This window comes from Callospermophilus lateralis, unplaced genomic scaffold (genome assembly GCF_048772815.1).
Source record: "Callospermophilus lateralis isolate mCalLat2 unplaced genomic scaffold, mCalLat2.hap1 Scaffold_101, whole genome shotgun sequence".
NCBI lineage: Eukaryota > Metazoa > Chordata > Mammalia > Rodentia > Sciuridae > Callospermophilus > Callospermophilus lateralis.
This window is the reverse complement of record NW_027510272.1, coordinates 357,394-645,751: the sequence shown is the minus strand read 5'-3', so window position 1 is coordinate 645,751 and position 288,358 is coordinate 357,394. Positions and strand designations below refer to the sequence as shown.

At 38.8% G+C, this 288,358-nt stretch overlaps 4 pseudogenes; all 4 read right to left on the bottom strand.

The window, feature by feature from the left end:
• Window positions 1–83,492: 83,492 nt before the first annotated feature.
• LOC143639955 (septin-9 pseudogene) lies at window positions 83,493–84,602 on the bottom strand (annotated as a pseudogene).
• A 1,296-nt stretch (window positions 84,603–85,898) lies between these two features.
• On the bottom strand, window positions 85,899–86,486 carry LOC143639954 (microfibril-associated glycoprotein 3 pseudogene; annotated as a pseudogene).
• Window positions 86,487–108,225: 21,739 nt separating this feature from the next.
• Window positions 108,226–221,902, bottom strand: LOC143386412 (phosphatidylinositol 3,4,5-trisphosphate-dependent Rac exchanger 2 protein-like; annotated as a pseudogene).
• A 7,312-nt stretch (window positions 221,903–229,214) lies between these two features.
• On the bottom strand, window positions 229,215–274,896 carry LOC143386460 (RNA polymerase II elongation factor ELL2 pseudogene; annotated as a pseudogene).
• Window positions 274,897–288,358: the final 13,462 nt, after the last annotated feature.

Below are 288,358 nucleotides of genomic sequence, written 5' to 3'. Positions count from 1 at the left end.
ATGAGAGAGAGAGAGAGAGAGAGAGAGAGAGATTGGTGGTGGGGCTGTTGCTGACCAAGTCCTCTCCACGAAGCCTCAAGAGATACCCTCTTCTCCCGTCATGCTGCCCTTGATGATGTGAAGGGATCAGTTTCTCAGACAGCTAAAGGGAAAGCTGCTGCTATTTATTTTGAGGAACCACAAAAATTAATGGCAGCTTATTAAGGTGAAACCTAAAGAAAGACGACAGAAACAGGGATTCAGAGATTCCCTTCAACCGTCCTTGCTTTCAAAATGTTTATCCCTGTGGGTGCAGTGGTCTCTGATGTGAGGAAACCAAGTGCCATTCACTCAATGGATTAGTGACGAGCCTGAGAGCAGCCATGTCCTCTTCCTGAAGTCACACAGCTGAAGAGCTCTGAACCCTGGATTTAAATCCAGGTTAAGAAACAGTTCAGAGAGGCCCAATGGGTTTCAGGCCACAGGGCTCCAAAGACCATGCTCTGTCTCTGGTAGAAGCCACATGGAAAGTTCTAGAAGGTTCTATGGAGCTGCTGCAGGCCCCATGTCCTGGTGTCCTTCCTCCGACCTCAGTGACCTTCCTGGGGATGCAGCAGAGCTGGGTTGAGTGTGTCCTGGAGGAGCCATGGGGCCTGCAGCAGGATGTGGGTGTCCCCAGAACCACAAAGTCAGGACTGGAGCAGGAGCCTCCCCACCCCTGACTCCAGACTGAGAGTGCTTTCCTGTGACGCCAGGCTGGCACCAGCCCCAGAGGAAGGGACAACCATCCGAAATGTTGGCGAGCACTAAGCACAATGTGGGCTTAGCCAGATGATCATGGAAATTAATTTCTTGAAATTAATTAATTAATTCACCAGACATTTAGTGTTTGTCGGATCCCCTGCCAGGCACCTTTCATACATTATTCATTCTGTTTACAAACATGTGCCAGGTGCTGGGTACACAGCAGAAAACACAGTAGAGGAAACTGAGACCCAGAGGGATTGAGGGACTTCTGAGCTCACGTCCGCCTCTCCCTTCCAGCCACTGCCTGTCCCACAGTGTCCCAGAGTCCCTTGGAGGGGGCTCAGGCTTGTCTTTTGGCTCCCAAAGCCAGTTTTCCCAAGTTCTTGCTGGTGTTCCCATGACCCAGTGGTTCCTGACTACTGCTACGGATGAGGGCGAACTCTCCAGACTCTCCTTCCTCCTGTCTGAACCTCTCTCCATTTTACCCGGGAAGCTGAGGAAAGCCCCACTCAGTGGCTGCCACTCCCAGCACCGTGGCTTCTGCTGCTAAAACGCCCTTCCCAATCTCAGAACCTCCAGAGCATCCTTCAAGGACCATTTCAGCTGCTGCTCCCTCTGGGAAGCCACCCCAAGCCCCTGGGGCAGAGGCTGTCCTGCGTGCTCCCCCAACACCCACCTCCTTTGGAGCCTTTTCCATGAGCATCTTGTTAGATTCTTGAATGTGTCTGTCTCTCCCATTTCCCTGCGAGGGCGAGGACCACCCATGTGGCCCTTCTTGCTGCTGTATCCGTAATTCCTGGCACACACACTGTGCATTCAGTAAATGTGTGTGAAATGGGTGTGCGAGGGCTGAGTGGCTTCTCTCTCCTCTAGTTTATGTCCTGGCTACAGGCCTCCCTGTGGTCCAGCTCCATCCTCTTTATCCCAGCTGCCAATTGTGGGTTTAGGCCTAGATGCTTTATTAACTAATAATAATGAGTCACTATACTAGCCTCGGGAGCATTGTAAATGATACAGTGTCAGGAGAAGGCAGTGGGATGTGGAATTTCAATGAGGCTGAAGTGGTTCTTGAAACAGAGGAGATACCTTGTGTAATCTCTTCCTCTGTGCCAGCTCGCACGCACCCACCGCCTCACCGTGGAGAGACGCTCCATTAGCCATTCCAGTTCTAATTCTAGACCCCTCAGAGGGACTGCCAATGCATGTCATGTGTCAAGTGTGGTAGGCTGAGGAGCTGTCACCCAAAGACACCCGGGTCCCAATCTCCGGAAGCCGTGAGTGTCCCCTTACAATGCAAGAGGGACTTTGCCGATGTGATGGAGCTACAATCTTGAGAAGAGGAGGTGATCCCAACTCTCAGGGTGAGCCCCATGTGTAAATCACAAGGGTCCCTAGAAGAGGCTGGGACGGATTTGACTGCAGAAGAGGATGGGATGATGGACACCCAGATGGACTGATGGGATTTGTAGTTGGAAGAAGGGGCCACTAGTTCCCAAGAGGCCACCAGAAATTCCAAAAGGCAAGGTAGGAGATTCTCAGACTTTCAGAAGTCCCCTGCCAACATCTTGACTTTAGCCTAGTGAAATTGATTTTGGACCTTTGACCTCCAGAACTGTTAAGAGACTAGGTCTGTGTTTTAAACCACAAAGCACATGGTGATTTGCTACAGCAGCCATAGGGGACTAATACATCAGGCTACTACTCCCTCTTCAGGACAGCTTGATAGATGCTGTACTCCAGGTTGGAGTCTCAGAATTATTCATAACACAATGCACCTAGCAGTCACCAACAACTGGATGGAGTTGGAAAGGGACGAGGGAACTTATTTTCCATCTCTGAACAGGGCCAAATATTTCTTTCAATGGATAGGGAGATGGGAGTTCAGAGAGTTGAGGTGACTTCCCAGGGGATACACAGTGCATTCATGGCAGGGCTGTCTCCTGCAGGCCAAGAGTCTTTCCTTTATGTTAGTTCTTCAAGGGCGCAGGCTGGTAGCGGAGGCCTCCAGGGTCATATAATTCTGGTTTGGATTGAGATCCCAGCAGGAATCCTCTTTTTCCCTGAAGCCAGGACTGTTTAAAGAAATGGCTCTGCTGGGACCTTTCTCTGGCTCCACTTACTGTCCCCTCCTGGAAATTCAGGCTCTGCTGCACAAACCAGGTGAGATCCCTGGAGCCTTATGACAGGTTTGGCCAAAGACTGGCCTCTCAGGGCAGATGTGTTTATCAAAGCTTTGATGCAGGTTTCAGCCACCCACTAATGACTCACCCAGGGAGTCTTTCTGCCTGACTCTAATCTCTCCCTCAGGAAACCTGAGCTTGTGGACCAAGAGTTATTAAGGAAGCTGAGAGAGAGAGATGCCAAGGCCAGGCCTCCCCTTCTCTACCTGGATTAACCAAGGCTCAGTATGTGACTGAGCAGGTCAGCTCCTCTCCTCCGGGGAGGTTCCCTCCCCACTCCTGCCCAAACTAAGTTTTGCTGCGACATTCCCAGCTCTTTGCAATTGGATCGTACCATTCCTCTCTAGCCTTGTCCCCTCTAATACTAATGCTACAGTAAAATGCACCATTCTCTAAGAAACAAAGAAAAACAGCCAGGTATGGTGGCAGATGCCTGTAATCCCAGCAACCTGAGAATCGCAGGCAGGAGGATTACAAGTTCAAGGCTGGCCTTGAAAAGTAAAAAAAGAGGCAGGGCAGGTAGCTCAGTGGGGGAGCAATTGCCACACATGTACAAAGCCCTGGGCTCCATCTCCGCACCACAAAAACAAAAAGCATAATTTTATTCTCCTTTATCACTGAGTAATACTCCATTGTGTTTATAGACCACAATTTCTTTAGCCATTGGTCTACTGAAGGGCATCTAGGTTGGTTCCACAGTTTGGCTACTGTGCATTGTGCTCTAGGAACATCGATGTGGCTACGTTACTGCAGTATGCTGTTAAGGATGGGATTAGAGAATATCATGCTAACAAAGTAAGCCAATCCCAAAAAACCAAAGGCCAAATGTTTGCTCTGATAAGTGGATGTTGATCCAAAATAGAGGAGGGGATGAATGGAGGAACTTTGGATTGGGCAAAGGGGAGTGGGGAAGGGAACACAGGGGTAGGAAAGATGGTGGAATGAGACGGCATCATTACCCTAGGTAGATGTGTGATTACATGAATGTGTGACCCTACTTTGGGTTCAATCAGAAAAGTCAAAAATTGTGCTCCATTTGTGTATAGTGAATCGAAGAGTATTCTGCTGTCATATATAACTGAGTAGAACAAATAAAAAAGATTTAAAAAAACTTTTAAAAGAATAACTGATTTTTAGAGAAAATAAAATTGTTGCTATGAAATATTGATTTTCATAAATAACTAAAAATAGTATAACAGGCTAACATTATTACCTATGTAGCAAATGTTTATTAAGTAATACCATTTTCCAATTTTTTGAAAAATACTTGACTGAATTTTATCTTTTAAAAAATTCAAAGTAATATTACTCACATAAAATTTATTTTCACACACACACACACACACACACACACACACACACACAAAGCAAAAGAGGAGGGGAATGTCTTGCCATTAGTAATAGGATTGGAGACAGAGTGGGGATGCTTAAATCCTACTCATATTCTTTACCGGGCTTCCCAACATGCAACCAGGCAGGAGACATATGTTGATGGTATATGAAATTCCAAACTCAAGTTGTAATCCTGAGTTTTTGGATAATGAAAAACAGTGGATAAAAAAAAATATTTATACATAATATGTGTGTGTGAGTGTATGTATGTATGTATGTAAGCATGTATCTCCACTAGAATATTACTTGGCCATAAAGAAAAAGACTTCTAACTTTTGCAGGTAAATGGATGGATCTGGAGACTATCATGCTAAATTAAATAATCCAATCCCCCCAAAGTTTGAATGTTGTCTCTGATATTCAGATGCTAACACACAATAAGCCAGAGGAGGGGAGAATTGAAGTTCATTGGATTAGAGGAATGAAGGGAAGGGAAAAAAGATGGGAATGCGAAAAACATGGAAAGAATCAGACATAACTTTCCTATGTTCATATATGAATACAAGACCAGTGACACTCCACATCCCATTCCAAGAATGAGATCCTAATTAGAATGGATTATACTCCCTGTATGTATAATACATCAAAATACACTCTACTATCACGTATATCTAAAAAGAACAAATAAAAAATATGCGGGTGCAGTGGTACAAGCCTGTAATCCCAGAGGCTTAAGAGGCTGAGGCAGGAGGATCCCAAGTTCAAAGCCAGCCTGAGCAAAAGTGAGGTGCTAAGCAACTCAGTGAGACCCTGTTTCTAAATAAAATACAAAATAGGACTGGGGATGTGGCTCTGTGATCGAGTGCCTCTGAGTTCAATTCCTGGTACCACCCCCCAAAAAAAAAATACCATGTAAACAAATCTCATTATTTGGTTTTGTGTGCACCATGGGCTACATGCTGAGAGATTTTGCATGTAGAGTTGGAAAATCTGGGTTTTGTTCCTGTCTTTGTTCTAAACAAAATGGTGTGACCTTGGGTAATTCCCCTCACACCAGCCCCGAGCACTTCAGTCCTGTACAAAGATCTTTAAATTCTGTGTGGAAGACATTTCCACCTCTCCCAGCAGCCTGAAAAATCCCATGAGTGTGAGTGAGGAAGAATTCTCCCACGTGGGTGGTGAGCAGGCTGGTCTGCTGAGGAATGGCCAAATCCAGGAGCCAGGCTCTGTAGGTGACGGCGGTTGCTAGCAGGGTTGCAGGGGCACAGGCAGAACTGGACAGGGAAACAAGAACTGTGGGTCCTGCCTAGCAGGGTGTGAGGTCAGCTAACAGAGCAGGCCATTCACCCACAAAATGGTAGGGAGCCCCACTCTGTGCCACTGAGCTAGGTGTGGGGCACACAGCAGTGGCCAAATGGAAAAGGTTCTTGGTCTCAGGAAATCTGAGTCTGGTACGAGAAGGCGGGCTTTCTATCAGGAGTAACAGTCCAGAGTGATGGGGTTGGAAGGGAGGTGTATAGAGCTATGTGAACCACAAAAGGGCCTCAGTCGTGGTGCAGGTGGGAGAGAAGCCCACCTGCAGGATGTTGTCTGTCACCTGAGATAGATAGACACTTACGAGTGAAGAAAACAGGAATGGTGTTTCAAGTATAGGTTCCATTTAGGTAGAAAGTGCCCAGGTATTAAAGGTCAAAGACTAGCTAGAGGGATGAGCAGAGGAGACTGAGAGTGAGGGCTGGACCTGGAATATAAGCAGCTGCTTTGTAGCCAGAGGGAGAGGCAGAGAAAGGAAAGTAGGCATCCATTCATCTAGCCATTTTACCATTTAGACCTCCTTGTCTGCATAAGTATAGGTCAGATGCTGCAGCCTGAGCAGAGGGCCTGGGTCTGAGGCCTTCAAGAGACAAGATAGGCTGCAAGAGCTGAAGAGGTAAAGATGGAATGAGGGGAACAAAGCTGACAAAAGAGGAAACAGAGAAGCAATGGGGTGTGGGAGGACGGAAGGGAATAAGCCCTCATTGGAAACCTGTTGTGAAATTTAAGGGTTAGCCTCAGTTTTTCCATGTGTAAAGTGGGACAAAATAAAATAATATACAGTATATTCAATACCTAATATGGAATCTGACACACATTCAGTGGGTAATATATTATAACTATTATAGTCTGTTTTCTGTTACTGTAACATCAGGGGCTGGATACTTTATAAAGAAAAGGGGTTTATTTAGCTCATGGCTTTGGAGATTGAGAGTCTAGGGTTGGGTGGTTCTATCTGTTTGGTCAATGGCGAGGGTTCCCTTCTGTGCATGACAGTATGGCAAAGAAGTAGAAAGAGAAACACTGTATATAGAACAGACCAAGAACATGTCATGGCCCCACTTTTCAGCAACCCTAGAACTGACCAGTGTCCCTTAAAGAATTACATTAGTACCTTCTGAAGGTGATGTCCCCAGTGACCTTATCACTTTGCACCGGGCACCCACTACTTAAAGGTTGCACCATCTCTCACCATTGCCACACTGATGACCAAGCTTCCACCCCATGACCCTGAGGGGGTCAATCTCAACCATACCCAAACCACAGCAGCTACCTCTCTTACTATCACCACTTCATTCATCCAGCAAACATTCATTAGATGCCTGTTACCTGCCAGGAACTATTCTAGGCACTGGGATTCACCAGTGAGGAAAACAGATGACATCCTTATTCTTGTGGAACTTACCTTCCAGTGTTCACTCATTCCACATGTACACTGCTGGGAGGAGGGCCTTATTGCCCTTCTTTTGTTGATGAGGACTAGACATTGAGAAGCTAAGCAACTTGCCAAGATGGTGAAGCCAGTAGGCAGAGGAGGCAGTATGTGAACCCCAGCCTGCAATGGCGTTCCCACGCCTCCTTCTGCTGCCTCAGATCATCCACTCTCTAAAAGGCAACATGGAATCAACCATGATGTATGGTATCAATTACATATTTTCAACCCAATTATTTTGTGACGGTCCTGATTTTAAGCCCACTGTCTCAGCGTTTCTGGGCTTGGGGAAGATGCAGTGGTTTTGCCCCCAGAGCCTACAAGAACTGCAAGGAAAGAAGCAACTGTTGCAGCTGGAGTAGGGGGAAGGCTCCTGGAAGAGGCTGCCCCTTCAACAACAGGGAAGGTGAAGGGTGCATGAAGGTTCAGGAATGCATTAAATAGGGATCTAGACTGAGGGAGAGCCAATGACATTCAGGTGTGCATGCTTCGGTTGATTTGGCACAGGTTTATCGAACACCTAATATGTCAGGTATTGTGCTAGGCACTGGAGAACCACAGGCAAGAAGACAGCCTGGATTCCTGTCCTTAGGGTGGCCGGTGGGTGGCCGGTGTTGAGGGGATGTAAGTTAAAGGAGGGGGATGGGAGCCCTGGGCAGATAAGGCCATTTTTGCCAGCAGAGATCCTTTCCCTGCATTCTGCTTCCCCAGCTCTGTCTGTGGATTCTGTTCCCCTGACTCATGCTTCTTCCTGCCAACTGGAGGGGAAGGCACAGAGTTCTGGAAGCTGCCGATGGGCTCAGGAAGTCCCAGATTCCAGAGTGGAAGCTGTGCTGAGAGCGAGGAGTCCTGGCTCATCCTCTCAGGCCGATGCTCCTTTTGGTGTGGGTCTTTTATCTACGAGCTCAGTGCAGACAGTCAATGCTAATCCAATCTTCTGGGACCAAATGAAACAGCCTGCATTTAAAGGGCTCGGGCTTTCTTTTCTGATTACCAAGCGACCTACATAATCACTCTCACCCCAGCCCGCCTGGGAGGGCACTGCCATCGATAAAGCTCAACCAAGCACTCTCCCTGCTGGGAACTGGCTGGGATTTCTTTTGAGCTTGCCAAGCAGAAAGGAGACCCAGGCAGAGCAAGTCTGGCCAAGGATTCCAAAGACCTGGTTCTTGCTCTGGATCTGCAATTAGCTCCTTGTGTGACTCAGGGACTGTCTATTCCCAGTGCCACTAAACCCTACCCCCGGCCTCAGTTCCTCTGCTTGGAACACAAGGAGGGTTGAACCAGACTATCTCAACAGTCCCTCCTGTCCATGATTCTGGGTCATCGATGATGCTAGCTCATTCTAATTACTCCCTAGTCTGAAAATGTTTCCAGGAACTACTCTGGGACCCCTATGCTGTTATGAAATTTGGCACGATGGTTAATAGTATACAGATGTACCCGTGAGTGTGTGTTTAAACCTACGCAAGACATATGAAATAGAAAATATCAAGTTGCAGGATGAGTCCCATGGTGAGGTGCCATACATGTCTGTTACATGCATACTCACACATGCATGCACATGAAGAGAGTATCCAGATGCCTCTGGGAGGATACAAAAGAGCCTGATAACCTTGGAGAAAGGGAACTGGGTGACTATGAAGGAGATTTTGATATTTCACTGTACTTTTATGTACTTGTTGACATTTTTAAACACACATATTGCTACTTTGAATAGTAATTAATGACCTTAAAAACTGTGTATTGACTTTGCCATCAGTTCATTCACTCACTTAACAAATATTTATGGAGCATCAATTATGTAGCAGGTGCTAGTATAGGAAGTGGTAAATAAGACAGTCCTTGCCCTTAGGAAGCCTATGTTCTAGAAGACAATCATCAGATGAATAAATATATCAAGTCAAGTCAGGATAAAGGGTATGAAACACACAAGATAGACTTGAGCATGAGGCCTGGTTTGGCCAGTTGTGAATTGCTTGAACTTGTATAGATTCTTTTTTTGATCTTTGGATGGGGTAATAATAAGATCTACTTCATCGGATGATTGTAAGAATAAAATGAAGTGAAAATAATTTCCTGAGACAGAGCAGGTGGTGTATAGGTGTTGGTTATTGTGTGTTGAACATGACTGGGACAGAGTCTGGAGGAGAATGGGCATAACCAGGAACTATGTAAGGAGAACTGGAGGAGTGGGGGATGAGCAGACACCCAGGGCAGGAGGGGTCACTAGGAAGAGGTGAACAATCAGGGTTGGCTGTGGGTAAGTGGTGGCCGTATGGAAGGAGAGGTGGTTGCAAGGGACCCAGCCCAGAAGAGAGAAGTGGGCTTGGCTTGGAGCCTTAAGCAGCAAGGAGCCCCAGATGACTCCCCCATCCCCCAGCATGTCTACACCAACTGGGAAATGCAGGGCCCAGCCTGGTGAGGTGGGAAGCAAAGCCACCCAGCAGGATTCTGGGTGAAGACCGTCCAGAGCATCCAGACATTACTAGGGATGGCAGAGGATGAGGAAGCTGAGTGATGGTGAGCTGGAGGATTCTGATTAAACTCATTTAACAGGATTCTTGCCAAGACAAGACAAAGCAGAGATAAACATGGAATTCCAAAAGTTAGGGTCTCATTGAGAAATTACTTCAGGGCTATCTGAGTAGTTGGATCAAGGAGGAAATCTCTGTCACGGGTATCACCATGTTATGCCTGGGCTGCTGAGAGGGCCATTCTAATCTTCTATCTTATACTCAGTGGTGTGCAGGGTGGGTGAAAACATTTGGGTGACATGTGACAGAAGGTCTTTGTCAAGAAACTAGATGCAATTCAGGAACGAGGAGAGAGGGTTTTCCTCAGGGGTCCCAAAGCCTGGATGGGTGTTAGATCTCCCGAGGGGCTGGTTATAGTGCAGGCTGCTAGGCCACAGTAACATAGGGTGGGGTCTCACGAATGTCTCCTTGGGCTCCACACTGCCACGCCAAGAGAAGTGGCCTGTGCTTCTCAGGGAAGCAGTATTATGAGCCAGGCTATATGGGCAATGACCAAACAGACTCCATTTTACCCTGAGACTCCATAACACATAAGAAATGCTTCTCCTGTGGGAAAGCCCCACCTCTGTACCCATTAGTAGCTACCTAGCATAACACACTTGGCAACACAAAAGAGCAAGTCTTATACAGTGTAAAATTGTTCTCTTTGCTTTCCATTTTTCTTGGGCAATGTACCTTGCCACACATTGATTGTCTAGATGCGAGTAACCATTCTCTAACTTGTACAGTGTGAACTAGGGTCATTTTGACCCACTTCCCTTCTGCTGGCTTGCTGCTAGGCCAACCTGGAAAGTCCTGTGGGGAAATACCAATGGACCCATTACGTCGTTGTCTCCCTAACTGCCCAATCCAGGTTCTGTACCTGCTTGCTTACAGCTACATCAACCCAGGTGTACTCTTTGTCTTTAAATATCCTAAAATGCTCAGGCTTGGGGCTTGCTCCTTGCAGAGACAGTTATGAGTCCTGCGGGGAGCAGTTGCTGGCTGACCCGCAAAATAAAAACTCTTCCATTTGGACAAAACTGGGACTTGGTGTGTTTTCTGAGCCACCTGCCCCACAACAGCAGGGCTGGGAGCTTTCCCTTCTCACGCCCACTGGACTTCACTATAGGCCAGAATCTGACTCCAGGATCTGTCTATGATAGAAACTTCACAGTCACTTATTCAGGGACTTAGAGCTTGTTGGGTGTGTGTGCATGCATGTGCATGGGTGTGCACATGTGTTCATGTGTATGCGTGTTTGTGTGTGCCTACACACATGTGCATGATGCGGAGGAAGACAGGCACAGGCAGGAGCACAGGCCTGGTGAAAGCCAGAAAAGTGAAATGTTTGCTTCTTCTCAAGGAAAAATGAAATTAAAAGAGAAAAATCATTGCCCATAGGGACTCTGTGACTCTCACCTGCTTTTAGTGGATCTCAGTGAATTTTGCTCAGTGATGCTTTTTATGCAAATCCATGCAAACAAATTCTGGGCCTGGCTTGGAGTCCTGGGAGGACTGATTCCATTTCGGGAGCCACACAGGGAGGAGATTCTAGCAGGAGGCCCTTCCTGAAAGCTGAAGATAAGAAGCTGGCCAGAGCCCACAGGGTTTATTTGATGGTTCTTAGCCACAAGAAAATACATATCTATGGCTGTTTGACACAAACCACAAATGTCAATTTTTTTTCTGAATTATTTTAAGCAACAAAATCTACTTTTGCCCAAAAGGCAGCTTTAAATGAAACCCTAACATAGAAAAGAAAAAGAAAAAACAATTGGCTTAGTTCTAAGGATGGAAGGAGGGATAGGGGCACCAGGCCCACTTGCTCAGGGGATGCCCACCTGGTAACAGGTCTCAGTTCAGATTAAAAAAACTCAAGCCTTTTCACCTTCCCCACTGTGAAGGTGGAGAATCCCCCCCAGGCACCTACCACAGACCCTACATTTTTTTGTAATCATCTGGGGCCCGTGGGCAACTGAGTTCAGGGCTTTCCTGGACTGGAGAACAAGTTCTTCCAAAAAAGGAAACTTCCAGAGGCCCCAGAAGCTAAGATCTGACATGCTAATTACTGGCTCTATGACTTTGACCCATATCAAGGACATAGATGATAAAGTCTGAAGCTGAAACTTTGCTATGCCATTTAAAATTGTGGCAAATCACCTAACCTTTCTGAGTCTCTGCTACCTTTTCCATAAAATAGACGCAGTCCCCACATCATAGGTTTGTATAAGGAGTAAAGAGTTGTTATGCAAAGATAGCAAAGACTACCCTTTCTCATATGCCTGTGTGACCCAGGAATATAATCAAGATGATTGGCAGGCTATGGAGTGCTTTCCTAATGTAGAAGCTCCCCTCAGCCCCAGTTGAGCATTCCTGGGAGGGAAGGGAGGCCTAGGGAATGCTGTTTTCCCAATTTTCCAAGAAAAGACTGAAAAATCAAACTTTTACATAAAAACTTCCAAGTTTTCAACATTGGCAACTCATTCACAGTTTCCAAGCACCCTGTGGATCAAACAGAATACATCTGGGGGGGCCCTGGGGCTGGTCACCACAGATGCCAAGTGACAATCAGAGGCTTAGGAGTTGCTTCCTAGGCTCCAGAAACACCCTCCACCTTCTCTTTCCCTTCTGTCCTGTCCATCCCATTGCTTGATGAGCTCTGAAGAGTTTTTCTTGAGAGGACGAAAAGATCTCTACAAATGCATCTTTTCAAGTGTCTTATCATTTCTACCAATGCCTAGCAGCTTTTGTAAAAAGAAAAGAAAGAAAGAGGAGAAGTAGGAGGAGAGAAAGGAAAGAAGAAAGGAAGGAAAAAAATGAAGAACGCAATGTGCACCAACACTGCCACCCAACATCCATTTATCAACATGCACACACATGTACACACACATCAGCACATGGAATCTAGATGCCCTTACCATGCTCTGGTTTGTTTTCTCCTGGACCCTTCCACCTTCCACTGGGGGTTCTGGAGCAACTCGCCACAGGTGGGTTGAAGATGGTTTAGCAGCTTTGGAGCTGTATGGGAGGGGGCGTGCACAGTTTCAAAAGCACGGTCTCCATTTCCTGAATCTTAAATTCACTCAAAGGCGAAGGATCTCTGTCTGAGCTCTGGTGTGGCAGATTAACCATCCTCTCAGAAAAGAACTCTCCAGGGGCTGGGGATGTGGCTCAAGCGGTAGCGCGCTCGCCTGGTGTGTGTGTGGCCCGGGTTCGATCCTCAGCACCACATACAAACGGAGATGTAGTGTCCGCCGAGAACTAAAAAATAAATATTAAAAAACTCTCTCTCTCTCTCTCTCTCTCTCTCTCTCTCTCTCTCTCTCTCTCTCTCTCTCCCACTCTCTCTTTAAAAAAAAAAAAGAAAAGAACTCTCCAGGGCTTTCTGGTAGTGTCCTTTGAGGATACACATCTGGAGTTTGTCCAGCTGTCTTTCACCTCCATGTGCTGGTGTGTGTGTGTACCTGTGTGTGCAGGTGTGTACATGCATGTTAGGAGGAAGGTTCGGGGCACAAAGCCATTGGTTTTCACTTTTTTCCTTCCTTCCTTTATGTCTTCCTTCATCTCCTCCTCCTCCTTCTTTTTCTTTCTTTTCTTTTTATAAAAGTTGCTAGGTTTTTCTAGAAATGATAGACGCCCATGGGAAAAAAAAAATCACTCAGAAAAGTTCCAAGAGCACTGTAGGAAAGGAAGGAAAACCAAAAACAAATCTGAAAACCTTGCTTCCCAGAAAATCTTGAGGATTCAGTGTCTTCCCAGATGTCTTTTTATAATAGATAAAAGAATACAGAAATGCATATTTAATTTTACATAGTCTGGCTCATAAAATATCTGCGCAGTTTTATAATATGCTTTTCTCAATCGTACCACATGTCGGGGGATGCCTTTCCCTGTAGTGTATTCGGATTTACACTCCTGCGGTGGCTGTGGAGTGATTCATGGGGGGGCCATAAATATTTATTAATATTCATAAATATTGTGAAGACACACACACACTACCCCCCTGACAAGGTCCCCAGTGCTTCTCTGGACCCAGTACATATTATCCCACATGTGGACATCTTATAACTGGCCTCCCTGCTTCCAGGCCCCCACCAGATAATCTATCCTCCATAGGACAGCCAGAGCTGGCTTTTAACCATGCCCATCAGATGGGGTCTTAAAACTGCTTAAAACCCTTGAATCTCTTCCCATGACCGTGAAGTTCAAAGTACTTACCACTGGCTGACAAGGCTTAGGGATTGCATGATCTGGCCCTGCCCACCTGGCTTCCCTGACCTCCACTTATGCCAATCCGACTGCAATTCTCCTGGCTCAGAGCCTCTGCCTCACCGTCCACTCTGCCTGCCGCTTCCCCCATCTAGGTCTTTGCAAATGGCCTTTTCACCTATCAGTTGTCAACTCTGAGAATTCTTTCCAGCCCCCTACCCCTCCCATTTGCCTAATCCACATTGACACCTCATCCCATTGTCCCATTACTCTGAATTTACAACACCTATGGAGATGTGAAGTGATCTTACTGATTTGTTTGCATGTTTACTGTTTGTCTGCCCACCCCTACATTAACACCGGAGGATTGGGACCTTGCTCCCATGGAAGATACCCAGATAGCCAGTAATTATTTGTTGAACGACTGAGTCCACCCCACCCCACTTCCTACCCTCCCCATACCTCTGTATAACCCAACACTCTTAAAATCCCTATTCCCCATGTTCCCTGGATCTCTCTCCATCTCTCCCTTCCAATAACTCTGCTTTTCAGAGTGAGCTGAAATGCCTTTTTGCTCCCCAATGAGCTCCACGGAGAACCCAGCTGCAGCTCCTCTCGGCTTTGTCTCCCACCCTCCTCCTCCTCTTCTTCCCCATCCTTCCCTCTCCCCAGGACCTCCTTGAGCTTCTGCTCTCTTGCTCTTGGCTCCTGGCCCCTGCTGTCCCACTGTGACCCCCCCTCAGTCCAGCCCTCACCACCGCCTGGAGCCGGTCCTGACTTTGTCTGCAGGAATGATTCTGTCTTCTACACTCAGGCAGTGCTATATGATTTCCACCCTTGGGACATTAGCATTTTATGCCTTACAATATTGTCATTTGCTTCTCCAGCTTAATCTTTCCCATTATATTTTGAGTTCCTTGATGGCAGAGACTACTGTTTTTTTAACCTTTCTACAACAGTTAGCATGGAGAAAGTGTCTTGCATACATTAGCTCTTTTAATCCTCACTGGGACCATCTGAGTTGGGAACTTGAATTAACCTTATATTATAGATGAGAGAGTTTAAGAAAATTGCCAAAGGTTACACAGCAAGGAAGCACTGGAGCTAGGAATTGAATCCACAGCTCAAACCCCTAACTGTGAGACTAAAGCACTTTCATCTTAGTGCTGGTGGTGGAAACAAACAAACAATAACAACAGCAACAACAAAAGCCAAACCCCCTTTTACCCATCTCTCTTTGTAGTAGCTGCAGGCCCTCTGCTCTTAAACCCCCAGGGCTTTAAAGTGAGAAGGGGGCATTGCAGGGATATTATTAGAGTTAAGGAAAACAAACTGAAAACTTGACTCCAAATCTGAGTTTCTGGCTGTGGGATTCTGTTTCTTACTCACAGATAACTCAAGACTCAAGATTGGGAGCCAGGCAGGCAGGGCCTCATTTCTACTGTTAGACTGAAGCATTTCTGAAATTGTGCCAAGGGGATCCCTCTTTCCCTCCTGTCTGACTAGGACTATTATAGCCCCATCTTATTTGTGATTTCACTTTCTGTGGTTTCTGTTACTATAGTTAACTGTGGTCTAAAAATATTAATAAAAGTTTCGGAATCAACTGGTTTATAATTTGAAATTGTGTGCCACTCTGAGTACCATTGATGAAATCTCATACTTTCATTTTCTATCTTTCTCAGGACATGGATCATCCCTTTATCCATTGTATCTACATTATACATAGTACCCACCTGGTAGTCACTTTGTAGTTGTCTCAGCTTTCAGATTGCCTATCATGGTATTGCAGTTCAAGTAACCCTTGTTTTACTTAATAATTGTCCCAAAGTACAACAGCAGTGACACTGGCAATTCAGATATGCTAAAGAGAAGTCAAAAAGTTCTTCCTTTCACTGAAAATGTAAAAATACAATAAGATATCTTGGGAGAGAGACCGTATTCCCCTACTTTTTATTGCAGTATATTGTTGTAGTTCTATTTTATTGTTAGTTATCATTGTTAACCTCTTATTATGCCTAATTTGTTAATTAAACTTTATCATAACCACCTGTATTTATACAAAAACATATATAGGCTTCTGTACTATTGTTTCAAGCATTCACTGGGGGTCTTGGCATGTGTCCCCTTACTGATAAGGAGGGAGCACTGTACCATTATTTGTTTACCTGTGTTCTTCTTGATGGGCATTTTGGTTGTTTCTCTTTTGGGGTTATACATAAAGCTGTTTAACCATTCTTTTGTCAAGTCTTTATGAGCATGTTTTCATTTTTCTTATGCAAATATGTAAGAGTAAATTTGCTGGGCAAGCAGAACTTAGGAGAACTTGCCACACCATCCCCCGCCCCCATTGGTTGATCAATTTTACATTGTTATTTACAATTCATGATACTTCCAGTAACTCCACATCCTTGCCAACATTTGAAGTTGACAATCTTACATTTTACATATCTGAGCAGTGCAAGTTGTATCTCATTGTGTTTCAATCTGCATTTCCCTGATGGCTAAATGATGTTAAGCATCTTTTCAGTTGTTCATTGGCCACCTGAAGATCTTCCTTTGGAATGTGCCTGTGCAATGCTTTTGCCTGTTTTGAAAAAGTTGAATTGTCCTTTGATTATTGAGTTATAAGAGTTCTTTTCTGGAGAGTTGGTTATAAGAGTTTTTTTTTTTTTTTTTAATGTGTTTCAGATAAAAAGTCTTTTCTCAGACATATGTATTGTTACTATGTCTCCTAGTTATGGCTTGTCTTTTATTCTTTTAATGTTGCCTTTTGATGGAGTAGGAGTTTTTTATTTTGAGGAAGATACATTTATCACTGTTTTGTGGTTAATGCTTTCTTGTGTCCTGTCTGGGTCACATACTTGCCTTCTCCAGACTTCTTATGCCTACTATTTGCATAGTATATCTTTTTACATCCATTTACTTGGAATCTTATCTAAGCTTTTATATTTAAAAAGCATTTTTTTAATGACAGCATATAGTCTTGCTTTTTTATCCAGTCAAAAACTTTCTCTCTTGGATTTGTAGAGTGTTTGGTCTATTTAAATGTAATGCAAAGTGATGAAATTATTGATATCCTTAACTCTGAGTCTACCATCTTGCTGTTTGTTTTATAATTGTTCGTGTGTTCTTTGTGCATCCTTTCTGCATTCATTCCATTTATTTTAAATATACAATTTATCTGTTCTGTTGGCTTTTTTGGTATGATTCCTTATTTTATATTTAATGGTTGATTTGTGGAAATAATATAAATCTTCAATTTCTCACAGTCTACTTAGAGTTAATATGGTACCAATTCCAGTAATGCAAGAAATTTAAACTGTGTTATATCCACCCATCTTTTCTTATTGTACATTTTATTTCCACATCTGTAGCAAACTTCAAATTACATTATTGCTTTTTGTTTAATTATATTTTTAAAAATTAATAAGGGAGGAAAGCCTTTTGTATTTACCTCCGTATCTAATATTTTTAGTTCTCTTCATTTCTTCAACTAGATCTGTGTTTCATCTGAAGAATTTCATTATTTTCTGAAATACACATTAATCGATGACAAATTCTTTTAGCTTTTGTTCTTTTGAAAAATGTCTTCATTTTGACTTTATTTTTGAAGGATGTTTTCCTGGGTATGTAAATCTAAATTGACAGATTTTCTTTCCTTTCTCTCTGCACTTTCTATACACTGTTTACTTCTTGCTAACATTATTAGTAATAAAAAGTCGGTGAGGTTTTTTTGTTTGTTTGTTTGTTTTCCAGTATAAAATGTATCTTTTGGGTCTGATGACTTTTGAGATATTTTTTGCACTTCTGATGTAAGCAAGCTGACCATGATGTGCGCTTTTATATTCTTTATGTTTTCCCTCCTTGGGATTCACTGAGCTGTGTGAATCTGTAGATTGATATTTTTCATTCCATTTGGGGATGGCCATTATTTCTTCAAATATTTTTCTTTTCAAGTCTCCTCTTCTAAAATTAATTGCATATGTTAGACTGCTAGATATGATGTCAGTAGACACTAAGACTAGCCATTTTATTAAGTCTTTTTCTGTTTTGCTCTTTTCTTTGAACTGATTCTATTGTTACGTCTTCACGTCCATTTTCTCTTGAGTGTCCAATCTGCTGTTTATACAGTGATTTTATTATTGTAGACATTATGCTTTTCAGGTCTAAAATTTTCATTTTTAAATTGTCACTTCTGTTCTGATATTCCTCCATGGGTTTAAACATTATGTCCATCTTTTCCTTGAAATCTTTAAAACACACTGATAATGTTTTAACATTTCTTGTCTACCAATCACAACATCTCTGTCATCTCTGACTCTGTTTCTCTTGATTCTGATTACTTATTTTTCCTGGGTATAGTCTTGCCTTTCTTGTGGATAACATGTTGAATAACTTGATGGTATGACAGATATATGAATGCTACAGATATATGAAATCAGCGCCTGGAATTTAGTCTCTTTCTTTAAAAAGGTCTGAATTTTTTTTTTCTTTTTCTTCCCCTCCTTGCCCCGACAGGCAGTTGTTTACTGGTAGATCAACATCATCCTTTGAAGTCTTATTTTTGAGCTTTGTGAAATGTGCAACTAGAATAGTGTTTTCCTTGGAGCTTGAAAAGCTCTGCACCCTAAGGTGTGGCTTTTCCAGAATTTCAAGTGAATGCCTAGGGTGTTTAGCAGGTCTCACCACCTTGGATAATAAAGACTCATGTTTCTCCCAGAACTATAATTTTGGAGTCTGTGTTCAGCTTACAGTTCCTTTGTAGCTGTTCTTTGCCTGACTTTGCACAATCTAGTCCTGTGCATTTACTATTTATTTTTGATAAAGATTTAAAGGGACCCCTATGCAGACTTCAGAGCTCTTTCTCTGCACAAGTCCCCGCAACTCCAGCCAGTTTAGAACCCTTGAACTCTAATCTTTGTCTCTTCAGCTCAGCAAAACTGAAGTGCTCTGCCTGTGCTATGTGGTCTGGACCAATGTCCCCAAGTAGAGAGCAAGGACAACTTCTCTAAAGGTCATAGTCCTCTATTGCCTATGTACGACATTTAAAAACAGCTACTTTATATATTTTTCCATGGTAGATAGAGTAACCCAATTCCAATTATCTTATAACATGAAGCAAAAGTCATAGTTTTTATTCTCAGGATTTGCTTTTTATAATTTATTTTGTTTTGTAATCACATAGAATATTTACACAACTCCAGATCAAATCTACAAAACAAGATGTATTCATAGGAGTGGGAAAGGGTAGCATGAACCGGACATAACTTTCCTAAGTTCATACATGAATACACGACCAGTGTAACTCCACATCATGTACAACCACAAGAATGGGAAGTCATACTCCATGTATATATGATATGTCAAAATACATACTACTGTCTTGTATAACTAAAAAGAACAAATAAAAAAAGATGTATTCATAGAAGTCTACCTGTTTTTGCATTTTCCACATCATTTTCTTCATCTTCTTAATATGGAGGAATTAACAATAATAGTTATGGTTTGTTTTCCATTCTTTCTTTTGTTAATATAAGCAGATGTGTGTGTTGTTGTTTTTATACCTTTACCTAGACAAACCCTATATACTTTCTTCTAGCCTCCTTTTATTCATGTAGATAGTCTGGCGATTTTTATGGGCCAGGGTATGTGGGCAATGATCAAATAGACTCCATTTTACCCTGAGACTCTATATCACGTAAGAAATGCTTCTTCAGTGGGAAAGCCCCACCTCTGTACCCATTAATAGTTACCTAGCATAGCATACTTGGCAACACAAAATAGCAAATCTTATACAATGTAAAATTGTTCTCTTTGCTTTCCATCTTTCTTGGGCAATGTTCCTTGTCAGAGATTGATTGTCTAGATGTGAGTAACCATTCTCTAACTTGTACAGTTTGAACTAGGGTCATTTTGACCCCCTTCCCTCTGCTTGTTTGCTGCCGTGCCAACCTGTAAAGTCCTGTGGGGAATACCAATGTACCCATTGCATTGTCTCGCTAACTGCCCAATTCAACTTCTGTACCTGCTTGCTTGCAGCTACGTCAACCCAGATGTGTTTTTTGCCTTTATATCCTAAAATGCTCAGGCTCAGGGCTGTTCCTTGCAGAGACAGTTATGGATTCTGCAGGGGGGGGGGGGTAAAGTCACCAGCCAGCTGGCTAAATAAAGACTCTTCCATTTGGACAAAACTGGGACTTGGTGTGTTTTCTGAGTGACCTGCCTCACAACAGTGGTCAGTCTACACTAGTATAACAAGGTATGGCTCATTCCATCCTTACAGTTGCCTGGTTCTCAGGTGTCAAAGTCACTAACTTGCCCTGGTTTGTATGTTTCAATATTGAAGGTTCCATGTGTCCTGGAAAAAAACCAGAAAGTTTGGTCACCCTGTCATTTTTATGAGTGGACTAGCTGATTCAATCAATTTTCCTTGGGTGGATTAGATTGTTTTCAATCTTTTACAACTGCAAATAGGTCTTCAGTGAGTGGCTTTGTGCATACATCTCTACATATTTTGGAAGTATATTTTTGTGTTGTAATTTTTAAAGACAGGATTGTTGAGTTAAAGGTCAATGTATATGTAGTGTTTCAAGATTTTGTCAAATTCTCCTCCATAGGGATTATACAATTTTGCATTGCTAACACCAGAGTTTGAGAGGCTGTTTCTTTAGCAATTTTCTAACAGGCAATTTGCCAACTTTTCCCAATTGAATAAATGAGAAATATACCCTGATATCATTTTAATTTATATTTCTCTTATTATAAGCAAGTCTAAGTATCTTTTCAAAAGGTTAAGAACCACTTACACTTCTTTCTATGTGTTTTATCTCAATTTGCTAGACTATTTTTTCTGTAGGCTATTGGCTTTTTCTTATCTAATTTTAAAAACTCTTATATAGGTACACACACACACACACACACACACACACACACACACACACATAGTCTTTATCTATGATTTGAGTTGTAAATATTCCTAGCTTGTCATTTATCTTTAATAATGCTAAATTTCATTTGACCTTAGCTGTGACAAAGTTCCATAGACAAAATGAACTTTCCTAAATTACCAAAGACAAAATGCATGTAAGTTTTTGAGTCATAGTTAGGGGTGATCTCTCCCTTCATCTATGTTTTCTTCTACTACTTGTATTATTGTATTTTCTTACATTTATATCTCTTACCCATTTGGAATTTGTCATGGTGAATGACATGAGGAATGGATTCAATTTTATCTTTTCTCTTTCTTGTTTTCTAAATATCATTATTTAAATGTCCATTATTTTTTCCGCTGATTTCAGCTGTTGCCCTTCTACTAAATTTGCGTATGCAATTAGGTCTTTTTCTGATTTTCTTGTTCGGCCTCATTTCAATTGTAGAGGCTCCATGGCAGATTTTAGAACCGCCTTTTTCTTAGATATTCAAACTGGCCCTCTTCTTTTTTCTTCTTTTTCGTGATTTTCCTCACTATTCTGGTTTGTTGTTCTTCCCAATGAACTTTATAATCAATTTGTTCAACTTGCAGAGAAATCTGATGGTTTTAAAATTCGGAATGCTTCAGGCTTATAAATTAACTTAGGGAGAATTACCATTTTTATGGTATTTCTTCCCATCCAAGAACACAGACAGTAGCAGATGACATTTTTGAAGACCTCATCAGATTAGAGAGTTGACAAAATGCTCTGTGTAATCATGTGGCTGAATCCCACTGGGCTTGCAAGTCATCCCCAACTCATCCCTGCATCACCTCCTCCGAGGAGCCTGCCTTGCTCTCTAGGGATATGATCTTTCTATTCCCTATTCATATCTTGTGGTTCACATTAACATTTTTGATCATTAGTTTTACCTATACACATGAATATATATATATACACACACACACATATATATTTCTCTTTCTGGGCTAAATAATTCTCTGAGGAGTGGGTATGTATTATATGTCACAATAAAAAGCTCAGTTAAGTTAGTGGCTGAGTTGGACCCTTCACGTAAATGACCCTACTGCCTTTCTCAGTGGTTACTAAGTAGACTATGGCAAGAGAACTCCAGCCCACAGGCTTGGTCAGCCTGGAGTATTAAAAAAATTTTGAATTCATTGTCAGCATTTAAACATGAAAAGATTGTATAATCATATAGATTTTGGGTTTATCTGAAAGTAATACAACCTGAGGCCATATTGGGTCACATTCTCACATGCCAGCAACCTGCTGTGTCCTTTAGACCAGGCATGTGCTCCCCAAGCATCCCCCAATGCTCCCATTTCTGTGACCTGCCTGAGCCCTTGAAGGCTTTTGAGTCTATACTTCTACTCCTTCAAATCACCAGTCAAAGGGAATGAAATCCATGACCTTGACACACAGTGGGTGCTCAGCAAAACTTGTAGGGTGAATAAATCCCCTCTTAGCAATCCAATTCAGACAGAGGGGCTGATTTAGCAAGTGTCACATGACGGGTGGGTGGCAGAGAAAGGCACCCGGAGATGTTTTGCCTGGCTGCCTAGCCTAGGCCAGCTATTTGACTGCCATCCAAGGGCTTGCCCAGGGTTCTTTCTCACCTATTAGCTGGCTAATGGCTGTAGACTTAGTCTCAAGCCCTTCACTGTCACAGCTGTTCTCAGTTGGAACATGAGTAACTGCCCCATTAATACAGGCCCCGGGAAAGGAGGCCTTGGTCCTGAGGGAGAAACAGGCCCTGCAGGATTCTGCAGCTTCTTAGAGTCAACTTCGAGTCCTTTTTTCTTTCTATTCTCTTTCCACACAGCTCCCCTAGGTTTCATCTAAGGTGGTTTCAGCTGGCACTGGGGGGTGGGCATTGAGAAGCTCCTGGGTGAGGACAGAGCCTGAACCTGTGGCTCGGGACTTTCTTTGTACCTTTAGGAGAAAGACCAGGAAGCTCCAGGCCTCTCTGGGGACCACAGGCTCCCATTCCTCCAGAATTCCTATGGGATTTTGGAGCTTCACCAGATAGCTGCTTTGAAAAAGAACAGCTAATTGTTTTTTTATTCAGCAGACAAGTATTGAGTGCTTCTGTGTCAGCCACTATGCTATTTGCCAGGGTGGGATAATTCCACAGACCTGTCACTGCCTTCTAGTAGGAGAGACTGCAAAAAAAAGGGACTGCAATGGAGGGGGGGAGGAGCTGTGGGGACAGATGACTAACGCAGTATGTTCAACAGGGGCTTCCGGGGCTTCCAGCTGAGACCTGAATGATGATGAGGCTGATTCCCCAGGGAGAGGGAAGAGACTGTGAGAAGACCCTGGGGCAGATCTGGGGAGCAGAAAGCAGCTCAATATGCTGGGGCTCAGGGGACAGGGCAAAGGGAAGGCTGGAAGGCCATGTGGAAGCCAGGCCAAGGACCTAATGGGTGAATTGCTACAAGCACTTGTTATTTGCTTCATTAAATATTTTCTCTGCATAATGGGATCCTTTACCTGGGGACAGGGTCTGTGTTCTGGGCAGGGGATCAAGAAGTGCTGTTGTCTCCCTGTTCTCATGAGAACTGCCAGTGACCACGGCCAGATACTCTCCCCAGGGCAAACTGGAAGCAGAGTGAGACCTGTCATCCCCAGAGAGTTGCAAATTCCCCTTTAGGATAGGGATTTAAAACTAAACGGAGGCAGCTTTGAGGCCTCACAGCCAGCAGTTCCCAGAGAGAATTCCCTTCTCTCCCTGTCACCTCCATCCCACCCCAAGTAGCCAAAGAGGGCAGAGTGGGGTCCCCAGAGTTTAAGGCTGGATGTGGACATGGAGGCTGATGCTGAGGAAGGGAGGGAGGACAGCTGGAGCTACCTGGGCCAGCTGGGTAGGAAGGGAGCTGGTGCGTAGAATGTGTCTGAAGACCCAAGGAACTGGGTACTTAGTCACTGCAGCTACCCTTGAAGTGGGCTGGAGGCTTCCGAGACAGACTCAGCTGGCCAAAGGGAGGCCCAGTGCACCCTGGGAGAAGTACTATGTTGGGCTCCTGGGGGGGTTGAAGGATGCCTAGGCTGTCCCTTTTGGGGTATTCCTCAGAGCTGCCATAAAGCTAAGCCAAGTGCCATCCCAGGAAAAGCAGACACCATATCAATGCACACCAATATCACATCAGCATTACCGCCGGAACTGCATGGACAGACACTGACCCTTTGAGAGACTAGTGACACCTCCTCATCTCCACCAGGTGACCAGATGGATAGCACTTCAGCTGCTGGCCCACTTTGGACAGTGGACCCTAGAGAGGGAGGAGAGTCCTAGTGGGGACAGAGAAAATGTAGAAAGAGAAAAAATGAGATTTACATCAAGCAGGAGTTTTAAATTGGACAGGACATTTAATGTCCAGAATGTTTGGGCATCTGCCGAAGTCATCATTACCAAATAAGCAAGGTGGTGGCTTTGACAGGGTACAACTGGAGGCAGGAATAGAAGGGAGCCAAAGCCTTTTATACAGCTCGGTAAGTCAGTTACTCATCCATTATGTCACTGAACCCTCAATCATATAAGGCAGGTACTGTTATTATCTTGGTTTTAGAGATGAGGGAACCGAGGATCCAGGAGATGAAGCAATTTAATCAAAACTTCACAGCTAATCAACAGCTGAGCTAGGATTTGACTCCCACCTTTGGGCTTTAAAGCTAAATCACTGAACAGCACCCCTCCCACAAAGGCAGCCTCACTGGGGCTCTGCTCAGGGACAGCACCTCCTCTCTCAGCTACTGTCTCAAAGAAGGCAGTGATGGGGAGCTTACCACCTGCCCCGATTTCTTATTTCATTTTCAGATGGAGTTGTGTTTTTTTGAGGACTTTGTGGTTAACATACACAGCACTCATTAAGTATTTATGAGGCACTTCCCATCGCGCTGAGCACTGTGCAAGGTACCACGACCTTCCTGCCTGCTTTGAGAAGAAGGCTCAGCGGGCAATTCTTTCATCTGTCTTCTGCAAATTAAGTCAGAGAAGCAAAGAAAGACGGGTGATTTGCCTAAGGTCACAGAGAGCCAGGGCCACCTCCATCACCACCAGCAGCACACAATTCTCCCTGTGTACCAGGCGCTGTCCTAAGAGCTCTTCACAGTCCCCTGGGGTTTGAGAGCCCCTGTCCATTGCCTGAACCCCCCCACCCCTTGCTGGCTTTCCCACACTCTCCTTCCTGATTCCTGATTTCCCGCATAGAGCCTCTGGCCAGAGGATTGCTTCTTTGGCTTGGGGCAGATCCTGCATTGGGGAGACTGGGAATGGCATGCGTCTTAGAGAAACGCAGAGAATTTGACTTCTTTCCCTAGCCCTGGCTCTTCATGCCTGCTCCTATAGGAGAAGGCACTGACAGTTCAAAGAATGGGCCCTTGATTAATATCTCATCCTCTATAAATAAGTGAGCAGAAGCATGCTCTGCATGCTCAGCTTTCCTGCTTCCTTTGTGCCATTTATTGCTCCCCGCACCCGAGCATGGCACTGGCCTTGGGATTGACAGCTTCAAACTCTCAGTCTTTCCATCAGTCGGACTCTACCAAACCCCCCACCCCCCACCCCACCCCTGCTTCCTGGCATCTCTTGGCTCCTGCAGAGATGTCTTCTCTCTGGACTTACCAGCTGCCTCCAGAACTGGCAGTCAATCTACCAGGACAAGATGGTTAAAAGCTTGGGCTTGTGTGGGTTCAAATCCCAGCTTCGCCCTGACTTTGTGACCACAGGTGAGTTACTCACCTTCTTTGACATATAGAATAGGGATGATGAAAATAGCATCTATCCTGAATTTCCATCATGATTCGGAAGACAAACACTAAATAAGGAAACAGTCACATTGTTAAATTCTTAAATGAGAATTTCAGTGATTGTAGAGTGATGGACAGTGGTCAGGAAGGGTGATACTCAAGCTGATTCATTAATGATGAGCGAGAACTAGTCCAAAGACAATCTAAGAGTGCTGGCTCCATGCAGGAAAGGAAAAAGGAATGCGTGGGAATGACAGAGCCAGGGACCACCACCATGGGACGGAGGCTGGGACAAGAGAATAAACCATGGGCGTCCATAAACCATTGACCTTTGTAACACTTTCTGTTGCTCAGCTGTTCCCTTGTGTTCTCCTCAACAGGATTCCTCATGACACCCTAGTAAAACCACAGGATCAGAATGTTTTTACAAAATGAAATTATTACCAGGGAGAAACCTACATAAGCCCTGAACCCTCACTTATTCTTAATCAACTTAAATATCACTAATTTTGGAGGTCACATATCATTAGTTTCCCAATAGCTTCGGTGTCGATAACACCTCTGACTAAGGGGTTATGATCATGATGGTTGCCTGAGTGACTTTTCAGGGACCTGAAGGCCATTTTTGCTGAAAGCATTGACTTCACGTGGGCCTGCAGATGTCTGATGGAGAAGGAAAAGGCTTGGCATCTCTGTCTTCATGTTACGTCTGCCCCTTTTGCTGGGTCAGAATCTATTTGGCTCTGCATGGCTGAGGGTTGCCTGTTGCAGCTGGTGCTTTTCCAGCAGCTATAGAAGCCCAAGAACCCAAAGTCCTTCAGCCCCATCAGAAGATCAAGATCGAACCACAAGGCCAGAGTCGGGGCACAGATGATGGTGTCAGCTGCAAGAGTAACTCAACAGTTGTTAAGACAATTGGACTGTGACCACCTGGTAGTCTGAATCTCGTGCAAGAAGAAACATCTTTTGAATTTGTGCACCCAATGTGTGGAAAATTATTACACCAGAAAATCAAAGAAAGCTTGCATCTCCCCTTGTTCAGGGAGCAGCCTGGACCCTTAAGCTCCAATTACCTACTTTGGCTGATTCTCCAATTAAAACCTTGCCTGGTCAGGCTGGCATGAGGCACACCTGTAATCCCAGTAACTCGGGAGATTGAGGCAGGAGGATTGCAAGTTTGAGGTCAGCCTCAGCAACTTAGCAAGACTAAGTCTCAAAAAAAAAAAAAAAAAAGTTAAAAGGATCGGGAATATAGCTCTGTGGCACAGAACCCCTGGATTCAATCCCTTTTGTCCCCCACCAAAACCATTCTTTTGTACTCTCATGTGCTATTGCATAGTGTGTAGACATGCCACAATGGATTGATTTATTCTGTCATGCTCACAATCACTATGAGGTGCAGCCACTCAAGTGTGGGTGGGATTCCCAGGGTCTTCCTGACTCGGAGGGATTTGCACCCTCAGCATGTGGGGTGAATGGTATCATGGGGATGTATTTATTTTTGATTGGGGCTGTAACAAATTACTGAAAAGTCAGTGGTTTAAAGTAACAAAAATCATCCCACAGCTCTGGGGATTAGAAATGGCCATGGTGTTTCTGGAGGTTCAAGGGGGAAACTCCTTTGTCTTTTCCAACATCCACCTGTGTTCCTTCCTACCTTTGCTTCTGTCATCACAGCTCCTTTCTTACACCGACCTTTCTGCCTTCCTCTTACATGGATCCTTCAATAACATTGGCCCTGCCAGAAAATCCAAGATAACCCCCCCACCCAAGTCTCAAGATCCTCAGCTTAATCATACCTGTAAAGTATTTCTTGCTACAGAAGGTTCTGGGGATTAGGATGCTCCCATCTGGGGGAGGCCAGGATTCTGCTAGCACACTGAACAATCTACTGATAAGGAATCTTGATGTAATGGACAGAGCTCCAAGTGGGAATCAGGGGCCCAGGGTTTCTTTTTCCTGGATCCTGTGTGGACTCATGGTGAAACTGTGGGCTCTCTGGGCTTTAGGTAGATATAAATGAAGGCTGGATCAGATGATCCATCTCACAATGACTTCCAGCCGCCACTGTGTATGATTCCACAGACAAGTTTTAGGTTTGGGCTTCCCCCAGCCACACTTTTTATCTGCATGTGCCCATCTCTTCCTACCCCCCATGAGGAAAAGGAGCCTTCTGAAAAGATCCCCTTTGTCCCCTCCTTTCTCTTCCATCATCTGGCCTCTGGGCCTTTCATCTAGAATAACTTTGAAACCGGCTGTTGATTTTCCAGTCTCCTCAAATCATACCCTCCCACTCTCAATTTTCCTTTAAGTTGAAATTTGAAAACCCAATTTGAAGAGGGGGGGGGAGAAGAGAGAGAGAGAGAGAGAATGAATTCAGAGATTGCCCACATGATTTCAGGGGCTGAGCTGATGGAGCCACTCTTTCAGGAGTCTGAGTCCTAAGCACTGGGGAAGAAGTAATAGAGATGTCCTCATTGCTAATTTCTGATATGAGCGGACCTGTTCTTTCATTTGTATTTGATGGCTGTGAGAGCCGTGGGTTCCTAATAGCTCCTGCCAAGCAGGAAACAATCAGGAAGCCGGTTTGCTGGACAGTAAGCCAGCAGCCTGTTGGACCTCTGTATTTTCTAGCAGCCCAGTGGTTGATCTTTCCCAGTTGGCTTCTTCAGGCTGATCTCCTCCTCTATCCATTTTTACTGGTATAATCATTTACTAGCACCTACTTTTCCAAATCACACGGTAGCACATGTGCTTTGAGGTTAGATGCTTTTTCATTCAGTAAGCACTTATTGGGCATCTACTTTAGGCTGGGTGCTGGGCCAGGCACTGGGGACAAAATAACATGCAAATCAGACAAGAGTCCTGGCCTCATGGAGCTTATAGAGGCAGAGGAGGCTGCTCGGGTAAAGACCTTGAGGCAGGAGGAAGCTGAGCAAGTTTCAGAACCATGAGGAAATTCAGAGAGTGAAGGGAGAAAAGAGGGAGAAGCCACACATAATGGGAAGTTTAGAATTTTTAAATTCTGCAATGAAGTCTGTGCATAAGTTAACCTCCGGTGGCCTCATCCATAAAATGGGTACATTAGTATCTTCCTTTGTGGGGTGTCTGTGAGGATTCACCGAGACAAAGTGTACAAAGCACTCATCCCAGAACCTGGTCTGTGACAATCCTTAAAAGAATGTCCGCAATTAGTTTTATGAACCTGTACATGATGCATTGGTATCTGGAGTTGGGGATGGCAGTGGTGGGTGGGTTTGTGCCTTTGAGTGGCCTCTAGCAGTTTTGGGGAGGACAGCAATGGCTAGTCCCTTGGGGTGCTCTGAGAGGTTCTCTGCTGAGATTGTTGGAGTAAGCTCAGTAAGCTCAGTGGAGGACCGTGGTGGCCCTGCAGGAGTTGGGAAGGCTTCTCGGAGGGGCGAGGCTTTGTATGCTCCTACAACATGAACCATGCATAACTCTAGTCAGTCTGGAAAGCAAGGAGCATCTTCGCTTCCCGGGGAGCATCTGGGAAGCAGAGAGAAACAGCTGTGTTCCCTGCCCTCCTGCAAAAGCAAGGAAACTCCGAGGGGTTGCTTCTCTTATTAATCCAGCTGTGAGAATTTTTCAGACCAGCTGTCCTACCATCCCTAAGCCCCTGAGGAATGAGGCATGGAGCTTGGGAACAACATCATTAAAATGCTTCCCAGAAAGAGGCCAAAGATGGGCGGGTGAGATGCTGAGGACAGCACAGAGCCATGTGAGCAGTTGGGGAAGAGACGGAGGCTGTGGCTGAGGCCAGACATGGTTCCCATAGAGTTTCTGCACCAACTTGTAGAACAATCTTGGACAAGCCCCCACACCTCTGGGCCTTGGTTTTCACGTACATAAAGTGAAAGAATTGGCCTAGATGGCCTCTGATGACATTTGTTCCTGACATTTGGTTTCTTAAAAGGAAAACTGTGAAATGGCTACTCCCTGCAAAGATTTGGAGGACAATTTCATGGACAGAACACAGGAGCAAGTGTTTGGAGGCAATTCCCCAAGTAAGTCTGACTCCCCCCAAAACCTTTTTACATGTAAATTCTACACACTTGAAACTTCAGTTCCTTTGGAGGTTATATATATCTGGGTAGCTAATTAACTTCATTCATTTTCCTAAATCTAGCTTTAGCATGAATATTTCTCTCTCTCTCTCCCTCTCTCTCTCTCTCATACTGAGATTGAACCCAGGGATGCCTTACCCCTGAGCTATATTCCCAGTGTTTTAAAAATTTTAAATTTTGAGACAAATTCTCACTAAGTTGCTGGACTTGCTTTAGATTTGCAATCCTCCTGTCTCAGCCTGTCAGACTGCTGGCATTACAGGTATGCCCCACTCCACTGGGCTGAAATTCTTTTTTTTTCTTTCTTTCTTTCTTTGGGATGGGGTTTACTGGGGATCGAACTTGGGGGGCACTCGACCACTGAGCCACATCCCCAGCCCTATTTTTTTTTTGTATTTTATTTAGAGACAGGGTCTCACTGAGTTGCTTAGCACCTTGCTGAGGCTGGCTTTGAACTCATGATCCTCCTGCCTCAGTCTTCTGAGCTGCTGGGATCACAGACGTGCACCACTGAGCCAGGCTTATTTATTTATTTATTTATTTATTTTGATGCTGGGGGTTGAACTCAGGGTGCTCAACCACTGAGCTACACCCACAGACCCTTCTATTTTTTATTTTAGGACAGGTTCTTGCTAAGTTGCTTAGGACCTCACTAAATTGCTGAGCCTGGCTTTAAACTTATGATCCTCCTGCTTCCGCTTCGCTAGTCGCTGGGCTTGCTGGTATGCACGATTGCACCCGGCCTAATGTTTCTAAGGAATATATGATCATGGACAAGTCATTTAGTGTTTTTTCCTTCTTAAAGTGAAGACATTCTGGTAAGCCATCTTTCTGTGGCTCTTCGGCTCCCACCTTCTCCGTTCCTGTTTATTCATGGCCTTGCTCCTAGTGCAGGTCACTTAACTCTAGAAACAAGTGGGATGTGAAAAATCAACCTGGTTGGGCTACCATTTCCCTAAACCTCCTGTTGTGATCAGGATAAAGTCATGTGCTTAATGGTGCTTTTCCTAGACCAGCAGAATAGCAAAGTAGTGACAAGCCTGGGCTTTGAGACAGATAGCTTGGGATCAGATCCCGTCCTGCCACTTACCATCTGTGTGGCCTTGAGCAAGCACCCAATCAGTGTGAAGGATGTACAGTCCTATTTAGGCAGAAACGCAGGAAGACTCAGCTTCCTTACCTGTGAAGTGGGAGTCCGGACTGCTTATTGCTGTTCTAATAGATGCTAACTGCCTGTCACTTAGAGTTGTTACAAGGATTAAATCTATAGTGTTTTCCAGGGAATTTCTGCCACAAAGACACAACAGTTTCTCTGGTGAATGTGCAACTGGCTCCCAATATACCTTGGAGTCATGGAAATTGGAAAAGGTGGGATTTAAGGCCAAGTGGGGAATACATTATTTCCTCTGACTCCATGTGTCAGCTGGCTCCATCAACTGTGTCCTTAGGGTCCCAATGTTGTCTGAGCTGACTTTCTTTAAGAGAAACAGGAAACCTTGAGTCGTATGTAAAATTGCCTGCATATTTTTTTTTTAACTAATACTGCACAGGACAAATTACAACACAGCAGCAGCAGGTATCTGGCCCACACATCAAATTTGTAACCTCTACTAAGAGCTCAGGGAATGGTAGGGAAACCTTGATTCTGTAATCCAGGTCTCTGACAACCTTGCTTAACAGATATAGAAACGGAGGCCAAGGCTTGGAGTGGGGAGAGAGCTTCTCATGGTTACATGGCTGGGTTTATATGAGAGTCAGGATTCCAATTAGGTCTTTTGACTCCCCACGTACTTTTTCTGCCAAGTCACAGGAAACTTCTGGCAGCTCACAGCCTCCACACTAAACTGTCTAGAGCTGACTAGAAGCCCCATGGGAACTCAGGGTCTGGAGACACAGTGATCACATCTCCCAGGTTCTTTTTTTATAATATTTGCAGATAAAAACAGTTGGAGGGTATCTACACATCCTCTGTCTTTGTACCTACGTGAAATTTCCTTCACTCAATGGTGGCTCACGACAGGAAACTGGGGGATGATTTGGAGATTCCAGGCACCAAAACTGTCTCCAAGTTCCCCTCACATCAAATCTTCCATCTCTGCCCACCTTCCTGAGGAGGCAGATTCTCAGAGACTCTGCAGGCTGTTTTTATGAGGTTACAGAACAAAATAATCCTCAATCCAATATAATTATGATAGAGAACATAATCTCCTTTGTGGTTGAATACTTAGCTTTAACAAATTTTGAGAAAAGAAAAAAAAGGATGGTTGTTTATTTTTAACAAAACAAGAATAGCAATTGAAAATCTACTTGAATGCTTCTCAGAAAGACTTATACCTAATGGTCTAATGGTGATATTCATACCACTCCCCACCGCACCAAAACATACTGTTTATCCACTTTCCAAGTGCACCCTTCCCTTTGGAGAGAGACCGACATTGTCTTCTAAAAGCTCCCCCTTGGGCCCCAATTCTTAACCTTCATTACCTTCATTTTAAATTCTACTGCAAACCAGCTCAGCCCTCCCACCAGCGCCCCTGTGCTCTGACAGGCTCTCTGCACACGGGGAAGTCTGCTCTGCTTCATTCTAAGAACCTCGTTAGGGGTGACTAGGATGTGGACTTGTTGGTAAATTGCTTCTGGAAACATGTTTCCCACTTTGGCAGGAGATGGAGCAGGGATTATCTCCCTGGGGAATGGCGCAGCTTATCTGCCTTAGCCCCCACTCCATGTGCCTCACTGACGTTTTTCATAATTTCTTTTCCCTCAATTGCTTCCTCTCAAAGGTATTTGCATTTAAACAAGAGTTTGCTTCCCTGCTGATTATTTTCCCCTTCTTTGATTCCTTTGCAGAGGCAGCCAGAGTTGGTGGCCTGGTGGTGTCTGCCTGGGCTCCATGGCAACAGCCAGGGTATTGAATGGTGTGAACTTCACCTCTTTCCTTTTTTGCAGATACTATTGGCAGAGCAGACACATTTAGGAGAAATTTCAAGTAAGTGAAATCGGAACTGTTTGTCACCTCTGGGTCTCCTGGGCCTGCTTCAAAAACCTCTGGCTGGATTGCAATGAGTCATCCTTGGGGAGAAGGAAGTGCCTTGGCAAGGTTTCAAAGCCAAGGGCACAGGGTTCTATCGGGGGAGAGTGGTACAAGGAGCCGAAAAAACAAGGTTCCACATCTGCCTGTTGCTGATCGGTGGCATGAACTGGCTTAACTGGGGTGCCTTGCACACTGCTGAGTGGGTGAGGAGTCCCTGCTCTGAGGGTCTGGGCTTACTTTGCCTCCCAGCAGAGAAGTTTGGCATATTAAGCTGGAAACTTTGGTGTCTGACAAAGCTGTTTCAAAGCCCAGCTGCATCATACGCAGGGAATTCAGGGTCTGGAGATACAGTGATCATGTCTCCCAGGTTCTTTTTTGTAAGATTTGCAGATAAAAACAGTTGGAGGGTATCCACACATCCTCTGTCCCTGTACCTACATGAAATTTCCTTTGCTTATTGGTGGCTCACGACAGGGAACTAGGGGATGATTTGGAGATTCCAGGCACCAAAACTGTCTCCAAATTCCCCTCACCTAAGTATCAGCTTGAAGATGACCTACTACTTAAAGAGGAGTCCTTACTAAACTGGCCTGTAGGTGATTTTTATTATAAGCCACTGCGTCTTGGGGTAGTTTGTTACACAGCATTATTGTGGTCATAGCTGACTAACACAAAGGAGTTAGTAAAATTTTCCCAGTGCCCCGTCCCCGCCATGTTCTCCAAATCTAGCACATAACCTCAAGAAGCAACATGAAGTTTACTAAAGATCTTTCTGGGAAGATGAATAAGAAGGCTTGTGCTATGCAGTGCACAGCATTGTACTTCATTTTAAAAAATTGTTCTCTTTAGTTACAAATGACAGTAGAATCTATTTTGATATATTTATACAAGCATTAAATATATCTTTTTTAGAGGGGTACTGGGGATTAAACTCAGGGGCACTTGACCACTGATCCACATCCCTAGGCCTATTTTTTTTTTTTTAGAGATAGGGTCTCACTGAGTTGCTTAACACCTTGCTTTTTGCTGAGGCTGGCACTGAACTTGTGATCCTCCTGCCTCAGCCTCCCAAGCTGCTGGAATTACAGGCATGTGCCATCATGCCCAACTGGAATATAATCTTATTCTAATAGGATCCAGGTCTTTTAGATGTGCATGATGTTGAGATTTGGTCTGACAGTGGCATATACCTGTAATCCCAGCCACTTGGGAGGCTGAGGCAGGAGGATCATGAGTTCAAAGCTAGCCTCAGAAACTTATCGAGGCCCTAATAAACTCAGTGAAACCCTGTCTTTAAATAAAATATTTTAAAAAAGGGTGGGGATGTAACTCAGTGGTTAAGCCTCTGGGTTCAATCCCTGGTATCCAAACAAACAAACAACAACAAAAAAAAAAGATGTTGAGATTCACTTTGGTATATTCATATATATACATAGGAAAGTTATGTTAGATTCATTCCACTGTCTTCCCTGTTCATACTATCCCCCCACCCCTTCCCTTTGTTCCCATTTGTCTAATCCACTGAACTTCTATTCTTCCCCTCACCCTTGTTGTGGATTAGCATCCATATATTAGAGAAAATATTCCCCCTTTGGTTTTTTGGCTTATTTCACCTAGCATGATAGTCTCCAGATGCATCCATTGACTGGCAAATGTCATAACGTCATTCTTCCTATGGCTGAGTAATATTCCATTGTGCGTAAATACTACGATTTCTTTATTCACTAATCTGTTGAAGGGCACCTAGTTTATCTCCACAGCTTGGCTACTATGAATTGAGCTGCTATAAACATTGATGTGACTGCATCATTGTAGTATGCTGATTTGTAAGTCCTTTGGATATATACCAAGAAGTGGGATAGCTGGGTCAAATGATTGTTCCATTTATAGTTTTTTGAGGACTCTCCATACTGTTTTCCAGAGTGGTTGCACTAATTTGCAGTCCCACCAAAAATGTATGAGTAAATCTTTTCGTACATCCTCATCAACATTTATTGTTACTTGTATTCTTGAAAATTGCCATTTTGTTTGGAGTGGTATGAAGTCTCAGTTTTGATTTGCATTTCTCTGATTGTTAGAGATGGTGAACTTTTTTCATATATTTGTTGACCATTCATATTTCTTCTTTTAAGAAATGTCTGTTCACTTCCTTTGCCCATTTACTGATTGGGTTATTTATTTACTTATTTATTTTGGGTGCTAAGCTCTTTGAGTTCTTGCATATCCTGGAAATGATTGCCTTAACTGAGGTGCAGGTGGCAAAGATTTTCTCCCATTCTGTAGGCTGTCTCTGCATGCTCTTGATTGTTTCCTTTACAGCATTGCACTTCAGATCTTTTTTAGATATCTCTTATCCTTTCAAAGACTGTCCTTAGCTACCAACCATCTGATCATCCCTCTCTATCTGCCCCTAAATCCCACAGTCTGAGAGCCTCCTCATCGCTATTTATGCTCTCAAAGTCAGATTTAGCCTGCCCCATCCAATCTTAGTTCCCCTGCCCATTAGGTGCACCCAGGTTCAACAGTAAGAGACTTTAGTTGTTAAGATCATCCCCTGAGAAGGCATGGGAGGTATTGCCCTTGCTTTGTCTAATCTCCTTTGCAGTCACTCTCCCAACTGCCACTCTTATTTCTTTAAGAATACACCTAGGACGTTTTGTCTGAAGACCTTATGCAGCCTACAGAGGAGCAGGTCAGAAATGCCAGGAGCTGGCTGTGTTCAGTGATGGGCAGGAGGCAATGGATAAGAACCTCCATTTCACACCTTGAATGAAGCACCCTGTCTCTCTTAGAACTCGAGCAGGCTTGAGTCTCAGGGGCCCACAACTGTCATCCTTTCAATAATATCCCTGACATTGGACTTCTTTTCCTTTCTGATTTTTCTTAACCCCTCCCTTACCATCACTTCTCAGCATTACTCCCCAGTAGACTATGATTACACTGATCTTCAAATCACAGTTTTTGCTGGAGGAACTCAATCTCAGAAAGATGGTTTGTATGAATGCACACTTTTAATGTGTAAATGCATATGAACATATACATGGTATTAAGAACAAGTAAATATCTTGCTATAAACAATAGCTTCCCTCTCTTTAATGCAGTTGCAGGGAGATATTTGGCATGCAATATGTGGCATGATGATTATAACTCTGGTGAAGGTGAGTCTCTATCCACTCCTGCTGGGGAGCACTTGATCTTCTTTCCCAGGAACCATCTTAGTAGATTTTTTTTCTTGAACACCTAAACTCATAAGTAATATTTTACTTGCAACTTCTGTTCTGGTTTTAATGGTAACATCAACCTATAACTTCTAAAGGGCATTTTAGAATTTGTATGATAATTTAATATTCATTAAATTATTACTTACTTATTCATTCATACAATCATTATTTTTCAAATGCCCACTATATGTCAGTCATTTGCCAGGGTGCTAGGAGCAAATCAGAGAGCAAGACTGGCAGGGTCTGTGCTGTCACAGAACTTAGGTCCTGGTGAGGGAGTGGCAGATAACTTCAAATAAAATAGTTACATTAATTAATATTCTACACACATGTTTAAAATATCTATTTTTATAAACAATATTTAAGCAAGATCTTACCCCCATAATGGCAAGTGATACAAAGAAAATAGAAAAAAACTGCAAGACATATTTTAGATGGGTGATCAGGGACCAGTGGAAGCAGGAAAAACAGGCAGCCAGGAATTAGGTACTTGTGTCTTGAGGTCCTAAACCAGAGGGGTGCCTGACTTCAGGGAATCCCAACAGACTGGGTCTGGCCCCTAGTCCCCCAAATCAAATGGAAAAGTAACAATGAAGAGCAGGAAAGAAATTTATTTAATATAGCCACACTGGGAAGACAAGAAGACTAGCATCCTCAGCCCTGTCTTTAGGGATACTGACATGAGTGTCAGGTTTAAGTAAAGGTAGGAATGAAAGCAGGAGGCCAGATGTATGCATAGTCCTGGTCAAACTGTGGTCTGTTTTATCATCATCATTAGTGATGAGAAATCTGTGCCACCTGGGTGGTAGTCATGACCGCGGATGCAGGATTTTGATCTATCAGACTTGCAGTCTCCAAATCTGAGGTGACTGCAGAAGAAAATGTCTCAGAGTAATGACTAGTCAGAAAGGCAAGATGGACTTTGGGTTTATGGCAATGACTGGAGACTTCAAGGCACCATTCCTGGTGTCTGGGCAGAAGCTGGCAGTTGGCAATTTACTGATTATGACGTCCCTAAAAATGTTAAAAAAAAAAAAAACTCTCATCTCAGTGCCCTCTTGAAGGGGGACAAGAGAGGTTAGGTAAATTTAGTGTTAATTGACCTTGTATTATCCATTTTTAGACAGACACTTCTTAAATGGTTATCAGGTCTACATGAAGAGCTGAAGAGGAATCTGACCCCAAGTTTAAAGTATCAAAAGGAGTCGGATATAAAATGAAGGCAGAGATGCCAAGCTTTCATCCGGGTTTGAGTTATCCACGGGTTCCGCAGTCCAAGTGAAGAATCATGCTTTTTAGCAAAAGCAGCCTCTAAGCCACTGTTACATTTAGAGTACAAGAGGATACATTTTACCTTGGAATCTTAAAACAATCTTTTCAGGCACCTATTCTTCTTCCTCCTCACCCTGCCCCTACTTTTTTCCCCCCTAAGGAGGAAACTGCTGTTCAAGGAAATTCAGTAACTTGCCCGAGTTTGGAAGAGGAAGGAACTAAGACCACAAACTAGTTGTCAGAAGGTTTCCCAGACCGTACTGAGCAGAAGGCCTCAGATGAGGTTGTTAGAAATCCAGATGATGACCCTGACCACACCAATCCCAAGCCCCCAGTGTTGGGGATGAGATCAACTGCAAGCCAAGCATTACCCACCTCTCCATACCCCTGCCTGCCTACTGTTCCTGGCCAAGACTCACAGTGAGAAGAAGGCAGCCCTCACCAGTCCCTCCCCAACAAAGCCAGCTGGGGGCTTGGAACAACAGACTCTGCTGGGTCCACAGTGGCAGCCAAAAATGACAGCTCCCACCAGGTAGCCTTTGGATGATATAGCAATTCAAGGAAGTACTATCACAAAGCCCCACCATACCTCCCTGCTGCATGTGGCAGTCACAGATCCACAGCATGGGCACCAAGGAAGGGTTTCACTTCCAGACTCTGCCAATCATGGGCAGCAGGCTGGGAAGGCTCCTTTTGCATGCAGCTGAGCATGTGTGCCTTCCTGAGCCTCTGATTCTGAGCTCAGAACTCTAAGTTGACTGCTCAGCCAACTGACTTGTGGTGCCTGCCATTTGAAGTTTTTCTTTATGGGGTAACAGACCAGGCAATGGGTTGCTCATAATCCTTGCAATTATGAGCTCTGACTAGAACTTAGGGACCTGCTATGGCGTGGATGTCATTTAATTGTATGATTATATCCCCAAAGCACCCATTGAAGTTAAAGCTTTGGTCCCCAAGGAGATGCTAGTCACAGGTACTTAATTATTGAGGGTTTGCCCTCAGAAGGGACAGCCGAAACTCAGCTTCTCAGCATCTCTCTCTCTCTCTCTCTCTCTCCATCTGATTTGTTTAGCAATGTAACTTTTTATATGTTGATGTGCCTTTGCCATGATGTGACTTCAGTCAAGAGGGCCTTGACCAGAACCCAGCTGATGCAGGTGCTGTGCCCTTGAACCTACAAAATGGAGCTGAATAAACCTTAACTTTTTATGAAGTTAGTGTCAACTGTACACTGGTGCTGTCCAAAGTGCTGAACCCTCACTTCTACCAAGAAATACAGAAACACACACAAGGAAATTCTTGACTGTTCTCTGCTCTTTCTAATAAGATTTATCAGTTTTACAATTACTGAAACTCATTTCACTGAAATACTTATTTTTTAAATTTTCATCTTTACTTTTAAATATGAGCATTTAATCATGAAGGAATATATATATATATTAAGAGTCTTAACCAAGAAGTGATTTAATGCCCTGATAGGGGTTACCTGAGTGGTAGCTGAAGTGGAGGGTAAAGCTGGAGGAGGTGGGAATCAGGGTGTGGCTTTTTTATTTGTATCTAGTGAGTGATTTTCTCTTTCTGCTTCCTGACCAACATGTAAGCTGCTTTCCTCTACTATATTTGTCCATCATGTTGTTCAGCCTCACCTTGAGCCCTGAGGAATGGAGTCAGCCTTCTATGGACTAAGACCTCTGCAACTCTGAGCCCTTAAATAAACTCTTCCTCCTCTATAATTGTGCTGGTCAGATCCTTTGGTCACAGCAGCAAAAAAAGCTGATTCAAACAATATATATTTGAATCGGGTCCTGCAATGTTATGATTCTTGCCTTCCATCTCAGATGACACCATTAGAAAAAAAATTGAGTGTGGGTGAGCAATTACAGAAATTCAGATCCCTGCAAGCTCCAAATCCTGCCCTTGGGAGCTGCAGGTGCCTCAGTGAGTTGGGCTGTATGGATGAGCCTGTGCCACAGTAAATCCTGCCGCCCACTGGTAGGATTACTGTGGGGTATCGTTTGGGTCTATCAATGTGATGCTTATTGTTTTATAAAAAGCAACCATGAGTTTGTTGTCTTCCACAGGATATCATTGATTTTATTTACTAAAATACACATACAAATAAACCAGCAAAGAAGTTCACATTGCAAAACATTCCTATTGAGAGGAGAGGTGCATGTTTAGACAGACCAGGGGACAAAATGATCCATCTTGTCTGTGTCAAAAGCCTGCTGGGCTTCTGACTGAACTTGGAGACGTCCTGCCCAAAGAAATGACACCCTGAAGAGAGAAGGTCTTGGGCCTTTGGCCTGCAGAGCCAACTGCTTCTTGGCATCACAGGGAGGCTTGGCAAATATCAGAAGAGGTCAATTGTGAGGCGAGGTTTGGATTTCACAACAGCATAGTAGATGGGAGCCTAAAGCCAGAATCTTATTCAAAAAAGAGGTTCATCAAAGACCGCTTGAGAAACATCTGGAAGTGTCCGGACCAACAGCCTTCTGGTCCCAGCTGCCAGGGGTGGCTGCATATAAGCTGGGAAAGGGGAACAAGCAGCACTTGTCTGCAGGCAGAATGTCTTCAAGTCCTTTTAACCCAGGGAGGGCAGGAGGAGGCTCAGGGCTGGGCCATGCCAAAGCAAAAGTAAGTTTCAAATTCAGTTTTGGCCCCTTGGAGCATAGTAGGCCCTGAAGCTGCTCTTTCTTTGTGCCTTTGAGGATGTCATTGTCCCTCCCCTTCCTCAGGGTTTTTTTTTTTTGTCCTTTAGAGATGGCATCTGCATAAAGCTGACCTTTAAAACACTTCAATCCACTCAACGACCCCCAACCACTTCCTAATCCCAAGCTCAGCATCCTGGGTGTCCCCATAGTAGCCCTGAAATACCACCACTTCCTCTCCTCCATGTTTCACTCACAGCACACAAGCTAACTAGTGCACCAACAGGCCTGTGTTTACCATCCGGGCCTTGGTGGGTCCTATTTCCTCTGCCTGAAGGCCTTCTTTGCTCTTCTCTCACTTAATCTTATCATATAAATGACAAGAGTTTATTGATTGGTGAACCATTTCTTTTTGTGCTAGATACCATTTGGTTTGAATGGCTGTAGTAGCAGATTTCAGAAGGCCACAGTTGTTCCCTTCCTTGAATCTGTGGTCTTCTTTCTGTGTATAACTTTGAGTACTCTCCAATTCTTTTTTCTGGGGGGAGTACTGGGGATTGTATTTTGTATTTTATTTAGAGACAGGATATCACTGAATTGTTTAGTGTCTCACTATTGCTGAGGCTGGCTTTGAACTCATGATCCTCCTGTCTCAGCCTCCCAACCCCCTGGGATTACAAGTTGAACCCTCCAATTCTGACTCTGATTTTGCCATATGACTTGTTTCAGCCTGTGAGATGTTAGCAAATGTGTTGCAGACAGAGGCAAGAGAAGTGATTGGGTTCTTTTTGTATCTCTTTGAGGTCTTCTGCCATTGCATGAATGAGCTCAAGAGAACCTGCTAGAGGCTGAGAAAACTTGTGAAGCAGAAGTGAGCTATCCCAACTGTAGCCTATCAGCCCCAAGTTGATCCAGCATCTGTTCACAGATTCAGAAATGTTGCCAGCCACAGTGTCCTGGGCTAAATAAATGGTGGTTGTTTTAGCTTACACATTTTGAGCAGGTTGTAAATCATAACAGATAACTAATGCAGCCATCAGCTATATTTGGTATAATATCTGATACCCCTCTGTTGGTAACAGCAGACAGATTTTATATTGATAAATGCCCTTCTCCTTTTTTAGCTTATGTCATATAATTCTCGTGAAGATGATCCAACCTGCTGCCTCTGACTTGAGGGATAGCAAATCTGTGTATTTCTGGCCACCAGAATTTGCACATGACCTGGGACAGTTCATTAAAACTCAAGTCTGAGGTTTTTGTTAAAATTTGTGGGGAAAAAATGATGCCCTCTTTCTACAAACAGGGATAAGATAGAAGAATGTCAGCTTCCAGCACCTGGAAGTCATCTTGCCACTTTGACGGGGAGAGTCTACCTGAGAATGGAGCCAACTTAGGAGAGAGAATAACTGTGAGTCAGAGAGTGAGTCCTGTGAACATTGCATTCTGTATTTCTACTAAAGCCAGTACAAATGGAATTTCAGTCTTATAAAAACAAAAATTTATGATGGATATACTGTCCAAATTCTACCTTCTCCAAGAAGTACCTTGTCCCCTAGTAAGAATAGAGTTTCATACATACTTTTTGCAAATGGTCAAGAATAGTAATTTCAAATCAGAAACACCTGAGTTAAAATTCTGTTTGCCATTTATGAGCTGTGGATGCCAGGCAAGCCACTTAGCCATCCCTGATGGCTGCTTTAGTATTACACATCTCACAGGATTGTTGTAAGAGGAGATAAGAACTGCATGTGCAAAGCACTTAGTACACATCTGACAATCGCTATTATCACAAATTCAAATCTCCTTTATCCCTGATGGCAAGAGTAGTGGCTTAATTAGGCCTTTATTCCTCAATTATTGTGTCTTTTTCCCCCTGCTCTTGATGTATTGCATAAGACTTTAAATAGAGGAAGTGCACGTCTTTTTTTTATGTGAGTTCTGCAGGCAAAGTGACAAGAAACATGTCCTTTCAACAGAACCACCCTGATTACTTTCTTCTTGGTCATCCAATCAGCCCAAAGCTGATTTTGAGAGAAAATCAGGTTGGAATCTTAATTACCTAGCACCATTTCCGGTCTTCTCCCTTGGATCTTGAGAACATAAAATATTACCTCTGCTAGAAGCACAGCTTGGTCCCCAAGCAGAAGTCCAATAAAGCACATGGAGTATGTCAGGTACTGTGCTTAGTGATCTACACTAAGCATGTGTCAGCAGGGGGACCATAATGGATGCTGGTTTTTGTTTGGCCACTTACGTCCTTTCCTCACCATTTTAAAGCAATGTCCAGTTTCATTCATGAATACCCCCGTACTCTGCCTCAGTCAGCATGATGTTGTAGTGCCAGATTTATGCTGGCTCCTGGTGTGGCCCTCCAATGAGGCCTAGCCTGTCGGTGCTCATTCGGTCTCCTTCACCACAGGGCTTGCTTTGGAGATGCCATGCCCTAGGACTTCTGCTGAAATCATTGAGGAAGAGAAGCTTTCTCTCCACTGGAATTGCTAGGCCAGAATGATAGAGCCAGGAGTTTGTGGTCATCACCTTGATACCAGGAGGAAGAGCCCACCTTGGGTGGGTAGCAGGTAGGGGCTGCAACTCAGAGAAATACCAAAGCAAGATATGGTCAGGAATGACATCCTTGAGCTCCTCCATTCAGCTGGTCACAAAGTCCAGCCATGTAAATCAGCTTTTCCTTGCCATGACCCAGATACCTGAAATGACAACTCTGAGGTGGGAAAAGTTTATTTTGGCTTATGGTTTCTTGTTGGCTGGCTCCATGTTCTGGGATTGAGGTAAGGCAGAACATTGTAGCAGACGGGTATGGTGAAGGAAATCTACTCAGTTCATGGTGGCCGGGAATTAGAGCCAGAAAGCAAGTTGCCAGGGTCAAAACATAAAACCCCAATCAAGCCACCACTGAGATACTTCCTCCAGCCACACCTACCTACCTAGAGTAATCCTTTCAGATTATTAATCCATCAAATGGCTTTATCCACTGATTAGATCGTAACTCTCACAATCTAGTTATTTCACCTCTGAACATCCCTCTGAGGTCTCACATGTGAGCTTTTGGGGAACACCTCATAAGGTAACCATAACACCAATCTATGCCTAGACTTTTTAAGTTACTTGAGACAATATATTTCCTTTCTTATTTTTAAAAATTATTTTTATTTTAAGACAAGGTCTCATTATGTTGCTCAGGCTTACCTAGAATTCTAGCTCCTCCTGTTTCAGCCTCCTTAGTCACTGGGATCACAGGTGTGTACCACCTCACCTGACTTAATTTAAATTAGTTGAAATTGAGTTTCTATCACTGGAGAAAATCCTAAATACCTCTGTGAGAATCAGTTTTGTCTTCTGTTAAGTGGAGCTTAATAATACCTCTTCTAAACACATACAGTGCTTAACATGGTGCTGTCGAACGGTAGTAATTGTCCTCTTTCCTCTGGGCTCTGGGAGTGAAGGTGACTATGCCCCTCTCTTTCCAGGCAGCAGTTCATCCTTGGTTGGTCAGATGTCTGCAAATATCCCAGAAGGTTACCAGAGAGGCCAGCAGCCTTCTTTTCTCAGTATAAATAGCATGATTTCTTCTAGTTAGGTGGAGCAGCTCAGTGGAATGTTTGTCACTGAACTCTGGCTTCCTGTTGCTTCCTGGATATGCCCCAGAGGCAGCTGGCTGTGTTCTACAAGCCACAGTCAGATGATAAACCTTTGATTTTTTTTTTCCTCTTCTTTGCTTCTTGGGAATAATGGGTCCATAATGAGTTACATCCCTAAGAATAGCTCTAATTGTAACAATGCCCAGAGAGGGAGCTGGCAGATCAACTAGTTCCATGTAATATGCCCAGTTGGTTCAATCACTGTCATTGAAACAGGTATCATAAGTACTGTGTGTTCCATCCCAAACTTGCAGTGGGCTTTCTGTGGAAAGTGGAAAATGAAAACCACATAAACAGGAGTTTTTCTTCTTTGTTGGTTTGCTTTAATCCCTTGCCTGTACATTTCCCCCTAGAGAAAGTTGTGGTTTATTATTATTATTATTATTATTATTATTATTATTATTATTATTATTATTTGCACCCTCTCTTGCTAAACATCTTAGCTTCCATTAACGTGGCATCAGTCAAGGAACTGATACCTTCCTTAGCTGGAGAAACAGAATCATTTGTGCGCTGTCCGAGGTGCTGACAAGTGGTTTTATTATGGGAATTGCCCCGGAGCACTTTTGGCTTAGTTTAAACTTTATACTGTGCACAATCAGAATTTAGGGCTGGGGTTCAAGGCTGCAAGAGTTGGTAGGGAGGGAAGATCTCTGGCTACCCAAGTCATTTCTTTTCAGCAGCTTATTGTCTTGGAAAGTCTTTTTTTTTTTTTTGGATGGTGCTTGGGGTTGAACCTGGGGCCTTGTGCATGCTAGGCAAGCACTATACCAACTGAGCTATATCCCTAGCCCCTTAGAAAGTCATTTTTCTTGGATCTCTCAGAGACCTCAGTGTCCATTCCTAACCAAACAATGATTAGTCCAGAGTCAGGATAGTAAATATGATTCCCTAATGCTTGGCTGGAGTAGTAGGTAAGCATAAGCCAGTACTAATTATATTTAGTAAGTGTTACTATTGTACATTTCTATGCCAGGCACACTAACAGATACTGGATATACATTTTCTCAAATAGTCCTTATGACAACCCAGTAAATTAGGCACTATGTTGTACCTATATTAAAGTCAAGATAACTGGTACTAAAGATGAAACTGATATTTAAAGTACTCAGGACAGGAGCTGGGCTTTGGTGATAGGCCTACCTGATGAGATCTGCACGCATCCTTTTAACCATCATGCTGTGAAAAATGAACCTGCTCAGGAATGGGTTCTAGACATGGGAAGACTAGCTATTAATTCACTAGATGATTTAGAGAAAGTCAGTTTTCCTATCTGGGTTTTGAATCCCGAGTCATGAAATTAGTGATTGAGCTCTGAGTTTTCCCTTTTGCCAGTAGCCCTGGATTAGTGGGGAGCTCTCAGGGAGCTCTCTCTCCTTAGCTGTTGAGCTCAAGTCACAGCTAGGGAACCAATGGCAACAAAGTCACACAGGGACCCAATCATAGGATGGTGAGATGTGTCAATATGACTTTTGCCATATTTTTTCTCCTATGATGGTCTGATGCCAGTATATTTTTCACCTATTTTCAAATAAAAAAGACTAAAATTTGTGCTTCCTGGGGCTGAGTCCTGCTGAATCTGAGGCTTTTCTATTTGACTGCTGCAGTTTGGTGTCGCGACTGAGCAGGAGAAGGGGAGGATGCCCCCCACCCCTTAGCCTTCCTCCTGAGGACCCTGATTGGCTGAACACCAGGACATTGTGGGAGGGCCTCAAGATAACTGCTTGCAATAGATTGGTGGGTGATGTTTCCTTTGTCTTTTGTAGGCACCAGATTTCCCCACCTCTAGCAGGTTTCTCGCCATATTAAATACTTCAATGCCCATTAAGGAAGCGTAGTCACTTTCTTATTTGTGTAAAATGTCTGGGACAAAAGTACAGGTGCCACTTAAAATGTCAAGGCAGAAGTGCAGCTGGCAGGCAAATTTCTGTGTAAAAATCCATCATTTGCTTTGGGACCAGGAAGTGATGTAAGATTCTTTGATTACAAATGGACATAAGGACTGTCTTCAGCCACAAAGGAAGATGTAAGCACCGCTGTAATTCAGTCAGTTCTCCCCTCAATTTAAGACTCCACTGTGTGCTCTCCACCTCCACATGTCCAGTTTTCAGTCAAGGCACCCTCTTCTCCCAAGTCCCCTTTTCATTCTACCGATAAAGCAACACTTCCTCCATTACTACCTCCCCTCCGTCTTGGCTGCCATGGCCACATCTTGGAAGAATGTCCAAACTTATCTTTTTGCCTCTAACTTTTCTGTATGACCATTCATTCTGTAAGTAGCTGCCATTTGAAGGTTACTGAAGGAGAGTTCTGACCAACAGCTTCTCAGCATGTAAAATTTCAATGGCTCTGGAACAAATAAACAGGAAAAAAAATAAACAACACTTTCATGCCACTTCCAATTCCCAAGCAAGAAGTTAAAAATGCTCACTACATGATGTCAGACCTGCACCAGGCACTTCATTCATTAACAAACTTGGTGTTTGCAATACCAAGCTGTATCAGGTGAGTATTAATAGATTCCTATGATATGACTATGATATGACTATGCAAATGAGACTGAAAGATTAATAACCTGCCTGCCTAAAATCTCCCAACTTGGAAGTGCCTGACCTAGATTTAAAAGCAAAGTGGTCTTCAATATTTTCTCTTTCTCTTCTTATTACTATTAATAGACTGTATTTTCACAGTAGTTTAAATTTTACAGAAAAAAATTGAGCATAAAGTTGAGAGTCCCCACATGCCCCTAACACCAGCTTCTCCTATTATTAATATCTTATATTAGTGTGATAAGTTTGTTACAATTGGTGAATCTATGCTGATACATCATTACCACCCAAAGTCCACAGTTGACATTTTAGTCTTGCAGATGTGCCATCTATGGGTTTGACAAATGTATAGTGTTGTGTGTCCACCATTATAGTATCATACAGCATAGGGTCACTGACCTAAGGATTCCCTGTGCTGCCTCTGTTCATCTGTTCCTGACTCCCTTGGGTCCTTGGCAACCACCGATATTTTTACTGTTTCCATAGCTTTGCCTTATCCAGAGTGTTTTATAGTTGGAAACATGCAGTATGGTTGCCTTTTCAGATTGGCTTCTCACACTTACCAAATGCATTTAAGGTTCTTTTATGTGTTTCTGTGGCTTGATAGCTCATTTCCTTATTTTCTGAATAATAGTTCATTGGTGGATGTTGGTTTACGATCTATAGCTTCCTTGAGGGCAGATGACCTGGGCTAGTTTCTCTGGGTTTTAATCTAGTACTTGCCTTCCTTCCCAACTTTATTTATTTCTATACTCTGTTGACATCACTTGTCTGTACACATAACTTTAATTTCTCCAAGCCCGGGATCAAATTTTTGCTCTTTCCAGGAATATCTTTTCTCCATGTTTGCACATCTAAATCATAGTCAGTGTCTCAGGTTTTATTTCAAGTGGTACCTCTTTCATGAAATCTTACCTTAGTGTGCTCCACCCCAACTGTAAATGGTTCATCTTCCTATATTACAAGTGCCATGTAAGGTTGATAGGGAAAGTTTTAAAATGTCCTTGGTCATCCAGCACCTAGTCACCTAACCTCCGTAACAGTTACTGAAGAAACAACTCTTCCACCTTGGCCTGTGAGGTTCAGCACAGTGAGCCATCATTCCCTTAGAGCAGGAGGGAGCACAAGACCAGACCTAAGTCAATCCTTGAATTGCACTTTCCAAGGGGTTGGTTTAGGGATGAGTATATCACCTAGTTTAAACCAGTAAGATTCATGTTGAGTTCATAAATTTGAAGCTGTGAGGATGTGAGAGTGGGAGCAGTTACAGTTCTATTGAGGCCCCAAAGAGAATCTATTTGGGAATAAGGTCATAGGAGTGAGGAAAGAAGAAATAAGGTCCTGAGGATATAATTTGCACCCTCAAATTGTACTTATGTAAGCCAATAAATTTATTTTCATTCAACCTATTTTTATTGGGTTTTCTGATACTAGCTATTAAAAGAGAATTTGACCACACAGGTGGAGATTAGTAGGAACAATAGGACAGTAAGGCTAAATTTTCTCAAATTTAGACTATCTGAGTATTCTTGATTCAACAAATATTTATTATATATCTTTTAAATTTTTTTTATTTGTTGATGAACCTTTATTTTATTCATATGCAGTACTGAAAATTGAACCCAGTGCCTCACACATGGTAGGCAAGTGCTCTACCACTGAGCCAAAACCCCAGCCCTTATTTTATATTTTTTATGTTCCAGATACTGTGCTAGGTGTTGGCCCAGAAAGGGACTAAGAAGAACTATTCCTCCCGTACTTCCCAACAATTCCCATTATGAATCAGCATCCTTATATCAGAGAAACCATTCAGAATTTGTTTTTTGGGGATTGGCTTACTTAACTTAGCATTATCTTCTCCAACTCCATCCATTTACCTGAAAATGCCATGATTTTATTCTCATATAAACACATTTCTTTAGCAAAGAAATTGCAAGATGCACAAATGTGGTGAGGAACGGAGGCTGCAATAGCTCATTTAGCAGGCTCACTCCAGACCCAGCTGCCTAGAGACTCTGAATAGTTTCTAGCTGCTTCTACTCCCTGGAAGAATAATGCAGGAGAGGATCCCACAAATCCAGACCCCCTCACCACCCCTGGTAGAAAGAAGCCTCTTCTACTGATCACACACCTGGTTTTTACTGGACTTGGGAGTGCCTAAAAACTCATCATCTGTTTGTCTGTCTCCACAGAGTTAACAGGTGGTGATAAGTGGAGAAATGGGGGTGAGAAGCATTATCACCAAAGACTCCAGCCTGAGGAGCAGCGGTGGGATGTCACAGCAGAGAACCAGTGGGTCAGGGGCTCCCTCAGGCTGTGGTGGGGTAGACAGTGTTTGATGTACTTGTCTGTGCTCCACCCCCTAACCAAATATGTGATGAAGCAGTTCTGAAACTTTAATATGCATATGGATGTTCTGGGCATCTTGTTAAAATGCAGATTCAGATTTTGTATCTCTGGGTGGAGGCCTGATATTCTGTATTTCTAATAAACTACCAGATGATGCTGAGAGTAAGAGGATGTAGGAAACAGGAGATGGATTTACCTTGGGTGTGTTGCCTGTTTTGCCATTGGGATTTCTACCTAATTTCCTTAAAAACTCTTGATTGTTTTCTTATGCTTTAGAAATGTACTTGCACTTGGCTGATTTCAATTAAAAGTTCCACCATTAGTAGAGACATTTTCAACCTACAATATGCTCAGGTGAGAACACCTGGGATTGGTAATGAGGTCAACTCTTCAATAATCAATTTAGTTATTTAATAAAAATGTCTGCTGAGCTCCTGCAGTTCCTGGACATTGCTTTTTCCCAGGATAAACTAAAGAAATGGAGCACTGTCCTCTTGGGACTTCGGTCTAGCAGCCAAAGAGACCAACACTAAGCAAACAATCAAATACAATACGTTAAGTTGTGGTAAGTGCATGGAAAGATACTAATAAGTGACTAATGATGGTGAAGGGAGTTATTTTAGAATATGTGGCTGAATCAATTTTCTAATGCCGTTGTACAGATTACCCTAGTCTTAGTGGCTTCAAACAACAAAAGCCTACTTTCTTACAGTTCTAGAAGTCAGAAGTTCAAAATCAGTCTCATTGGATGAAAGTTGAGGTGTCTCAGGGCTGAGTTCCTTCTGGAGACTCTGCTGGAGAATCCATGTCCTTGTCTCATCCAGCTTCTAGTGGCCACCTGTGTTCCTCAGCTCATTGCCCCTTTCCCACTTCTGCATCTGTTTTCAGATCTCCTTCTCTGACTCTGGCCTTCCCATCCTCCTCTTTTAAGGATGTTTGTGATGACATCTGGCTCACTTGGATAATCCAGGATAATCTCCCCATTCCAAAACATTTAATCCCATCTTTTGCCATATAAGATGACGTATTTTCAGGTTTTGGGGATTAGGATACGGAGATCTTTGGTGGATGAAGTGGGAAGTAGACATTATTTGTCTGTCTAACACAAAGGACAAAAACCCTTTTTGAGGATGTGATATTTAAACTAAAGGTTCCACACAAATCAGACATGCAAAGATGAGGGGAAAAGGCCCTAAAAAAAAGGACAGGGCTTATAATTCAATGGTGTGGAGAGAATCCCAGGATTATGGAGCACAGGGAGTCAGACAGGACAAGGGTATAGCAACAGGTAGGGGCCAGACATGTGGAGCCTGTGTCTTTGGGTTTTACTGTATGTGTGATCTGTTGCCATGGGAAAGTCAAAGTGAGATAACTAACATGATCTGCTTTGTGTCTGAAGGAGTAAGCACTAACTTAACTTCATACTTCCTGTGTAGAAATGCCAGTCCTGGGTGGCCAGGTCTTTTGACTTTCCAGGGAAAGCTGAAAATCTGGATATTTCTAATGTTGAACTCCCAATCATAAATAATTGATAATATATTGGAAAAATGTAAAGCATACATGCAGGTCAGGTTTTCCAAGAACCGCAGGGCTACCATCTCTGAAGAAGCTCTGCTTCATGCTCACTGCATGACTTGGAATGAGGGATGGATACTTCTGAGCCTCAGGCTCCTGGTCTGCACAGTGGAAAGAATAATGTGGCAACCACAGAGTTGTTGTGAGAATTCAGAGTATATCAATGAGAGATTCCAAATAAAATACTTAGTGTGGTGCCTGTAAGCATTCAATATGCACATATGCATGTATTTGTTTTTTAATTTGAGTGGATTAGATGAAGGTTTGAAATGGATGACCTTTAAGATTGCTTCTGGCTCTAAGATTCCAAGATGATAAAAAAATGTCCTCATTAATCAGTCCATATATTTAATAGCACAAGACTCGAGCTTTCTTCCCTAACCTGGATTTAATTTCCTTATCCAATATGCATCACACATAATGCATCTTTGGGAAGAGGACAATGGGCTCTGAGATAAAGACACTTGATGGCAAAAGCCACTGAAGTGAGGGATGAGAGGCCACTTATTGCTACTTATGCACAACCTCCAGGGGTTAGAACCCCAACAATCAAGTCATTAGAGACCCATGTGCTCAAGATTCTCTTTTCTTTACGGATTTTGGAATTGACATCTCTGTTATCTGAAAACCCAGGTGTAGTTCTTTCTTCCTTTGTACTCATTGGTGCACAATCTGGGGAGGGGATGGGCATGTACAGCTTCCTGCCTGGCTGTAAGCAGGTGAACCTGAAGATTAAAGGTTTTTGCTCAGGAGGGCCTCCTCCAAGGTCCCATGCTAGTATCTCCCACTTGCAGGGCCCTATGCAGAAAAACATGGCAGAGTCAGAGTAGATCCTGGGCTCTCCTGGACTCCCAGACTCCAGGGAGGAGCAGTTGTCAATAGACTCCAGAGGATGAGCTAGGTTTAAGTATTATCAACTAACAGGAATGATTGCAAATGACAATGACAAATGAATGCCATGGCTTCTTGGAACATCATCCAAGGATACTTGGGCACAGAAACACACTCAGGTGCGCAACAAACTTTTATTTCTTTGCCAAGCTTCAGAGGCAGGATGGAGTGGGGAAGATATAGAACATCCCTGCTCCTGACACACCTTTAATGGAACGTCCCCAACTTTAGTCACAATACTAGGCCAGGTGGCCCCAAATCTCCATATCTCAGATTTCAATATCCCTAATAATGATAGGGAATAGTGTGAGGAATGGAACAGCACCATTCAGCACAGGTAGAGATCCTGGTATTATTATTGCCCTCGGATGGCATTTAACTCAACCAACTTCAGTATCCTACACCATTCATGAGCTCCTTTGTTTGCAACCTGCATCTGACTCAAGTCCAAAAGAGGCTTTATGGAAGGCTGGGGGCTGACAGAATTAAAGGAAAGGCTTGAACAGCGCTGGCGGAAGCAACTCTGGGATCCATGACAGGACTCGGTCCCTAGGGATGCTGTGTGATAAGCCTGTGTGTGGTTTTTAGTCTATATCATTCTACTTAAGATTTAAATATCTGAGAGATTCTGAAGGCATGGATCAGTTCTGACAGACTTGTCAGACTTCATGTTATGGGGAAGGTGATTTCTCCAAAGACATACTCTTCTACTGCTACCCAAAGAGAAAGAAGACAAGCAGGGAGAAATAGAAGATATCACAAAAGCCCTGCACAAACCAGTTCCAACCACCCCTCCTGGCCCACTTCCCATGACCCCAGAGAGTATGGTCTCCTCTTCTTTGCTAAATTACCATGTCCTGCCTTGCTCAAACTCTGGAATGCTTTTGTTGCCTAACTCTACATGGCTGCCAAGCCCACTTCATGGAGGTGGATGCCTTATAGGTCTCTGCTTGCTATGCATCAAGATTTGGGTTGTATTGTATGTGGGTTAAGGAATAAGCTTTACTGGGGAAAGGGAAACAGAAAACTTAGAAAACTGGTGCTTTCCATACTCAAAAGAGAGAAGCTACTTTTGCATTCACAGTATCTAATTCCTAGCAGTGAGTCCTTGTCTCCTGCTTATAGTGAGAAAATAGCCTTGGCAGAGATAGGAATAGAGAGTCTCCATGGCGCATTAGTTCAGATTTGTGGTGCCAATCATTTATAGGAATGTTCTGAGGGCACCAGGTGCTCTGATCCTGATCTTATGCTGCATGGAAAGCTAGAGTTCTCCCTACTGGGTGAAGGAAGCCATCAGTCCCATGAAGAGCTGAGATTGTTAAAGCCCTTCTGGTTGGGAGAGGGAATGGAGCTTCTTGTCCTAGCTAGTTTCTCCAGACAATCGAGAAAGAACTCTGAGATCACTTTTGGATAATTCTGCTCATTGTACCTATATGTACCAAACTCTGCTTTCATAGTTCTTTCATTGGTTCATGCTACCAAGTCCTAACACCACAAACCAGATGCTTTTCATTTATTTGATCTTCTTGTTAGGGTTTCCTTGAGAATTTCTTCTCTCTTTCCTCTGTCTTTACTCATCTGTGTCCAGGATCATACCCTTTATTTTAGATGTTCCTGTCTCTGTCTCTTCTCTGGACTGTAATCTCTTCAAGGATACCTCCCATATCTCCCTCATCTTTTCATTCTTGTCAGTAACTGGGAGTTTGGCCCATACAGAATTTCCTTATGACAAAAGATGGATGCATGAAAAAGAAAAAAAATATTAATAAATGAATGAATGAATATATTCAGCTGCAAAATGGAAATCTATTCAGAGAAGAAATGAAAAGGGATCATCCAAAGCAACCCCCCTAGGGAACATAAAGAGGTGGGATGAAAGACAACACTACCAGGAATGAACCAATAGGAAGATCCTTGCCTGGTGATGGGGTGGGATGGTAGGCAGTGTCTTTGAAAACTTTGTTTCCTTCAACAATTATTGTTAATCATCTACTACCAGTCAGACAAATCTATGGAATACACTGGTGAATAAAGCGTTTAGGATCTTTACCCTGATAAAGATAATGGGATATGTTTTAACTTCCTCTAAACCATGGGAATGAATTTTCTTTGCTTCACTGAATCCTTAACACTCCAAGATAAACTGGGCTTCTGGGATCCAGATTTCCTGGTGCATGAGATTGACTCAGAAAGAAAACTAGACCTGTATTTGTTAAAGATTCAAAATCTTCCCCTCCTCTTTAATTACCACATTCACATGGTCACATGAAGGTTGAGTCAAGATTTGCCTTGCACCAGCCAGTTATTCTGCCAGAGACACAGCGGAAGGTGGATTGTTTTGACAGACCTAAATGGCTTCAAAACCTAAGTGGCTTAAATGTAACATGCCAATGCCATGAACTGTCACTCAGAAATTGCTCCAAGTACTCCAACCATTGATCTGTCCATAGTAAAGAGTAACTGATGGTTAGGCACAAAGAGGTATAGCTCTAAAGACCAAGTAAGTTTTATTCATTTTCCTCTGGGCTTGGGAGACGGATGGGGGGTAGAAGGCATTGGTTTACTTGTAAACCCTGACTTAATCATTAAGACTAAGACTCAGAGATCGTGAAGCACAGGGCTTTTGTTGTATAGCTCTATAGCTATTATGGGGGAGGAGCCCAATTGGTGCCTTTTCTGGTTTAGTTCCCCATCCATCCCCAATGTAGTCACTCATTTTAAGAGCCCCAGAGGAGGGTCACTGACATAAAGGAGGAAAAATGGCGGTTATACGTACGTCCAAAACAACTCAATTAATTTAGCAATGTTGGTTTCTGTTGGACAAACACATGTTTAAATCACAGCTGTTGGAATGAAGATGAAGAACCACACAGTTCATTGAATGATGCACTGTATTAGAAACCTAGAGCTGGGTGTGGTGGAGCACACCTGTAATCCCAACAACTTGGGAGGCTGAGCTGGGAGGACTGCAAGTTCAAGGCCAACCTGGACACCTTAGCAAGACCCCATCTCAGAAAAACAAGACAACACACAAACAAAGAAACAAAAACCTTAGACTTATCCCTAGTATCTGCTTCTCTGGAATAGCTTCCTCTACCCAACCCAGCCAGAACTTGACACTTCAAAGATATAGCCGTCCTATGGGGATAATTTGGGAAAGCATTTACCAAAACACATTCTCACTATTCAGAAGTATCTTTCCTTGTTGGTTAGTCCATCTTCTTAGCATGTGGAGCCCTTCTTAATTTTTTTGTGGTAAATATTTCACAAATGAAAGAATAATTATACATTATACATGCTTCCCATGTTACAGCGGTTATGAGGGAAGTAGGAAGAATGGGAGGCATTGAAAGAGATGGACAAAGGGAAAAAGAAAGAGAAATAGGTCACAACAGAGAGAAAGAAGACAACACTCCAGGAAGGAGACACAAACTTAGAAGAAAGAACTTAGTGGCTTTGCATATGATTCCAGGAAAACATTGATCAGACCCTGCTGTTCCCTGGAGCTTAGAGCTGAGAGTGGATTCCAGTTATCACTTCTCTCTGAAGTGCTAATTAGAGGATTAGCCATTGCTCAGAGCTCTTTAGCCACTCTTTATCTTCCCCAGCTCAACTCGGAAGGGGGCACTTCAGGAGAATTCATTCTCTGTACTGCAGCCCAAAAGTCAGAATACAACTATCTGCGAAACCAGATTTGGCTCCTGGAGCTGTGCCTTGTCTTTGTCTCTCTGGTTGCAAAGCAAGGCATCTGCATCTCCTTGATCATCTGCACAAGTGGATCTCATTCTCTCTATTCAACCACATCTGTCAACAGAGAGGGAAAGGGATGCATAAAGGGAAAGGCAGAGAAAGGGAAAGGAGTTGGGGGGTTCCTGTCTCCCATTCATTAGGCTATTACTGTATGGCCAGCCATCACTCTCAGCAAATGGCATGCACCTCCTCAATCTTCACTTGGGAGGTGGGCATTTTTATCATTTCCATTTGCAGGTGAGGGAATTGGAGTTCAGAATAACTGACCCACAGTCAAATGCCTGCTTCCCATTAGGGACTATATTTGAAACCTGGATGGTCAGATCCCATAACTCATTCCATTCACATGATCATGCTGCACTACCACCTACCAGGATCACTGGAGGGTATGAGATGATGCTGACGGTATTGATTGTGATGATGATATGATAATATGTGGTAGCTAAATTATTATTCAATATCTGTTTATGCCTAACACCATACTAAAGGATTCACATACATTCTCTATTAAAATTTCCCAACAATCTAATGATGTAGGTTTTATGACTTATTTGTAGATGGGAAAATTGAGGCCTCAAACTATTTAGGGACTTATTCGAGGTTTCTCAGTGAGTTAACCCAATGGCTGAGCTCAAGTTGAAACAGAATCTGTCTGGCTCTGAAGAGGTTGCTAAGGCTGGGAAGGGTCAAACCAGAGGATTTTTTGATTGCTGGGGGTTCACTTTGATTTTTAGAAACTTCCTGGGAGAAGGGTTTTCCAGAGATCTTTGGATTCACTCTTCTGTCTTTGGGTAAGTAAGCCATTATCATCTCCTTTTGATAGTTTTAATGGGACCAGAGATTTTTAAGCGAGTATCATTCGGGATCATTCACCTTGGATATTCAGAAATGACCATCATTTCAAGTCCTCCTAAGTTGCTTGGATGTTTTCAAGCTCCGTCTCACTGCACCTTCTTGATGTTTTTTTTTTTTTTTTTCATTTAATTCCCCCAGCTGGTGCCTAGTGTCCATTTGCTGTTTTTGGAGACCCGAGACCATCTTATTTCTGCTTTTGCTGCCCTTTTGCATTCTGTTCCCATTAGAATTTATCTCTCTGTGTCCTCCCCACCCCCAACCCTGTCAGGTGGCCAAAGTCAATTTGCACTAAAGCATTAATGGCTTATTATAGCAATCCTTCCAGGTAGGCTGTCTTTCTGGTGAGGCTTCACCTAAGGGCTGGTGTCCCCAGCACTTACCAGTATAGAGGGGTCTTTCCTGGCAGACCTTCACTTGCTTTATTCATCAAATGGGAGTGGGGTTTCTGCCTGGAAGGAAGAAGGGGTTTGTCTGCTGCTCTCTTACAACATGAAGATCAGCCTAATTCCAGAAATCTAATCTGGGGAGACAAAGGCTGTCAGGCAGCAGGCAAAAATTAATGATAAAACTGGAGTAAACACAACACATGTCTCTTTGACTGGGGTTGGGAAAAGGTGACTTGGTGCCAGTCTGCAGAGTTGGGCCCTCCAGGGTGTGCATACGCGGTGTACGTATCTCTGTGGCGGGGCCATGTGCTCTGAGCTAATGAATTCAAAAGCACGGATGAGGGCTTAGATGTGAACGCCTCCACCTGGACAGCTTCTGGAGAACCTTTCATTTACTCGACTCACATCTTAGATCTGCCCTCTGTGATCAAATTAATGAGGAGTAACACACACACAAAGTCCCTTGGTGTGGGATAAAAAAGAGATCACACGCAATCGGAGTGGCAAGGGGGAGAAAGCAATAAGTGATTGAAAAGCTTCTGTGATTCACTGCCTGGGAATATGCTTCACAACGTGGGGTTTCTTCTTTTCTCTGCACTGGGAGATGCAAACATCAGGACTGAGGGCAAGTTGCCATTTGATTGAGTTCTTTGTAATTGGGAGAATCTTTTAAAAAAGGATGTAATGGGAGAAGCTGGCATTTCCTGAGAATCCATTTGCTTTAAACAATCAAATATGCTTATTACTGGCTTATTCCTTGGAGGGGAAATTTGTTGGGCAGAAAACAGGTAGAAGTCAGAGAGGGAGCCTAATCCATGGGTCTGTGCTTGGGAATCAACAGAGAGTTGGAGACAGGTAGGGTTCAGTTAGAGTTGCCCAGATTGCCGTAATGGCTTTTAGTAACCTGGAAGGTGAATTGAAGGGCATGGGTTATTTTTTTTTAATAACTAAGGAGAGGAACTATAGCATAGCACATGGTTGCCAATGTCATGCTGCAGGAGGAATCTAGGTAATATAAACCAGGAAATTGGACCATACCCATGGAAGTCAACACAACAACCCTAAAGACAAATAGTCTGTAGCCTCAGTCAGAGTAAATAGGGAGCAGAGGGGACTTTTGTGAGCTGTAAAGCACCTAGACTTCAGAGAGCAACCTCCAGAGAGTGGTAAAAAGCTCAGGCTATTTAATCAGAAAACCTAGGTTAGAATTCCAGTTTTCCTTCTTATTGGTTTTGTGATGATGAATAAATTACTTAACTGCATAAAGTAAAAGTGGGGAAGGAATGTATCAAAAAATCACATGGAAAGGATGGTCCTTGGGTTGATCAACAGAGTCTAAAATATGCTATTGTAGTAAACATTCATTATTAAGGGTTGAATTGTGTCCCCCCTCTACCACAGCAAATTCCTATGTTGCAATTCTAATGTTCAGTATCTTAGAATGTGACTTTATTTGGAAGAAGGGTCATTGCAGATATAGTTAGTTAAGATGAGATCATTAAGGTGGGCCTTAATCAAATGCAACTGCTATCTATTTAAGTTGGGGACACACACACACATACACACACACACACACACACACACACACACACACACACACAAAGTGCCATGCAAAGGTGAAGACAGAGATTGGAGTGATACTTCCACAGACCAAGGAAAGCCACAAATTGCCAACAAATCATCACAAGCCAGGCAAGAGACATGAACAGATTCTCCGTCATACCTTTTAGAAGGAATCAACTCTGCTGACCCTTTGGTCATGGACTTCTAAGGTCCAGAACAGTGACACAACACATTTCTGGCATTAAGTCACTCTATCTGTGGTACTATGTTATAGCACCCCTAGCAAACTAAGACATCCACTTAATGCCAGCAGCTTAAAACAATAGTCTTCTTCTTGTACATGTCCCATGCCCATTTCGAGTTGGCAGGAGACTTTGCTGTCATAGTCAACTAAGGTACCCAGACCCAGATGAGTAATTGCCATCAGTGGCTTGAAGTGGTCTACAGAAATGGGGACAAGGGCATAGAGAACAGTGCACTGACTCTTAAATACACTTACTCACATTTCATTGACCAAAGCAAGTCATGTGACCATACCTAATATCCAGGGGGAAAAGGCAGGGTAAGTGTCCACTGTACATGGAAGGAGACAAGAACCAGATGATGAGTACAAGTAGTAATGTCTATTACAATTGCTTGAGAATATCTGCATTGAAAAAAAAAAAAGATTGGAGAGAAATTTACCAAAAAGCACTAGTTGATGTTTGGTGTCTGGATTATTATACTTTTCTATTATTTTTCCATAAAAGATACACATTACTTTAAATACTTAGGGAGAGAATCTTCTAATTTTACTCTTTTAAGTAAAATAACAATTTTCTAAGATTATATAGTTGCTAAGTGGGTGGACCAGAAGGAGCTGAACATTTCCTTTCTATGAAAGGAGTGGTATAAGGTCAGTGTTATGTGCAGTGACATTCTCTTATCCCAAAGCCTTTACACAGAAGATGAATATGGATGCCACCAGGATGAGTTTGTTGTTGCCTAGAAACTTGCTAATAGAGCAGACAAATTTGAACAGTGTACTCTTATTTATCATAGGGAGTTTGGTTCAAGAAGTGATGGGTAGGAGTGCCTATTCAGGGGAAGATATTCTGTGGACAGAGGAAAAAAAAACTAGCTCGAGGAAGAGGAACAATGTTTTAGGTCAGGTTCCCCAGAAGGCAATATTGGGGTGATTTCATGTGACTTTCTAAGAAGGGTTCTGAAGAGTGGAAGAGCGGAACAGGATGGGGAGGAGGAAAAGTAAAGGAGTGCTTCCAGGCTCCATCCCAGCCTGATCTCCTGGGATGCTCTGGCCTGTAAACCATTCCTTGGAGCTTGCCCTGACTTATGGCAAGAACACTGAGCTTCCAACTCCTGCTTGGTTGGAATGGCTCCCACACATCTTCAGCCTCTGTAAGTGAGGACAAGCTTCTGAAGAAAGTCCCAAGTATGAGCTGTTAGGAGCAGAGCACACAGAAACTGGCCAAGGGAACATAGAAATGGTAAAAGGGATCTGAGGGGATATGCTGGGCAGGGCATTGATACTGCCCATTACAGAGGGAGACTCCCTAACAATAGAGGTGCTGGCTCTGTAGATAACTTGCGCTTCATAGCCTGTGTGATGAACCCAAGCAAGAGAAAGAGCCCATGGGAAGAAATTTTAATCAAGATAGAAAATCAGGCTCTTAACATGCTCCTTGCTAGCAGTGGTGACTTTTGGCTTCAGATACCTCAATCAGCTGCCCCTGGGGAGGGCTGACAGATGGTTTCAGATCTGCATAGATGGCTGGGGGGAAAGGTGCATCATCATAATGAACACGTAATAATTCTTGACACACAGTGAATAAAGAATGAAAAGTGACACGTTGTTGAGTGATGTTGGTGCCCTTATGAAGATCAGACCTGCAGAGAAACTCTTTCCCCTAGCTATGTCTTCCTGTTACCTCCATTGGAAGCAGACCTGCTTGCTTCCTGCTCTCCCTTCTATTCTCTTGGGGGAACTGCTAGCATTTCTCTAGGCCCCATGAAAAGAAACACAGAGAAAAAAATCTTCAGAGAGTCAGACATGGGTTCAAATCTTTCCTCTACCACTTACCAGCTACATGAATTAAACTCTCTGGCTTTCAACCTGCCTCCATACAAAATAAAAAAATAACAACACCTACACCTATGAGGAGTAAGTTGAAGTTAGAAAAGAGCGTGACCTTTCTGAGCCTCGGTTTCTTGATCTAAGTGCAATATGATTATAAACTAAATGATGATGATCACCCCTTCTGAGGATTGCAGTGAGGACTAAGAACTAGAAATGGCAGATCGACAGCATTGGTTACTGCACCTGCCCCATCCTGGATGCCCTGCTGCCCCCAGTCTCCTTAAAACCAAGAAGAATGGATCTTTGCACTCTTGCCACCTCTGGTCTGGTTATATTTCATGTAGGTTTGGAATCCATTTACAGGGCTGCATCTTGTGTTTTCTAATAAAATCCTTCTTTTTTCCTTCCAGCCATGGTGAGCTATTACCACAGCTGTCTCTAGAGGAGCAGACACAGAGCTCTCCAGAGAGACAGAAACCCCATCGGGCCAGGCTGGCTGGGCCCAGGTGGAATAACTATGAATGAGGAAATGCCAAGGAACTTATTTTTCTCCCAGTAAATGTCCTGAACCAACCCAGACCTGTTTAATTTAAAGGCAAGAGGCGCAAATTGAATCCTGCACTGCATGCATTTATCTCCTCACTTTTTTTTTTTCTGCAAGAACCAGACGGGTATTAATAGGCTCACTCTAAGAGAGGAAGACATAGGGGGTGCCAGAGAGTCCTTTGTTTTTACAAGGTTTGAAAGGCTGGATTTCTAACAAGTCAAATTTAATCTTAGCTCAGGCCAGGAAAAATAAACTGGGATGCCACAGCATGTTAGTGATCATGTAATTCAAACTTCCTTACTCAATAGGTAGGGAAACTGAGCTCAGGGAGGGGACAGTCCCCAGCCATGTTCCAAACTGCTGCTGGCTGGAAGGAAGGCAATGTCACCTGATTGTTGGGCAGAGCTTCCCACCTCTGTCATTCATTTCTGCACCACAATCATGATTTGATTTGTGTCATATTTACACACCATATGCACTGTTATTAACATGGTTTCCTTAACACTTGAATCAATTCAATATTTTATTCCTAAATAAATTTATTTTGAAAGGAAACAACTATAAAGGAAAAGCAAGGATCATTTGCCACAAGAAGAAGGTAACCATAAAAATAAATGCTATGAAATGAAGCAATCTAGTTAAATTTGAGCTGCGTGCAAAGAGACAGTTCACTATCCCTGTTAAAAGGGAGATTCATCATGTTAAAGAGAACTTAAAAGCGAATAGCTTTCTCACCATAGGAGAGGACATTTTTTTAATGATGTGTTTGTGGACCACAGAAAATTGCCTCTCATATCACGAGTGATCAAGTTGATTGGGAAAGAAATGTGTATGAAAGTCCCTAAGCAGGTCTAATTCTCAACATTATTCAGGTTAGAATTTAAACTGTGCCACTTACAAGCTCTGGACCTTGAATGAATCATTTGACCTTTTTTCTGATGGTGTCCTCAGTCATGAATTTGGCATAGCGTATTTGCGTATCATGGAGTTGTTGCAAGCATGAAATTATGGTACATATAAAGCCTTAGAACAACCCTTGTCACAGAGTAAGCACACAATAGCATATGTTATTACTGTAATTATCATTATTAAAACTTAAAGCCCTATGTTAGTGCGGCAAACTTCATTTGTAAAGGGTCAGATAGCAAATATTTTGCAGTCCTTACAGTCTATGCTGCAACTTCTCAATTGTGCCATAGAATCAAGAAAGAAATAGATAACAAATGGGCATGGCCATGCTCCAATAAAACTCTATTTTTTTAAAAAAGGTGGCAGGTTGGCTTTGTTTGGCAAGCTGTTGTTTGTGCTAGAGGGTTACAGGTATGGAAAACAAAAATAACCCAAATGCTCCATAGACCATTTTGAGTAAAATACCTATCCCCATGATATAGCACCACACTTCATACTGTAGTCCAAATTCCGAACTTTTGAATTCAATCCCACATTTCCTAATTATAGGTTCTAGTCTAGAAATTCTAGTCTTACTACCACCCTCCCTGCCAATGGCCATGGGATTGAGCAGCTTGTGAACTTGAGGCTGAACGGAGGTTAAAAGATGGGCTGGGAGTGAGAACAACTTGGATTTGCCATTCAACCTGCAAGAGGTATTCATTTTACACACGAGGAAACTGCAGCTCATTGGGATGGAGTAATTTGCCCAATATCACACAACCAGCAGATTGACATCAGTTCCATAAACATCAAATTTGGTTCTAATCCAAAAATCCTAGGGCCAGCTGCATGCCATCAAGATGCTTCCTTTTCCTGTTACTAATTTTCATGATAAAGAAGGAGAGAGATTGAGAAAGATTTAGAGTTGGAAATGGTACTGATGATTTAGGACACAGTTCTGACTCAAGAAGGAAGAAGGACAGTCCTCAGAGACCACAAAATATGGGGAAAGGGCACAGACCTCTTCTGTCCTTACTGTTGAACCTAGTTGTGTGCTTGGGCATGTCTCTCTCCTCTCTGGACCTCACTGTCCCTAAATGTAGTAATATGAGGCAGCATGCATTGAGTGCATACACAGGGCTTGTGACTTTCCAACACCTTTGCCTCATTTTCTACTCACAATTCTGAGATTTTTATCTCAGTTGCCCAGATGAGCAATGCAAGACATTTGTATTTCTAGGGTGATGCAGCTAATATGGTACTGCAGCTGCATTTTAAATGCTAGTCTGTCTTGGTATAAATTCAGGTTTTCCCAGTGCAAAATAGACTTCAAAAGAGTAGCTGGGCACAGTGGCACCTGCTTGTAATCCCAGAGGCTGGGGAGGCTGAGGCAGGAGGATCTCAAGTTCAAAGCCAGCCTTAGCAATGGTGAGGTGCTAAGTGACTCAGTGAGATCCTGTCTCTAATAAAATACCAAAAAAAAAGAGGGCTGGAGATGTGGTCTGGTACACCCCCTCCCCCCAACAAAAAGAGACTACATCCCTGCCTAGGTGAGTCCACACATGTGGAGGATGTATGTGGATGTTCTGTATTCTAGAATGAGAGGTGACTCATGCTGCAGTCTTAACCTGAGCTTTCAGTGCAAGACTGGTCCTTCCAATTGCCCTATCTATGAAAAGGGATCCATCTAAGAGTATCCTCTGTCTGCAGATTTGGAAAATGAAGCTCATAGACTTTAAGTAACTTGTCCAAAGTCACGCAGCTAGTTTTGTTGTGTTATGGATATGGTGTCTCCTCAAAGCTCATGTGAGACCATGTGAGAATGTTCAGAATGGAAATGATTAGATTATGAGCTGTGACCTAATTGATGGATTAATCCACTTGAATGGATTAACTTGGTGAGAATTGAAGGCAGGTAGGATGTGGCTGGAAGAAATAGGTCACTGGGATTTATGTTTTGTCCCTGGTGTTCAGAGCTCTCTCTTTCTCTGCTTCCTGGTTGCCATCTCATAAACTGCTTTCCTCTGCCACACCCTTCTGCCATGATGTTCTGCCTCACTTGGGCCTAGAGCTATGGGTTCAGCTATGGAGACAATGGACCGAACCCCTGAAATCCTGAGCCAAAATAAACTTTTCCTCCTGTAAGTTGTTCTTATCCAATATTTTGGTCACACTGATGCAAAAGCTAAGGCAGCTAGCAAGAAGCAAGACTGTCTCCAACTCCAAAATCCATGTTCCTAATAGGTTTATCTTTCAAACCAGGACACTGAGAATGAAAGGCACTATTGGTAATTATGCCAGGTCAGCAGGCATAAACAGGGACACGTGGTCTCTGAAGCTCTTGACCGCTATTTCTCCATAGTGAGTTTTTCCTATACTTCAAGACAACTAAGAATCAGGGCATGGAGAAGAAATCTTTCATAGTGGGCACAAAACACCACCATTTTTACTATTATAATCAACTCAGGAAGTATTGTAGGAAAGAAGTCCTGTGGAAACAAGACATTTGTAATTTGGTGCTTGAGATTTTTAGGAAAGGGATGAATTTAATTGTTTCCAGAGGGGCTGATAGCCAGCACCTAGCACCTTTCTCTCTCCCTCTGACTATAGGCACTGGTTGGGTAGAAAGATGGACGAAAAGAGTGCTCCAAAGGAATGGAGATAAATGTCTTTATATTCAGCCTGACTAGAAGAAAGGGATTTCTTAGATCCAAAAGAGACCAGATCTTATCAGGCTATTGCTTGATATGTACCCCTGTCACAGTCGCATGGGGTGAGGGTGGGGGTAACATAGGTGACCATCTCCATTTTACACCTGGAGACAAGCCGGGGAGAATTTTCTGCTCCAGAATTCTACCATAAGGATCTTACCCCTTTGGGAAAAGGTTTCATTTCTCTAGGAGACCAGTTTTAGAAATAAATAGCCATTGAACCATTTGAGTCCCTTATCAGTCATAAACATGAAGGAGCTTATTACATAGCAGGATTTCTTTTCAGTTTTACAGTTGGCTAGGATGTTGGGAAGGTAAGTTTTGATAGAGAAATTGCAGAGGGACAGCTTCAGGACCTGAGTGTTTGCCCAAGGAAGGTGTCTCAGAGTGGGGGCCTGCCTAAGTGGTGCCCAGCAGAGCAAAGTGCTGAGGGAGAAGGTGGTGTCAGAGGCGCCAAGGCTCCACTGCAGCCTTAACTTTGCCATGCCCTGGAGCCCACCCACCCTTCAGAGAATGGCAAGGTCATGGGAGTCAGAATGGTTCAAGACAAAGAGGTTGGAGAGCCAGGAGCCTGGGGTGCCAAGGCCAGCTCTGCTAATAGGAGCCTCCTAGCAAGTTAATCACCTTGTGACACCTCTTCTTCCAAGCACGAATCTTGGCTGAAAATGAAATAATCTCTAAAGCCCTTTTCAGCTCTAATACTGAATGTGATTCTAGACCACGTCATTAAGTGAATCTCACTGGGCCTAAGTGGGTGGCTTAGAGCTAAGAGGCTCTTGACTGGAGAGTAAGCATAACCCAAGCCACTGATCACTCCCTCCATGTTATCCCTTCTCCTTTCCTTAATTCTCTTGATGACCAAGGGAGCTTTCAGCCTCTCCTCATCCATTTCTCTTTCTTCAATTTATAGGGGAGGCAGGAAAGAAGGGCCAGCAAAAGGGGAAGGTGGTTTGGCAATGGCTGCTCATAGACCCTCTTTCTCAGTACCCTTGGGCAGAGGGAGTATGGATAAAAAATTGGTTGAGAGAACTGGGAAAAGTCAGGATCCTAGGCTACCAACTATAGCACGGCTAACATTTTTGGGGGGTGGCCTCCCCTGACCACAAGGTCTGGGTAGTGGTGGCCTAGATGTTAATCTCTCAGTACCTTTTTAGTTTTTCAACTTTAATAGGAACACGGAGTAGGCTAATATTTAATAGACATCTATTTTGACAGGAACTAGGATGGGTACTTTAAGTGTTATCTCATATAATCCTCTCAACAACCTTTCAAGGGAAGCATTATGTTCTGTTTATATAGGAAAAAAACCAACAATTTAGAGAGGATAAATCACTTGCCTGTTAACACAGCTCAGTTGTAGTAAAGCTGGGACAATCGCCTGGTCTATCTGACCCTCTAGTCCAAGGCTGGTCCACCACCCGTGCTACTGTTTTGTGAAGTTCAATTTCATTGTCGCTCTAGCTCACTCAACAGGTGTGGTGCAAAGAATGGGGAAGGAGGGCTGACTACCTGGGTCCAGGTCTCATTGATTAGCCTGTCATTTGAGGCAAGTTGCTTAATCTCTGCAAGCTTTAGTTTCCCTATCTATACAACAGAGGATTGGAATAGTTCTTGCATCATAGATCTGTTGTGAGGATGAAATGAAATTAGTAGTAATGGGCCTATGGCAAGAGTTTATAATTTTTATCTATTATTATTGGTACTGGGGGTGGAACCTAGGGGCACCTTATCTCTGAGTACATCCTTAGTTCTTTTCATTTTTATTTTGAGACAGGGTCTCATTAAGTTGTTGAGGCTGGCTTTGAACTTGTTATCCTTCTGCCTTATTCTCCCATGTCAGCTGGCATTACAGGCATGCACCACCATGCCTGGTATATTATTCTTAAATTGCATGCAAATCATATGCAAATAAGACTGTGACGCCCCCTGAATTCTACAGTGAAGTGGGGGGGGGTCTTCTGATAAAATCCTGCTGGTTTTTCGTGCCATTTTTGAAAGCTAAGAAGTCATCCCCACTATCATCAGAAAGCCATTCTGACATTTGGATGATTGACAAGGAGCCTCATGGCGTTTCATCACTTGGTCAGTCCCACTGACCTTGAGGTAGGGAACCCAGATATGCTGACCACCCTTTTCAGGTTAAGTCTTAAGTCCCTTAGCAAAAATGGGGCAAAAGCTTGCTTGTTTTTCAATACTAACCCCAGAGCTTTTATCTACTGTGTCATAAAGAATAAAAGTGGGACTCTTTAAAGAGAACTGGGTCCCATCATTGGTGCCTTCAGATGTATGTATGCATGTGCATGTGAATAGATAGATGGCTCTTTTAAAGAGGAAAGGGCATAGAGGGCTCAGTGGAACATCCCCAGTCAGGAAGGGAAGCAACAGCTAGCTTCTTCACCTGTCTCCTCTGGAATTCTCGGGAATTTGTTTTCTGGACTCTAACTCGGAGCGTCAACAACTCCACTCCCACTCAGATGCTGGCTGGGCTGCGTCCACCTAGACCAAGCTTTTCCCTGGGAGCTGGTGTCCACCAAACCCTCTTGGGGACTTGTTGAAGCTTTCATTCTGGTGTGTGCACTTCCAAAATTACTGGATCTGGGTTACAGCTGATCTCCAGCAGCTGCAGGACTTGGTGATGAGTGCGAGGCGTCAGGAGACGACGATACACGTGTTTCCACATCCCAGCTGGGTCCACTTGGCAGCGGAGGCTCAGAGGGCGGTTTCCCACCCCGAAGTGACCGCCGCTGGCTGGGGAGGAAGAGCAGCTGCGCGGCGTGCTGCCCATTGCGCGACGTTACAGCGGCCTCTCCTGGTCATCCCCGGAGCTACAGGCATTCTTATAAGGTCAGTGCGTTGCAGGGTTTTCTTCATTCTTTGGTTTCCATTTCTTTGAGACTCACTGAGGGCCAGGTGTGGTTTTAGACACTGCAGACCAGCAGTTGAGAAAAAACAAGCTCCTTGCTCTCATAAGGTTTATACTCCACTGTATATAAATCTTTCTCTCTCTCTCTCTCTCTCTCTCTCTCTCTCTCTCTCTCACACACACACACACACACACAGACACAGACACACACACACACACACCGGAGAGCCAGAACTTGGGAAGAAAAAAAAACAGAAATGAGCTACAAGGAGGAGTCAGAACAGCCTCACTTGCTAAGGTGACTTAAGAGAGCTGAGAGGCGGCTGGGAGGCTGGAGCGACAGCAAAGATAAAGGCTTCAGAGTGGGAGGGGGGCTGGCTGTTTAGGAAATGAGGCGATTGTAGCTGGAACAGAGTTAGCTATCAGAGAGTAGAGAATATGCTGCTGAAGGTTAGTGGGGCCAGATCCTGTAAGGCATGGTCCCTAGTCCAGTAGCATCAGTGTCACCTGGGAATTTGCTAGAAAGGCAAGCGATCAGACTCTGAAGGTGGGGCCCAGTGGCTGGTGTTTTAACAAAGCCCTCAGGGTGAGTTTGAGAAGCACCTGCTAATGGAGGCCTCAAAAGCTATTTAGGGACTTTGGCTTTTATTCTGAAATGAGAAGCCATTGTAGGTTTTTAGGTAGGATAGCCACATGACCTGACTTAAAAAATATATATACATTCATGATCCCAGATAGTCATGAGACTGAGGCAGGAGGATCACAAGTTCAAGGGCAGCCTGGGCAACATAAGAAGACTCTTTATCAAAATAAAAAATAAAAAGGGCTGGGGGTATAGCTCGGTAGAACAACCCTGAGTTCAATCCTCAGCATTGCAGAATATACATGCGTGAACACATGTACATATGTACACACACAAACACACATACACACACACACACACACACACACACACACACACACACACACACTTATGCTTGGGCCTACATCTGGAGTTTCTGATTTTATCCATCTGAGATGTGGCCTGGATATTGGCACTTCTGAGGCTCTTCAAGTGTTTCTAATGTGCAGTCACCTGTGCGGAGCACAGACAGAAGAGATCAAGGGAGGAAGCAGGGAGAGGAGTCACAAGGCTGTCACTGTAACACAGGTGAGGAATGCAGGTGGCTTAACCCAGAGTGGCAGCACTGCAGTGGTGAGTACTCAGTTTCTGGATATATTCTGAACCAGAAAGAGAAACTTTCTTCAAATTTGCTAGTAGTTCAGATGCAGGTGTAAGAGAAAGTGGAAATTCAGAATGACTCCCAGGCATTTACCTACTAAGGTGGGAGGACCAGGTTTCATCAGGGAGGGGAATTGGAATTTGATTTTAAACATGTAAAGGTTGAGATTCAGCTGGAGATTCCGAGAAGGCTGCGTTCAGGGGGTGATGGATGATGTTTAAAGCCTTAAGGTGGGATGAGGTCACTTAGGAATTAAGTAAAGATAGAAGGAGAATTCCAAGGGAGCCCGTGGGGTCATCTAATGCAAGGAAGAAGTAGATAGAGAAAAAAGAGTGAGTGGTACCCCAGAAACCCAAGAGAAAAAGTGTTTCAGGAAGGAAGAAATTATCAGACACCAAAGCTGCTCACCAGTCAACTAAGATGAAGTCTGAGAATCAATTACTAGACTCAGCAGCATGGGGATCTCAAGGATGAAAACAGATGGATCCCAGAGGGACAAAAATCCCTTTGCAGAATGGGAGGAGAGAAATTGGAGACAGGTAGGACAAACAATTCTTTTTAAAGGCTTTTATAATGTGAAAGAATTAGTATGTTTTTATTTTGGGGGGAGAGATCCTCTAACCCAGGGAAATGTGAATGGATACATTTATAAGAGCAAACATGTATAAGCACTTTTTTATGCTCCTGGAATTGCATTTAATGTTGTATGTGAATTATTTTCCTCACATTTCCTCTTTACTGCAATCCTAGGAAAAGATTCTATTATTTCCAATTTATAGAGGAAGGAGTCTGAGCTCTGAGAAAAGACCTCACATTCCAAAAGATGTATTGCCAATAAGACAGGAGGGAAGAGGTTCCACCCAGGAATGACCTTCAAAGCTTGCTCAGCTTACACTGTCCAGTCCTTAGCCTTCCTGCATGTGGGATGCCCATTTAAATACTTGAATTTTTGTTGGGCAACTAGAAGTTACAAAATAACTCAAAATAGCACCAAAAAATCAACAATCAAACTGAAAATAATCACGAATACAAGACTGCTATAAAGTCTTCCAGAATTTAGAAAAGCTTCTACAATTTTCTCACTCTTTACTCTGTCCTCCCTTCCCAGCCCCCACTCACGTTGCTGTTGCACAGACTTCTTTCCTGCTTGGAACATCCGGGATGCTCCCTGACTGTGCTCTGATATGTACCCACAGGGAGCAATCTCACAGATTCTCTTGAACAACCCCCCTTCCTGTTCCTTACCAGCTCAGCCCTCTCTGTACCAGGCTGCTTGGTCTTTCAGTGCAGTGTTCTCTGATAAGACACTACTGTACACGGTCAATATGCTGGTGGAAGAAAAAAAATATAGTGTTTGTACTGGGTTGAAGAATGTCCCCCCAAACTTCATGTCTACCTGGAGCTGCAGCATGTGACCTTATTTAGAAGAAAATATGGTCTTTGCAGATGCAATTAGTTAGGACAAGGCCATATTGGATTGGTGTGGACCCTGTTCCAATGATGTGCATCCTTCCTTAGAAGAGAAAACAGAGACACAGAGCCTTGGGGAGAGGCCACGTGAACATGGAAGCAGAGATTGGAGAGATGTAGTTCCATCCCAAGAAACATCAAGGATTGCTACAAAAAGACAAGGAAGGATCCTTCCCTCTGGCTTTCAGAGATAGCATGTCTTTTCCAACACCTTGATTTCAAACACTTAGTCTCCAGAAATATGAGAGAATAAATTTTTATTGTATTAAGCCACTACATTTGTGGTAATTTGTTACTATTAGCCAGGAAATGAACAGAATATCCACTGATTAGAACTTGGCAGTATATCTGAGAAGGACTGTGATATCCCCATGTGCATCAATTAGCTGCACTGGATTCACCATTAAGAACTCAGTGATGTGGACACAATGGCCTATGCTTGTAATCCTAGAAACTCGTGAGGCTGAGGCAGGAGGACCACAAGTTTGAAGCCATTCTCAGCAACTTAGTGAGGCCCTAAACAACTTAGTAGGATCCTGTTTCAACATTATATATATATAATTAAAAGGGCTGGGATGTAATTTGGTGGCAAAGCACCCTTGAGTTACATGCCCAGTACAATAAGAAAGAAAGAAAGAAAGAAAGAAAGAAAGAAAGAAAGAAAGAAAGAAAGAAAGAAAGGTAAACTCAATGAGGACAGCAATATGGTTCAATATTTTTCTAGCATGTGAAAAGCCCTGGGTTGGACACCCAGGACTGTAAATAAATAAATAAAATTTTAAAAAAGAGAACTTATTCAAGAGAGACCCCGAATGATTTATCTGGAAGGGCTTTTGGAGATAATGTCCTTCAGCAGGTTTTTTTCTTTTTTTGAGGGGGAGGTACTGGAGCTAGAATCCAGGGGTGCTTTACCCTTGAGTTACATTTCCAGTCCTTTCTTTTTTATTTTGAGGCAGGGTCTCTCACTAAGTTGCTGAGGTTGGCCTTAAACTGTGATTTGATTCTTCTGCCTAAGTCTCCTGTTGCTGGGATTGCAGGTGTGTGCCTACATACCCAGCTAGAAGTTTTTTAAAAATCTTTTTTTCTGTAAAATTATTTTTAATAAAGTCTTCAATCATCTTTAAATTTAGTCTTGATTCACTTACAGTGGATTTTTCCAAGATAGGAAATGGGTGACACTTCTGAGAGAGAACAATTGGAATCATGCAAGAAATTAAAGTCTCAGTAATACTTCTAATGCCATAGATGGATGCTACAGAACAGGCTCATAAAATCAGTGGTAGGATGGTGTTGACTCTAGATGGTGAGTCAAAGATGGAGATCTTAGTGTTATTGCTGAAGAAATATTAAGTGTGGGCAAAAATTTACCAGTAAATGATCATTGCATATTTATAATAAGGAGCAATCAGAAGTGGTGCCTAAAAACAAGTTAATAGTTAAATGAAGGGAATATATCCCTTTATTGTCCTAAATATTCTCGTAAAAATGCTTGTGATGCAATGCAAGCAGTTTATTTTAAAGATGGGAGAGTAAAGTCGAGGAAGAGCAATGTGCTGGTAAAAGTCACATGGCTATTTAATTGCAGCCTCCATATCTATTTAGCTCACATTGCAGCCTTATAATTTGGAACACTTCTTGGTCCCTAGCAGGTGCTCAGTAAATATTTGTTGAATGAATAAATGAATAGAATGCAAATGCTTGCTATCCAATTCAGTTTCCTTTAAATAATGTGCTCATGGCTTGCTAAGATTAAAACTAACATTACTTTGTTTAAGTTGGCAATTACTTTTCTCCAGATGCTTAAGTTAATGCCTCGTAGCTCTGGACTGATTTCATATTTTTGAAATGTCAAGAATTTTTTGAGATTTACTCAGAAAAAATTTCTAATATTGAAGCATAATGCTTTGTAGGTTTTCCTACCACCTAAAAGGACTTTCCTGTCCCATTGGACATTCCTCTTAAGTAAATAGGTGGGCTTTCAAAAAACAGTGCCATCTAAAATGTACTAATATTATAGCAACCCTTTGACTTTAGTTATATTTCCCCTCAGACCTTGGAGATAAATTCTTGACTGGTTGCTTACAAAGATAAAGGCAATGTGACTAATAGCCACCATTCATCAGACAACTGCAGTATGCCAGATATTCATTAAGCACTTTGTTACATTTGTTACATTATCACCAATCTTCACAATAAAGATTAATGATATATTTCAGGATATTGATTATTTCTCTGCTGTCCAATAAGGCTGCCACTAGTCATTGAAGTAGTTCTTTTTGTCTTTTTTTTTTGTACCAGGGATTGAATCCAGGGTGTTTAACCACTGAACCACATCTCCTGCCCTTTTTATTTATTTTGAGACATGGATCTTACTAAGTTGCTTAGAGTTTTGCTGGATTACAGGTGTGTGCCCCTGTGCCCAGCAAAGAAGTTCTTTTTGGAGGCTGACATTAACATTCCAGGTTTTAAAACTTCTAAGAACTTATTGATACAATCCTCATATGTGTTAAGACATGTTTAGAGATATATGTTATAGAAATGTTTATGAAAGCATCTAAAATGTCCATCAACAAGGGCTAGTCAAAGGATACACTCCATTAATAGAAAGACAGAAAGCCACTCAAAGGAATAAGGCAGATCTATAAATACTGGTATGGAAAAATGTTCAAGATATAGGCTCTGAAAGTATGGTTTCCTTTGTGCAAAACATACAGAATTAAATAGAACGAAAATAGGAAGGGAGATGGGAAAGATGGTACAAAACCTGTGGAAAATAAAGAAAATTTGGGGGACTATGTAGAGAAAGAAAGGAAAAGACAGGAGGAGAAAATTTCTTCAAGAATGTATAAAATACTGCTAATATACAGGGAGTATAAATGAGGATCAGGAAGTAGGAGGCAAAGAAAAGATTGTTTCTTTCTTAACCTACAGACCTCCTATAACTGTTCATATTTTAAACAATATGCATGTATTAAACTTATAATTTTAAACCCAGTTATTTAAAAATAATAAGAAAATAGAGGGCTTGTGACTTGTTATTAACACCCCTGGAGTCTGCAAAGAGACCACAAAGAAACCATGGAAGCTTATTTCTGCATTGATGCTCAAATAGTAAGAAAAAGTTGGCTTTTAGCAGAATTTACATGGATACATGAAAGCTATGGCTAATGTGCTCAGAATAGACTGGAGATAGTAGCACTGAACATATTCAGAAGCCGATAAAGATATTCCAGAGCACAAAATGTTGGGCAGATGGAGGCACAAGATGTTTTTCAAAATGTTACAAAGTCTCAAGAGGATACAGAAAAATACAATATTTAATAATATGAATTCTTAATTTAAAGGGGCCTCTTTTGCTCTTAAAGAAACATTCATTTCCATTTTTTTTCTCTTCCTTTAGTGGGCTAAGATATAAGCCATTAAATATAAAGCTAAAAAGTCACAGAATGATCCCAATATTTACTGATTTTTTTTTCAATACCAATTTAGCCTCATAGCAACTGGATGAGTTAGTGCTTTCAGCATCAGGCAAACTGATATGCAAAGAAGTTAAGTAACTTGTTCAAGGTCATTGGTGATTAGGTGGTGGTGGGGTCTATCTTATAACCTCCTTCTTGCTACAATATATGCATCTCAGCATTCTAGAGAGGGGAGGGTTTCTTAGGCACTATCTTTGTCTATAGATTGTGGCCAAGGTGACTCTGGAACTTGGTGCTTGTGCTTCTGCCCTAACAGTCTTCCCAGTAGGCCCCGCACTTGTAGCAAGTGTCTCAGAGAATGTTGAGCTCAGTTAAATGGCAGCTCTTACACATGCAGAAATGTAATAGGTCCCCCAAAATAAGGTTCCTTTCTGAAACCTGTACTCTCTTTTCCTGAATATCCACTTTTTGATATTTGCATTTTTTCTATTCCCCTGGACATCACCTGTCAATTCCATAACTTGTGGAAGGCAGATTACCATGGTATCACTTACTTCAACTTTATCGAGACCCCAAATATGTGTAAAAGCAGGGTTTTATTGGTTGTTTTCTTCTGACACGTATATTTGAAGTGTAAAACTGATCACGTCATTTGCCTCTGTAAAACCATTTCATCTATTCTTAGAAAGAAGACAACTTCCTAGCCTGGGCTTGCAGGGGCTCTGCAATCCGGCCCTGGTTGACTCTGCAGCATCATCAGGAGCCGTGCTGTTCTCATTTGCTGTTCAAATGCACCTTGGCTCTCCTGGTCTTTGCATGTACATGTCCATCTGCCAGGAACATTCTCCCGCTGAGGAACAACTCCTCTGTAGAAATCAGCTTAAGGGCCATTTCTTTGCAGTGACCTTCCCTTGGGTAGATCTTTGAGACTCTCATCACATTTGTTCTTAATTGGTCATGACATGTGTTCCCCCAGAAAATTCTGGGCTCCAGGAAGGCAGGGACCACATCTATCTAGCTTTTCATTCTGAGTATAATACTCAGAGCTAGCTTAGCATGTGCTAAGTGACCTACAAATAGTTGTGAATTAAATAAACGAGAGAGAAAAACCTATATAATACACATAAGAGAACTCAGTAAACCCAATAGTTCTACACATTTATAATTTTAGAGCGTACCACTATTTCATGTCCAAATTTAACACCATGTGCTTATGATGATGTTGCCAAGTTATTGATGAAAGGCTCTGTTCTTTGTACCATCAGAGAAAGTGGTGCTGAAATATATTTGAAAACTGTGTCCGTTAAAAAGTTTAAATTGAAAAAAAGTCTTATTACAATGGGAATATTAACTACATGAAAAAACAAATCACTTAGCAAAATATCTATCGATGCCAGAGAAATGGCTATTCTACTTTGATTTAATGTCAACTGCATTTATGAATTTCTATATTGCAAATGAGTGCATTTTATTTTCCCCTCTCTGACTTAGTCCTCAGGATGTTCGTGAGTAAGAAAATATTAGTTTGTCATTGCTACTTTCAGTTAACTCCCTGCTCATAGGGTCCCATATTTTTCTCATTGTAATTGGTAAAGTGTTCAACCTTCACATTTATCTCAACCACTTCCTTTTTATTCTGTAAGAGCCAAGTAGTGTATTACCTTCATATTCATCAGAGAAGGAGATAAACTGAGGCAAATATGCTAAATGACTTCCTTAAGCCCACACAATCAGGATTCACCCATCCATCTTTATCAGTGATGTTACAAATATTTAGTGATTGCCAATTTGTGGCAAGCTCTGTTTTAATTGCTGGTAACATAATGAGAAATAAGATGGACAAGGGCTCTGTTTCCATGCAGCTGATTTTCTAGATGAGGGAAATAGACAAATGGACAGGCTAACCAATAATTTTTAAAAATCAAGTAGTGATGGATATTATGATGAAATTAATTGAGACATGAAATACAGGGTTATTTAATCTTAACCCTAATTCCACTCCATTGTTGGGAGTAGCTATTTTAGTGTGGCCAGCGAGGCCTCTCTGAAATGGTGACAATTGAGCTAAGATCTGAATGCCAAGAAGCAGCCTGTGAAGGGAACCTCTGGGAGATCATTCCAGGCAGAGGTAAGAAGCAGGACCAAAGGTTTTGATGTGACAACAGACTTGGTGTGTTAGAGGAATAGCAAGGCTCATGTGGCTGGGATGTGATAAGAGAGGTGGAGAGCAGTGATGGAAGATGTACTCAGACACAAAGGAAAGTGCCAGGGTCACATAGGGTCATCTGGGCCATGGCAAGGTGTATGGATTTCTTTTAGAATTTTCTTCTTGAGAGACAATTTTTCTTTTAAGAGGGTAATTTTCTCCTCAGTTCCACGGGATTAATAGCAGAAAGTAACACATGTGCTTTTTGCTTCTGAAAGTTTACTCTGCTGGCCATGTGGAGAATGAATGACCCAGGGACATAAGTGGAAGCAGGTGGTGGCCATCAGATAGTTAGAACCGGTGAGAGAAGAGGCTCTCTTGCACCAGGTGGTGTCTGTGGAAGCAAAGTAATTGATGGATTTAGTATATACATTTTTTAAGTGGATCAATACAACTTAGTGACCTACTGGATGTGGGAATAAGGCAAGCAGAGTTGAGGATGATGCAAGGTTTTGGCTTGAACGTGTGAGTCAAGCCATTCATTCAGAGGTGATGGCAGAGGAAGAAACTGTTTTTTTTTCTGTTTTTTTTTTTTTTTTTTGGTTGTTTGTTTTCCATTTTTTGTAATCAGGGAAAGGAATTAAAAAATTCCTGGATTTTTTTTTCCTTGCTTGCACAAAGGTCACTATTGAAGATTCCTGTTTCCCAATCAGATTAACATGCCTTCTCTGGGCATGTCTTACTCATCCTTCCATGTGTAGCTCAAATCTCACCCAGTCCACCTGTATTGTCCATTCTCTGCTTACACAAAATTCTTAATTTTTGAGATGTTTGGCCAACTGGAACTGCCAAGTAGGGAGATGTCAAACACTCAAGTCTAGAAGGGAGTATTTGGAGCTGGAAATAGAGACTTGGGAGTTACCCATGTGAAGATGGTTTTTAAAACTCTGGAAGTGGGTAATGTTATCAAGGAAATGAGTGTTAATGGAAGAAGGGTGGCCACACCTCCAAAGCCCTCATTCCTAATCCCAACGCAGACCAACAGACACAGTCACATACAACACAACAATTCTCTCCTCTGTTCCACTAAGTGTAACAAACATTTATAATATCTTCTATATTTAAAGATGCTCCCCTAAGAAATCAAGGCCACAAAGATAGGTGACTAATATAATTTGATGCCTCCTGAAGTTGCTCATAAACTGAGAAACAGAAGAGCAACTGTAATATAAAAGGTAGACTTAATTAATCAGAAGGGGGGAGATGCTGGGAGCCATCAGCCAAGTAGGTATGACAATCTCCTTGCCAGCTTACTCCCATGCTGTGTAGTGGAAGGACTTCTGAATGGTGACCTTGCTCAAGGACCAGGGTGGTTTAGCATAATAGATTAGGGTGTTCCCTTTTTAGAATAGGGCAGTTTAGCATAATAGGAGATTAGGGTGTTCCCCGTTTAGAATAGGGCGTATCCTGTTGCTGAGTTCCTCTTGAGTTCTTAGGGTCAGACAGTATTTTTGGGAGACAGAAGTCCATGTGGAGTGGATTTGAGCAGAGAGTGGATTTGGGAGAAGTGGATTTGGGCAGAGAACGTGGATTTCCCCAGAACGTGTTTGTAGACGGCCGGTGTGAGTTCGGGAATAAAGAATTGCTGTTTGAATCTACAAGCTGTGTGGAGACTCGTGATTTGTGCCCAGCCAGAGACTGTGGCAGTAGACCATGTTAAAATATTCCCAAGAGAGTCTGAAGGGGATCAGCATCATAAACTCTGGAAGAGAGGATGGGAGCAGTTCTTGGAGGGTCAAGAAACTGGATTTATTTTTTTCTTGCTTGCACAAAGGTCACTATTGAAGATTCCAGTCTCCCAATCAGATTAACATGCCTTCCCTGGGCATGTCTTACTCATCCTTCCATGTCTAGCTCAAATCTCACCCAGTCCACCTGTATTGTCCATTCTCTGCTTACACAATATTTTTTTTTCAATCTTTCAGCGCTTCTGCCTTTATTATCTAGTGTGACTCTACTTAGCACTTATGATACATGGTCTCTTTCAGGTGGTTAATTACAAGAACATCTTATTTTTTCAACTGGTCTTTAGATTTCTTCTAAGCAGGATCTGTGACTTTAATCCATAGCCCCTGGCTCAGGGAAAGGAACACAGTAAGCCCTCAAGCAATGCCTGTTGTTTCAAGTATCACCTTTTCCCATCTCCAATCAGTTCAGGCTCCTTGGATCTAGGCTCTCATAGACCCTTCAGCCCTCTTCTGAGCTTTTAACTATACACTGTCTTTGTGACTATTTTAATTGGGTCTGTCTTCTCCCAGGCTCTAAGTTTCCAAAGAGCAGAGACCATCTCTGGTTTTGCTTGCAGTAGTGTTCCTGTTTGGGGTACAATATTGATTGAGAAAATGAATGAAAAGAGCCTCCCTTAGGTGTTCAAGGGGTCAAGAGGCTATGAGTGAAGTACCTCAGTAATGATCTGTTTGCTTGCGTTTCTTAAAGAGCAATGAAATCCACACTGCAAAACTACATCACATGGGGATTTCCTTTGGATAAACTTCCCTTCTGCATAGGGACAAAAAACATCCCAGAGGGTGACTCTTCTAGCCGAAGGAGGCCCCTTGAGGGCTGAAATGTCATCACTCAGGACACTTGAGTCCTCCCTTTCACACAGCTGAGTGGGAAGGCAAAGCAGAGTGTTCCCAACTGTCAAGAAGAACAAGCACACTGGCAGCAGACAGGGATCCTCTAGGCAGATGGAGTGACCATGTGTATTTATATATATATATATATATATATATATATAAACTTTTTTTCCTAATCAATAAGTTTCAGCAAAAACATGAAAACTCAAGAACACAATTGGAATTTAAGGGGCTTTGAAGGAGTTTATTTTCTTAAAGAATATTAGCATAATTGTTTTTTGATTGCAGGTGACTTCAGGAAAAAACTCCCTTCAATATGTAAATCTCCTTTTCTAAATCAGGTTCTTCTAATATCTCTTTTCCTCTAAGAAATACTTTCCTGGAATCAGCCAAAATAAACAAACAAACAAACAAAAAAGTGAGATTTGAAGATTTCTACCCATTTTCCTGACTCTGCCTGGCTTTCTGTCTCCCTTATCCACCACACAGGCCTATTTCTTGTATTTCCCCAACAGGCCAACCTGGCCATTTCTCTTTTCTCTGCCTGGGGTGACCCTTCTTTGAATCCTTCCATGTCGGACTCATCATTTGGGCCAGTGGCTCAATGTTCTTGTTGGAGAGGCTTTTCTGACCCAATTAAAGATATACTCTGTGCCCCTCTGCATTATGATGCAGTCTCTGTCTCATGAACAGCATGTGGCATATGGTGGGCGGTCAGTAAATATCTGTTTAAGAATAAATAAGGTAAGATAAGCCAATTATGCTCCAGCAGAATCCTGTAACTCATCCGTTGTGTAAGCCAGTGGAAAATTTGCAGATAATGTAAGCTATAGTTTGAAGATACAGCCTGTGATTTATTGCTTGATTCTCACTTTGTTCATGCATGTTATCATCCTCAAGGAACATGGCTGCAATTTTATCCAGCACAGAATCATATTTTGCTCCTAAGATGTGTGTGTGTGTGTGTGTGTGTGTGTGTGTGTGTGTGTGATGACCTCATTGCATACAATTCTGTTGACTACACCTTGTATTCTTTCCTCCTTTCTTAATAATGGAAACTCATGTAAGAACAATGTATCCAGTCAAAAATAACCACTTATCTCTTTGCACTTTCTCATGACTATAGCAGGTAGCCACATAACCTGGTCCTGGGGTGCTGAGGAGCCCAAGTTGGATAAGGCTTTGGGAAAGCTATTGCTTTCTTGATAAGAAAAAAAGGTACAGACTCAGCTGCTACGTGTCTTTTGTCCTTTGACCTTCTATCCTTCTCCCTGCGTGGAGTGTAGATACAACATTGAATGTGTTGCAGGTGCTATCAGTGCTCTGCCCACAGCTCCCTGACACTCACCATTCCTATATTTACCACAGGATCCCAACAGAAAGCTCCTCTGACTCTCTAGGGAGGGCTTTTGTCAGCTACAGGCTCATCCTTAGTCTGTAGATGGAAGGCAAAAAGAAGACTAAAGAGTTAGTGACCCTGGGAACAACCTTAACTAATACCAGATGAGAATCCAAGGAAAACTATCCCAACTTCCTGGCCTCCAGCAGGACAGGAAGGATGGAAGACTAGCTGCAGTTACTAGTAGCAGTAACCTACTCATTAATGCATCCTGTATTGGTGTTCTTCTCTTTCCAGCCTCACTTCCCCTACTTTTCTGGTATCACCTCCAAAATAAATTATTTGCATAAAAATCCTTGTAATCAGGAACTCTTTCCAGGGAAAGTCAACCTAAGACATCCTGTGACCATGAGAATGAAAGCCACATGCTAAAGGTAGAGAGGAGTCTAGAAGCCCACTCAGCCACTGCACCAGCCTTGGACGGCTTATATCTGGACTTTGTATTGAGAAAATAAATCTATTTGGGTAAGCCACCACAATTAGGTTTCTATGGCATACAACTAAGAGATGTAGAGAATTTTTTTTGTTCCCTATAGGTGATGCCAATCATCAGTTGGATATGGTTGCATTATATGGTTGCTCCTTATACCATATGGCATCTTAAAACTAATTGTTTTCTTACATGTTGCTACATTTAATCCTCATGTCAATTCTATGAAGTAGGTATTACCAACTCCATTTTACTGAAGCCCAGAGAGGCCCAGAGGGCTGAGTCACTACTTGTCCATGATTACAAGGCTAGTAAATTCCATCACACATGGTGAGGGGTGGCAAAGTCCAACAATCCTTTGCCACTGAAGGGCAGGGGCAGGATTTGCATTCTAAGGAGTCGGTGGCATTAAGTAATGAGCCTCACCTCCCACCTGCTCCCTTTGCCTTTCTCCTAAGACCCTGTGCTTTTCTATACTCATTTCCTATTACAAACTTTCACACTTATGGGACTCTTGGCTGCCAAAGCTCATCATAAACTTTACATAGTAATTAACATGCTCTCTGAAACATGTTACTGAATCTTCTTATCTCTAAGCCTTTGCCCAGGCTCTTGCCTTTGCCAGGAATGCTATATTTCTAAAATAGGACACCACAGTGTCTGGGCTCAGGAAAGACAGCCTGTTATCTGTAAGGATTGTTGTGGGCAGGATGCCCATACCAGTATGGCTCGCAGACTAAAAATACACAGATGCTTAGTAAGTATGTTTAATATTGAAATGGATAGCTGTAGTGGGATCTTAAATTGAATTCAAATTTACTCCTGTTTAAAATCATTAACATCAAATTCCATCACACAAAAATGAAAGATACTACCTAGATTTCAGGCAAATGAAATATACTCCACTGAGCATTTAATAAATTACATTCAAGTGTGACTTTTTCTTTAAAAAAGACAAAATTATAATGCAACTATTTATTAAAATGCTGAGAATTTAAACATCATCTGAATCATATCAAATAATGGCATTTACTTTTGCAAAGTATGACAATGAGAACCTAGGAGTTTCTGTACAAGGCTGAGCATTTTCAACATTCCTGGCCTATATGAGAAAAGACTGTGTTCCCTTACTGGTGACTCAGGAAATACAATACACTTGAGTTACAACTGCTGGTGTGTGGAGACAAGGGTAGCACCCATGACTAGCTGGGCTCTAGAAAACAAGCATGCAGTACTTTCGTGCCACTCTGGGACCCAGTGAAGTTTGCTCAAGGGTGAAACTACATGCAGGATGTAGAGAGGGCTGGACCAAGGAGCTCACTGTGGCTGGAAGATGGAAGGGAAAACAGCATGCAAATAGCAAAGAAGCCGCCAGGAGCCTTCTCACAACCATCCCAGATCAGCAAGTTGGAAGATATTTAGATCAAGGTAGTGAGTAGGAAATATAAATGCTCATTGGGCCTGATTCAAGAATGAAACCATCATAACAGATAAAACTTTGAGGACAGGTGGTTATCACACCACCTATAAGCACAAGTCAACTCAGAGGATGCTCATCTGGTTTCAGTTGACAGGGAATTTATATAAATGTTTAAGTTTTAATTTTTTGGCAAATTTATTTCACAAAGCTCTGGTTTCATCTCTTAAGAACAATAAAGTTCATTAAATGACAATTTATAAATGAGAATAGAACTATTTTAAATACATTTTGTTGGGCATAGGCATTTTTTTACTAACTATAAAATTAGGTGAAACAAAAAGATAATGACAGCAAGCTACCGTCTAACAACTTTGAGACTGCAGTTTAAGTTCAAAAGGTTAAGGATTTTACAAAAGATCACATTGCTAATTACACACGAAGAGTACTTGATTAGATACAGAAAATATTAATAAGTGTGGTTTTCTTCCTCTTGAAATCTAGCTTTACTAAGTAATACCAGCTCCTATTAATATTTGACCTACTTTATGGTACTCTAACCCAGAAGATTCAAAGTAAACCAGTTACTTTTGTTACCAATTAGGTCAACATTTTATTTCTAAAATAATGTATTCAGGATACACTGGAGTAGCCCGTACTTATTTATTACACAGTATTGTGCAAACTTACAGATATTTCGCAGTATTTGCTATATTTTTCCAAAGTTGTTTCCTAGGACATTGATCATCAGGAGTATTTATGTTGGGGTTCCAAACACTAAAGTCCTTTCTGAGAATATCTGGGATAAAACCCCTCTCTTTGATGTAACAAGTTACATACTAAGAAAAAAATCCTGAACTTGTGTATTAGGGCAGGGTTGGAGGTACTATCTGAAGATCTGAGTGATATTCAGGAGATTGACACATATAAGGGGCTTTAATTTTTTTTTAAATTTTCAAGAGAAACATTGTGGAAAAGGAAAAAGTGTTTCATAATCTAGGGTATGTTTAAAAGCCCTTGCTGTCATGGTTAAACATACAAAAACAGTATTACTTAAAGAAATACACCTCTAAGAGCCAAGGTAAGCTTTGGCTAATTGATTGATAGCTTTTGTTTGGCTCTGGAGGTTTGCATGGAAAGAGCCGGAGAGACAGAAAAGGCAGCATTATCATCTTTATCCATAATGCCATCTGATAAAGCTGCACATTGATTCATTTATGCCATCCAGAGCAGATATATTACTTTTGGTTAAGTTGGACAAAGGGAGACATGGGTTCTACTGGTCACACTTTGAATTTCCTGTCTTTCTGTTTGAAACCTTAAATTAAAATCATGATAAAACCCTGTCTGAACATTTCCCTCAGAAGCTTCTAGTTCAAGTAATACTTCAATAACCAGAAACCAAGTGAAGAAACATGAAGTATCAAATGGAGCTCCACTGCTAAGTTCTTAAAATTATATGGCACCAAGCTTCCTGTAGCTGAAGAAATTATCCTGAAGAGTATTTACAATTCCATTATATCAGATCTCAGCTAGGCAAGAAATGCCATGTTAAGTGTTTATTATACACAGTTGAAACAGGTGGCATCATTCATCATTTCTCTCCTTCTATGTCTAGATTGTCTGTTTTTTTTTTTTTGCATTTGAAACATTTATTTCAGGAAATACATTTCAACACTTTTGTTATTTATACAAAAAGAGACGAATTTCTCAGGAGGCACAGAGCTAAAGGCCATTACGGAACACAGCCCAGCAAAACTGTTCAAAATCTGGTTACAGAGAAAGGAAGCAAAGCCTTCTGGAGCCCGGGATGCTGCTAACCTCCCAGGCGACATGGGGGCTGGGGAGGGCAGGGCCATGCGTCCTGGACCCTGGGCTGCACACTTTCAAAGTCTTGGTTTGGGCAAAAACTTGGCAAGTCGGTAGTTGGCATGTAAACTGTGGGGCAGAGGGGTTTGTATTCTCCTGGAATGGGAGGCAGAAGGTCAGGTGTGCATGGTCCCTACCAGTCCCCTCTTGGGGACCAGGCTGTGTCACGGTTAAGCCTTTCTCTGCAGCCTAGGTGTATTCTCTGTATCTCTGACCCCTTGTCTCTCCCTCTCTAGGGACTTCAAAATGGACTCTAGGGTACAGAGGACCAGGAACATGGAGGACAACCAACAGCCAGGCTCTGTGGCCTCCCGTGTACCCAGGTCTCTGGGGCAGCGAGGGCTGAGCAGGAGCAAAGCTGGTGAAGGTGGAGGAGGGGCATGAATGTAGCCGGAGCATCTGGGCCAAGCCAGACTCCACAGGTGCAAACGCACCTCCTGCGCCCGCAGGGTGGCCCCCACTGCTTCGCCCCTCACCCCTCCACCAGAGTGCGGGACATGCCCAAAATTCAGGGTGGAGGTACCTCCGTCCTTCAATCCTCACCAGATGGCACTGCAGCACCCACAGGCAAAGGGAGGAGAGGGGCACCACAGGCCTCCTGCCTGCAGCCCGTCTGGCCTGAGGGGACACACAGGGACGCTGAGATAAGGCACTTTCTGCTCCGGGCTCATGGGCGGGCAGGGGCAGCCGGGGACTTGCCACCTCTAAGCAGTGGGGCAGGCGGGGTGCTGAGTCATGTCCCATGACATGTAGGGGCAGGAGGGGCTCCAGGTCCACCTGCTGGCTCTGTCCTCCCCTGGGTACAGCCTCCGACAGGGGCCAGGGGACGTGTCCACTGGGACAGAGTATGGCCCAGTGGTCAACCCTGTACCCTGGACCTGGCCCAAGCACAGACGTCCCAGCTCTGCAGGGAGCAGACAGTGGCTCTCTGGCCCCCGGGAGCTGGACCTGGGCGGGGGGTTGGATCCAGCGGGCCTTCCCTTCTGCCCACCACCCAGCCCTCCCAGCCCTCAGGAAGGCCAGAGGCTGGCCCGGGACCACGACCAGACCGAGGTCCAGCTACGTGTCCGGAGACCGCGGGCTGGTGAAGAGCAACGGGGATGCGCCTTCTCTGGTGACCCGGCAGTGTGTAAAAGGGGCAGAGATGGGTGACAAACGGAGAGAATGATACGAAATAAGACGGGTGAGTGGGCGGGCCTGGGGCGTGGGGGACTCGGTGGGTCCCGGGGGCGTCTACATCTCCTCAGCGTCTGGCTCCTTCTCGAGCCCGTTGGCCAGGGTGCTGCTGCCCTCGCTGAGGCACTTCACGCGGTAGGCTTCGAAGTGGATGCTGCTGGTGATGTCCTTGATGTTCTGCATGTGCGTCCTGATGAGCAGGTCCCGCAGGTAGGCAAACTCACAGTGCGTGGTGTTCTCAACTTCGATGGTGCCCCACTTGGTCTTCCTCCCGAGGATCTGCTTGCCATTGACTTGGTACTCTTGGTCACTGCCCACAACGGCAAACGGGATCATCTCCCAGAACTTCTCGTTCACCAGCCTGTCCTCCGAGTCCTCGTCAAACTCCTTCTGGGGGTACACGTCAATGCCGTTGGACAGCAGGTCTGCGGTGATCCGCTGTTTGAAGTAGACCCTCTCCTCCAGGGTCAGAGTGTCAGCCTTGGCATTGACGGGGACGATGTTGACCACCTTGCTTAGGCGCTTCATGAACTCCATGTCCAGGGGCCCGAGGGAGTGGCCTGTGGCAGGGATGAAGTAGAGGCAGCAGTGGACGCGCGTGTCCGGGATGCGCTTCTTTCGGTTGATGTTGACCTCCTCCTGCAAGTACTTCTCGTACTGTTCGTTGATGAACTTCATGATCGGCTGCCAGCAGTTCTCATTATTGATGTGGTCCCCAAAGCCCGGCGTGTCAATTACCGTCAGCTTCATCCGGACGCCCTTCTCCTCAATATCGTGTGTGATGGATTTGATCTCGATGGTCTTGGGGATGCGCTCCTCGGAGGGGGGCTGCACCGACTTCCGGCTGATCTTGGATTTGAAGAGGGTGTTGATTAAGGTGGACTTCCCCAAGCCGCTCTGCCCCACCACCATGATGTTGAACTCGAAGCCCTGCTTCATGGCCTTCCTCTGCATCTGCTCCAGGATCGAGTAGATGCCCACATAGCCGAACTCCATGGGGGCCTTCTCGTTCCGCACGGCCGAGGCCTGCTTGAGGGCGGCATCCCTGGAGGAGTCGGCCATGTTGCCAGCGCTGCCGGGAGCTGCCTCGGGGACCCTGCAGCTGAAAGTCGGGCTGCGCTGGACGCTGGAGAGCCCTAGATTGTCTGTTTTAATATAGTTAACACACAAGACACAATTTTCTAATCTTATGTCAGGTAAATACTTCTTAGAAAGGCCAGAAAAACAGACTTAACTCAAAAGTACACATCTGAAATACACAAAAATAAAAACATCAACAATTAAATACAAACAAAATAAGCTAAATATGGAGGCATGCAACCTTTAGCACCATGTTTAAGACCACAGAGGGCAAGAGTGTTGACAGAGGTCTAAAGAGGCATATAAGTTCTTGAATGGGATCCCAAACATAGAACCCACTTTTTGAGTCCAAAACTTTTAAAAAGGGAAAGCCTGAGAAATTCTCAACAGAAATATCCATGATTTATCAGAGATAGACAATTTGATATTATTCTTATTCTAAAAGCATTGGAAACATTATTTCTAAGGAAAAGACTGCTCACTTTGGGAGACCAGTTGGGAAATCAGTGCCAGCCTCCAGGAACTAACTGATGTCTCAGTACTAAATGATGTCTCAGTAAGTTAAAAAGACATGCTATGGCCACAAGAAGGATCAATTTACTCATGGAGAGTAATTTGCTAGTAAGCAGTAAGCTCCCTCATATCTGCATAACAACCACCATGCAAAACAGTAAAAAGATTCAATGTGGCACATACACTCGTATACTCCACAAGGCAGAACATTTGGAAAATGTCCACATGATGGCATCAGGTATAGAAATCCAGAGCATAAGGTCTCAGCTTGGTCCTTTCTAGAAAAAAAAAAAAAGGTGGGCACCTAAAAGTCTAGGGAAAGTTTTATCGTTTTATCTAGTGATGTAGTGAAGATTTTTATGATTTAAAGGTACTTTTATCTACTGCAAATCCCTCATCTTACTGATGGGAAAACTGAGAACTCAAGTGTCATATCTGACAATGGAAGTGAAGCCATAGGACATTTAGTTCAGTCCTTTTCCCATTATACTTATCTCTCAGGTGCCTTTCAATCTTACATGCATCAGTTAATCAAGCTCAAGGAAAAATAACTGAGAAATATCAGATAGGAAAGTGCTGCATTTTTTGCCAAGATTTTGGCAATTCATGTTCTTATGTGCTTAATATAAAGAGAAAACCCCAGTCATCTTTTGGTAAAAATATTATTTCCTCCAAGAAACAGCTCCTTTCCTGAGAGCTATTTTTGTAGGTACTGGGAAAGCTCACAGCTGACAGTTTTCATAGGTCCCATCTTTGTAGTTAGAGCTGGATTCTGCAGATCCTGTATCATAAGGGTGGGATGAAATAATTGCTGTCTTGAGAATCTGTATCAATACTTTTGGTCTCTGACTGAAGGTGGACAGAAACCTGAACTGCTATCTCTTGACCTTGTTCATTCAGAGAGCCATCATCTGAATCTTCTCCTGGTGAATTGCTCCGCCCCATCTCTGAGTTAATGACATAGATGCCACCTTGAGCATCCAAGGCAGGTCTCTCTTTAATTCTTTCTCCCATGTCACCAGGGTCATCCACTCGTACAGCCTCAAACATCTCCTCGACAAAGGCCCGGCAGTTTAGAATAAGGGGTGGAAGAGGAACACTTCTTGCCAGTTCCTCAATGTACCGAGCAAACTCCATGGTCTTAAACTGAGTGACTTTGGCGAGTTCCAGAGTCTTGGCTGAGGTGATGATGGGGATGCGTTTTGCAATCTCAAAAGCATTCTGAAGTTTCTCAGCCCCTTTAGTTCTGAAGAACTCATTGATGGCCTTCTCAGTCTTGCAGAGATGACTGCTCATCATGCACAGCCATGGGACATTCAAGATGAGAGTGATTGTAAAGGCAATCAGGCACACAATCATGTAGTAGATACTCATGTCTCCCGAGGTGAAGATAACGCGGAGGGTGACAGAGTAGGAGGCACGAACCGGAGAGGAGACAAAGCATGTGTAGAGCCCACGGTCATCAAAGGCTACATTGGTGATATTTAGGAAGTTATCAGAAACCAACTATTTTCCACCTGATAATCCAACAGAAATGAAAACAATTACAGCATAATAAATATTATTACTAAATAAGCCAACTGCCTTATCAATGTTCTACTTCTTCATGAAAGTACTTTAACTGTTAGATTTTGCTATTTGTTTAAACCATATAAAAAGGGCAGACTGTTATATCTAGAGCTAGAATTAGTTAATCTGGAACTTCAAAAAAGAAACCAAGACACTAATAATTGCCATCATTTCTTTTTCACTGCTTGACGTGAAATGTCTTTGAGGCAGACAGATGTGTCCAAATAATATTAAATGATTAATCTTTAAAAAGATGTTTATATGTAAGGTGTGTCTATACTACAATCACTATCTATATGCTTTTATAAAAATTTATTTAGTTTTTAGTTGTAGGTGGACAGAATACCTTTATTTTATTTTTATATGGTGCTGTGGATCAAATCCAGTGTCTCACGCATGCTAGGCAAGTACTCTACCTCTGAACCACAACTCCAGCCCTCTATATGTTTTTTACTCTATCTATATTTTAGAAGGATATGCTCAGAAACATAAAACAATCATTATTTCCAGGATAATGGGTTATAGACAATTTTTATTCTTTTTTCCCCAAGTATTGGGGATTAATCTCAAGGCCTCACATATGCGAGGCAGGCATGCTACAAGTAAGCTATATTCTCATATTTTTTAAAAAAATTCTGAGATAGGGTCTTGCCAAGTTGCCCAGGCTGGCTTCAAACTTGTGATCCTCCTGCCTCAGTTTCCTAAGTAGCTGGGATTACAGGTGTGTACCACCATGCCCAGCTACTTCCCTCTCTTTATTTAACTATGTTTGTTCAAGATAAAAAAGTTATATTTTTTAAAAAAGCTTGGAAAATTAATGCATTAATTCAATTGCTAACTGGCTAATCTGGCATGCCTTGCACATGTTAACTTGCTTTCTTAGGAATGGCTTGTCGATGATGACATCTTGATTTTCTGGCAAAAGGAACTAAAGCACAAGCCAAAAGATATGTCTCACAAGTCAGGGTAAATGAGCAGCTTGACAAAGAGAATCAAGCTGCCCTTAGAATGCCTATGCTTCTAATTTAAACCTACAATATGCTGCCTCTAGTCCATGCATGAAGATATATCCCTTTAGGGAACACCTATGCAAAGTACAAAAATGCACAAGAAAACAAAGCATATTGAGCATCTACACTGATTGCACATCCTTTAATAATGTGGCTTAACCAAGAAAGCCACTCAAAGATGAGATGTATGGACTAACCTGGATTGTGTGAGTTCCCCAATGACTAGAGGTGGTGTCTTGGGGAGAATGGGTGAGTGTTATCTCTGACTGGAATAATGCTTCAATAATAATATTAGCCACAAACTTTAATCTAAAGAGTATAAGAGACTGAAAAATAATTCACAGAGAAAAAGCAAACCTCCATAATTGAAAGAGATAGCATTGGGGAAGAAAAAATGACAAGAAGATACCAGGCTGAAAAATGGTAGCATTGAATTGGGGATTAAGTGGGCGGGGCAGTTCCAGAATGATAAGGGCCAACCTGAACTGTCTAATGGAACTTTTGTTAAGGTCTTTCAAATACTCCAGGGCCATTTTCCCCCTCTGACCCTATGTTTTTGTCCAGGCTTAGAGGTGAAAATCAAATAATCAAGCATGAGATTCTGGTTCTATTGACTTTTTTTTTTAAAAGACAGAGAGAGAGAGAGAATTTTTTTTAATATTTTTTTTTTTTTTTTTTTTAGTTTTTGGCGGACACAACATCTTTATTTGTATGTGGTGCTGAGGTTCGAACCCAGCCCCGCGCACATGCCAGGTGAGTGCGCTACTGCTTGAGCCACATCCCCAGCCCTCTATTGACTTTTTCTCAAAGAAAAGATGTCTACAAGTTTCATGGAAAATCCTCTTGCCAAACAAAAGTCCTTTAAGAACAAGATTGATTATTCCATTTTCAGGGTCAGTGCAAAATAAAAATGTGGTGTCCTTTGTTCCAATTATTAAAATATCAAGAAGACAGGGGAGCAGGAAACCAAATGTGGAACTCTTCTGAGTCTGGGGACCCTGTGTGGCCGCACAGGTCATATGCCCATAAAGCTGGCCCTGATTAAGTTTCTTTGGAAGTTAACTCTATTCTCATTTTCTGACTTTCTGCTGCTTCTTCCATTGTCAAAACATCAGCGAGGTAGCAGTGTGTGTGTGTGTGTGTGTGTGTGTGTGTGTGTGTGTCCAGGTGCTTGCATGCTCTTACACACTATTTTCAGGCATTAAGTTGATTTTTAAAAGGTTTTTTAAGCAAACATTTCTAAAATTTCATTGATCATGTTAGTACTACTCTTAGATCAAAATTTTAGCAAGAGAGACTGCTGCTCAGGGCTCTACACTTTAGCAGGTTCTGCTCTGGCTCCTTTTAAGCTCAACTTGAAATCTGTTAAGACAAAGAGATGTGTCTACCCAGGCAAATGCTCAGGTGACTTAGACCCCACAATCCTTTGCCTAAATAGTCCTCCTTTGCTTCAGAGATGGACAGGCACCTTCCTTAGGATGCTTTCTTCCCAAGGGTGAACCTCATTACCATAATGGGTGCTCCATGGACTGAAATTAGACCCAGGAAGAGCTACTTTGGAGAGGGTCCTATTGACAGAGCTGTGAACTGGCCTGGGATGTTCTTGACTGTTTTTTTGAGGCTGCTTGTTGTACTGGTGGGAGACAGAAAGAAGAAAATCTAGGGATGTGCTGGCCGGGCTGTTTTCCCCATACTGCCACATTTTACAAAAAGATGCCAAGGACACTGAGAATTTGAAATTATAACCTGGCTTTGCAGGTTATTGTAAAAGTATATTAACTAATGGAGGATCAAACATTTTATTTAACAGCTTGCTAGCTTGAATTACAACAATTTTAAAGTAACAGTATGTGGGCTTCCACTCATATTCTTGCTGTGGGTTCTATAAACTTTAGAGGCAGACCTGGATGGTGGGCAGCAAAAAAATGTGTGTATTTCCATAAGAAGTTGAACGCCAACTTCCTCATAAAAAGTTTTGTATTTCAGTTATTCTAACTTTGTGCAGATGTGCATATGTGTTTATATGTGTGTAATATTTATACATTTTGACAAAGACAGTTTTTATTTGATTTTTTTAGAGAGAGAGAGAGAGAGAGAGAGAATTTTTTTTTTAATATTTACTTTTTAGTTTTCGGCGGACACAACATCTTTGTATGTAGTGTTGAGTATCGAACCCGGGCCACACGCATGCCAGGCGAGTGCGCTACCGCTTGAACCACATCCCCAGCCCAAAGAAAGTTTTTATTTTGAATGGTGAAATAGAGCATCATTTTAAGGATATTGTATATATACATATACACACACACACACACACACTTTTCTACAATTTGCTTACATACCACAAAATAAATAATTTTATCTTTAATGTTGAACTTTTTATGAGCTCATAATAGCATTTGTAATAATGATAGAAATTTCATTTTGACAGAATGAATATATTTAGATTTTGTGAATTGAATAAGGAAAAGCAAATTTTTATTGGAATTGATTTTATCTTTGAAGTATCTAGGGCACTGGTTAAAAAAAAAACAAAAAAAAAAACTGGCCTTCTTTAAGTGTATATTTCTGCTAACAGAGCCAGCACATGAAGTTATCACTGCACTTTTTATATGTCTGTAAGGAAGCTTGGAATTTAAAGTGGAGGATGTAAATGTAGAACAACCATTTGAGTCAAATGGAAAGTCACCCTCCACCAAGTAATATGTGAAGGCATCTTCTGCAGAAGCAAATGTTCAACAACCATTTTTGGACACAGTCTTAAAAGAACTTCTAACTTTGGGGATAGGTGGGTTTGTCTTTTGAGTTGTTCCTCTAGTTTAATGTGGTCAGTGGAATCACTCAACTCTCATGGGGACTGGCACACTGTTGATAATGATTCCTTGCAAGTTCCATGCTCACCATCAAGTTTATTGTGAATTCAAAACCTAGAACTTAGTTTTTCACTAAATATATGCTTTTGACTTTTTTGAGCTCTTGGCTGCTAAGTTTATTGCAAAAATAATAATACTGCAGATATACATTTGTACATGGTTCCTGACTAATGATGGTTCCACTTGTGATTTTTCCACTTCACAAAAATGTGAAGGAAATACACATGAAGTAGGAACCATACTTTGAATTTCAAAATTTGATTTTTTCCTAGTCTATCAATAAGGGGTGTGATACTCTCTGCCAAAGCTAGGCAGCAACAGTGGCTGAAGCTCCTAATCAGTCACAATCAGGAGGGGAAACAACCAATACTTTACAATGTGCTGTGTTGCTGAGATATGATGTTCCAGGTTAATGTATTAAATGCATTTTTTACTTCAGTCATTTTTAACTTAGAATGGGTTTATTGGGACATAACCCCATCATAAGTGGAGGAACATCTGTATCAAACACACAAGAGATAACAAAACCACATAATGAGAGTATTCAGGCTGTTCTCTATGATATTGATGACAAGATGGCTTAATCTCTAGCTTTCTGTCATATTCTCCAACAAACTAATGATGTCCCACATTTCTATTGGCCATGTAAACTATGGCTCAGTGGTCTCATGCATTTTGAAGGGTGTTGTACAGGCCACAGCACAATTGGAAGACAGAACAATGGTTAGCAGGGGAAATGGTATTGAGTCTTTCTCCTACCACCACTCAAACTTCAAGAAATTAGGTTCAGAGCTCTCTCTTGTCTGAGCCTGCTGTGTTTATCACCAAGAGCCATGATGCTACATTTGAAAGCAGGTACTTGTTATTCTGATTCTGGATAAGATAGAGAAATGAGAGAGAGGTATTACTGGACATCTTTTAGATGTAATTACAAATTAATGTGAAAAAAAGTTTATTGCATGTACATCTCCATGTTACTAAGCAAGACACAGGAGGAGCTGAATATAAAAAGTTGAGACCTATCAATGCACCTATTAAAAATTATTCTTCACTAAAAATTTTAAAAATTGGGGAAAAATGTTAGACAAGTTGAGAAGCCAGGATAGAAGGTGTAATGTGGAAATGTCTATCACAGGTATAGAAAAATAAACAAGTTTCACTCTCTTTGCTCCTTTGGGAATAATGTTCATAATTTTGCTACCTGATATATGAGTATATCTAAGTTTTCTAAAGGTGAAATTTCCTAGTCTGTTTTTCCTTCTTTCTGTATTGGAGATTGAACCCAGGGCCTCATTCATGCAGGCAAATACTCTATCACTAAGCTACACTCTTAGTCCAAACCCTCCAAAGTTTGAGTTTATTTTAGCCAAGATCATACATGAGTCCAGGATACCTGTATAACCATCAGTCTATTCCTTTTGCATTGAAAATAATTTAAAAACTGCCTTTTGATTAGGCTGTCTTAGTCCTTTAGTTATAGGATAAAACTAAGAAGGCCAGGGCACTAAGGATCTGGCACTGATATGTAATCAATATATAATTCAATAAAAGAAGCCAGTGTTTGAGATGCTACTGAAAGCTGTCAGCCTCTCTGGGCTCTTTTCTTTGTAACATCAATGATCTCAGATTAACTTTCATGGCTATGTGTTTATGACTGAAGAGATACTTAAAAGAAGTCTAAATAATCAAAAAGTAATTGTAGCAGCTTCTTGAAGGTCATCATAAAATGACCTGTAATCATTCAAAATGTCAATGGACAATTTCTCATTAAGGCACCAGAAATCACAAGATCTTGCAGGAAAGTTTATAGCAAAAAAAGAGAGATCACCTCTCTCAGAATTGCTGAGTGAATCACTGGGTGAAGACCTGTTTATCACATTCTTCTGTTCCTGGAATGCTGACTACAGATTTTGCCTCTGCTTGACATGTGAAGCTAAGCAACTTAATGCTGATACTGATATTATTTGATGTCCTAATTAGATGCTCATTCAATAGAAGTCACTGCTGAATTTTGCAAAGACTTGCAGAAATTGAAATTCTAGTTGCTAATATCATTCTTAACTTGCTGCTTTGGTTCCAGAATTTAATTTGATTTTTATCCCCTAGGCTTTTAATCAAGTGGATGATGGGAGTATGATGGAACAGGGGTTAACAGTGGGACCGGAAGATTGTTCTCTCGTTGCTCAGTATAGCTTGCTTCAAAATTTTCTATTTTTTTTTTTTTTTTTGGCACTGAGGAGCGCTGATGTCATCTTTCCCAAGAATGTCATAGAGGGGCTAGATAGTGGCATTCTCTCAAAGGACATAGATACTTGTATCAGACATGAGAATTTTCTAGATAGTCCTTAAAGAGGTAGGATGTCCTTATATGTTCTGGAATTTAGTTCTCTGACAGGATAAAATAGTTTGTGTTGCTAGGACAGTAGCCGGTATGAGGGGGCGGAATTCACATTTCCACAGGCTTTATCAAAGTGTGTTCCATAGACCATGAATTATAGGAGCTGCTCTGTGACAGAAGGTTCTATTTGCAACACTTCACATCACACTTTCTTCTTGGAGATTCCCAATGTATGTTAGCCTAGTAAAGAATCAGACTGTGATCAAGAAACCATCTAAATTTATTTAAGCTGTAGTTTTCCACACCTATTTATCATGAAACCTCCATTCTATGGTACTTTCTATTGGAACACTATAGTGGTCACAGGTTGCAATATCATTTAAGTCTTTTTTTTTTTCATTAATTGGGATGACAACTTATATAGTCCAAGACATTATTTCCTTTTTCTTTTCTCTATGCTAATCTAGGTTGTATTTTCTTTCAGTCATTTTCTGCCAACAGGCTATATAACCTCTTCAGATGCTCTTCGTGCCACATGATCTTATAAAACCAGTGACTCACACTTCCTGGAGATGAGCTTCTGTTAAGGAGTCTCCTGTTTCTTTTATTCTTGATTTGTGTAGATTTGTTGTCTTCTGGTCCCAAGCAGAACCCTTACAACCTACCTGGCTCAATAGGTCTTTTTTGTTGTTGTTATTTTTTATATTTCCTGTTCCCATTTCTCTTAACCAAAATGTTTATTTACTCTCAGATTTGATCAGTACAGTAAATACTCATTTGTTTCCTCTGTATCTGTCACTCTAACAAAATGAGAGCCATCCAAATTATGGACATAATCTCTCAACAGACTAATATTGGCCTGATTCACATTTTATTTTCTGAATAGATTTGCTACACTTCATTAATTTTCTTCCTGCTGTGCAGGGCTCAGTACTTACTGAATGTGTAGAACCCAGAACCCAGCAGTCTCAGAGGGCCACCTTTCTGTTCATCATAGGGCTGAAAATCTGGATTTTTGTTCAAGAAAAAGCAGTGGATGCCTTAAACATACTTGGCATTATGATGCAATGAGAAGCACAATGTGAACAGGTCCCTGCTTTCATGAAACATGCATTCTGCTAGGGGAGGGTTTTGTCAGTGACTTCTGTTACAGTTTTTTTTAATGCTATATTAAGTGCTGTATTGTTCTGTGGCCCCAGTTAGACACTAGTCAGTTCTCCTTTTTGAATCCCTAAAGAAGCACAACATACCCTCAAGGACTTTTCTTATCTGGCACTCACATTCTGGGCAGGAGTGCACCAACTCTAATCACCCCAGGGCCAGATACTAGACAACTAAGAACAGCCCTATGCCGCCTGGGGCCAGGAAAATTATTCAAATTAGCACACTCACAGGGAGTTTAGGAAACCTAGCTCTCCCCCAGGCAGCAAGCTTCCTGCCACAACTCTAGTTTACAGCTACCCTTTCTCCAGGTGTAATTCTTCTGTGGCCCAAGGTAGACCCCTTTTCCTCCTTTGGAGATGCAAGCAAGAAAATTCTATATTTCATCTACCTAAGTGTTGATATGTTGTGTCCCACAGTCAAAAGAAACTTTAAATCTTTCAAAGCATAGCTTCAGACAAAACTTGTGTTTCCTCTCATTGTTATGAAAACTGCAAGACTTAAAATAGAGGACTAATTGGTGGTGAAAGGAGGAGGAATACCAGTTTATAAGAAAAGAAGAATTCTTTTTTGAAAAAGTGACTTGAATAACTTAATTTCCCCTCCAAGGACTCTAACATGTTCACGTGGTCTATATATGCCTTTATTTACTGCATACTTGTTGAGGATTTACCATGGCCCTGGTGTTATAATATTTTAGGAGATATATAGAAACAGGAAATGTGTGTCCTTCTCTTGAAAAACTTATAGATTAATTAAGAACATGTGACATGCACTTTAAATGATTAACAAGCAAAATCAAGTATATAATAGTGTAACAAGAATAAGAAAACCAGAAGACAAAACAAATATAAAAGAAACAACACCCGATAAAACAAAAACTAAAAACAAAAGCAACAACACACACACACACACCAAAAAAAAAATGCTAAAGAACTAGAGAAATAAATTTGCTTGCAATTTTCAGTAATAGCTAACTTAAAATAATTTTAAAATTTCACTATTTTGTTGTAGAAACGTTTGCATTTTGCTCTTTGCCTTAGTTCATTCTTGCCAGCTCTGAAATCTTTCCTCTGAAGCACACATGACTTAGCTGTTTCTAACCTTGTTATGAGAAGCTCAGATGTTTTGGTGTCATGCAGCTTTTGAGTTGAAGCAGGTAACGAGTTTCTCCCAAGGGAAGGATTTTGGAAGATTGTGTTGGCAGCTCACATCAGATGAAACTATTTATTTTAAAACTTAGGTGTGTTTCAAAAAAGGAAAATGGTTTCAGCCTAAATAGATTTGCAATACCAACCTTCCTGGTTGGGGAATTAAGTATTCAGCTAATTTACTTTTGATGGGTGGACTTTTGAGTGTTTTAAATGATGGTTGACAGGTATGGAAGTTGGGCTTCTCCATAATGCACTGGTGTGGGTCTTTGGTTTTCAAGGGAACTGACACTTTTCCTGGAGAAATGGGAAGTGGTAGTTGACCAATCCTCTGCCCTTTCTGTAGATCCATTCTCTAATGGCTTCCCATCATTATTACTACCAAAACATTCTTATTAAATATCTACCTTGTGTAATTAAATATATACCTGTGTAAAAGGATTCCAGCAGCCTCTTCAAGGAATGTCAAACATGTCAACAGAGATAAGGCAAAGACTCTGTATGTAGCAGATTGTGGACATTGCCATAAGAGAGGTCTAAAAGAGGCAAGGAGTGTGAAATTACGAATTAGGAAGGAGTCACTTCAAACTGGGGGATGAAGGAAAGCTTAACAGAGAAAGTAATACTTGACCTGGGACCTGGGGAACAAGTTTGATTGACAACCTATAACTTGTGGGCTAAATCCATTCCATCCATCAGTTTTGATAAATAAAATTGCATTGGAACACAGTCATGCCCATTCATGTAGGGGTTGTCCATTGTTTATGACTGTGTTCATACAAAAAGAGGAGAGTGGGTAATTGTGATGGAGATTGTATAGCTCTCAGATGTTAAAGCTATTTGCTTGAGGGACTCCACAAATGGCTTTGATGTCAAAATCCACGACTTCAGTTGGAAGATGCTATGGTTTGAATGTGTACACCAAAAGTCCATGGATGGACACTTGATCCCCAAATTCACATGTTGATACTATTTGGAAGGGGAGCCTTTGGGAGGAAATTAAGTTTAGATGAGGTCATGAGGTTTGTGCTCCCACGATGGCATTAGTAGCTGTATAAGAGGGAGAGAAACCTGAGGTCACATGGCTGCTCTCTCTGTTGTGATGCAGCAAGGAGGCCCTTAGCAAATGCAAATCCTTGATCTTGGACTTCTCAGCCTCCAGATATGGGAGCTGCATAATCTTCAAGTATTTATAATTTCTCATTCTGTTATGTTCTGTTATTGCAACAGAAATGGACTAAGATACTAGGCATTCTGGAGATAAAGCCCTTCTGACTCTTGGGACTGCTTGAGTGATGTGATGGCATTGAACTTCAGGACAGTGAGTATGGCAGATGGACTGTAGAGAGAGATGTTATAGGCAAAAAAAAAAATCAGAAGTTCATGTTGTCACCTAAGTAAAAAATAATGAATCTGGATTAGGAACATAGCTGTGATGAAAGAAACAGGATGTATTCACAGGTGTGAATAAAGCACTGGAAGTGTGGAACAAAAAGGGAGAATCAGGACAGCTCTGAGGTTCTGAGTCTTATGACTGAGGCTGTCAACAAACCCTTCTCTGGAAACACATCTGCCTGAACAGGATTTATTGGCTCTTCCTCCCACTCCACCCCAATTAGAAGGAGGGGTAAAACTGGAGCAGCCTCATCCCTGCAGGGCAGTTAGTATTGGAATGAGAGGTGGAAAGAAGCTTCACTATGGAGGGAGCAAGATCCAAACCTTTGCTTATGGAAAAATATCAGTTACTCGATAGAAAATCAGGATACATTGTCTCTGAGACAAAAATACTGCACAAGTTGCAGGGGTGTCCTTATAATTTAAGTCACTTGGAGGATTACCAGATAGAATACACAATGCCCAGTTAAATTTGAATTTCAGATCAGCAAGGGATAATTGTTTTTGTATAAACATGTCACCAATATTGCATGGGATGTATTTATACTAAAATTATTTATTATTCAAATTTAACTAGAAACCATTTCAGATCAAAAATGAATAATTTTAAGAGCATGTCCCAAGTATGAGCTGTTTATACTAAAATTTTATCTATTATTTATCTAAAATTCAAATTTAATTGAGTTTTTTTGTTTGTTTATATTTTTGCTAACTCTGAAAATCCTATTTATAGGGTAAGCAACCATAACTTTCACTCTGGGGAAATTTGAACAAGAATTTACACACCTGCATTTGCTTTCCCACATAGACATAGAGCCCACAACTCAGTGGAGAATGGTTCAGTGAGTATTAGGCCTAAGTATTAGGCATTGCTTCTGAGTGCAGATAGAAGAGAGACCCAGAAGATGAGGTGAAGGTCCCACTGGTGGTATATTCATCAGTTAGCTGATGGACTTGAACAGAGCAAAGAGGGTCTGAAGTAGAGAGAAGTTGTGAGTTCAGAATGGAAATAGATTCCTTAGAGGAACCTCCTTTCAAAGACCTAATTTGAGAAGGAATTTTCTTAGGACAGATCAACCATCTAACAACCATGCTAGATAAAAGTCCCAGTTTCTACTACCCTGACTCCACTTCAAAGATCTGCCTATCTCATACTTCTGAATTTTTGCTATGTTGATGCATTAAATGGATGGCAATTACCCACTCCAGTTATCTCATAAGACTGTGTGGTGGTTCATCTTATGTTCAACAGAGTACACTGTTGTTTTGTCAGGTACTGGTTAAGAGATTGCTGGAAAAGGTATTTTCTTACATGTGAATAACATTTAAATCAGTAGACTTTGGTTAAAGCAGACCACTCTTCATACTGTGAGTGTGCCTAACCCAGGTAGCTGAAGTCCTTAAGAGAAAAGATTGAGGTTACCAGAAAAGAAGAAATTCTGCCTTTAGATTGTATTTGGACTCGAGACTGCAACACCAACCTCTGCCAGAATTGTTCAGGCTGCTAACCTATCCTGAAGATTTTGGACTTGCCAGCCCTTACAACTTCATTAGCCAATTCTGTCGGCTCTCTCTCTTCCTCCTCATTCTCTAGAGACCCCTGATTAATACAGGCTGCCATTCAGATGATCCTGGAGTAGCGCTGACTCCCGTTCCACTCCTCCCTACCCAACCACATTTAGAGTGGGACTGTGTGGATTTAATACTGTGTTTTGGCAGCACCAGATGCTTGTCCCCAAATTCATACTTGAGTGACAATAAAACTGAGTTTCCAGGTTGCCCACACAGGTCATCAAGTGAGGGGAAGGCGGGACCTGCTTCCTTTGGGTCACCCATCCTCGAGTGGTCATCTGCTGAAATGAGTTTCTCCCCATAGCTGCATAAGCATGGCCATGGCCTTGGCATCTCGGGGAGTGAGACTCTGGCCTTTGACCCCAGACATGCCCCAACACAGCAGCCTCAATTCACTTGGCACAGAGTGTGCTCTTAAAATAGTGTGCTTAAGAAGACCATTTCCCCACATTTCTTTTCATCTTTACTCAGCCGAGAGATGATGCAAACAAAGGCATGCAGGTTTATATTAAAAGTCCTTGGTGGATGGTGTGTCTGTCTGCCCTCCTCCCAGCTCCCTAGCAACAGCTATATCATCCTTTTATAAATCTCTTCATGGAAATTCCAGCTTTTCTGTGCAGGTCTCTGTCTCTCAGTATCTTCCCCCCCACCTGCCTGTGTCTCTCTATTTCTCTGACTGTGCCCCCCCCACCCTGTCTCTGTCTCTCTCTGCATATTTCTTTCTCTCTGGTGTGATTTCCCACATTAGCCACCATCCACTTCTTTGATTCCTTCTTGGCCATGAGAGCTACAGCACCATTATGCAGCAAGCAACCCTGCTTGCCTGCTACCTTAAAATAATAATGTTTCATGGTGACAAATGGATATAGTTAACAATGAAAGTAAAATGCTTAGCAGGCAGGGGTGCGACCGTGTCAGATTTCTCTGCCTAGCAAAAAACAGAGAGCAGCCTGAGAATCTCTAAAGAAAGGAATATGCATGTGGGTAGCTGGCAATGTTTGCCAGGTGGACACCGCCACTCTTTTATTCTTAATTTAGCTTCTGGGGATCTTAGGCTAAGTTCTCAGAGGTAAACAATGGTCATTCTTAATTTACTAAGTCTTTGTCCTTGCCCTAGGAAACTTAAAAAGTAATGGCAGGTTTTAAAATCTGGCTTTTCCATTAGCTATTTTCTTTTGATAAAAATTTAAAAACAAACATAAAACCATTTGAATTAATTGAAAGAATAGAATCCTTTTCGGAGCACTAGTGGCTGAAGCTTCTATATTGTGTTGGAAAAGGACCAATTGAAGTTAAAAAGAAAATGAAAGAAAGAATGAAGGGAAAGGAAGAAAGAAAATGGGACTTTTAACCTTCCTTTCCCTCCTCACTACTAAGAAGGAAAGAAATCAGCACTGAAGAAATCTAACCAAATGCCGTCTGCGTGCACATGTGTGCAAGTCTGTGTTTTGCACACTGCCGGTGTGCCCTCCCCCTGGGTGCAGATGGCTACTCCAGGGGCAGCACATGTGGGCTGCGTATGTCTGAAAGTCGGCTAGCTTGTGCACATGGAAAGAGGAAAACAAGTGAGTGAGGTAGAGACCGCACAAGCCTAAATCAAACGCAACTGTTCCACCATGAGGAAAGCAGGCAGGCCTTGCTCTGTGGACACTCCACTCTTTCTTTGCCGCCCAGACTGATCTTTGAAATAAAATAAAGAAGCGTGGCAGACTAACTAAAACATAGATATAAATAATATATTTGGTTTTCAGAAAGAAAGAAAAAAAATAACCTGGCATGGCTTAAAAGACACTCATTTCATAACAACACATGTGCAAAGAATTACAATAATTGCAGTGCACACATCAGTAACAGACAGAGTAAACAATGAATATTAAAAACACATTCCTAGAGCGGCCCCGTGGCTTGGCAGCAGTGCACAGTGTGGAGACCTGTGAGGGAGTCAAAGGCGGCTTCTCTGCTTGCAGAGCTGTCAGGGTTTGGCAGGAGGAGGTGGGGCCCCTTGGAGTAGGAGCAGAGAGGAGGGAGGCAGGTGGTAGTGACTGTCACTGTGACTTCTCTCTTTTCCCCTGGCAGAGCTTAGGTGGCTTCAGGAGGGTTCACAGAGGAAGTCAGCCTCAGCCCTTTGGGGCTCCAGCTCAGAGCTGAATCAGAGCCAGGCTGTGAAGGAGGAGGGATGGGGATAGAAAAACAAACACCAGAGAACAAACAGGCAGAAGGTAATGCTGGGAACACCCAGCCAGAGTCCTGGATGAAAATCCCAAGTCCTCTCTCAAGGCTGGCCTCCAGCATGACCTAGCATGAGGACTTCACTGCTGCAGAAATATAAACTGGGAAAGTGTTTATGTTCTGTGGGTGAAACACATTGATCTGCCTTTTCCATTTCAATCTTTGTTATGCAGTTGGGGGATGAATTCTCCCAGTGGTGTGTTCCAGAACCTTCAAAGGCATATTAACCAAACATTACAGATACATAATGATCTTTTCACAGTGAATCTCTTTTATTGTCATCAAAGACAAAGCCCCTTCTCTTAAGTACAGCTTTGGCTCTGAATGTTCAGCTTTTGCCTCTTGTCATTGGCAAGAAATTGACTCTTCAATCCTTGCAACTTTGGCAATGAGAATGGACAGAGGGTGGGAATCTCTAACCAAAGAGAGTGTTTCACACACTGGGAATTGAGGTGTGAGGATTCTTAAGCTGCAGGCCATGAACATTCAAGGATTGGTAAGGTAGAATTCAGGGAGCTCTATAAACTCAAATGGGAAAAAATTACCTCTTTAATTTTGCTCATGTCTGAAATTTAGCATTCCCTTAACTGAAAGTGTAGGAAACAAACCACATCATGCTAGTAATTCTTTTGACTTTGTCACCAGTATAAGTCATGGGTATTTTGATGTCACTTCACTGCTGTTTCAGACATTTCTGATGATTATACTCAACACTACTTTGAAGTTATAATAATTATTAGGCCTGCTACAAGATCTTGTTATTTTGAGCATAACAAGAAGTATCATCAAAATAAAACACTTTGATGACTGTTTCAATATAATGGATTTCCTTTGACATCTTAGATACTGTATTTTATTCTTAAAAAAAAGATTATTTTGAGGAGGAGTGTGCAGACCACATGGCCATATTGCTGGTGGATTTAAGGCACACATGGCATTCTCCAGACCAGGGGGAAATCCAGACTCTAGAGCAGTCATGAGATGCTGAGTCCTACACAGAAAATTCCACAGTGGTCTGGCTCCATGTGTCTCTACACATGGGTGAGAGAATGCAAAGCAAACATGTACCTCCAGACACAACTCCAGGGCCTTAACAAAGCAACTTCTTACTAGTCTACTCCTTAGATATATCCAGCAAATGTTAGCATTCACCAAAATGAACTTTGAATTTTCTCAGTCATTTGCAGCAGAACTTCAAAATGGTTTTATTAAAAAAAAAAATAACAAGAAGAAGAACCCCTCCAACAACCAGTTTCTCCAGATGGCCTGATAAGATCACAGCTAAATCACAGCTGATAAGAATGGCTAAGGGCTGATGAATGGATTTGACAGGTGCTGCATCCAGTAGAAAGAAAGAACATCTGTAAGAGGGATGATGAGAGAATCAAAATTATGGGGTGACATCTCTTAAATCAAGGAATCAGTTACGAGAACTGACACCCATATCTCCACTTGCCCTAAGGATAAATGAGAGGAGTGGTTAAGATTTGGAAGCAATGATTTATTATATTAGCCAGAACCTAAAATTCTGCAGAAAATATGAAAAATATTAGCAATCTTCACGGGCAACCTCAAAATAAAAAGTTTGGAAAGAAACATTGAGTCTTTTCCTAGAGTTTTTAATATAGCTATGTAAGAAAGTCAGAAGCGAGGGAGAGGGAGAGGGAGAGAGGGAGACAGAAATGTTTGATAAGATCCAGATCAGTAATATATCAGATACTACGTTAGTTTTTTTATACATTTATTTATGTCATGTAATACTTTCAACATTTCTATAATGTATTATTAACCCAAATCTTTCAGATGGGGGCACCGAAGCTCAGAGAATGAAACAAGTTGACTAAGGTCACAGGATAGTTAGTGGGATTTAAACTCAAGTTTTTTGACCCACCGGGTCACTATCCCATGATTTTAATCATAAAAAAATTATAAAAATCTCTGAATCATTAAAATTCAAGAAGTAGTTACAGGACTGATCAAATTTTAAGTTAAGAACATAAATAGCAGTGTGGTAACAGGTTACTACATATTGTTAAAAGTGATATTATGATTTCAAATAAAATTGTTTCTCATATGTATGTAGAAAGCAAATGAACTTGTCCCTCATTTAATCATTAAACAAGTATAAAAGCAGCACTTGGAGTCAAATAGCTCCTTGACAATCTACCCATTTGTCAACACAATCCTCCCTATGCCTGTTGTCTAACATAGAACTTTCATTTCCATTCCCTGTTTATAGGAAATAGGAGAAGCCACCTGTGCATGAGAATGACCAAATTTCACTGTGTTCAAATTGTGTTTCTGCTTCAATGCTATCTCTTAACTACTGCATCTATAGGGAACCTAGGGTTAGGGTAGCTACTTTCAAAAATTGTGAAGAAAGCAACAAAAGCAAATATCATGTTCATGCCAATCTGCTCTTCACCATCCGTGTGCCTCCTCTTATTTCAAGCAAAACCATAATGAGACAGGGAACATATTTTAGGTCCTTCTCGAAAGCATTTCTCTCCCCCATATCACAAGATATTGTGGCCTGCAAGCTACAGACATCAGATGATACTTTGGGGTCATCTCAAAGGCCTTGTCCAGTCCTAGCTTTCCATAATTCCAGAAGGTTTAACAACTGTAAAGACAGAAAAGCCTCCGAGGGTGTCTTTCATAATGTGCTGTTGCCATCAGAATGCAAAGGGTTCTTGATTTAAGTTTGGTTATGTGAGACTACCCCTGAGCATTTCATGCTCTCTCCAAAGAAATCATTCAGGGGAGCAAGGATGGCACTATTGGGAATTGCCTGCAGTGCTCTGAAAATTCCTATGTCATCCTCCTTCTTGGATCTCTATAAAGTTTACACATTCATAATTATTAATTAACAAATATTAATAAAATATTATAAAGTATACCAAAGTACTGATTAAGTCCAGAGAAGATAATAAGGAGTAATAGCCACTTCAACACTCCCATGCAATAGTAACCAACACATTTTTAAAATTATATCATTTATTAAAGTAAGAATTTGGACTCAAGGATGAAATTAATTTGGGGTATTTTCATGAGAACAAAGGTTGTTCAGCCAAATATTTTACCAGCCAGAAGGTTTACAGGTATTGACAGAATTTCAATTATTATTTAGACTATGGCAAACTGTGGACAAGAAATAAATTCATAATGCACTATCCTTAATTACAAAAGTCTTGCAATGCCCTTAATCAAATTTTATGGGAAAAGATAATGGAAAATTGGATTAAAGCCAGAACTGACAGTAGTTTATTATGCTTCTTAGGTTAGTAAGAATAAAGTCATTTCCTTTCTCTTAATACAGAAAACCTTATTAAGACCATTTTGAATGTGTGCAACTATTTTACCCAGGCTGAATGGTAGGTTTCCTTTCAGGCTGATGTACATCAGGCTTCCCTGTGACAAGTTTGTAAGTTAACTCTGCCACTTTAAACAAATATATTATGATACTACTTTTTATTTAGTTCTCATAGAATAAAATGCCAATAAAGGAGGTGATAATATCATGTGTTTTAGTAAGTAGCGTTATAAACATACTCATGTTAAATAATGACAATTAAACTAACCTTGTCTTGTTCTTCTTACCATCTAATAGCAAAGACAAGTATGCATGCATTTTTAATGGAAAGCAGATAATAGCAGGTAAATTAAAAGGTGCCAAGACTTGCTGGGCATACAGAAGGAGGGCACATGAACAAGGTGTAAGAGTTGGACTTGGATGGCTGGATTAGGATTCTGACAGTCAAATGGGAAAGGGACATTTTAAGTAAAGGCAACTCAATGAACCGCTCAGCATACATAGAATGGATGAAGCCAACTGGAATAAAGAGTGGGTTCAGGGAAGGGAAGGAGAGAAAACACTGGAGAAGATAACTGGATACATGTTCTGAGAAAATAAAATAGCAAACTAAAAAACTATAGTTCATTTGTTAAGCAGTGAAGAAGGGCTACAAAAATGTATGCTTAGCTAAGAGCTACAAAGAATTGGACAGGAAGAAATACTAACTCATAAAATGGAAAATTTAGGAAATTTGAGCTGCCTGAGATCCTAGAGAGGAAAAGAATCATTTAATACCAAGACCCTTGTAATATAATGAAGAGGGAATTGATGCTTGCCATGAGAGAAAAACAAAACAAACAAAGTTCATGGCACATTGAGATTAATTTACACAAAGTTATGCACATTCATGTACTAATTTAACAGGAAACGGCTTCCTTTAAAAGGTAAATAGCATCTAGTTCAACAGGGTCAGGCTCATGCTCCAGGAATGGGATGATCAATTTTAATCAGTTTTTTTCACATAACGAGAGACAATGAAGCTGATTCATTTAAAATATTTAAAGCAATTTATTTTGTCATGGGAGAGAACCAAAAGTCACATCAATGACCAACCTTCTCATTTGGCAAACTTTCCCCCTACCCTTTCTGTGGGCAGATTAGAGGCTATATAATATCTAAGAGAGAAGATTAAGGCAAAAGAGTCTCTGGTATCTTATAAATAAAAAGGAAGTACAGTTTTCAGCCTAGATCTTTGATATATTCTTGCTTCTTCTCCAGATCATTGCTTATAAGATTGTTTCTATACTTATGATCATTTACAGAAAATTTTCACTTGGTCATATGAATATATATTTCCTAATACTGTATCCTGTAAAATATATTCTAAACTGTTACCAGGTTTTTTTCTGTTTATTTTACAAGTATTTTGGATTTTAGTGATTACTCTGCATTTCAAAAAGAACTGTAATGGTCAATCCTGCATCCTATTCACAGGATCAGGTAAGTCCTTACAATGCAGTTGAGCACAGGTGTGATTGAGTATCTCATGGGTATTACTGTAGAACTGCTTTTGACTACCATGAAACTTAAATTAGAAAAATAAATAAACTATAGGACATCTCATGAAACACCACTGTTCTCTTGTGTAAATGAAAATCATTAGACAGGTTCAACTTATGGCCACACAGTTAAAAAAAAATACATGCTGAGTGGAAAAGTGGAAAAATGTTAATTTGCGTCTCAATTCCATCCATTTCTCGTGCCCCTATGCATTAGTCTGGGCATTTTGCTTAAAGTTACATGAACAGAAATTCTGAACTTAAGACAATCTTCGATTTGCCTGCACATCTGTTGTAAATGGAAAACTTAAGCTTGCAGTTGTCACAGAACTGCCAATATCCATTCTCAGCTTCATTTACAAATCTTGAGTGTTCCATGTTGGGAAAAAATGCTATAAAGTTAACAAGAAACACCACAGGTGTGACCAGAGAGAAAACCTTTCATATAGATGATTGGTAGATAGCATTCTCCAACTTCTTTTGTGTTCTTAAAATGTAATTATTATGTCAGACACAATGGAGATATGCATTACTCCATACTATAATCAATAATCTCATTTCACTCTCTGTCTTGAGCTCCTATGGTGAGTGACCTGACTGGATTAAAATCCCATTCTCTGCTTTACAAACATCCTCTTATTTTGCATTGATCTTTGCTCTTCCTTTCATGAATCTGCTAAGGTGATGCTCCTTTTTCCTGTACCCATTATATGTACCCATTACCAGAGATATCAACTATGCTAAAATACTCATATATACTTATTTTCCAATGACAAAATAATGCTCTGCCATTATGGAACACAATCTCTATGGAAATGGAGAAAAAAAGAAGCACATCCTTTAAAGTAAGGAAGCCTTTCTAAATAATGTTTACCTATACTGTATGAGACACATCTCGTCATACCCAGGAAGAATATTAAAGTCAGTGGCATTTTATTTTTTATATAACTATTTAATTTAATAATTATGTTTCAAGGTAATCTTTGATATAAAAATTACAACCTAATTATTTAGGTTTAAAATCATAAAAGTCTTACAAAGACACTATTGGTAATATTATTATATTGTTATAATATTATTTTACAATAACATAATAATAATAATAATAATAATAATAATAATAATAATAATAATAATATATTAGTAGTAGTAGTGATGGGTCTGTTCATTTTCTACCATTTCTTTCTCTGTATACCTTCAGTAACTAAAATACCGTCTATCTTTAAGATTACCTACATAAAGTACATACATAACCAATTTATTGTTTTACTTTAAAATCATTTAGAAGAACATGGTGGAACATGCTTGTAACCCCAGAAATTCAGGAGGTTAAGGCATGAGGAATGCAAATTCAATACCAGCATCAGCAACTTAGCAAGACCATAAACAACTTAGTTATACCCTGTCTCAAAACTTAAAAGAAAAAAATAAGAAGGGCTATAGATATGGTTCAGGTGTTGGCAACCCTGGGTTCAATCCCCAGTACCCCAAATCTGAAATAAAGCCCGGCCTTAGAAGGTTTTCCTAATGATCTACCAATGGATTTTCCTTCCCATGTCTCAGCACTGTGCTCTGCCTTGTTCATGCCCTGCCCCCACAATACATCATCCATGAATTATAAGCTTCCACACCCTTTTGCATATTGTTCTCTCTTGCTTGGAATTCCCAATCACCTTCTTCTGCTTGGCAAAATTCTACTGATCCTACAAAGTCCAGCTCAAATGTGATGTCTTGAGAACTCTACCAAAATAAATTATCTCATCCTATTATTCTAGGTTGATTCATTTGTTGCTTATGCTAAATTATGTACTTTTATGGTTTTTTTGGACCATGGACTGAAATCAGGGGTGATTTTGACCACTAAGCCACATCCCAGACCTAATTAAAAAAATTTTTTTTGAGACAGGGGCTCACAAAGTTAGTGTGCTGGCTTTAAACTTGTGATCCTCCCAAGACCCTGAGATTACAAGCATGTGCCACCACACCCAACAGCTAAATTATATACTTTTCATGGGCACAAAACTCTTCTGACACATGCCATTTATGTAATATTTGATGCAGTAATGAACTGAATTGGACTTTTATTTAATGGGAGCTAGGTAATAAAGTTGGAATTACCATACTATAAAGCAACTAAATATACCTACCTGAAAGAGGAAAATAAATACATTAAAATTTTTAATTATAAAGATAGCTAAATATTCATTACAAATATTTTTAAAAGGTTTTTTTGTATGCAAGAGAAATTCTTAGTCTTACAAGCATTAGGCTACAACTCAATTACCATTGAAACCTAATACTTAAACAATCATCAGAACTTAACATTAGTGAGCAAGGATGTCTGACAACCCCTACTTCAGAGAGTGACAACTATAATCAAGAGGAAAAATTGTCAGAATCCCTAGAAACCTATGTCAGCACTGTTCTATCTATAAATGACTCTAACAAATGATACAACAAAATTCTTTTTCAGTTTTAAAGATGAAGAGATGAAAATAAATATAACACCAAAAATTTTGCATATCTTAAATTCTTAGCTTGTATACTCTGCACCAGAATCTATACAAAGATGAGTTTTCATTTATTTGGCCAAATTCAAGATTCTTAAATAGAGAACCCTTAAACATAGTAAGTTATTCAATGCTAGTTGTTTATTATTATTATTATTATTATTATTATTATTAGTAGTAGTAGTAGTAGTAGTAGTACCAGGGATTGAATTCAGGGGCACTCCAACTCCGAGCCACATCTCCAGTCCTATTTTGAATTTCATTTACAGACAGGGTCTCACTGAGTTGCTTAGCACCCTGCTTTTGCTGAGGCTGTCTTTGAACTCAAAATCCTCTTGCCTCAGCTTCCTGAGCTGCTAGGATTCTTGGTGTGTGCCAATGCACCTGGCTTCAATTCTAGTTGTTATTATTATTCATTATCCAAGACCCATCTTCAACATTATTTCTTTTCTCAAGCTTTCCAGTTAATCTTTAGAGTCATCGGCTTTTCCATATACCCCAGCACCGTCTTGCTCTCTTAACTTCAATATCTCCAGTTTTATATCTGTGGGACTTGTTCATGTTTCTCTCCTCATTATACCATCAGCACCTTGAAGATACAATGGATCATTGATTTCTGTTACCTATCACTTCACAGAGTGCCAGGCACACAATGAGTGTTCAACATATTTTGTTTGAATAAATAAGTGAATAATTAATTTCTAAAATGCATTCATGAAAGTTAGCTTTCAACCAATTCCTAGAATGCATCTTCTTTCAAATAAGAGTCTGTTTCAAAAAGTACTAAAAATTGTCCCTCATAAATGACCAATAGCTAGCTATTTGGTCAAGAAAAAAACCATCAAGTAACATAAATTTTCTCCATCACAAAACATATAGATACATTCACTATTTCTCTTATGAAATGAATTTACAATAGAAAAAAAGATAATTGGCTAGAAAAGATAATCCAGGTCTTTGCCCTATCTTAAACTTTCAAGGAGCTTAATTAAAATAAGCTGAAGCAGCATGAAATTGTCACCATCTTTGAAGATATTAAGGTCAACAATTCTAGAATGGGTCTTCATCTGAAAAATAACAGAGCAGTTATTTATCAGTTATTATCTTCTGAGGGAACAACAGGGAAAATATAATTGGACTAGAATTATAGATATTTAGACAAGAGAAAGATGTTACTAGAAGTGTTGGGAGTCTCCCTGAGAACTCCACGGGCCTTTCAAACATGGCGGTGGCAAATTGCCATTGGGCAGCTAGAACTCCCTGGGCCTTTCAGATAAGGAGCCTCTAATGCAACATGGCGACGGGCAAGTTGCCAGTGGGTGAATAACAAGTTGTTTTGAAAACCTTCTAATTGGCCCTCCCATCTTCTGTACACATGGACAGTTCGTGCCCCCCATGAATCTTATGCAGGGCGGACATGCGTGCACAGTAGGTGATGACCTGACCTTTACTATGATTGGCCCTGGGAGCTTCCTGGTGTAAGATAACTGACTCTCAGTTTCTATATAAGCTAGAACCAGCTTGCAGTAAAGTGCTTCATCTTTGTCACTGCTATCTCTGTGTGTGCATTTTAATCTCCAACAATGAACCTTGGCCTTTCAAGAAGAATTTAGAGACATAAAAAATATTTCAAAATAAGTCTATTAATTAAATGAAGCCCCCTCCTCAGGACTCTTTTGGTAACTTCACTCCTCAGATAAGCAAAGACATCAAAGGTACAAATTCAAGAAATTGGAATTAAAGATAATCTGAATGAGGACTGGGATTCTCTCATATTTAACACCATATACTCAACACCTAGAAAACTGTCCAACAGAGGAGTTTCTCAATAAGAAATTCTGAATTTCAACAAGAGTAAAAAATTTAAGGACAGAATGAAAAATCAACAATTATTAACAAAGGACAACCTCCTGCAATACTGAGAGTCCTTCCTGCAAAGAACTGGTAATTCGACCAAGTTCATTGACTCCATGCCCCATCTTGATCTTGTCCAAAACTCTCCTCCTCTTCCAACAAAAATTCCTCCCAAGGAAGCCAAACTGGCATGCACCAGATGGGCATGTTCTCTAGAGGGAGAACAATGTTGTTTATGGTAGATTTGGGCAAACCTACTTCCTATCTGAGCTAAATCTGGGACTGGAAGCACAGCTGGAGCTGTACATTCTGATAAATATTTTCCCACATCACCTATCCTTGTGTAGCTGTCGGGCATGATTTCAAATGCAGCTATCTACATTATTCTCAGAAGTATCTCCATGCACAACAAGCTCCTCCTGCTACATTTTGTGTAGCATTTATACAAATATCTTCTACGTTCTTCCCACTGAACAGTGAGGCTAGTTGCCCCCATACCAAGCATTTTGGAAAAACTCTTGATACTAATTTTGCTTTCCAATTAAGTGGCTCTGCAGGAATCCTCGGAAACCCATCTTCAGATACAAATCTCTATGATCAGCTGTTATATTTGTTAGGTAAATATTGAGGACTTAACATCTTCTCAGCTAACATTCTGTAAAGTCTATAAAGAACAATTAACTCCCAAAGACAAAGGAGGAATCAGGGTTGGAGATACTAAGAACTTGCCCCAGGCACAGAGCTAGGCAACAGAGAAATGTGGACTGGAATACAATTTTGATAAACATCCTCTAGTAGAATAAAGCAGTGGTCAATTTCATATCATTATACTGTTTCTTCTTGTTTATATAATTGCAGATTTTCATATTTCTGCTATCCCTGCCAACATAACCTAAATGACATTTGGTCTACTAAGTATATTTCTAGGGTATTTCCCCACCTTGTCTCTCTCACTTGGCTCCAGAGAAATGCCATGAATGTGCTATTGATCTACTGAAAACACAATTCCTTGAGATTAGCAAGGGATTTGTTCATCCACTATCTTCTTCACCCATTATTTGTACTCCATGGTAGCATTATCCCTCTTACCCCCCCACTGCTTAGAACTCAAAAGCAAATTGCTTCACTCACAGGTTTAAGCCTTAGCTCCTTAGCTGGTATCTGAAGTCTTCAGGGTCTGTTCCTGCACACCCCTACTGCTTCACTGTACTACAGAGCCTGAGCATACTGTTCCACCCACTGAAACAGTGCTTATCTCCTATTAAAACAGGCTTAGCTGCTCCACTAGCATCATCTTTTGGAACTACCCCCAACCCCTAAACTTCCCAGTCTTTTTATAGTACTCTTTTTCTAGGCTCTCTAGCCATCCTGCTATCTCTGCCGGTGTTCACTCGAGTATTTCAAAATAGCCTGTTCTTTTCATTTACTCTTCTTTTCCTTCTAGATTCTGAATCACCTCTGTATCCTCAATGCTATGTGTATGCCTGTACTTGCATTTAAGAGCAAAATAAATACTGATGAGTCATAAGGAAGAGTTCCCACAGCAGGATGGGATTGGCTAGGAAGATCCATGGGACATTAATAAGAGTCCAGACTATTCTCCAAAAACAAATTCACCCAGGTAGTCTACTGGAGCTATCATGATGTTAGTCAGGGATCTACCACTGTTTGCATATTACCTCCTGATCTGGTTACCCTAAATTCTGGGCATTTGTATTCATATATCTATTAGTAGATACTTTGCTAGAAATGGGGGAAAAAACAAAAGAGAGAGAGAGATAGAGAGAGAGAGAGAGAGAGAGAGAGAGAGAGAGAAGGCTAGGTGAAAAAAAGAAACACATAAAATGAACATACGACATAATGTGATAAATGGTGTCATAGAGACAGACACATAAGGGAATAGAAAGAAAAAGACTCATATGGATGGGGGGAAAGACCTCATGAAAGTGAATTCTGAGGTTCCATAAAAATGATTAAGAGTTGGCCAAGGGGGGCTGGGCATGTGGCTCAAGCAGTAGCGCCCTCGCCTGGCATGCATGCGGCCCGGGTTTGATCCTCAGCACCACATACAAACAAAAAGATGTGTCCAACGAGAGCTAAAAAATAAATATTAAAAAATTCTCTCTCTCTCTCTCTCTCTCTTTCTCTCTCTTAAAAAAAAAAAAACAGTTGGCCAAGGCAACTGAAATGAGTTATTCTGGCCAAATTTACCAAAAACCAAGCAAACATCTGTTTGATTTTCTTCCTAAACAACAAAATTTCACAAACTTGAGTCTGTATAATAATAGAACCTTGCCCTCAGGTAAAATTGGGCAGCTTATTTCAATAGGCAACTGATTTAACAAATGAAGTTCTATTTTCTTCTCACAAATCACAATTTTCAAAAGAATAGAAGACACAGAGACAAATCCACATAAATACAGTTATCTTGTACTAGACAAAGATGTTGAAAACATACATAGCAAACAAATGGTGCTAGGGTTCATTTTTTTTGTGGTGCTGTGGATTGAACCCAGGGCCTATCCATGCAAGACAAGCACTCTACCAACTGAGCTATATCTCCAGCCCCAACAAATGGTACTGGGAAAACTGGAAATTTATATGCAGCAAAATGAAATTAAACCACTATCTCTCACCATGCACACAACTCAACTCAAAGTCTATCAAGGACCTAGGAATTAGACCAGAGACCCTGTACCTAATAGAAGAAAAAGTAGGCCCAAAACTTCATCATGTCAGATTAGGTCTTGACTTCCTTAGCCAAACTCTAAATGCACAAGAAATAAAGAATATATCCATATTAATTTCTTCCAAGTTAAAATGATGTGTTCTGTATGAGAAGCGCTGGATCCATGCTAAATTTCCTTAATGATATAAGGTTACAGCTTTGAAAAGATTATTCATAACCATTCATTCACCTTCCATGGCACATCCACACAATAAAAGAAGTCTGAAATGTCCACAAAAGGAACCGGACAAAAGCAGTAGGAAAAACAAATTCACCCAGGAAGCTTGACTAAGTTGCTTTGAATATATTTTAAGGCTGATTGTCCTTGTGATCAGATAGAGAAGTCAGCAGAGTTAAAAATAAAAATCAATCTGGCTTCTATAAGCACTGAAAATTTTTTTCTCAAAGAGTATATTTCCCTAACTGATTCTTTGGGGGTATCCTTAGGTTTTCTTTGATGCTTCCAGTTCTCATTTATTCCAAAGGAAATTCTGAGCACAAAGTACTTTCATCTTTCCTGTACTTTGGTGAAAACAGTAGCATTTCCTATCTTAGGGACAGAAAACAATAGGTTTTCTTAGTATCCATATAGAGATGATATCTTTCAAAGGATCCTTGAAAAATGAAGACCATTTTATCTGCTTCTACTTGTCAGCCAGTATATCTATTCATCCTTATGAATATTATCACAGTGCAGGACTCTTCACAAAAACTTGAAAATTCATAGTTGAGGAATTCTTATCTCATGTGCTTCTCTTATCTAAAAATTACATTAAAATTGCTTTAAGGTAAAAGTAAAATAATTATAGTTAAAATCCTTCAAGGGCAAAAGAATTAGTCTGAATTCAATTAAGTACAGTTGAGGTGTATTAAATATGACTACATGCATAAGTGTATATACAACTGTATTTCACTCTTGTTAAAGTAATTGTGGAAAGGTTTAATAGAATTATAGTACTTTTCAAATAAAAAAAAAGAGATGCTGCTCTCAAAGTGCCACTACAACTTCATCTGATCCTGTCACGTGAAATTTATGAACCTTGGCTACACTGATAAATATTCTGGAGAAGGCTCCAACAGAGTCAGCATCTGTACCCTTCAAATAGCCTGGAAATTTTTTGGATATATCACACAGTAGACTAGATACTGGAATAAATTCAGTAAAATAATAATGCTCAAAAAATCTCACCATGTGTTACAATTAATAGGATTTCCAATTCAACTATCTTTATGATTTTATGTACTGAGCATAGTGGGAACTAGGACCTGGTTAGCTTCATGAGGGAGCAGGAAAATAATCCACAATATAATACAAAAATGAAATCCAAGGGGCTGTTCACTTCTAAAGAAGAAGATCATTAATTCCAGCTGAAGCTGTAACTAAAGGCATCCTGCAGGAAGATAAATTTGAGATGGGTCCTAAATAATCAGACTCTTTCAGCAAATAGCAAGGGAGCTGATGTATGTTCTGGATGAAAGCTGAGTTAAAAGACATTGAGGGAAAATTTTAAAAAAGGAGCATACAGATTCTGCTTGCAGATTGGCTTCATGGCCCTGTTTCTGTTGAACTCAAACTTCCAATTTCTCCTTTCCCTTTTAGGCTTTTCACACATGCTATCCTCTCTTCAAGAAAATAACCTCCCTCCATTTCAAGTTTACCTCCAATCCCCTTCTTTCCCTCAATTCCTCTTTCATATGTCAGTGGAAAGGTCATGGTTCAAAGCACTCATTCCTGAAATCTTTATCCCATTCCCGATTAAGAGGGACTACCTTCCTGCACACCTGCCTAGCGCCTCACAGCTTCCTCACAGAATTTGCCTCACATATTTTTACCATGTATTAGCGAAAAGTGTATTTTATATTTATCATAACCCACAGACAAAAATGTTCTTGCCAGGCTGTGATCTTATCTATTGTTATGACACCAATATTTGGCTCTGTCCTTGGTACTTTGTAGGCAAGCAATATTTATCAACTACATTTAAGTGTTCACCAGTTTCTTTAGTTTTACTTTGTGAGAATTTGTCACTCAAATATAATTTATGTTTTTATAAACAGGAGATATTTCAATACTTCGTATACACGAAAAAAGTCTCCAGAACTGTCCATCATCTTAGGATGATTCAGATTCTAGTTTCTAGACTTACTTTTTTTTTCCTTCCATGGGATAATTATTTCTCATATAAAGAAAAATTCAAAACACTAAAAATTCTGTGTTCAGGACTTGGGATGTGACTCAAGCAGTATCATGCTTGCCTGGCATGCACAGGGAGCTGGGTTCGATCCTCAGCACCATATAAAAATAAAATAAAGATGTTGTGTCCACTGAAAACTAAAAAATAAATATTAAAAATTATATATCTCTCTCTTTAAAAAATATTTTGTCCTCAAATTCAGAAAACAGAAATAAATTCTATGCATTTGGCTAGTTGTTAATTCACCAAAATAAGAATTATCTTAAGTTAAAAAAAGGTATAACAAAACAAAACAAAAACAACAACCAGTTGGTAAAATACAAACTAGAAAAAATATTGAACTGATACAGAAGAGACAAATATGAAACCAGAAGTTTCTGATTAATTAAAAAATAAATTATATCACATAACTCTATGAGCTTCAGCTTTATATAAAAATTTAATAACTATGGTATTATTTATAACCTAATTAATATTCTCACATACTCATTCACTTGCTCTCTAATTTTATCCTATACTCTCATTGATTTAATATGATTTTTCCATAAATGCTTATCAATAGAACATGACATTTTCTATTTCAAACCTGGATACACTGTTTTCTATCCAATGGGAAACAGTATTTTTGTGTTGAGGACATTCAGGGAGATCAGAATGTGAGCTTGGGATCTGGGACAGGATATAAGAGCTGAAGTCCCATTGTGCCTTCCTGCTGTTTGATAGCTACAAGTGAAGATGTGAAACGGCAGTGAGGCCCTGCCATCCTTCATATCCATTCCATGTCAGGGGTGCATACTCACTAATATTTTATTTTTTCTGCAGAGACAGAGAAAAGTGATAGGTCTCAAAGAGATGCTATCATGGGAATAGTTAAAACACATGTTTTTGGCAGACATTTCTTGGTTGTGAAAATTGTCCAGAATATATGGCTCTGAGGTTGGTACCTGTGTGTAGTATTTCTATTTATTACAGAAAATGTGCTTAGCTTTTCAAACCTCTTTTTTAAATGTGCCATTCTTTATCCACAAAGGCACAACTCAAAAGAACATTTATTTTGAATAATTGTCTTGTTTTCTTCCTACAGAGATGATGAATTTCATTTAAATATCCCGAATTGTGGGCTCTAAAAAAAATCAGTATGAAGCTATCATTTCACAAAAATAAAATATCACAGCAGCCAATATATAATGTCTTTCCTTCTGAATTTCATTATTTCCCATTTATTTTATACTGAAAATATTGCATTTAAAAATAATAATCTAGGCCTCTGAAACTGCAAGGACTATTTTAATATAGGAACTGTTCACATTTATAGTTTTATGTCATTAGTCACCACGTAGTAGTGCTTTTTACCAATAAAGAAGATGCATTAAAATGAAAGGGTTTGGTAATAATAAATTACCTTTAAGTAGGCAGAGGAAAATGAGGCTGATAGAAACTATGCCTGATGGCCACAGGGAATAAAAAGGAAAGTCGTAGGTAGAGAAGAGAATAGAGATGGGTGAGGATAGTGAAGGGAGGGAATAATTATAAATTTGTCTGAATATCATAGCTAAAAATTATGCATGCTGCTTCTCTTAAACAGGTGAAAAAAATCAATCAAGAACATTACCCACTTAGGAGATTGAGGCAGGAGGACTGCAAAAGTCTAAGGCCAACCTGAACAATATAAATTCCCTGTCACAAAGGAAGATAAAAAGGGCTGGAGGTAGAGCTCAGTGGTAGGGCATTTCCCTTGCACATGTGAGGGCCTGGGTTCAAGTTCAGTACCTAATAATAACAATAATAGTAATAATAATAATAAATAAAATTTAAAAATTATCTGACTTGGGCCAGGAAGGAGGTTATGTTTTAGAATATCTGTGAGACATTTATGCAGTTCAGTCTCACTCATAGGGGAAACATCCAGGTATGTTCAGGCACCCAGAATCAGGTCCATCATGCAAGTGATAAAGGTATCCAGACCACGTTTTGGTGGATTTCCACAGGAGATGGGAGGATACTGGTTAAACCAGTCAGTTGGCTGTGGCTTGCTTTACTACCTCCTTGTGAAAACTTCAGCCATTTTTAAGATTATTTGTAACTTACGCATGTAGTAGATGTAGATAGCATTAACTCAATAAAATTTTTCCAATAGCTTTTCTGTTGTTCTTACAATAATCCCCAAATATCTTACAATGGTCTACCACCTTATAGAATCTGGGTCTGAATATCTCTCTCAGTGTGTACTAGAATCACACTGACTTTCATTGTCTCCACCAACAGGACAGCTTGTTTATATGACATCCATTCACTGATTTTGTCAAGATTGTCCCCCATATTTTGACAAGGCTGCCTCCTTGTAAGTCAGGCTAATGTTTAAGTCATTACTCACTACCCTCTCTGGACTATCAAACTCCTAATGCATCAACTTGCTTTCTATTTTCTTCAATGTACTTTCACTGTCTGAAAAACTTTGTTTATAGATTTATTTTCTTGTTCATTTTCTGTTTTCTCCATTCCCATAAGAATGGAAACCTCAAGTAAACTGGACGAATGAATTACAAGGGCAAAGAAGGACTATGGGCCATGGGTAATCTCTGACACCAAAACTGAGTAACAGAATTCACTTTCAGTGTAAAATGTTCACTCAATTCATTGAGATGGCCTCATTAAATATTTTTTTTTAAAAAAGACATTAAAGAGAAAAAGAATCTGTGCCTTAAATCTTGGTTTCCTCACATATTTGTCTGGGTAACCTAAGTTCCCTTTATACAATGGAAATGACATATAGATCTCATTAGGTTTTAAAACAATTCACATAACTTGCCTAGTATTGTTACTGGCACTTGATATATTCTCAAAATTGGTATTCTGTATTATGGCTATCATCTTCTTTTCAGTAGAGAATTACTTCCATGAACTCTTGGCCATTCTAGGGCAATCTCTATAACTAGAGTGGAGTCCTTTGTCTCTGCTCATCCTTTTCCCTTCTCCTCTCTCTTGGTGACAGTTTGCCGCTCCTTTGTGGGGTTGAACCCATTCAGAAATGGGCCTGTGACCTATTCTGAGCTAATGCTACTCTGGTCCTTGGCTAGAGCTGGCGGACTTGGGAACATTTTCTCAATCTTCTGCGAATGTTACACTAGTTTGGAGTAACCATCTTTACCCAAGAGAATAAAAGGAGGCCCAAATATGAAGTCCACAGATAGTAAAGAAATACTACCAGATAGAAAGCTAAACAGTCTCTTGAGGAACTCATAGTCCCAGATCGCACTGTCCCTGTAACAGCCACAGGCCCTGGGCATCTCTGGTATGTTAGCCCATATATTAATTTGCTTGGGCCTATTTGAGTTTGGTTTCTGAAATTCACAATCTAAAAAATGCCTTCTAATCAAGCACTAGTTTGTTGTAAGGCTAAGGAGAAAAAGGTTTTTTTCTGGCTTCCAATTTGCAAGTAAATTAATGTCCAATATGAAATGATTTCTAGTGTACATATAAAAAAGGCACTAGGATTATGAGGAAACAGAAATCTCAGAACTACTTTTCAAAGAGCCCAGTAAATGCCCCCTTAAAATGGTTAATGTTGGCTTGAGGCTCTGTAAATCAAGAACAAATTGCCCATGAGCAATTTAAGACTATTTGTGCTTACAAAGTAACAAGAAAAATTAAGGAAGAAATTAGCACCTTATTCAAGAAACAAGCAGGAAGAGAAAGTACTATTGGAAGGAGGAAGATCATTACCTTTCTCTTCAAAATAAATCCAACATGCAGCAAGCAGGATGCAGAGCAGGCAATTACTGACAAGGGCATCTAATTTGCACTGAGTTCATACTTTTCAAAATACTTTCTTGAGGAAAGATATACTAAAATGTTTTCTTAGGAGAATATGATAGCATGTAACTCATTCCTGTGCTATTTTCTAATAAACATCAGGAATCCGGTTTAGGTGAGCATATATAATATTTCTATAAGACTCCACAAGGCTGAGAATGGTAAACCACACCTCCACTCTTTTCTGTTAGTTATGCTTAAATATTTTAATGCAATGAAGCACATTTGTGGAGAGCATCTTATGGAAAACCCTTTGATAAATACAAAGGGGGATATGGAGATCAATTCATTTCTCATCTCAAAGAGCTTTCACTAGATAGAGAGGATGAGAATTCTGTACACATAATTCTATTATTTAGGAGGAGAAGTACTGGATTATGCAGTAATCATAAAGTAAAAAGACAGGGTGGAAAAATGATGTGATATTCATTTTGGCCTGAGATTGTGGTTCTCAAATTTGAGTTTACAAAAGAATCACAGGGAAGGCTTTGTTATTACCTAGGCTGCTGGACTCATCCCAGAGTTTCTAGCAAGTCTGCAGCTGGTCTTGGAAACATCCTTTCAGAATCTAGATCTAGGCACCATTTTGGGGAGCTTCTAAAATATTCTAGTGCCCAGGCTGCACTGGAGCTCCAAAATAAAAGATAGTTTATAAAGGAGAGTCGACTTTCTCCCAGAGTGGGACATTGAAACTTCAGATTTGCTTCTTGCTGTGAAAAGAGTCAGTAAGTTGTATACCTTTAAGAAATAGTGATCTAGACAAGGTGATCATGCAGGGGCAGTCTAAGAGACATTTCAGATTCATCAGGATCTTGAACTACATTTTAAGAGGAGGTAAAAATGATTAATGGATTTAAGACTGAGAACTTCATAAAATGATATTTTATTGAAGAACCAGAGAATGGAGGAGAAGGGCCAGGTTTGTGAGACCAGGTAAGTAGGCAAAGCATTCCTAGAGGAAAATGCCAACCCATTGTCTTAACCACCTGAACCTATACCACCTCCAGCTGAATGTTTTAGGAATTATATTCACAGTGGGGCCCCATCATAGACAAAACCCAAAAAATGCCACAATAGTATTTTTGAGTAGAGTATTTTTTCCCTTTATAAATAAAAAGCCTAGGGCTAGGGATGTACCTCAGTGGTAGAGTTCTTGTTTAATATGCATAAAGTCCTGGGTTTGATCCCTAGTGGCACAAAAATAAACAATAAAAAGCTTAAATTTTTCAAGCAATTTAAAAAAGATACATATGCCAATATTATTGAAAATTAAAGCTACTAAATTACAATAAACTTCTCTCCACTGTTGGTGGTTAATTTTTGCAGCCATTTATCACTGTACCATATCAATATTTAGGGAAAAGTTTAACATACAAGCATTAACATATCTATTTGTAAGAAGATACTATTCTAATACCCTGTGTCCTGTCATATCTTCCATGTGGAAGATATTCTCCCCATGAGAAGGCACCAGCTGTTCCGTATACATGAAGGAACCTATGCTACCCTTAATCCACTAAGTCTCCTTGGGGACACCACTATAACATGTCAAAGTCCCCTCTCCCCTGGAAATGGCCTACGATGTATTTATTCTCTTTATCTTTTTAAAAGTTGAAACATTAATATGAAAATTTTAAGAACACTTTCCTTTATCATTTTTATTATAAATAAGATTATCCATTAGAATAAACGAAATCATAAACATTATAAGAGGACTTCATATCAAAGTAAAAATAATAAATAATCTAATATAATGGAAATGTCCCAAACCTTATTGTTGTGTTCAAAATAGACATTTAAAAACAAAAATGATGCCAACCTGGGCAGTTACATACCTGAGTTTCTGGTTGTACTGCTTGACCTTTTCCAAGGAGGCTGCATTTATCTGGGCTTGAAATTCTTCCATTAATCTCTATAATTATATCCTTCCAGGCTCTCCAGTGCTGTGTAGACAAGTTAGTGTACTTTATATGCAAATTTATAACTCAATTTGTCCACATTTAGTCAACTTTTACTATTAGTAAATGTGCGAGATAGCGCCAAATAGGAACATACATTCAAGACACTGAATACATACATGCAAAGCTTGAAAGAGAATCCAAACTGTTTTTCTACTCTCAAAATAAACACCAAACATTTGTTGATTTTTATGTTAAGTGGGCAAAGGAAATTTCTAGTTTGAACTGTCATCTATTTTTAAAACATTTTGTATGCACTGTAGAAGACTAGAATATGCCACCCCAAAATATGCCTCTTTGGCATAAGGATTATTTTGAGCTGGTTATTTTGAGAAACTGCAAACACTGGAGAAAACTCTGAAAACAAAAGAAGTTATCTTTTGTATGGGAAATTTGCATCTGTAAAGAAAATCTGCATTTGTAAGTGTCTCTTTCCCACCAGGAAGAGGGGTGACTGATTTAAAGGACTTTGATCACTTGCTGTTTCTAGTTACCTCCAAGTGAGGGAATCCTTCCCCACCCTTCTTTCTTTGTTTCAGTGGATGATACTACAGTGGGCTCCCTCATCCTCACTATGTACCTTCCAAGACACCAGCCACCCTGTGGACTGCTGAAACCACAGACTGCCAAGATCCTGTATATCTTGTAGTTCTTCCTCTACATTATCACACAACTGTAATGCCTTTTCCATCTTAACTAAGTACTCATCACTGGTTATGACTCTAACTTTTGCAGTTTGTGCTGTGACAGTAAAACTATCTTATTTTCCTTTTTCTTCTTCACTATTTCATGGGGAGAGGATCTACTCTCCCTGAAGACACTAATCAAGACTATCAAAAGTTTTCACATTTTCAAATAAAGGAGGAACTTTTGGGCTTCTTGACATATCCTAATTGCCAGCATCAATGTTCTTGAGACTTGGGGCTGTTATTTAGTAAAATCAAACTCACTTGGAGATAAACACTGTAGTACTGCAACAGTCAATGATGTGATAACTGGGACCACTGACTAATGGGTAGGTGGGGGAAAGAAACCTGGACACTGGAAAAGAGGACAGCTCATGTCCTGAGTGGGATACAACACACCATACTGCCCAGGATGGCAGGCATTCTAAAACACAGATTGTTCATTGCCCGAATTTTCCAATTTAATATCTTCAGACCATGGTAGACAGTGGGTAGCTAAAATCATGAGACTTGAGAGTACAGCTAAAGGGAACCACAGAATGCAAACCTGGATAACCTGCATAAGTTAAAAGCCACCTCCTGGAAATTCACTCACTTCTCCATGGGTGTCTCCTACATATGCAGGACATGTCCAAGTTATTAAACTTCTGTTTTTCTCTTGTGAATATGTTTTTTTGTCATAGGTGTTCATCCCAACAAAGAACTATGAAGAATAGAGAGGAAATTATTTTCTTCCCCTATCATAATCTTTGTGAAACTAAACTCAAGCTCCAAATATATAACTTATGCATATAATACACACATATGCACATATATTATGCATACACATTCAGAACAGATGAAGAGGAAGAACTGTACGTGAACATATACCAGAATTTTAAAAGAGGAAGTCATTACTATCCATGTATATTTACAATCTTATAGCCTCAATCAAATCAATCAATGTTAGTGAAATAATTAAAAAGTCTAGATAAAGTGGAACCTTAGGAAACTAATTCTACTAAAACACTTAATTTAGTTAAACACACAAGTAACACTCCATTGATTTTCTCCATATTTTTACTATTGCATTATTGTCCTGTATAATTGTGGGATTTATTGCTGACATATCCTAATTGCCATATTCATATCTGCACAAAATATACTTTGGCAAGTATCATTTCCCAGTATTCACCCTTTCTCTCCTTTCCTCCTACTCCTTGGTCTCTTTCCTCTATGGATCTGCCTTTCATTTTCACAAAACTCCCCACATGGTAAATGCCATTTGGTTAAACAGATTTCCTTTCTTTGATAACATTTTTTTATAATTAAGTTTTTCTTTTTCCTTTAAACTCTACTTAGTGGTATTTAAAATTTCTGGAGAGAACATGCATTACATGATAGGACTTGGAAATGCAAGATTTCCTATGGAAAGTTTTCCAGCATCAGGAACAATAATGGGTTCGACTTGGCAATGAAAACTGTTCTTCCTTGAACTACACTGCTATTTTTTTGAGCCTCAATTTTCAACAGACTACTTCAAAATTGACTAAAAAATTAATCTTTCAAAACTACTAAATGCAATATTTCCTTACCTAAATATTGAGGTTTCTACAAATTGACAGAAGTTGTTATCACAATTATTTTTCCCACAAAAACAGGAAAGATACTGCTATTTTAGCTATGCTATATTTTCTAAACTAGTTCCAGAGCACTGAACAAACAACGAAGTTATTCAAGAGTATTACTATGTTTGAAATTTTAAGATGTTATAATTGGTTTATAACTGATTAAAGCATCTGTGGAAGGTTAAAGAGGAAGCATATTATTTCAGTACAGGAAATAAAATGTATAGGCTTGTTAGGAAGAGCCCTGTGTTTACTTATTCCTTAGACTTAGGCAGTAATTAGAATAGCTGCAACTAGCTTAGCCAACTTCCAGGTCCTGAATACTGATAGGAAGTAAAAAGAAGTGTTCCAGATGAAACAGCCTCAAATACATACAGCAAGTGAGCTAAGTTTCCACTCACTCAAAAAACACAGGTAACAAGCTGTTATCTCAGGAGGATTCAGTCTATTGATAGTCATACTTCAATGTGAGTTAGTCTTACTAGTTGGGAAGCTAATGATGAGACCTCCAGCACAAAAGTAAAACCCCAATTTCTGTTCCTCAGTAGCTGTTCAACTTTGGCAAGTTAATCAATATCTGAGATATTTGGGTTTCTCAATTTTCATGTGGAAACTAAATAGTAACTACTATTTATGGTTAATTGGAAAGAACATGATTAAATAATATTATAAAGAAAGCCAATGACTATTCTAATTTATTGGATGCGTTTTATGTACTAGGCAACATGCCAAATACTCCTCAGGCATTATTTTATGTACTAGGCAACATGCCAAATACTCCTCTGTGCATTGTTAATTATTTAATTCAATTTCAATGCGATATAGATTATGCATGATTGTGCTTAGCTAAACAGAATGTCTTGGGAACCAAAGGTGCATGCAAGGACACTTAAATTTGTGACTTAAGATCAGAGAAATTGGAAGAAGAACACAGGGAGGAGCAGTAGTAGAACTGTGTATCCATCTGAGCTAATTTTCACAAAGATCTTGATGGTTCAACTTTGTCCAGGATGGCCAGCTCTGCTCCAAAAGTTTATAACAGTATAAGAGAAATTATATGAACATAATTGAATATAATATTAATGAATGCTTTTGCATTCCCATAAATTCCTCTTTTCATCACATCTTTTGATAATACTGTCAAATTAACAAGGCAATTAAAATTCACAATTTCTCGAAATTTATAAAAAAGTAGAAAAAGCATCTTACCAATTTTGCCAAGAGGTTTAGCAAGAATTTTATGGTACATAATAGGGTTGTGGGGAAGGAACAAGAAAAGATGAGTTCTGTATTTAAAAATTAAAATTTATATGGCCAAGAATGTCATTTGGTTAACACAGATTTCCTTTCTTTGCTAGCATTTTTTAAATTAAGTTTTTCTTTTCTCTTTAAATTCTACTTAATGATATGTAAAATTTTTGTTTTCCCTTGTGAATATGTTTTTTTTTTGTTGTTGTTGTTTAGCTTGTGTAAATAGGATGCTTATTTATTGTTATGTATTTTGAAGAAAGACAACAGAATGACATTCTGCCAAATTAATTTCTATTCTCAATATTCTCTAACTATAGGTTAAATATAAAATAATTGTCATGAAACTTTAAACCTTGGTGTCTCCTTAGCATGCTTTTCTTGTTTCCTTACTTTTCATTCATATAACATATTTCACAAAAGTAATGCAGACTAAATATTTACTTAGCAGTATGAAGTTAAATTAGTATTTGAAATATAACAAGTGTTTTGTTTACATATATCACTTTTGAATTAGAGGAGGGAACACATTCTATTAAACTTAGGTGTTATCAAAAAAGAAAAATCTAATAAATGTTAAGAGAATATTAGAAGTGAAATTGTTCTAGAATAGAAAGTGAGCTAAGTTTCCACTCAAAAAACAACTCAAAGTTTTTTTTTCCTCTTTCCACCAAAAACCAAAACAAACAAACAAAACAATTAATCAAGTAAAACAGTGTCTCTGAAGAAATCCAAATGGTCATCAAATATATTAAAAATGTTCAACATCTCTAGCAATTAGAGAAATGTAAATTAAAACCACAATGAGATTTCATCTCACTCCAGTCAGAATGTCAATTATCAAGAGTAGATGTAATAATAAATATTGGCAAGGATGTGGGGGAAAAGGTTCACTCATACTGGCTGGTGGGACTACAAATGGGTGCAACAACTCTGGAAAGCAATATTGAGACTCCTCACAAAATGAGGAATGGAACCACCATTTGACCAAACTATCCCATTCCTTAGTTTATTTCCAAAGGACTTAAAATCAGCATACTACAATAACACTTTCCACATCAATGTTTATAGCTCACTTCACAATAGTTAAACTATGGAACCAACCTAGGTGCCATTCAACAGATGAATGGATAAAGAAATTGATTTATGTAAAAATGGAGTATTATTCAACTATAAAGAAGAAAGACTTATGACATTTGCAAGTAATGGATAGACCTGAAGACTATTTTGCCAAGTGAAATAAGCCAGTCCCAAAAACTGAAAGATTAAATGTTTTTGCTGATATGTGGAAGCTAACCCACAATAAGGAGGGAGAGAGGAAGAAGTATATTAATCAAAGGGGAATGAAGGGAAGCAAGAGGTGATAGAAAGAAGAAAGACAGTGGAATGAATTTGAAATAATTTTTCTATGTACTTATATGAATACACCATAGTGTATCCCACCATCATGAGCATTCATACAAATGGGGTCCTAAGCACAATAAGATATATTCCTTGCTTGTATTATTATATAAAAATGAATTATACTAACATATATAACTGTAAAGAACAAATAAAACAATGAAAAATAGTTTCAATCATCTAACACTTTCTTGTGATAGCTCAGTGACACCTTATTGGTTAAAAAAAATGAGGTACAGCTGGGCATAGTGCACACATCTATAATCTCAGAGGCTTGGGAGGCTAAGGCAGGAGGGTAGCAAGTTCATAACCAGCCCTAAGCAATTTAGAGAGACCCTATCTGAAAGAAAGAAATAAAAGGGCTGGGATGTGCTCACTGGTTAAGCGCCCCTAGGTTCAATCTCTAGAACTGAGGTAAAAAAAAATTAGAATAGAAGGAATAAAAATTAGTTAGAAAGGAGGCATAAAGGAAGGATAAGAAAATAAGATTTTGATTCAGAAGTTTTGATAGTTTTCTAAGCCTGTCATCCCCTAAGCTGTTACTCCCAAATTCCTGGGTGATCTGTAAGTCTATCTGTGCATTGTTAATTAATCTCCTAACAAATCAATTAAATGAGGAAAGATATGATATCCTGAGGATCCTTTAATTTAGAAGTCTACCCAGCATTATCTATTGAACAAATAATGGAGGCTACATCTGCCTGAGGATCCTGAGACTGACAGGACCACCGGAACCCTCCTTGAGATAATAAACTAAGGTCATTCCTACATACTTTCCCATATGCACCTCTCAACAAGTTTCCTTTAAAAGAAGAGCCAGGAAAACTCAAAAGTTGTGTCTCTCACTTGAGATGGCTTGAAAGCGTATCTTGCTTTTCTTGCAAAGTTGTCTCTCTTGAGTCTATCTCTATTCTTCCTTGAATATGTGCCTACTTTCCCAAATAAAATTGGCTATGCCTCTGACTGGCATGTGCTGAAATTCTTTTCTGTCAAGAGCCTCATTGATCCTGGTTTGAGTCCCTCCTTCTCCCCAGGAACTTCTTGGACCTTTCTTGGGAGACATCTCTTCTCCAGTGATAGTAAGACACTGTACCTTCACTGTTTCAATTCCCCACATATGGTCACTTCTGGTCAAAATTCCTCCAAATTGGTCACAATTATTTAGGATAGCAAATTTTGTTGATTGCATTCTGACAGAGAATTAGGTTTATACATTAAAATGCAAACTCAACATTTAGAAATCTCAGTCCTGAGAATAGTTACTTCATTTTAAAAAGGCTATTTATTGCTTCAATTATTAATGTTGCATAAAATCAAAAGGGAAACTTAAAGCTTAATTTTCTAATAAACTTTCAGAAGAGGTTTGGGGAGCAAAAAAAGGAATGAAGATAACTCACAAAATGATGAAGTTTATAACAAAAATGCTCCCTTCTGTTTACAAGAGAAAGCACTCAATAGCCTGGAAAATTTTAATTATTCTTTGAACAAGAAAGACAACTTTTAAAAGGTAAGTGTTCAAGAAGAATTTCTGGTGCCTGCTTTTTTTCTCCCCTCATAGAAGGTAAGAAATCAAAAATGCTGGTAGAGAAAAAGTCAGGATTCCATGCCCCATTTAGTTTAAGGAAAACCACCATCCAGAAACCCAAGAACCAGTTATTTAACAGCACTTTTCAGGAAAGACATAGCATACTTTAAGGACACTGTATATTTTAAATCAAAGACATCTTTATGATACCATGTATCCAAGAGGTAGAATTACCAATTCCAGAAACCAAGGATGAAAATATCTGTAGAGGGTTGAATTGCATCCCTAAAAAAATATGAAAAATTTGAAGCCTCTGGTACCTGTACATTTGAATTTATTTTGAAATATGGCCTTTGAAGATGTCCTCAAATTAAACTGAGATCATAATAGATTAGGGAAGGTCCCAAACCAATTACTGGTGCTCTTATAAAAAAGAGAAAAAAATTTCTACAAAGACACAGAAACAGGTACACAGAGAGGTCATGTGAAGATGGAGGTGGAGATTGTAGTTATACTGTCACAAACCAAGGACTGCTGGCAGCCACCAGAAGCTAGAAGAGGCAGAGAAGTCTTCTTCCCTCGGAACTTTGGAGGGAACATAATCTGAAGTCACCTTGATTTCAGACTTAAAGCATTTCAGATTTTGGATAGAATAAATATTGCTTTAAGCCACCCAGTTTGAAGTAGTTTGTTAGGGTGGCCCTGAAAAACTAATACAATAGTGATCCCAGTGACATTTGTGCTTTCTAAACCTGAAAATTTGGTTCTGTAGGTTTTTTTTTTTAATTTTTTTATTGGTTATTCAAAACATTACAAAGATTGCAGAATCACATCGGTTACACATCCACATTTTTACATAATACCATAATAGTAACTGTTGTATTCTGTGGTTCTGTAGGTTTAAAGGTCCTGATCCCCAAAGGAGATACTCTGGGGAGACAAAGCAGGGGTCCCATTTAAATGTAGGCTATCATTGCCACCTGGCCACCTTAAATTCTTCTGCCAGGGCACCAGCAATCAAGAAGGGCAATCCCCACTGTGGCAAGGCTAGAGGACCCTGATCATCACAGGGAGATAGGGCTATTGTTATATGATGGGGAAGAATCCAGATAATCTACTGAGGACCTTCTCCTGCAATTCTTTTACCTGAATATCATGGTAAATGAACAACTACCTTAGCCTGAGAAGGGCACAGCAACCAGGAGATCAAGTCCCTTAGGGATGAATGTCTTGGTCATGCCACAGGTTAACGAACAAGACCAGTAGAGGTTCAGGCTAAAAGTAGGGCTAAACTACAATTAGAGAAGGCTCTGATCCAATGATTGGGTGTCTCCATCAGAAAAAAATTGATGATGTGGCCCTGTGAGAAGAGGGGAGAATCTATTGATGTCAAAACATCAGACACAGCAACACAGGCAATGGCTTGTCCTAGTAAATTATCCTTATTATCCCTAAATTATCTCCTAAATTATCCCTATCCCAGAAAAGGAGGCCCATTTGAATCCTGAAGGAGCCTCTACTGGACCTTACACAAAGACAAGAATCTGACAGGTGCAAGGCATGGAGTCAGATCAAGAACTGCCACCTCAGATCCCCATTCAGAAAAACAGGCCCAGCTAGTGCCCAGCTGCTGTGGTCGGGGAAAAGACATCCATCAGCTGCTCATTCTGCAGAGCCTCTTAGCCTTTGCTAAAGAAAATTGTTCCATTCAAGGTCACTCCTCCTAGGGCCATCCTGCATCCTCGTGAACTTAGAATATAAGATTCTTTCACAATGCCCCAACCCTCCTTGCCTCAGCTCCCCAGAATCTAGATAAATTGAACATTTGTGAAATGAATTAGTCTAAATAAACAAAGATTAACTGCATAATTGCACAGTTTTTCCTAATCCACACAGATCCTTGGTTTCTCATCCTGGTGAACTTCAGAATTACCTGAAAAGCTGCTAAAATAGCCTGATATTTGCATCTCACCTCCTAGCTATTCTGTCTTAATTCATTTGAGGTGAGGCTGAATATGGGTATTTTCTAAAACCTTTCCAAGATGATTAAGGTGCAGCTAGTGTCAAGAAAAACTGACAATGCAAATAAGTTAGTGGGAAGTGGGTGAAAGAAGGGACCCAAATACGCCCCCTTTTTGTGCTCCTATTTCTTTTTTTCTTTATTAAGTTATTTATTTATTCTAATTTGTTATACATGTGGAAGAATGCAATTCATTTCATATTACACATATAGAGCACGTTTTTTCAAGTCACTAATTATACACAAAGTATTTACACACCATTCATGTCTTCATACATGTACTTAGGGTAATGATGTAGAACTCATTCCACCATCATTCCTACCCCCTTGATCCCTCCATTCCTCTTCCTTCCCTTTCCCTATCTAAAGTTCATCTATTCCTCCCATGCTCCCACATCTCCATTATGAATCAACATCCTTATATCAGAGAAGACATTTAGCACTTGGTTTTTTGGGATTGGCTTACTTCACTTAATATTATATTTTCCAACTCCATCTATTTACCTGAAAATGCCATAGTTTTATTCTCTTTTATTGCTGAATAATGTTCCATTGTGTATATATACCAAAGTTTCCCTATCCATTCATCTACTGAAGGGCATCTGTGTTGGTTTCACAGTTTAGCTACTGTGAACTGTGCTACTACAAACATTAATGTGGCTGAGTCCCTGTAGTATATCCTTTGGGTATACACCGAGGAGTGGGATAACTGGGTCAAATGGTGGTTCCATTCCAAGTTTACTAAGGAATCACAATATAGCTTTCCATATTGGCTGCACAAATTTGCAGTCCCAACAGCAATGTATGAGTGTGCCTTTTACCCCACATCCTTACCAAAACTTATTGTTGTTTGTATTCTTGATAGCTGCTATTCTGACTGGAGTGAGGTGAAATTTTAGAATAGTTTTGATTTGCATTTCTCTAATTCCTAGAGATGTTGAATATTTTGTCATATGTTTGTCGATTGATTGTATATCCTCTTCTGAGAGGTATCTGTTCAGTTTCTTGGCCCATTTATTGATTGGGTTATTTTATTTTTTACAAAGATTTTTCAGTGCTTTATATATCCTAGAGATTAGTGCTGTATCTGATGTGCATGTGGTAAACATTTGCTTCCATTCTGTACTCTCTCTATTCACCTCACTGATTGTTTCTTTTGCTGAGAAGCTTTTTAGTTTGAATCCATCCCATTTATTGATTCTTGGTTTTAATTCTTACTCTATAGGAGTCTGATTAAGTAAATTGGGGCCTAATCTGACACGATGGAGATCAATGCCTACTTTTTCTTCCATTAGGCACAAGGTCTCTGGTTTAATTCCTAGTTTCTTGATTCATTTTGAGTTGAGTTTTGTGCATAGGGAGAGAGACAGGTTTAATTTCATTCATTCAGTTGTAATGATGTGCTTTATTCCAGTAAAGGCTCATGGATGCCAACAGCATTAATTCCCTAAACTGTAGGAGGCCTGTGTAAATATTAGGTGGGAGATTTTAATATGACCTTCATATTTTAGCATTTTGGATATGCATTGAGCTCATTTTCCAGTCTGCTTGTCTCTATGTGCCTTTCATTCAAAATATGTATTACTTTCATCTGTCTTGGATTCCTGTTTTCCTCAGCAGTATACATTCACCTTCAACCCTGCTCACTTCTAACCCTGAAATTTCTTATCTTACAGTTAATTCCATCTCAAGATCCACCATGAACTACAGTCTCCACCTCCTTCCAATCCTCTATGGAGGCAAGAAAAATGGAGGAAGATGATACATTTGCTGCTTCTGCACCAAGTTTGTGGTACCAAAGACTATGGGATTCCCCCCATAAATTATTTGATTTTATTTGAGCATCTTCAATTGGTCTTGAGCCAGAAAAATTTAGATTTGGCATTGCAAACTATTTTGTGGCCCCTCCCACTCAATGGGTTATGCAATGCACCTATGTCTTCACTAGGCTAGTAAGACCACTTTTGTTGAGTGTAACCCATTGGAACCTGGACAGCCCACCTCCTACCTTAATTAGTGAAGAACATTCTAAAGAAAACCTTTGATGTTTCCCCTATATAAATAAAACAAATGCTGGCTCTCACTCTCTCTCTTTCCAGTGTGGAAGCTTGACCCCTAAGGTCAAAGAGCTGTCTTGGCCTTGCTTTCTAAAATTACTTCCTGTGTCCTGTGGTTTCTTCACTGTTTTCTCTTTCTTAGCGTTATTTTGCAGTCACCCTACTCCACCAAAGAGGAGCCTTCACTTCCACGCAGGATGTGGGTGGCAAGAGACAACTTTAGGCAAGCTTTCTTTAATAAATTTCCAAGGAAATTTTCACATTCATCTGACTGTCTTTTTTTCACTAGGGAAGAATCATGTGTATATACATATACAAAACTAAACCCCTGGGTGAGAAAGATGGTGGAATGAGCCGCACATTATAATTCTATGTACATGTATGATTGTATAAATGGTGTGACTCTGCATAAAGTATAAGAGAAATGAAAATAAAAATGAAAAGAAATGAAATGAAATGAAAAGAAATGAAAAGCTGTGCTCCATTTGTGTACAACGAGTCAAAATGCAATCTGCTGTCATGTATAACTAACTGAAACAACAACAAAAACACAACTGAACCGCTTCAAATAAACTTTCAATCCAGGAATAGGCTCCATTTAGAATTTCTTCCAGTTATCACTACTTTCAATTACCAGACTTCACTTACTCAAATTAGGTCTGGATTTCCTATGCAGCTCCTGAATGCAAATACTGAGAGCTACTGAAGATTTATTATGTGAGTTTTATGATGGAGGAATAAATTTTGCTTTCCTTTTAAATAAAAACTTCATCACTAAGATACCATCTCACTCCAGTAAGATTGGCAGCCATTATGAAGTCAAACAACAACAAGTGCTGGCGAGGATGTGGGGAAAATGGTACACTTGTTCATTGTTGGTGGGACTGCAAATTGGTGCAGCCAATCTGGAAAGCAGTATGGAGATTTCTTGGAAAGCTGGGAATGGAACCACCATTTGACCCAGCTATTCCCCTTCTCCGTCTATTCCCTAAAGACCTAAAAAGAGCATGCTACAGGGACACTGCTACATTGATGTTCATAGCAGCACAATTCACAATAGCAAGACCGTGGAACCAACCTAGATGCCCTTCAATAGACGAATGGATAAAAAAAATGTGGCATTTATACAGAATGGAGTATTACTCTGCATTAAAAAATGACAAAATCATAGAATTTGGAGGGAAATGGATGGCATTAGAGTAGATTATGCTAAGTGAAGCCAGCCAATCCCTAAAATAAAAATGCCAAATCTCTTCTTTGATATAAGGAGAGTAACTAAAAACAGAGTAGGGAAGAAGAGCATGAGAAGAAGATTAACATTAAACAGGGATGAGAGGTGGGAGGAAAAGGGAGAGAGAAGGGAAATTGCATGGAAATGGAAGGAGACCCTCAGGGTTATACAAAATTACATACAAGAGGAAGTGAGGGGAAAGGGAAAAATAATACAAGGGGGAGAAATGAATTACAGTAGAGGGGGTAGAGAGAGAAGAGGGGAGGGGAGGGGGGATAGTAAAGGATAGGAAAGGCAGCAGAATACAACAGACACTAGTATGGCAATATATAAATCAATGGAAGTGTAACGGATGTGATTCTGCAATCTGTATACGGGGTAAAAATGGGAGTTCATTTTTTTTTTTTTTTTTTGACTGATCACAGCTCTTTCAGCTATAGATCAGCGGGGAAAACTTAAGGGCCCCTCCCAGCTCTCCTGTGAGCGCAATAGCCAGACCGAGGGCGGCACGGAGCCGGCGGGAGCCACGGCTTCGGCGAGGGAGCCGGCGGCAGCGGCGGCTGCGGCGAGGGAGACGGCGGCAGCGGCGGCTGCGGCGAGGGAGCCGGCGGGAGCTGGGGCTGCGGTGAGGGAGCCGGCGGCAGCCGGGGCAGCGGCACAGGAGCCGGCCGGAACCGGCGGGAGCCGCAGAAGCGGCGCGGGAGCCCGTGGGAGCCGCGGCGGTGCTGGCACAGGAGCCGGTGGGAACCGCGCCGCGCGGGACTCCCAGCTACCGCTCCCACCAGTACTGACAACTGAGGTCTCTTGCACCGACTCGCCTTGGCATGGGACTCACGGCTACAGCTCCCACCGGTGCTGACAACTGAGGTCTCTTGCATCAGATACGGGGGCGTGGCTACCAGAAGGTAAGCAAGTTTGCTGGGGGTGCTCAGCCCCAAGCTCTACAAACTAAGGGCCTGAGGGAGGCAAACAAGGAGAGTGTGCCCAGGCACTAATGAAACAGCTGCTCCACGTGTGTGCAAGGTAGGCAGAACTGTGACCACCGACAAAACAGGCCCAGTGGACTGCCAGACACATCGCTCAGGTTGGGGGAGGGGCAGAGCCGCCGGGCGCCTGCAAGTTACGCAGACCTGCGAATCACCAGCTGATCAGACCCAGCAAACGCGGAGCGGCAGAGCCACCCCCGGGCCTGCAAGATAGGGGCACTTGCCACCCACCAGCAGGTCAGGCCCAACAAACTGCGGAGGGGCACAGCTGCCCCACGAGCCTGCTAGGTAGGCAGAACCCTGACTACCAACAGAACAGGCCCAGAGGCCGGCCAGACACATCGCCCCACCCCAGTTGGAGGAGGGGCAGAGCCGCCGGGCGCCTGCAAGTTACACAGACCTGCGACTCACCAACAGATCAGGCCCAGCAACCGCGGAGCGGCAGAGCCACCCCCGGGCCTGCAAGGAAGGCGCACTTGCCACACACCAGCAGGTCAGGCCCAACAAACTGTGGAGGGGCACAGCTGCCCCACGAGCCTGCTAGGTAGGCAGTACCCTGACCACCAACAGAACAGGCTCAGAGGACGGCCAGACACATCGCCCCGCCCCGGTTGGGGGAGGGGCAGAGCCGCCAGGCGCCTGCAAGGTAGGCAAACCTGCGTCTCACCAGCATATCAGGCCCAGCAACCCGCGGAGCGGCAGAGCTACCCCCGGGCCTGCAAGGTAGGCGCACTTGCCACCCATTGGCAGGTTAGGCCCAGCAACTCCCGGAGGGACACAGCTGCTCCACGCACGTGCAAGGTAGGCGGAACCGTGACCACTGACAAAACAGGCCCAGTGGCCCGCCAGATACATCGCCCCGGTTGGGGGAGGGGCAGAGCCGCCACCAGCACCTTTTAGGTAGACAGACCTGCAACCAACAGACAGAACAGGCCTAGTGGCCAGCGGAGGGGCAAAGCCACTGCTCACGTCTGCAAGGTAGGCGGATCTGTGACCACCGAAAGAACAGGCCCATCGAAAGTACAGGCACAGCGGCCTCCCGGCGTGGTAGGCACATTGCCTCAATTGGAGGAGGGGAAGAACCACCGCCAAAGCCTGCGAGGGAGACTTTGCAGCTATACAAGAGCAATATAAATATATAGGGGGAAAAATCAATAACACAACAGTTTCACCAAGCAGAAAGAAACGCGATCAATATGAAAAGACAAGGAAAGAAAGGACCACAAGCAATGCAGGTCAACTCAACTTTAGAAGAGGTAATTTCTGCAGCAGATGGAATGTCAGATAAAGAATTCAGGATATACATGCTTCAGATGATCTGGAGTCTCAAGGAAGACATTAGACAGCAAAATCAGTCAATGAAAGACCACTTCGACCACTTTTGACAATCAATTACATAAACAAATCCAAGAAGCAAAAGATCAATTATACAGGGAGATAGAGGTTATAAAAAACAAACAAACAGAAATCCTGGAAATGCAGGAAACAATAAACCAACTTAAAAACTCAATTGAGAATACTACCAGCAGAGTAGAACACTTAGAAGATAGAACATCAGACAATGAAGACAAAGTATTTCAACTGGAGAAGAACATAGACAGCTCAGCAAAGCTGTTAAAAAACCATGAGCAGAACATTCAAGAAATATGGGATAACATAAAGAGACCAAACTTAAGAGTCATTGGGATACAGGAAGGTACTGAGGTCCAAACCAAAGGAATGAGCAATCTATTCAACGAAATAATACGAGAAAACTTCCCAGACTTGAAGAATGAGACAGAATCCCAAATCCTAGAAGCCTACAGGACGCCGAATGTGCAAAATCATAAGAGATCCACACCTAGACACATTATAATGAAGATGCCCAACATACAGAATAAGGAGAGAATTTTAAAAGCTACAAGAGAAAGGAAGCAGATTACATTTAGGGGTAAACCAATCAGGATAACAGCTGATCTTTCAACACAGACTCTCAAAGCTAGAAGATCCTGGAATAACATATTTCAAACACTGAAAGAAAAGGGGTTCCAACCAAGAATTGTGTATCCCGTGAAATTAAGCTTCAGGATGGAAGATGAAATTAAAACCTTCCATGATAAACAAAAGTTAAAAGAATTTGCAGCTAGAAAACCATCTCTTCAAAACATCCTTGGCAAAATATTACAGGAAGAGGAAATGGAAAATATCAATGAAAACCAACAGCGGGAGGTAGTACAGTAAAGGGGGGGGGAATAATCAAAGAGGAAAACAAACCATGTTTAGTAACATAAATAAACAAATATGGCTGGAAGAACAACCCATATCTCAATAATAACCCTAAATGTTAATGGCTTAAACTCACCAATTAAGAGACACAGGCTAGTAGAATGGATCACAAAACAAGACCCAACAATATGCTGCCTTCAGGAGACGCATTTGATAGGAAAAGACATACATAGACTGAAGGTGAAAGGTTGGGAAAAATCATATCACTCATATGGACTTCGGAAACAAGCAGGAGTGTCCATACTCTTATCAAATAAAATAGATTTCAAGCCAAAGTTAATCAAAAGGGATGAAGAGGGACACTACATACTTCTTAAGGGAACCATACACCAACAAGACATAACAATCATAAATATATATGCCCCAAACAATGGTGCAGCTATGTTCATCAAACAAACTCTTCTCAAGTTCAAGAGTCTAATAGACCACCATACAATAATCATGGGAGACTTCAACACACCTCTCTCACCACTGGACAGATATTCCAAACAAAAGTTGAATAAGGAAACTATAGAGCTCAATAACACAATTAATTACCTAGACTTAATTGACATATATAGAATATACCACCCATCATCAAGCAGTTACACTTTTTTCTCAGCAGCACATGGATCCTTCTCAAAAATAGATCATATATTATGTCACAGGGCAACTCTTAGACAATATAAAGGAGTAGAGATAATACCATGCATCTTATCTGACCATAATGGAATGAAATTGAAAATTAACGATAAAAGAAGTAAGGAAAAATCATGCATCACATGGAGAATGAACAATAGGTTACTGAATGATCAATGGGTTATAGAAGACATCAAGGAGGAAATTAAAAAATTCTTAGAGATAAATGAAAACACAGACACAACATATCGGAATCTATGGGACACATTGAAAGCAGTTCTAAGGGGAAAATTTATTGCTTGGAGTTCATTCCTTAGAAAAAGAAAAAACCAACAAATAAATGATCTAATACTTCAACTCAAAATCCTAGAAAAAGAAGAGCAAAACAACAGCAAAAGAAGTAGAAGACAAGAAATAATTAAAATCAGAGCTGAAATTAATGAAATCGAAACGAAAGAAACAATTGAAAAAATTGACAAAACTAAAAGTTGGTTCTTTGAAAAAATAAATAAAATCGACAGACCCTTAGCCACGCTAATGAAGAGAAGAAGAGAGAGAACTCAAATTACCAGCATACGGGATGAAAAAGGCAATATCACAACAGACACTTCAGAAATACAGAAGATTATCAGAAACTATTTTGAATCCTTATACTCCAATAAAATAGAAGATAGTGAAGGCATCGATAAATTTCTTAAGTCATATGATTTGCCCAGATTGAGTCAGGAGGATATTGACAACCTAAACAGACCAATATCAATTGAGGAAATAGAAGATACCATCAAAAGACTACCAACTAAGAAAAGCCCAGGACCGGATGGGTATACAGCAGAGTTTTACAAAACCTTTAAAGAGGAACTAATACCAATACTTTTCAAGCTATTTCAGGAAATAGAAAAAGAGGGAGAACTACCAAATTCATTCTATGAGGCCAACATCACCCTGATTCCTAAACCAGACAAAGACACTTCAAAGAAAGAAAACTACAGACCAATATCTCTAATGAACCTAGATGCAAAAATCCTCAATAAACTTCTGGCGAACCGGATACAAAAACATATCAAAAAAATTGTGCACCATGATCAGGTAGGATTTATCCCTGGGATGCAAGGCTGGTTCAATATACGGAAATCAATAAATGTTATTCACCACATCAATAGGCTTAAAAATAAGAACCATATGATCATCTCGATAGATGCGGAAAAAGCATTCGACAAAGTACAGCATCCCTTTATGTTCAAAACTCTAGAAAAAATAGGGATAACAGGAACATACCTCAATATTGTAAAAGCAATCTATGCCAAGCCTCAGGCTAGCATCATTCTGAATGGAGAAAAACTGAAGGCATTCCCTCTAAAATCTGGAACAAGACAGGGATGCCCTCTCTCACCACTTCTGTTCAACATAGTTCTCGAATCACTGGCCAGAGCAATTAGACAGACGAAAGAAATTAAAGGCATAAAAATAGGAAAAGAAGAACTCAAATTATCACTATTTGCAGATGACATGATTCTATACCTAGCAGACCCAAAAGGGTCTACAAAGAAACTATTAGAGCTAATAAATGAATTCAGCAAAGTGGCAGGATACAAAATCAACACGCATAAATCAAAGGCATTCCTGTATATCAGCGACAAATCCTCTGAAATGGAAATGAGGACAACCACCCCATTCACAATATCCTCAAAAAAAATAAAATACTTGGGAATCAACCTAACAAAAGAGGTGAAAGACTTATACAATGAAAACTACAGAACCCTAAAGAGAGAAATAGAAGAAGATCTTAGAAGATGGAAAAATATACCCTGTTCATGGATAGGTAGAAGTAACATCATCAAAATGGCGATATTACCAAAAGTTCTCTATAGGTTTAATGCAATGCCAATCAAAATCCCAACGGCATTTCTTGTAGAAATAGAGAAAGCAATCATGAAATTCATATGGAAAAATAAAAGACCCAGAATAGCAAAAACAATGCTAAGCAGGAAGTGTGAATCAGGCGGTATAGCTATACCAGACTTCAAACTATACTACAGAGCAATAGTAACAAAAACAGCATGGTACTGATACCAAAACAGGCGGGTGGACCAATGGTACAGAATAGAGGACACAGAAACCAATCCACAAAACTACAACTATCTTATATTCGATAAAGGGGCTAAAAGCATGCATTGGAAGAAGGATAGCATCTTCAACAAATGGTGTTGGGAAAACTGGAAATCCATTTGCAACAAAATGAAACTGAATCCCTTTCTCTCGCCATGCACAAAAGTTAACTCAAAGTGGATCAAGGAACTTGATATCAAATCAGAGACATGGCGTCTGATAGAAGAAAAAGTTGGCTATGATCTACATACTGTGGGGTCGGGCTCCAAATTCCTCAATAGGACACCCATAGCACAACAGTTAATGACTAGAATCAACAAATGGGACTTACTCAAACTAAAAAGTTTTTTCTCAGCAAAAGAAACAATAAGAGAGGTAAATAGGGAGCCTACGTCCTGGGAACAAATCTTTACTCCTCACACTTCAGACAGAGCCCTAATATCCAGAATATACAAAGAACTAAAAAAATTAGACAATGAGATAATGAATAACCCAATCAACAAATGGGCCAAGGACCTGAACAGAAATTTCTCAGAGGAGGACATACAATCAATCAACAAGTATATGAAAAAATGCTCACCATCTCTAGCAGTCAGAGAAATGCAAATCAAAACCACCCTAAGATACCATCTCACTCCAGTAAGATTGGCAGCCATTAGGAAGTCAAACAGCAACAAGTGCTGGCGAGGATGTGGGGAAAAGGGTACTCTTGTACATTGCTGGTGGGACTGCAAATTGGTGCGGCCAATTTGGAAAGCAGTATGGAGATTTCTTGGAAAGCTCGGAAAGGAACCACCATTTGATCCAGCTATTCCCCTACTAGGTCTATTCCCTAAAGACCTAAAAAGAGCACACTATAGGGACACTGCTACATCCATGTTCATAGCAGCACAATTCACAATAGCAAGACTGTGGAACCAACCTAGATGCCCTTCAATAGACGAATGGATAAAAAAAAATGTGGCATTTATACACAATGGAGTATTACTCTGCATTAAGAAATGACAAAATCATAGAATTTGGAGGGAAATGGATGGCATTAGAGCAGATTATGCTAAGTGAAGCCAGCCAATCCCTTAAAAACAAATGCCAAATGTATTCTTTGATATAAGGAGAGTAGCTAAGAACAGAGTAGGGACAAAGAGCATGAGAAGAAGATTAACATTAAACAGGGATGAGAGGTGGGAGGGAAAGGGAGAGAGAAGGGAAATTGCATGTAAATGGAAGGAGACCCTCAGGGGTATACAAAATTACATACAAGAGGAAGTGAGGGGAAAGGAGGAAAAATATAAGGGGGAGAAATGAATTACAGTAGAGGGGGTAGAGAGAGAAGAGGGGAGGGGAGGGGGAGGGGGGATAGTAGAGGATAGGAAAGGCAGCAGAATACAACAGACACCAGAATGGCAATATGTAAATCAATTGTTGTGCAAATGATGTGATTCTGCAATCTGTATATGGGGTAAAAATGGGAGTGCATATCCCACTTGAATCAAAGTGTGAAATATGATATATCAAGAACTATGTAATGTTTTGAACAACCTACAATAAAAATTAATTAAAAAAAAATGGGAGTTCATAACCCACTTGAATCAAAATGTGAAATATGATATATCAAGAACTATGTAATGTTTTGAACAACCAACAATAAAAAAAAATTAAAAAAAAAAACTTCATCACTGGCAGATTTCTTTTTTAGATGCTGAGGATGGAACCCAGGGCCTTGTACATGATAGAGAATTGCTCCATTACTGAGCCAAATCTCCAGCCTTTTTATTTTATTATGAGGCAGGGTCTCAGCTGCAGAAGATGGCCTTAAACTTGTGATGTTCCAGCCTCATCCTCCCTAGTAGCTATGATTACAAGTATGTGCCACCACACCTGCCTTATCACTAGCAGATTTTCAATGACACAAATTGTTTTTCAGTCATCTTTACCTATCCATAATCTCACCTACATGAATTGTTTCCTGTATTGCTTATTCAAACCTTTTTTCAAATTATAGTTTTTACTTAAGTTACATTTTTAAAGTGATATTAAATTCATCAAATACTAAATATTTAGGGATTATTTTTAAATTGGCTCTTGCCAAAATTGTAAAACAGTGGCTGCTTGCAAAATAATCATTTTCCTTTGTACATTTGATGTTGGGTATGATTATTCAGTTATTTAAGGAGGATGTGTCACAAATGCAAGATTTTTGAAAAAAATATGCTTAGTGCCATCTGTCATATCAATAATTATTTTAAAGACAAAATTTTTAAAAAGAGAAAAATACATGAAGAATCATTAACAACTGCAAGCCCTAATTAAACCTTTAAAAAATTAATATTTCAGAACACTGTCTTCTTAAATTATCTATCCTTGTAAGGGTTTTTTTTTTTAATATTTAAGGTTAAATTATTCTAACATATCTCCAAGGGTCTTTTTGTCCATTGTTTCTTTTTTTATATTCTTTTTCATTCCAGAATCTTTATTACACTCACAGAGTCTGCCAATAAATCATGGTCCTCTGAACAGAAATGAAAATACTTCCTAACAACTTCATTGAGAATGTCTTCTACATAAATGTATTCTTTCCATGGATCTAAGTCAGTTGCAGTTGCAAACTATAACAACTAAAGGAAGGGTAATCTATAATTTAGTATTTGAAGTTTAAAATAACATGTATGTAGCACAAAACAAAACTTTCACTTGGTAGTGAATTTAGATTTAACACACATTTCTATTCTTTAATCATATAGATTGATTCTATTTTTCTCCTCTTCTAATTTTTTATAAGAATATTAAAATTCCACAGCAAAACCAATGCAGCACTTAAAAATTTAAAATGAGTAAAATTTCCTATGATATCAATCAGAGAGGTTGATATAATCTTGTGACAACTATATGCATATTTTAGAGGGTGGTGTGGATCCTAAACTAAAAGATAATAATTTGGATTTCTGATTGTTTTGGGGCATCATAAAAGACAGATTCAGGATCTTCTCCAGGGACCTAGTCTGTGGCAAGAATCTTACTCATGCTACTCTTGACTTCTTCTACCACCGTTGATATCAATGTTTATTTAAAAAAAAAAGTCAGGAATACTGTGGCTGGGACTGTGGCTCAGCGGTAGCACATTTGCTTGGCATGTGTGAGGAACTGGGTTCGATTCTCAGCACCGCATATAAATAAATAAAAGTCTATCAACAACTAAAAAAATATTTTTTAAAAAGTCAGGAATACTTTTTTTTTTTTATAAAAGAAGTGACATAATGACTTTCAAAAAAGTATCAATTAGATTACCCAAAGATGAGAAAACACTTAGCATACATGTTGCCTTTAAACATACATAAATCAAAGATTTGAGATTAAAATATGTATATAAAAATAATCTGCATGCATTATATTATCAAACATCTTCTCTCATAATATATTCTAAAGATACAATTTTAATGACTTTACCATAGTTCCACTTATTTAAGAACATTTATTTAACCTTATTAGACTTACCATTATTTGTTTGAATAGCTTGTCTTATTTCTCCCTTGTAAGTAATGCTATAATCATATTTGATAAATATTTAAATCACAGATGATTCCTTCCCACAGTAAGAATTCCCTGAAGAAAATATATTTCCTAAATACTGTAAGAATTGTCAAATTAATGAATAAAATCTTGATTGTTAAAATTAATTTTAAAAATTGATAAACAGAAAATAATTTAGTCTGTGAAGCATATAAGGGAAAAGTTTACCTTGTGCAAAAAGAACAGAATGAATTTTAAACCCTCCGCCATTTTTCAACCTTTGGGGCAGTTGTTCAAAATGGTAACTATCAATGTAGAAGTAAACCTTCAGGGCTTGCCAGCTTCCTTCCATTTGATATGTAAGAAGAACATCTGAAAGGACAATGAATGTTATATTACTTCCTAAACTCAAAATATGTTATATAGGATATTTGGATTATTTAAGGCAGGTATTTTTAACCTTTACAAAGAATCCTGATAATTACCAGTAAGTGATACATTTAAAAGTGTTCACGTGTATCAAGTTCAGGTTAGACATAAAATACTGTTCAGTAAAAATGTATTGAATCAGATTCTCATTAGCTAAAACAACCAACTTATGACTGTACCACATATAAAAATTTGTAATAGGAAACTTCATTATACTTCAACATACCAGATGTCTCACTTAACTAAATGAGGAGTTTAGCTACACATGGTTTGGATTCAAAATCTCCCAGGGCAGCTGCCTCATTCATATTTGAGACAAAATGAGTCCTTGGGGTATATTTCTTAAGTAGTATGCAAGGAATTGAGTACATAGCAAGCATTAACAAAAGTAGCATGGGTTTTTTCAGCTCCATTCCCTGATTACCAGATCAAAAATAAATCATCCTCTATTGATGCCCTACAGTCATTAGAAATTATCTGACCAAATAGTAGCTACTTTCAAAGATCCTAAATTTAATTATTTAAAGATTCAACTATTTGAAAAGTTGAAATGCTATAAGTTTTAACAATGCTATCATAATTCCTCTTCATTTTATGATCTTATCCATGACAAATATTTAAACCTCATTATAAAACAATGTAAAAATCTTCTGAAAAAGCTAGAATAGTCAAACTATCTTATTAGAAATTAAGGGCAAAACGTAATAGGCATCTAATACATGTTGTTAATTCAAAATTTGTTACTTCTAACCTGCTTCTTGAAATATGAATGAAATGAAACTAGAGTTCAAGATCAAATGGCCTCTATGATCACAGATTCCAAACTACTTATTAAATTTATCTATTTGTTTCTTCTTATCAATAAAGAAAATATTACATGAATCTTTATATTTATTATGCCACATAATAATGAACATTGTATTTTTGTTACTTTTTTAAAAAAAGAAAGATAGAAAGGCATAAATTTTGGAAAGACAGAAAGTTTCTTGGTGAAGGGGTTTCAAATGAATAGCATTTTAATGATTGGGGAAATCTTTTCTTTTTTTTCCAGGTTTCTAAAATAAAGAATAAATGATGTATGGACACTGAAGAAAACACTTGTTTATATACATATTAAATATTTGTATCTTCCAGCTCTCCTTTCATACAGTGTCATATATAGTTTAAATTATGTTAAATTTCATATATGTACCCACTGATATCAACATTAACACTGACTCATAATGGCAATGGGGGTTAGGAGGAGCATGGAAGGAATGGAGGAACTTTAGTTAGGGCAAAAGGGAGGGATGGAAAGAGAGGGAGTAGGGGGGTATGAATGATGGTGGAATGAGTTTGATATTAATACTCTAAGTGCATGTATAAGACATGAATGGTGTGAAAATACTTTGTGTACAATCAGTGTCTTGAAAACATGTGCTCTATATGTGTAATATGAAATGAACTGCATTCTGCCATCATGTATAACAAATCAGAAAGCTAAAATTATATATATATATATATATATATATATATATATATATATATATATATATATATAAACTACCCCATGTCCATGGTTAGAAGACTTAATAATGTCAAGATATCATTTCTTTCCAAATTGATTTATTGCTTTAATGCAATACATGATACAAATTCTATGTTCTTTCATGGAAACTGACAAAATGATTTTAAAGGTTAAAAGGAGGAGCAAAAGACCCAGAGTAGCCAACACATTATTTAAGAATAGAATTGGAAGACAGACACTACCTGGAATCAGGATTTCTATAAAGCTACAGAAATCAAGATAGTGTGATATTGACAAAGAATAGAAAAACAGATCAATGAAACCCAGAAACAGAAAGCCCTAAAACAGAGTCATGTAAACACAGTCAATTATCTTTGAAGACAAGACCAAAAGTAAAATGATGAAATGAACATAGTCTTTTTTAAAAAAAATGGTTCTGGAACAACTAAACATCTATTTGAAGAATCTATACATTGAGCTTAATGCCTTCACAAAATTAACTCAAAATGGATCACAAATCTAAAAGTAAAAATGCAGAACTACATAAATCCTAGAAGTTGGTATAGGAGAACATCTAGATGATCCTGTGTATGGAAATTTCATTTTAAACAAAACCAATAGAATAATCAATAAAAGAACTGAAAAGGGACCTTCATTAAACTTTAAAACTTCTGTTTTGTAAAAATAATATCTAAAAATAATGTCAAAGAATGAGAAGCAACAGACTAGGAGAAAATATTTCAAAAGACACATTTGATAAAGGACTGTCATCCAAAATATACAAAGAATTTACAAAACTCAAAACAAAAACATTTCAAAAGCACTTTTTGAAAATTATTGAGTTTTACTTGTGGCAATTTATCTATGGTGAAAAACAAACTCTGTCATTAGGATTAATGATTAAAAGATTCAAAACATGTTTTTATAAGGAAAAATTCTGTGGTCAGATCTATGGAGGAAATGACTCTTAGATGAGTTTCAACAAACAGTACCATCCCATCTCCATAAACCTGGTACCCAACCACTGAGTGTGCCAGTCAGTTTGATAATTCTTTGACTTTGAAGTTATTAGCTCCCTCTGACTGGATTCCCTTTCCTAACCCTTTGCAGCTTTGGATCTTTTTCAACCTACAGATCTCAGTTTTATAACTACTTCTGTAGATAGCCTTCTCTGGTCACCATTTAAAGGGCCACCTCACCCTATCTCATTTTTTTTTCTTTATATATATGCTATTTCCTTCATAGGATTTATCAAAGTCCTATCTTTGTAGTCTATATATTATTCATGTCTCCCAACTAGGCTGTCACCTAACGGATAACATAAAGTAGTCATATTATGAAGAAGGGGACCATGTCTAAAAATTCATCATATCTACACCTCCAGGCATGGTGGTTGGCCCATACAGGCATAGTAAGGGCTCAAAAATATTATTTCTCCTAGTGTAATGGTTTGGATAGGAGATGTGCTCCAAAAGCTCATAGTAAGACAATGTAAGCATGTTTAGAGGCTAAATTGTTAGATATTAGAGCTATAACATCATCAGTGGATTACCACTAATATGGATAAGTTGAGCAATAACTGTAGGTAGATAGGGTATGGCTGGAAGAAATAGGTCACTAGAAATGTGGCTTTAGGGTATACATTTTGTCCCTGGTGAGCAGAGGTCTCTTCTTCACTGCTTTCTTGCTGTCATGCCCTGAGCTTCCTTCCTCCACCACACCCTTCCACCATGATGTTCTGCCTCATCTTGAGCCCAGAACTATGGAGTTGATAGACCATGGATTGAGACCTCTGAAACTTTGAGCCAAAGTAAACTTCCTCCTCCAAGTTGTTCTCCTAGGGTATATTCATCACAGAGATGGAAAGTTGACTAAAACACCTAGAAATTAATTATTATAAAATTATCTGCTTCACCATTGAAAAGGAGAACTGCTATCAGTATTTCTTTTAAAAAATTCAGACTTTCCACAAAATAAATTTAATTCTATACAATCTAATCATTTGGCTAGTATATTCCCCCTTCACTATGTTTCATGGGCAGTACCTTGTACTTTCCTTATCACTGAAGTGGCAAAGTGCCCATTTATTCCTTCGTGTCTTTCACTAGTCTCTAAGCTCCAGGCCAATAAGGACTTGTTTTATTATCATTATATTCCTAGAACTTAGTGCAGCACTTGGTGGTAGTGGTGATGATGGTGGTGGTAGTGGTGGTGGTTGTGTGTGTGTGTGTGTGTGTGTGTGTGTGTGTGTATGTGTATAAAAATTATCTCCTCAATAAAAATAAGATGACTTCAATCTAGACTTCTTGGAGATGCCGTAATTCTTGGCATAATGCTTGGCAAGCCATAATTCTTCTAAATTTTACAATTCTCTAATACATAAATAAAACTATTGGTGAAGCTATAAATATAGCTTTTGGGGAAAAAAAGTCAGGGAAATAAAGTATAAACACCTAACTGAGTACTATATTGAGCTACATATAATGCTAGAGGATTTGAAATACTATCTTATTTAAGCCTCTCAACACTGTGAGTTAGGGGAAGCTAATGTTCTCATGTTTGAAGATAAAAATGGAGCCAGGATTTCAACTCAGGTTACCCAAGTTCAAAGTCAATTGTTTCTTTATACCTTTATGCTTCCTCTTTTCTACACCCACTACTCCCTTCACAGACAAGCAGTCCATTACTACCCATTTGCATGATGCAGAATTTATTAGTCCATCTAACTCCTTTGTTTCTACATGTATATAAATGTGAAACTGTGTGATGAATGATAAAACTCTAGTTTCTTTATACACTTACATAAGACTTGATGACCCCTGGGTTTTGAATAATTCTCTACTTTCCTGAGCCAACATAAAATGAGAACTACGTTCTTATCATCACTTTTTTAATATTTGTTTGGTAAATTTACTCATGTAGTATTGAAACTAGCTCTTCCTTAGAGAACCATTTTCAGAAGTCAAGATTGTGCTTTGAGGAAATTCACAAAAATATACTGCTGAATATGTATCGCAAAGCTTGTTACAGGTACAGCTACATTCATGTACTACCATTACTTCTATGGTCCTGGTTACCTTTAATATTTAGCATGTGTTCCAATGTGCCAGTTTTAAAGCTCTTACCATGGGTTTATAACAAGTAAGTGTTTTATCAAGCATATGATATTCATTCTTCCACGGCTCCACAGACCCCTTGCCAATAAAGTCATATTAGAATCACAGAAAACAGTACTTCTGTGAGCTTATAGTTATTCAGGCAAAACTTTAAAAACATAAGATCAAAAATCATAGTCATCTCTGCCTTCAGCAAAATTGTGCCTATGCTACTAAAGTAAACAAAAATACCGCCTATTCTCTCTATATATGTATTCACAGATCACACAATTGCTTCAAATATTACCCTCATCAAATAATGCCCCTTGCCATATTGTCTATTGTATATAACCTGCATTTCCAACTTTATACATCATGTTCTGGTTCTCTTGTCCACTATTGGAAATAAAACTTTACTTTTGTTTTCTCTCTACTTTTTAAAAATAATATAAACAGCACTGACATGTTTTTTTTACCATCTCTACAGTATCTTTGAGGCTAAGTCACCATGATCTCTCACCCTAGTCATTCAGTGGGTAGCTAACTCTTCCCTGGGCTTCTGTCCTAGTCCAGGGAATGGTCCATTCAACACAGCAGCCAGAGGCAGCCTTTTACTAAGTAAAGCCAAATCCTGTTGTTCTCAATGGCTTGGATGGAAAGGAAAACCTCTTCCCAGGGGGCTGATGAGTGCTGCATGGACTGTTCTCTCCCTCTCTGTTCCTCTCATTTGCTCTCCTATACCCACACAGGCCTGCTTGCTCATCTGAGAGCGTGCCACATACATTCCCACCTCAGAGTCTAATCTGTGGGGATACCCCGCTCCCAACATCTGCATGACTTGTACCCTCCACCCTTTCAGGGCTCTGTTCTCCTTAATGAGACTTCACTCACTGCCCTATTCTTTGTGACTTCTCATCTATCCATTCATCTTCTTCCTTTATTTTCTTTTATTATTGTCTTCTACTTCATTATAAAATCAACTTGTTCATTTGACTTATTGTCTTTCTCCACTTGAACATAAATCCAATGAGCTACAATAACTTAGTTCTCTCTTGAGTCTAATACCTAGAAAATTCTTGGCAAGAAGTAGGCATTCAAGAAACTTGTGAGGAACAAATGAAATAATAATTATCATTTCTAAATAAGATCATGGATTCAGTGAGCCTCTACTGAGTCTCTATTTATTGTACTAGATCTTTAAAAAAGGTGAAAAATGACCTCTTCCAGCCTGAAGAAGCTTACATCTTTATCATAACATTGGGATGGGGGATCCTCACACTTAATGAAAAAAATAAGGAGACACACATAAAAAATCAGCAAACTATGGAAGATTCCTTGAACTGATAAATCCATTTTAAACCAATTCATGACAATGTAGAAATAATATATGAATGATCATGACTTGCAAAAACTAGAAAATGTGAACATTAAACTGTAGGTATTGCTACTTTTCTGAATGTATAACTTCTAAATTACTGCTTTTGTCAGGTTTAGTGATAGAAAATTGCTAAACCAAAAGGGGGATTTTCAATCCTTCAATTCATAAAGTAACTATACATGATATTAATATCAAAATTATAGCATATGCTATTGTCTGGAACTGAAGAAATTCTACAAACACATAGTTACTTACTTGCAACCAGTGGTTCCTCTTCTGATGGTTTAAAGTAAAATTAATCCTTTTCCAAATCAAATAGTGCAACCAGTGTATCTTCTAGCATGGCTTGTTCATCGGTATACAAAGAAAGAAAAACAATATGACAAAATTGAATGCAATGTAATGTAAGATGCCATGACATAATGTAAATCTGGATGAAACATAGCTTAATTTGTGCTTCATTTATATGCAAAATATATCAATCCATCCTTAAGACCTTCCTGACCAAAATGAAATTGACAAGTTCCAGAAAGTTACACATTCCTTTTATGATTTTATATTTTTTATTTTCTCTGTTATTTAATGGTTATACACACATTTTTTCAGCCTATTTTGTAGCTAGACTGTAATCATGTTGATTTCATTTACAAATAATTTCATAGAGAATGACATTTGACTCTTAGTTTGTAAAGTCTCATAAAAATAACAGCTGACAAGCAAAAGTAAAATTTTATTTTAAAACCACATTATATAACAGCTACCCTATTTTATAATGGGATAATTTATTCACTGTTCAATTTGCTATTTACTAGGACTGTGATAAAAGCAATTTCCACATATGTATATATATTTTTCTTGCAGAGAGTTTGGGGGCAAGAATAATTTCACTTAACTGTCTTCATGGAAATTTAGTCTAGAATCTTGTGAATATCTGATCCAATTCCTTTTAGCTATTTGTCTCATTCTTACAACTTATAATTTTCAAGCTTTGGCATGTACGGCCAGATATACTTATTATATCAGTGTGACTCTTAGCAATATCACCATGCTATCAGATTTTCGCCTTCCTATTAGCAGTTTAATGCATTCTCTATAGGGTCTTTTAATAGTCTCATAATGAAAATATAATTAACCTTACTACACACAACTTTTAAAAGTTCCCTAATGATGTATATGTACCTTTTAAACAACCAGCACAACATGTTTTAAGCAACAGTTTAATATGTTAGTATAAGCTCTTACCATATTTTGGTACAATATTTGTAGAGGGTAAAGGAGGTGATAAGAAATTTTCATTGTATGAAAAACAATCAGTAAGGCAACCCCAGATTTCAAAAAAGTACAATACAGATGCAAATAGTTGAGAAAATTGTCATCTTTGCAATCTTGATTATTACCTAGGGGTAGAATTTCTGAATAATTCAGAAAGTCTATGTTTACCATTTTGAGGAATTGGCAAACTGTGTTCCCAATATTTGTGCTATTTCATATTCTCATGGCCAATTTATGAGGATCACAGTCTGTCCATATCCTCACCAACACTTGTTGTTATCTGTCTTATGGATTACAACTGTATCCATAGCACAGGTGATGTAATCTTTCTTCATAGATTTAGTTGCATTTCCCCAATGGCTAATGATGAAGATCATCTTTTCATGTTCTTATTGCCATTTCAAATCCTTTGCCCAATTTTAAACTGGGTCATTTGTCTTTTTACTGTTGAGTTATAAGGGTTCTTCATGTATTGTAGACTAGGTCATTGCTTAGTTATATGATTGTAAAATTTTCTCCTAATCCTCGAAAATGCAAGTAAAATTTTTTGCTTTAAAAGTAGCAACATCTAATTAGATTATGACAGTTTTAAAGTAAAGAGAATGATAAATCTCATTCATTTACTCATTCATTAGCAAATATTTAATGTGATAGGAAGTGAGCTTCCTATCAGAAACTAATTTTCATTTGACAAACAATGACTAATTTTTATTTTGTTTTTAAACACTTTTCCAAAAGTATTTTATTTCAAATTAACCAAATAAAAATATCAATCACCTGTAATCTACCTAGTTGGGAGGCTTAGACATAAGGATTGCAAGTTTGAGGCCAGCCTGAGCAACTTAGTGAAATTATCTCAAAATAAAATAAAATGGCTGGGAATCTATCTCAGTAAAGAATAGATACCTAGCAGGCAAAAGGTCCTAGGTTCAGTCCTCCAGTACTACAAATAAGTAAAAATAAATTACCCACATGGAGTGCACAGATTCTTTTCAGAGAATCTGTGTAGTTACTTTGAAGTACCCTGAAATGGACTTCTTTCCCCATTTTTCCAGAATTTCCTATAGCTGTGCAGTCAGCAATCACCTTGTTACCCTCAGCATCACTCAAAGCATTATTTTTTATGTATAACTTCATACATATTTATTTAAAAACTCAACCTTATCACTTAGTAGCTACATTTTCTATGTATGCTTGAATGAATGAAATAGGATTTCCTACTAAAAATCACAATCCCTTTTAACACACACCTGAGATTCATATGTAAAAGTGAACATCTATGCCTCTAAATATCATGACCACTATCACAATCACAGAAAGTACATGTGGAAAAAAAAACCCTCCAAATTTAGCACGGTTTTATTTTTCAAATATTTCAAAATGCTTTCTTCATATCCAGTGTGGATGAACAAACATGGCTAATTCTATTGCAGTTGGCACAGTGCTCCTAGATTCAACAGGACAAATGTGATAAAGAAAAACCACAATTTCTTTTAACACATGCAAATTCTAAACATATCGTCAGACAGCACACATGCATGTAAGTTGTCTGAGCTCCTCTATGAAATACTCTCCTGATTATCAATCTTAATGGAAATTCAGATTTCACAGTGGGCTGGATAAGGGAATTATAGTAGAAAGAACCTCTTTTTTTCCTGATGACCATTTTTAGTCAGTGCTTAGGGACAGAAGAAGCTGTAGCACATGGAGGCTTTCTCAGCTTTCAGCAGCCTCAGAAAAGAGATTTAAAAATCAGGAAAAAAGGAATATATTTTTACATACTTATTAAAATTTGAATGACCATGGAAAAATGTGACTTTATATAAAATAGCTAATGGCAGCTGAGGTACTTACAAAGGAGAGAATGAGTGGGAAATGACTAACCACTTCATATTTGGGAACATGCAGTAATGTAGCTTACAGTTAATATAGACAACCAGAGTCGTGTGATTCCTTACCAAGTCTGGTGAAAGAAGTGACTGAAAGTGAAAGAGAACACCAGCATTTGCTATCTGGTCCAGCCACCTTCTGCTGGCTTCCCATGTTTTCATCTCATTTTCCTTGCTATTTTCAAACATCTGGTTTAAGGCTGCCCTGAGCACTCGACTTTGGCAGAAAGTGGTCACTAGACTTTGGCAGAAAAAAATGTCTCTCCAGAGCTGTGTCTGACTGACTGTGAATTAAAAGAACACAACAACAGCTTTGAAAAAAATGTCATAGATGGAGAAAATGAATATATTAAGCATCTACTTTGCATTGACGGGTATTTCATCTTTTTTGCCCTGTACTGGGGATTGAACTCAGAAGCACTCTACCACTGAGCTACATCCCCATCCTTTTGTATTGTTTTTATTTTGAGACAGGGTCTCATTAAGTTCTCATTAAGTTCCTCAGGCTGGCCTTGAACTTGCCAATCTCCTGCCTCAGATTCTTGAGTAGCTGGGATTTACAGGCAAGCACGATCACACCTGTCTACTGGTATTACATCTTTCCATCAAACTCATGCCACGGGAAAACTGAATTTGGACTCTATTAATGAGCACACACATTTTACCAAATATAATTTTTGGAAAATTTTAAACACCAAAAAAGTTAGGAATATTAAAATTGCTTTATACAATTTATATTGTGACTTTATCCTGAAATCATTAAATTGTTTTATAAAATATAAGAAAAAATAGGGCTCATTTATCTATATTTTCTTTACCTGTGGGACACAATTTGCCTCAATTGAAGACTCAATGACTAATTTTTTAGTTTATGCTGACAAATGAAATATGATGTTATTAATATTGTTTAAAAATTATCTACTAAATCTATCCTAATATTAATGCATAATGGAGATGAGCAAAGATTATTTGCTGTTCAATTATTCATATTAATAAGAAAATCTGTATCTCCTGAATCCAGTTAGTTACAAATATGGTCAAATAGATAGGAGTTACATCAGTTACAAATATGGTCAGATATATAGGAGACAAATTCTTACATTTGTTTGACAAAAGTGACAGATTTACAGTTTTACCATGAACTGATTTTTACTCCAAGATACACACACATATATACACTTATATCTTAGATATAGAAGTCTTTTCCTGCATTTGACTACATTGTTGGGTGACCCATTTGATGGTATGTCTGCTCTATAAATTGCCATTCTTGAGCTAGTTTTCTTTCAAATGAAAAGAAATGTATCCAGAATTTGTGTCTATGGGTAAACACATATATACAACCTGTATAAACATCAAGCCAAACATTTTGCATGTTGAAAAATCACACATAGTAGAAAAAAAAAACACAGGGAAAAATAATCTCCCAAAAGTATATTGAATATTTCAAGGGCTTATAGAACCTTCTTGAACAAAGAAGCATTGTCAATATTTGTGTATAACTGAGATAAATAGTGCCTTACTCAGTGTTAAGTTCTTGAATTATTGACAAAGAGACATAATTTTAAGATGCTTACCAAGAACACTGAACATCTGCTTTTAATAACCATGAAAAGTATGTGTACACATAATGTATCTGCTGTGAATTTTATTCAGTCTCATCATTAGTAATACCTAGATATTTTAGAGTAACATTCCAGAAATTTTTATTAGAAATACATTAACCATTAAAAATATTCCTTTAGTAGCTTGAGCTATATGAACTTGTTGCATTGGGGATCAAAATGGTTGAATACGGCAGTTCCATATGATTCACCTTCCTAATGCAACCCACATATGTTAGACATTTCCCTTAAGTGGTTCTAAACCATGTGTTCCTTGCTACCAAGGAAAAAGTGGGAAAGAGTGTTTTTCAGGTAAAAATGCAAAAATGTCTAAACTAGGAATTAGTATTTTCGAATTCTCAATTATCTAAAAAAAAACAAATGCCTATTTCTTTGGGTACAATTTCTAACAAAGAGTAGGTATTCAATAAATGCTTACAAAATGAGTAAATGGAAATTACAAACTAAAGGAGATAATAAATAAATAAAATGGAAATGTATTAATTAATCCTTTGTGTTCCTAAAATCTCTGGATTTGGTTGGACTTAGGAAGGAAATTCATATAGCTTATTAGTTCAAATGTGTAGCTAGAGTACTGAGATCTAAGAAACCACAGAAGTAAAAATTTCCCTAGCTCTTTTTTTTACATTCTTACTTTTCAGTTGTCATATACTAGAGCAGAAATTCTGAGTGAGATTTTAAAACTATTTCAGAAGCTTTGCAGAAATGTTGTCTCTTATAACTTGAAAATAACTTAATAAAATATAATTTGAAAGATAATTTATGATATCAAGAGTAGGAAGCCTGAGTCTTGAGAAGGAGCACTCTGGTTCCATTGTGAGCTTTAGTAGAGATCCCCAGGTTTAATAACTTGGCCATGAGTAGAAATAATTATCACTAAATTGTGTTTGAGAAGAAATTCTCAAGCTTTTTTAATGTTAAAAAGAATATATAGATGTTTATTCTACTCCCCACATGTAGTTAAGCCAAATTGAAATTTCACTCAACCTTATTACTGAATTGGAACTGATTTCAATTAATGTTCACTAGCCTTGCCAATATGCAAAAAAGTTGATAACTCTATCTGCCCTGTGAAAGCTATATTCATTCAGTAAATCAAATGTTTAACCCTGAATGCCCCATGGGAATCAAACATTGTACCAATATACTTGAGGTATAAAGAAGTCCAAGTTTGGATACTGGCCATGAGAACTCAATGAAAGAAAAAAAAATTATGTAAATCTCTAGGCCCCTCTTCCCGCTGGGTAAAAAGTTCAAAGAATTTCCAAAATCTTCCTTCAGAGTAAGAATTCTTAGGAAAGAGCTACCTCTGAACACTGCAGTCAATAAAGCTGCTTCCTGAAAATTCCTCAGGTGTCCAACTTCTTTTGTCCTACTTCAACAATGGATCTGAAAGCTGCCAAAACAGGGGGTGCACAGATCTGTCCTCTGAGTCACAAAGTGCTGCCCCACATTCTTCAACATCAAATATACTTATTAAATGCACTTTACAGCCCATATTTTCTCACTAGGTTTCCTCTGGCAACAGGCTGCCCTGTCCTCTCCACCCTGTCCTCTCCTCTCCATCTAGCAAACATTAAGTCTTTCTTCAAAATTCAACTCCCTGAACTATTGAAACTCATTGAAATACTAGAACATTTTGTCTCCCTATGTGAAACTTCCCCTCTATGAAACACCTTGAACTTCTTTTGTCACCACACACCTGGGGCATCCCTGGCTGACCACATAGCATTCAGAAAGTCCATTTGCATATATATGTCCTCCAGAGGATCATCACTACACCAAGGCCAGAGGAAGTGGTGTATCCTGTGGGTTATGCTCATGGGTTTTAGATGCACATAATCTCTATATCACTACCCACTTTAAAGCACATGTTCTTGGGTCATGGGTCCCTCTATGTAAAATTGGCTTCATTCTTACTTCTTAGGTCTGCAATAAAAATAAATGAGATTAAAATAATTTAAATGCTTAAAGTGAAATTGGGTAGACTTATCATTGTGATTCCCCTTTCTCCAGAATAGAGCAGTGCCTGATACTGAGTAGGTGCTCAGTTTTATTCTTGTATGGGGAAGAAACAATATCATAAACAAAGAAAAAGAGAATAAAATCATGGCATTTGCAGGTAAATGGATGGTTCTGGAGAATATAATCCTAATTGAAGTTAGCCAATCCCAAAAAAACAAATGCCAAATGTTTTCTCTGATATGAGGAGGCTAATTCATAGAGGGGTTGGGGGGTAAGCATGGGAGGAATAGACAAACTGTAAATAGGGCAAAGGGGAGGGAGGGGCAAGGGGGTATAAATAAAAGATGGTGGAATGAGATGGACATTACTATCCTAACTACATGTATGAAGAAGACACGAATAGTGTGAATATTCTTTGTATACAAGTAGATATATAAAAAATTGTACTCTATATATGTAATATGAATTATAATGTGTTCTGCTGTCATATATAACAAATTAGAATTTTAAAAATTAAAAAAATAAAACCTGAACAAATGAGTTCTTATTCTTTGATACTGGTCTTTGCAAATATACTGTTCAAAGTATAGAAGTATAATCAGACCATTGAAAATATTATTAGAACATACAAAGATGATGACTAAAATGATATTATTTTTTTAAAAAAGAAATAAAACCAAAATCTGCTAATTCCCAGGAAAACATCCACTCTGTTGCCTTGAATCATTCATTCAAAATACACCAAAGACAATCTTTTACTGAACTTCTATCAAAAAGAAAGACATTCAGCAATAATTATAATAGCTGCTTCCAGCTTCTAGCAGAAGATAAAGACAAAGGCATTCTAGGTTTTTGTAACAGGTTGCTTATTACGTTGTGGAGCAAGAGTTTTCTTATACTGGGAATTTGTTCCAAACGAATGGTTTTGTTTCAATACTTAAGCACCTACTTAACTCATCTCCTACCAATGTATTTTAAAATATTAACACTTCATTTAATCTCATCTTTTAAAAGTTCAAGTTCTATTACTAGCTAGCTGGTCAAAAAATAATGAGATGGTTTCTAGATCCAAACAATTAACTCAGACATCACACTGAAAAAGAAATCGTAGGGGAAAGATAGCGAAAAGAAAATAGAGCAACAACAACAACAAAGATAAACACAAGAGAGAGAAAGATAGGAACAAAAAGTTAAGAAAGGTGGACTGGGGTTGTGGCTCAGTGGTAGAGCGCTTGCCTAGGATGTTTGAGGTACTGGGTTTGATTCTCAGCACTACATATAAAACCAAATAAATGAAATAAAGGTCCATCCGCAACAAATTTTTAAAAAAAAAAAGTTTAAAAAGTATTTAATGGAAGTGTGCACACTATTTAAAGTGAAATAACTAAAAATATGGAGTATTTTAATTACTGTTTTGGTGCCATCCTACGTAGAAGAGGGAGAACAGAGAGTAAGGAATTAAGTAGGCAAACAAGTTACGTGAGGTATGAAAAAAAATCAAAAATAAGCAACAGCCATCTGAATATTAATGAAAAAAAAACAATGAAGTCTTTCCAGCAAGCCACTTCTGGAACTGGCAAAACTAAGTATGATTTAGTTTTATTCATTTACTGTTTTATTCATTTACTTTTTAAGGCCCACTTTGCCTCATTCTCTTGATGCTAAAAATTATAAGTTGAATTAATGCCATTTACTAGTTATTATTCATAAGTCTTTACCTTTAAAACTGTGAAAACAATAACATTCTCACACTGTGGCTGTGAGGACCCAGCAGAATCTGTGAAAATTTGGTCCATGATGTGTGGCATTATTAGGAAAAATTTAGAACTGTAAGATTTTTGTTGTTGTTGTTATAATTGTTCGTCAGAAAAGAAAGGCAAAATCTTGTTTAATTAAAGCAAAAATCAACCAAACAACAGAAAATCCCCCTTGGTTAACTGGACTCATTCATTCATTGGTAACTGAAAATTGCCACAGGTGGTCTAGTTTCAAAGTGGTCACAAATTTTTCCCCTCTCTGTATCCAGGCCCTTGCAATACAGTTTTGCAACTGTTGCCATCAATAGCATCAATAGTCCTAAGATGAGCACATGCTCATCTGCAGACCCAGTTACTCAGGAAGCTAAAGTAAGAGAATCACTGGGGCCTAGGAGTTGAAAGCCAGCAAGCCAGCCTGTACACACAGTAAGACCCTGTCTGGGGGAGAAAATAAAATAAAGGCAGAGTCTCCATCTTCACCCCTGCATCTTGCATCTAAAGCTCTGGGGGTGCCAGTTAAGTGTTGTGACCAAGAGAAGACAGTGAACTCTAGTGTGCTTTTGCTCTCTTCTTGAAACCCTGCAAATTCTCCACATGGAAATGACCAGGCTAGTCTCATAGATGACATGCTAATCATTTACTTAATAAGGCCTAATTTACCTAATCGTCATGATGCTCAAATTTATGTGTCAAATAAATATTAGTTATTATTAACATACCTGAATGTCAATTTTCTTCACCTTTAAAATTGTGAAAATAATGAAATTTCCGAATAGTGCTTTTAAAGACCCTCATAACCATCAGCCCTGCTATCCCAGTTAGCAGCCAACCAATTGTGACATGGGCAAGTAAGCTCACCCAATATAATCTGTGCCCAGCCAATTTCCTCCTGGCTGCAGACACATGAACAAACCTAACTTGCCGCAGTCTCTGGCTGGGCACAAATCAGGAGTCTCCACACAGCTTGTAGATTCAAACAGCAATTCTTTATTCCCGAACTCACACCGGCTGTCTACAAACACGTTCTGGGGGAATCCACGTTCTCTGCCCAAATCCACTTCTGCCCAAATCCACTACTCTGCCCAAATTCACTCCACATGGGCTTCTGTCTCCCAAAATATACTGTCTGACCCTAAGAACTCAAGAGGAACTCAGCAGCAGGATACGCCCTATTCTAAAGGGGAAACACCCTAATCTCCTATTATGCTAAACTGCCCTATTCTAAAGGGGGAACACCCTAATCTCCTATTATGCTAAACCGCCCTGGTCATTGAGCAAGGTCACCTTTCAGAAGTCCTTCCACTAGACAACTTGGGAGTAAGCTGGCAAGGAGATTATCATACCTACTTGGCTGATGGCTCCCAGAACTAACTACCTCAATAAAACCTGGCAGGGATCACCAGAACACCTCAGGTGACCCTAGACACTGGAGCAATGATAAACAATTATTGGTTTAAGCCACAAAATTCATAGTATTTTCTTAAAAAAACAACTAATTGATGGGACAATTATTCAGCTTGCATTTTTAGGTGCAAATTCCTTGCTGAATCTAAAGTTACTGTAATAGTACTTGTTTGTATATTCATAGACACATACTTGATAAGGATGAGATTAAAATAACAAAAATAAGTCAATCAACACATGTACATGCATTTATATTTACAAAAAAAAAGATGTCTGAGTTTTCCCGATCTTCTGGATCCACATCCTTTTTAATGCATCTTGAATAAAAACCTTGCAGAAATATTTTCATAAAATTTCCCTTTTTAATTCAAATAATAGTCTTGCAGACATATTTGTTGAACACTACATGCCAGTTCTTATTTTAAGCATTTGTTGATGATGAAAATAGACACAGTACCTGCCTGCATAAGGCTAGCAGCTTATTTCCTGTATTTTATAGTTTGATCAAATACTTAATTGTCCTTAGTATCATTTCTCATTGCTAATATTTTTTAATCTACAACTAATTGCACAACTTTATCAAAACCTGTTCCCTTACTCCTTTTCAAAGACACTGTTTAGATATTGATGTACATTTCCTGTTATTACCAGTAATCAAAAATAAGCATATACTTTGTGTTTTTTATTGAAACTATGTTAGTATCCATTTTTTTCAATCTTTCCAAAGTTTAAAAGAAGATAGGGATAATATTTTCAACTGTCTTTAAACTAGTGAAAGTCATTACCTTCCTGTTTTAAGACTTATAAGATCCTGGAATCAGTTGCTTTGAAAAATAATTCAGAGGCTTGGGGTTGTAGCTCAGTAGTAGAGTGCTTGCCTGGCACACATAAGGCATTACATTCAATATTCAGGACCTGTAAATAAATAAAATAAATTAAAGGTATTGTGTCCTTCTACAACTAAAAATATTTTTAATGCAAAATATTACTTAAATATTACCTGTGTATTCAAGAAGAGACAGGAGTATCCTACACTACCTCTGCAGAGAAAGGGAAAAAAAACACTTCAGTTAATTGCTCTCTTTTCAGTCACAAACATCACATTTTAACTGTGAGTAAAAATTAGCATGAATGTATTATATATATATATAAAATTAGGTAATAAAAATCTCATTTACTAACATGTTATATTTGCCTATATAAATACTACCCCACAACTTACACCCTATCATGTCTTCCAGTTATGAATTGTGTTACTCAATGAAACATTACATTCTGACAGGTTTTAACTCACCCTTAACTGTGATAGCCTGCATGGAGTTCTCTAATCTCCTATAGCTATTGTGGTCTATATCAATAAACAGTCAAAACAAATTTTTGCTACTATTACTTAAAAAACGCACACAGACACACACACACATGCACACGCACACACACACATTCTTCTTTCCACCCCATCCTACACAAGCCAAATCACAGATGTTTGATAAATGTGTATTAAACTTCATACCCATTGCTTTAGGTCCAATGAGATATGTGTTGCCATTTGCTTCCAATTGGCAAGCAGATAACTTGTAATTGGTAAATTTTAAAACTTACATAGTTACCAAAAAGGTTAATTTGCATCCTATTCTAAACAGGTTCACAGTAGATTCAGAAACAGAATTAACTGGTCATCAATGTGCCAAATACTTCAGAGGGCAAGCACTTTTAGGAGACTGCAAGTTATTTCTACAAGACTGCAAAAACAAGGATTTCAGAGGCAGAGAATATGTTGAACTAAGAGTCAGAAAGCCGGGTTGTTATATGCTAGCTTTGTAGCTTTAGAAAATTGCTAAATTACTTTAAGTCTCAACTAGTTCATTCATAAATGATAACAACATGTACTTTATCAATTTTACAGCCCAGTGTAGGAAAAAAAAAATCAGCAAAGATGGAAACAGAAAGATTAGCCCGAAAACCATTACTGTCACTGAGATATGATAAAAAGGGGAAAAGTAAGAGCCATACTATAGGACATTGGGACAAATTGAGAAAAAATGAAAAAGTAGGTTGCTTAAAAAAAAGACACAGATTTTGAAAGGAGTACAATTTTCATAGGTGACAGAACTAAAAATGCTTTGACTAATAAACATTTGAATTTAAGGGGATGCTGTGTTACTCAGGGAAACACATCTTCATTCAGCTGATACTATGAAATGAGAATTTAGCTCAGGGACTAAGCAGGAGATAGGCACTGTCATAGTAACACCTTGCAATTAACCAGTCTCCCACTGAGTCCCCTAAATACTCTACTATTTCTTTCTTCAATTTAGAAAGTTATGAGTAGATGAGAGCATTAGGATACAATGTGTGTGTGTGTGTGTGTGTGTGTGTGTAGGGGTGGTACTGGCTAATGAATTCAGGGTACCTGGCCACTGAGTTTCATCACCAGCTCTTTTTATTCTTAATTTTGAAACAGGTTTCCACTAAGTTGTCAAGACTGCTCTCAAACCTACTCAGGCTGGCCTTAGACTGTGATCCTCCTACCTCCATCTCCCAAGTAGCTGGGATTACAGGTATGAGCCACCACGTGTGGCACAATATAACTTTTGAATGGCTCTGTAACAATCCTCCCTAAGTAAATATCATAGAATGATGATATTTTGATATCCTATTTGGCATACATTTGATATTTTGAAGTTAGAGACAAGGTAACATTAGAAATGGGGTCATCCCATCAACCATGAAATTCTGACTATGTGACATTATGTTAAATTTTGCGGAGAGCCCTCATACCACCGACTAAGAGTTCTCAGTACACTCAGCCATATTCAACCAGCTATTGGGCTCCCATGACCAAAAAAGATACCAGTATATCAACTGGTCAGTCGATCAAAGCATACATGTAAAGTTGTTATTTCTACAGCTGCCCACTGTGACTCAAGGTACAGAGTCTAAAAGCAGAACTTGAGATGAAAATGCAGGATTCTTAGATGAATACCATTTTAAAAATTAAGTTTTTTTATCCCATATTAGAATTCTGTATCTAAATTTCTTAAAAAACAACAAATACTTTTTAAGAATTTCTCCATTTCTAATTGATAAATGCATTTTATTCTAAAAATAAATATAATTAAATCAATTTCTTTTGATCATCAACAAGAAATACTCAAGGATGATGAGAACTGCAGATTTACAATTCCTGGGAGCATTATGATAGTGGCATCTATTCAGAGAAAAATATGCTTTTGCTCAGTTAAGTATATACTTAAATTCCCTAAACTTCAATGTCTTTTAAAAAACATATTCATCAACCCACAACAAGGGAAGGTAGGGAGAGGAAGATTAGAATTTCATTGGATTAGACAAATGGGAATGAAGGGAACAAAAGGGTTTGGGAACAGGAAAGACAGTATGAATATCCATATATATATATATATATATATATATGGATATATAACCAGTGAAACTCCACATCATATTTAAATACAAGAATGGGTCCTAATTAGAATATGTTTTACTTCATGTATGTACAATATGTCAAAATACACCCTACCCTCATGTATATCTAAAAGAACACATTGAAAAAAATGTGTTAATGGTGGAGCCACTTTGGAAAACAGTATGACATTTCCTCAAGAAATTAAACATAGAACTGTAAGATCCAGCAATTCCACTTCTGGGCATATATACAAAAGAATTGAAAGCAGAGACTTAAATAGGTATTTGTATATCAAAGTTCACAGCATCATTATTCACAATTGTCAAAAAGTAGGAACAACCTAATTATCCCTCAATGAAAGAATGAATAAGAAAAATATGGTGTGCACATAAAATGGAATATGAGTTTAAAAAAAATAAAATTCTGACACATGCTATAAAATAGACAAGCCTTGAGATCATTTTGCCAAATGAAATAACCTACACATTAAAATACTTTACACATTAAAGTACTTTTTTAGGGAAGCCCTAGCAAACTAATACAAAATGTATCCAAGTGTGCATCCAGATATATGAAAAATTGTGCTCTATATGTATATGTATAATATGTATAATATGTGTATATGTATAAAATGTAACATATATATGTATAATATGAATTGTAATAAGACATTTTCTATCCTATATAACAAATTAGAATTTTTTAAAAAAGCATCCAAAAGAAGAAACAAACACAAAGTTGGGCTATGGTGCTAGGCAAGTGGAATTTTTCCAGTTATCTTGGAACACATAATTTAAGGGGAAAAAAGGACAAAAAGAACTCCCATTTAGTTCCCAACAAACTAATGATCTCAAACAGATATCCAAAAAACAAATAACAACAACAACAACAACAAAAGCAGTAAATGTAGGCACAATTTTCTTACCTTCTCTCCATGTAACACAATCCATTTCCGTAAAAATCTCCCAAATTAGGTCCACACAGCTAAAGAAAAAAATGTTCTTTCCAAGTTACTTAGGTTACATAAGGCAAGTATTTCAAAGATTATGCTGTCCCAATATGCTTTGACTTGGGCTGGTCATCACAGGTGAAATGAGGTGGACAATGAATGAATTAGCTGCATGAGTCTCTGTGCTTATGGGGTCATGACCTGAATCTTCCTGCTCATCTCCTGCTACATTAAAACAGACACATTTGCTGTTTCTTTCTCCCTTCTCATTGTCAGTGTCTGTTGGTATTATGCCCTCTGAGGTTTTACGCTCCAATTTTGGAGAAAATATGATTGAAGATAGAAGGCTGAAAAGTGATATTTGAAAAAAAATATATAAATGCATATTTTCATACTGACTGCTACCAATAGCTACCTTATTTGTTTAATATGATAGGCTTACAAATATTTCTAGAGTACTCCCATGTTGCACATCAAATACATATCCTCTTGCATAAAAAGCATGTAGTAGAGGGGTTGTGGTGCTGCACACCTGGAATCCCAGTGATTTGGGATCACGAGTTTAAAACCAGCCTCAGCAAGGGGCAAGGCGCTAAGCAACACAGCGAGACCCTGTCTCTAAATAAAATATAAAATAGGGCCAGGGATCTGGCTCAGTGGTTGAATGTATCGGAGTTCAATCCCAGTATATATATATATAAAAAAGCATGTAGTAGAGCTCACATTTTCTGCTTAGAATTCATAAAGAAACCACACACAATTTATGCTGGAAAACTATGTTTAGATCCTGGTTCTGCCACTGTTCAGCTTTGTTATCAGAACAAGCTAGGGACACTTTCACAAGCAGGGTTATTAGAATAACTAGCCCATGTGGAGCTGTGGAAGGAAATGAGAACCACATATTCCTGGTGCACAATAGCCATCTCCTCTGTCTCACCATTACTGCTAACATCACCACGTGAAAACACCTGGTAAAATTTAAGGTGCTTACTAAATAGTAAACCCAAATAGTAAATGTGCTTCATTATCGTCACTGGCTCACCCTCAAATAGTAAAAACCCACCTACCCACCAATTCCCACCAGGGGTTTTTCCCACGTCTGTTCTATTTGACAGGGACAATATCCTGTTGTCAATGGCTTCTCACTGGCTACTCAGACAAGCAGGAGTCTGACTGTAGTAATTATAAGTCGCATCAATGTGACTACAGGAGGAAATAGGGACAACTCTAGTCTCACCTGCAATGTGGCCAGAATATAATATCACAAATCGGCCCAAATTAGGACCTCTTCCACTTGTCTCAAGGCTGGAGCACCATACAGAGCACAGTATGGAAAATGGAGTGGTGTGAGACATGGGGAAGACTGCGACCTGCTGGATTCACCACTCTAAGGTCTGGATGCTTGGCCATGGAATGTTTCCGTTAGAACTAACTCAAAATCAGGCAAAGGTGTAATTGGGCTTTATTATCCAACAGAATGCTATAAAACTCACTCAATTAACTGAACCACATCTAAAGCAAGATCCCATGGCTGGCTTTCAAGACAGAACAAGTTCATACTACATGCTTATGACATTGAGTTCCAACCAATAGCACGTGTCTTGACATTTATTTTTTCATAATAATGAAAATGTTCATATTATTATTTGGTAGCTTTCTACCTCTTACACATATTCTCTAACATCAAACCAAAGGTGTGTGTGGAGTGAAATCCCTGTTGAGAGGTCTCACTAATTAAGCACATTTGTTGCACCAGGTGTTATTTCTAGTGGTGTGGATACAGCTGTGTACAAAACATAAAGGTCCCTGCCTTCTTCAGAGTGTAAAATTCCATGGAAGAAGATCAACAGTGAATAAGTAAACTTTAGAGCATAAGAAAGAGAGACAAATGTTAAGGAGAAGAACAAAGAAAACATGGAGCTAAAATTTCAAATAGTATAGCTGAGGACAGTGTCACTGTGAAATGATCTTTGAATACTATTTTAGCATTTCATAGGTTTTAGACATCAGTGGTGGTTGAAGGAGCCCTGTTACATAGCTCAAGGCTCTGTGAGCATTTTCAATAACTGAAAGTTATGAATTATTTTAAACAGTTTCTCTATTTGGAAATATACTTTTAATGTCTTGTAAGAGAGATTGTATATTTATTCACTCCTTCTACGCCAAAGATTAAAACATTAGAGTAACTCCAATTACCCAAGCACCACACTACACAGACACATGAACTATGAATATCAAAGAGGAAAGATATGCAGGAGTTCTCATTTTGAAGACAGACCTCTGTGCTTATGTATATTTTAAATTAGAAGTCATGGAGCTAAGCATTAAATATTTTCTCAAAGTAATGAGAATTATTTTCACATATTTACTTTTCATTTCAAACAGTTGCAGTCATGCTTGCACTGACCCTATGGGAACAAGTGTTTAAGCTTAAAAATAAATGATAGGAAAACCTATTCTCAACACCAAGTTCTCACATAAAATTTCCAGATTCTGAAAAGCAATAATAAGGCATCAGATTATAGTACTCATTTGTGAATGCAAAAATATTTTGCTTTGCTTTTGCTCATATATAATATTAAGCTATTTACTAAAGGTCCATTAATTAAAATTCTAGGCAGCATTTCATTCCACATCAGTCACCTCCTAATGTCACTGATAAAGATTCTGGGCACAGTGGATTTCATCTACTCTTGCTTTTAAAATATAATCCTAATCCTCACACAAGTCACATTTGTTATGCTTTTTATGTCCATCGCTATGATACTTAACAGGTATTAATTCATTTAATCCTAAAACTACCTTATGAAGCAAGTAATATTATTGTCATTCCATTTCAGAGGTGGGGTGGGACAGATCCACTGTTGCACATGCTTTTCAAATGAAGCTTAACCTTCTCTCGCTGCATATGCCTTAGGTGCTCTAGAGGGAGTACAAGGGTCATTAGTATGAGCACATGATTGGGAGGTGCTCCCTTAGCCCTCTGAGGCTGGGCTTGGCCATGAGACTTGCTTTAGCCAAAATAATGTGAGTGGTTGTGAATGGGATCACTTGTCTGTAGAAGCCTCTGCACACACCAGTACACAGTTTGCCTCATTCCCTTTTCCTGCCATGATAGAAACATTCCATCTGATGGGGCACTTCCCTTTGATTCTGCAGGAACACAATATGGAACAGAGACCTTGTGGGCCAAGGTGGACTCAGAATGAGTGAGAAAGAAACCTCTGTTGTGAATGATTAAGGGGGTGAAAAGCCAGTGTTACACAGAGATGTCTAGAGAAGAGATGTCTGAGTATCAGGGACAGAGGAATATCTATTTTAATTAGAGAACAGGCAGGGCCTCTAAATGGGTCTGCCATCAGTCTGACTCTTGAGCACTCAGGAAGCCAGACATGGAGACCTTAGAAGCAGTGCCCACCAGGCAGATCACCTTGAAGTGGGTCAGAGTTCTGGTAACAGAAAGTGTTTACTGAAGCTGCAGCCCAGTGAGATGAGTTGATAGAGGCAGACAGGGGCAGATCATGTAGGAAATTGCAGGCCCCAATAACATATTCATATCAATAGATTCTGCATCCATAGATTAACCAACCACACATCAAAAATATTCAGGAAAAAAACTATGTGTACTGAACATGTACAGTTTTTCTTGCCATTATCCCCTATAATGTATCAACTATTTACATAACATTTATAATGTCTAGGTATTATACATAATCTATAGAGATTATTTAAAGTATACAGGAGGTTTGGCACAGGTTATATACCAATAATAACCAATTTTATATAAGGGATTTGAACATCCTGGAATTTTGGAAGCTGCAGAGGATACTGAAAACTATCTCCTGTGAATACCAAGAAACAGCCCTAGTTTCACTGTAGCATAATGTGGTTTCATGGTTTTATAGGCAGAGAACTATACAATTTACCTTTCCAGGTCCCTCTGGCATCTGCTGAATATAGAATGTATCAGAGCAAATCACACAGAGGGGAAACTCCTCTGGTGGTGCTAGTGAGAGAGGATGCTAACTCAATCTAAAGGGACAGACGTGAATGCATTCAGAGGTATAACTGACAGCACCTGGTGCAGAATAAGAGCTGGAGGAAGGTAAAAGTAGGACCAAAGATAACTTTTGGGTTCTGGCTTGAGGAACTGAAGAGATAGGGAAATCATCTACTGAGAAGGGGAAGCCCAAGGTAGAGAAGGGTCAAAATAGATTTGAGGATAATGAAATCATAATTCAGTTTTGGAAACAAAGTTAAGCTTCAAATGTCTTGTGATACTTCCCAGGGTTTCATAATACAAAGCAGTGAGGAACTGTGAGAATGAAATTAGTGTATAAAACAGCATAACCCTGCCTGGCACAGAGCACCTATTACAAATGCTGCTTTTTATGAATCTATGCTTCTATTTGTACACTTTTTCAACAAAAGGCTTGAGGAAATGCCAAAGATAATTCCACTAGCCTTTCCATCTGTCACCATCCCCCACCCCCAGGTCACTAACTGTCCTATAATGCAGTCAACTCATGTCTTATTCTTGGGGCATCTGCAAAATGAAATCTGTTCCCAAATTTCCTAACTTTTCTATTCCCCAATGTTCTTTGTTTTTTTCTTTCCTGGAAGAACACACAAATCCTCTAATTTAAAATAGATTTTGGGCTATTCATAAATTATTTTTTGGTTTTTACATATTTTAAATCTAAGTGTCATAAATGGAAAGAGCCCATTCAAGGACAAAAGTACTTAGTGTCCCAAAGTGAAAGAGCAATCATATAGCCTTGGTTAAATTCATCACATCACCTTATCTTGTGTTACTAGATAGCAAATTCATCTCTAACTCTATCTTAGGATCTGATGTTAAATAGGAAGATTTAGCAAAATGCCTATGTATTAAAGAAAATTTTACTTCCAGAAGTGTTTTCAAGTGGCAGGGTGTCTAGATTTCATGAAAAGACAAGCTCAACACCAGCCCTTCATAGGAATAAGCAACTTCTTAAGAGGCAATTTCTTTTAAAACTTGGAAAAGCATCTGATATCTGCTTTTGCACTCTGACCAAGAATAATTACTATATGACAAGAAAATTGCTTGTTAACTAGCGTTTTAAATAAATTGTTAAGCTCGAATGCAATACAGCATCTCTGAATACTAAGGGCAACAGGGAATCCAGGCACTTGGACACTGTACTGTTTTAAAGTGATTATATTGCAGATTGAATTGTGTATAACATGTTTATATTTAGAATTAAATTACATGGTATGCACAGAGAAGACCAGTCTAGCTGCACAGATCACTGGCTCATGTCATGTCACTTTTCTGATAAACATACGGAGCTGGGTAAAGGCTTTTAGAATGGGGGAAACGAGAGGAATAATTAATCATTTTAAGTAGTTCTAGCTAATAAAAACACCTAATACCTTTTAATAGCTAATGCTTTAAATATAAACATTTCAGATCAAGTAAATGAACCTCTTTGGCTCAAACATTTTTCTTGAAAATGTATTGACAGTACCTACTTCTTAAAAAAAGTCAATCAATTAACAAAGACAGTCTGATGATTGCCAGGCACTGCAGGCTAGTCAGAGCATTAGAGGCTTAGTTTCTCAAACAGTTTCAACTGAGGCACATCAGTAATCCTGCCACCAACAAATGGGTCATTCAGAAGTATGAGATTGGGCCAGATATTCTCATAAAATTCCTTAGAGTTGGCACCAATGATTTAATACCATTATTTATTGCCTCATTGATAAAAATGCTTCATTTACATATTTTCTAAATACCTCAAGGGGAAAAAAACTGGTATCTAAAGTAGAACACAACACATAATAATGTCATGTGTATTAGATTAAGCAAAATATGATGTCCTAAATTATGTTACCGGGTTTCAAGGAAATTCAAAAATATAATGCAATTCCTTAAAAATAGTTTTCTTAGCAACTTCAGGTGGTTTAATTCTACATAGAGATGTTATCATTTTAAAAAACTAGTTCATTAGACATAGAGAAATAGAATTTTAATTTTAAATCACCCCTAAAATGTCAGGAAAAAAAAAGAATAGAAATTTGAAGGTAATTTAAAAATATAATGTATCTATTTTGATCTCCAAACTTCAAAGACAAGTAAAGTAAGAGGTCATGTCAATTAAGACTTTATTAGTATAATGCCTGATTACTACAAATGCATGTGATAATTTCTAAACTCTTTATCTAAAATGAATTATCCATGAAGGTATTGAATGATATGAGTGTGTGAAGGAAATATATACACATCTGCCAGCAAGTTAAATCAACAACTTCATAAAGAGTAAAATGCAAACAAGATGATGGCATTTATAACTTAACTGTTCTCAGAATATGCCAATTTGGGAGGTACTCAAAGATTTCCATCCATTGAATGACTGAGTAGGCATGATATTCGAACTATGCTGACTGCTTTCTATGTTAATTTCTCTGTCACAAGAAACTTGAAATTCATTATTATCTACTTCAATATATAAGGAACTGACCTATGCCCAAAGCCATGCTATTCTGACCATATTGGACTGCCTTGACTAAACATGAGGCATAATCACAGAAAAGAACATGACAAATTATCCTACAGTCCCACAGAGTGAAGACAATCTGCAAACCCTCCAATTTTTTTGAGTGTGCTACGAGGGATTAAACCCAGGTTGGAGAGTGGGGGTCGGTATCACTAAGCTATATATCTCCAGATCTTTTAATTTTTTTATTTTATTTTGAGACAGGGTCTTGCAAAGTTGTTTACAGCCTTGCTTGCTTCCGAGGTTGGCCTCCAAAGTGTAATCCTCCTGCCTTAGTCTCCCAAGCTGCTGGGATCACAGGCATGAGCCACAGTGCCCAGATACCAACTGTCAAATTCTTAATAAGAATTAGGATTAAGATAGATAATAAACTCCTCATTAACTGCTTCCTGGCCAAGCAATTTGGGTTATTGTTTTCTAGGCCAGTTTGTGAAACAGAAAATAAAAGAAGTATTGGTCCTGGAGGTACATTTTCTATATTTGCTCATTTAACAACTATGTTAAACATTTATTATATTTTGCATCTTTCATAAATATCTCCAGTGTACATACATCAAATATCAGGAATTTGAACTGCAAAAGATAACAAGAAAATCCTCATACACAGCTGTTACAGTTTCAAACATATTATTCACATCATATTTTCACACTGAGACTTAGTTTTCCTCTATAAGATAGAATTTTGTCATTCTCTTCCCTGGTATTAAGTGTCTACTTAAAATATCTATCTATCCATGGAATACTGGAATGAAGAGAACCTGCATGATCAGCACAAATTTCCTTCACTACCTAAATCTATAGAACAAATAAATTTTTCAAAAGTCCCACTTTCTACTACTTGTTTATTAGGCAAACTTTAAAGTATAGTATAAAACACTTACTCATCTATTTGAAAAAAAACACATCTCCACTTCTCTCAGTGCAGTCTGGATTTTGCCCAGAATCTTGAGTTTCTAAGTCTTCTTCTTTCAACAAATACCAAAGACCATGGCCATCTTGCTGTCCCAGAGACAGTCCTGAAGTGGCTGCCATGGTCGTAATGATGTGCTGAATGTACACCAGAGGGCTGAGTTTCCCTGAGGAATAAAAATCATTCCACAGTAATATTTATTACCTTAAATATATGACTATCCAGTCCAATACATTTTAGAGGTTCACGCTGGTATAAAACAAAATCCCAATCCAGCACTGAATTTAATTGAGGAATTAAATCTTGTGGGGAGCAGTAATGAAAAGCTACAAATAGTCCGATCCTTCATCTCACTGAAATGATGCAGATTGGCACTAATGCATTTCTAACCAGTTCCTCTGGGATTTTCCCCAAATTTATAAAGCCATTTCAGATTAGTGGCTTTCACACTCAAGATGAGCTATGCTTATCATAGACATGAGGAAGGCAAGAGCTACTGTCTTTCTTGACAGAATAATAATAATGAATGCCTAACTCCAATTTCACTCTGTATACACTTATCCATGGATATAACTATCCATGTGAGAATTTTTTTTTTAAAGGGAAGGATTGCTTGCATACCAGCAATCTAGCATATTATAAAATGCAGCAATGCTTGTAATTGCCTAAATGTTCATGTATAATAAAATTTCAAAAGCCAACATACCTTGCTCAGAAGACTTACTTTCTTTATCCTGAGAATTATGCTTCCTACTATCCAGCTGAACACAAAAGCCACTCCCCAGAGAGGTTGATGTTTTGGGATAAAAAACTTCCATCACATTGACATGGCAGTTGGTAGGGCAGAAATTACTGCTGTGCAATGCGGAGATCTTAGATTTGGCTTGTTTGAAGGTGAGCCAACCTCGATTCCTCAGCACCCAAGAGAATTGTAAATTACAGAAGAAATAAAAAGCAACTGAACACACAGTAGTAATAAATCAAAACATTTCACCTGTGTCATCCAAAACAAAAATCAAAAGAAAGTTAAATCATGTCAACTGAAATGAGTGACATAAATTCTAAGTTATTGGAATTTAAACTGCTCTTTCAAAACCCAAACATTTTTAATGAAGCAAAGCAATATGGACAGCAAATGCAGGATTTGTTTGAAACTCCTGAATGCAAGCTATGTGCTAAAATAAATGAACCTCAGTGAACAATACAACTTATTAGGACTGTATTCCACTGGCTGACAGAAGGTGAGAGAGTGCAATAGAGAAGCAATAGAGAGGATGCAAGACAAGATTTAAAAAATAGGATAGCTATCAGGTCCAGGGTGAAAGAAGATGGAATTATTTAAAGTATCATCAGAAAGCCAATTCAAAGCAGACGTCCAGGCCAAACAGCAAAGTACTGTAGTGTTGACCAGAATGGCTGGACAACTGTACTGCCCATGTCTCCTAATCATTGCTGTGTTTGGGGGTCAAAATCAACTTGCAGATCAGTGGTCACTCTGCTTTTATGACATTGACAATAAACTGATACTAAAATGATGTATGACTTCCAAGGGTATCTACTCCACTGTTTGAAAACTTACAACAGTCTACCATTCAAGTCTATCTACTCCTTGCCATGGTCTATAAAGCTTCCTGAAATCCAGTTCTTACACAGCTTGTTATCTATCCAAACTCTCCTCCCTTGTCCTCTAAGTTCCCTCAGGCTTTTTCACATGGTTCCTCTCATACACAATCTACCGACTCTGAGCTTTTATTTATAGGTTGTTCAATGTACCTAGAATTTTCTTCTTCTCTTATGGCCAAACTTTTTCTTATGCATCTTCAGATTCTAGCAAATCATCAAGAGGGCTTCCCTGAGTCCCAAGCTATGTTCCCTTTTCCTGGCTACATGCTAGGTTGTAGCACACTGTCACTCTCTTTGTAATTGTAAATAATTGCTCATCTCCAGCTCAGGCAGCAGATGGTAAACTCCAAGAAGGTAATGACTATATCCATCTTGGGCACTGATAGGTATCTCACAGAGTTGAACTGAACTGTAGTCTCCGAAGCAGAGGACTAAAATTCATGAGCTTCCTGTGTGTTCCTAGCAGCTGTCATGGTAGTTAATAATACATCAAACAAATCAGGGTCTTTTCATCATGTGTAGCAAAATAAGGGATATGAATTATATAATCTCTATGTTCCCTTCTTGCTTAAAAACTATAACCATGATTCTACCTACTTATTTTACTACTGGAGTAATCATTTTGTCATTAAAAAGAATAAAAACAAAGTCTACAAGGATCACTCTCTATGTTTTCTAGGTTAAATTAATGGATAAGTATAAAAAATAATATCCCGTAAATATATGTTCACATTAGAACCATTATGGAATAGCATAGCCTGAACTTACTGCCACTATTATTCATTTAACTATTACATTTGTTCCTTGGTATCTACAGGGGATCTGTTCCAGGATTTTCCAGGGACATCAAAAACCACAGATACTCAAATTCCTTTTATCAAATGACATAGTACTTTGTATAACCTATTGCACCTTCTCCTATATCATTTCTAGATGACTAATAATACTTAATACAATGTAAATTCTATGTAGATAGTTGTTATACAGCATAATTATTTGTGCCACAGTCTGGCTGGGCACAAAATCACGAGTGACTCACAGCCTTTTAGATTCAAACAGCAATTCTTTATTCCCAAACTCACACCGGCACTCTACAAACACGTTCTGGAAAAATCCATGTTCTGGGCAAAATCCACACACTCCACCAGGCTCTGAATCCCAAATACTCTCTGAATCCCATGAGAACTCAATGGGAACTCAAGGAGTGGTGAGCCTGAGGCAGCAGGATACACCCTATTTCCAACAGGGTACACCTTAAACCTGGAACCGCCCTAAACCCAAGGAGTGGGATACTCCCTAATCCCAGGAGGATACACCCGAAACCTGGATCTGCCCTGGTCTTTGAGCAAGGTCACCTTACATGCAATGTCACTGCAAATGACCTGGGTCCAATATGGAGATTCCTTCCTCTAAGCGACATTGGGTAGGCTGACAAAGAAATTGCCATGCGTCATTCCTACTTGGCAATGGCTCTCAGCATATTTGTAGTATTTTTAATGTTTTTTGAATATTTTTGACCTGTGGTTGGTTCAATCTGTGGTTGCAGAACCCCGAATATGGAGGGACCATTAGAGATCACACGTGGTCTCTGTGTACCAGGCACTGTCCTAGGCATGTGGGGGGGAACATCAATGAATAAAACAAAGGTTCTTGACTTCTGAAAATTTGCATTCGGCAAGAGGAAAGACACGTAATAATGTGGCTCTTATCAGGATGGAAATGCAAAACCCTTGAGGAAAAACCTGGCTGAGCACAGGGGGCAGAAGAAGGACCACCTACAGGAGAGAGATGGCAGTGGCTCACCAAGGGGCCATCAGTGATCGAGGCAGTAAGGAAAGCCTGCGTATTCTGAAGATAGAGCCAAAACAGAATTGAGAGAAAGGGGGTGAAGAAGATAAATCAACAGAAGGATGGGTGTGCAGAGGGCTGGGATCAGGGGCTGATGTCAAACACACAAAGTCTGTGAGATCCATGGAGGTCAGATGGAGAAGTCACGGGGACTGAGATCTCCTGAGGCATGGTCAATCGAGAGGTCAGCAGGAAAATCAGCATAGAACACTTTGAATGAGCCACCAACAAGAAGAAAGGACAGAAGTCAGGCCCCCAGGGTGTCACAGAGAATGCTAATTAGAAGCTCGAAGTCAACTGCATCAGGACAACTAAGACAAGGAATTCAATCAGGACATTAACAGGCTGTTGCAAAATAGAGCCATTTCAGTCATGTGGTGGGTTCCAGCATCCACCTGGAGCATGCTAAGGAGAAAGAGCAGGTGAGACAACAGGTACAGACAGGGCTATAGAAAGATCTTTTCAGGAAGATCAAAGAATTGGAACAGGAGGTAGAGAGAAGTGTAAGAGGCAAGGGAAGCACTTATTTCTAATAAAGGTGATTATGACAGCACATTTGTATATTGATGGGAAGAAACAGTTTTTACAGCAGGAAATTCAAGTTTTGAATACATTGGTAGCTAACTCATGAATTATTGACCATGGCCACATATTTAAACTTAATGATAGTCATTTGGCTAAGTCAGAAATAATACAAAGCAAGTAAGCTATTACTATGCAGAGAGGTTCCCATTTAGTCTCCCATTTCAATGAAGTATAAAATTTGTTGGGCACGGAGATACAAAAGTTCTGTATTAGACTGTCTTGTAAGGGGACACAGGGAAGAATTTTGCATGCAAGTTTCCAAATCCATCTAGTAGTTTGAAGAGTCTGAGTTAGCATTAGATAAGTAAAAGTACCTGGAATGTTCAAAGTAAGACTTCTAATTCCTACTTATACTATTTTTGTACAAACAGAAACTATCTTCTGAATGCATATCCAGGAAGTAACCCCAATAGCAGGGAAAAGTCCATTTATGGAATTGGTATTAAGTAAAAGAATGACTCTAAAATTTAGAAGAGTTTCCCAGACAATTTACAAGGCAAATGTTTCTCAAAACAGGGAATAGATTTACATCTGAACTGTCTACACACCCTGTTCCACAGAGAACGAATGTCTGCTCAAGATTCAGTACAACCTTCAATATGGGCCAACCTTATCATAAGATGTCTGAGAACAGGAAATCTATTATTATATCCTGGCTATAGAAATGACAGAAATCAGCTGGTTACTATTTTTAAAACCTAAAACTTCTACAGTCAAAATAAAATAAAGCCTGGCTCATTAAGATTTTAGTTTCTATGGATACATCTTCTTTCACAAAAAGAGGAGTGTTGAAACTTTCATCTGGAAGAAAAATATGTTGCTAATACAGTTTTTAAATAAATATGTGAAAAAAATTTAAAGTCTATATTCACACGTGTTTTTGGTTGACATGCATTTGATATGTAACTGAAGCTAACCTCATATAACCTATTAGGAGTCTTAAGTATCTTCATTTCACTGAAAGTGAAAAGATCCTTGAAATATCTTCTCGCTAACCTGGCTTCTCTAGCGAAAAGCTGACCAATTATTTTAAGAATATTTAAGGCCAAGTAAGAAGATGGTAAGATTAACTTTTAAAGCACTTTTGTCCTGATGTTTCTGACCAGATTTTTCTTTTTATTTCTAAATGGAATGTGAAAATAAGTGAGGCAGCATTCCATAGGTCTGCTACTTGCCAGTTATGTGACTGGAGGCAAATGTCACCTTCTTGAGGAAGAAGCAGTATGGTATGTCAGTACACACAGATGTTCTGAGACTCAGAGAATGATCAAGTGCAGAAAAGGGCTCTGTATAATGCAATGATATTATTTTTTGTTATCTAAAATCACTTCCTGTGGCTCTAGGGGTGTAGCTTGGTGGTAGAGTGTTCCTTGGCACAAAAAATAAAATAAAATCATTTCCCATAAATGAAATCATTTGCCTGTCCATTTCTAACTTAAAAGCTTACAGGATGCTAGTTACGAACAATTAAATAGAACGTATTTCTCACTCACTAAGATGATGATTTTGAGAATTTCCAACATTTGGGTGAAATCCTAATGTACATGCTTCTCATTTTCTGCACATGCACACCTCAGTTTGTTACAATAAACCAAGAAATGACAGTGTCTTCATCTGCTATAACGATGTCAGCAGGTCTGCCCATTTTTAACCCCCTACAGGTATCTTGGAATGATCCTCTCCATTTACAATACTGCTACAGGGTCCACACCACCATCAACTTGCACTTCCACAGGTAAAGACCACTTACCAACCTCCCTGCTGTGGCTCTTCTCCCACCAATACCTTATGCAATTGAGAAAGTGATTTTCTTACAAACAAGTCTGATTATTATGCTATTCCAAAATATCACTGGAAAAGTCTAATGTTGTCAGGTTTTTTTTTTAATTACATCCACACTCAGATCTTCATTTCTAGTTCAGGGACTATGCTGATTCTTTATCTATAAGAGCAGTCTCATTTCTGTATCTCTGCCTGAACTTAGGTCACTCTTTATGCCATCTTTCCCTTCACTCTGACAAATCAACCCAACTTACAGGACCTACTATTTGGCGACTATTCAATCCACAATGACTTTTTCTTTACTGAAATCCTATTGCTTTTCCAGTCAGAACCACACTGAACTGTGTAACACAAAGTCAGGTAAACGAACAACGACCTGTGTTAGTATAAAAGGGAGCACGTTTCAAATCCCATTGCTATTGCCAACTGAGTGCTCGGGCAAGTTACTTTACCATCCTGAACTTCGGGCACTCCATTCCATGAAATGAGAAATGTGTACCTCATTTCACTGTTTTGGTAAATTCTACAATATAAGAAAACTAGAAAATACCTCATGCAATGCTAGATAGCTGTTGTAGCCTGACAAAAACCCCAGTTACTTGGGAGGCTCAGGCAAAAGGATTGCAAATTCAATGCCAGTCTGGGCAACCTAGCAAGATCCTAGCTCAGAGCAGCATAGGCCTGGCATGCTCAAGGTCCTGGGTTCCACCCCAGAACTGTGAAAGAAAGGGAGAAAGGGAAAACACAGGACACATGCACATGTATGTGTGTATGCACACACACATGCACATACATGCACACACACACTATTGTGAGCTCATAACTCTAGGAAGCACCATGTAAACTACGTTATATCGGGCTAGCAACTTCAGCCAATCAGGGGTATCCCTAGCAGGTTAAGTGGGCACTTGTATTCCTCATGTCCCTTTGGCTTTTCCTTTTGATTAGACTGTAAGTATGGAAGGGCAAGCATCCTGGAACAACTGTGCATGTGCCCCTACTCTTGACATGATAAGTACACATTAGGGGCTGGTGATATAGCTCAGTTGGTAGAGTGTTTGCCTTACATGCATAAGGCCTTGGGTTCAATCCCCAGCACTTCCTACCAAAAAACAGAGAAAGAATGAAAAAGTGCATATTAGTTAATATTTTCCTATTCCTCCTGCCCCATCCCACAACAGATTTGCTTTGAATAGACTGGGTTTTTCATCTACGCCATCAGCTTTCATTAAAGAGAGCTTTAAAAATATCTGCAATGGGGGGCTGGGGATGTGGCTCAAGTGGTAGCGCGCTCGCCTGGCATGCATGCGGCCCGGGTTCGATTCTCAGCACCACGTACAAACAAAGATGTTGTGTCCACTGATAACTAAAAAATAAATATTAAAAAATTCTCTCTCTCTCTCCTCTCTCACTCTCTCTTTAAAAAAATATCTGTAATGTAAAACAGATGATTTTTATTGAAGCCCTTCTTTCTTTCTCGATGGTATGCTTATGGGCAGTACCATAAATATCTGTGTGAGAGATTTATTTTAGCCCAAGAAAAGCTATGCTTCTCTTATACAAAATGTCTATTTCACAGGGATGCTGAAAAAATATAACAGGCTGTTTGTCTTTACATTTTGAATACAGGAAGTAGAAGGCCAAATATAGTATTTAATTTTAGAACCTAAATAGAATCTTGGGACCTTATGACCTTTCCCCTGGTGGCCAGTACCATCTATTCTAATACAGTTTTACTATGGTGTAGATATTGATAATTTTTCTCCAATACCCATTCTCCTCTTCTTCCTTTCTGTAATAAGACTCCCCAGATTTTAGTTGATCCCAGTGAAAGTCTGAGAAAATACGTCCCAGTCTCTCTTTAAAAAAATAACTAATAAGGGTTAAACAGAAATGATGTGGATAATTTCTGGGTCAGGCAGCAAAAGCAAACTCTTTTTACTTTGTACTTCCTCTTTGCCCTTCTGAAGGGTCACAGCATAGACATGATAGTGAAGCAGCTTTGACCTCGAAGAAGATAGTAATATCCCTAGAAGAGCAAAACCATACATGGCAGAATATTCCTAAGATTAACAAGTAACATTGTACTCCTGACAGGATGGGCTTTTATGTGAAAAAAAAATCAATCAATCCATCCATCCATCCATCTTGGTTAATACTGTATTATCTTGGTCCTCTGTGAAGCAGATGAAGCAATTTACCACCCAATCTACAGTGGTTCCCAAAGTTTTGAGTGTGTGTGTGCATGCGTGTGTTTAACAGCTCACCCTTTTCGTATATGTTCCAGTAAGCTACTTCCAGCGTCTTTGTCATATGAAGGAATGGAGAGAAAAAGAAAATTTAAAAAAAGAAAGAAAATAACACAGACACAAGGGACCAGTTTGACACCCAGAATCTGCCTGAGCCCCATCACATCTTTTACAGATCCATCTCTGAAGCAGAATGATTCTCTTTTTCAAAATGTGATCAAAATGAGAATAAAGCTAGTTTGCATTTGCTAAGAGCTTTTGAATTTTACTTCAAAGTACTATCACAGACTACACAGAAATGGAGAAGTAAAAGGAGGATCTTCTTCCCTACAACTTCCAACACGACCCATTTGTGGACTCCTTCCCAACTCAGATGAACCAAGTTCAGTAGTCATGGAAAGAGAGTTAATGGGTGTCGCAGGCAGGTTGCAATCTCGATATCACTTACTCATGTGACTGGACTTTTAGAAAATTGTGACAGTAATGTATGTTCAACAACCCAAACATCACAGAAAGTTCTTAAACAAAAAATAATGGCCCTCTACCCCTTGTCTCATTCTACCCAATGCAGTCAACAATGACAGTCCTTTGGGTATTCATTCATGCACATTCTCATCCATATATAAACATATGGACTTATTTTCACTTACAATATAAACAATATAAAATTCATGTATGGTTACATAATATTCATATATATCTAGATAAGTAATAATCTTAAATGTAGACATCCCAAATTTTAAGCAATTACATCATTTTGAGGGGGAAATTTAATTAGTCTTCTATGATATAAATACACACAAAATTTAAAAACTATTATAGCATATTCTATTTCCAAAACATATCCCCAAATCCATCTAATTTTCTGTCTCGTCCACTCTCATTGCTGTCATCATTGCTAAATGAACTATTGTAATTGCTTCCAACTGTTCTCAATTTCTCTATTCCTACCCTTGCAATCCATCCCTATAAAAGCATGATTACTTAAAACCCTCAAGTAGATAAAATCATCCCCCTGCTTAAAGCCTTCCCATTAGTCTTCATCAATATAAGAATGAAACACAAATTCCTTCCAAAGTTCCAAAAGGCACAACACTTCTACAACTCTTTCTAACGGGCCCCTGCCAAAGATTTAGACCTTATTGGAGAACTGGCCACTCCCCCCAACCCCTCACCTCCACCTCCCCACCGCCCCCTGGCCTTCTTTCTGCTTTCTGGCCTCTGTCCCCTCTGATCCTTACACTCAAATATTTCCTTCTCCAATGCAAATGGAGTGTTCTACTTGTCATGCACACTCAGGTTACACCTTCTGCTAAGTATAAAAAGGCTGCTTGGGGAGGTAAGTGCACTTCAAAGACTCCCTACTGGACAGATCAGACATCTGATGTGGGAACATATTTCCTATATTTTTAGTCAGAGTAACCCAGAACATTTTTTCCCTGCTCAATTTGGTGGGAGAACAAAAAAAAAAAAAATAAAAAGCCAGAAAAAGCAATAGTGTCCTCTTACAGAGAGCCCAGCACAGACAGTGCAGTTAACAAATGTTTACAGAAGGGATGAACAAATAAACAGTTATCAGGGTAAAGTATAAACTAATGTTTATGCTGTGTCTAAGCTCTAGGTGATAAAAGCATCATGTAAAAGCATCCATATAATGTTTTCAATTAGTAAATTTTTTTGAATATTTGAATCAATTGTAAGGCTGTGTGTGTGTTTATGTGTGTGTGTGTTGTTTACCTTAAGTCACTAGAATTTCCAATGGATTGAGAATTACATGGTGTCTTATGACTGTTAGAGATCACAGGGATTGATCTTACCCTTACCTATATTTTTATAATACTGTGTAAGTCACAAAAATGTGTTGATGTTTTATTTCTTTCAGCCTCTTCCTACCTCCACTTCCCTGTTAGTATGAATTTTTCATTTTGCCATTAGAGTAGAAATCAGAGTTGGCCTTATCATTGGCAGCATGCTCCAGGCTAACTGCCTTAATTCTTTTGACTTTCTTCATCTGTAAAATGGAAATGATTTTTACAGTACAGACATAATTATATGTAGAATAATCCACACAATTCTGCAAACTTGAAATACATGAAAAATAAGAATAACTAACTATAATAATGTGGTTTCAAACTCTTGCATGGTTTCCATTGGCTGTATAACATAGTTGCAAAGGAACTGTGGTTAGGAAATATATATCAATAGATACATACAATGACGCAACAGCCTCATAATGATGAATAATTGTGTTTTTTTAAAGTTGTAATCCAGACTATAAAATAAAAAAGTAAAATATTTATTTTTAAAATGGATCACTTAGATCTCCACATTATTTTCTCCCACTACAATTTAAAAAATATATATTTTAACTGGCAACTGCCTCAACTACACATATTTAAAATGAAAAATAAAATGAAAAAATAAAAGTAAGAGAAATATATCTTATTTTTCTTGAAGTATCTGAATTCTCTCAGAATGATAGCAAAGCAGAAACAAACACTGGAGGTCACAGAAGGAGTCTGAGGGACTCAACTTTTAGAAACACCATGAAAAGAAAGCTCAGAGTCATGTGTTTCGTCCATTTGGATATAAATTTGCTTCCTCCCTAATCTTGTTTTTGTCTAAGGACCATATGGTGATGTCCTTTCCAAATATGACTTGTATAAATTTCTATTTGTAGGATCTATTCATAACCTGATTTCTAAGATTCTTGAAATTTTGACACTTGCAGAATTTGAAATTTCTTATATTTTAGGACTTCAATGACTAGGGTCAGAGGATAATGTGCATTAAAAAAAAACCTGTCAAGAAAACTATCTGAAATATATCCACAATACTGAATTAACAGAGGCTGCAAACCTATTAAATGTATGAAAGTCTTTGCCCAATTAGTTGGGGCAAGAGTTCTATACAAGTTAAATTCATCATACAAAATGATCAATAAAAGTAAGACCATACACATACTCAATACTAGAGAAAAAAGAAAAAGATGCTGAAGGACCTAGAAGCTGCTACATGTACAGCCATTGCATTTCATAAGGTCGTTTTAGTTAGAAGGGAACCACTGGTGGTGACAGGTCCACTCCTACCTTGGCAGTTAGGCTGAAGAACCTCTTGGGCTCGATCATCTTCTCCACAACATCGCACTTGATCCCAGGCGTGCTGTCATACTCGTACACAACCCCATACTCTAGGTGGACGTTGTCCACCATCAGACTCACGTGCTCCTTCTTTCCATCGATAATGGCCATGGTGTTGAACTTGTAAAGTGCCTCTGCAATGCAGACGATCTTAATTTGTCAACATCATGAAGGGTTTTTTTCATCTCCTCAAATATTTTGAGCCTCAAATAATTTTTCAAGAGTTCTTTAAATGTTGGCTAAATCCGATGAATGAAGCATCTATTCTTGTTAACAATTTGAAAAATAAACGCACTTTATAGAAAGCAAATGCTTGAGTGATCCAAATCTCACCACTTTAATATGACCAATCTCATCTTTATACCACTTAGATCTGTGGACCATGTGTATATTTAGTTATACCAATATAAATACTACAGATGTGATTTTGTGTTTTTTTTTTTCATGAAAAGAGTATACACAACTTAAATTAAGGGTTTCTAAAAATGTGTTAAACATTGAATGAATATTTTTTCAAAGCATAAAAAAAAACATGTAAAGAAGGGCATATTATAGAAGACAAAGGAGATGTAAGAATTGTTTTTGAACAGAGAGGTTAGGATACCTGAAGTTTCCCAAACAGCCTCTTTCAGGGAGAGTTCATTGAGAAAATTCATCATTGATCAGTATACTAAAAATTTCTATATAGAATGTCTTCCTATAGATTTTCAGCCTGGAATCAGTCAACTGGTGGAAAAACACTTAAAGTGGCATGAAAGAAACCAGGAGATCCAATAATAATATTAAGTAAACAAAAATAAATTTAATTGTTTATTTAAAACCACAAATTTTTAGAATAAGATAGTAAAATGTATGTCTTAAATAGGCTAAAGGGGTGTATTGGTTTACCTTAAACTAATTAAGTCCCAGAATAGTTAGACATCAGTTCCTAACTACCAATTAACCAACCTAACTTATATTGTTACACCAAAGAAGAATAATTCCAAATGAGAAATAAAAGCCTCGGGATGAGGTACTGAGGCTCATCTTATTTTGAATAACTAACATCATGTCTTATCATAATAATATTATGGTGCTCCAATGAAGTTGAGATATTTCTGATTTTGCCATGAGTTGGACAGGATCCAACTAAGCTTTCCTAGGAACCCTTTCTATGATTGATATAAACAGATGTCATATGATAAGAAACATATATTTGGTCTGTGGCCCCTATAAGAAACATATTTGGTCTGGACCTTCTAAAATACTTACAACTTACAGAGCTATTGAGACAACAGGGGTGCCTTTTGTTATCCATGACAAGCTCCTTTCAACCACATACTAGTAATGTGTTCATGAGGTGATTGTTAGTGAGCCCTTAAATAACTTCAAAATGGGGGCTGATGGTCAAAGGAATCAACCATGCAATTAGGGGTCTGGAACTTTCAACTCCACCTGCAGACCTCTGGGTGTAGGGGGTGGGTTGAGATTAAGTTCAGTTACAATAGCCAATGATTTAGCCAAACACATTACATAATGGAACCCACTAAAAAACAATGCAGGTTGGAGATCCCCCCAAGTAGAAAAACATATGCATACATCCAGAGGGGTACACATCTCAAAACACTGGGGACACAGCTCACCTTGTAAACCTGCTCATGTTGTATACTTTATAATAAATTAGTGATAGTAAGTGAAGTGTGCTACTGAGTTCCATGAATATTTCTAGCAAATATTGGATCTAAGAAGAGGGTGTGAGAACCCCTGACCTTAAAGCCAATTGGTCAGAAATACAGGTGAAAACCTGGAACCTACAAGGGCATCTGAGGAGAGGGCAGTCTTGAGGGACTGACGTCCATACTAACTCCCAGAAATAGGTGTTGGAACTGAATTACAGCACACCCCATTGGTATCTGGAGAGTAGGAATCTTGCTTGGTATGGGGGGGGGGGAAACCACACATATGGTGTTAGAAGTGTTGCCAGTAAAAACTGCCCAGAATATGGAACTCTCTATCTGTACTGGTTTGAAAGAATCTAATGGTATAATAAAAATAAAACTGTCCATAGACATGCACCAATAAGATGAGTGGAAACAGGAAAATAATTATAAAGGAGGATTGTTTTTCTATGAAAAAGTTCTAAAATAAAAATTCAAGGTATCTGTCAGAGGCAGACATACATGCAATTGCTTCAGTTGCTTTTGACAACACCTCTGGATAAAGCAATTTGCTGGATTGTTCAATTGAGAAAACAGAAATAGCAGGAGAATTTATCCAAAGACCTCTCTCTCTCTCTTTTCTTTCTCTTTTCCCATTATTAGTTTGCCAATTTCCTTACTGTCAATGTTAGAATATAGTAAAAGTTACTCAAATCAAGAACATATTTTGAAAGGAACTCTGGACCTTCCAGACCAAGGCTTCTACATTTTAATAAACATGTAAATCTTTTCAAAATGAGGATAAGCTGAGATTCTGTTTTTTTTTTTATTGGTACCACAGATTGAACCCAGAGACCCTTAACCACTGAGCTACATTCCCAGAACTGCCCATCCCCATCCCCTCTTTTCTTAGTTTTTATTTAGAGAGCGTGGCACTGAGTTGTTTAGGGCCTCTCTAAGTTGCTGAGGCTGACTTTGAACTGCCTCAGCCTCCTAAGCCACTGGGATCACAGGTGTACCCATGCGCCTTGCTGAGGTTCTGCATTTTTCTCTGGTTTGTGATCACTGGAATAGCAAAGTCTAAACAACATTCAATCTGCTACCTATGGATTTCCAGTTTTCCCAGAACCATTTGTTGAAGAGCCCATCTTTTCTCCAATGTATGTTTTATGGCACCTTTGTCAAGTATGAGATAACCTTATTCATGTGAATTTGTCTCTGTGTCAACTATTCTGTTCCATTAGTCTCCATGTCAATTTTGGAACCAATACAATGCTGGTCTTGTTATGATAGCTCTGTAGCATAATTTAAGGTCCAATATTGTGATACTTTCAGTTTCACTTTTCTCACAATAGCTTTGGCTATTCTGGGTCTCTTATTTTTCAAAATGACTTTCATGGTTGCTTTTTCTATTTCTATGAAGAATGACACTGGGATTTTAATAGAAATTGCATTAAATCTGTATTGCAATTTTGGTTAAATGGCCATTTTGATAATATTAATTCTGCCTATCCAGGAATATGGGAGATATTTCCATCTTCTTCAACTTCTTTCTTTAGTGTTCAATAATTTTCACTACTAGAGGTCTTTCACCTCTTTTGTTAGATTGATTTCCAGATTTGGTTTTATTTTTGTTCTTTGTGGGTTGTTTTTTTTTTGTTTGTTTGTTTGTTTGTTTGTTTTTGTTTGGCTTTTTTGAGGATATTGTGAATGGGATGATTTTCCTAATTATTCTTTTACCTGATTCATATCAGTGCATGGGAATGAAATTGATTTATGGGTGTTAATTTTATATCCTGCTACTTTTCTGACTTTGCTTATGAGTTCTAGAAGTTTTCTGGTGGAGTTTGTTGGGTCTTCTAAATATATAATCATGTCAGTGGCAAATAGGAAAGATAGTGGAATGATTTTGACACAACTTTCCTGTATGCATATATGAATACACCACAGGGAATCTTGACATCATGTACAACCACAAGACTGGGATCCTAATTAGAATGAGATGTACTCCATGTTTGAATATATTGTTATACTCCACTGTCATGTAAAACTAAAAAGAACAAAAAAAAATTTAAAACATTCAATTCCAAATAATGTAACATGACATAATTCAAGATTGAGTCCTCACTTTAACACTTAACCATAATGGGTAAAAACCTACAAAGACTGCAATTTCTGAAAGGCTATGATCATTCTTATTTTTTTTTAAATGTTCTCTTTTAATGATTAAGTGCGATAAGCCATGTAAAACTTTTAAATAGTGCCTACCAACCAGGAATGAATATGAATATGACACGTTAGGCACAAGCTATTACTGCTTGCTTATATGACATGACATCTATTTGGTGATAATGACTTAAGATTCAAAGTTAGGATTGGAAGATACAAGACCTTCAACATTAGCATGTAGATGCAAACAGAGTGGAAAAGAAAACTATTAAATGAACAGGGAGAAAAAGAAGAAACCTACCTTCAACTTTGTGGTCAAAAGCATCCCCTGGTTCATCTCCAGGAGGTTTTGAGTTAGATTTTTGGAGGTCTTCCTGAGCACTCTTGATGCTATTATAAACCCACTGTATGGAATCTTGCTGGAAATGAGGGGGGAAAGAAACTTCAGAGGTAATAAATAGTACATCCTAAAATGCATATCTACTTCATAAACTTGCTTTAGAAGAAGAGTTGCCCATCTTATTTACTGCTGTAGTTTGTTTAGAAATAATAGAATTTGAAAGAGAAAGACAATCAACATCAGAATGGAAAGTCAATGATAATTTAACAAACTGACATTTTTCAAGCTTAAATTATCCTTCAAAGATATGTTTTATGTTAATTTATCTTCCAAAGATATGTCCCAAAGATATTTTTTAAACAGGATGTATTTCTCAAATGTCTTACTTAAATGCCTCAAGTATATCTTAAAATGAGTTATAAATTACATCTTAAAAATAAGCAAATGTTAGATGGACAGTTTGGGAATGAATCAAATTTTCTATAACTGTACAAACCATTTTAAATGCCCTCAATAGTCATCTTATTTTAATACATTTAATGCTTCTTTGAATCAAAACAACATGAAAATAGGGAGAATATCTTTTATCTCATCGAGTTTCTAACTATGTTCAATCTTTCCATGTCAAAAATCATCTTGCATTTTAATTGAGACAGTAACTCCAATCTTATTTAGAGAAATGAGAGAGATGAAATGGCTACCAAATAAATGCTTCAAGGGTAATATTACTTCAAGGTTTATCCTTTTTTTAGATAAGATGATAAATCAAATTCTAACTGAATTACTGAAGTGTGATGTAATCTATTTTTTCTCTTGCATCAGATTCACTATTGTATTTATTATAGTGCTATAAATCATTAAAATGAGAGTTAAGAGCTGGGGATGTAGTGTAGCTTTGTAAGTAGAGGATGCATTTAGCAAGCAAAAAGCCCTGAGTTCAATTCCCAGAACCAAAAACAAACAAAAGCATGCTAACTAACTTGGTCACTTGTTGTGGCCACCAATGAGCCACACTTATCAAACAATACCCACACCTTCTATAGTTCCTTCCCACTCTGAACCTTGGCTTGGTCCTGTGACCCTGTGACCCTGTGACTTCATGTGTCCAAAAGCAAGTACCATCCAACTAGGGGGTAATATTCCTTCTGGAAATCTACACACCACACAGAAAAGGAAACCCTACTGGAGACTGGAAAGGGAAACCATAGACAGGAGCTCTGGAGGACAACCTGCCACATGGGGCAAGAGGCCACAAGGAAGGGAACCCAGGCACCCAGTAAGGTCCCAACTGAACACAATGACATAGGAACCACCAACCAGTCAAATAAAGAGAAGTCATTAATCACTGTTCTTTTAAGCCACTAAGTTTTGGGGTGGTCTATTTTGTAGCAATGGATACCTAAGAGAGCATGTTACTCAGTGAATTTTTCTGTCCATTTATTCCTTTTAAAAATTATTTCACTGATTAACACTCCTGATAAAGAGGAAAGACTTGATAATTTCTTAAAGAGTCTTTCAGAAAATGCATTCAATCATACAGTTTCTTAACAAATTATTATTGAACTACTATCAATCAGAGTAACCTATGAGTTCATGTGTAAATTCCAATTTCCCATGCTAGTTTTGACCTTATTAGTAAGCAAAATTGATCGGTTATTTCCATATAAGTTTAAAATTTTTCAGAACATCAGTCCTGGCCTATGAGAAAAATTGCCAATATGAGAACAATTTCATATTCTCAAATCCAGAAAAGAGCATTTCACCACACATGAGTACTAAAAATATAAGCCCTCTCTAAATTTCCTTATGCATCTAGTTGATTAAATTGAGAGAAATTTTCTCCTATAGTCCAATCTCCACTTTTTCTTCATGAGATAATGAACTTGACTTATGAATTAGGATTTCAATTTCATCTCTTTGTGACACATATGTGTCCAAAAATAAAAGTGATTAAATTTTAAGTAAAGACAAGCACATTTTGGCATTTTCTTTCAAAAGCTAACCCAGTTTCCTAAATAACAATATCCAAAAAATCAACTACACTCTATAAAACCCACAATTTCAACTTTTCACAGAAGTCTTAGGGTAAACAGTATATTTATAATTCACATGTATATACACAATGATCATTATTATATTCTAAAGTGATTCTAAGACAACAGCTCAATTCTTTGGATTTCAATTAGATAAACTCTTATCAAATAAATGAGGGCCAAGGATATGGCTTAGTTGGTAGAGTGCTTGCCTTGCATGCACAAAGCCCTGGGTTCAATCCCCAGCACCACAAAAAGAAAAAAAATGAAAATGAAAATACCCAACATCACTTTTTAAGCAAGTAATAAGACTATAACAATAAGATACAACCATTTAAACATAGTCAACTTTGATTAATTATGCAGATAATATAGTCATTATGGGATTTACAATGCTGCATTTAAACTCACTCAGAATTGGAAACTACAAACATTTCCAGCACTATCCTAGGCTGTCCCCTTGGTCTCCTTTGCAAGTTTGTTTTCAGATCCAGATAAACCAAAGAGCAGTTTACCTTCATTGGTCGCCTGTATTTCCTGAACGCTGTAACATGCTCAATGACACTGGCGTGGGTCTCTTTGCTGACATTGATTCCATTTACTTGGATAATACACTGTCCAGGGTGAAGACCAGCTGCTGCAGCTACAGTTCCTTTAATTACAAATGGGGAAAATGGCCAAAAATGTATATGAAAAATAAGATTCATCTTTATCATATATAGAACAATGAAAGCAATTTTTAAAATATAATAAGGGCTTAGCTAATATACTCCTAATAAATTCGGTTCTGATAGCAATTCTGTCTCAACATTTTTCTGCTTTTCAACTCACCATTCAAACTGTGATTAAAAGAACATTTTCCCATCTCCCTAAGAATAAGTTTGAGGGAATATTTCAAAGTGACCTTTAAACTGCTAATCAGTTATTTTCCTATTTAAATGTCTAGGAAATCTAATTTCCTAATATACATCTATGTAATAAAAACTACAAAAGCCAGAAACATATGTCTTATCTTTCTTTACAGAGTCCCTAAACATTGAAAGAAACCTCACTTTTTAAAAATAATGTCGATAATTTAATATGAATATCAAAATATATATATTTTTTCTTTTTCTTTTTCTTTTTTTCTTTTGGTGGCTCAGGGGATTGAACCCAAAGCCTAACATATTCTAGGCAAGTACCCTACAACTGAGTCACATTATCAACCTATAAAAATAAATTTTAAAGGCAAAAAATCAAGTCAATTAGCTACTATGAGCAGCCTGGATGTTCTATGAAAACATAAGTGTTCAGGAACCAGAGAATCTGTGGAGAACAGAGCAGATGCTACCAATTTTTCAATCACTTTGTTTGCATAGGTACAGATTTAAATACAGAAGTGGCATATTCTAGCCAGCAAGTTAAGGTTTCTCTGAACTTTCCAGTGATTGATATTGGATAGTCTGAGCAAATCAACATTGAGAAAGTACCACTAAAAATAGAATATATGTAATTCTCACAAATGGTTGTAAATATCATAAATATACTAGAAAAGATGTCCTTATAAGCATTTTCTCACATTAGGGAATTATTAAACAGTTCCATGAAAATTAATATTTATGAATAAATCTTTTCCTTTCCTCTCAGTTCCTAATAAAATTCATTCCCTGTTTATGGTTTGGATGTGAGGTATCCCAAAAAGGTTCATGTGTGAGCCAATGCAAGAAGGTTTAGAGGATAAATGATTAGTTTATAAGAGTCTTAACACAATCAGCAAATTAATCCCCTGGTAGGGATTAACTGAGTGGTAACTGAAGTACTAGGGTGTGACTGGAGGAAGTGGGAATTGGGACATGCCATGGGAGTATATATTTTGTATCTGGAGAGTGGAGACTCTCTCTCTCTCTCTCTCTCTCTCTCTCTCTCTCTCTCATACTGATCACCATGTGAGCTGCTTCCCTCTGTCACACTCTTCTGCCATGATGTTCTGACTCACCTTGAGCCCCAATAAAGGGAGCTGGCCTTCTATGGACTAAGACACCGAAATCCTAAGCCCCTAAAAAAACCTTTCCTTCTTTACAGTTGTTCTGGTTGGGTCCTTTAGTCACAGCAGCAAAAAAGCTGACCAAAACACTCCCCAAAATATCAAACGGTTATTCAGTTATTCTGCATCGAATTGAGTCTTGGGGGAAGGAAGGACATTCCCAGCAGAGAAAATAGTAGAAAGAAAGGAATGGAGTCAAGAAATCACCTGGACATGTGGGGGTGTGAGTGCAGTACTGGGAAGGATGGTGTGATAGAGAGAGAAAGCGGAAGCAGAGCAGAGACCCAGGGAGAAGGCCTTGTGTGGCTGGTGCGAAGCCCTCAGCCTCTGAACCTTACAGACACAGAAGATGCTGAAGGCCTGTATCTAAGATCCAGAATTAGTGAGGTAAGAAAAGAGAAGTCAGTCTTGGGGATAATTTTTAGAAAAAGAAGGAGCTAGCTGATGAAGAACACATTTAAAAAATTGCTGAGTAGTAACAGGGGCCCGGTGAAGACAAGACAGTCCATCAGGAACCACGACCACAAAGCTGTTTAGGAGAAGGGACAAAAAGGTTCATCCAAGTCTGAAATCCAGTGGCCCAGATGTAGGTAGGCAAGAGGACCTCTGGTCACACTGGAAAGTGTGGGCTGACTGCTGTGACTCACTGTGAGAACAAGTCTAGGGAGACCTCTCTGATTTGACCACATAACATCAGTGTGAAAAGAAACCAGAGAAAAACATCTTTTCATTTAATGCACATTTTTTTATTTAATGCACAGAAGCATTTGTCTTTTGACTCTATCAGAAGCAGAAAAGCACAAGAATCAGATTTTGACCAACCTTATCGCTAATCTCCAAAGATAGAACCTTGCTCTTTAGATGATGGGAGACCTCAATTCACTCAGGATTTCAGTGACTTGCCAATACTGGTAATATGAACAACTCTTTTTTTTTTTTGGTTTTGTGAAAATGAAGAGATTTAATATGTAATATCCCATTTCCATTTGATAAAATTGAATGAGTTATTGAAACAGTTTTAAACGTCTATCCATCTCTACTTTGAAAAATTTGAGAGAACAGACAAGTTTTTCAAGTATGACAGATTTTTATCATAATCTGTATAAGATTAATTATTATAAGATTATGATAAAATTTTATTCTTATAACAAGGCCCTTTTAAATTGGCCTCTCTAATGTTTGAGTGATTATATTAACATGCTTCCTGTTTCTTGGCACTGAAAGGTATTTATTTCCTCCTTGTTAGATAAATGCATGGCTTCTCATGCTTACAGAAATACTTCCAGCTACAGCATTTGGTTATTTATTATGTTTAGTAATGTGGGAACTGTTATTTGGCTCTATTCTTAGTGTCAGTAAAAAAAAATACATAAAACAACATGTCATTAGATGACTTGTCTTTCAAAAACTCGAATAATATACCAAGTTTTTAGTCACCATAATCATTTAATTTACAATCCACTTTACGGAGAAATGTATCCAAGGTTCATAAAAATACCTGAAGGAATTAAATAGCAACAGGTTATAGAGCCCACAGGTCACTCAGAAGCCTCAAAACTTATATCTCTGAATTACAAAAAATTAATAAAAAAATCCAATTACTTGCAATCAAGAAAAATACAAATATATAATCTTAAAATCATCAATACTCTTTGGTTTGAGCTGAAATATACAGAAAAGTGATATGAGGGGTCAAAAATTTATCCATGATAAATGCATCAGAATTCTTGAAGAGATTTCTTTTAAAATTTTTTTGTTTCTAGAATGTCCTACCATTGAGTTAATACAGTGAAAATAAGATTAGTGAGAAAATTCCCAGCAAAATGATTATGCATATTTTAACTAAATCCCCATTCTGAATGGAATATCTAAAACCTGCTGGAAAGTTCTTTACCACGCCAGATGAATTTCTTACCTCTTCCTACTGCATGTACAAGAGAAGAGCCAAATCCTCGGAGCTGAAATCCAAGTCCATCAGCTAAATCTGGGATTTTCAGGGTCCTAATATCAACCAGAAAATAAGGTAAGATGAATTTTAAATGCAACTATTGGTTAAAATGCAGTCATCTATACCTTTATTCATTCTTTCAATAAATACATGTGGAGGGTGCACCACATGAAAGACATTGGCTAGAAGCCCTGGGAGATAAAATTGGTCCCTACCAACACAAAATCACATAGCAGGTACACAATACTTATTTTCTAAATTGAACACAATCATTACATAGCATATCCTGAAAAGAGGCCAGAGTCTGGGGGTAGACAAACCTCAATCAGGCACTGAATAGTTAGACTCCTGAACTTCTCTGACACAAAGCTTCATGGAAATTGATCACAGAAAGATACTACTGTTAAAACTTACTTTGCAGGTTATTATCAACAGAGACACTGTTGATAAACTGCTCTGCACAGTGCCATGACTTAGTTAGGTACTTAATACAATGGAAGCTTCTCTCATTAATTTACTGTTGTTACAAAGAAAGAAAGGAGTACCTTATGAAATTTCTTGATGAATATTAATATAACAGAAACACAATGTTTATACATTTCTACCTGTTGGGAATTTCATCAAAGAACAGGAACAAAGAACAAGTTATAAAGAACAGAACAGAGCTGTCAAACACTACATCAAAATAATTAAAGAATCTGATTAACTTTAGTATTTATGCTGTGAAATTCTAAAAGAATAATACATTAAAAAGAAAACCTGAATTTTTGAAAAAGGCAATATTTATGGTAAATCCACACAGAAATAAAATATGAAGGGATGGAAAACGTGAGTCAGCTGTGACTAAGAAGCCCCTCAAAAACTTCCATGCAGCGCTTTCTGAGGTCTCTTTCACTCTAGATCTGAAGGAAGATGACCTCTCAGGGTAGCTTTGAGAGCCAAAGGCAGGAGAAGTGAACTATGATGTAAGATAAAAGGAGCTGATTGGAAAGAGCAGAGATCTCCCCACCTCTATCCAAATCCCCTCCATTTGTACTTTAAGAGTGTGAGAAATAAATACCTGCTGTGCTGAGCCATTGTGTGCATTCTGTTTGTAGCCCACAGTAGCTAATTAAGTTCATGGATTTCCTAAGAAAAGAGACATGTTCTCTTTTAGCAGAAAATTCACACAAGGCAGAAACATGGTTATCACCATTCACTCTCACATCAATTTAAGAAAGAAACCACAAAAAATCAGGAATGCCTTATCAAGCAGGGATATCACAATGAACAGTAAGAATAAAGTAAATCTTTATAATTACCTTTAATATGTCACAACTTTCCAAAAACACTTGTAATAATGGGGTAACATTTTACATAATTTGGATGTTAATTTTTAGATAGAAATGGTAAATTTAGTATTGACATTTCCAAAACATTTGATTCCATTAATAATAGATAAAGCCACACTGTGGGTCTGCGCACATTGGATTACGGTGGAGAATGTCTTTGATTGTTATAACTGGTTGTTTGGAGCTTCTACTAGCATTTAGCGGGTAGAGAATGGGATGTAGGTAAACTCCTACAGTGCACACAGCATGTCCTCAAGGACATTGTTAATGCAGATGAGTATTTTACTTCACCAAAAATTTTCCTGGATGGGAATTAGCATAATTGTGCAAAGAATATGTACATATCATGCAATAAAAATTGTGATTTCTCACATTAAATGTCACTCTGGCCTATTTACACTGGTTAAATATATTTTCTAAAATACCGTACTACAACTTTTTTTTCCTATTCTCTTAGTAAATTTGCATTCAAAACTTTCTCTGAAAGACAAATATTTATATGTGTATGTGTATGTGTGTATTAATGAGTGATTTATAGTACTCAATGGAATAAAGACTCAAAAGTTATACATTTCAAAAAAAGAAAAAGAAAAGAGAAAATGAATATACCATATTCAGAAAAGTTTTTAAATACAATTCAAAATAGGTCCTTTTTATTGTAAATATGAAATTTATTTTTTCATAATGAAGCCCTAGTATTTCCAAGCCTTGCCTTTTAGGAAGGTCCTTTCAACTCAAATTTTCTAGACTTTAAATATGACATAAAACAAAATATGTTCTTTATATAATAATCAATGGAACAAATGAAATGAGAAAATGGGTAAAAGTACCATGTATGGTATGACAAGAGTACTCACTATGTGTTAAACCTCTCACTAAGTTCTTCATGTGCCTAGAATTACACAGTGTCTTGGCAGCTCTGTGTATAAGCACACCTGTGCCCATCTTATGATCACATATTCTGAAGTGAACATTGAAGTGAAGTGAAGTACCACATTTAGCTGGTAAGTAGAGGAAGAGAGAGAGGATTGGACCTCAGGCTTCAAATACCATGCAGCAAACACTGAGGGATGGATCAGAGCCCCCATGTCCCAGCTCTGCTCTCCTAGCACTAATTCAAGGATGGGGATTTGCCTTTGTCTGTTTAGTTTGAAGACAGTGGCCTCACACCCATATATTAGCAGTTAGAAGGGTGTTCTCACATCATATGTCAGCACACCAGTCAATAATTATGAGGTTAAACCAGAGAGAAAAAGGCAAAGCCTTAATGCTTACTAATGATTGTTTTGGAATTACTACTCTCTTATCTGATCTTTCTTATCTTATTCCAATCTGCCTCTCCCTGTTAAAGTTCCTCAAAGTATCAGAAAATAGGCAAGTGGAAGAGCCTCATCCCAGGCAGAGCTGGATTAAGGGAGAGAAAGATCATACTTACGTTTAGACGGAAGACACTGTTGTGGTTCTTTGCTGCCCCCTAGCTCAGTCTTCCCAAATTACTAACTCTAATTAATGAGTGTCACACTTTATTAGACCACCTAATAAGTTACTGGTGGAGCTAAAGCATCCATCCACTTTAATGATTTCACACTTCCATTAACAGACTTACTAGGGAGAATCTGGACCATTAGACTGCTCTTTGACTCAGGTAAGCTATACATAGTACCTCCAGCTGTTCGTGATTATATATAAATATGCATTTTTTTTTACATATAACAATACATTTTAAGACAAGAAAGAATACTATATGTACCTAAATTTTTGTAAGCAGTTAAAAAAATCTTGGTTTTGAATTGGTAAGTATCATTTATCTGGAAATTAATGAAGTCGCTTATTGATAAATGATATAAGTAATATCTGAACAGTAATTGTGGCATCATCATGGTGCATGAAGATAATGCATTAAGTACTTTATATGTATAATCTCAATCAGTTAAACAAGCAGGGCAATTCTGACTAGGTAATACTAGTAGACTGATGAAAATGATTTTCAGAAGAAAATTCATTCAATTGCAAGTTTACTTACAATATGTCTTGAAAAAACAGAACACATAGTAGTATATAAAGCATGGCCCCACACTGTATGTATAAGGTGGTAGATATGTGCATTAACATTAAGAAAATTCACTACACCCTAAATTTAAAAAAAAATAGCGATTTATAGGTGATAAGACTGTAAGAAAAATATTTCCCCTCAGAAAAATCTGTACTCTCTTACTTTTCTACAATAAACATGAATATTTTTCTAATCATAGGTAGAAAGATGATAGGTCTTTTTACAGATATATTTTTTAAATGAATGAGCATATTACCAAGCATACACAAGTCTAGAGCATCTATCAGGCTAGATATGCTCTTATGAGCACTGAATTAAAAATCGAGTCTTGGGCTAGGGATATAGCTCAGTTGGTAGAGTGCTTGCACAAGACCCTGGGTTTAATCCCTAGCACATACCAAAAAAGAAAAAAATGGTGTCTAATTACCTCAGAGCATCAGAAAGTCTGATAGTTTTGTAACAGTGATCCTCTTTGTGCTTTGAATATAAGTTTTGGTACCCTTCCACTGCACTTATTTTTAAAATGAACACATTTCTTTCTCCTCTGCCTAGTCCTCCCTAAGCTCTCCCTGTGGCTAATCTCAGGGAAAACAGCATTACCTTTCTTCCCCATGCTCCACAGGGTTATCTGTCCTTGAGTACACACCCACCATAGAAATGAAGTAATCCAGACTTTGGGGATGGTACCAGAAGATCTCAGAAATGACAATCTCCCAAATTAACGTGTGAACTAAAACTATAACTCAGAACACATGGAATGTAGCCTTTGAGACACCTCTTTAAAGGCCCCTTGTTCCTGCTGATGGGCAGAATCACAGCCTCTGGAACAGGAGTCCCCTGTGTTTCTCTTTTGCTGGCAAAGCAATAAACTTCTTTTTCCCCCACAATTTCCAATAAACCACGTCCTCATTATTGGATTGGCGGCCTCACAAGGATTGAGCTTTCAGCAACAAATTGGCACCCCAGGTGGGACCCAAGAGAAGGCCCTCACTCCAGCTTTCTTTGGCAGGCCTGGCTCTCCAGGGAACACCACTTGCATGCTGAGGATGTAAGGCAAACATTTGGAGAGCTGACTGCTGTAAAGTTAGGAGACAGGTGACTGGGTGTACCTCCGGTCAAACCAGAGGAGGTATTAAATGTGAGTAAAGAAAGGGACTGAGGGACCATCCCCAGCAGCTACCGAAGCAGCTTTTGCTTCACAGAACCCCTGCCTTCCTTCCCTAAACTATATGGATTGCTCCATCCTGGTCTATTTGAGAAAAAAAGGGATGCAGTAAAGGTGCCATACCTTGGCTGTTCGGTAAGTTCCACTCCCCTTACCCGAACCAAGACCCTTGGTTCTACATAGTTGGTTTCCCTTTGTGATACCATCTTGTCCCTCTTCATGGGAACATCTGTGGTACCACTGGTATAAAAGTCAGAGCGGGAGTTGGGAACTTGAAGGATTTTCCTTTCTGGTCTGTTTTAAAGGATCCCGTCTAATCAGCCATGGTTCGGGAAAGCCCTCTGAAAATCTGTCTGTGTTTCTGTTTTGTTTCTATTAGTTACTGTCCCTTTTAAGACATGGCCAATACTGCATTGATCTTACAGGTAGTGTCTTGCAAAAGATCTTGGATGGTCAATGTAAAGGTCCCTGTTTGTCAGACTTGCTTTGCGGGCTCCTCTCTGTTGTCTCTCTCTGTTCTTTTTTTTTTTTTTTTTTTTTTTTTTTTTGGTACGATTTTGCAATTGGAGCTAGTCTGTCAAAGATAAAGTAAGTTAAAGCTTTGTCCAAGATAATGTTTTATTGTAACAATCTGGCTTTTGAATAGCTTTCTGGATTACTGTACAATCTTGCAATTGGAGTTGGTCTGTCAAAGGTAAAGTAAAGTGAAAGAAATTTGTGCATGCAAGTCTGTGTTTTAAAGGCTCCCGTCTGTCAGCCCTGGTTTTAGGATCCTCTGTTATCTGTTTTTGGGGTTTTGTTTGTTTGTTTGTTTGTTTTGTCTGTTACTGGTCCTTTAAGTCCTGAGGCACACTACATTGATCTTAGTGGAGTCTCTAGAGCACAGAGATCATGGATGCATAGGCCACCTATAAGGATAAGCCTGACTATGATAAAGAGGGTTTACTGTAACACAATCTGACCTTTATATGGTTTTTCTGGATTATTATACAATTCTGAAGTTAAAGTTAGTCTATCAGGGGTGAAGCCTATGAAAGAAATTCTGTACGCACAGGCATTTATGCAGTTCCATGATAAGGCATCTGAACAGTCAGGAACTAATTCAAGGTGCCAAAATGCATTGCCTCTGGATCACAAGGATAGCAAGCAGCTCACCAGCCCTAAAATGGGAAGAAAGCTGCCTGGGCTGTAGAAAAAAATGGCCAAAGAGAACCTGTCCTCTGCCCTTCCTCCCAGCACCTTCCGCCTCTTTTGGGTGGAAGCTGATGGCCACAAATGATGTGGCTTCAGCACTATTAGTATATTACCTGGAGACAGGAACAGTCTCCCCTTTAGGATCTGACAGGATGCCCCATTTGGCCAGGGGATAGCCATCACTGGCACAAAATGATTCAATGCCTTCAGAGGCTGGCAAAATAAATAACTGCACCCAGAAAAGAAAAAGACAAAAATTAAGGCCAACCTGTGTTTTAGGCAGCCTCTGCAAAGGGATCCTCAAGGAAGCCCAAAGAAAAAATGAAAAGGGGACTCCCCCATTGCTTATCAATACCGTATAAGAAAAAGGCCCCCAATATGCCTTCCAACACAACTCTCAGTGGGGAACTCACTTAAAGTTGATGGCATTGTGATACTGATTACTGGAACAGCCTCAAAAATATCATGTCCTCCAACCCCTTGAATGTAACCTGAGAGAAAAAAGATTAAGGCACAGGTTTTGTATATGCTACATTTTCCAACCCTCTCCTAAAATGAAATCTGTTGTGTAAAGTAAATGAACAGATAAAATTCACAAGGACTATTTCAGAATATGAATTTAAGAGAAAGATCCAAAAATAGAAATTATAGGTGTGGAAATATATTTTAGTACAGAAAATTAGAAGGTAAAAGAAATGTTTCTGGATGATAAAATATTTTTTTTTTTGGTAAAGTAATATTCTTGGGCTAAAGTCAAAGACAAAAGAGGGCAAAACAAAGGATGCAAAGAAGAGATTTAAGCCTCTCCTTTGATTTTTTGTTAATCCATGAAGACCTGTCATTATTGTTACTATACACAACAGTCTTCAAATTGTTACCGCTGTTGACCAGTGACGAGTCCTTGTTTCCCCAATGTTGAAGAATAACACTGGAGAAGCATGCCCAGGCAAGGTCAGAGTGAAAAATTAAAAGTTTATTAAAGGACAGCAGAAAAGACTTCTCCCGGAGGAAGAAGGGGACCCAAGAGATGGAATCTATTGAATGGCGAATGTGTTCCACTTTTTATAGTTTTCAGTGATGGAATGTAGGTGGGAAGGCCCAAAGGGTTGGGACACAGGTGGGCCAAAGAAGTAATCTGGGTACTTCTGAGACAGCATCTTCAAGTTTGCTGTTCATTAACACTTCTTTGAGATGGGCTATCTTCATGTTTGCAGGGGGGATGCTGTTCATTATCACTTCTTTGGGATGGGTTCTGGCCTTGGGCTTTTTCCTGGACTTCATTAACATTCCAAGAGTTGCTCGACTTTTCCTGGAATTCATTCTCAACATGGCCTCCATTTTAGATCTCACTCAACATTAGACCCGATTTACCTAACTACACTGACTACCTAGCTTTAAATCTGGTTTCATTCCCCACTTCTAATTTTGGGAACTCTTTACTGCTGTAAGGAAAGGGGGTGAAGTCGTTCTGGCTTCCTCAGGCTGAAAGGGGACGATGTTAGGCAAGCAGTTTGGAGTCCCCCTTTAATTTTTTTTATTGGTTGTTCAAAACATTACAAAGCTCTTGACATATCATATATCATACGTTAGATTCAAGTGGGTTATGAACTCCCATTTTTACCCCAAATACAGATTGCAGAATCACATCGGTTACACATCCACAATTTTACATAAAGTCCTATTAGTAACTGTTGTATTCTGCTACCTTTCCTATCCTCTACTATTCCCCCTCCCCTACCCTCCCATCTTCTCTCTCTACCCCATCTACTATAATTCATTTCTCTCCTTGTTTATTTTCCCATTTCCCTCACAACCTCTAATATATGTAATTTTGTATAGCAATGAGGGTCTCCCTCCATTTCCATGCAATTTCCCTTTTCTCTTGAATCCCCTCCTCTCCCATGCACAAAACTTACCTCAAAATGGATCAAGGAGGTTGATATCAAATCAGAGACTCTGCATCTGATAGAAGAAAAAGTTGGCTCCGATCTACATATTGTGGGGTTGGGCTCCAAATTCCTTAATAGGACACCCATAGCACAAGAGTTAATAACAAGAATCAACAAATGGGACTTACTTAAGCTAAAAAGTTTTTTCTCAGCAAGAGAAACAATAAGAGAGGTAAATAGGGAGCCTACATCATGGGAACAAATTTTTACTCCTCACACTTCAGATAGAGCCCTAATATCCAGAGTATACAAAGAACTCAAAAAAATTAGACAATAATATAACAAATAACCCAATCAACATATGGGCCAAAGACCTGAACAGACACTTCTCAGAGGAGGACATACAATCAATCAACAAGTACATGAAAAAATGCTCACCATCTCTTGCAGTCAGAGAAATGGAAATCAAAACCACCCTAAGATACCATCTCACTCCTGTAAGATTGGCAGCCATTATGAAATCAAACAACAACAAGTGCTGGCAAGGATGTGGGGAAATGGGTACTCTTGTACATTGCTGGTGGGGCTGCAAATTGGTGAGGCCAATTTGGAAAGCAGTATGGAGATTCCTGGAAAAGCTGGGAATGGAACTACCATTTGACCCAGCTATTGCCCTTCTCTGACTATTCCCTGAAGACCTTAAAACAGCATACTACAGGGATACTGCCACATTGATGTTCATAGCAGCACAATTCACAATAGCTAGACTGTGGAACCAACCCAGATTCCCTTCAGTAGGTGAATGGATTAAAAAAAAATGTGGCATTTATACACCATGGAGTATTATGCAACACTAAAAAAATGACAAAATCATGAAATTTGCAGGGAAATGGATGGCACTAGAGCAGATTATGTTCAGTGAAGCTAGCCAATCCCTAAAAACAAATAAATGTCTTCTTTGATATAATGAGAGCAACTAAGAACAGAGCAGGGAGGAAGAGCAGGAAGAAAAGATTAACATTAAGGAAAGGGAGAGCAAATGGAGTCCCCCATTAAAAATCAGGTCTATTTAGTGGTCCATGATAGAAATCCGATTGAGAAGTAATAGGCTGGAAGGCCATTTGAGTGATGGGTGGTCTATAAGAGAAACAAAAATTCATTAGTAATGGAACCATACTGATGCAGCAATAAATGCCACAGCACAAGAATATGCCAATGAGTATGATGCCAAAGACAGAGAATAACAATGTTTTCCACCAGGAAGTACCAGAGAACCAGGAGCTAAGGATTTGTTTCCATGACAAAGTTGATGATTACATGGCTTTTATCTGAACATGTAAATCTTTAAGGATATTTGTCACATTGCCATAATTGTCAGGGACGTAAACACAAAATTCAGTTTTAATAATGGCACAAGTACCACCTTGGGCTGCAGTGAGGTCATCTAAAGCCATCTGATTTTGTAAGATGGCCTTCCTATTAAGTGTTATTTTAGTATTAAGGAGAGAGATACTCTCTTCAACATCATGGAGGGCAGTTTGATTTAAATGGTTTAAAGTCTCTACATGCCACATTACATCTTCTAAACCAATTTGTGGGATAAACAGAGAAGCTAGATGATCATACCAATGAAACACAGATTGTCCCCATCTGTGTTTGAAACTGGGGAGATTTTCTGGCTGCGTTATATTTTGGGTCCATCTCCCCTGCATCCAGGGGTACCCAAGAGTACATCTTCCTATCCAGCCTGGGGGAAGCCAGGGCCATAGGTTAGTTCCATATATCCATTGAGTCCCATTGGGTGCTGGCCAAATAGTTTTCGGTCTAGAAAGCCAATTTGTTCCAAACCAATCATTGGCTTGTAAAACTATAATTTGTTGACATTGTGACTCTGGGGTTCATCCTAATTCTCAAGTGGCATTAGGTCACGTGTCATGTGTATGGTTTCGTTGTTCACAACAGATTGAGGCTTTTTGGTTTAAATGCCCAATAGTGGGAGTGAGCCATAAATCTTTGTCCAAAATCTGATAGTAACCATCTTTGTATCTGTGACATATTGATGGTGCGGGTGGTGGAAGGAGAGAATTAGATGGGCCTATATGGATTTAACAGTAGTGGAAGTCTGAAGGTTGGTCTGGTTTAAAATGAAAATCTTTCCATGACCAGGTTGTGATAAAGTTTCATTTATAGGCCATATATTAACATCTTCACGAGAGGCATTTTGTAAAAAGGGTGTTTATTTTGTTGTAACATTAAGGATTGTAAATTTAAACAGTCAATTCCTTGTAAGGGGGATACCCACCAAGGTAGTACAGAAGTGCTGGAAAGGGGTTATAGTCCACATATCCATATATCTTTCTGTAACCTAGTGGCATATTGTTGAACCCACATTATAAAAGAGTTAGTGTCTGTTGATCTGTTTATGGTAGCAAACAAAGAGAGAAGAAAAAGTTTACATATCACCATCTTCTCTGTTGAAGAGACATCTTAGGTCCTCTACTGGAGTGCAGGAGTATCGCTCCTCAATTTTTTGGGCAGAAGAAGTCTCTTTGGGTATCGACTCAGGATGGCAGGCCTTAATCCAAGAGTAGTGGATCCAATTCTCCTGTCCCAGCACCTTTACTGCAGAAGGGGTGGATAAGATTACAGAAAAACGTCCTTTCCAAAGAGGGTCTAGGTTTGGAGAGTTTGAAGGTATGGTCTTAATCATAACTAGATCTCCAGACTCATATAGAGGTGGAGAAGTAACTGGCTCTGATATAGGATATTTGCAAATTTCAGTTTTCAATTTGGCCAAGTTTGTGATCTGCAGTTTTTTGGTCTTTAAGGATATCATTTCTTAGGAATGGTCTACCGTACAAGAGCTCAAATGGGCTGAGCCCTAATATTTTGAGGGTGTTCCTGGTTCTGAGCAGTGCTAAAGGAAGCACCTTAGGCCATGGGTAGTGGGTTTCTTGAGTGAGTTTCCTTAGATATCTTTTTAATATATCATTAGTTTTTTCTACCTTTCCTGAAGATTGAGGTCTCCAAGCACAATGGAGATGATATTTGATGCCTAAGGCTTTGGATATCCCCTGAATGATAGCTGCCTTAAAGGCTGCTCCATTGTCACTCTGCAGACCTGTGGGATTATTTCCTGTAATAATGCCTTGACTACCTCTCCTGCTGGTTCAGTTCAGGAGTGGTAGGATTCAGTCCATCAAGTAAAAGTATCTATCATAACTAATAAATATTGAAATCCATTACTCTTAGGCATATGGGTAAAATCAAGTTGCCAGTCTTCCCCAGGGAACTGTCCCGTTCTTTGTAATCCTGGGGGCTTTTTGGCAGAATTAAGTGGATTATTTCTTTGGCATGTGTCACAGGCTTTGACTATTTGGAGGATGGTCTTTGAAAGATCTTTTTCTTCAAATATCTCTCGGGTTAATTTGAGAGTATTTTCTTCTCCTAGGTGGAAAGATTGATGAAAGGTATGTAAAATCTTCCACTGGGAATTAGCAGGTAAATAAAGTTTTTCATCTTCCATTTGAATCCACCCAGAGGGTAAAAGAATACCTCCTTTAGATAGTGCCTTTTTAGTTTCCTCCTGGGTGTATTGAAGTCTTATCTCTGGGGGAGGGCCTGTCCATATCAAAGGGGCTAAGGTAGTTATCTGTGAATTTCCCTTAGCAGCCTCCTTGGTTTGTTGGTCTGTTTCCTTCTGCTATTTCATCTATCCCTTTCTGATGTCCTTGGCAATGAATTACTGCTACATCTTTGGGTAAATGGACAGCCTCTAGCAGTCTTAAGATTTGCTCATAGTTCTTTATAGACGTTCCCCAGTTGTTTGAAATCCTCTTTCCTTCCAAATTGCTGCATGTGCATGCAGGATTAGGTAGCCGTATTTAGAGTCAGTATAAATATTAATTCTCTGTTGTTTCCCTATTTCCAATGCTCTTGTTAGGGCTATCAATTCAGCTACTTGTGAGCTTGTGCCTGGGGGCAAAGATTTTGCCTCTATGGTGTCATGTATGGTCACCTCAGCATATCCAGCTTTGCATTCTCCTTGTTCCATAAAAAAACTCCTATCTGTGAACATGGTGAGGTCTGGATTGGATAGGGGAAGGTTTTGAAGGTCCTTTTGAGCTGAGTAATTTATAGCTATTACTTGTTGGCAGTCATGTTCAGAATTTCCATCTAATTTCTCTGGGAGGAAGGTAGCTGGGTTTAAATTAGAACAAGTCCTTATTTGAGTTGCAGGCCCTTCTAAAAATAGGGTTTGATGTTTTAGAAGGCGATTGTCTGAGAGCCATAGTTCACCTTTTGTATTTGAAATTCCTGAGAGATCATGGGAGGTGTAGAATATAAGGTCTCTTCCCAGGGTGATTTTAATTGCCTCAGGGACTAGCAAGGCCACAGCTGCTACTATCCTCAAACAATGAGGCCATCCTCAAGACACTAGATCAAGCTCCTTACTGAGATAAGCTACTGGCTGTTGAGCTGGTCCTTTCTTTTGTGTGACCACTCCTAGGGCTATTCCTCCTCCTTCAGTAACAAATAGGTTGAATTTTTGTTCAGTGGGTAAGCTGAGGGCAGGGGCTTGGAGTAAGGGCCCTTTCAATGCCTTAAAGGCTTTAATCTGTTCTGGTTCCCATATGAGAGAAATCATTCCTTGGCATAGTGTCTCTTTGAGGAGGCTATAGAGAGGTTTAGCTATTTCCCCATATCCAGGGATCCAAAGCCTACAGTATCCAGTTATCCTTAGGAAGCCTCTAAGTTGTCTTATGGTTTGAGGTAGAGGATATTGTCCTAGGGGGGTTATTCTTTCTGGTCCTAGCTTGCAAGTTCCTTGAGACAGATATAATCCTAAATATTGAACTTGTTCTTGGAATAACTGAACTTTTTTCTTTGAGACATTATAACCTGTACTAGCTAAGAAGTTTTAAAGCTCTTTAGTAGCCTTTTGACATTCCTTTTCAGTAGAGGCACACAAAAGTATATTGTCTACATATTGTAGGACAGTCAGAGATGTCTTATCTCTGAACTCTGTTAAACCCTCAGCTAGGGTTTGGCCTAAAAAATGAGGGCTGTCTCTAAAACCTTGGGGTAATACAGTCCAAGTTAGTTGAGATCCACTATCTGGCTCTTCAAAGGCAAACAGACATTGTGATTGGGATTCTAAGGGTATACCAAAAAAAGGCATCTTTTAAATCTAACACAGTAAACCAAGCAGCGACTGCTGGAATCTCAGATAACAGGGTGTATGGATTAGGAACCATTGGGTAGAGAGGAACAACTGCTTCATTAGTTATTCTCAGGTCCTGAACTAGTGGCCATTCCCCTTGGGTTTCTGAATTCCTAAAATGAGTGTGTTACATGGGCTATTGCAGGGCACTAAAAGTTTCTGTCTCTTGAGGTTCTGAATGATCTTTAATAAGCCCTTTTTTGCCTCTGGACATAGGGGATATTGTCTCTGATGTGGAAAGACATAAGGGTCCTTTAACATTATTTTAATTGGAACTGCACTTTTTGCCCTTCCAATTTTGCCTTCAGTAGCCCACACTTCAGGGTTTATATCACATTCTAATAAAGGCAAATATAATGGTCCTCTCCGTCCTAAATTCATTGTAATGGACGTCTGAAGTTTTGAAAGTAAGTCCCTTCCCAATAAAGGGGCAGGGACTATCAGAAATGCATGAGAAAACATCACCCTGTCCCACTCACAACTCAGTGGGGGAGTAAGCCTTCTGGTAATAAGCCATCCAGACACCCCTGGTATGGTTACAGTATTAGAGGAAAGGGATCCAGGATAAGAGATGAGCACAGAATAACTGGCGCCAGTATCTAAAAGGACGTTGACCTTTCGGTTCCCTACAGGGAAGCATACCTGGGGCTCACATGCAGTGATAGGAGTCACGGGAGCCAGAATCCAGCCCAGGCCACATCAGGCCTGTGTGGAGGAGTATGGCTTCAAGAACCTACACCCCTGAGGACAGTCACTCTTCCAGTGATTGCCTTGACATTTAGGGCAGGGCCTTTGAGGTGGACGCTTGGCTTTCAGGCAATCCCGTTTGAAATGTCCTACCTCTCCACAATGGAAACACGTCCCTTTTGTGGATTGAGGAGCATTTCATTTTCCTCCTACACCCTGGGAGCTTACTCCTCTAAAGGCAAATACCAATGCTTCAGTTCTTTTTCTGTCTCTGAGCTCTTTCTCCTTTTGTTCCCTCTATATCTCTATTATAGAAAACGGAAGTAGCAAGTCGGAGGATATTATCTAAAGATTTATCAGGGCCATATGCCAATTTTTGTAACTTCCTCCGATGTCTGGGTCTGACTGAGTGATAAATTTGTCCTTTAAAAGTAATTGGCCCTCTGTGGATTCAGAATCCATGGTGGTGTGTTTTCTCATTGCCTCTTTGAGTTTCTGCATGAAAACAGCAGGGCTTTCCTGGAGGCCCTGAATAATTTATAAAATCTTAAAATAGTTTTTTGGGCTTTTGCTTGATTCTCCTAAGGGTCTCAAAGACCGACACTTGAAAATGGCTAATTTTCCAAGCATCTTGCTCATCATTTGGGTCCCACTCAGGATCATTTCTGGAAACTGCCTGTGCTCCAGATGGGTAATTAGGTTTGCTCCTAGTCTGTTCTGCTGGGGAAGGAGCAAGGTGTAGTTCATCCCCAAATTCCTCAGCTGCCCTACGAGTAGCCTCCTTCTCATTTAAAGTCAAGGTCTGGTTGAATAACAGCATAATATCTTTCCAAATGAGGTCAAATATCTGGCATAAGTTTTGAAATACCTCAATATATTTATCTGGTGCTCCAAAAGTCAGTTTTTATCTGGCTTAGGTCTTGAAGGGAGAAGGAGGTATGTACTTTGATTGGCCCAAATTCTCCTCCTGGAATCTCCTGGAGAGGTAATATATTTGGTTTATCTTTTGGAACAGATGCAGGGAGGCCAGGATATGGGGGACAGGAAGGCTGTTGTTGCACACCAACAGCAAATAGAGATTTTATGGGTTATCCTGATTCCTTGTCCTCAGTAGGTGAGTCCCCAAGTTTTTCTCTCTTCATGGCAGATATCATGGCTAAGTCTACTTTACATTGTTGGCATAATTTAGACAGGAAAGAAAACCTGAACATATGGCACCTCACACCATTTTCCTTCCTTTTTTGCAAAATTTATCAAGCTGTAAAATTGTATTAAAATTGATACTTCCCTCTGGTGGCCAGGTTTCTCCATTAGGGAGTTTGTATTGAGGCCAAGCCTGGTGGCAGAAGAAAATGAGGTGCTTTTTCTTGAGCATCTAAGGGTCAAATCTATCCCAGTTTTTCAATATGCAGGTACGTGGTGTACCTGGCATATTGGAAAGTGAAGCTCCCATCTGAGTGAGAAGAAAAGAAAACAGGACTCAGGAGCCCACACCAGAGAAAACTGTTCATCTCCCTAAGCTTGAGCTTCCTAAATGGTCCAGAAAACCCATCTCTCACCTTGCTTTGCGAAGGGGTTTCTGGTCCCCTTTGTCAAAGTGATAGGTTTTCAGTTTGCCCCATGCCAAAGACCCTGGGAGGATTCAGACTTAAGGGCTTAACTGATTTCCTCCCTGCCACTAAAAACCCACAGCAAAAGAAAATTGTGTGCTCTTTTGTCCCCTTTGTTCTGTAGACTAGAGGAACCGCATAAGGGTGAGCGATATCTACTGATTGTAATGTAGTGCTTTCTATCAGAGCGATTACTAGAGGAGTTGGTTCTAAAAATGCCTCTCTAGCAGCTTAAAGAGAACACAGCATATTTTAAATATCAGAGCAGTAAAACAGACTAGTGAAAGTTACCTATGCATCTTAGGGAACCTGGGCAGATTTTACTAATTATCCCATGCATTTCTCTCAGTCCTACAACCTGAATTGCTAACATTTCTGACCTGCGAAAAAAGGGGAGCATCCTGAAGGGAATGGAAGCAGGCTTGGGAGTGTTGCATAGCCCATACAGAGGCAAATGTAATTGGGGCTTTCCCTCAGTGCCATTCATCTAGCAATCACCCTAGATACCCCTTAGAGATGTTGGGAGGGGGCTCAAGAGAAAGGGAGCTTAGGAATATGCCTGAGTGTAGCCCAGACTGCAGTTGTTCCAAACTCCTTCCTCCACCTCCACACATCCGAGACAGATCAGGATTTAGGGACACTGTGTACTCACACCAATTGCTCTCTGGGCCCAGACAGAAAAGTTGGAAGTGGCTTTGGAAGAACCCAACATGTCTGCTTTGTATTGAACAGGTGATTTGAGAGCTTCCTAGGCCGGGGAGCCTCTAACCCAAGTCTCGAAGAGTGGTGGCTGCACTAATTGCATAAGTAGCCATCGGGTGCCCATCTTACCCTCCAAAGAGAAAGAGAGAAAAAGATGCACCTTAGACAAACATGGGGTGCGTGGAGAGGCGCTTACCTCAGTGTAGCATCTCAGTGCAACCTCCAATATATTACTGCTGTTCACTGGTGACGAGTCCTTGCTTCCCCAATGTTGAAGAATAACACCAGAGAAGCACGCCCAGGCAAGGACAGAGTGGAAAATTAAAAGTTATTTAAAGGACAGCAGAAAAGATTTCTCCCTCCAGGAGGAAGAAGGGGATCCAAGAGATGGAATCCATTGAAGGGCGAATGTGTTCCACTTTTTATAGTTTTCAGTGATGGAATGTAGTTGGGAAGGCCCAAAGGGTTGGGACACAGGTGGGCCAAAGAAGTAATCTGGGCACTTCTGAGTCAGCATCTTCAAGTTTGCTGTTCATTAACACTTCTTTGGAATGGGCTATCTTCAAGTTTGCTGGGGGCTGATCATTAACACTTTTTTGGGATGGGCTATCTTCAAGTTTGCTGGGGACTGCTCATTAACACTCCTTTGGGATGGGCTATCTTTATGTTTGCTGGGGGCTGTTTATTAACACTTCTTTGGGATGGACTCTGGCCTTGGGCTTTTTCCTGCACTTCATTAACTATCCAAGAGTTGCTCAACTTTTCCCAGAATTCGTTCTTAACATGGCCTCCATTTTAGATCTCACTCGACATTAGACCCGATTTACCTAACTACACTGACTGCATAACTTTAAATCTGGCTTCAAAATTATTCCATAAAATAGAAAAGGAGGGAACCCTTCCAAACTCATTCTCTGAGGCTAATATCAACCTGATACCAAAACCAGATAAAGATACATGTAGGAAAGAAAACTTCAGACCAATATCCCTGATAAACAAAGACACAAAAAAACTCTCAATATAATTCTGGCAAATTTCACACAAAAACATATAAAAAAGATAGTACACCACGATCAACTGGCTTATATCCTGGGGATGCAAGGTTGGTTCAACATATGGAAATCAATAAATATTATTCATCACATCAATAGTCTTAAATACAAGAATCATAAGATCATCTCAAAAGATGCAGAAAAAGTATTTGACAAAATACAGCACCTCTTCATGTTCAAAACACTAGAAAAACTAGGGATAACAGGAATACACCTCAATATTGTAAAATCTGTCTATACTAAGCCCAACGGCAACATTATTCTATTTTTTTAAATTAATTTTTATTGTTGGTTGTTCAAAACATTACATAGTTCTTGATATATCATATTTCACACTTTGATTCAAGTGGGTTATGAACTCCCATTTTTACCCCGTATACAGATTGCAGAATCACATCAGTTGCACGCAACATTATTCTAAATGGAGAAAAATTGAAAGCATTTCCCATAAAAACTGGGACAAGACAGGGATGCCCCCTTTTACCACTTCTATTCAAAACAGATTGCCAGAGCAATCAGACAGATGAAAGAAGCTAAAGCGATACAAATAGAAGAACTCAAACTCACTATTTGCCAACTACATGATTCTATATTTAGAAAATGCACTCTGGATTCTAAATTGTACCTTAAAAGTTAAAGTCAGTTAAATGTGAAAGTTAAAGTTAGTAAATGTGAAGCTTAGGAAAGCAATTTGCCAAGTTGGTATTCTCTGAACTAAAAGTATGTGTAGCAAAACTCTCAAATTTGTATTAAAAAAAAAACTTGGTTGGTATTTATTCATGTTATTAGAAATTTTATAGCTGGATAAATTAACCTGTTATTAATAAGTTTGCTTACTCTTCACAATAAAATTGAAATTTAAATGCATTTTTGGAAAATAACAAGGACAGCCTGATCTGTTTAAAGGTGACATTGTAAAACATGGAAGTATTCTGCCACTTTTTTTTCCACAAAAAGAAGCTAAAAGCTCTCTTAGCCTTTCTTTAATTCATGTTTCAGATGTAATGTTGTATTGTGCTATTTATAAAGAGCCCCACCTTACCCGAGATAAAGCTCTGCTTCCCACCTTACTCAATGTTAGGATAGCTCCAAAGTAAGCTAGACTGAAAAACCAGCCTCTATCTCAGAGCAAAGCCTGTCCAAGGAAGGGACATGATCTTTGTCCTTGGAAAAACCCACAGAGCACTCCTAGGCACATTCCCACCCTGCTAAGTTGTTTATCTACAGGAGAGATCTGCTGCGCCAGGTGTCCCTGACTCAGTCAGGCTAGGTGGGGACCCATAGCAGCCCCCTAGCAGCCACCAATCAACATGAGACAGGGAAATGCCAGATGACCCTCCCAGTAGTTTATGATGTTGGGAAACCATGTAGTTCAGCATGTACACCCCTCTTGGCTTAAACCAATCAGTTCAAACAAATATCCCCTTTGTCTTGACCAATCACCCCTAGACAAGATGTTCCCGCCAGTGAATGTGCTAATCATGTCTTAGAGTTGTTATTTGATTTTCCCGAGGTGTGTGATGATTTGCTAAAAGAGGCTATGATGTATGTGAAGTCCCTGCACTCCAAAAAATGTATAAAACTGCTGCAAACCCTGGGTTCGAGGCCTCTCAGCATCACCAGTTGCTCTGTGTGCGTGCGGAGGACCGAGCTAGCTCGCAATAAACACCTCTTTGCTGCTTACATCGATCTTGGGTCTCTGGTGGTCTTTTGGGGGTCCCAAATTCGAGCTTAACAAGACTTCAGCTCATTTAAAATTGTTTTCAAAAGATTTATTTTTGTTGTAAAGATGACTGTGATCTCAAACAGGGCATATAATATATAAGTAAAGATTCAAGATTATGAAAGTCATTTTTCTTGGTTCATAGCTATTACACAAACTGAATATGTTTTTGCTCTATTAATTTCATTTTGTATTTTCCTTGTAAACTTTGTAACTGTTGCCTATTACTGTTTCACAGAGGTACTACTTCTAAAAAAAAAAAAAACCTGGGTTAATTTGTGATAATAAGTCATTACTGACAGGATAAATAGTATATAATGCTGACTTCCAGTACTAATAATGACCCCAATTAAAAGAAAATGATAACTCTAAAATTATCAATCTTGAAATTATAACCTATTACTCCCTCTTTAAAACTGGTGAAACTGGCTTGCTGAGTGTTTAAAACCCAAAACTTGGAAAACAAAAGTCAAGGAAGTAAAAAGAAGCCAACATTTTGGCCCTTTCCCTCTAAGGTGGGCCAGGACCCAGAAAACAACATGACCCCTCATGGGTGTGAAAAACCAGCCTCTATCTCAGAGCAAAGCCTGTCCAAGGAAGAGACATGACCTTTGTCCTTGGAAAAACCCACAGAGCACTCCTAGGCACATTCCCACCCTGCTAAGTTGTTTATCTACAGGAGAGATCTGTTGTGCCAGGTGTTTCTGACTCAGTCAGGCTAGATGGGGACCCATAGCAGCCCCCTAGCAGCCACCAATCAGCATGAGACAGGGAAATACCTGGGATGCCAGATGACCCTCCCAGTAGTTTATGGTGTTGGGAAACCATGTAGTTCAGCATGTACACCCCTCTTGGCTTAAACCAATCAGTTCAAATGAATACTCCCTTTGTACTGACCAATCACCCCTAGACAAGTTGTTCCCACCAGTGAATGTGCTAATCATGTTTTAGAGTTGTTATTTGATTTTCCCACAGTGTGTGATGATTTGCTAAAAGAGGCTATGATGTATGTAAAGTCCCTGCCCTCTCCAAAGAATGTATAAAAATGCTGCCAACCCTGGGTTCGGGGCCTCTCAGCATCACCAGTTGCTGTGTGTGCATGCAGAGGACCGAGCTAGCTCGCAATAAACACCTCTTTGCTGCTTACATCGATCTTGGGTCTCTGGTGGTCTTTGGGGGTCCTGAATTTGAGCATAACAGGGCCTGCAACTCCAGCTTTCAGCAACAATTTCACACGCAATTCTGAATTCCCATTCATAATTTTCTCACTCTCTCTCTCTCTTTTTATACTGGGGCCTGAACTCTGGGGTAATTGATCATTGAGCCACATCCACTATAAGCAATGTAGGGTCCATGTCCTACAGAATAGTATTTAGGATGATGGTTATGTTCTAAAATATGAGATGCTTAATTCTAAAATTTACTTAGTTAACTTCTTATTTCACTCATTTTTTGTATAATTTTTTTTTAATCCCACAAAAATCATACAACTTACTCCCTTGGCTTTGTGCTCACAAGAACTCTTAGATGCTTTCTGCTGTTTAAGCTTGATTTCAAGAAGCAATCCACTTCATTGAAAGGTCTCATAAAAACCAGGTCACCATTAATAGCAAAAATCTTTTTTCCAACTTCCATGCCAGCCATCTAAAAGAGAAATCACACACACACACACACACACACACACACACACACACACACACACACACACATATATATATATATATATATATATATATATATATATATATATATATATATATATATAATTCAAATGGTGACTTAGTAAGAAATCTAAGTTTTCACAGAACTAGAATCTGAACAATTCAGAGCTTACACACTTTGGCATTTTAAACACATCTGTAATGTTTTATGCAAATTTACAGAAAGGATAAAAATAACAAAGTTTTCATTTTTTGAGGATCTAGTTTTGAATTTGATTACAAAGCTTCAGTGAATTTCTCATCCTTTCCTCCTTGAATTGACATTGTACTCCTCTTACTCCTTTTTCTATTGTATAAAGAGATCCTTTTAAAATTTCACCCTTTAAAACTATATTTAAACCCCAAGCTAAATTTTTTTATACTAAGAGAGTTTCAATCCTTGCTGTGTGTATATATCTACCGACATATCAATGACACTCAATGGGCACCTCTAGCCTGACATTTCTAAGACCCTGGCAAAAGGACCTGAGTATCCACACCATCCTCCCTTCCTACTTTTTAGGGCAGCTATGGAAAATAGGGAGATATACCCCAAGGGCAGCTTCTCTCAGGGTTTTTGGTCCTATAGGAAAAATGGGAGGAGTAGGAAACTTGAGAAGAAAGGAAATCTAGATTCTATTAAAGGGTTAAGACACCCTCATTCCCTCAGCACCAGCTCTTGACTCCCTCCTCTGTGGACTCTGAACTGTCTTTCTCTCCATTCTGTCCTTTAAATAAAACTGAAGAGGACCAGATACTGATTTTCAAGACCAGTTTCATTAGCATCAGAGTCTCCAGCAGAGGAGAGGAGTGGGCAAGAGAGCTCCAGTAATCACAGAGGTGTCAAGAGTGCAAGATTCTGAGAGAGGACAAGGAAGACATCACTCCACCAAGCCAACCAGAAGCTTTTCTTAGCCAATCTACTTCCCATAAACTCCATGCTGCTTTTGGCTGCCTATTTGCTGAAGCCAGAATGAGACAGGCAGATTGGCAAGGGTCATATCCAGAGAATGAAGGGATTGAAATGTTAATTCTTTCAGAGCCCTTCCTCTACCCTTATCAAGAACCTTCCCCAGCTCCAATCCTGTTGCTAAGGTAACCAGTCCCAGGTATTGTCCTTCCCTACAGGGAGTTGTAAAAGTTGCTAATTAACTCACCCAGGGCCCCCTTCCTGCCCAGATCACTCTTCCCAGGCCACTCTAGCCCACCTGTTTCCCACTTTTTGGAAATTCCACCCAGCATTTCCTTGGCCTAGTCATAGCAGGGAGGAGAGAGATAAGGGGGAAGAGAGCAGAATAACAAAGGAAGCCCAGGACATATAAAAAAAGGCAAAACCCCTCATTTCCTGGGATACTAGGATACAAGCTATGGCCCACTTCTCCCTCCTGGGAGAAGTCTATGTTACCCCTTTCTAAATAAACCCTACTTTATATGCTTGCCTCAGAGTGCTTCCTCTAATGTTAGGTACATTTGAGGGAGAAGATAACCAGCAGTATCACTAGGAGAGGGCATTCATTTGTGTCACAGCAGATGAAGCTGGGCGTCCAAAGCATCTGTTGAAAATGCCTGGAAAAACATGCCTCCATAAGTTTCCAGTTGGAATTTCTGATTAGAGAGGCCCCAGGGACATAAGAGGTGCCAAGGTATTTGGCCTCCCAAGAGGTCAAGAAGATCAGAGTTGTAGATCCCAGGAATTACTACCACCTCCCTATCCCAAATATCTCTGAATGCATAGATAGGAGTTCAGCATCCACTAATCTCAAGGGTATTTGGTAGAACCTGAAAATAAGACCATGCAAAGACATTTGTCTTTGCTAAGGATACTTATAAGGTTGATTTCTATTTGTTAGAAGATTTATGTTTGTCTATCATGACAACAATTTTAAATAAGAATGCTAATGTACATTACCTCAGCATTAGACCCCTTTTCTACCAATTTTATTATTGGAACTTTATTTCTGTCTTCTAGCCCAAAGCCATAACTACCATCATTATATTTAATCTGAAATGCAAAATAATAGCATTGTTGGTGAAAAATTAAAATTAAAACAGAATGAAGGCATATGTATCACCACCAAATATGTTTATTCAGGCTTCTGCCACTCTCTAATGAAAAGGCTTAACATATTAACTAACTTACCAAAAGTGACTTGGCTATAACATTTTCCACAACTTTTAAATCATGTTTCACAAGTCGATGTTTCATATTTGATCCTTCCATTTCCTCATCCACAAAAAAATGGAAAAGTAGGGGCTCATCTTTGAATTCACTTTTTTCCAGGACTACACAAACAGAAAGATTTAAATGGTTTCAATTAATTAAAAAATCAAAATTTCCACATCTGTAGACATTAGTTAAATAAAATATCTACCCACAATCTCAACTTTATATTTCTAGGACAAGTGACACAAATATCCCTCAGATTTTTTTTTCTATTTCTTTCTATAATTTCAAATCAATGTTTCCTTTAAATTGCTGTTACTGAAAGGATTTTGGATTTTTAAAGTAATTATTTTTCCAATGTTAACTTCTTTTCTATTTAACCAAGTCTGTCATTGATCAGATTAAAATCCAAACTTAACTAAAAGGTTTTAATAAATCCTAACATGCACTGCAAAGCAAACTTAGAAACCTATGGTGTTCTCAACTCATAGTAATCATTTTATGCATGTTTTTAATATCTTGCACAATTATGGAAAATTTAAATAGGTGAAGGGTTGCCTTTCATGTCTGAGCAAGTCCCATGTGTCACTTTTCTTCTAAGACTTTCACATAAACATGCTTTCTGTGTGAAATGTGATCTTTTTTTTCCACATAGTTCTTTTCTGTTTAAAAGCAATATTCAGCCAGGTGTGATGGAGTACACAGCTCAGGAGGCTGAGACAGGAGGATCACCATCCTCAGCAAAATTGAGGCTCTAAGCAACTCAGTGAGACATTGTCTCTAAATAAAATACAAAATAAGGCTGGGGATGTGACAGGAAATCCAGGAACTAGGAGACAGGTGAGTGAGAAATAAAACACGGAGAGTAGGCAGAGATACACAGGATTGTTTATTTGTCAGAGCTGACAAACAAAGGCACATCTCTCCATAGATGGAGAGAGGCAAAACAAGTTTGGGGTTCAGGACTTTCATGGGGCAGGCTCAGGGATTACAGCCGGGTGGGTTCCACTGTGGCTGTTAAGGGAGAGGTTGGTATCAGGGAGGGTGAGCCTTTCTCAGAAAGACCCTTAGGCCGGAAAGTGAATTTTTTCTTTAAATGTTGGCTGTCATTTAAGATGGCCATCCAGATGCTATTCAAGGACCTTACATATGTGGCTCAGTGATTGAGTCCCCTGAGTTTAATCCCCGGTACCACCTCAAAATTGCAATGTTCTCAAGTAATCTCATTTCGGTCAAGGTCAGTTTTCTTCCTTCTATCTGACCATTAATATTTTTCACCAAAACCCTTAGGATCCTTGGCATGGACTGATGACATAAAGTTTATGTTTTGTTAGCCTTGTTTAAACAAAGTCTAAATACTAAAGAATTTGTACAGAATGAGATCCTGACATCTGTCAAAATGCTTTACAAGAGAAATCTTCTGTATTTCTTATTCATCTGTCCTTTGTACCTTGAAGTATACTTCTTGGTACAAGTTGATTCATAGAACTAAGAGCTAAAGGGAAGATAGTGGTCACAGGGCACAGTAGAAAGAATTGTGATGGATTAGTCCAGGTCTGGAACTGATTCTGGATGTGATAATGAGAAAACTACCTAAGAACTCCATACTTCAGTTTTCTTAGTCTGCAAAATGAGGGTAATAAAATTTTCACCATGTTGCATTAAACTAAAAAGAGGTGATCTTCGTAAGTAACTTGGAAACTTGGTAAGCAATCCAAAAAGACAGCTATTTCATTTCATTATTTTTACAGAGTTGCCTGGATGGGAAGACTGTATTGATCTCTGAATGAAAGACTCACTGGCAACGTATCAACCATGACATAAAAGCAACACAAAGTCATGGTGAAAAATAGAAATGATAACATATTTTAGATTAAATCTTGCCTAAATGAGATAAACAGAGTTACAAAGCTCTGCTATAGCTGCTTTCATTCACCAAATAACACATCAAAAGCAACAGGGGAAGGCATCAATATAGCCAGGCATGAGGCAAACTATTTTTCCCTTGTCAGTTATCACTACTCTGTTGTAATACAATATTTTACAATAAATGTTTAGGTAAATATACTGCTTCCTGATGCTTTATGTTAAAATGAAGAATGAATCAAAACTTTTGAGAATTATCAGCTTGATATTCTAGTTTTAATTCCCTAAAATATTATAATTTCTTCCACTAAATGGTTCTTCAGGGACTAGTGTTTCTCTTGTCCAACCACATAGTGATCTGTCTACACAGAGAAGAAACAGAAATCCCCAACTAACACGTGATAACCAAGAATGCTCTCAGAACTGCTAGGAATTTGGCTATATTTCTTTCTTTTTTATTTTTTTATTTTTTTATTGGTTGTTCAAAACCCTGCAAAGCTCTTGACATATCATATTTCATACATTAGCATGGATGTGTAACCCATGTGATTCGGCTATATTTCTTTCATAAAGGTGTAACAACCTTCTGTAAATAACTGGCAAATGAATACAAGTGCTATGGAACATAGTTAGAAGCACATTTTTTTCGAAAGAAAAATGTTTTGAGTCCACAGATTCTATAACCTAGTGTGAAGAGAGGAAAAATCCAATCTTGTTATTTTGATAAATCTATGAACTTTATTTAAAACTTTTGTTTGATGACTTTCAGCAAATCATCAAAATCAAGTCATGAAACTAGAAAAAATCAGTCACTAATGGCCAAAAAGAAACATTTTCCCCAGAGATCTATAATTTAATTCCCTAAAGAGATTTTGAAAATATCCCCTCAAAAACAATAAATATTCAGCCATAATTCATTTAATTATTCTACTTTCTAGTGTAATTTTTAAAAATATGAGTCTAATCTGAAACCAATTCAAAGAGGTACATGATCAAACCAAAACTTCTAACTCAAGCCATTGCTCTTCTGCAATTAGCATCACCTAGAAAAATAAAAGAAGTCATGGCAACTGGTAGAAAACAGCAATTTGACACAGGAATGGCACCAGCAATGAAATGGATTGACGATATGGTGACTCAGCATGGACCCAGGGCAACACCCAGTCAGACTTGTTGGTTCCTCTGCACATCATTAGAGTACTGAGATACTCCCAATGTCCTAAGAAGAACCAAAATAATGAAATGCATCTGTAAGCTTCCAAGACAAAAATCCCTACCATGGTGCATAAATCCATTGTCACAGAGTTCAATGCCAAATATCATTGCCTCTTCTCTGGTATGGCAATCCTCCTGTTAACCAAAAAGTACTGTGTAAGTCAGAATCAACACAGGCTGTCCTGTATCTTATCACACTTGATGCCCCTAGCACTATATTCGATAAAGTCATTCATATATCTGCATGCATTGTTTCCTAAGTCAGAATGCATCCAACAGTTATTAGATACATCCATTATTTCATAAGACAGAATGCATCCAACACTCATTTAATACAAAAATGCTTTCTTTTGACAATAAATAAAAATGTTTAATATTCTCTGGGTAAAATTTTTATTAAATATGGAAATATATAAGTATATAATATTTGTTGCCTCTACACATAATCCCTGTTATTTCTTAGATACTGTATCATGGTTAAGGAACAGGAAAATAGCCTATAAAATGATGATGCTCTAAATATAGGTAGGTAAAAACCAGTTTGCATGATCTTGGCCAATCACTCTTCTCTTCCACCAAATGCCCTTGCTTTTGAGGCACTCTTAACACAGTCTATTAATCTCTGGTGACTTGTAAGACCTGAAAGTGTTTGGTCAAGCCAGCAAATGCAAGCTTTTCTTTCACTCTATAGCCAAAAGAAATAATCATATCAAGCAACAGAACCCAACAAAACAGCCCAAGCAACGTTTTAATATGGTTTTGATTTGGAAAACACAATTCTACTGATAAAGATCCATCTACCTCTATGAACACATATCTTTGTAGCTATATAATCTCATATTTATATGTTTTATAGTTTAAGCAACTTTTTCTCACATATTGTCTCATTTTTTCCCTAGCATATTCTTTAGAGCTTAGATCCTCAACCAAATCTATTTTCTCTTCCTTATCAATTCTACTTAATTTCTATTGTCAACACCCTAGTCTGATATTTGAATTTTCCTTGTACAAAGTATCAACTTTTCTTCTGGGAATTAACATATGCTATTATAGAATTCAACTTTTCTACACAGGAATTTCATGTTCCAAAATTTTACATTTATATCAAAAATTTTATTATGTTTTCAAGACCTTCCATGTCCCTAGTTTTACTGTCCCTCTCCAGATTCACATTACAAAGCTTAATACCTAGAGCTCTCATACTAGTCAGCTCAGCCTCCCTGTGTGGCCTGAATTCTCTGTCATTTTCGTCCTTGTGTTCACTCAGGTAATTGTTCATGCTTGCAATGCCCTTTCCCTTGCCCTCCATTCATTTAAATTCTACCCATTGGGTATGAAGAACCCAGGGTAAGTTTCACCTCATGCTGGATACACAAATTAGGGTTTTATCTGAAAGTAATCATTCAGTCTCATCTAAAATATTAACATTTAAATGTAAAAATCTGGGTGTCATTAAAAAAATAAGTAATCTTAAAGAGTCTAAAAATAATATTAAACAACTGGGGATATAGCTCAGCTGGTAGAGTGCTTTGTGCTTTGCATGCACAAAGCCCTGGGTCCAATCCCCAGCACAGAAAAAAATAATAATAAAAACAAAAATAATATTAAACAATAAAAATATCAAATTACATGTGCAGAGATGAAACTAATAGGTTTAAATATTAATAATGAAACAAAAATAAAGACTTTATGATGAAATACCAAATGTTATCATCTACTTGTAACAAAGATAGAGACTTTCTTTAAAAACAATGGTTTATCTGCTCATAAAATTGACTCTAATATCCAAGTGTAATAACAACATTTCAGATAAGCACTATCTTTTCTCCTAGATAATAAGTTCAGTTAAAAGGGTATCAGTTGTTTTAGCTTTTTCTTTAATTTAATAAGTGAATTTTCATTCACTTATTAACTGACCTAGTATGAGAAAATATCTAAATAAGTACTATATTTGAATATATTTATGATGTACTAGATGTCTTAATTTGTTCTACACTTAGAAGCAAATCATTTTCTTAACACAAGCTGTCAGCATCCAATTCCTGAGAAGTGAAGAAACAATAACAATAATAAAATCTGTACTTTGCTACTTAAAATATACACAGACATATGAAAACTCACATTACCAAAGCACAATTGTTATCTAATAGAGAAAAAGGCATAGGGAAACTAGAATCATTTGCAAGGACTAACAAAAAGATACTTTAAAACAAACTAGTAAAAAAAAAACATGAAAAAAATTGTAGCAAGTATTTGATGATGCTCAAATTATGCCTAGTGTTTTTTGATCAATCTCAGCTGATACTTTTAAAAGACAAGACAACATAAAAGTTAAGTTTAAGGATTCTGAATTGAGAATATCTATGTTGAAATTCTAACTTTGCTTCCTATTAGTGATATGACCATGGAAAAGATACTTCACTGTACCTCATCTGTAGGCATACATTAATTTTTTAAAAAGTGCCTAACTCACATGCTCAAAGTATAGAACAGTAGTAAATGAAACTCAGAAACTTGTGTATTTACCTGTGCAATTAACCAGTCTATCAATTTCTTGGTCATGACAACAGATTTGTAGGTCCTGAAATGGTAATCTTTATCTCTACAAAGGAAAAAGAATCCAAATACATTGAGTAAATAATAAGTGAGCACAGGGACATATTTTTCATTTGGTGTTGGTGTACAACACAAAAGTTTACCAATTTAATGAGAATCAATTGCCCATTAATGCACAAATGTACATGTTTGCAAAGTGTGGACAATGCCTGAAAAAAATCCTTCATCGTCTCATACAAGGGGAAGAGAGACTGATTATGACATTGAAGCAGAACATTTTCTTATATACAAATAGGCTACTATTGTTATAATATCTAGTAATAATTTAGCTGGAGGTATAACATCTCATAAATAAAGAAAAATTAAAACAGAACTTCTTCCTTTAAGTCACATAGAAGTTTCTACTAAACTAAATGTGGAGAAGAAAGCAATGCCCATTATTCCCACTTCTGTATTCTCCAAGAAGGAAGGGTTTGTATTTAAAAGAAGACTGTCCATATGGCTCTGTTGTCCTGAAAAACCTGCAGGCCTACCCTGAAATAGATACACTGAGCACTTGTCACCTCTTCTGCCTGATCAGAGCACGGACATAGTGACACCAAAATTCCAGGGAAAAAGCAGCCCAATGGGTTCTCTACATCAAGTTCAGTAGATTTCCAAGTACTGAGGGAAATAATCACTCAAACTTCAGTTAGATACAAACAAAGTCTCATGATCAGACCCAAGGGCAGAAATTTATAATTCATTCATTTTGCAGGCCTGAATCAAAAGGGAATGAGGAAATCATGGTCCTTTCAAAATGTCAAAAAAAAAAATGCAAACTGCAAAAGCTTAAAGTGTCTACTAATTACTAGCTCTATTCACTGTTTAGCCTCTGTCAGTAATTTACAATTAATATTTCCATCTTTTTACCCACTTGCATTAAAAAGCTCCAAGATACAGTTGAATTTATGAGATTTCAATATAAATAAACTAGGTCAGCCAATAATCAAAGGCAGCTTTTTCTTTTTGAATCTTTTAAATCCACTTCCACATTTCTGATACCTCACCACGCATTCCATCTGGGATTCCATAAGCATCAGTAAGAAATAAAAGGGACAGTGTGTTATACAACACATGTAGACTTGTGGTTAATATACCCATTTTTCTATATGTAAGTTGAAGCCATGCATATTAAAAGCATGACGAACATATATTCCCTTTGTATTATGGGTTTTGGCCCATTCAATTTTCCATTGACAAGTCAAAAACAATTACCATTTCTATCCAGAGAATGATTCTTTGTTATCAAGTCTTAGAGAATGTAGCCTTTTGGATAAGAAATCCCATATGGTTAAAATATATTTTTAGAACATATTTTCACACATATAAGATCAATATGCACACAGGTGACATGGCAAATTAAACCATTCCTATTTTCTACTTACCGAGCAGAAAAAAAATTACCCAATTCCTATTAAGTACTTAGTATTCAGTTACTCAAAATATTTGAAGGGTATCCATAATAGGATCATGGAGTAAAGACAATAAATATTCATTATTTTCATTTCTTTCTACTTTGTGAAGCCTGTTTGAAAAAGTGCACATAACATTTCTGGAATAATGGATAAGATCTTGAATTCTCCTGCAGGATATGCATGCAGTGTGATTATGCAGTGTGAAAGGACACACCACACACTTAAGACACAGCTTTCTGCAATCTCTCTTTCCTTCTCTCTCTTTTAGTCTCGCATTTCTTGGAATTGAAAATCAGAATGAAAAATAGAAACACTGCACACATAAAATATTTGGATCCTGCAGCCAAGAATGAAAAGCATCTTTATTCATTTCAGAAATGGAGCACACATTTCTGTTCTGAAAATATGATCTAGCTATTAAACTCCAAATAGCATCTAGCCACCTAAAATAAATTTAATGTTCTATCAGTTAATGTATATTACCAAGCTTCAATAATATTCCTCACTATCTAATCTATTAGTAATCTTAATATAAAACTCTAGATCTTTCACGAAGTCAAAAACAAAACTAATCCTAATTCCTCCTATCAAAGAAGCCATATCTCTTCAGTAACAAATACATGAAAGAATAAAATGTAAAAGTTGTATTTGGTAATTTCAAAGAAATTTTAAATTTTCAAATATAAAACTTTTCTTAAGACTATTAGAAGGAACTATCATAAGATAAACTATATATCTAATAATTAATTATACAATGTAATTAAAAAGGTTAAAATACAAGTAATCATAATGATAAACATTCAGAGTTCATGGTATTTCCAAATTCTCTCCAGTTAACTATTATTTATTAATATTAACTGAGTGTGGATTGTTCCATTTTCAAGTCTATAATTTACCATGTAATAAAAGCAAAATAACTTTGGAACTCAATATAAAAAAGTGAAAGGCACAGCATAGAGTCTCAGAAAAATTAAGGCATACTTTAAGATAAATAATTACTTAAAATACTAAATAAAGTAAAATTTCCACTTTCAGAAGAAGACAAAATAATCCAAGTTCTAATATGCAATAAAAATATTTCTATTTAAGATTCCTGGAACATAGAAACCAGACTCACCTTATCACTGGGGTAAACAGACTATGAAGACGACAATACAATCTTACACCCTCTGAAAAATAAAGGAATGGTAAAAGCAAGTGAGGTGCCTCAAAGGACATGTCAATGCCATATTGAAAGAACAAGCAAATTCACTGTCAATATCCTGCAATCACTATACCAATTTCAACCAGTGTAAAAATCATCCCAATGTTATGATAAATCCAAAAATAATATTTTAAATCATTAATAGCAGGATTCAATTGTACTATGAATTTATCATATACATGATATGCTCTACAAGGGCTTTTTGATATTATTTTTCTTAAAGTATAAAATTTTTAAGACATAATTTAGATAGAAAGTAAAACTATATAGTAAATAAATCAAAGCACTGACATAAAAAGAGACAAAAAAATCAATGGAATAAAATAATATCTCAGAAAGAATCCTAAATATCTATAGTCAATTTATCTTCAAAAGAGTTACCAGGAACACACAATAGCAAAAGACAGAGCAATGCCTTGAATTTGAGATATCAGTCCACAGCTTCTGTGTTGATACAGAAAATGTCTGGGGGTAATGACCTGACTATGAGAGCTGTAATCTGATCAGCCCATTCTAGTTTGAATGGGAGTTAACTATAGGCAGGTAGGGCATGGCTGAAGGAGATGGGTCACTGGGGCCTTGCCGTTGAGGAGTTCTTCCTCTTGGCCCCTTCCCTCTTTCTCTGCTTTCTGACCTGGTCAGGAGGGAAGCAGTTTCCCTCAATCTCACCCTTATGTCATGATGGGCTGTCTCACCTTGGGCCCAGAGCAACAGAACTGCCCAACAGTGGACTAAGAATGCTGAACCATGAATCCCCCAAAACTATTCCTCTCTAAGTTGTTCTGGTCAGGCAATTTTCGTCACGGCAATAAAAAACTGACTGAAAAAAATTCTCTCTAAAAAGTGGAACTAGAAAAATTGTATATCTGCATGCAGAAGAGTGAAAATGGACCCTTATTTTACACTACTCAAAATCAACTGAAAATGGATTAAATATTTAAAGACCTGAAGCTATAAAACTACCAGTAAAAAGATAAGTAATGAATGTAATACCCAAAGTGCTTGAAATAAACGCAAAAATCAATTAATGGGATTACATCAAACTAAAAAGCTTCTGCATATCAAGTAAAGTAATTAACAAAATGAAAGGGCAATATATGGAATGGGAAAAAAATATTTGCAAACTATATATTCGATTAGTAGGCTAAATTCTAAGACATATTAAGGAACTCAACACCACACTACAAATACTCCCATTGAAATACAGGAAATGGATCTAAATAGGTACTTCTCAAAATAAGAAATTCAGGTAGCTAACAGATGCATGAAAAGGTGCTCAACATCTCTAGTGATCAGGGAAATATAAATTGAAGCCACAATAATATCACCTCACATCCCTTAGGATGGCAAATATCAAAAAGACAAAATAGAAGTGTACAGGAGGATGTGCAGAAAAGGGAACTATAGTACATTGTTAGTAAGAGTGTAAGTTAGTACAGCCATTATGGAAAACAGTAGGGAGGATCCTTCAGAAATTAAAAATAGAATCATGATGATCCTCCAATATTACCTCTGGAAATATATCCAAAATCAGTATGCAAAGAGATATCTGCATACCCATGTTCACTGAAGCATTACTCAGAACAGTCAAGATATGTAATCAACCTAAGTGTCCATCAATGGATAAACAAAGAAAATGTTACATAATGTATTATACACTTGAAAATTGCTTAGGGAATAAATGTTAAATGCTACCACCACAAAAAATAATGACTATGTGAGGGAATGGGTATGTTCATTAACTAGATTGGTGATAATTTCCTACTGTGTGTGTGTGTGTGTGTGTGTGTGTATAAAAAATATCATGTTGTACACCATAATTACATATAACTTTTATTTGCTGATTACACCTCAGTAAAGAATCCCATTAAATTTTCTCTTTTCCAGGCTGCTATTTTATAGACTCCAAAATTTTTAAAATGATTGTTTTAGAAAATAAAACCTTAAAATAAGATCAAAGGTTTATATTTTAAAAGTTCAAATGTTTATATTTAAATATTTTCATTATGGGGAATACAACATTTGCAAAAGAAATAATTTGCTGCAATAAGCTATACTTTCAGGATTACATAGAAGACTTTGACTTTCTGCTAGAAACACTGAAAGAAGACAAAACTGTCAGAATTAATTCTCATTAACTACATTTGGTTAAGTCAGTTGAATATTAAAACATTAGTTAGTAAACACATGCAGTGCACATGCAAAAGAGCATGCACACACAGTTTTACCCAACCCACCAAAGTTTGGGGCATGTAGCAATAAAACTGAATTAAGATTATTGCCAGCCCCCAAACAGTCAATACAGCCTTTGGAATCTTTTTCCTTAGGATAAGCTATAAAGAAAAAGACACATATGAAAAAATTAAAATTTAAGAGAAATATTTTGAAATTTTATACTGTATTTCAAGATGGGTCATTTATTTCTCCTATGTAATCTAATCTCAATTTTGTCCCTTAATATTCATTGAAATCAATTATTCTCTTGATATTCCAAACTTCAAGGAAATATTGGGCCCAAATGTCTCTTGCCACAATAAAACAAGTGGTAGCTGAACTCATTGTTAAAGGGAGGGTTCAACTGTAATGCAAATGCTTGTGACCCTAATAGTTCCAGCCCTGGGCCACTCTGTCAATCTTAGCCACTTCCTTGGAAAAACAGTGAAGACTTGGAAAAACACATTCCATCCACTGCCCAAATTATCTAGCATGAAAAATTTATTAACTAAAAAAGAGTTTAGGCATCTTGCTTAATGTAATCCTTACAACAATTCTCTCTGAGAGAACCAGAGAGATACAAGGAGGTAGAGGAAAGTGTGGGAGGAGGACCTCTGATTTGTAGCATATGCTAATTTCTGGGATATAAACAGCCTCATTCTGGGCAATTTCAAACTACCAACTTACAGTTACTAACACATAGTTAATTATGAGTGTCCCACTGTTACAGCACATTTCCACCACACAAAAATAATAACTTCAATAATAAATATCCTCGAGAATATAGGTAACAATAAAATGAAGTGAAATAGTTAGAAAGTGTTTAACTTTCAAGGATACATCACCTTTACTTATAATGTAACTTGTGTAAATGTTTATATCGTTTTAACATTAATAATAATTATTCTTAACAACCAACAAGCTTGCAAAATATTTTTAATTTAATTATTAGCTCTCAGGAGCTTGTATAAGCCAACTTCAGCACACTAGAGGATTTAACAAATGGATCTCTGAATTCTCACATAAGAATTTTACTATAAATTCTAGAGTCAAACAAGATGAATATTAACAGCATACCATGGAAAAAGCATATGCTACCAGAAAACAAGAACTCCCCTTCTAGCAAGATATTGCAGCTGATGATATTGTCAACAATATTTGCAGAGGGAATAATAGCAATAACAGTCAATTTTTTTAAACTTGCTCTCTTATCACAGATGGTTTATTCAACTTTAATTTAGGGATTCTATTTTCTTTAAAATGCACCTGGAACTATATACAAATGAATCTACCACATTTGCCTCATAACTTCCATCTAATAGAATTACTCTATTAATGTGAAATTGCTTCATATGTTCTTTTTTTTTCAGTACAGATGTAATTTTATTTTGAATATTTTTGATACACAGTTGGTTGAATTTGTAGATATGGAACCAGTAGATACGGAAGGCCAATTATACTTAAAATGAGTAGAATAAATGAATGTTAAGCTTGAGCCAAATAGCCAAATGTTAAGCTTAAGAAGAACATTATTCAGATTTATCTAGTTGCTTTTGTGATTTCTAAAATTTATTTTTTCTCCAGGAAAACCATCATTCTAAGAAAAAGCTTTATAAATATATACCATTTTAGTAACAATCCATATTTCCTGATGGATGTCAAGCATTTTAAAATTCAGGTACAAGCTTTTAAATTTCACTAGGTGCTAGCAGCTTAGTTTACCTTAGATAGCTATTACTTTGATGAATTAATAATGTTTACAGGGTACAAAAAACAACTATACAAGCAACGAATCAGCAGATATCTTTATTGACAAAGAAAAACCATGACTGATCATTTTAGGCAACTTGTTTGCCAGCTGGCTTCTCTGGGACAGACTAACCAATTTTTGAATGATTTAAGTATTTTGTTGTTTTTTTTCCCTTTCTCTTTCATGCTACTTTTAGTCAGTTTCATTGGTGCACAAGTCATTTTATGTTAGCTATCAGGAGTGTTCAGGAAAAGAAACAAGAGGGTAATTGTTTTAAGTAAAAATTCTAAATATGCTTTTGCTATTTTCCTTCTGAGGATTAAATGAGATTGCACAAGTGAATTGCCTAGCACATAGCAAATGCCCCCCAAATGATAGATGTAAGTAGCCCTTGTATTTATGTTTTCACAAAACCAGCAGTTTTCAGCCCATATCATACATTAGATTTCTGAAGAGTTTTATACAATATCAGTGCCCAGGCCCTATTTTCAGACCCTTGGATTCGTTGCTATGGGGTGGAATTCTGGCACTGGCATTTTTAAAAAAGCTCCCTGGAGTATTCTAATATACAGCAAGGATGTCTTTACATTAGATTCTACCAACCAACCTTAATAACTCTATGTCTCAATTGCTCAGAGGTCAAGTATACCTTCACTTTTAGATATATCTATCTACATACAAATGACCATACAACTATGATTGGTCTCTATGAGGACCCCTTCTGCCATTATTTTTCCCTCTCCATCCATTAAACTAGAAGGTAATCCATAACCTTTCTGGAGGTGCAAGTACCAAATATTTTGTCAAATGTAACCTGATTCTCAATTCCTCAAATGTAAGACTGAACACACACTCTCATCCTCACTTTTTCTTTCATCCTTTCTTTGGAGCTCTTAAACCTTCTATGGGATATATGGATTTAAATTGTTTCTAAAAGATGTTCAGATCTAAAAGATCCTTGAGGCAGACAGAGGTGATAGGGAATGGCTAATCCTGAACTGGAGTTGATGGTTTTTCTCTTTTATAACATGTAGTATTACATCTTGAATTTAAGAAATGTATTAATAAAAAACAGATTTAAATATGTTATTCTTTGAAAAACAGATGAAAGCCTATAGGTTTTTTTTAATGATGAAATTTAAGAACAACTTAAATTTGGAAATGTTATTGCTTTAGAAAAAACAGAGATGGATCACCATTGATGGTGGATCTGAAGCCAGTATGAAAAATACAGGAAATTAACAATCTGACAAACTATTGACTTAATTTAAAAGAATGGCTTATTATTATACTTAAGCTTGTGATTGCAAGGGAACTCATCACAGCTAATACTGCTCAGAGTATATACTGAACTCATCAAGCTAATACTGCTCAGAGTATTAACACATTGATATAATTTAATGCAGACATGGGACTGATATTGGCACACTTGGTGGCAGAAAACGGCAGGCCAGTGAGAGCAGAAAGTTATATTCAAGACAGGAGACATTCTAAATTATGTAGTGGCAAAATATCCTGGCTTTTACCAAAGACCACAAAATATACTGTATAACTTTACCTATACATAAACAAATGAAAATTAAGGCAAAAGTTTAGGTGATTTGAGACTAAAGGCAGAAGAGAACTTCTTGCCTATTCTTTTTAAAAATATTTATTTTTTAGTTATAGGTGGACACAATATCTTTATTTTTATATAGTGCTGAGGATTGAACCCAGTGCCTCATGTATACTAGACAAGCACTCTACCTCTGAGCCACAACACCAGCCCCTTGCCTACTCTTAATGGAATTTTATGGTAAAATTTGATGCACATGAAAATAAGCCCACATTTCAATTAGTTTTTGACTAAATGCTGAATACAACAGACACTAGTATGGCAGTATGTAAAAAAGTGTATATGGAACCGATGTGAATCTGCAATATATATACGGGGTAAAAATGGGAGTTCATAATCTGCTTGAATCAAATGTATGAAATGTGATATGTCAAGAGCTTTGTAATGTTTTAAACAACTAACAATAAAAAAATTTAAAAAAAGAAGCAATAAATTGGATGGACTCAAACTAAAAAGTTTCTTAGAAAAATAAATAATCTGTGAGGTGAGTAGGAAGCCTACATTTTGGGAGAAAATATTTATCCCTTACATTTCAGATAGAGCTCTAATCTTTAGGTTATATAAAGAACTCAAAAAACTAAGCACCAAAAAAACAAATAACCCAATGAATAAATGGGCCAAAGACCTGAACAGACACTTCTCAGACGATGATAAATAATCAATCAACAAATATATGAAAAATGGTCATCATTGCTAGCAATTAGAGAAATGCAAATCAAAAGCACTCTAAGATTTCATCTCACTCCTTTAAGAATAGCAGCTATTATGAATAGCAATAATAAGCATTGGTGAGGATGTGGGGAAAAAGGTGCACTCATACATTGCTGGAGGAACTGCAAATTGGTGCATCCAATATGGAAAGCAATATGGAGATTTCTTGGAAAATTGGGAATGGAACCACCATTTGACCCAGTTATCCCTCTCCTCGAAGTATACCCAAAGTACTTAAAAACAGCATACTATAGGGACACAGCCACATCAACGTTTATAGCAGCACAATTCACAATAGCTAAACTGTGGAACCAACTTAGATGCCCTTCAGTAGATGAATGGATAAAGAAAAATTGGCATATATACACAATGGAATTTTACTCACCAATAAAAGAGAATAAAATCATAGCATTTGCAGGAAAATGGATGGAGTTAGAGAAGATAATGCTAACTGAAATTGACCAATCCCAAAAAACAAATGCCAAATGTTTTCTCTGATATAAGGAGGCTGATTCATAGTGGGATAGGGAGAGGGAGCATTGGAGGAATAGAGGGACTCTATGTAGGGCAGAAGGGTTGCAGGGGAAGAAAGGGGGCATGGGGTTAGAAATGATATTGGAATGTGATGGTCTTTATTATTCAAAGTACATGCATGAAGACACAAATTGGTTTGAATATACCTTATATACAACTAGAGATATGAAAAACTGAGCTCTATATGCATAATAAGAATTGTAATGCATTCAGATGTCATATATAAATTTAAAAAATAATTTAAAAAATGAGGAGGGACGGAGTGTGGGAAGTTCTGGGGAGTGCTATTGGCCAAAGTATATGTTTATATTGTCTGCACGTATGTAACAACACATCTCATCATTGAGTTCAACTATAATGTACCAATAAAAAAGGGGAAAGAAAAAAAAAGATGATTTAACTTAATATTAGGCAATTACATATTTCATGCACCATTGATCAAATTACTCTGAATTTCTCTATTACAATAATAAAAAGATTAAATGATAATAAACTCTCTTAGTGAACTTCTCAACAAGAAGTTATACAGAAGGACCTCTCCCTAGATGCCCTCACCTGTTGCAGAATTGCTCCCAGGGAGTTCTTGTCCTTTTGATTCACTCCATCTTTCTGTAGTCTAGCCAGGAGCTCAGGTTTCTTGTAGGTCTTTAGTGCCAGTAAGTAAATCACCCTGTCTCTATATGGCCGCTGAGAAACACTGCTGCTGCCATGAGTCTTTCGAATTGTATTTGCAGGGTTCATGGGGGTTGACCTTTTCCTCTCTGGAACTTCATCTGAGATGGCTTGAGGTGCTTTCCGAATTTGCACTCTTTTCCCTACATATGGTCCACCGGGTTTGATAACTTTTGTGCTTCGGTTTCGGGATTCCTCCTCTGCCTGGGTCATTCTTTCTCTTGTCATCTGATATGAGTCATTTGTTGCACACACTGTAATTTTATCTTGTATAAATCCCAGGCAATTGAGCTGGGAGGCTCCAGAGCTGGAGAATGTTTGCTGGATGCAGTCAAAGCTGCCCTGAGGGTTGTCTTTGCCCACATTTGACAAATAGAAGTTAAAGTTATGTACTTCATTGAGGGGATCACTTTTGGGAATTTTGACAAGCCCTTGAAGCCCTTGGAACTGAATCGAAGGTCGAAAAGGAATTGAATTCTTGTGGCTCTGGTAAGTCTCGAGCGCCCGGATCTCTGTCTTGGTGAGCTTCACATGCAGTACAGTGATGTTGTCCTGCCCTAGCCGCCCGCTAGACAGTCCGTAGCGCTGCTCCTCCCGCAGGCCCGCCGCACCCCCCCCCTCCCGCCGCCATCTTAAACTCCCCAGGGTGCCACTGCCGACGCCGCTCGGGCTCTAGCCTCCACTGCAGCCGCAGCTGCTCGGGCTTCTGCAGCCGCCGTCACAGCTACGGCCATCCCGCTGCTGAGGTACTGTCATATCTTCATATGTTCTTTTACCCCCAGTTTGGGGTAATCAGACACTTTAAAAAAATTTCTCATGACAAAAATTCAGAATACCAAATGTGACATTACAACTGGTCAAATCCTGATAATAGTAAAAGCCCTGGCCACTAAAATCAAATTTTAACCAATGTTGCCTGTCATGTATAAGGCTCTGGGTTCAATCTCTAGCATGGATTGATAGATGATAGATAAACTAACTATCTATCTATCTATCTATCTATCTATCTATCTATTTGTTTATTTTAAAAACATAGTACTGGGCTGGGGATGTGGCTCAGTGGTAGAGCACTCTCCTAGCACATCTGAAACCCTGGGTTCGATCCTCACTACCACATAAAAACTAAATAAAATAAAGGCATTTTGTCCAACTACAACTAAAAAATAAAAACAAACAAACAACAACAACATAAAGAAAACATAGTACTGTTTCTCTCCAAGAATTAATCACATTATAGATACCAATGCAGTTCTAATAATTTAGATACTTGAAGGGTTATTGCATATGAAATTTTAAAATTAATTTTTATTCAAAATGATTTGATTTCAAAATGTATTATTGAAGAAAGTGGTGCCTGGGGTAGGAGGGATAATTTGATCAAGACTAAAGTTTGTTTTAACTATATTTTGTATTAATTTGTAATTAATGTACAACATAAATAAAAGTAACAAATGGAATATACTACAGTTAGAACTTGCCATCTCTTACTCCATAATCCCACATAACCTACCCATATCATTACTCCTGCCTATGTGGTGGCTGTTCATTTTAAAGTTAACAATGGTTTCACCATAAACCCACACTTCATAAACCCACATCACCATCAACCCACACTCACAATTCTGCACATATTAGGTATTGACAATGCTGAGGAAAATGGTTAGTTTCCTATAACATAGAAAATTACAAACTAAACAATCAGTAAGATTAAGAGACAGGCAATTTGTAAATATGTAAGTTAAATAAGTAATTAAATTAAAAAAATATAATCACCATGGTGGGTAATTCCATTTTCTAATAATGCTTGTCCCAAGGGAACACCTTCTTCCGATCTATGAATTTCTCCAATTTCCAACAACCACGACACAAATTCACTGCAACAGAAAGCCAATAATAAAAGTAGAACATTTCATTTCCCTCCCCTGGAAATCTATCTGTATCATGCAGTCATGAAACAACTATGAAAGAAGTCTCAAAGTATAAAGGAATACTGGCAATACCATTCAGCAGATATTTTTTCACATGTAAGACCTGCATGTCATAGAAGGTGGACTTTATTCTAGAAAACCTATGTCCACACATTGAGACTCTCCTAAACTATTTTTAATAAACTATTCAAATTCTTGAGATCTCTCATAAATCCAAAGTGAAAATCTTAGCATAGCCTTAATTACAAGAGTACTGTCCACAAAAAGGTAAATGCTCATGAACTATCCTTAAAAGAACATTAATTACACAAACATTTTAAAAATAAAAATATTCTCATAGGCTTTTTTTTAAAAAAAACTAACATTTAAACTTTGACATCCTAGTGAAATTGTTTTAGACTTTTAAAATTTTTTTTGTTACACAGAGACCAGAGAATCAAACCTACAGACAGCATCAGGAAACTATTTTTCATTTATTGCTAAACCAAAGGAAACACAAAATATTTCAAAGACTCTAGATATGAAATTCTAAAAATAAATTGTCTAGTCTAAGAAACATATTTTAAGGCAGAAAAAGTTGTTAAAGTTCTTCCAATTCACTTATTAAATGAGAACCATCCAAAAGAAAGACCACAAATTTTTAAAAAAGGAAGGAATAGAAGAAATAAAAGAAAAAAATAAAAATATGAGAGGGTAAATAAACTATAATGGTTGAGATCATGTACATTTAAAAAGTTTGTTGTTTGCACATCATTTTATAAAGTTTCTCACCCTGTTCAGAGATCATTACTCGGGTGTCTTGCTCCATTCCTAGTTTTAAACCTATCAAAAATGAGACAAAGGACATGTAATTGAAAAAAATCTCTTCATCCATTAGTTTATGCCTTCATTAAAGAATCATTTATTATGTGTCTACCATGGGATACAGGGTATGGATACAGAGCTCTTAAGATTGGGCATAGTTTTCAAGAAGTTCTTGATATGCTAGGTAGATAACCAGGACAAGATTCCCAGAGCACAGAGCTCCTTTGTACAATCATATCCTAAATGAACACAGTTTAGCCAGTGGAGTGAGAGCAAAAGATAAGAGGAGCATTACCATCATGGTGGTCCTAGGCATCCCTGTGAAGGGAAAGGTTGATAAAATAAAGAAATATTCAGAGTACCACATCTCTACCTGGAAAATGTTAAGAAATCTTTCTCAGTAGGGCCATATTTAAGAGCACCACTACAAATAGGTATTTTTACACAAAGGATTTGCAAGAGCTAATTAAAGTCAAGCAACACAGAGGCCTTAGAGTCCTGGGTTTTACGCAAGAAGGCAGGAGATGTGCTGGTGGGTTAGGGAGGGTGCTTATGTTTTCAAGTTAGAAGAGGGGGAAACATCTGTGTTTTAGCTAGCAGGAAATAAAAGGCAGTACAATATAGGAAAGAAAGTTCTGTTGTTTTGGAAACAAAGTTCATAGGACAATGTGGAGAACAAACTGAAGGGGGTTAGGATTTACAAAGTGGAAGAATGTTATATGACTTAAATCTGGAATGTCTCCCCCAAAGCAACATGTGTTCAAAGCATGTTCCCAAATGCAGCAAGATGCAGAGATGGGAATTTTAGGAAAAAGCTGGATCATGACATTTGTAACCTCATTAGAGGATTAACTCAGTTGATGGATTCATAATATGAATGAACTACTGGGTGGTAACTATACGCAGGGGCCATTGCTGGAGGAAGTAGGTCATTGAGGTTGTTGCCCTCAAAGCCTATAACTTATCTTTGATTCTTCAGTTCTGTCTCTGTCTGATTCTCATTCATTCATATTCATTCTCATTCTCTCTCTCTCTCTCTCTCTCTCCCCCCCCTTCCAGCTGACATGAGCTGAGAAACTTTCCTCTGCTACACCTTTTCACCATGATAGTCTGCCTCACTTTAGGCTGAAAGCAACAGAACTGGCTGACCATGGATGGAATCTCTGAAACCATAAGCCCAAAATAAACTTTTTCTCTTCTTCAAGTTGTTCTTGTAGGGTATTTTGGTCATGGCTAAAAAAAGCTGACTAATACAGAGACCATTTGGTGGAAACTGTGAAAGTTTAAGCAAGAACAAGACCCTGCAAACAATAAGGGTTCTAGGGCAAGAAAGATCAAATAGAGAATTAGATGGGGGGGTGGTGGTCATGATAGGTCACAGCAACTGATCAAATGTAGGTGTAAAGGAGAGAGAAGAAAATAGGATATTCCAGAGTTTGATGAGAGGAAGTAGATGGGGATGCTTCTGGCCTGAAACAAGCAAGCAATAAGGATCCATCAGTGCTAGAGTTTTGAGTGGAATCTGGGGTCAACCAAATGCACAAGTAAAGAGCTTGGGACAGAGGACAAAGGCTGGACATGAAAATTGTAAAATTGGCAGTGTAATGTGGAAGTTAATCTACTGGGAATAGATAACCCAAGAAAGAAATCTACTTAGAAGCTAGTGCCAAAGATAAAATGTTGGGACCAGCAACAATTAATCAGCAGACAGGCCAGAGGAAGGACTATAATAAGAAATGTTTGAATTATTTTTATCTTCTAAGATAAAAAATTTCTACTAAAATTTATTTTTTTCTAATACAGGAGCCTTTAACAATTTCCAAAAATCATGAATAATACCACAGGATCAGAGCCTAAAACATTGTACAATTTCCCTATTTTATAAAATGTGCTTTTTATTTTTTTTTCACTCTCTTGCTTTCAATATTTTATCTTGGGTATCTTAAGACAAAGTTTTTCCTAGAAAAAAATTTAAAGTTTCAACTTGATGAGAAATTCAGTTCTCCTTTGAATTTATTTGCTTTTCTACTTGAAAAATTGCTAGATTGAACAAAGTGCTAGATTCAACAAATCTTAGGAGTCAGTTATGCATCTATAACTTATAAATTTTTCTGTCAGATTCTCCATCTGTGATCAATCAAAAGAATAAGGGTTTAAAAATGCTTTGCAAATTCTTATGCAGATGTAAACTACACATATCTTAAAGTTGATACTTTGTATATTCAAGGGGAAACACCTGAAGATAGAAGAAAGCTCTTTTGTCTTAAAATTTCATTACCAAGAGAAGTTTTGTTCCCAAATCTTAGGAAGGGTAATCAGCAGTGCCAAGATTGCTAACAATTAACAAATCAATTGGTAAAGAAATATAAGTATTTCTATTTCTGAGCTGAATTGCACATGTTTGCTTGTCAATAAGCTTCACACAAGTGAATGTTGCCAGGTCAAATAACTTTTGAAAATCTTTCTAAAAACATAAATCAAATTTTACCTAGGACAACTAATTGAACAAATTTTTTACTGGTTACATTCCCTAATATTCAATGACACGCTGAGAATATCTCAAATTTATACACACACACACACACACACACACACACACACACACACAAAGGGACTCAATTTACAACTATAAAACTAACATGTTTGATCAAAGGATTTTCATTACACTATTAAATGTACATAGAGGTCCTAAATATGCAGAAAGATGCTATGACACTACTACATATCTCTTTCTATATTTCTTTTTATCTATACATATAGATAAAGTACCTATATCTATGTACATTTTTTTTTAAATTCTGGGGATCAAACCCATGATCTCACACATGTTAGGCAAGTGCTCTAACACTCAGTCAGCTACATCCCCAGCCCTCACTATGATACATTAATGAAGTCTGCTTAAAGGAAGACTTTGTGTTCTGCTTTTGGAGGCAGCAAGAATGACATGCCCAGTAACAGAATAACTGTTAAAATAAGTGAAACTAAAACATTGTCAGTCTTGTGAAACATTGTCATCTATACTATAATTATGTTGCTAACTTTATAAAAAGTTTCCCTTTTGTATATTTAACAATATTGTTAATTATTCAAAAATATTTTAGGGTAGACCTTATATCACACAGCAAATCAAAGTGAATATTATTTGTCAGTCCACATTCTCATAACTTTTTTCAGTTATCTGCTCTAGTGCCAAGTTACAATCTTTACACAAACAAACAAACAAAAAAAATCACAGTGACTAATTCATATACTCACCTTTCATCATTCTCTTTCTTTCAAAATAGCTTCAAACCACTCATGCTTTTCTTCAGGTGTTTTTGCCATGCACACAAACCACTTATTTTTTGCTGTATTATGTATCTTCCAACTGTTAACAACAATGTGTCCACTGCTATGGAAGTCAGCTGGAAATTAATGGGCAAAGGCCAATAAGCAAAATATAAAGTGTAATATATCAACATGATCATTCAATTCATGAAAGTTTCAAGACCACAAAATTCTTCAAGATATTTTTGCTTTTGTAAAAAGAATTTAAAAACTAAAGAAACAGCTCTATGTTGGATATAGTCAGTGCTCAATTATGTAACTTTTCTAACTCATAACATATTAAATGAAATTAAACACTACAAACTTATTAACATTCATTTGTTCTATGTCCAAAAATATTGTTAAAGTTTCTAAAGTAATAAAAGTTTTCAGGGACGATTTGTACCCACAGAACAATCCTCTATTATTTAATAAAAAGCACAGTAAGAATGAGAATAAGTCAATAAAACACAAAACAAGTGGATATACCAAAGCTGCCATAAAATGAGAAAACACAAATACCAAACCATTATCATGTCATGCAGTTAAAACATATTCTTTGAAAACCATATTATCTCATATAATTCTCATGAATAAAGGTTCACAAAATAATTTCCTTGAAGATGAGTGCACATCAAATTATTTCTATTTGTTATGTTATTACAATTTTGTCTAAACCATGAAGATGGATTTGTGAATGTCCCCAGGAAGCCCTTTATGGCCACTCTCTGACCAACAGGTATATTACTGTGACAAAACTTGTAAGAAAACTTTACTGGCCAAGACGTGCAGACCACTCTGAAACAAAGGTTCCAAGACAGAATAATGGAGTTCAGAGGGCTGTGTCAGTGTCTGTAGCGACTGAAGTGAATGTTAGGTTTTAGATGTAGTGTCCTCCAAAATCTCACATGTGAGACAATGCAAGAAGCTTTGGAGGAGTAATGACCAGATTATAGCCCCAGCCTAATCAGTGAGTTAACTATGGGATTAACTAAAGTGGTAAAGTGTGGCTGGAGAAGGTGCAAATTGGAGTGAGGCTTTGATGTATATACTTGTATCTAGAGGGTGGAGTCTCTCTCTGCTTCTTGATCATCATGATGTGAGCGGCTTCTTTCTGCCACACACTCCTCCATGATGTTCACCTCATTTCAAGCTCAAAGAAATAGAGCCAGCCTTCTATGGACTGAGACCTCTGAGACCATAAGCCCTCAAATAAACTTTTCCTCCTTACAGCTGTTCTAGTAAGATTTTTTAATCACAGCAGTGAAAAATCTGACTCAAACAGTGAATGTTTTTATTTGTCTCTGCTAAAATTTATTGAGTAGCCATGGCCATAGATAAGAGAGAAGCCAGAAAAAGGCTAAAGGTGGCTTAGAGAATGACTCTATATAGCACTTACACTGGCTTGGTGAGTCCTCTCTCAAATGATTGATTTTGCTTAGTAAGTTTTGAACAGAAGCAGAGGTTCTTGGCACTCAGTTTCTGATAATATGCTTCCCACATTCTTTCATTCGTACCCAAATGTCACCACACATTACCTGCTCTTAGACTATTAATTCCCAAAATTCACTATCAAATGATGTTTTAGAGTTGTGGGTCTTTCAAACTCCCAGGTAACATTTGGTTTAGAATACATTATATCAGACATTATAATTTTTGTACTTTTCTTCTTCCTTTTACATATTTGATTTACGTTCACATTCTGTTCAAAGTAGCAGAACCTCATAATGCAAGTCATTTTAAATATTAATGGGCAGAGGGAAAATAAAAGTTATTTATTTCATAATTATACTCTGAACCCTCCTTAATAGCTACAAAAATAAACAAGTAAGAGATTATAATAAACTGGTAGAAAAAAATTGTTCAAAAAAATTTCAGATTATACATGTTAACAACCCCTCCGCCCAACCACAACTTGTTTCCCTATAATACCAGTAACTGTGATTAGCTAAGTGAATCTTGCACTGCACTTTAAAAGATCCTGCATTCCACTACGTTTATTACCATTTAAGCAATAACTCTAGATGAAGAAAACCAAAGTAGCCACATGTAGCTTATGTACTAAACATTGCACTTTATTGTTTGTGTGTATGTGTGTGGTACAGGGAATTCAATCCAATGGTGTTGAAACAGTGAGCCACATCCAAAGCCCTTTTTTTTATTTTGAGACAGGGTCTCACAAAATTGCCAAGATTGGCTTTGAATTTAGAATCCTCCAGCCCCAGCCTCCTCAGAAGCTAGAATTATAGGCATTACATTGGAATTACTGAAATTACACTGCACCTGTCTGGACTTACTTTAAAATCAGCACAACAAATTCCTCCCACAGAGCCCAAAAGACAATGAGTTCACACACCAAAGTCATCAAGGTAATGCTCCTAACATGCACAGGTGTATGCCCTGGGCCTACCACCTCTAGAACCCGGCTCTTCCTTCCTTTCCCTCCTGGGTTACTCAAGTCACATCACTGCCCTCTCTTCTCACCCTACTGGCTCTTACTTTACTATTTTTTTCATCATGCCACATTTAGCTCAAAAGGCTTTGGTGTTTTGCCACTGAATCAAGTCAAAATATGCAGATTTCTTCTATGCCTGAAGCTCAGAATTGATGGAAATATTGATCATTGTTCTTCAAATTTGCAGAACTGGAAACCAGCTGGGAACTACTAGGATCAGGTAGGTATGCATCATATGGCACACCAGCTCTGAAAAGGTGCCTACCATTATGACAATACCCACTAACTCTCAAAATAAACCACTCCTGAATTAGTTTCCAAGAAAGATGGACTTTGGGTAAGAAACTTCTATCTTCTTAACCAACTAGCTTTTCAAATAAAGTCTCCTTCCTCTAATATATATCTTATCTCCCACTTGGGCCATGAGCTACTAGACGGATCCTGTAATATCCCTGCTCATTTAGCTGAGGATGTTTTCCACAATGTTGTAATATGTTCCCACCTACTTCATAATGCTATCATAAGTATGAATTATTTTATTAAATAAGTAGATGCTTCTTGTTTACTTCAAAAGATATAGTGATGTATGGGCTGAGTTTGTGGCTCAATGGTACAGTGCTCACCTAACACATATGAAGCCCTGAGTTCAATCCTCAGTACCACATAAAGATAAATAAATAAAGGCATTTTGTCCAACTACAACTAAAAAATAAATTTAAAAAAAGGATATAGTGATGTATATAGTTTTATGATTTTAATCATAGCATATTTTTCAATATACTCAAAACAAGAGCTAACCTTCTCTAAAAAGAACACTCAAAGATTAAGGAAAAGCCCAAATCTAATGTTTCATTTGATAATCACTTACCATCTAATCCTTTGTTGTCTTTTTGGTCTAAGCATCCTGTAGTTTTTCCAAAAATGACAAGAAAAACCCCTATCATGAATGCTCCAAATATATTCACTGATGGGTCAAATAATGGTACAGCAGCAGTAGTTACCCCTGATCAAACTTTTACATTTTTAGTACCCAAACAATCAGCTCAAAAGGTAGAGCTTAATGCAGTATTACAAGCCTTTTTAATGTTTAAAGATTCTGTATTTAATTTATTTTCTGATAGTCAGTATGTAGTTAATGCTATAGTATCTCTTGAAGATGCTGGTAGGATTTCCCCTTCCTCTACTGTTTTCTCTTTGTTTTCCACTATACAAAGTCTAATCTGGGACAGAAAAGATCCATTCTTTATAGGACATATTAGAGCACATACAGGATTGCCTGGAGCCCTTAGTTTGGGCAATGATTTAGCAGATAAAACTACACATGACATACATATTTTCTCTACACTAGAAGAAGCTATGAATTTTCATAAAAAATTCCATGTTAATGCTAATACTTTACAAAAGCATTTTAAAATGACTAAGGAACAAGCCAGACATATAATAAAACAATGTCAAAATTGTGTGACCTTTTTACCACAAGTTAATCTTGGAGTCAATCCTAGAGGACTGATACCTAACCATATTTGGCAGATGGACGTCACACACTTGCCAGAATTTGGAAAATTAAAATATTTACATGTTACAGTTGATACTTCTTCCGGATTTTTGATGGGCTCCCTTCATGCCGGAGAAAAAACTAAAGATGTTATAGCTCATTGCTTACAAAATTTTGCCACTGTGGGCGTTCCTAAACAGTTAAAAACTGATAACGGTCCTGGCTATACCTCTACCTCTTTTAAACAATTTTGCTCATCATTTGGTATTACTCATATAACAGGAATTCCATACAATCCACAGGGACAAGGCATAGTTGAAAGAGCTCATCAAACTATTAAAACGTACTTATTAAAGCAAAAAGAGGGAATTGGAAAAGGGTATATATCCCCCAAAGATAAACTTAAAATAACGCTTTTTACTCTAAACTTTTTAAATTTGGATTCATCAGGACTTAGTGCTGTGGAAAGGCATATGTATCCAAAAAATGTACATAAGCCTAAAGTTCTTTGGAAAGATATTCTAACAGGACAATGGAAAGGTCCTGACCCAGTGATTGTCTGGAGTCGGGGCTCTGTCTGTGTGTTTCCACAGGGAGAACAGCAACCGATTTGGATTCCAGAAAGACTAACCAAAACGATTTCTACAGATCGAAAAGAAGATGATTTGACTCAAATCCGTAACAGCTGATATCCAGAACTCCAGCTTGGCCATTCTTACATCTGCGACTGTGATTAACCAGGATGCTTTTTTCAATATCTATTTTATTATTGCATTTTTCCACATCATAAGGTTCTATTTTTATTTTTTGAGCTCATACAAACCTAGGTTAATGTTTTTCTGATCAGTTTTATTTTTTGACTGTGGAGTTTTTAAACATTGCAATGGAGATTTCATCTAGGTAAAGCTACAAGGCCTTTATTATTATCTTATGTGTTGTACGTTTGTTTGCACATTTGTGTTTTGTGTTATATGTCTGTGTGTGTGTATGTCCATATTTCATATATGAGGAGCGCTCATGAGAAAATGGATCCGAATTATTTTTTTTTTATTATTCACGTGATTTAAATGGCTTAATTTAAATTAGGTAAACAGCTGTTAAGGATTATTTTTAAAGGTGGTTAACAGATCTGCTTGTTTACTAATTTAAATCAGGTAAACAGCTGTTAAGGATTGTTTTTTAAGGAGGTTAACAGATCTGTTTGTTTACTTTCACCTTTCCTTTTCATTATATTTAATAATTCTTTTCAGGATAATGTCTTTTTAGCATCATTGCCAGAATTCCTATCTTCATCCCAATGAATATAACTCAACAAGTATGCTCAATCAAGGAGTCAACTTACTTTGGGAGGCAACGGACTTTGGGAGGAGACGGACAGATTGATAGATTCCTCCACTTTGAACTGCTTACAGAACTTGCCTAGACTATGTAACTACGTTTAGTGCAGCAAATTGTGGTAATGCTGGCATATCTTTGCTGATGGTGTCACCAGTGATGCAATTTTTATTTCCTTGCCAGCGCACCACATGTTAATTGTGGTAATGCTGGCATATCTTTGCTGATGGTGTCACCAATGATGCAGTTTTTCCAAAGGAACTGTCAATTGGCTTGGTGTCATGGCATTTCTGTATCCTCCTCCCTTCTGCTAGTGATGGTCTAAAATTTGGGGGCCAATGGCTATATGCTGGACCGGTAGTCAGTGACAGGTATGATCCAATTGCAGTGGTATCAACCTAAGACAGGAGGCTGACGCCTAAAAGTCAGTTGCCTAAAGGTCAGTTTTCCGATGACGGGTAAGAACCATATGTTGAATTGGACAACCTACCAGGCACGGTCCTTAAGCCACATTAACCTCACTCCCCCACTGGCACCAAGGCCAAATTTGGGGGCCAACAGAGGTGAGGCAAAGAACCTCACCCCCCCACTGGTGCATAGACCTATCCACAAGTATGGCTGTATGCTGGACCGGTAGTCAGTGACGGGTATGATCCAGTTGCAGTGGTATCAACCTAAGACAGGAGGCTGACGCCTAAAGGTCAGTTTTCCAATGACGGGTAAGAGCCATATGTTGAACTGGACAACCTACCAGGCATGGTCCTTAAGCCACATTACTTGTTGTTTAATTAATCAGAAGGGGGGAGATGCTGGGAGCCATCAGCCAAGTAAGTATGACAAATTCCTTGCCAGCTTACTCCCATGCTGTCTAGTGGAAGGACTTCTGAAAGGTGACCTTGCTCAAGGACCAGGGCAGGATCCGTGTTTAGGGTGTTCCCCCTTTAGAATAGGGCGGTTTAGCATAATAGGAGATTAGGGTGTTCCCCCTTTAGAATAGGGCAGTTTAGCATAATAGGAGATTAGGGTGTTCCCCCTTTAGAATAGGGCATATCCTGCTGCTGAGTTCCTCTTGAGTTCTTAGGGTCAGACAGTATATTTTGGGAGACAGAAGCCCAGGAGGAGTGGATTTGGGCAGAGAGTGGATTTGGGCAGAGAACGTGGATTCCCCCAGAATGTGTTTGTAGACGGCCGGTGTGAGTTCGGGAATAAAGAATTGCTGTTTGAATCTACAAGCTGTGTGGAGACTCGTGATTCGTGCCCAGCCAGAGACTGCAGCAAAACACATAAAGGAAGTTTTAAACAGAGATCATGCAGTGTTCTATGCAAGAGAATATCAAGTTTAGATAGGTCTTGTTTCCTTTAATCTGATGTCAATTTCTGATTATTGATTCAATCAATGTTTTCATTTTTGATTTTTAAAATTTCATATTTCCACAAAATCACTAATATAGTTTTTCTGGTCAACTATAAAAATTTAAAGTAAAATGAAAACTCTTATGTCTACAACAAGACACTTCCAAAAGGGAACCTAAATTAGAATAAAAAACTATTAGGTTAACTTGTTTATCTATATTACAAATACATTTTAAATTTTAGACATTTTCCTTTTTAATTTTTTTTCATTCTGACAATAGATATATAAATGAAGATGTAAAAATTTTACACAATTTCATGTATTCTGTCATAAGGTTAAGCAAGGATTGTCATGAAATATGAATTGTCATGAAATATCAACCTCAAATCCAGTGACCAGTATCAATGATGTCTTATTATTTACTTGTAAATAATAAGGTTAGGTATAGAAACATTCTACATTTCTAACGGCTCACCATAGAAAATTTTGTGCAGCTCACACCAGAGACCCTGGGTGTTCTTATTAGAAGGGCAGCTTTCTTCTGTTTATGATTCAGGGCCCAATCTCCTTCATCTTGTGGCTCTTCTCATTGTCTAATAGTTAGCTTTGTGTTAAGAATCAATATTGTTGGGCTGAGAGGTATTATCTTAGACAAGAAGCTAAAATAAAATTGAAAGATAGAAAAGGAAACATCAATCTGATTCTTAAATAAGGCCTTGTATAACATTATGGAAAGTAACTTTATTAGTAGCTGTTTTACTACAGGTGCAGAATACCACCCACTTGGCCTTGTGGTGGTCCATATAAGCCAACCAAGAATGGTAAATTGTATGGCAAAATGGATATACTTTTGCAACATTACCCTATGTTGAACATTAAATAATCAAATAACAATTAAATTACAATAATAATTAAATAATTAATAATAATAATAATTAAATAATAAATATTAATAATTAATAACAATTAAATAACAAAGAAAGAGAAAAAACACACACAAAGAAATAAAGAGATTTCAAATACCCCATAATTATTCTGGTGGTATTTCACATAAAAATGTTTGCACAGTGTCAGATGGTAATCATCATGGAAAAAAATGGTTATCTAAAAGTACTTCACAAGCTTACATCAACATATTTGTGAATTGTTTTTCCTTAGTAAGACATTGGCAACACAGCCTTATTTTTATTTTTACAGAAATATTTATACTGAGATGTCAGTGGACTATTGTGTCTCTTATATATACTTCATTTTGTGCTGGTCAGGAATTTGCATTAATAGCAGATAAATAACACAGCACAATGAAAGAAAAGGCAAAGCGGGAAGTACAAAGTACACTATAGAGATAATATTCTAAGGCACAGACTTTTCTCTAGCACAGGAAATGGTTCATTTTCCAAATTTAGAGTGCAGAACACTATTCCTGTTCAAGTCGTTATTCAAGAATTTTGTTCCCATGAAAAGGAAATGTTAGCAGAGGAGGAAGGAAAAGTATTTGATGCTGGAAAACAACCCAAAGAAATGAATCAATAGGGCAATGTGAAGCCCTCTTTTATCTCCCTCTACTCCAACTCACTTCCCAATCCTGTGAGGAACAGAGAGAGGATTTACAAATGGCTTAATGATAGATGATTGATCCAATTAATAAAAGGACCTTTTTTATTTTTGAAATTTACTATCCACTTTGCCTCTAAGTTTTATAACTGAGAAATTTATGTACCTATGTTACTGGTTCTTTAAAACTGACTTCTAAAATTGCCCACCCTTTTCCTGAAAACACACAACTATAACACAGGTCGATACCCTCTGGATCCTTCTAACTTCATATATCCCTTCCTAGAAAAAGAAGAGCAAAACAACAGCAAAAGAAGTAGAAGGCAAGAAATAATTAAAATCAGAGCTGAAATTAATGAAATCAAAACAAAAGAAACAATTGAAAAAATTGACAAAACTAAAAGTTGGTTCTTTGAAAAAATAAATAAGATCGACAGACCCTTAGCCATGCTAATGAAGAGAAGAAGAGAGAGAACTTACATTACTAGCATACAGGATGAAAAAGGCAATATCACAACAGACACTTCAGAAATACAGAAGATAATTAGAAATTATTTTGAATCCTTATACTCCAATAAAATAGAAGATAGTGAAAGCATCAATAAATTTCTTAAGTCGTATGATCTGCCCAGATTGAGTCAGGAGGACATAGACAATCTAAAAAGACCAATATCAATTGATGAAATAGAATTAGCCATCAAAAGACTACAAACTAAGAAAAGCCCAGGACAAGATGGGTATACAGCAGAGTTTTACAAAACATTTAAAGAAGAACTAATAACAATACTTTTCAAGCTATTCCAGAAAAAAGAAAAAGAGGAAGATCTTCCAAATTCATTCTATGAAGCCAACATTACCCTGATTCCTAAACCAGACAAAGATACTTCAAAGAAAGAAACCTACAGACCAATATCTCTAATGAATCTAGATGCAAAAATCCTCAATAAAATTCTGGCGAATCGGATACAAAGGCACATCAAAAAAATTGTGCACCATGATCAAGTGGGATTCATCCCTGGGATGCAAGGCTGGTTCAATATATGGAAATCAATAAATGTTATTCACATCAATAGGCTTAAAGATAAGAACCATATGATCATCTTGATAGATGCAGAAAAAGCATTTGACAATGTACAGCATCCCTTTATGTTCAAAACTCTAGAAAAACTAGGGATAACAGGAAAATACCTCAAAATTATAAAAGCTATCTATGCTAAGCCTCAGGCTAGCATCATTCTGAATGGAGAAAAATTGAAGGCATTCCCTCTAAAATCTAGAACAAGACAGGGATGCCCTCTCTCACCACTTCTGTTCAACATAGTTCTCAAAACACTGGCCAGAGCAATTAGACAGATGAAAGAAATTAAAGGCATAAAAATAGGAAAAGAAGAACTTAAATTATCACTATCTGCAGATGACATGATTCTATACCTAGCAGATCCAAAAGGGTCTACAAAGAAACTATTAGAGCTAATAAATGAATTCAGCAAAGTGGCAGGATATAAAATCAACACGCATAAATCAAAGGCATTCCTGTATATCAGCGACAAATCCTCTGAAATGGCAATGAGGACAACCACTCCATTCACAATATCCTCAAAGAAAATAAAATACTTGGGAATCAACCTAACAAAAAAGGTGAAAGACTTATACAATGAAAACTACAGAACCCTAAAGAGAGAAATAGAAGAAGGTCTTAGAAGATGGAAAAATATACCCTGTTCATGGATAGGCAGAACTAACATCATCAAAATTGCAATATTACCAAAAGTTCTCTTATAGGTTTAATGCAATGCCAATCAAAAACCTAATGACATTTCTTGTAGAAATTGATAAAGCAATCATGAAATTCATATGGAAAAATAAAAGACCCAGAATAGCAAAAACAACTCTAAGCAGGAAGTGTGAATCAGGCGGTATTTTGATACCAGACTTCAAACTATACTACAGAGCAATAGTAACAAAAACAGCATGGTACTGGTACCAAAACAGGCGGGTGGACCAATGGTACAGAATAGAGGACACAGAAAACCAATCCACAATATTACAACTATCTTATATTTGATAAAGGGGCTAAAAGCGTGCAATGGAGGAAGGATAGCACCTTCAACAAATGGTGTTGGAAAAACTGGAAATCCATATGCAACAAAATGAAACTGAATCCCTTTCTCTCACCATGCACAAAAGTTAACTCAAAATGGATCAAGGAGCTTGATATCAAATCAGAGACATGACGTCTGATAGAAGAAAAAGTTGCCTACGATCTACATACTGTGGGTTCGGGCTCCAAATTCCTTAATAGAACACCCATAGCACAAGAGTTAATAACTAGAATCAACAAATGGGACTTACTCAAACTAAACATGTTTTTCTCAGCAAAAAAAAAAAAATAATAATCATAAGAGAGGTAAATAGGGAGCCTACATTCTGGGAACAAATCTTTACTCTTCACACTTCAGATAGAGCCCTAATATCCAGAGTATACAAAGAACTCAAAAAATTAGACAATAATATAACAAATAACCCAATCAACAAATGGGCCAAGGACCTGAACAGACACTTCTCAGAGGAGGACATACAATCAATCAACAAGTACATGAAAAAATGCTCACCATCTCTAGCAGTCAGAGAAATGCAAATCAAAACCACCCTAAGATACCATCTCACTCCAGTAAGATTGGCAGCCATTATGAAGTCAAACAACAACAAGTGCTGGCGAGGATGTGGGGAAAAGGGTACTCTTTTACATTGCTGGTGGGACTGCAAATTGGTGCGGACAATTTGGAAAGCAGTATGGAGATTTTTTGGAAAGCTGGAAATGGAACCACCATTTGACCCAGCTATTCCCCTTCTCTGTCTATTCCCTAAAGACCTAAAAAGAGCATACTACAGGAACACTGCTACATCGATGTTCATAGCAGCACAATTCACAATAGCAAGACTGTGTAACCAACCTAGATGCCCTTCAATAGACAATGGATAAAAAAATGTGGCATTTATACACAATGGAGTATTAATCTGCATTAAAAAATGACAAAATCATAGAATTTGCAGGGAAATGGATGGCATTAGAGCAGATTATGCTAAGTGAAGCTAGCCAATCCCTAAAAAACAAATGCCAAATGTCTTCTTTGATATAAGGAGAGTAACTAAGAACATAGTAGGGAGGAAGAGCATGAGAAGAAGATTAACATTAAACAGGGAAGAGAGGTGGGAGGAAAAGGGAGAGAGAAGGAAAATTGCATGGAAATGGAAGGAGACCCTCAGGGTTATACAAAATTACATACAAGAGGAAGTGAGGGGAAAGGGAAAAAAAAACAAGGGGGAGAAATGAATTACAGTAGATGGGGTAGAGAGAGAAGAGGGGAGGGGAGGGGAGGTGGGATAGTAGAGGATAGAAAAGGCAGCAGAATACAACAGACACTAGTATGGCAATATATAAATCAGTGGATGTGCAACCGGTGTGATTCTGCAATCTGTATATGAGGTAAAAATGGGAGTTCATAACCCACTTGAATCAAAATGTGAAATATGATATATCAAGAACTATGTAATGTTTTGCACAACCAACAATAAAAATTATAAAAAAATAAAATAAAAAATAAACTCAAGAGCCAAAAAGGAAAAAAAAAATAATAATTGTCATTTGAGAAGAGACATTGAAGGGAAGCACAGGAATAGTGGACAAAGGTACCAACAACTGGAGTGAAAGAAGGAAGGGCATGTGCAGACACCAAGTGTGGAAGGCATGACTCAAGGGAGGAGGAGAGAATTGGTAAAAGCATCTAACAGTTAGACAAGGAAAACTGATAGAGGGCTGAAGGGGTCACGGTAAGGACTTGGCATTTTATTCTCAGTGTGATGAGAAGCCATTGAAGGGCTGTAAGCAGAGGAGTTGGTCAAAAGTTTATTCCCACTACTGAATGGAGACTGACCATGGAGGAGACCAACTGGGTTTCAATTGAAATAAGACAAGTAGAGATGATGCTGTGTGTGGCTAAAATGGTAAGTGGTCTGCTGTGTTTTGAAGTTATTGTTGAAAGGATTTGCAGATAGAGTCATGCAGACTTGTAAGGAAAAAAGACAAACAAAGCAAGTTCGCCTCCTAAATTTTTGGTCTGAGCAACTGAGTGAAAACTGCAGCCATTTACTGGGAAGAACAGGGGATGGCAGAGTTGGAAGGAAAAACATCAACAGATCTAATCTTTCCAAAGCAATATCTGAATCAGCAGGGAAAACTCAATCCACTCAAAACTAATATCACTTAATAAGCACTTATCCAAGGAATGTCTTTTCAATTTCTAAAAACTATTTAAAACACCAACTGATGAACAGATGCACAGCTATTCCATCTGGTTTGTTTCTTATCTCATTAAAATACCCTTCTGTTCTACATACCAAACTAAGGGAAGTCATCAAAAATATTCCAAGTAAGTAGAATTAATAGTAATAGTAAATAGCAATTCATTTCTTATTTTCTACATGTAAATTGAGAATGAGATGTGATCATGCTTGGTTTAGAATTCTTAATCCGAAGTGACATAAATAAATGAAAACCTCCTGATACAAAAAGACCATGCTTGAGGGTATATGGATTCAGAAATAAAAAACATTGTGTATATTTTTCTGAGATTACTAATATTAAAGAAAATATTGAAACTTATTTTCATCAAGAAATATTTCATCACTATGAATTTGCAAATCTTAACTAAATAGAATAGTTCAAGTAAGTTGAAATGGTCCTTTTATTAGTGGCCAAAAACAAAAAAAAAAAATTTAAATTTTCAACAGAGTCATAGTCAGTAAGGAAGGGTACAGTGGATTCACATACAATCGCTAAACAGGCAAGTGAAAACACATAAATGGGGGCTGGGATGGTGGCTCGGCGGTACATCGCTCGCCTAGTATGGGTAGGACTCGGGTTTGATCCTCAGCACCACATAAAAATAAAGGCATTGTGTTGTGTCCATCTACACCTAAAAAAAATAAATAAAAATTTTTAAAAAAGAAAACACATAAATGAATGGCCAAGAAATAACTACCCATATTGAATGTCAGATGATATCCCATTAATATGAACAATTTTATGACCTTTTATCTATCAATTTTTTTGTAAATATTAGACTGAGGATTTATCTCAGTAGTACAGTGCTTACAGTGCTAGGATCTATCCCCAGCACCCCCAAAACAATTAAATAAATAAATAAATAAGCAAGCCAGCCTTATTAGGTGAATAGAAAAAAGCAAGAAAAGCAGCTACAGAAAAATTAAGTAATTAATAAAATAAAATTAATAGTAAGTTGACTATTCCAACTTACTCTAACATAATTAGTCATAGTAAAGATTACAATGTGCTCATTTCTTTACCAGCTATACAAACTATCTCAATTAATCCTCAATAATCCTGTGAAGGTGGAAGTCATTTTAGCTCCTTTTTAGCAATGAAGAAACTGAGTCTCACAGAGGTTAAGTAACTCCTCCAATGTGAAAAAACCAGGAAATGAGTCAAACAGCCTGGATTTGATGCCTGCCTGAGGCAGCAGAGAAATTTTTAAAATTTCTTCTGTAAGACCAACAAGACTGGTTGAACTGACTTTCTAACTTTAAAAAAAATTACAGAATTTGAGTAACCTTGTGTTTCTGAAACAGAATGTTGCTTATAAAAGAAAATTCTCCAGAAATCCTTTCCTCTCATCTTAATTACAGCATGTAAGTTAAGAAGATTACTTTAAAAAACACAATGCCATTGAGCACCTACTTCTACTTAACAAGTTCCAGCCATTACCAGGGGCTGGCTAAAGTTTTCCTGGTTAACATATTACTCACTAGTTTCACCAGGAAAGGTGTCCCCTCCAAACCTCAATTATCTTATGTCTTCTGAGAAATTTAGATCTTAAAAAGTCACAATTTTAATCAGAAATTACCATATTAAGAAATTCTAGGGGGAGGGGATTCTCCATGTTACTTTGTTATTATTATTTTTTATTCTAATTTGTTATATATAACAGCAGAATGCATTGTGATTCATATTATACACATAAAGCACAAATTTCCATAGCTCTGGTTGTACACAAAGTCACACCATTCATGTTTTCATACATGTACTTATGGTAAAATGTCCATCTGATTCCATGTCTTTCCTACCCCCATACCTCCTCCCCTCCTCCCCCCATTTACTCTGTTGAAAGTTCATATAATCCTCCCAATCCCATTATCAACATCCTTATATCAGAGAAAATATTCCACATTTGTTTTGGGGGATTGGCTAACTTTACTTAGCATTATATTCTCCAACTCCATCCATTTACCTGCAAATGCCATGATTTAATTCTCTTTTAATGCAGAATAGTATCCCATTGTGTGAATTAAGAAATTTTTACAGAGAAATATAGGAGCTTAAAAAGAGTTTACAATATAGGTAGGATAAACCTCAAACCCTGAAAAAAATCTTCAAAAGTCTTAAAAACAATGTATGAGTTAATTAATAATAATATAAAACTCTTTTTTGAAACAGACCAATGAAATTAATGATACAAATTATTCATAATTAGCCATACATAGTGTTATATGCCTGTAATCCCAGCAGCTCAGGAGGCTAAGGCAGGAGGATCACAAGTTCAAACAACTCAGCAAACCGTGTTTCAAAATAAAATATACACAATGCCATTTTTGTTACTAAAGCTTTATACTATAGAGTGAGGTCTGGTATTGTAATACCTCCTGCTGCACTCTTCTTGCTGTGGCTATTCTGGGTCTCTTATTTTTCCAATGAATTTCATGATTGCTTTTTCTACTTCTATAAGGAATGACTTCAGGATTTTAATTGGAATCACATTAAATCTTTAAAGCGCTTTGGGTAGTATGGCCATTTTGATAATATTAATGTTGCCTATCCAAGAGCATGGGAGATCTTTCCATCTTCTAAGGTCTTCAATTTCCTTCTTCATTGTTCTTTAGTTTTCATTGTAGAAGTCTTTCACCTCTTTTGTTAAGTTGATTCACAAACCACTCTTCAGTCTATACCCAAAAAACTTAAAATCAACATACTACAGTAATGCAGCCACATCAATGTTCATAGCAGCTCAGTTCACAAAAGCTAAACTGTGGAAGCAACCTAGATGCCCTTCAATAGTCGAATGGACAAAGAAACTGTGGTATATATACACAATGGAATATTACATAGCATTAAGAGAATAAAATTATAGCATTTGCAGGTAAATGGATGAAGTTGCAGATTATCATGCTAAGCAAAGTAAGCCAATCCCAAAAAAAACAAAGGCCAAATGTTCTCTCTGATAAGTGGATGCTGATCCATAATGGGGATGAGGGAGGCATGGGGAAAATGGAGAAACTTTGGGCAAAGAGGAGGGAGGGGAGCAAGAATGTGTGGTGGCAGGAAAGATAGTGGAAAGAGATGGATATCATTATCTTGGGTACATGAATGACTCCAATGTAGAAAAGCACGTTCATCTTTGCCACATTTGTCCTGTCTCCAGCCAAAAGAAACGTTATGGAAATGAACTTTTCCCTCAAAACTTTTCTGCCAACTGAGTGAAGCTAACCTTGAACTTCCACCTCCCAAGGGATGGCTGGTCTGAGATCTTTCCACCACTATGTGGCTTTGTATTCACAGAGTTTCCTTACAACCTCTTAGGGAGGTGTGTTCTCTGCTAGAAACCTCATGGTCCTGGTAATAAAATTAAAGGGTCATCACTCTGGACAGCTCTGGTGGGGGACCACCATCTGCTTGCGTGGATGAAGCAGCCACTGTCCACAGGAAAACAGCTGCCCCACGTCCACCTGCACCCAAAAGTCCTACCTAGAACCACCACCCAACAATTCCCTGAAAATCTGTCTGACCATGCAGAGAAGAAAGTCCCTCTCCTAATTCCTTTCCAGACTCCCAAACTCAACCACCTCCCAGGGATTTCAGCCTCTTATTTTAAGATTTACTGTTTAGTAGTGAGAGCTCTGATTTTCCAGAGCAAACAGTTATTTTCCTAGCCCTGACAATAAGGTAAATGAAGTTCCATCCAGGCACAAGTAAGTCATCACACAGATAAGATGCTCTGGTATTGACATTTAAATCCAAAGCAAACTGCCTTTTCAAAAATTCAACATATTTGTAAAAGAAAACATGGGAGGGGTAAAATCCATTGCTACTACAATAGCATCAATGCTAAGTACTGCCTAAACACTGCATGACTTCAGATTAAACATAACAGTGGAATTCATATTTATACCGTGTCAGAAAATTAGAAATAATCCTTAAGGAAAAGTCAAATTTCCCACGAAGCTTCTTGGCATAAAGCATCTCTTTTATTCTCGTTCCTCTAAATTGAAATCTGTTAATTAGCTTGGCAGCAAAGCCTACCCAGTGCTGGTGATTGTTCACAAAGCTATTGTGCTTGGCTCTGAAAACAAGTCATGATTAGGAAATCAACATGGGAAGCGTACTTCAAACATCCAAATGCATTTGCTCTGCTAGCAACTGGCAGGAACTTGGTGTGTTTTGTCTGCCTCTAATGTCATGTTGCTCTGGTCACTAGAACAACATAGTTGCTACAAAAAGGGGGGTGGGGGAGAACTTCTGCATTTCAGCACAACCTGAAAGCCTGAATGAGGACCTGTGTGACTGGCTGAGTGCCTGTCCCAATACTGGCCAAGGAAAGGAGAGGCAGTGAGGAATCCCCCACCCCCACCCCTGGCTCTATTCTCGCATTCCTCCTCATCCCACATGGCAGCTGGGGACCTTCTGGATTTCCTCTTCAGGGAAGGCTAGGAATTGGCTGTTTCTAGGAAATGAACATGACCCAGAAAAGCATTCAGCATGATCAGCCCATGCACTTGACATAGTCCTCAGCTGTACTTCCCATCATAAAGTGTCTGAGATCCTGTTTATTAAAGAACAGCTTGAACCAGCCAACATGCAGTCTTCCAGGCCAACTGTCACAGATCCTTGGCACTCGAGCACTCCAACTCCTGGCTTGCAGTTCTACAGAGGAAGTCACAGGAATTAATTTCTATAAACTATCAGAAGTCAGTGAATAACTCACAGAAATTAATTCTATTTAATCAGGCATATACTGATCAAAGGACACACATGTAGCCATTGCTGTATGCACGCTTATCAGCATAACACAATGATAAAATACTTTGAATCCTAGAATTTGCAATGCAATACCTCCACCTCTTAAAGTCACAAAGTGTTTAATTGTTCAATTTGAAAAACACAGCTCAACAATTATTTATTGAATACCATGCACCAGGCACTGAGCTAACCTCCAAGAAGTCAACAATGCTGAGTACATCAGAACCTTTGCTCTCCTAAATGTGCAGTCCAGCAGTGAACGCTGATAGGTACACAAACACTCAAACTGAAGTGTGCTCTAAATACTTTTTGTTTGCAAGGTTCAGAAGCAGGACAGAGTATGAAGTGATCTGTTCTGAGGGCAGAAGGGTTGATATGAAAGGTTTTTACTAAGTGGTCAATACTTTAGAGGGATTTAAAAAGATTTTCAGAAATTCTTCAAGTTGATGGACAAGAACATTCAACACAGGGAGAAGGGCAGGACAATGGCATGAGTTTACCAGCTCCCAGAGCACAGAGTGAAAGGGCACACACCTCGCCTGTGCCAGGCACTGTCCTATGCACTTTCCAGGAATCTACTCAATCCTGGCAACAATTCTTTGATGTAGGCACGTATACTATTTTCATCTCACAGATGTGAAAACTCAAGAACCGCTTCTAGGACCACACATCTCTTGTTACAGGTCTGGAGAATGCAGAAGATCCCCCAAATTCCCAGTGTCCCCAGGTACCCCAACCACAACTATGTGCTCAATAATATTTAATGAATAATCAATAGGAAAACGAGTGCAAACAATTAAACTTGGAATTTTAAAGCAAAACATTCAAGGAGTCTGAAGAAGGGAGAGGGCAAAAGGGTCCTGCTGAAAATTCAGTGGAGGAGGTCATGGATGGCTAGGGGCGGGTGGGGGGCAGCTTCACTGCCAGGAACCTATCCTGTGACCCTTCTGGCTAGGAAGACATGATCACTGTATAGAAATTCCCCTTCACAGCAAAGTGAGGAACACTGCCAAGTCAAGAATGAAGACAAGGGGCCAGGGGTATGGTGGCACATGCCTGTAATCCCAGCAGCTCAGGAGACTGAGACAGGAGGATTGCAAATTCAAATCCAGCCTCAGCAACTTAGCAAGGCCCTAAGCAACTCAGTGAAACCCTGTCTCTAAATAGGGCTGTGGATGTGGCTCACTGATTAAGCACCTTTAGATCCAATCCCTGGTGTCAAAGGAAAAAAAAAAAGAATGAAGCCAAAGGGCTGAGCATGTATCTCAGTGATAGGGTGCATGCCTAGATGTGCAAGGCTGTGGGTTCAACCCCTAAAAGAGAGAAAGAGAGGGAATGCAAACAGGAACCTCAATTATGGGACTACTGTAATAACTCAGGTGAGAAACTCAGAGCACAAAGTGAGTGATAGAGAAGATGGAGAGTTGATAGACCTTACAAAGCACTTGCATATTCAAATACCCCTGAGCCAGCACTCAGCTGGGCAATGCAGGGGAGAATCACATCTGCAGGTGGACAGAGCTGGGTCAACTAGGGAGAATATTTTATCATCTGTTCTTTTTCCCTGAAAGTTCTTTGGTGCAAGTCAGAGTGAAACCAAGAGTGTTTCTTTCACCACTGATTCACAATCATCGATATGCAGATAACAAACAAAGATTTTGAATCAGATCTCATTAAAAGTAATGTTTGTTTTTGAAGAAATACACAAACTTAGAAATTTTTAGAAATTACCATATGTGTTTAAAAGAAATACTACTAGTACAGCTTGTACACAGCAAATGTTCTGCAGATGTCCCACACTGTTTGTCTGAAAGGATCAGAAAAAGAGATGAAAATTACAGCTTGATATAGCTTTGATTGACTCCACTCAGTCAAATAGAGATTTGAGTCCCCATACACCAAAACTAAACTATTCCAAGAAATACCACCAACATAACACTGAAGGTCAGGCCAAAATAGATCTTCAGATCCACTGGAGAGGATAAGAAAATAACATAAGTAAATATACTGTAACATAAGAAACAATATCACAGGAGAGTAAGAACATTCTAGAAGGACTCAAAGAAAACACAGGCCCATTTCATTTTGAGTGTCAGAAAAAGTTGTACAAAGTAAGTAGTATTCTTAGATTGACTTTGAGAGATTTTGTGCATGATGAAGGAAATACAAAGGCAAAATGTTTAAAGCTGTTCTTGTTTATAAAAATGTAAGTCTATCCATATGCCCATCAACTCCTTGGGGGCTCTCTACCCAATTCTCAAACACGATGCATAGTTTTTAAATATTTTCCCTGTAAAGAATAAAGATTCCAGGGCCAGGGTTGTGGCTCAGTGGTAGAGCACTTGCCTAGCATGTGTGAGGCACTGGATTCGATCCCCAGCACCACATAAGAACAAATAAAATAAAGGTATTGTGTCCATCTACAACTAAAAAAAAAATTAAAGAATGAAAATTCTATTTTCATTTTGTGAAAATTCTATTTTCATGTTTGTCTATGTATTCTTTTGCTAATGATCATATTTCCCTGCCATCCATTGCCACTGGAGGGATCATCAAGGTATTGTATGAAAATAGTCTAAGTTTTGTAGCCACAATGAATATGAGAATATGATGGCAGACTTCAACACTCACATTTTAACCACACAGCCTACCTGTGTGGCAAACACCATTATTCACACTCCTAAATGGGGGAGCAGGGACATAGAGGTATTATATAACTTTCTAAAATTTCTAAAGTTAATAAACACCACAGCTAGATGTAAGTTGTTTAACCTCTATTTATTCACTGGTAAAAAGAGGGTCGGATTTTGTTTTTTCTCTTAAAGTCCCCCATCTATGTTTGTTATAAAAATTAAACCAGATGACATGTAGCGAGTGCCACCTGAGCAGACACTGACAGGCACTCAATCCACCCCTAGTAGCTGTGATTATTATAGAAGCATCAGAGTTTAGCAACCAAGTGACTTCTCACCCATAAATCCTCCAATAAAACTTCTCAGCACATGGCCCTCCTCATGACCAGGGCTCACTGGCCCAGGGCTCCTAAGTGCATCCAGCTGAAGGCACCTGGAACATACACCTCTTAGGGAAACTGAGAGTCTAGTTTATGCTCTCGAACATCATATAGTGATGCCGACAGCCATTCAGGTGAAACTGTCATAGCACACAGCATCCCCAACAAGGTGGCTCCATCCTCTGCTGGAATTCTCCCAGTCACAGGGAACTCATTATCTTCAGGGTTTTAATTTCAGTGTTGTTTAGTTTTCTGCTCACAATGAAAAGCATTAGAAAAATCATCTCATCATAGAACCAAAGCTCCCACCCTGGGCTTGTATTTAGTGGTTGTTGTCCTCCTTCCAGACAATTCTTCCTCTCAGCAACTGTCTGGTCACTTTAACTCAATTAGAGGGTAAAAAGCCTCAGTTTCACTATCTACTTTGCCTGCAATATTGTTCCCAGAGTTTTCACAACCCTGGTTTCCTTCACTTGGCCATTCTCTTCTTTGTAATTGCTGGCTTTTAAAGATGGCATCTATAACTAACTGAAGTGCCTTGATGGAAGGTGGAGAGCCTGGAGAGGCCCTGGGGAGAGGCCCTCTTCCCTTATCCAGGTCTTTCTTTCATTGTAAGAGAACAATTGCTTTATTGACAGTCTCATGATACTGTTCTCTTACATGAGGCATTTGTATAAAACACCCAATGTCTTTTTCCCAGTAACTGAACTATGGAACTTAGAATTTATGTCTTTAAATTTCACATTCTCATTCCACATCTTCTCATGAAAAATATTTGTTGTTTGATCACATTTACAGCTATTGCACCAAACTGCCCTCTACAATTTCACACAGGTCACTGCAGAGAGAGACAAAGGCATGCAGACAGCCAGGCCCAAGGCCTGTAAAACTCTCTAGAGGCCTCCCTTCAAATCCTACTCCCAGTCCATCTTTAGTACCTCTCTTTTAGGAATAGCTAACTGATTTGCTTACTGTTCTGAGAACATGCTGGGCTTACTCCCCAGCTTTCATATCCATTTTTTTCTTCTTTTCTGGAATTTCCAATCCTATACTTTTTGCTACTCAAAAATCTACCTTTACAGGGATGGGTTGTGGCTCAGTGGTAGAGTGCTTGCCTAGCACATGTGAGGCACTGAGTTTCATCCTCAGCACCACATTAAAATAAATAAGTAAAATGTTGTGTCCATTTACAACTTAAAATATATATATTTTTGAAAAAAATCTACCTTTCCTTCAATTCCTGTCATTTCCACAAAGGGTTACCAGTTCCCAAATAACTGCAGCATTCCAAGTTTAAAAGGTCAGAAAAGGATAAGGGGAAAGGCTGGGTGGTTAGTTAGTTTCTGGCTATGAGGACAGCAACCTACCTCATCCTTACTCTTCCCATCTCTCTTTTCTCCAACCATGCCCTAAGCTTCACGTCTCAATTCAGATTTTACCTGCTCCATAAAATTTCCAGAACTCCCCTACATAGAATGAATTAGTCTGATCTACTTTGCTCCTATATCTAAGAGATATCATATTGTGAGTATCTGTATTAAAATCTGATATCCCCAGGAGAGTGATCTTTTCCAGGGAAGAGCTATGTCTAAAGAACTGGAACATCCCAGAGTGATATTCACTCCATGCAATAAATCAATGCTTATAGAATAAATAAATGAATGGTAAATGTAAGAGACATCATAAAACAAGCATAAACCAAGATAGAAAGTACATGGCATTTGTTCGTAAACATATATATGTTAAGCATGTTTTGTTTTAAGAGGGGTCTCACTCTGTTAACCAGGCAGCTGATGAAAAACAGTGTGCTTAAGTGATCCTCCCAACATAACCTGGAGCAGCTGGGAGTGCAGCCACATTCCCCTTCATGACAGCTAAGTAACTTCTTGGTATTAGCCTTTGTAGGATCAGTTGCAAACAAATTCTCAAAATTTGCATGATAAGTAGTAGAAAAATTTTCTCACACTCATGCTTGACCAAAGCACATTATTTTAATCTACGCAAAACAATAAAAATGTCAACTCCCTTTCATTTATCTTTTTGTTATCCTTTATTTGGGAAAATTAGCTGCAAAACTTAATAAACTATGATATTCATAGGTAGGCTTTAGCTATTCCATCTAAGACTATGTTATAAAGTATGACACCTATTAAATATATTTTAATATTATAAAAAATAGTCATAAATTTTCATTTTAAAAATTGACTTTAGGAGAATGCTTTTAAAAACTCTGCCAGTCATGGTGGCAAAGGCTTGTAATCCCAGCTACTTGGGAGGATGAGGCAATAGAATTGCAAGTTCAAGGCCAGATAGGGAAATTTAGTGAGAACCTATAATAAAATAAAAAATTAAAATGGCTAGGGATGTAATTCAGTGTTGCAAGCCATCCATGGGCTGTGTGTGGGAGCTATGCACATCTAAGCGTAAGAGGGGACTGGTCTGGAATTGGGAGATGATTGAGCTGTGTGATGCATGAATCCCTTTCCTCTTGTTCTGCCTGTGATCCCACACAGCACCTGAGATGAGTGTGACTAGCCAAGATGTAAGTCAATCTGCTGACCACACACATCATAAAGCAAGACTCCACTATTGAAACCCTATTTCTTGCCTTATTTGGTGAAGAACATTCCATAGAACCTCCTTTGTGTGTGTACCTCCTATAAAATAAAAAGAATCCAGGTGTCTAGCATAGAGCTGACATTTGGGGTCGCAGTGCAGTCCCACCCTCCATAATAGAAACTCATGTTTGTATGCTGTGTTGTTTCTTTGCAATTCTCTTCATTATTCATATATCCAGCTCCTTTGAACCCAGTTCATCTCACCAGCCCAGCCAGCTGGGGTTAGTTCAGTGATGAGAATTATCCAAGGGTTCAATCCCTCGCACTGCAAAAATTAAAATTAAAAAAAAAGTATACCAATTTTCTTTTCTTTGTTTGTTTTCTTTTTATCTTTTCAACATAGCAATCATCTGTTTCTTCTTAATCAAGATACTGGCAAAATTATATTTTTCTAGCTAAGTCCAGAGAAGTATCACCAAAGCACCACTGAGAGAGGAACTGTCATACATGAGCTATCTATCATTTAAATTATCCTACGAAACTGATTTTCAGAGCACATCCAAGCAATTTGGGGCAAAATTTATGACTATTTTTTATAATATTAAAATATATTTAATAGGTATCATACTTTATAACATAGTCTTAGATGGAATAGCTAAAGCCTACCTATGAATATCATAGTTTATTAAGTTTATTAAGTTTTGCAGCTAATTTTCTGATTTTCAAGTGCATAAAGATAAACAGTTGCCTAATTGAGAAAATATTTTCCTACTTACAGCATTTATTGCTACAAATATTTCAATCAAGACAACATTTCATTCACATTTCTTTGTAAAAGGCATACACTGGTTTCCATGAAAAATATCAAGAAAACTAAAATTTACAATAAATAAAAGCACCTTGAAAGTTGGAATAACTGAAACAGCATTGCTCTTGACATTAATTCTTAGGTTCTATTTTCATATGTAACTCAGTACCTATGTGTTCTGAGGCTCACACTAATATTATCATCCATATAATAATGCTTCATAAACTATGATGTGCCAGAGAAATAATGACGACAAAAACCAAATAAATAATGACAAGACCAAAACCACCAAAATCTAAAATATGTTTTAGCAACAATAAAACCTGTATGAATTGACAAAAGGTAATAGTGGGGTGGGACTTACTATTTAGTAAGGGGTATCATTATGGAAAGGTGGTATTTGAATTGGATCCTGAAAAGCATTTTAACTATGGAGAAGGAAAAGGCATCCTAATTTTTTAAAAAAAATAGCACAGACAAAGGCAGAAAGGTAGCAGCAGAAATATTTTTAATTGGATTACTTCAGAACCAAACTAACCAACAGGAGGGATTATTTAGAGGGAGATATAATGAGCAAATTTGGACAGATAAGGGTTAAGGACTTTGTGTGTGTATGTGTGTGTGTGTGTTTTCTGGGGACTGAACCCAGGGGCACTTAACTACTGAGCCACATCCTCAGCCCTTCTTAATTTTAATTTTGAGACAGGTTCACACTAAGTTACCCAGGGCCTTACTGAGTTGTTGAGGCTAGCATTAAACTTGTGATCCTCCTGCCTCAGCCTTCTGAGCCACTGGGATTACAAGCATGCCCCATTGCACCCAGCTGTTAAGTTATTTTTATAAAAGTTCTAGAATGCTAAATTGAAAAATCAGGATACTTGAGCAGCAAGGAAGTGAGGCCTATGACAAAAACAGGTCCCCTGTATCAAGAGGTTCTACATTTGTGGTTTTAACCAACTGCACATTGAAAATATTAAAAAAAATGTATTTGTACCGAACAGGTATAGACTTATTTCTTTTCATAATTCCCAAACAATATGGTATAATAACTATTTACATAACATTTATATTAGGTTTTAGAAATAATATAGAGATTATTTAAAGAATATGGGAGGATTTATTGATTAAAGAACTTGAGTATCTGTGGATTCTGGTATCCACAAAAGGCTCTACAACCAATGCCCCCTGGATACAGAGGGAGTCTTCTATACTATTTCTTTTTACTATGGGCTCTGCAGTGTTGCTACATATTTCCCCAGAGTTAAATCTGTCCTTGCATGTTTTGTACCCTGGTGCTTCATTTGCATCACTATTACTATGCATTAGGGCCATTAAAGTTACTGAAAAGCAAGTGCTTGCAATACCATGACAGTGTAAAAGTAACTAATGGGAAGGTAGCATATACAACATGGATACATTGGCCAAAGAGATGACTTACACCCCTGGACAGAATGGAGTGGAATAGGTTGGAGCTGTTTATTTCTAGAATTTCCAGTTAATATTTCCTGACAACAGTTGATAGCAGGTAGCTAAAACCATGGAAAATGAATCCATGAGTAAGGGGGGGACTACAGGAAGATTAAGCTGGGCATATTCGTGGGAGGGATAGCACTCTGCTCATTCTTTCATTGTCATATCTCCTCTGATGAAGGGAGATCATTAACAGAACATGAAGTGGAGGTCCAGGGGAAAGGGGTAAATATAGAGACATTCAGAAATGGAAATAAACAGGACATTGAGACTGGATGCATAGGCGATGAAAGATAAATAGACAAAGATGACAGCAAGCCCTCCAATATAACCTGAGAATGTGAATTACAGAAGTGGGGTAGGGAGACAATGAGGTTGAGTGTCTTATTAGAGAAAGTGAAGGGTTCATTTTTGCACATATTTAGTCAGAGACAAAAGTGACATGTTCAATGTCTTTTAAAGGATAAGGGATTAATTTCATCAATGAACCCAAAGGAAATACATAGGGAGGGAATTTCAAAAAAAATAACATTTATCAACCAAGGCTAATGTCAGGAATACAAAATGAGATCAAAATTGGTAGAGTTAAGAAATGTGGTTAAAAAATGATCACAGAAAAAAACCAGGTGGCTCTCTTCCAAAGGCTAATAAGTTCAGGAATCTAGGCTGGGAAATGGTTACAAGAGGGCAAGGAAGTTTGTGAGAGAATTTACACAGAACCTATAGGAGGCAATGAGACTCCAGATGAGTCTTCTGCATCCTTTTCAACAAGAAACACATGCCTACAGCTGATAGCATGACCAGAAAGAAAGTAAGAGTACCCTTTTGTTCCTTAATGAGTTCTGTGGATTCCACCAACAGACTCAATTCTTTTATTGCAGAAATTACAGCAATCACAGATCAAGATCTATTACTGCAAAAAATAAAGACATCTGAGCCTCTGACAGTAGCAAACTTTAATTATATCTTTGGACCCGATGGATGAGGTGAAAACAAAACAAAATTATTAAGGACATTAAAAGAAAACAAGTAGCTTCACATAAATAAGTTTCTTGCATTTCAGATCTTCCTTGGTACACACGTGTTCATGTTCACAAATTGGCACTTAGAAAATAACCCTCCATAGCTCATCATAACAAAGACCTTTGGAAAATACATCAGTGCCCTGTGGGAATCCTCAAAAGACTTAAAAATATTAATTTCTATAACATCTTTATTTCCCAAAGTAGCTTACTTCCTTTCCCACATCAAAAGTATTTCGCACTAATCATGCTTGGCTTTTGCTTCACTCAGATACATGGAAAATAAATTGACTTTTTCTTCTAAGTTGTATCAAAACTTTAACAATATCTTTTCCACTACCAGAATTTTTTTCTTGCTATCAAAAAGTATTACTAGGTATTAATATCTGGGCTTAATATCTGCTTATAAATGCAATCTCCTGGATGATTTTATTTCTTTTTTGGGTTCCTTTGGTTAGACTTTTTCTAATTTCATTTTGTCTCTGCATCTCTCACCACTTTTCTATTATTGATATTATCTACTCTGTTAAACACATAGCATTTATGGATCTGACTCAAGTTTATAACCCTTTATTAGACCTCTAATTTCTTTCCAATATATGATAATTATTTCCAGGGTTTTTCTCAACAAAAGGTTTTTTAAAAAATATTGCCTTACCTTAAAATACTGAGCACTAGTCACATTAAGTCATTCAAATGACAGTAATTGAACACGTACTAGGTGTTCAGCATATGTCTAGGGGTTGAGCAAAGAGCAATTAAGTATGAGTCGCTTCCCTAATGAGTTCACTTTCTAGTGGAGAAAGCAGACATAAACAAAATGATTAAGATAATGAGTGTGTCAGTAAGTGCTTCAGAGAAATTAAAGCAGGAAAGGTGGTTGGGAGTGTTGGACTAAAGGTGGAATGATTATAACCTGGAACACAGAGATCGGGGAGCCATCTTTAGCAAAGACCTAAAGGAAGCAAAGTAGTTGGACTTAAAGGTACCCAGGAGAAGAGCAGCCCCAAACACAAGGCAATAGTGCAAAGGCCCTGAGATAGGAGCATGGTGCCATGTAGAGCATCGGCAAAGAGGATGTAGTGATTAGAAGAAAGTAAGAGGAAGAATTGCAAGAAATGAGGTCAGAAAGGAAATGAGTAAAGGTGCAGATGATACAGTCTCACAGACCACCAGAAGGACTCTGGCTTTTGCGCTGATGGAAATGAGAAGTACAACCAGCCCTGAGTATATATCTGAGGATTCTGTGTCTACAGATTCAACTAAGCACAGATGAAAAATATTTTTTAAGAAACCTCACATCTGGACTAAACACATAGGACTTCTTTTCCCTGTCATTGTTCCATAAACAATACAGTGCAATGACTATTTACATAGCACTTTTGTTAGGTATTAAAAGTCATCTAGCAGTGACTTGAAGTACACAGGTGGGTGTGCCTAGGTTATGTACAAATGCTGAGCCACTTTACCCAAGACTTGAGTCTCTGTGGATTTGAGTGTCTGCAGGAAGTTCTGGAATCGATTCCCTGCAGACAACAAGAAGCCACAGATAGTTCAGAGCACACTAAAATGGCCTAAAATGTTCTAAAAGAAACACTCAGGATATTGGATTAACCTGTGGCTACAGAGACACCAGAGACAAGGCAAGAGACAGCAGGTTCCAGGGAAGCCAAAAGACTAGGATAACAGCAGAAGACAAAGGTGGCAAAAAGTGGTTAAAGTCTGGATGTTTTTTAAAGATAGAACTAGAAGGATTATTCTGCTATTAGATGAAAGATTCAAGAAAAAAAGATTTAAGTTTTTTATTGCCTGGGTAAGATCAGGGGCAATTAAGGGAGCAATCAGGAGTTCTGTGTTGGCCATAAGTCTGAGCTGCGTACTGGACATCCAGAGGGACAGACAGGAAGACAGGATGGAATCTCAGGGTGATCACCAAGGGAGTCAGTGTCAGTAGGGGAGAGAAGGGGTGCAGAGAATGATTCCTGGGGAATCAGGAGGAGGTCAGAAGGAGATCAGAAGAGTATGGTATCCTGGAAGCGAGTGTCCCAATGAGATGTGGGTTGAATATTTCTTTAGGTCAAGCAAACCAGGACTAAGAAGCCAATCACTGGATTTAGCAATATGAAACTCCTTGGTGACTTTGGCAAAGGCATTTTTGAAGGAATGATGGAATGAAAGCCAGTAGGGCTGGATTCAAAAGGCGATGGGAAAAGCTGGGGTTGTGGCTCAAGGGGTAGCATGCTTGCCTGGCATGCGTGCGTCCCAGGGTTCGATCCTCAGCACCACATACAAAGATGTTGTATCCGCCGAAAACTAAAAAAATTAATATTAAAAAAAATTCTCTCTCTCTCTCTCTCTCTCTCTCTCTCTCTCTCTCTCTCTCTCAAAAAGACAATGAGAAGACAGTAATGTGAATTTTTGGGTTTTCAGTCCAGCTCTGTTCTTTATTCTTGGGGTATGGTAAGGGAATTCTGCTTTCTTATGTAATCTCCTTTATCTTCATTGTACCTGAGGATACCGTCCATCTGGGTTATCACCACAAGAACTAATCATGACAGTAATAATCTCTGTGCTTCCCTTAATGAGAAAAAAGCATTTCAAGTTTCTCTCACCTATACTGAGACAGACTTCAGAGTGAGAGCATGTATATGTTCTCTCTCAAGTTAGGAGAAAAACTTTTTTGATTCCCATTTTTTCTCCTATAACATTGGGGGCTCAGCTCCCACACCACAGGACTTGTGTGCAGGTTACTGATAAGGATTATAAATTCCTATTACATGGGAGTTGCATATTGGTTATTTTCTCCTTTTTTCTAATGAGCAGTGGAAGAACAAGAAACCATATTTCACTGCACCAAGGAGTCAATTTTAACTCTCCCCTGCACAGTACATTTTAGAAAAAACAGGGTTGGGAGGTAGTCTTTTTTCAAAGATTCATGAATCTGGAGAATTAGAGTAAACCATGAGACGAGAGAATCAAAAAATCCCTAAGCACATTCAAGTACAGAAAAAGCCTGTTTTTTTTCCCTCTGTTTTATTTCTGGCCACTGTGGCCCATCAGCAAGTCTCTCTCTACTGGTGGTCTTCCAATTACATCATAAACACATTTCAGTTCTCAACTCGTTTTCTTTTCCTCTGTCATCTCAGAGCTCTTGAAAGCAGTCACACCATTTAAAGTACAGGAATCAAGTTTCTAGGGACACACTGGAGAACATTATTTATCTCAATTCTTGACTGACATGCATATGAATGCCCTGTCATCCACCTCCCTGTATTTCTCAACCCTACCTACAAATTAGAATTACCTGGGGACCTTTTAAAAAAATTGATTCTTGTCATTCTTAGGTACAAGGTAAAAAAATCCAATCTCATAGATGTAGAGAGCAGGACAATATTAGAAGCTGGGAGGAGGAGAGGAGAGAGATAGGGAGAGGCATGTTAATGGGTACAAAATTATGATTAGATAGGAGCAATAAGTTTGGGTGTCCTATAGCACAGTAAGGTATCTAGAGTTATCAATTATTTATTGCATGTTTCAAAACAGCTAGAAGAGATTATTTCAAATGTTCCCATCACAAAAAAAGGGATACATGTTTAAGGTGATGGGTATGACAATACCTTGATTCATTCATTACATATTGTATCAAAATATCACCCTATGCCCCATAAATGTATGCTATTATTTGTACCAATTAATTTTTATTTTAAATACCAATTACCCCTTGCCTCTCTATTATGAGATTCTAACGAAAATGATCTGGGGTGACCCGGGCATATATCCCCCACTGAGTTAGTCCTTCCCACATTTGTTGGACTTAATGGGTTGACCTCTCTCCATCTCCACTGTGCCCAGCAGAACCATTCCACTCTCTTGCTAACCCTCCTCATCAAATGACTCCTCTGAATCAAGGCTCAGTTCTTTGATTCCCTTGCTCTAACACCTTACCTAGCCCCTCACTGTCTACTAAATTAATTCTAAATTCCTACTTTTGGCTTTCAAGGCCATCCAGCTTATGGCCTAGAAGGCCTTGATCACCCCAATCCCATTCTGCACCCCTACCATCCACCAATCTGCAGTCAGACCATTTCAATCACAGTTCTACCAAAGCAAAACCCGGGGGTGAGACACCCTTTCCAACAATTCCCATCAAAAGTAATAATCTACTCAAAAGTCACTGGCTTTCATTCTGTGTTACCAGAGAGATATATAAGAGATAAATATGGTCGAGCCTGTAATTCCATTGGCTACGGAGCTGAGGCAGGAGAAGCACAAATTCAAAGCCAGCCTCAGAAACTTAGCAAGGCCCTAAGCAACTTGTGAGACCCTGTCCCAAAATAAAATATAAAAAGGGCTGGGGATGTGCTCATTGGTTAAGTGCCACTAGGTTCAATCCCCAGTATACACACACACTCACACACACACACACACACACACACACACACATACACAAAGAGAATCTGTCTAGCTTAGGTAAATAAGTAGGTGCCTAGGTAAATAAGCACACTGGCTTCACATAGTACAGACAGTACAGGCCTCACTAGGTCAGAAGATGGGTAAAGTGAGCTGAGCACCTGCAGCCTGTATTGACCCTGACCTCCTGACATGAGGTCTGGGTAAACTAGTGGATGACACCAATTGTATCCCATTGCACAAGAGGATAATGATTTGATACTGATATTTTTTACATTACTTACTTCGAAGTCAAAAAATTATTACCTATGGATGAAGAAAACATGAGTTTATAGCTACTAGTATGAGAACTCAACTCCAAAATTTTTTTATGTAATTTTCCCAAACTAGTATCCCAGCCCAATCTTTGTAGGAGGTTGGTGGGGCTGAGAACTGCAAAGTGAACTATCAGGCTTTATTTGTAAATTGGTTCCATCAGAGACACAGAACCATGGAAATAGATTAGGGGTATTGTTATTGTTGCTGGGATAATTAATTCCATGTTGTAAAAAGACAGATGATCCTTATAATATTTCTTTCTATAAATAGGAATAGCTCTCATTTGAGGTTTTGAGGCTTGGAATTTTCTATTCACTTCTGAGTTTGTCTTGGGGTGGAAGCTTGATGACTAAATAGTATCTGGACTTCACACTGCCTTACATGAAGTTTAGGGGCTATAGTTCCAAGGAACAGCTATTAACCTGACTAGAAACAACTGTTTCTCAAATGCACACATCAAGTTAATAAACACAATCATTTTGCACTTTGGTTTTTCTACAGTGAGGGTGACTGGTTTCCCCTCTTGCTATTTTCCCATATTTTCAGAACTGTTAGACAAATCATAACAATAGTATAAACAATCAAGGGCAAGAAATATTTAAGGGCCTGTGGACAGAATTTTTTTAGGAAACAAATCTAATCTCAATAGAGACTATTCTTATATCAATGTCATCATATTATGCTAAAATGTAATTATGTAGATGAAATCAAGACTAAACACACATCCCTCTGAGCAGGGAATGGGCTCTTGCCCTATGATCAATGCTCCAAAAATCAGAATTAAGAAAGAACCCCATTTAGTTCATGGTTCATTAGCTACAAAAGAAAAGTCAATTCATTCTGCAAGCAGCTTCCTGATGTCATCCTTCTTATATACATATTCAGACTAATGACTAGGAAACAAAAAACCCAGGCAAGTCAGCCAGTAATGCTGAGGCAGGGTGATCCAATGAGAGCAATCTTGGAATTTGGGGGGGGGGGAAGAAGGCTGGTCTGCAGACCCTGAGAGCAGGACCTCCTTGGTCCTGCACAAGCTAGGCTATGTTTATGTTTTATGCAGTTTCTAGGATTCCTGGCTTGTGCTCACCCTTAGTAAACAGGAACAACTTTTGAAGGTTATAGCCTGTCCCAAGTTAGGAAGGGCAAGGAGAAGGCTTCTCTGTATGCTGTGTGGACTGCTAGAGAAGCCTGGGTGAGGAGGCCAGGGAGGTGGGGAAACAGTAAGCCAGGAGAGGGATCCAAGGAGAAACATAGCCACACAGATTCAGAAAATCTTGGCCTGGCAAATTCTTCCCAGAGGAGACCCCCATTCAGTACCAACTGTGGTGGTCTCAGACCTGCTTATTATTGAAAGAACCAGTGTCCCCTCACAGTTGATTCCTCATTACCTAGAGAAGAAGTCAGAATTCTCAAGAATGGAACTTTTCTCAAGCTGGACTGAACTTACTTGGTCTCCTACCAATACCCCCAAACACAGGATATTTTATGTCCAGTCATGAAGACTGTTTCAGCAGCCCAGGGTGCCAAGCTCTGCCATAACAATGACACACTGCACATGCTGCTGGGGAACAGTCAATTCTCCTTCCAATTTAGCACATTCCTCCCCACATTTGCTGGGTCAGTTCATGGTCACCTCTCCCTCACTCCTAGTCTTGGGGACTCCTATAATGCTCCCATGTCCCCTTGCTTATTACTCTAATATTGCTCTTGCCACACAGCATCATGGTTATCTGTGCATTTTTCTTTTTTCTTCCAAAAAATCATGCACTTACTATGGATAAAACCAAGCCTGACTTTTCTTGGCATCCCCAGTGCCTAACAATAAGCTATAATTGTCTCCTAGGGTACTATAACAAAATATCAGAAACTGAGATCCTAAAATCAAACTTATTTCATCCCGTTTCTGAAGGTTAGATGTTCAAGATCAAGGTGTCAACAGATTTGGTTTCTGCTGAGACCTCCTTCCTTGTCTTGCAAATGGCCACCGTGTGTGTGTGTGTGTGTGTGTGTGTGTGTGTGTGTGTGTGTGTGTGTGTCTGTCTGTCCTCCCAAGGGCTTGCTTCTCTGAGCCTCTGGTGTTTCTCTGTGTCTCCAAATCTCTTCTTTGAAGAATCTAGTCACACTGAATTAGGGTTCAGTGGAAGAGCCTCAATTTAACTTAATCACCCCTTTAAAAGCTCTATCTACAAATTCAGTTCCATTCTTAAGTACTAGCAGTTAGGACTTCAACAAATGAATCCTGGGGAGAGAATGACAATTCAGACCTTAGGCACAATGTGTTGAATCAATTGATATTTGTCTGGAAGACTCAGGTCATGACTGAAAGAGGTTGTTTTCAGATTCATTCAAACTCAGATTTGTTTGCTTTTGCTTTGTTTGCCAGTTTGTTTGTTTTCATGAGCACCCGTTATTTACAAAGCACCATGTTCAAGCCAAGAAAAGCCCACATAGGAAGTAAACTCACAATCCCTGTTCAATGGGAACTGTTCACTGGGAATTTACCTCAGAGAAAAGTGGTTTTACTAACTGATTTTGCTAAAGCACAAATATAAAGAAAGTGTGTTGTGCCTGGAAGAAGCCAAGGTGGGCAAACCACAGTCATAAAATTCTGCTCCCCCTGGCCCCATGTAAGAGTCCCTGGAGCTCCAGGGAGCACCATGTGAAGGAGCTAAGAGACTTGTAATTCCAGTGACTCAGGAGGCTGAGACAGGAGGAATAGTTCCAAACCAGCCTAAATAACTTAGCGAGGACCTGAGCAATTTAGTGACATCTTGTCTCAAAATAAAAAAAAAGGGGTCTGGAGATGTAGCTTAGTGGTAAAGCACCCTAGGTTCAATATCTAGTACCAAAAAAATTAAAAAAAAAATGAAAGAGCTGAGACACTATGTGCTAAGCCAAATCACATAGCAAATATGCAAATTCTTAGTGTAAACAATGAGGCACCAAATTAATTTTGGTAATTATTACACAGAATATAGAATTTTTTTCACTGTCTTAAAGTCAATTAGCACATCAAAAAGAGTACCATGAAAAGGACTACATTGACAGAATAGAAATACAAGAAGAGACTTGGAAATATAGAAAAGCATAGAGGAAAATATACAGAGAAAATTATATCTATTGACCATTCAAACTTGACTCTTTCTAACTGTAGTATCAGAGGAAATAACAGGAACTGCTTAAGGTCCTTCTTAGGGGCCAGGCCCTGGGCTGAGGACACAGCATGTGCCACTGCAATCTGGAGAAATGCTATTTCCCCTTTTTACAGATGAAGAAAAAAGAGGCCTGAGAAGTTTAGGAATGTCTTATGTTACACAATAAACTGGAGACAGGACTCAAATTCTAGAAAAATCTGAGGTCAATGCCTAGACAGACAACAAAGGTCAAAAATCTTATAATTATAACAAGACTCATAGCTGAAACACTTTATGTTAATATGCCTATAATGTGAATAACCACGTCTTCTGGTATGCCACGAACAATCCCTGTTTGAATCTGTTTCCAGTATAATCAGTGACAACCCTCCCTTTCTCTCTCAGAAGTGTAAAGAAGACAAAACATTAAATGGTTATCCTGCTTCAATGCCAGTGGCCCATGATGAAACTTGTCTACAGAATTTTCCACTAAAAAATAAAAATTGGAGGACCCCTTGTTCAAAAAGTGGGGGGGAAATACCAGTAAAGGTTTGGAAAAACAAAGTTTTTTTTCTTTCATATATCTGTTCTGCTGGTGCCCCACTGTCCCACCTGATCTCACTTGCAAATTAAAAGATAAAATCAGTAAGAATTTCAAGATGCAGGTAGCTGAGCATTGAACCCTGAGCTCAAAGCCCTGTACCACTGCGCACACCCATGAAGAGCCCTGAGTCTGCCCTTTCTCCGTCCACTCAAATGGGTCTGCGATCTTGGCATGCTGTGTCACTGGACTGCAAACAGGAAGCAGGTCACAACCTACTATTGTCCACACTCCAGACAATAAATACTGGATATTAGGCCTATGAAATCATTTGTCTAGAATAACTGTTTTATAGTATTTCTAATGCAACAAAAATTCATTTCCCAAACAGAACAAGATATAAAAGTAAATTAAGTAAATACAACAATAAATTAAGTCACTCTCTAGCATTTTATCAATGATCTCAAAAACAATTCATCTAGATTATGTAACCTACCCATGATCTCAAGTGAAAATTCAAAACACCTGAGAAGAAACAATAGTGCATTACAAAGTCTTTAATATCTCAATGCCTTATTGATGACATGATCCTGGTTTAAAGGCAGGTATATGTCTCATTTGAAACTTGTTGTGGCACAAATTCTGAAACTTAAGACCAATTGGGGGCAAGGGGAATTTGAATGTTCAGGATGATTGAGGAACTATCCTTAAAAATAGGGTTAGGAGGATGGAGGATGCATCAATTCATTGATTCATTCCATCACTCAATAAGCATTTATTGATCAGCTACAGTGTTACAAGAACTGCACATAATTTTGGGGAAGCACAGACAAGCAAAATATATATCCTGGTCCTCAAGGAGTGTATAGTAGAATGAGACAAAGGGAAACAAATAAGTGCATCAATTACTTTGTTTTCCAGAAGAAGTAAATATGGAGTCCTGTGGGTATAAAATAGGGAGTAGTAAATGGGGTAGAGAAGTAGATACAAAGCAGCGAACAATGCAGAAGGAGAAAACTGAGCCTTGAAATCACCAAGAACAAAAAAAGAACAAAGGCTGAGGCCTGAGAAAACATGGCACATCATGGGAAGGGCAAGTCATTCTGAATGAGGACAGCCACCTTAAAGCACAGAGCTTTTGCCAAACAATAAGTGTGTGCCTGGGTGCCTGGGCAACAACTAGAAAAAAGATGCATATGGAATGATACTATGGTACAGAGAGCTGAGCATAGGTCCTCTGGGGGATGAGGTAGGAGAAAAAGTATTTTATTTATTTATTTATTTTTGTGGTGCTGGGCATTGAACCTAAGGGCCTTGTGGATGTGAGGCAAGCACTCTACCAATGAGTTATATCCCTGGCTCCAAAAGCTCTTTTTAAAAAGGCCAAAAAAGGTAGAATTGAGGAAACAGGACTCAAAGATATTTAAGATTTTAGTAACAAATTTTCCTCTCTGGCTCTATAATCTGTTTTTCTTTTTTGTGGGGGTAGAGGGTGGAGCGGGTACCAGGGATTGAACTCAGGGGCACTTGACCACTGAGCCACATCCCCAGCCCTATTTTATATTTTATTTAGAAACAGGATCTCACTGAGTTGCTTAGACACTTACTGTTGCTGAGGCTGGCTTTGAACTCGCAATCCTTCTGTCTTAGCCTCCAGAACCCAGGTGCACACCACCAGCCAGGTAGTCTATGATCATTTTTTAATTTTTTTTTCAAGATTGTTTTTCGGGGGGCTGGGGATGTGGCTCAAGTGGTAGCGCGCTCGCCTGGCATGCGTGAGGCCCGGGTTCGATTCTCAGCACCACATACCAACAAAGATGTTGTGTCCGCCGAGAACTAAAAAAATAAATATTAAAAAATTCTCTCTCTCTCTCTCTCTCTCTCCCTCCCTCCTCTCTCACTCTCTCTTTAAAAAAAAAAAAAAAAAAAAAAAGATTGTTTTTCGGTGGAGTGCTGGGGATTGAACCAGGGCTTTGTGCATGTGAGGAAAGCACTCTATCAACTGAGCTATGTTCCCGGCCCACTATGATCTTTTATATATATATATAAAATGCCTTTATTTACTTATTTTTATGTGGTGCTGAGAATCGACCCTTGGTCTCATCCGTGCTATGCAAGCACTCTACCGCTGAGCCACAATCCTAGCCCACCACTATGATCTTTTAATCAAAGGGAATAATACCATTTGTGTTGCTCATTCGTGGACCTATAAGTAAAAATTTGTTGTTAGAACTAAAAATGTGTTTTCAACCTCTTCTTCCTTTTCCTAATAAAGTCATGCTTTATTCACATAAGTATGGCTTAAGGCAATCACAGAAATCTAAACCAATGATTAATCAAATATTTTGATTTGACTTAGGAATGCACTATCAATTCATTGCAACATATTTTTTCCTCTGTTAGAGTCTGTAAACAAGTCAGAATGGTGCCTGGCATTTTGCCAGAGAAATGTTAGAGTCTGTAAACAAGTCAGGATGGCGCCTGACAAAATGCCAGAGGGAGTGGTTTGTGAAGTAATGCCAGCGAGCCATTAAGTGTGGAGATTACTTATTGGTTGACTGCTGCATTTAGTTTATGCTAATTAGATAAGCTGTGTGAAATGTATAAATACTGCTCCTGTCCTACAATAAATGGCTCCTACTCCTGCTATATCAATGTACTCAAGTTGTTCGTCACTCCCCGGTTATTTTGCCCAACCAGCTGGACTGCGGCATTGCTCAATTTGTTTAATAGTATGGCTGATTTTTTTTAAATAATTTAAATTGTCTCTATTTCTGCTCATTCCCTTAGAATAGGCTTCTATAAGAGAAATTATCAAGCCAAAGAGTGTGAATATTTTTAAGCTCTTGGTACATATCAGTGAAGTCTAATATGAAAACTAGATTGATTACATCAACTACAGGTGACCAAGTAAATTCTTAAGGGTGTTAAAGTTGCTATAATAACTCCTAAAAGAGAAAACTGAATATAATAATTTATAATAGATTTTTGGCTTTGAATAATCGGTCATGACCAAAAATAAGACAGAGTAACCCTTTGTTTAAGGTGACATTCAGGTCAATAAGTGAATATGTGTATGTAAACATACACAAGCACAAATACTGGGTGAAGTGGAAGAGTTCATAATTTCTAAATAAGATTAAAAACAGTGAAATCATAATATAATCTTCTACATGTAAAAAGGAAAATACAATTTATTTTAGACTTCCCATACAATTTCACCTTGCTGTCTATATAGGAATAATAAGTTTTCAATTGTAATAATCATATGTTCAGATGAGAGGAAAAACTGATAAAGATCAACAAATCAATTTTTAAGGTAGATTATGTTAGTAGTGTATTTCTCCGGCTTAGCATTCTGCAGGGTACTTTTTCCAGCTATTTTCAAAAAGCAATTCCTCTTTAAGAAATAACTCAAATTCTTCAAAAGTCAAAAGACTTTATCACCCACAAAGTACTATGAAAGCTAAATCTGAAGCTACTAAAAATTAAATCTCCTTAAAAAAACTCTTTTCACAGTCCCTATGAGAAAGAAATGTAAAATCATCCATATATCACCAATTGCCAGGATATTCTCAAATACCTGAGCCATTACAAATAATAGGACTGAACTATACTGATTTTGAGAAATCAAGCAGTAGCCAACCTGTGCATTTTACATCATTTGAGACATCCTTCTTTCCTTCTTGACTCAGCCAAGAAGTTAATTTCCTCTATGGGGACTGTAAGCAGAAACTTTACAGATTTTATACAACTGGGCCGGAAGTTTGGCACTTGAAATATTTCCCTTCAGAAAGGAGGGTTATGGAACAGAGTGAAGGAAGTGGAAGGTTAGAGGATTTGAGTTGAGATTGCAAAGCTTCTTTAAATGATGCTGTCGCTGGCATCTGGGTGGACAGGAGCCAATCTTCAAGTTCTTTGTCTTGTCAGCAGTGAACAGGAAAAATGTACTGTTTGAGTGATGTCTCAGAAGTTACTTTAACTAAATTTTGTCCCTTCTGCCCTAAAATGAATGAAATATTTTCAAAGCACACTTTCAGTGAGTCAAATTGAAACCTGCAAACCAAGTTCGTGCCCAGTTCTAGGAAATCCTGTAGTTGTTAGACGCAAGTTTTATTATACCACTCTCATGGGCTCATGTGCATAGCAACAGAGCAGAGGATAGATTTAAACCAGGAGGAAGGAGATTGTAGGACCAAGGACAGGGAAGCACACATGTGGCTTTAATATCCAACAGCTGCGATAGAATGGTAACCCCCACCCCCTCAACCCCGCTGCTCCTTCTGCACCCGCCCTGCCAAGATGTTGCAAAGATTATCACTAAGGGGACTTCACTGCCAGGTTATCTGAGTAACTCCAGCTCCAGTAGATTCAAAGAATTTTTTAAAACTACATGTACCTAAATGCAGCAGATTAGATTTTAGTCACCAAGGCTTTATAACAAAATCTCCAGGGTTAGGAGATCTAGGGAGGGGGTGGAGGTGGGGGTCACACTGCAAACTGATCAAACTGCTATGGAGGAAATAAAAAGTGAGGGGAGATCAGGCAGCCAGGATTTCCCGCACAGGACGCCTTTCTTTGGAGCTTAACTTTTCAGATTCCCAGCTCTCCAAGGCCCTGATCACTCAGTTGGACTCTAACCATTGACAAATCCCTGCAGTGGATCACCGCGACCACAAACTCCCTGTCCCAGGGCAGATCGGATGTCCCCACCAGTCCCTTAGTGCCCATATAGACAATGCCCCGATTCTTCCTGCTCCAGCACCCACTCCCCTTCCCCGCCCCTGGGTCCCCCTGCGTCGTCGCAGCGCTGGGGCACTCACCAACACTAGGAACTCCAGGGTGCCCACGTAGTGCCACTCAGTCTTCTGCAGCTCGCTGAGAACGCAAAGGCGCAGCCGAAGCTGTTTCTCCATGTCCTTGGCGCTCTCAGCGCGGCCATCCCCTCAGCTCTCCTCGCTCATGGTGGGGGGCGGGCCTCGGGGCTTGCAGGCCTTGCTGCGCGCTGCCCCGTGCGCTTCTGGTGTTCTGCTCTTGGCCGCTAGAGAGGAAATTTGCCGCCTTGGCAAAGTCCGAGGAGGGACGGACGACTTTACATGCTGTGATGAGGATAGGGAGGTGGAACTCCGGGAATGGCGCAGGGCTCTGCACAGGAAACTCCTGGGAGAGCAAGCTCCCGCTGGGGCTCTGAGCGCCCAGCCCCCTTGCTCCAGCCTCAGGCGGCCAGAGCCCCGGAGTGTAGGCGGTTCCAGCAGCCAAAGCGGTGTCTTGGACATTGCTCCTGAGACTCCCGCCTGTTGTTAAGCTTTAATGGGTTTTTCACAAATCCTGAAAGCAAAGAAACAAGTCCTGGCAGTTACATAACTTGATGGGAACAAAAGTAACCCCGGTATTGACCCTCCCATGTTTGAAAAGAAACACATTGATTTCTGGTTTTATTCAGGCACAAAACAGGTTTGCATTTAAAAAAAAAAAAAAGAAAACTGAGAATATTTCACAGAACAGACAGACACCCTCCTGTCTGCACTTGGAAAGTCAATTAGCATAATAAATGAGGATGCTATAGGAAAGTGACAGCCCCTACCCATTCAATAAACTCCATATACAATAAGCATCACCCTTGCTCTGGGGTGTTTAGACATCTTTGCATGTCTATAACTTTTCTTCAAAGTCCACATAGTATGTAAATTCAAGGAGAGGCAGAATCTTTGTGCTAGTTTTGTTTCTAAGAGATGCTGTGATTTAAAAAGGTAAAACTGTTATTGAATGCTCATGGTAAAGAGACAAAGAAGGAAAGAGAGAGAGATTATCTTACATTTGAAGATAGAAACAGAGCTTTCTGATTTTAAGGTTTAAATTCATTGCCTTTTCTCACTTGGAAATAGAGTCAAGACCTCCAAGAGCTGACTTCTTCTAATGAATGTAGCAAACAAAATAACCCATATATATTTTCATCTAGATGTTAACCACATATTTTTCAGAATCATTTTTTTTCTATTTAAAACAACTTTAAACAGTCCACACACAACTAATGACATCTAAATAAGTTTATTTAGACTAGTGAATGGTTTTGATGCAAGAAAGGGGCATATTAGTTTGTTCCCAGAGTTGAAAACACTTGTGAAACTCTAAAAGATTTTTTCCTCAGTATTTACATTAAAATCAACATCAGTTTGATTATGATGTCTTTTCAGAGCATGATTTTAGGCTCTAATAAGTAATGAGACAAAGAGGAATTGTACTTTTTTGAAGGAAAGATGCAGTTTTGTCTGGAGCTGATGAAAAAGATGCAGATTTTTTCCCTTTCTTTTGCATATGGCTAAAGAGATAGCAGAGAGCAGAGAACAAATAATGTAAATAGCTTTACACCCTAAGGCAGAAGAATAAAGGGCAAGGCACTTTAAAGAGCAGACCTCACAGCACCTGGTAAGCAATAAACAAAAGAAAAGAAAGAGCTAGGAATCACACATCCAGTGGTGAATGGACTGATCTGCCTCTCCATGCACTACAGACAGCAAGGAATGAATGCATCTTTTCCTCTGTAGATGTCCACCCTTCCTCAATGAAAAAACTTAAGTTATCTAGAGCTTTTCATTAGAAACTTTAGATAATCTAGAGTAAATTTATCTAGAGCTTTCCATCAGGAACTCTAGATAAAAAAGAATCCTCTAAAATTATCCCCAAACAGAAAAGTACTTATGCAAATTCATTTTATCAACAACTTTAGTCCTTAGAAAATCCACTCAAAATGCTGTCTCCCCTTGGCAAACTATATACTTGATTATGAATCACCCCTGAAGTTTAACACATCCAAAACATTTGCCTTGGCTTCACCAACATGCCTCCAAGACCTTGTGAAGAATGTAGTGTTAAGGCACCAGGACTACAGGTGCACTTATTTGTAGGCAAAATTTCTCAAAGTGGACCATGGACCATTGAATTACAACACCTATGCTCTCCTTAAAGTCAAATATTCCTGGGCTCTGCCCCCAAAATGTATTGATTAAGTGTCTCAGACATTACACTTTAATGTCTTTTAACAAAGCTCTCAGATTATTCTTATGCTCACTAACATATGAGAACCACCATGTGAGGACTTAACAATAGACTCAGGTCATAAGTAAGTAACTATATTAAAGGCAAGGGGCAATGAATGCTTTGCCAAAAAAAATGCAATGAAAGATTTAAAAATTAATTAATTAATTTTAAAAAAATTTCAAAAATGCAATGGAAGTTTAAAGATACTCGTTTATTTGTGCAGATTCAAATTTTTCTCAGAAGTGCCTGCGTATAAAATATTATATTTACAGTTTCTCACCATTTTTCTGTTCCTCAGTCTGCTCTTCAATATCATTTATAATTAATGAACAACTCCAGGACACCATGTAATGCCATCTGCCAGTCACCTTTCAGTGTCTTCTGTAACCCTGGGTGGAGTTCTTAATTCTCCATCAAAGACACTTTGATGGTAAATGAGGTCTTTCATAAACTCTGAATGTGTAGTATCCCTTCCCATTTCCCCAATTGAAATTTCAGTCTCTGCCTGCCAGGAAAAGGAAAGCAACAACCAAAATGATGGACAAGATCCAGTTTTTTCCTGAAATACCAATGAAGTTGAAGCCTCCGATAAAAAAGAGATGAGAGAAAAGAACATCAAGAGAAGTAGCTGAGTACTAAACTAGCTTAGCCATTAAATTTATTTCCTATGCATAAACTTGATGTGGTTAGAATCCATTATCTTAAAGTTCAAAGAGCCAAAGCTCAGGAGCACAGTGGTCTTTCTTTGGTTAGGTCCAGAGAAGGAAAACTCCTGGACTAAGATACTGAAAAATCCATGGCTGGTTCTTTGCGAGAAGACAGCTCTCCCAACCTATTCAGAAAGAGGTCATTTTAGCCTCTTCATCATTTTTATATTAATACTTGCCTGGGTAAAGGACTAAATATAATTAGATACTGAAGTTCAGTAAACGATATAGATAAAAAAAGCAAGATTGCTTTAATGCATAATCATCTTATTAAACAGAGGACTCCAAGAATCTAAATATTCTTTATCCACAGGTAAAATTGATTCTGTAATTTCCTTTACTGCTCTGATCTATGATAGATGTCCCTATAGTATATTAGTGTAGAAAAATATTACAGACACCTTTCATTTATGTTAATGTATATTTTAAGTGTCTTCATCAAGAAGTAATTCTGATAATATTTATTAATTTAGTTAATAATTCCTGCCTAATCCCTCAGTTATTTGCACTTCACTTTGTTGATCATTTAACATAACAAGTACAGTATGTTCTGGAGCACTGCTGGGAGCCATCAGCCAAGTAGGTATGACAATTTCCTTGTCAGCGTACCCCCATGTTTCTTTAGTGGAAGGACTCATGGAAATAGGACATTTTGCAGGACATTGCATGTAAGGTGACCTTGCTCAAGGACCAGGGCGGTTTAGCATAATAGGAGATTAGGGTGTTCCCCCTTTAGAATAGGGCGGTTTAGCATAATAGGAGATTAGGGTGTTCCCCCTTTAGAATAGGGCATATCCTGCTGCTGAGTTCCTCTTGAGTTCTTAGGGTCAGACAGTATATTTTGGGAGACAGAAGCCCAGGAGAGTGGATTTGGGCAGAGTGTGGATTTGGGCAGAAAACGTGAATTCCCGCAGAACGTGTTTGTAGACGGCCGGTGTGAGTTCGGGAATAAAGAATTGCTGTTTGAATCTACAAGCTGTGTGGACACTCGTGATTTGTCCCAGCCAGAGACTGTGGCAGAGCACATAATTAATTCTATCATACTGATACGAGTATTTAGAGTGTTTCTTGTTTAAAAAAAATAAAATATAGTTTTCATAAACCATATTTTAATTTCCAGGACAATATTTTATGGCACAGCAAACTAAATAAATGTTTAGATGAAGTTACTTCAGCTAGATTCTAAAGTTCTTAAAGATGTGATCATTTCCAGATTAGCTGGATTAAGAACAAATCATCCTCATCGCCATAATCTAACATGTAATGGTTCTCAGTATGAGTACTTAACTTATAACCATCCCAACAAAATCAACAGGCAGTTTGGGTCTGTTATTAGTCTCAGAAGAAGATCATCCTTGCAGTGTTCATCTACCTGCCAATCTCCTTCCTGCAACTTCCTTAAAAATTCCTCTGACCCATATACCTTTAAACTACATCCTATTTCTCTAGTCCCTAGAAAAAGTATTCTAAAGAGTTCTACTAATTTCCTGTGATAGGCAGAATAATGCTCACAAACATACAAAGACACCTTCATCCTAATCCCCAGAACTACAAATATGTTGCTTTAAATACCCAAAAGGTCATCACATACAGGTGTGTTTGAATTAAGGATCTTGAGATGGAGGGATTCTCCTGGACAACTAGAGAGACTGGGCTTAGGGTGGGAGGATTTAATCACGTGAATCCATAAAAGCAGAGAACCTTTCCAGGTGTGATTACAGAGGGAGATGTGACTGTGAAGGATGGTCAGAGATGTAGCACTGCATTGAAGATAGAGAGAGCAAGGCACAAGCCAAGGATCACATGCAGACTGTAGAAGCAGAAAATGGTTCCCTAGAGACGCCAGAAGGAATGCACCCATTAACACCTTGATTTTAACCCAGTAACACCAACCTTGGATTTCTTTTAAAAAATTTTTTTTTAGTTGTAGTTGTACACAATGTCTTTATTTAATTTATTTTTATGTAGTGCTGAGGATCAAACTTAGTGCCTCACATGTGCTAGAGAAGCGCTTTACTGCTGAGTTACAATCCCAGCCTCCCAACCTTGGACTTCTCATCCTCAGAACTATATGGTAATAAATGTGTGTTGTTTTAAGCTACTGAATTATTATTCAGCAATAAAATCTAATACATTTTCTTTACCTCCCAATCTTTTCCCAAATTCCTGTAATATGATTACTCTCTGATTAGTGGAATAGCACTGATCCTGTAAGGGTTACTAGGGTCTTTATGCTGCATCCAATGGATGCTTTTCCTTCCTTGTCCTATTTTACCTTCCTGTAGTATTTGACAGTGGTGGCTGTCTCTCTCACTCAGGTAAAGCTCTTTGCTCTGCTTTCTGTGATATTGTTGTTCTGGTTTCTCTTTAATCCTTTTTACCTTTCCTTGCAGAGTTCTCTTCTGTGGCCCATTTCTGAAACTTGATGTTCTTGGGAGTTTGGTCCTAGGCGACCTTCTTTTTATTCATCCCTTTGGCCCTTTATTTGTCATCTCCTATTCTCAATTAGTTAAGGATTGCCCCACTGGCATTAACTAGTCCTTGTAGTTCCATGTTACCTATGCATAAGAGCCTAGAGTTTTTCACAGAGAAGATTTGAGCCAGAGGTCAAAAAGAATAATCACTTTTAGACAGTTCTTATGTGAAGTTGATCCGATCTTTTGTAGAGCTGGTTCTATGATCATCAGGATTAAGAATAAAGATCAAGAGGGTTTTTTTTCTAGAATACAAGAGAAATGTGATCCTCCTTCAAATGCTTCAAGATAAAGGCAAATGTCATTTATGACCTAGCCTCTCTGGCTTCAATCTGTGCCAATTTCCTAACTTGTAATACATACCCTAGTCAGACTAGAGTGCTTTTCAGAATTGTTTAAATGCCAAGCTCCATGATAAAGAACAGTCCTTTCCCCATTACAGCACTGATTATGCTTTATCATAACTGCAGGACAACTTACAACTCTGTCCAAAGGACCCAGAGCCTCTCTAGAATCTGGCAACCTGATGGATCTCATCAGGCCCCGTGTGAGGGAAAGTATGTTGAGACAATGTAAAAAATGCTTTGACATATTGAAGGTGAGCATGTGATGTGAGGTTGAGTGTTCCTGCTGGAAGGAACTCAAGGGAGAACTCATGGGTGATACCTGCCTCTATACTTGTAGGAAGTAGTTATACTTTCAAGTTCAAAGACTTAATTGACTTGTCTTAAAACATTATGGTTTGTGTATTAAAAAGTTTTGGTACAGAACATTCTGTAGTATTAAAATTAATAGTGTTTCTCATTAGTCAATAGAAAAAAAAAAAAGCAAAATAAGCCTTACTGGTCAGCTCTAAATTTCCTAACTTCTAAGCACTTTCTTATTAAGTAGCCAGCAATGAAGAAAGTATTTTATGTTCAGTTCAATCAATACAACTGAGTATATAGTGTAATTTTAGACCCAGATCTTTTTCTTCTAAAGGAAAGGGACTGTTATGGTTTGGGTCTGAAGTGTACCCCAAAAGATTCTGTTGTTAGTACAGGAATCTTCAGAGGTGAGATGATTAGATTATGATAGTTGTAACCAATCAGTCCATTCAACTTTAAATAGACTGACTGGGTGGTGACTATAGGTAGATGAGACATGGCAGAAGGAAGTGGGTCCCATTTGGGGCATTCCCTGGGAGGCTTCATTTTCCCTGTGGCCACATCCCTTATATCTGCTTCCTGGATGCCATGAATGGAGCAGTACTCCTCTTCTACCATGTCTGCTGCCTCACCTCAGGTCCAGAGCTGTCTATGGACTGAAACTTCTGAAACCATGAGCCCAAAATAAGCTTTCCCTCCTTTAGGTTGTTCTTGTCAGACATTTTGGTCACAGTGATGTAAAACTGACTTACATATTCATAAAATTTAAATCAGTAAGAAGCTTTCATAGCACAAATATCTTATGGTAATTTACCAAATATGACAGAGAGCTGACTGTAACCAGTGACATAATCAATAAGATTTCTTTGTAAGCCCAAAGAGAACAAGTGCTCTTCTAGGGGAGAAATTGTAAAGGCTTCTCAGATAAGAAGGTGTTGATGCTAGTCTTGAATAATAAATAACGCATTCATGGATAAAGATGATAGAAAGAGAAAGGAAGACCACTGTAGGGTAAACAAAGGAACAGTCTGAGAAAACCAAGAAGACCATTCTGATAAATATATCTGCAGTTTGGATAAAAGAGACATAATTTCAGATAGCCATATACTCCTGTCATATTTCTCTAAGAATTTTCATATTTTCTACAAATGATATTGCTAGTTTCTAAGTCTGTTGCATAAGTCAAAGTCTTATAAAAAGCAGGGTTAAACATGGTAGAATTTTATTAGAGTTAATGTCTGTGAAAGGAAATGGGGAGGGACCTAGAAAAGGCCAACTTACACATTAGATCATAATGTTTGTTTGCCCTCAAGTAAAGATAGGAAGTAGAAAAACAAATTAGTGGGAGAATCCTGGACAGCTTCAAGTGCACTTGTTTGGAAACTTGCCCAGGCTGTTGAGGAGTCCTCAACCAAAATCACACATCAGAAGAGTTCCACATGAGTCAGGAATGAGTCTGCCATAGTATTTCCACCACATTCTGTCACTAACTGAGAGCAGCATATAGGAAACATGGCCATGGTACCAACATGGTGGTGTTGAAGTTCAGAGCCAGGTAGGAGGGACTCTTGGTTAATTATGTTCCCTGCTCTAAAAGGCATAATCTCATGGTGGCCAGAGCAATGAGTCAGCTCCTTAGGCATGCCCATAGGCATGGATTCAGTATAAGCCACATATCTGTATATCCTTTATCTTTATCAGTGTCTGTCTGAGAGAAAGAAATGAGAAGAAAATTAGTTTATGTATTTAGTTGGTACAGAAATAAATATTTTCTCCTTCAAAAGATAAATTAATTTACTACTCAGAGAAGTTTTGTACCTACTTGAGTCTTCTAAAAACTACTACAAGGTTTTTAGTTCTTTCTTTTTTAATGGTCACTTACTTATTAGTAATTGGAAAAGAGGGAAAAAAATTCCTATTGCATTGTTACAGTATAAAGAAAAAGAAAATCTGTACACCATACACAAAAAGCCAATGGATAGTGACACTGTCCTGCATGGAGTTCCACTAGAAGTCATGAATTAAAATCAGGGGTTCCTTAAGGTTTCCTAGGGAAGCCCTGGGATGCCTTGAGAGTGAGCCTTTTGAGATGTCACAGCTAGATTTAGCCTGGCCTGACTGAATAGTGTTTTCCTCTTTAGACAACAGACAAGGGTACCAGGAAATGTGCTGTCGCAGTCCGGCTGGCTGGGCAAAATAACCGGGGGGTGACGAATAACTTGTGTATGTTGATGCAGCAGGAATGAGAGCCATTTATTGTGGGACAACAGAGGTATTTATACATTTTGCACAGCTTATCTTAATTAGCATAAACTAGATATAGCAGTCAACCAATCATGAATCTCCACACTAATGGCTCGCTTTTGTTACTTCACAAACCACTCCCTCTGGCATTTTGCCAGGTGCCATCCAGACTTGTTTACAGACTCTAACATTTCTCTGGCAAAATAACAGGTGCCAATCTGACTTGTTTACAGACCTTAACAATGTGCTTACAGTGGAGATTGCTCTTTAAAGCCATATTTAGTAACAGGAAACTTCTCAGGAGTTTCAGAAACAAACATTAATTGTACAATCTATCCACCACTCCAATGAGGTTTTGTCTAACAAACAAGAAATAAATCACCTCATTTCAAATGACTTCTGTGGAGTGCAATAAAACAGAATAATCTGCTATTTGTAGCCCTTTGTGATTTGTAGGTTCAATGGTTTGCAAATAAGCACAGTTTGAATTTTCAAGTTTCACTCCATTTTGCATGATAAAGATAGACGAATAGAGCGGCATGTCAAACACTGTTTTTTCTAGCTGCTTGAAACTTGTCATTCACAATCAGTTCTCAGTGTGCATACTTTGGTTTGTTCCAGGAGGATGTAGTTCTGAGCAGAAGTATGCAGGAATAGTTTTTACCCACTCACTTTAGGAGAAAGCCAGAGAACTCCAATATACAGAAAGAGGTGCAAAAATTATTTTTAAGATTTCTTTGATACACAGCAGTTTTCACCCTTTAAATAAACACTCTTTGAGGCAAGTTTGAGACTTCTATGTTCAATTGTTTGCACAGAGGAACAGTTTGAATTTTCATGTTTCACTTTGTTTTCCACTATAGAGTTGGATAAAAAATAGAGCTACAAATCAGACATGGTTTGTGCTACATACGTGAAACTTCAAACACACAATTTGTTCCAAGTGTTCACTCTGTGTTTTATTCCTGGTTAAAGTCTAAGCAGAGGCACTCAAGAATGGCTTTCTCTATTAGCACTTTATAAGCTAGCAGGAAAATTTCCATGTACTGAGAGAGCTTCAATATTTTTTTCATTGTATTTCTTTGATACTCGGCAAGATTCATACATTCATTGAACACAATCTTTTCTCTGATTTTTTTTCTCCAAGTTTAATGGTTGGCAGAAAGCAACAGTTTAAAATTTCATGTTTCAGTTTGGTTTGCTCTATAGAGATGGATGGAAATAGAGCTACACATCAAAAACGGTTTGTGCTAGATGCTAGAACTTCAAATACACAATCCAATCTAAGTGTTCAGTATGTGATTTATTCCTACTATAAGTAGCTCTAAGCAGAGGCACTCAAGAACAGCTTTCTCCATCAGTGATTCAGGAGCTAGCAAAAAATTCCCATGTACTCAAAGAATTTCAAATTTTTTTTTCATTAGATTTCCTTGATACTCTGCAAAATGCATATGTTCATTAAACACACTCTATTCTCCAAGTTTGGTTCTCCTACATTCAAGGTTTAGCAGACAGGAACAGTTTGAATTTTCATGTTTTACTTCCCTTTGCACTATAGAGAAGATGGAAATAGAACTACAAACCAAACACAGATTGTGCTATAGGCATGAACCTTTAAATACACAATCCAATCTAAGTGTTCATTCTGTGTTTTGTTCCTGGTCAAGGTAGCTCTAAGAAGATGCACTAAGAACAGCTTTCTCTATCAGCTCATCAGGAAATGACAGAAACATTTTCATGTGCTGAAAAGGCTCCAAAAATTTTTTTATTGAATTTATTCGATACTCAGCAAATTTCATACATTCATTAATCACACTCCATTTTCAAGTTTGGTTCTCCTATGTTAAATCATTGGAAGACTGCAAGAGTTATAATTTTCAGGGTTCACATTGTTTTGCACTGCAGAGATGGATGAAAATAGAGACACAAATCAGACACGGTTTGTGCTAGCTGCTTGAAACTAGACATAGACAATCAGTTCTCAGTGCTTACTCTGTGGTTGTTTCCTGGTGGACGTAGTTCTAAGCAGAAACATGCAAGAAGTGCTTTTACTAACTTGCTTTAGGAGGTAGCAGGAGAATTCCAATATATTCAAGGAGCTCCAAAAATTTTTCATTGTACTTTCTTGATACTCGGTAGGGTTTACCATTTCAATAATCTCAGTTTTTAACCCAGTTTGGAACTCGTAGTTTGAAAGGTTTGCACACAGGAATAGATTGAATTTTCAATTTTTACTTTGATTTGCAGTAGAGAGATTGATGAAAATAGAGCTTCAAATCGAAATTGGTTGATTCGAGATGATTTTCACTTCACTCTCAGAGTCAGTCCTTAGTGTTCACTCAGTATTTCTTGTATCAAAGAAGTCCCAAGGACAGGCACACAGAAAAAAACTTTCTTTAGCAGAACTTTAGGAGCTATCAGGCAATTTCCAAGTTACTGAACTAGCTGAAACAATTTTTTCATTGGATATTTTTTGATATGTTGCAAGATTTATTATTTCTCTAAAGAAACTCTTTTCTCCCAATTTTGTCTTTCTAGGTGCATGGGTTTGCAGACAAGCACAATTTGAATTTTGAGGTTTCACATCATTTTACACTCTACAGGTGAATAAATATAGAGCTTAAAATACAAAATAGCTTGTCTTCATTGCTCAAAACTTGTTATACACATTCATTTCTCACTTTTCACTCTGAGATTTATTCCGGGTTGATGTAATTCTAAGACGTAGCATGCAGGAACAGCTTTTACTGACTTGCTTTAGGAGCCAGCAGAAGAATCCAAATTTACTGAAATAGCAGCAACAATATTTCATTGTTATTATTTGATACATTGCAGGCATCGACTTTTCACTAAATGCACTTTGAAGCACAAGCTTGAGCCTTGTATTTTGAATGGTTTCCACACAGGAACTGTTTGACTTTTCCATATTCACTTCATTTTGCACTATAAAGATGGATGGAAATAGAGTTATACATCAATCAAGATTTGTGCTATGCTTGAATCTTCAAACACAAAATCCATTCTAAGGGTTCACGCTTTGTATTTTTCCTGGTCAAAGTAGCTCTAAGTGGAGGCACTTAGGAACACCTTACTCTATAGCAGGAAAATTATATATATATGGTTAGAGCTTCAAATTTTTTTTCATTAAGATTCTGTGACACTCTGCAAAATTCATATATTAAGCACACTCTGTTCTCCAAGTTTGGTTCTCCTAGGTTCAAGGGTTTCCAGACAGGAACCGTGTAAGTTTTCACATTCCACATTGTATCACAATGTAGATATCGATGGAAATAAAGCTACACATCAAACACATTTGCTGCTAATTGCTTGAAACTTGACAAACACTTTCAGTTCTCGGTCCTCACACTGTTTTCTCTCATGGACTTACTTCTAAGCAGAAGCAAACAGAAAAAAAAAATTACTAACTTGAATTAGGAGCTAGCAGGAAAATTTAAGTGAACTCAAAGTGCTGCAAAAAAAAAAAAAATTCAAAGACTTCTTGATACTATGCAGCTTTCACCTTTTCCATAAACAAACTTTGTTCCCCAATATGGGACTCCTAGTTTGAAAGGTTTGCCCACAGGAACAGTTTGAATTTTCAGTTTTTACCTTGTTTTGCACTATAGAGATGGATGGAAATAGTGCTACAAATCGAACACAGTTTTTGCTAGATGACTTAAACTTCACACACAAAATCAGTTCTAAGTGTTCACTCTGTAGTTTTTAACCTGGAAAAAGTATTTTTAAGCAAAGGCATGCAGAAACAACTTTCCCTATCAGTGCTGTAGGTGCTAGTAAGAAAATTCCAAACTATGTAACAAGCTGCACCAATTTTTTTTTATTGGATATTTTTGATGTGTCATGATTCACCCTATCCCTAAACAACTTTGTTCTCCAAGTTTGGTTTTCCAAAGTGCAAGGGTTTGCAGACAGGAACAGTTTGAATTTTCAGGTTTAACATGATTTTGCTTGAAATAATGGATGAAAAGATAGATAAAAATACAGCTACATTGAACACAGTTTGTTCTAGTTGTTTAAAATTCTCTACAAAATCAGTTATAAGTGCTCACACTCTTATTTGTTTCTCCAGGCTATACTTCCAAGAAGAATCAAAGAGGAACAGTTTTTACTCACTCACTCTAAGAGCTAGTGGAGAAAAACAATATAAAGAAAGAGGTTCAACAGGTTTTTTTTTTATAATTTCTTTGATAGTTAGCAGGGTTTATTCTTTCAATAAACACTCTTTGTGGCAAAGTTTGAGACTTCTAGGTTCAGTGATTTTCCCACAGCAACAGTTTGAATTTTCATGTTTCTCTTGGTTTTGTACTATGAAGAGGTGTGGATATTGAACACGGTTTGTGGTAGATTCTTGAATCTTGTCTACAGAATAATTTCTCAATTCTCACTCTGAAATTTGTTCCTGGTGGACATACTTTTAAGCAGAAATATGCAAAAACAACATTAACTTACATGCATTAGGAATTAGTAGGAGAATCCCCAAACTGAAAGCACAGCAAAATATTTATTGTTGCAATGGTTTGGCACACAGTAAGTTTCACCCTCACACAAAACCCATTTTAACCATAAGTTTGGGACTCCTAGCCTCAATAGTTTGCACACAGAAACAGTTTGGATTTTCTGGTTTCACTTTGTTTTTCACTATAGAGATGGATGGGAAAAGAGTCGCAAATCAAACAAAATTTGTGCTACATGCTTGCCAGTTCACACACACCATCAGTTCTAAGTGTTGACTTAGTGCTTTGTTCATTGTCAAAGTAGCTGTAAACAGAGACAAGCAGGAGCACCATTCTCTACCAGAGCTTTAGAATCTAGTCAGAAAATTCCACCCATCTTAAGGAGCTGCAACAAATATTTAGTTACATTTCTTTTATACTCTGCCAGATTCATCTTTTCACTAAACACTCTTTGTTCTCTAAGATTGGTTCTCCAAATTAATGCTTTGTAGACAAGAACAGTTTGAATTTTCAGGTGTCACTTCATTTGCACTATACGAATGTGTGAAAATAAAGCTGAATATCAAAAACGATGTGTTCTAGCTGCTTGAAACTTTTCATACACAATCAGTTGTTGTTGCTCACCCTATGGTTTGTTCATGGAGGAGGTACTTCTGAGCAGAAGCATCCAGGAACAGCTTTTTCTACTTGCTTTATGAGTTAGCAGGAGAATGCCCATTTGCAGAAATAGGTTAAACCATATTTACGTGGGATTTCTTTGATACTCAGCCATTTTAATGCTTTCAGAAAACAC